At 36.7% G+C, this 282,144-nt stretch overlaps 15 protein-coding genes, 2 long non-coding RNA genes, 1 other non-coding gene and 1 pseudogene across 34 annotated transcripts; 9 read left to right on the forward strand and 10 right to left on the reverse strand.

The window, feature by feature from the left end:
- Positions 1–17,165: 17,165 nt before the first annotated feature.
- On the forward strand, positions 17,166–17,982 carry LOC131528187 (uncharacterized). Its single transcript, XR_009267812.1, has 3 exons — positions 17,166–17,269; positions 17,369–17,424; positions 17,620–17,982. It is a non-coding gene; the product is annotated as an uncharacterized LOC131528187 (long non-coding RNA).
- Positions 17,983–27,358: 9,376 nt separating this feature from the next.
- On the forward strand, positions 27,359–34,125 carry adra1ba (adrenoceptor alpha 1Ba). The gene is made up of 2 exons (XM_058758489.1): positions 27,359–28,520; positions 32,833–34,125. The coding sequence occupies exons 1-2, from the start codon at positions 27,593–27,595 to the stop codon at positions 33,375–33,377; spliced, it is 1,473 nt and encodes a 490-aa protein (XP_058614472.1). The 5' UTR covers positions 27,359–27,592; the 3' UTR covers positions 33,378–34,125.
- A 4,977-nt stretch (positions 34,126–39,102) lies between these two features.
- Positions 39,103–45,981, forward strand: ttc1 (tetratricopeptide repeat domain 1). Of its 2 annotated transcripts, none has more exons than XM_058757927.1 (8): positions 39,103–39,172; positions 39,766–40,298; positions 40,414–40,474; positions 41,469–41,581; positions 41,927–41,963; positions 42,152–42,300; positions 43,171–43,225; positions 45,517–45,981. In XM_058757927.1, exons 2-8 carry the CDS (start codon positions 39,801–39,803, stop codon positions 45,651–45,653), a joined length of 1,050 nt encoding a protein of 349 aa, XP_058613910.1. In that variant the 5' UTR covers positions 39,103–39,172; positions 39,766–39,800; the 3' UTR covers positions 45,654–45,981. The 2 variants fall into 2 exon arrangements, with proteins under 2 accessions (XP_058613910.1, XP_058613911.1); XM_058757928.1 differs by having other exon boundaries at positions 39,131–39,183.
- Positions 45,982–46,067: 86 nt separating this feature from the next.
- On the reverse strand, positions 46,068–57,974 carry pwwp2a (PWWP domain containing 2A). The gene is made up of 3 exons (XM_058757926.1): positions 55,649–57,974; positions 50,181–52,141; positions 46,068–47,028 (listed from the first exon to the last, which is right to left on the reverse strand). Exons 1-2 carry the CDS (start codon positions 56,701–56,703, stop codon positions 50,200–50,202), a joined length of 2,997 nt encoding a protein of 998 aa, XP_058613909.1. The 5' UTR covers positions 56,704–57,974; the 3' UTR covers positions 46,068–47,028; positions 50,181–50,199.
- Positions 57,975–59,582: 1,608 nt separating this feature from the next.
- On the forward strand, positions 59,583–61,313 carry fabp6 (fatty acid binding protein 6, ileal (gastrotropin)). 3 transcript variants are annotated; one of them, XM_058758605.1, is made up of 4 exons: positions 59,583–59,799; positions 60,709–60,884; positions 61,004–61,093; positions 61,176–61,313. In XM_058758605.1, the coding sequence occupies exons 1-4, from the start codon at positions 59,733–59,735 to the stop codon at positions 61,236–61,238; spliced, it is 396 nt and encodes a 131-aa protein (XP_058614588.1). In that variant the 5' UTR covers positions 59,583–59,732; the 3' UTR covers positions 61,239–61,313. The 3 variants fall into 3 exon arrangements, with proteins under 3 accessions (XP_058614588.1, XP_058614590.1, XP_058614589.1); XM_058758607.1 differs by lacking the exon at positions 59,583–59,799 and adding an exon at positions 60,416–60,446; XM_058758606.1 differs by lacking the exon at positions 59,583–59,799 and adding an exon at positions 60,608–60,638.
- Positions 61,314–63,702: 2,389 nt separating this feature from the next.
- ccnjl (cyclin J-like) lies at positions 63,703–83,034 on the reverse strand. 2 transcript variants are annotated; one of them, XM_058759262.1, is made up of 6 exons: positions 82,933–83,034; positions 76,524–76,619; positions 73,506–73,716; positions 67,386–67,685; positions 66,136–66,295; positions 63,703–66,044 (listed from the first exon to the last, which is right to left on the reverse strand). In XM_058759262.1, the coding sequence occupies exons 1-6, from the start codon at positions 82,936–82,938 to the stop codon at positions 65,570–65,572; spliced, it is 1,248 nt and encodes a 415-aa protein (XP_058615245.1). In that variant the 5' UTR covers positions 82,939–83,034; the 3' UTR covers positions 63,703–65,569. The 2 variants fall into 2 exon arrangements, with proteins under 2 accessions (XP_058615245.1, XP_058615246.1); XM_058759263.1 differs by lacking the exon at positions 82,933–83,034 and adding an exon at positions 77,189–77,509.
- Positions 81,300–81,936, forward strand: LOC131529482 (uncharacterized). The gene is made up of 3 exons (XR_009268111.1): positions 81,300–81,382; positions 81,464–81,524; positions 81,732–81,936. It is a non-coding gene; the product is annotated as an uncharacterized LOC131529482 (long non-coding RNA).
- A 346-nt stretch (positions 83,035–83,380) lies between the features above and the next one.
- Positions 83,381–89,113, forward strand: prob1 (proline-rich basic protein 1). Of its 4 annotated transcripts, XM_058758939.1 has the most exons (4): positions 83,381–83,590; positions 83,729–83,787; positions 84,050–85,418; positions 85,548–89,113. In XM_058758939.1, the coding sequence occupies exons 3-4, from the start codon at positions 84,240–84,242 to the stop codon at positions 88,065–88,067; spliced, it is 3,699 nt and encodes a 1,232-aa protein (XP_058614922.1). In that variant the 5' UTR covers positions 83,381–83,590; positions 83,729–83,787; positions 84,050–84,239; the 3' UTR covers positions 88,068–89,113. The 4 variants fall into 4 exon arrangements, with proteins under 4 accessions (XP_058614922.1, XP_058614919.1, XP_058614920.1 ...); XM_058758936.1 differs by having other exon boundaries at positions 83,382–83,590; positions 84,050–89,113; XM_058758937.1 differs by having other exon boundaries at positions 83,382–83,590; positions 84,133–89,113.
- Positions 89,114–89,264: 151 nt separating this feature from the next.
- On the reverse strand, positions 89,265–103,233 carry slc23a1 (solute carrier family 23 member 1). Of its 5 annotated transcripts, none has more exons than XM_058758940.1 (15): positions 102,952–103,233; positions 102,081–102,375; positions 96,866–97,036; positions 96,611–96,768; positions 96,440–96,528; positions 94,714–94,781; positions 94,441–94,622; positions 94,231–94,351; positions 93,850–94,006; positions 93,501–93,648; positions 92,247–92,352; positions 91,848–91,977; positions 90,738–90,881; positions 90,534–90,629; positions 89,265–90,443 (listed from the first exon to the last, which is right to left on the reverse strand). In XM_058758940.1, exons 1-15 carry the CDS (start codon positions 103,095–103,097, stop codon positions 90,187–90,189), a joined length of 2,268 nt encoding a protein of 755 aa, XP_058614923.1. In that variant the 5' UTR covers positions 103,098–103,233; the 3' UTR covers positions 89,265–90,186. The 5 variants fall into 5 exon arrangements, with proteins under 5 accessions (XP_058614923.1, XP_058614925.1, XP_058614928.1 ...); XM_058758942.1 differs by lacking the exon at positions 102,952–103,233 and adding an exon at positions 102,628–102,908; XM_058758945.1 differs by lacking the exons at positions 102,081–102,375; positions 102,952–103,233 and adding an exon at positions 98,703–98,840.
- A 1,250-nt stretch (positions 103,234–104,483) lies between these two features.
- On the reverse strand, positions 104,484–124,134 carry pfdn1 (prefoldin subunit 1). Its single transcript, XM_058759253.1, has 4 exons — positions 123,999–124,134; positions 123,246–123,412; positions 123,070–123,154; positions 104,484–104,948 (listed from the first exon to the last, which is right to left on the reverse strand). The coding sequence occupies exons 1-4, from the start codon at positions 124,029–124,031 to the stop codon at positions 104,865–104,867; spliced, it is 369 nt and encodes a 122-aa protein (XP_058615236.1). The 5' UTR covers positions 124,032–124,134; the 3' UTR covers positions 104,484–104,864.
- Positions 124,135–124,714: 580 nt separating this feature from the next.
- Positions 124,715–128,168, reverse strand: hbegfb (heparin-binding EGF-like growth factor b). The gene is made up of 6 exons (XM_058758499.1): positions 128,029–128,168; positions 127,472–127,675; positions 126,918–127,107; positions 126,460–126,615; positions 126,276–126,364; positions 124,715–126,192 (listed from the first exon to the last, which is right to left on the reverse strand). Exons 1-5 carry the CDS (start codon positions 128,069–128,071, stop codon positions 126,289–126,291), a joined length of 669 nt encoding a protein of 222 aa, XP_058614482.1. The 5' UTR covers positions 128,072–128,168; the 3' UTR covers positions 124,715–126,192; positions 126,276–126,288.
- Positions 128,169–129,748: 1,580 nt separating this feature from the next.
- On the reverse strand, positions 129,749–136,490 carry hnrnph1l (heterogeneous nuclear ribonucleoprotein H1, like). Its single transcript, XM_058757572.1, has 11 exons — positions 136,347–136,490; positions 135,795–135,905; positions 135,547–135,702; positions 134,948–135,091; positions 134,379–134,517; positions 131,462–131,643; positions 131,262–131,371; positions 131,009–131,144; positions 130,826–130,909; positions 130,416–130,514; positions 129,749–130,329 (listed from the first exon to the last, which is right to left on the reverse strand). The coding sequence occupies exons 2-11, from the start codon at positions 135,877–135,879 to the stop codon at positions 130,241–130,243; spliced, it is 1,224 nt and encodes a 407-aa protein (XP_058613555.1). The 5' UTR covers positions 135,880–135,905; positions 136,347–136,490; the 3' UTR covers positions 129,749–130,240.
- Positions 136,491–136,633: 143 nt separating this feature from the next.
- Positions 136,634–150,526, forward strand: brd8a (bromodomain containing 8a). The gene is made up of 20 exons (XM_058757571.1): positions 136,634–138,057; positions 138,497–138,590; positions 139,166–139,235; positions 139,710–139,759; positions 139,850–139,972; positions 140,048–140,128; positions 141,166–141,230; positions 141,434–141,558; positions 141,646–141,837; positions 143,068–143,161; positions 143,392–143,526; positions 143,702–143,841; positions 144,567–144,978; positions 145,998–146,041; positions 146,165–146,433; positions 147,772–147,864; positions 147,984–148,052; positions 148,174–148,456; positions 149,495–149,539; positions 149,937–150,526. Exons 1-20 carry the CDS (start codon positions 137,883–137,885, stop codon positions 149,994–149,996), a joined length of 2,619 nt encoding a protein of 872 aa, XP_058613554.1. The 5' UTR covers positions 136,634–137,882; the 3' UTR covers positions 149,997–150,526.
- trnaa-agc (transfer RNA alanine (anticodon AGC)) lies at positions 136,798–136,870 on the reverse strand. The gene has a single exon. It is a non-coding gene; the product is annotated as a tRNA-Ala (tRNA).
- Positions 150,527–151,006: 480 nt separating the features above from the next.
- dnajc18 (DnaJ (Hsp40) homolog, subfamily C, member 18) lies at positions 151,007–158,884 on the reverse strand. The gene is given in 9 exon segments (XM_058757573.1): positions 151,007–152,246; positions 152,326–152,498; positions 152,579–152,688; positions 155,066–155,178; positions 155,332–155,461; positions 155,464–155,543; positions 156,075–156,220; positions 156,295–156,490; positions 158,389–158,884. Coding segments are annotated over 9 exon segments (1,215 nt in total). The 5' UTR covers positions 158,531–158,884; the 3' UTR covers positions 151,007–152,121.
- A 1,475-nt stretch (positions 158,885–160,359) lies between these two features.
- LOC131528454 (serine/threonine-protein kinase pim-2-like) lies at positions 160,360–162,918 on the forward strand (annotated as a pseudogene).
- A 1,545-nt stretch (positions 162,919–164,463) lies between these two features.
- Positions 164,464–169,664, reverse strand: ecscr (endothelial cell surface expressed chemotaxis and apoptosis regulator). Of its 2 annotated transcripts, XM_058758440.1 has the most exons (11): positions 169,299–169,663; positions 168,974–169,048; positions 168,677–168,769; positions 168,550–168,591; positions 166,203–166,298; positions 165,970–166,011; positions 165,619–165,729; positions 165,445–165,543; positions 165,301–165,334; positions 164,957–165,027; positions 164,464–164,831 (listed from the first exon to the last, which is right to left on the reverse strand). In XM_058758440.1, exons 1-11 carry the CDS (start codon positions 169,357–169,359, stop codon positions 164,731–164,733), a joined length of 825 nt encoding a protein of 274 aa, XP_058614423.1. In that variant the 5' UTR covers positions 169,360–169,663; the 3' UTR covers positions 164,464–164,730. The 2 variants fall into 2 exon arrangements, with proteins under 2 accessions (XP_058614423.1, XP_058614424.1); XM_058758441.1 differs by lacking the exons at positions 165,445–165,543; positions 165,619–165,729 and having other exon boundaries at positions 169,299–169,664.
- A 222-nt stretch (positions 169,665–169,886) lies between these two features.
- ppp3ca (protein phosphatase 3, catalytic subunit, alpha isozyme) lies at positions 169,887–229,602 on the reverse strand. Of its 2 annotated transcripts, XM_058758438.1 has the most exons (14): positions 229,226–229,595; positions 207,381–207,581; positions 197,617–197,741; positions 193,117–193,228; positions 190,166–190,311; positions 189,895–190,034; positions 183,627–183,704; positions 183,341–183,435; positions 182,740–182,865; positions 179,138–179,215; positions 178,380–178,464; positions 176,654–176,751; positions 176,107–176,154; positions 169,892–171,864 (listed from the first exon to the last, which is right to left on the reverse strand). In XM_058758438.1, the coding sequence occupies exons 1-14, from the start codon at positions 229,278–229,280 to the stop codon at positions 171,686–171,688; spliced, it is 1,566 nt and encodes a 521-aa protein (XP_058614421.1). In that variant the 5' UTR covers positions 229,281–229,595; the 3' UTR covers positions 169,892–171,685. The 2 variants fall into 2 exon arrangements, with proteins under 2 accessions (XP_058614422.1, XP_058614421.1); XM_058758439.1 differs by lacking the exon at positions 176,107–176,154 and having other exon boundaries at positions 169,887–171,864; positions 229,226–229,602.
- Positions 229,603–243,869: 14,267 nt separating this feature from the next.
- On the forward strand, positions 243,870–268,938 carry cxxc5a (CXXC finger protein 5a). Of its 4 annotated transcripts, none has more exons than XM_058758585.1 (3): positions 243,870–244,404; positions 254,463–255,509; positions 267,566–268,938. In XM_058758585.1, the coding sequence occupies exons 2-3, from the start codon at positions 254,685–254,687 to the stop codon at positions 267,608–267,610; spliced, it is 870 nt and encodes a 289-aa protein (XP_058614568.1). In that variant the 5' UTR covers positions 243,870–244,404; positions 254,463–254,684; the 3' UTR covers positions 267,611–268,938. The 4 variants fall into 4 exon arrangements, with proteins under 4 accessions (XP_058614568.1, XP_058614565.1, XP_058614569.1 ...); XM_058758582.1 differs by having other exon boundaries at positions 243,870–244,400; XM_058758586.1 differs by having other exon boundaries at positions 243,871–244,400; positions 267,569–268,938.
- Positions 268,939–282,144: the final 13,206 nt, after the last annotated feature.

The raw sequence follows: 282,144 nt of genomic DNA on the forward strand, positions 1-282,144 counted from the left end.
TAAAATAACATGATGAACCGATCATAATCAGTGAACTATTGTACTCAGTGGAATAGTTTGAATCTCTGAGTGCCAAGAAACTCAAACACATAAGGTCTGTGCAGAGTGTTGTAATTGTTTAATATAATGACAGATGCAAGTAAACAGCTTTATTTCTAATCTTATAGACACTGAATGCTTCATGCACCTTCTGCTTTCCTCTAAGAAAACAACCTAGTCAATATGTCTGTGGAAATCTCCAACGCAGGCGCACTCTGGTGTGTGATTCAATTTCAGATCACCGCTTATCTGAGTTCACTGCGGGTTGACCACCATCCAGAATGACACAAACCTGCAGGATAATTGCACTTTTCCAGAGGAACATTCCGAAGACAGGACAGAAGGTATATTTGAGGCTGTAAACGCACGTAAATGCAATATAAAAGCTTATGAGGGTCATGGGCTGGTACATGTGCTGGACAAGGCTGCAGGCATCTCACTTTCTCTTTCATGTAAGGAGATGGATGATATATGACTCGTTTTACATGTAATAATAATGAGAGGCATCATTTGCTCATTTGTGGATACGCCGCACCTGTACGCACTCAAGTTTTTGGCTTTGAAGGCTTTAGCTATTGTCCCATTCAGCAGCAGCATCTCACACTGTCAAGCACCATCAGCAATAAATAGAACTGACAAAGTGTGTTTACACCTATGAAGAAATATACTACAGTAATTAGCATCTTGCTCATTATGGGTCTCCTCAGAATGACAGGAGATGAATGAAGTTATTCTTTCATTACAATTACTCATGCCCATCTTTATCGCCCATATATCTATTATAGTATTAATTAACTTTACATGAATTATGTCCATCTGGAGGAAATGTATAATTGAGTCTCATGACTAGGCCTCTTATATATTATAATTGCAACTTTGTTTCTTAATTGTGACTACGTATCTTGCATTTTGACATAATATCTTTCGAATTGTGATTTTATTTCTCCTTTTTTTTTGTAAATCACAGCAATATCTCACAGTGTTCTCACAATTGTGACCTTTATATTTTAAAACATCTCTCTTCTTCTTTTCTATGTTTTTGTTTATGTGGTGGAGACGGGCCTCCATATAACCAAATATTCAAGAGGTTATCAGGTTAAAAAATAATTAAATAAACAAAGAAATGAATAAATAAACAAATAACATTTATTGTAATTTGTCAGACACTAAAATATGAAATACATGAGAAATTTTACTCTCCCAAAGGTAGAGGAAGTACAATACTGATAAATAATACTTACAAGTAATGTTACATAAAATTCATACTTGTAAATATATACAGTATATATATATATATATATATATATATATATATATATATATATAGTGCTTGTGCAGCTAATTTTGTATTTTGTACATAAAAATATGTGTATTAATTACTCTGTACTAAATATCCCCACATATTTTATATTTGTTAATCTCTGAAAAGCTACAGTAGGGTTTTTCTGTTTTACATTCAATTTACATTTTTTCATAGTATTGATTTTTAAGAATCAATCACTGAAAAAAACCAAAACAAAACATTTTGGCCAATTAGTAAGCTGAATATTATAGGGGTGACTGAAATATACTGCAGCATATTTGGGTTGCAGTGGCCACATCAGCTTTACGTGTGACAGCAGAAAAGTTTGTCTATAGATTTCTGTGTGAACACATTACAAAGCAAACCCATTAAATGCAGTTTGTCCTGCAGGCCATGGTGCATTTTAACTTACTAAAGCACTTCTCTAATCTATGTCAATTAGCATTATGGATGCTTAAATGGATCAATAGCAGTCAGTGTGAGCTGACCTCATCTACATTTCTTTTGTTGATTAAACAATGCTTAAGCAGTAACTTAGCTCTGCATTAAGAGCCCAATGGGTTTAATACATTAGTGGGATACACAATTGTATTAGTATTAATGTTGTTTAAGCCAGTAATGAGCTCTATGTTATGTGACTCAGTATATTTATGATATTCAATCTGCTGACAGACCAACAAGACTTCAATGGAATTTGAACTTTATTAATATCAAAGTGGCAGATAATGCTGATCTAGATTTGCAGATTTGCATACTTTCACCTTGTTCATCAGATGGGAAATTAAGGGGGGATTGATTTAAAGCTTACAGCGATCTGCACACTGTCAGCACCTTGTGTAAATGTCACACATGGACGTCCATATTTAACAACACAGATTGGCGTTTAATATTAATTGAAACTGTGCCACATTTCCCCACCCCATGGATATATTTAACTACAGGAGGTGACCAAGGAGACATTTGTGTTTCTCATTTAACAGACCTATTTCTGATTCTTGCAGAAAAAAAATATGCTCAATGTGAGTAATTATTTTGGTTGAAACAGACCTGTTGTTGTACACTTGTGTCTTGTACGCTTCACCAAACAGAATCCTAAATGAAACACTGAACTCAATTTAACAGGTTGTTCTTGTGCTTAATCTTGAACACTGTGTATTCCTAAATGCTGCCATGCTCTTGAATTAATTATGTTGTTCCTGGGAATTAACTCTCAGTGTGTTTTGCCAGAGGAGCAGCACCATGCGACGCTGAAGTAGTTTATCTATTGATTTGTATCAAAAAGCCCCGTTAGAGACACATTTAAGGGCAAAAAGACATCTGACACAGCAACACATTTTGAACTCTCGACCATCGGTTTCACTTCCTACTTGCACAACTTTGTGTACGCTCTTTTTTTTAGAGTTTAGATTTGCTAGCTACAAATTTTGACCTTTTGTGACTGCTATTGAACTGAATGCATATGTGATAAATAAAACGTTGTTGATTTAACATATAACATGTGCTACTAATCTGCCTGAGACTTATTGCTCCGAACATTTCTGATTTCTTAACATGACCTCCTAATTTAATTTACTATACATATCCTGGAGGGATGATATAGCCTATAGTGCAGTGGTTCTTGTTTGGTTTTGTTTCAGGACCCCAATTTTATATTGGATTTGTGAGACTCAAGACTGGGAAAAAAAAAAAAAGTTCATCATACAAAAATGTTACAATTTTGACAATTTTAATCTCATAAAGTGACTTTATTTACTATTTATTTACCTTTTTACTTGTACTCTACGGAAACAGTCTTTCATATGTAACACTAAATATATTATAAATAATTCTGTATATAATAAGACAATGTTGCACAACAAAGACACATTGTTCTTGGCACAAACCACGTTAATCCTTGTTCCAAGTGAAACTGTCTGCATGCTTCATGAAGTATGACTAGCTTCTACCAAGTGGTAGATACATTTGTGCCAAAACACTGTGGATTTTGCTAAGAAAAGCAGCATTTGATGAAAAAATTTCAACACTTTATAGGCCTACTTATTTGACCATTCTATACGCCAGGGTTTCCCAAACAGACTTTCAGTGAGTTGATGAAAACCAATAATTACTTATACTGCACATAAAATTAAAACAAATAATTGGGATGCATGATAATCATATTTTATTTTAGAGTGAAGCACGCAATACGTAATTATCAAATATTCCTTTTTTTATTTTTATAATACAATTATAATTTGAAACAGAAATAAAATTCTGTCTTTATTTTTATAATTAATTAAAACTACTGCTGCTACTACTACTACTAATAATAATAATACACATAATAATGTGGAAGTACATATGCAAACTGATATTACTGAAATTATTGACATTATTATGAAGTATTTTTCATTCATTCATTCAAAGGGCTTATTAGACCCTTAAAAAAAAAAAAACCTTGTATAATATGGTTAGTTGCATTTTGTTATGTTTTCCCCCATGACCCACCATCCACTGGTCTAGTGATACAAGTCTTGTTTTCTGTTGCGTTTAGTGCCTGATTTTACTGGATTGTGGGTAGGTGGTAAATACAATGCAGATTTTATGCTGAAATACTATTAAATCAGTTGTATGCTTTTTATGCTGGCATTTCTTTTTCCATTCTGGAGCCTAGATTTATGCGCTTGAAAGTGTGACTAGCATTCACATAAAAAAGAGCCAATTGTCACTTCCTGCACGTTTCGTAATGTCTCTATGGACAACTGGCTGCGGCTGAACTTGGACACATGGACAACCTGGACCAGGCTGATAACAGACTCACAGCTGCTGCAGAAAACCTGCTTTGACAGTTATTGAGAGATTATGAATCTAGCCATAAATCTGTTTACTTGTTGGACGTATTTGAAAAAGATACATTCTGTTGTTGTCTTGTACAAAGCCATTGAGAGATCACAGGAAAAAGCATCTCCAAATCAGTAAATTGTCTGAAATGACATAAGACACTCCATATTTCGATCCTAGATGATGGTCTGTGTTTAATCTCAGCCAGAGAGAGCTTAAACGGAGAATAATAGGAGTTCTCCTACAGTAGAGAATGTTCTAGACACTTCTAATAGCTTCATTGACATGGTACAATCGGATCGCCCAGGGCTCCTAGCCACCTCCTTTATCAGCCCAGCATGACGGGAGAGTGAAGAGAGGTTCTGTCCACAGGCCCTTGCTGGAGATATGACCACGTGCCAAAGACTTGTCCCCAGACACAGGGGAAACAGATTACTGAGGGACAAACACATAAACCCTTGAGAGGTGGGTGTTGGGAAGGGAACGGGATGCAATAGTAAGAGGAGAGACAGTAGATAAAAAATGCGGCGCTGCAGACGTGTTGTCTGTATAAGTCTCTCAGGGTGGGCCGTACAGTTGGCACCAACAAAAAAGATCTGAGAATATATATAAATGTACCACTTCTTTTGACATGCACAATTGTGATACAAGTTATGGGCATGTATCTTGCAAATACCGTACCAATATTGTACATTATTATTTTCTAAAAAGATTTTCTAAAGACTGATGCTTCCATGAAGGACCTTTAAACCATGGAACCTTTCCTTTGCACAAAAGGTTCTTTATAGTGGAAATAAATACTTTAAATTAATAAAATGTTCTTCACACAGACATTTGTTTTAAGAACTTTTCACTGAAAGGTTCTTTTGCCAACCAAAAATGATTATTTTATTGGGATCACTGCAAAAAAATAAATAAATAAATAAAATCTCTTTGCAACCTTTAGTTTAAGAATATCTGGTAATAAATATATTGGTATTAGACTGTAACTAAAATGGTTGAATTTATATATTGCTGGCTAGATTACTTTCAAATTGAAGTCCATTGCTGATTTCAAATTACATAACAAAAATTGCAGTTAGTAACTTAATCCAAAGTAGGACGATTCTAAGGGCCCGATGATGGGGGGGCCCCCCGAAGGGGAAACGCAATTACTACTGAGGGGGATTCCCTCGGAGCACAATTTTCCGAGGGGAACGCGGAACGTGATCTGTAGAGAGGGGGACACCAACCCCCTGGTACCGTGATCTGTATGGATGGGGACAACATCCATCCCCCCCCCAGGACACGGGGGCCTGAGTGAATGTGCTGTCCAAGGGGCCCAGAAGCCAAAGCGGCGCCCCTGTGGAGTCCTTCTGTAAGAGACACTTCGTTTAAGTATATATTCTTAGAAGACAGGCTGACATTTATATGGCAGAAATACATGAATGTTATGACCAAATTATTTCAATAGTTTTCGTCAAAGCCTCCTGTTTGGTGGAAATCAATAAACGGTCATTCCAGTGAAGTCACTGAGCGGTGTGATTACAGATTAGGCTCCATCTTCAGACCCAGGGATATTTATAGTATGTATTTGACGGCCCGTAGTGATTTGTTGCTGATTGCTGAGTTGTTTTTTTACAGTCTTTGTATGCTCAACAAGCCTCTGCCAGACTCGCAAAAAGTCATTCATCATGAGTCAGTGGCTAGAGGTCTCCATCGGAGTAGAACACGTGACTCGTTTCATCACACGCGAGGAGATGACACTCCATCTACACTTCACGGATTTATCTCCCTTTTTGGCTGTGAGAGAGAACCACAATACTTCAATCACAGGGGCTTTAAAAATTAAAATCTAAATTCATTTAGTATTAAGCTTATTTACTTTCCTACACATTCATGGCCGTGCAAAGTTTTTCCTCAGTGGCCTTTATTTATTTATTTATTTTAATTTTTTTTAGCTTGGATCTCAGTCTGTGAAATGAATTCATCCTAAGAACTCCTTATTATTTTTAGCCATGTACAATTCACCTCCTGTCTCTTTCATTTGCAGGCTAATGTTTTAGGTCTGAAACAAGGATTGGAAATGGCCTTCACTTTAAACGGTTCCTTTCAATAAATTACACAGCACTTTTTCTTACTTTTTTAGGTGCTAAGTATAGTTTTGAAATGTATTGCTCTTTTCACTAATTAGATTTTGAATTTTTCACAAAATAGTGTTCTGAAGTACCATTACATTCAGTCTCAACATTGTGAGCATTGTAGGGAATTAACAACGTGCACTGGTTGCATAAAATCAAAAAAATAGACTGTGAGGCCGATATCATTCAGAACATTGTCAGATATAACATCATAAATTCATAATAATTGAGGTAAAACCCAAGAGTTACTGCAGTCATTTCAAACTGTTTGCTTGATGAAACTGAATAGGGACGAGCTGTCAAGAAATGAATGTTTTACAGGGTCAAATTGTGAGAAATCAAATTTTCCTTTTCAACTTTGATTGTTTTACGAATCTGTCACAATGTGATACAAGCTTTGCAAAGAGGCTGTTATTGAAGGATGGGGCAGTTAAAAGCTATACTGGGAACGACAGCAACCCTGTGCTGTGTGTCTTAGCTGTTGCTCATTTCACATGTAAAGGGGTCGTTTCTTAAAAGGGCACAGCAGCAAAAAAAAAAAAAAAAAAAAAGCCCATTTAATTTTTAAAGGTCAGAGAGAAGGTGGTAAATGGTCATTAAAAATTATAATTAAAAAGAACTTAACTAACATAAGTCAACCTCATTGGAAAAAGTTGTAAAAAAAAAAAAAAGTTAAATAATATTTAATAATAATAATAATAATAATAAAGCATTTAAAACGTGCATAATAAATAATAGCATGTATATATATTATTATGATTATACTTGCATAATAAATAGCATGTATATATATATTTTTTCAGATCCATGTATTTTTATCCATGTCCATGTATCAACAGTTTGTGTGTCACACTGACTTAATGATTTTTAAGTTTCTCTTTTCTGCTGTTGCGCATTATTTTTGTTAGGCTACCGCAGTAAATCACTGAAGTTTCGTCCCTGAATAAAGTTACTCACTATACAAAACTTTTAGGTTTTGCTGTCTCCAAGCTATTTTAGCCAGCAAAATAATTAACTTTACTCGATTTGATAATTGGATCGAAATTGTTAAATAAATTAATAAATCGAATGAATATTTCCACACTTCTGTTGATTATGTAAAAGTCTGTTCATGTGTGAATGCTGACAGAAAGATCCTGAGCCAGCAGGCAAACCCAGAACAACATGGGGGTGGCATACCCTGCTGTCTATAAAACCAATCTTCAGCGATTAGGATTTTTACACCTCTTATGAAAGTAAATCATCTCGAGTGGGAAGAAAAAAGGGCGGATGGAGCCAAGCTGGCAGCGGGGAGTGCTGATTCAGTCCCCCGCGTGCCGTGAGTTACTATGACACTGCAGGATCACGGCTTCTCTCGCTGAAAATCATCACGTTTGATGAAGAGCTTCAATGCTCTTGGGCCGTAGGCCCCAAACCCCATAACACGACCCTGCATATCAATGCTGATATTCAAACAAGGTAATTACAGTCCTGACAGAGCAGATCAAATCAAGGCTAATGTTTACACAGGAGACTCTGAGGCTTATTGAGATTCGAGTGGAGATTTGACTTTGTGTATGTCGAAACATTGTTTTTTAAACACCACTGTTATATCTAGACTCTCTAATTCAAATAAACACTTTAAAAAATAGTATTCGATGTAGGTGATGGGTAAAGTGTAAGTGCATGACTATAAAAGAGGCCATGATATTTTAAAAAGTTCTTTTGAAGATTTCTTTTATTGACCGTTGAAGAGAAAATGCCATGGCTATCCTGTTACACAACGGCTCCATCTGTTGAATTGAGCTGAACTCAAGTCCGTTTCAGTGAGTCGTGCTTCATAGGTTGATGTAGATAACACAGTGGGCAGAGGGTTTCAGTGTGGTCTCTCTAATTGGTTTACTGGGCTTAAAAGTAAAGCTGAGCAAACAGAAACATGAACAATCTGGTCTAAAAATGTTTAATGTGTTACATAAAAGGAAAAAAAAAAAAAAAAAAAGAAAAGAGCAAAGCTATGTCAATATGTTTATGTCCACTCATGATGCCTTTTATATATATATATAAGACATTTCTGATGTTACAAAAGCAACAGTAAAGACATTTATAATGTTACAGAACATTTCCAGTAGTACTGCATGTATGTACTTCAGAATCAGAATCAGAATAGCCTATGTATGTACTAAATCAAGTACATACTATGTACTTGATCTAGTAATTACAATAAATGTGTAATAACTAGGTACTAACCCAGAACCTATCCATGTAATTACCTTATATTTTCCCCAGTACTTTCTTAGGTAAGTACATTGTAAGTACAGGTAAGTGTAAATTTTTAAAAAATATATACGAAATAAAAACAAATAAATAAATAAAAACACCTGTTCCTTCAAACTTTCTATTCATCAAAGAATCCTGAAAAAATAATGTATCACAGCTTCCATAAAAATACTAAGCAGCACAACTGTTTTTAACATTTATAATATTGAGAAATGTTTCTTTAGCGGCAAATCAGCATTTTAGAATGATTTCTGAAGGATCATGTGACACTGAAGACTGGAGCAATGATGCTTTTGATATAATGATATATTTTTAGAATATATTAAATGGAAAACAGTTATTTTAAATTGTAATATCTTTTCAAAAAAAAAAGAAAATACATAAATTCACAGTTCATGTCAGCTCAGGTCCATTAAATAATATTTAAATAAAACAGACATGACTTTTGCTTTTAATAATGAATTAGCAAATTCTGGAATTAGCTTAGAAGTATTTTTCATTGTTTGTTCATGTTAACAAAAACAGTCCAAACTTTTGACAATAGTATACAACCCGAATTCCAGAAATGTTAGGACATTTTTTAAATTTGAATAAAATGAAAACTAAAAGAATTTCAAATCACATGAGCCAATATTTTATTCACAATAGAACATAGAGAACATAACAAACGTTTAAAAAGAGAAATTTTACACTTTTATCCACTAAATGAGCTCATTTCAAATTTGATGCCTGCTACAGGTCTCAAAAAAGTTGGCACAGGGGCAACAAAGGGCTGAAAAAGCAATACATTTTGAAAAGATTCAGCTGGGAGAACATCTAGCAACAATTTAAATTAATTGACATCAGGTCTATAACATGATTAGCTATAAAAGGGATGTCTTAGAGAGGCAGAGTTTCTCAGAAGTAAAGATGGGCAGAGGCTCTCCAATCTGTGAAAGAGTGCATAAAAAGATTGTGGAATACTTTAAAAACAATGTTCTTCAACGTCAAATTGCAAAGGCTTTGCAAATCTCATCATCTACAGTACATAACATCATCAAAAGATTCAGAGAAACTGGAGAAATCTCTGTGCGTAAGGGACAAGGCCGAAGACCTTTGTTGGATGCCCGTGGTCTTCGGGCCCTCAGACGACACTGCATCACTCATCAGCATGATTCTGCCATTGACATTACTAAATGAGCCCAGGAATACTTCCAGAAACCACTGTCGGTAAACACAATCCGCCGTGCCATCTACAGATGCTAACTAAAGCTCCATCATCCAAAAAGGAAGCTATCGACGCTGTCGTCTCCTGTGGGCCAAGGCTCATTTAAAAAGGACTGTTTCAAAGTGAAAAAGTGTTCTATGGTCAGACGAGACCAAATTTGACATTCTTGTTGGAAATCACGGACGCCGTGTCCTCCGGGCTAAAGAGGAGGGAGACCTTCCAGCGTGTTATCAGCCTTCAATTCAAAAGCCAGCATCTCTGATGGTATGGGGGTGCATAAGTGCATACGGTATGGGCAGCTTGCATGTTTTGGAAGGCACTATGAATACTGAAAGGTATATAAAGGTTTAGAGCAACATATGCTCCCCTCCAGATGATGTCTATTTCAGGGAAGGCCTTGTGTATTTCAGCAGGACAATGAAAAACCACATACTGCAGCTATTACAACAGCATGGCTTCGTAGTAGAAGAGTCCGGGTGCTGAATTGGCCTGCCTGCAGTCCAGATCTTTCACCTATAGAGAACATTTGGTGCATCATTAAACGAAAAATACGTCAGAGACGACCACAAACTCTTCAGCAGCTGGAAACCTATATCAGGCAAGAATGGGACCAAATTCCAACAACAAAACTCAAGAAACTCATAACCTCGATGCCCAGATGTCTTCAAACTGTTTTGAAAAGAAGAGATGCTACACCATGGTAAATATGCCCCCGTCCCAACTATTTTGAGACCTGTAGCAGGCATCAAATCTGAAATGAGCTCATTTTACGCATAAAATAGTAAAATTTCTCAGTTTAAAGATTTGTTATGTTATCTATGTCCTATTGTGAATAAAATATTGGATCATGTGATTTAAAATTCTTTTAGTTTTCATTTTATTCAAATTTTAAAAAGTCCCAACATTTCCGGAATTCGGGTTGAATATTACAAAAATAATACCCATTTAGAATGAGTTATCTTTTGAGGTATTGTTACATGCCTACACCAGACTTACTGATTTTCCACATTGCTGAAACACCTCCTAACGTAATCTGCCAGGCTCAGACATTTCATTTGAGACCACTTATTTATTTTAAAAGGATTTAATCATCGTGATTCCCAAAGATTTCCCATGAAAGCGCTGTCTGAATGTGAATGAGGACGCTCTGTCTTCAAAATAAATTAACCCAAACAGCACACTATACTCTTATCTGTCCTTAGCAACAGTAATGGAAAGTGTATTTATGGGTTGGACAAAGCTAAAAAGCTCATTGAGAATATAAACAGAGTAATTAGGAATTGTGGTTTCCATATAGTGGGTCGTGGTTCCACCTGGCCGCGAGCCATGATGTGGTTTATCTCATGGGAATTAGTAGCTGCTTCTGCCTGCTATAGCTCAGAGGGGAGATGTTTTGGTGGGAAGACGTGGTCTTGCTGTCCTGATTCTCATAGAAGCACAACATCTGAATGTTCCTCTTAGTAGCTGATCCATATCTGCTGCTCTTGACAGAGGACACATCCAGTTCACGTGGGATGATCCCTTTGATGAAAAACTGGCTCATAACAACCGCGCAGTGTATACAGAGCTGTCAGCACTCATGAAACATTCCGGTTTTTCCCTCCGCTTGATGACTAAGCCTCTGTTTTATTTATTGTTAAGCCTTCAAATTTTTCTAAATATTATTTTTGGGAGAGTAAAAAAAAACAAGCACACTATGACTATGCATTACTTGCATATCCCATACGGGAAAAACATTTTTTTTAAATATATTTCATAATATACAAAAAATGGGTAAAAATATATTTGCTAAAATATGTTTGAAAATATGTTAAAGATATATATTGATTTCAAAAGAATATATCTAATTAAGTTCATTATTAATAGTCTTGTTTTTAAATTATAAATAATTATAAGATTTTTTTTTTAAAGCAATCGTCTTTGTCACTTGGTCACTTGCACTTTATTACAATAATGATGAAACATCAAGACTAAATTTAAAACATTTTTAAACATAAATTAAATTTATTATTGGTATTATTATTCAACTTTGTTATATGTATTTTAATTGAGTCCTGATATTTATGAATACAGAAGGCTACGTAAGTAGTCATTTCATGTAGAGCTTTGAGAGCTTGTAAAAAGACTTCAGACTTCACTGTTCAGCATCCAGGACTAATTAAGGGGTAATTCTTATTCTCCATGCATATTCATTAGCCCTCATGGTTCATTCATTCAATTAGTCATCTTACATGCATTTCGAATGCAACCATTGATAAGCGTTGTTAATCCTCCCCAGCGCACTGCGTGCATCCCATCTTCCCAATTATCTTTAGATTTTTATTCAAACAAGTACACGAATCAGTTCATTTTTTATAAAAGCAACCAACGTGTTAAAGCTGCAGCCTGAACAGATCACACTATTGTCGTCACCAGTTCTTCCAGGTCATAGCGTGGACAAATTAAGCTTATTAACCCAACTAAAACCCAGCACTTATCATTTTCCAGTGAGTCCATTTTGGGCAATCAATGGACCCGGATGAATCAGACGTGGTTCAGTCTGACCTTGTTTACTCGCCTATAGCAGTCACTATCGATTTTCTGATGATAACACCGGTACCACAATTCAACACTGTGGTAACAGGTGATGTTGGAAAAGAGAGACTATTCGCAGAGTTTAAAGTGAGGCAGTGAGGGTAGTGAGGCAAGTGTGGTGTGATCAGTCTAACATCCTCAGGAGATTAACCCTTAATTGTCTCGGCTTGATCTCTGTCCCTGCCCCAAAGTCACTCCTGAACCCCTTCAGCTACACAGCTATAAGCCGTGCCTGTCTGGTAATGCAGACGGTTAGAATCAATGGAGTTCTGTCATTTGTTTCACCGTAAATTAGTCATGCCAGACACAGTACCATTATGGTGTTTGGGCCAAGCTGTGCTGAGTGAATTTAGCAGAGACGTAATGAAATATTATTAATCATGGCAAAGAATATTGTAGTAAAATTAGAGTTCTGCTTTCAACGAAACTGAGGTTTTCAAAGGTTTGTAGGTGTATACTGACTTTTGACTCTCTTTAAAATTCCACTCTGAAGCAAGATTTGCATGAAGAAGTGTTTTATATTTCAAACAACCTCAGAAATATCAAAAGTAAAGTAAAAAAGTAGGCCAAATACACCACACAAACAGACCATTTAATTTAATTTAATTTATTTTTTGGGAAAACAAATGAATAATATTATAAATAAAGAAAAAGTAGTCCGTAGGTAAAAATGTGCTAATGCTTTGCATACCGTTTTTATACATATTGTGTTCTTTCATTTTTACATCATTAAAGGGATATCTCATCCAAAAATAAAAATTCTCTCATCATTTACTCACCTTCATGCCATTCAAAATGTATCAGAGGAAAGCAAATATTTTTAGAGAAATAACCCATCTTATATGTGAATCCACATATAACTGGGGTCAGTTGATAAATCAATGTCTTCTGAAGCAAAACGATAGATGTGCACTGTAAAAAATGACCGTGATTTTAACGGTAAAAAAAAACTGTGAAAATGCTACAGTAAAAACATGTTAAATGGTTAACAGTAAGTTCCTGTAAAATTTACAGGGAAAAACCGTAAAACTTACATTCCCAGAATTCCCTGCGTTGCATTTCAAATTTTGTTTGAATTTGATGTTTTTTCTTTGAAATAACTGTTTCTTCTTAGTTTTTTTCTTATCAGTTATGTTTATTAGGGTTGTATGTTACATCTAATGTTGTTAAATTAATGTTTATTGCATATTTCAGTTTAATGAGTCTCACCATGATGGTGTTTAGTGTTTGTGTGAATGACACTGTGCACCTTCTATATATGTTATTATTTAAAAGCTGCTTGTGATGGGCTTTGGTTCATCATGTGATTTTCTCATCACCAGCTGCATTTGGTGGCTATCAGTGTATTTCAAAGGTACAAAACAGATTTCAGTACTTTAATAGGTTGGTATATTAACAGTATATCAGTTAATGAAATTACACTATTTAACTGTAAATTTAAGTTAAAACCTAAAATGTTGTTACCGTATTTTTTACGGTAGAATTCCGGCAACCACAGCTGCCGGTTTTTTACCGTAAATTTTACGGAATTTTTTTACAGTGTGTGTAAGAAAAAAATATATTTTACATTATTTTTTAACAATAGCTTCTGACCAACTGTCATACACTTGCATTATATGAATTCACAGAGATAGGTTATTTTTTATAAAAATCTTTGTGCTTATTTTGAAGTAGGAAAGTCATATCTGGGATGCCATGAGAGGGCATAAACGATTTTACTGCATTTAAATTTTTGGGTGGAGTATCACTTTAAGGTCTATAATCCCCATTATATGCTGAATAATACCCATTTGTCTAAAAAAAAAAAAAAAAACATCCAGTGTCTCCTCATATAAAACTCTGAAAGCCTTTAAGACAGCATTGATTTTCTCCTGTGGGTTTACATTACAGTAACAATAATGCTATGTTTTTATTCCTAAAATCATGAGGTATCCAATGTACAGAGGAACAGCTGCTACTCCGCACAAACAAACCGAAAACAATGGTTTGTTTTGGTGATGAATCAGAATGCAGCCACACAGAACTGTTCAATCACAAGCTGGTCTCATGATCTCCAGACTTCACTGAATTCATCTTCTAGTGATCTAACAAGATAATATTTGAGCAAAATAAACAGGGCCATTAAAACAGTGGCTTGAAGAATGTCCCTCTAATCTCTTGTCTTGGAGATGACATGTGGATGCAACATGGCACAAAATTAGCCAGCCTATTTTTGTAACGTCTGATTTATTTACAAATGCCCAAATTAAATTTTTATCTCATTCCTGTAATATGATTTGGTTGTTTTTCATTGTATAGCTCCAGCATTCCTTACTTAATCATTGCGGGGAAATTACCAAAGAATGTCCTCCCAGACAGCGTAGCTGATTATATAGTAAAGTGAAACCGTTAGTAGCACAATATTAAAATAGGTTTTTATGAGCTAAACTATGCAATCTCTAGTGAAAAATAAATATACAAAAATGTATTTGAAATACATTTATTTCATGCTAAGTATACTACAAATACATTTACATATTCATGTACTTAATAAAAATACCCTGCAATTGAATTTTTAGTATAATAAACTGGTATACTTAAAGTCTGCTAAATTGGAACACTTACTTTTGTACTTAATGCACTTTAACTGTGTGGAAGTGGTGCTGAAGTCTTACATAAGATACACTGAAGTATATTTGATTGTGCTGAAGTGGAAATATTGCAAGTATATTTCAGCTACACTTTAAATAGCTTGCTTTCCCAGGTGAAAAAGACACAGTATTAAATGTATTAAAAATATACTTGAAATTCAAGTAGTATGTTTATAATACATTTGTATTCCCAACATGCTTATTTGAAGTGCATTAAAAATATATTGAATTGCATTTTAATATATTTCTAAAAAGTATACTAGAAGTACTTTTGTATTAAATATATGCTTAGTTATACTTCTAAGAAATATGCTAAACACAAGCATATTTTTAATGTATTTATAAAAAAAGTATACTAGAAATACGTTGGTAATAAATATATGCTTAATTACACTTTTAAGGAATATGCTAAACACAAGCACACTATTACTATATTTCTAAAAAGTATAGTAGAAATACTATGTTAATAAATATATTCTTAGTTACACTTTTAAGGAATATACTAAACACAAGCATAATTTTAGTGACGTTTTAGTGTATTTACAGAAAACATAGGCTATGTTACCCTTACTTAAAGTATATTTTATGTTTACTTTGTGTAAGAACATAAATTGCTTACACTTTTAGTAGGTTTTTAATGTACTTTATATTGCAGTAGGCCTACACATGGTTATATTTTAAATAGCCTATTTATGTATTTATAATTTTAATATTTGGAAAAGTACGATATTTTGAAAAACATTTTTAACATTTACAATGTACAAACCTTTGTCAAATATTATTAACCACTGCAATATTTAAAATATGTTGTTTAATATGGGTTATGCTACTTTGGTTGATTAGGCTGTTGTTCAGTATGATACATTAATTGTTATAAGCTAGGTGTTTATAAATTTGTTCAAGCTTGATGCCTTTATTTTCTAATATATATTTCTGAAATTCCCACAAGGATTTCAACATCATATCTGAAAAAAAAAACGTTTATTTGTGTTTAAATTCAAACAACACAGACTAAACCTGATTGGTTCCAGAGCCATTGAACGGCTCTGATTGGTTCGTATGATAATGAGCTCGCAGCAGAGAGCTTCGTAAATCAAATATGATGTGCGTGCAAATGTCCTTTGAATGTGCATATAAGTCTAAATTTAAACAGTATTTTAGAGTGATCCTGTCTCTTTAGGGCGCTTGGAGGAAACCACGCAATTCATATGGATTACTTTGGCGATGTTTTTTTGCGATGAACATTTTGAAACGTGAACATAAATCTCTCAGATTCATTAAAATATCTCCGCTTTTCTTTCGAAGATGAACGTCTTAGATGGTTTGGAGCATATTAAGGGTGAGTGACGACATACTTCAAATTGTTTTGGGGAACTATGAAATTAATTAGAAAATATGTAAGGGATAATCAACGGCTAGCTGTGCATTAAACGATTTGAATGCAAGACGTGGAGGCGAAGAACCACCCGACGCGCAGCGGAGTGCATTCAAATCGATTAATGCACAGCTAGCTGTTGATTATCCCGTTTATGCCATGGTCATTTGCCAGCACATATTAAAGATGTTAATAATATTTGGGCTGCAATATTTGACCGGAACGATAAAAATTACGGTTATTTTCGTCTGTATTATATTCAACTGTAACTGTATGTTACTATGGTTAGTTACCAATGTTTATAGGAAGCGCATTAATATAGAACGTGATTAAACTGACCTGGAACTACCTGTGCAGTTAAAGGAATTTAATCAACACCTGCCAGCCAATCAGAATCCAGTATTCAGACAGACCATGGCATAAAGCGGTATGTTCTTATTTTTACCAGCGTCTGCAAGCGTGTATGGCGTCTGGCTGTTGGAACCTCACTGTGACTTCAGGTTAGATTTGTATTTAATTGACGTTATTTGTCTGTACCAGTCCTGTTTTTGACAAATGCATTGGCAGAAAAAAATTAATTAAATTAAATTAGTCATTATAACATGTACAACATTAACAGTTTTTATTTGCAACATGAAGTGTACTTATTTCTGATTTCCTGAACAATTTGGCTTCATTGTAATGAGGTTAATGATCTTTGAAAAACCATGATTATGAATATACATTTACTTTGTCTTGAGCTGATCACCCAACTGTGGTAGTGTTGGTTGATTGGTGTTTATGTTTGTTCAAGCTTGACAACCTTATCGACTTTATTTTCTAATATATATTTCTCATTACAGATAAGAACAAAGATTAAAATTGTAAGAAGAGCTGCTTGTAAGAGCATACAGTACATCTGAAACTGCTGAGGCTGGGAAGGTTTTTGACTATATTTCCGACCAGGTACATTGTTCTGTCATTCGTAAATAGAAAACAAATCATCAATCATCATTTGCCTTTTTTTGTGCGTGTGAGAAATATTAACATTTGTTTTTTTTTCAGATCAGCTGCTATGGAAGACAAACTGAAATCTGAATGCAGAGACAAGCAAAGGAATAGTAAGTATATTTTAATATCGTATCACCTCTGTTATAGAGATTTTTGAATCACGCCTAATGGAGGATGATTCGGTCAATCTTGGAAGAAAAATGTTAGCAATGTGTCCATTCCAGGTGGCTAATTTGTGCTTCCTTTCAGTCATTAATGTAAAAATCCATTATCTAATTTTGTTTCTGTTTTGTTTTTTTCTAAAGCTGCAAGGCACTTGTGCATAATATTGTATGCCAGGACGACTAGGCTGTGCCCAGGTCTCCGGAACCTGCGACGACGCTCAGCTCCATCGGCCCTCCATCTACATCTTGGCTCCTCCCTCCCTCGACTCCGCCGTGTATTGTCAGCACTGGGATGCTCTGGGTCTGTGCCATGTGCCAAACTCCATCTAAGCCGCCAGGGCATCATCATCATCCTCCCATCACCACATCCTGCCATCATCCCGTACCTTTGCCTCTCACCATTCCTACACCATCTCCTCGTCCACCTCCAAAACCCCCTCCATCCCTCCCTATTCTGTTGCTTGAACTTTATCATCTTCAGTCTTTGCACACACATCTATTCACTTCTGCACTTAGTTTTTCTGTAAATTTTTTTTTTTTCTTCAGAAAATTGCATTGTAATTTTTATTTATTCATTGATGTAAAATTCTTAACTTTTCAGTAATACAGGTATAACTGAAATGTTCTACAAATGGATAAGATAGCTTTTCCATAGCATTTGTCTTTTTTTTTTCATTTGTTATAATGTTTTTTGTATAATGTTTTAAAATGTACTTGAGTATGTTTGTAGTAATACTTTTTTTTAACGTACTTATGAATGTATGAATTTGAATAATGTACTTATGAATACTGTATAAATATTTGTAATGTACACAATATGTAATACATTAAAGTTTTCAACATATGAAAGTGTACGTGTGTGTATATACTGAAAAATATAATGCTAATAAATATAATATAATATACTAGTAGTGTAATGCTAATGCATTTCTAATGAGCTGAAGCACATTAAAACAATGCTTCAAATATATTCTACCTGTAGTTCATGAAGTATTAAAAGTACATTTTAAATGTATTTTAAGAAATACACTTAAATTGCATTTAATATACTTAAAGTGGTTCCAATTTAACACAATTTCAATGTATTAAATATATTACAAATAGATTAAAATTGAACTTGAACATATCTTGAAATACACTTAATATACTTAAAGTTGTTTCAAAATAATACATTTAATATGCACTTAGTACAGTATAATATAAATATATTAAGTGTGTCTGAAAAAGCACAATTTAAATATATTTCTTTTTCACCTGGGTTTAAAGACAGATATCATTCAAAAATCCTACAATCCTCATCAATAATGACATTAAAACACATGTTCGGCTTAATATTAAAAAATATGCATTGTGCACAAGTAGTAATCCAAATAAAGATTAATTATAATTTTTATATCAGTAAATCTCGAGCGGTATGTCAGTAAATATGTTCATAGATTTAAACTATACTTAGTCTGACATAAATGTATTTTAAATATATTACTTTTTTTTTTTTTAGTTTTGCATCAAGAATTTAGAAATCTATTCCAGAAATATTTTGCACTAAACTGCATTTATAAAAAAAAGGTTTTATTTTATTTTATTATATACCTGACAAAATGAACTAATATTTTTAGAAATATATACCGCAAGCTCTGGATGAAAGTGTGTTATTTTGGGCCATACAGTATTGACTATAAAACAGTCTTTTCAGTAGAGTTTGGCCCAAAGCAAGGTTAAATTGTGCTTGACTGCTTTAGGCTGCCTTTATTTTAGGTATGAAAAACAGTGCGCTATGACTGTTGATTCCAGCAAGAGAGCTTTAAGGTCCATCATTTTCACTCTTTTCCATGTCATTTAGCCAGACCTATCCATTCAGGTTATTTTTCGTTTTAAATGATTGTGCTGTTAGCAGCTTTCATGCAACCCAATCGAAGCTGCAGATTTTGATAGATTACTGTCTTTTTTTGACATCACGCTGTGACGAAACTCAACTCTGCATTTACTGGAGATGCTTGCTGACCCTCAAGCTGCAACGTACATCCAGCGTCATTCATTCCAGTCTAGTGACAACAGAGACCTGCTGAGCAATACAAACTGAGAACGCTAAATCACTGTGAAATCACATCTTTTCAGGGCCGCAGACTGGGAAATGTTGCTGTTTTTCCAGAAAGTCTCACAGGAGCTGAGAAAATGTGCAAAACTCATTTAAACTCGGAAGCATGGCGAATCTTCTACGGTCCCTGAGGGTCATATACTGAAGTTACTTAAACTTCGTACCATCTATTTCGGGACACATTTATCAAAATTACCTGGGAATTTGTGGATTAAATATGAATGACACGCAGATGTGCATTCCTTCACATACTTTAAAATGTAACTTGAGAATTTAACAAAGTCTTTTAAAAAATTCCGCCACAGCAAGCAGCAAAATAAACTATTTTTAGCTAATGAAATTGAATGCGCTTCACAATAATAACCAAAAGACTACATAGTAAACAATAACAAACTGCAGCCAGAGTTTTTTGTGGCTCTCTTCGTGAGCACAAGGGAGGACAGCACTGCGAAACCAGCTGCTGCAATGCGGACAAAGGGCTAAGGGTTAGGTCAGATGTTAACAGAAAGTAAATAGTAGTTATTATTATTTACGAGGGAGATGGTTATTTAAATGGATCGAGTGTTTGGACATCATTGATGCAGCAGAAATCTCCACACACCAGGTGCTACCAATATAAAACAATGTCTTATTAGTTTCTTTATTGCTGAACACAAAGAAGAAAATTGCACACCTTAATGAGCAATAAACTACAAATCATGTGTTTTATTGCCAGATTTGACAGCTATCTGCTATGTGATTATTCAGTAAAGCTGCTATTTTGCTTTTAAATATGTAAACGCAAGTCAAAGAGCTTTTCTTTCACTCTCATTGTTCCTTTTGTTTATTGAACACAGATGCATCAGTGGACATCAATATATTGACATGGCATTGAATCAATAAACTGCACAGAGAATGTCAATGAGCATCCTACTCATTTCATTTGCATAGACGAATATAAATCTAATATTAAATAATATGCTTTTTAACAGTCCTGCATATCTGGATTACGTGAAATTGCATGTGATTGCTTGTGATTTTCAAGGTAAGTTGCTTGGGATAAAAGTGTCTGCTGTGTAATTATGTATAATGCATTGCAGATCTGAGTAAATGGGTACTATTGACTCTTCTCTGTTAATTTTTATCTTTAGAAGACCTTTTTCCTCTACTGCGGATGCTCTGAAATGAGTATAAATAATTAGTATTCATGTCTGTGATATTACATTTCTGGAGTTTTTCCTTTATCAGGGAAATATGACCCTTGCATCTACTTCTGTCCCATTCTGCTCCACATTATAATGGCGTGCATTTCCCAAAGCGGGAAGAGGAAACAGGTTCTGAAATGCAGTGGAAAACAAAATAACATTAACACCAGTGTGTAACCTATGAATACTTTCCCATAGAAATCCAATTTTGCAGTTTATGATAATTTACTTATTTTTATGCATTACTTTTAGATAAAGCTTGTTACGTAACGTAACCAACAAAGGGTCCAGTTATATGATAGTCATTTGATTGTATTTTCACTAACTATCTAATATCTACGGAATTCAAAAGGAGACGCTTCTATAATGGACGAATTATACAGATGTCTGGCACTTTGTGTTCCAACGCTAACATGTGCAACACAAAAGCAAAGGTAGAAGATGCTATCATCATAACATCCAGGATATTAATACTAAGATACATCTCATGCACTGATGGCTCGTGTCCCGTCCCATGATTAAATCTTGGCATTATTCGCTTCTGCCTGTGAGACTGTATGATATTTCCAAACCAGTGTCTTAAAATAAGGCTCAGATTCGAATATTCCACAGGCGTCAAGAGCAATAACATATTTGAAGGTATTCTCATTAATCTTACAAAATAGCTATTTGCCATATATTTGACTGCTGACTCCAGCGAAAATGTTAAGAAAGCCTATATATAAGACATACACTGTAAAAAGTGATCAGTTGACTTAACTTCAAAAATTGAGGAAACCCATTGCCTTAAAATTATTATGTACATAATAATAATTTTAAAAAAAGTTAAGTGAACTTGACAATTCAATTAACTTATTTTTTTAATTATCATTTACTTAAAAATTTTAAGGCAACGGGTTTCCTCAATTTTTTTAAGTTAAGTCAACTTATCACTTTTTACAGTGTACCGTTCAAAAGTTTGAAGCCAATATAAGAATTTTTAAATGATTTTTATGCTCACAAGGCAGACATTATTTTATACAAAAAATACAGTGAAAATAGTGAAATATTATTAGAATTTAAAATAACTGTTTTCTATTTGAATATATTTTAAATATGATTTATTCCTGTGATGATAAAGCTGAATTTTCAGCAGCCGTTAATCCAGTCTTAAATGTCACACGATCCTTCAGAAATAATTCTAATATGTTGATTTTATGCAATTTAATGCATCCTTGCTGAATAAAAGTATTCTTTTTTTTTTAAGTTTTAAACCCTAAACTTTTAAACAGTAGTGAATATCTATAGAATTACAGATTTTAAAAGTTAAAAATAAACATTTTCAGTAGCCACCATGGGAATAAGACATAAGGACAAACAATAGAATCTTGCAGTAAAATACCATATATGAGGCATATGTACTATACATCCTCTAGTAAATGAATGGTTCTCTGGGGAATCATTAATATACATCTGAATGTATTTTATATTTATACACCAGTCATTTTACAATTGCTTTATGTAAGGGAGGATTTTGAAATAGCAGGGCAGCAGCAAAATTAAAATGTTCCCACACATGTAAGCAAATACATGTTTATATACAGAGTTACATAACTGTCTAGCTTCATTATCTCCATCACAGCATTTTAAGCTGTGTTCAAAAGGAATTCAGCGTCAAGGATTAAAATCAGCTTTGTGTTTTAGTGTTAAATAGCATGCATAACAACATTTATCATTTCATTTGAAATAGCATACATTTTAACCTATAACCAGAAAGTTCATAGTTCATATAAGCAAAACCTTTATAGTCACTTTTGCTTTATCAAACAAACCTTTGTATTTATCTGTATACCTAACCACAGAATTTGAGCATAATATTATTTGCTTCTCTCACTAAAACCCTCACAGCCCTGCTTTGCAGCTAAATGTCTGGCCACAATCCAGACAGATGAATTACGATGAGTTTTTCTTGCTTCCATAACAGGAGTCGCTCAGAAAAGCTTGGATTCCATAATGGTCTGTGCCCTTCATACAAGACTGGAGGATTAATGTTTTTTTGAAATACTAACGGGTACCATAATATAGTAACCATCCTTCTCAGCTGTCTCATATACATGATTACATATAGCCCTTAAGAACATACTAATTATTTCAGCACTTAGTCCTAAATAAACCTGGGTGACAGGGATGTGTAGATGAAAACTGGTAATAAAAATGTTAAGGTTTAAGTCATTTGTAGGAGGAGTCCTATAATCCCAAAATACCCATGTGTACTTCAATAACATCATCATGTGGAAAAACGTGCCTTACGAAAACGAGCATTAACCTTCTAGAGCTATGCAACCACAAAACATACAACAAACAACAAAATAAAACATTCCCTGATTCACTTTTATTTGTTTAAGATGAAACTGAATGCACTTTGCATGAAGCACATTTGTAATAGAATTTTGCAGAAATTTTCCAATGAGCCTACACTGTAAAAATAAATTGCGTAAAATTTACGGTAAAAAAACGTCAGTTGTGATTGCCGGAATTCTACCGTAAAAAATACGGTATCAACATTTTAGATTTTACGGTTTTAACTTAAATTTACAGTTAAATACCGTAATTTCATTAACTGATATAATGTTAATATACCAACCTATTAAAGTACTGAAATCTGTTTTGTACCTTTGTAATACACTGATAACCAGCAAATGCAGCTGGTGATGAGAAAGTCACATGATGAACCAAAGCCCATCACAAGCAGCTTTTAAATAATAACATATATAGAAGGTGCACAGTGTCATTCACACAAACACTAAACACCATCATGGTGAGACTCATTAAACTGAAATATGCAATAAACATTAATTTAACAACATTAGATGTAACATACAACCCTAATAAACATAACTGATAAGAAAAAAACTAAGAAGAAACAGTTATTTAAAAGAAAAAACATCAAATTAAAACAAAATTTAAAATGCAACGCAGGGAATTCTGGGAACGTCAGTTTACGGTTTTTCCCTGTAAATTTTACAGGAACTTACCGTTAACCATTTTCAACAGGTTTTTACTGTAGCATTTTCACAGTTTTTTACCGTTAAAATCACAGTCATTTTTTACAGTGTAGGTTTGAACTTTTAGTATACAAAAATACAAACAGTTAGCTGGTGTTACTCCATTTCTCTGTAAAAATGTAACACCAAGCTTAAATGAGTAGTTCGCCTAAAAATGAAAATTTGCTGAAAATTTACTAACCTTCCATGTATAGTGGAGTTTTTCTTCATCTGAACAAATTTGGAGAAATTTAGCATTACATCACTTGCTCACCCAAGGATCTTCTGCAGTGAATGGGTGCCGTCAGAAGAAGTCCAAACAGCTGATAAAAACATCACAATAATCCACAATATGACTAAATTTTTCAGCAAATTTCCATTTTGAGGGGACTATAACTTTAATAGTTGAATTTTCAAATAACAGTTTGCACCACAATAATACCTTCTCATATAGCAAATCACAACTGCTATGTTTTGGGAAAAAATGTGGCGAATTTGAATAAGCCAAGCACGGACTGTCATGTTTAGTCTTTTCTTAAAAAGCGTACACTTTAGTTTGAAACAAATAGTATGAATTCATAGAAAATTGCCAACTCATAAAACAATTATGAAACCACCAATATTCACGAATTCAGGAGACTTTTATAAATTGTATACTAACTTTCTTTTCAGAATTTGTTAATGATTCAAGATTCAATGTTAATTTTGGATTTCTAAAGATGTTTTTGTTTATATTTGTACAATAAACACTTCATTTAGTATTTTGTTGGCTGCCATTTGATGTCCAATTCAAAATCTGGGCCTGAAACAAAATCAATTCCACCGGTATAGACTATTCAACATGAATTTTAATAAGCCCATTTTATAGACAAAAGTGTTTTTCATCCTTATGGAAGATGAACAAAACAATTTGACATCTGCAATATTACGGCTTCACAGGATGCCTACTAATTACACTTCCTTCCCATGCTTTATTATTATGCCCACTTAATTATGTGCACTGCATAGAATTGCAAAACACCTCTAGCTCTTCTGTTCTTTTTTATTATCTTATCACAAAACAATGAATATTTTGGTTCATTATTTGAAAAGCAATTCTTTATTCAAGACATATACTTATGCGGCTATAATGTAAATCCTTCAAGAGAATTATTCCTATAAAGAAATGCTTTCTGTCCAATATGGAATATATATACTGTCACTCTGCCGTTTGACAGACGCTTGCCGCCGCACTGGGAGAAGACGCCGCAGTTTAGTGCGGTGTGGCTGACAGCTCAGCATTTTTTTGCCTTTAAATCTCACCTTTCACTTCACATTACCTTCTGCAATTCATCATCCAAAGCGGCGACGGTATTAAATGTAATCGCCTTAATTCACTTGGAGTGTGTTTGAGCTAATAGTTGGATGGCTTTCAAGAGCTATACAGTGCCATGGGGTTTGTGTGCATGCGTGTGTATTTATTGCACTGGTCACACAGCGGTCTGGCTGCTGTTTCTCCTGAGCTCAGCAGTGGCGTCTGGGTTGAAATGCATCAGCCATACATTCAGTGCAGTTTAAGAATCTTTTTGCTGTGCCTGTATCACTTTGTAATGAACAATCCTTATGGTGTGGGCTCACTTTTATGCCTCGCTAAACTCTCTCAGAGCCTATGCTCTGAATTTTTAATAGCAAGGCTTATTTAATTTCAGCACAATGAGGATATTCCTGCATGACAGCAGGCTTGTTTCCTCTTTCACGGCTCTTGCAAGCTGTAATTTACTTTGATTTCTGTATAAATTAGTTGACTTCTGGGGGTTTTCATTCATCTGTTTGAGTTAGCTGTTTTGTGTTTTTGTTTTTTGGCGCAAGCCATTAAGTACTTCATCACTGTCAAAGCATATTCCTGTTTGGCTGGCATTTGCAAAAAGATTGAGTTAGTGGCTAGTTTATAAAATTACAGACGATTTGCAGGAATATTTGGACACTCATGGCAGTCTTTAAAGATGGCACAGTGTGGAGACTTTTGCCAGTGAATGACTTCGTGATTTCTGCAGTTCATTTGTGCGCTACATTAGGACCAGACACAAGAAAATGTGTTTTAGGAATAAAAGTGGTACTTAAGAGCTAAAAATAAATGTTTTAAGAAACCATGGCATGTGTGACTGATCGGTATTGTATAACTGCGCGGTCCTTGTGAGACTGAAATGGGCACCTAGATACCACCGTGCATCAACAACCTTGATATTGTTTGCAAGTTTTCCATATTTTAAATCGCAAATGATCCTAAGAATAGCGTGGTTGGTATGTCCATTGGCATGCTTTCCAGTTGACATTGTATTGCATTACCTGACAGCAGGCTGTGAAGCTCAAGTGACCGATTTATTATAAATTACATCTGTCAGCAGGATGGCTAAATAGGTGTATATGACAAGGAACATTTTATTCTTTAAAATAAACTACAGTACCGTCTATTTTTATGCTAGGTACTAAATTTATATTACTAGTGAATAGCTAGTATCTTTTTCAATTTCTCTAGTAACTATTAATTAGTATGCCTTATATTTATTAAAATAGTCACTGTTCTAAAAGTGACAATAACATTTTCAACACATTTGTGCCATTGAATATCATCAGATAAATATTGGCTGAGATATCAACTTTTCATTTCCAATTTGAATCTATTTGAATTATTGCTTGCACTGATTCATATTTCTATCATTTATATACTAGTATGCATTTATTTGATTGTAGTGCCTGTTTCTGGAACTATAGTAACATTTCGGTAACACTTCATTTGGTTACACTTTATTTTAAGGTGTCCTTGTTACAGTGTAATTATACATTTGAGTATTATTAATTAACTACATGTACTTACTATATGGTTAGGGTTAGGATTAGAGTTTGATTTAGGGTTACTTGCATGTAATTATGCATAATTTATTGTTATTATAATAGTAAGAGCATGTTAAATGTATTACAAGGACACCTTAAAATAAAGTGTTACCCTTGTTATTACAATTAATTGCATGCAAGTAACCCTAAGACAAACCCTAACCATAACCAAATAGTAAGTACATGTAGTTAATTAATATTACTCAGTACTTAAATGTATAATTAACAAGGACACCTTAAAGTAAAGTGTAACCAACATTTCTTATCTCAGTAGTTATACTAGTACAAGTTGAAATTGGCTAAAAGTTCAGTTCAAAAGTTGGTTACACTTTATTTTAATGTGTTCTTGTTACACTGTTATTATACATGAAGTACTGAGTAATAACCATGTGCTTACTAGGGTTAGGATTAGGGTTTGTTGCATGCAATTATATATAATTTATTGTTATTACTAGGCCTATAGTAAATACGTGTAACTTACAAAAGAGATATAGGCCTACAAGGATTGTGTGACAATAAGTTATTAGATTACTCGTTATTACTAGTAAGTTTTGGGAAATAAAGGTTACAACGGCTTGCCATAGATGTAGAGGTTCAGAGGCCGTGAAAATATTCTGCTTTGCGAGGTCTCTCCGTGACTGCCTGTATAGTCTCCATAGGGAGGGGGTTTGGTGAATGCAGGAGTGGTCAGAGGCAGATGAGCCGGGAACACCGGGAGAGACACTGCGGAGAACCAAGTTACGCACATCTTCAACTGGACTTTATGCAACGTTTACAATTATGGACTTTTTCTATTTCGCACTTGTTGCGCAACAGAGCTTACGGATCCTTTGAATTGGTCATTTTCTATCTTTTTTTTCTTTGGCATACAGAAATAACAATTTGCGCATTTGGCGGTGAATCCTGCACTTACTTTGGTATGGAGGTACTGCAGAGGCAAGATGAGTTCTGATACAGATCAAGCCGTGAACTTCTTGAGTAATGCTTCCTCCGAACTGCCCGACGTCTCCAATTCGAGCTCCGCCGGTAACGGGACCGAACCGAGCTCGTTCAGCCTCAGCCGCGCGCTTCCACTGGGCATGGTTCTGGGCGCTTTTATTGTGTTTGCTATCGTGGGCAACATTCTTGTTATTCTCTCCGTAGTGTGCAACAGGCACCTGCGCATCCCAACCAACTACTTCATCATCAATTTGGCCATGGCAGACCTGTTGCTGAGCACAACTGTCTTGCCGGTGTCCGCCACGCGTGAAATTCTCAACTACTGGGTGTTCGGGAGGATTTTCTGTGACATCTGGGCTGCGGTGGATGTGCTGTGCTGCACCGCGTCCATCATGAGCCTGTGCGTGATCTCCATAGACCGCTACATCGGGGTGCGTTACCCGCTGCAGTACCCGAGCATTGTGACCGAAAAAAGGGCGCTCTTGGCTATGCTGGGTGTTTGGGTTCTTGCCTTTGTCATCTCCATAGGACCCCTGCTCGGGTGGAAAGAGCCTCCTTCAGAGGATGACACCGTGTGCCTCATCACAGAGGAGCCGTTTTACGCGCTCTTTTCCTCGCTGGGCTCCTTCTACATCCCGTTGGCGGTGATTCTGGCCATGTACTGCCGCGTGTATATAGTAGCCAAAAGAACCACTAAAAACCTCGAGGCTGGAGTGATGAAGGAGCACATGGACTCCAACGAGCTGACGCTCCGGATTCATTATAAAGGCTCTCAGACGCAGGATGACTGCAGCAAAGGCCACATGAGGAGCTCGCTGACAGTCAAATTACTCAAGTTTTCTAGAGAAAAGAAAGCTGCTAAAACGCTTGGTGTTGTTGTGGGCATGTTTATCCTGTGCTGGTTACCATTTTTCCTCGCATTACCCATCGGTACGTATGATGGTTTATTAATTATAACCCACAAAACACAAACTTTTAGGTTCCATTGTCAACAAATCATTTTATTTTATATTATATTCAATTTTTTTGTTTGTTTTTTACAGTTAAATGTTTCAATTATATGAAATATCTTGTAAACCGAATTTTAGGTAGATTCGTGATGGGTAATAGTTATAAAAACTTGGTCCCACTTTATATTAGGTGGCCTTAACTACTATCTACTTACATTTAAATTAATCATTTGATACAATGCACTTATTGTGTACATACATGTGTTTACATTGTACTTATATTTTTAAAAATACCTATATGTTATTACATCTCTAATTAATTTCTGTTATTACATTTATAATTACACTGTTGACCCATCCTTACACCTTAACCCACCCTTAAACCTACCCAGACCACCAAACCTGTCCCTAAACTTACCCCTATCCCACCTCAACAGCAGAAAAATTGTTTTGCAATACAATATGAACACAATAAGTACATTGTACTTACTTTTTGATGCAAGTACATAGTAGTTAAGGCCGCCTAATATAAAGTGTGACCAAAAACTTTATATTTTCAGCCTGTGAGTTTCCGTGGTACTAAATGTAAAAGTATCAAAACGAAATGTAGTTGCTATAATTTAAATTAGACTTATTTTTGACAATTTAAAAATTGTACCTTTTACCCCCTAAACTTTAAACCGTTTTTTCCAGATCAGATAATGAAACAGTGTTTTAAAGTTTATAGCAAATATGCTGCACTTGCAGCAAAGTGAAACAAAGTGAATGAGTGGAAAGTGAAAAGTGGCAAAAATGTGAATTTTGTCAAATTAGTCTTTGTCCCTGTTGGAAAAAACTGTTTTTATAACATGGCTTTTAGTAGTCCATTGTGGTCTACCAGCCTGACCAAGATCCCCTTTAGCTGGCTGTTCATTTCACCCATCATATATAGATCAGCTAGAAATCAGATTTTTAGTTCATAAATTACAGAAAACATATAGGCCTAAACATAGCTATAAACTTGCTAAGCTTCTGATCTGTCCCACTCTAAAGAACATTTAAAGTGTTATTGTTGTGGCATAAACGAGTCCTAGGGCATACAATTTGAGACAGTCTGTGCAGCTGCCCCATTATTTCATTAGTCTATCATAAGAAATAAAGTTCAACCTTGTTGGACAAACCCATGTGACATTACCACAATAATTCGATTTAAAAAAAAATATTTGTAGCAGCATGTGGAATTCATTGCCAATTACAGTCGTTCCTGAGGTGGATGATAACAGTAAAATGCATGCAAATGATTCTGTCGGCTGTAGAGGCATGTCATGTAGATGTAGTACACATTATATCACACTTTTAGACAGGACAATGAACAAACTGAATATATTTTGCAGCATATTTAGGCCTGTTTTATACTTTCACTTTGCTGGTATTGCTCCATGCATTACAAGAGACCACATCTTAAAATATTATATTTATCATCAAATAGTAAAATATCATGCTATATCATATTTTAAATAATAGCATCTTTATAGTTTATTTTAGTTCAGTAGTTACTATGAACAGTTGCACAGTGACATTGCTATTGGCATTGTTTAAAACAAAAGTAATTTTACAGATTGAATGTTAAGATAGTGCCATTTCTGACACTTTAGAATGTGATCCTGTTGCCAGGAAAAACTGCACGTCTCCAGCTTGATAAATTCATGTTCTGTTTGTGGTACCCAGCTCAGATTGTTATTCAAAATGTCTTAAATGGTTAAAGTTCAATACGTTTGCTCACTAAAAGAACAGTTTCAAGTTCTGTCATAGATGAGAGCCAGTGGAAGAGATGCAGAAGGTTAATTGTGAAGACATAATTCATAACCCCACTTTAGATTTTATTTTGCAGTATATTCTAACATATGAAGCCTTCTCTCATGTGTTGTTTTGAATTGCAAAGTGACGTCTGTCAAGTTAACCTGACGTGTGGTCATTTAATTCAGCAATGGATGAGTCACTACAGAGCCGGTCCCTGAAGCTCGCTGAAGTCTCCTGCTGGAATGCACTGGAGATGCCAATGTCTTCAGAGCTCTCTCATTCCCAGGCTCACTGCCTATCTGAACCCAGAGGTTTCTGACGAGGTGTGGGAATATAGGAGAGGTAGTTTTCCCACTACAGAAAAATCTGGTCAAAATTTAATCACCCTCCTATATTCACTTTATGACCCAGAAGTTCAGCTCCCAGTGACCTTCTAAAGGGTCATATTAGCAGATGGGCTGATATGTTTTTCCTGCAAATGAGTGAGGAAATATTTTGAAGGAAAATATATTCCATGTGTTTGACCTCGAGAAGTTAATTTCCCTTATTTGAGTAGCCTTTGTTTTCATGTGCCATGTTATGAATATTGGAATGAATTGGTGTATGAGAAGATTATAATTTCTGGTTGCATTGCATCAAGATTCGGACTTGCTTTAACGTTCTAATTTTTAATCACGATATCTATTATGTTTTATTTCCACATTTGGTTGTTGAGTGTTGATTAAGCTCAAAATGCTTTACTTGCTTTATGTTATAATTCATTTTCTTTTCTAAATGGTAGATTGAATGCAGATTGAATACAGATAATTGAAAAATCAATGACCACATTGTCACCAGGCCACATGAGAGTTTATCCATCAAGTAATGTGTTTTCTCAGGGCAGTTAGTTCGAATTATTTTTGGCAACGATTTCTTCAGACTTTGTTCAATCACAGATGAACTAAACAACTAAATAACAAAGCAGCGAGGTTTCTCTAAATGTCAGCTTGACAACAGAACAGAAAGCTCTTGCTTGAAGGAACAAGGTTGTTGCAAGATTGTTTGTTGACTTCTTATAGTGCAGATTGTCTTAATTTATAGCTGCTCTGGCTGAGTGACGTGATTTAGAGAAGAAAGTGACGTAACATCTTAAGGTAATGGAATAATTCACTTACTGGCAGAGACAGAAGCTGACCGGAGGCCTCACACCTGTGGCTCTTCTTGAAGTGTGGTAATGAACCCAAGTCTCACCGGCTCTGTACTGATACGTACCATAGAGAATTAGACCAAATCACTTACTTCAGTCATCCGTCCAGTTCCTGTTAGAGGAATTACTGAAAGTAGGCTACATAATATATATAAACCTTGAAGCTTTCAGATTAAAAGAGGAAAAGATTTTGTCTAATTAGTAAGATCAGAGCCAAACAAGGGTATGGGCTGCACATCATGCATTTACAGGCGAGTGAAAAAGCGGTGCATTCCTCAGGGAAGAGTGAGTTAGCAAACTCATGAGTGGAGATAAGCTACAGTCAGAGTCTGGAAAAGCATGATGGATCTGTGTGACCTTTATTTAATGTTTTAGAGACTGGGGGAGAAGAAACCTGAGAAAGACTTCCAGTTAGAAAATAAGACCATAGAAGAGACAGATTTTCTGGCTTGCTTCTTTAAATAGACAGTTGATTTAAGCTGGAGTACAATCATTTAAAAGCACTATAAATCTTCCTCATAAAACAGGAATTTAAAAACTTAAGATAACCGTTTTAATAAAACCTTACAGAGTGCACAGCAAAGAATGGGTTATTCAAATTATGCTCTTTAGGACAGGATGAGAGTGTTCAAAAAATAGACCTACTTTTTAAGACCGGGACAGACTTAATGTTGAATTAGAGGCTTAGAAATATGAAAGATAAAACTTAATTTCATTAAACCTTTCAAAAGCATATATGGATCATATTTCATCCAAATAGTAAAACACAGAAATAAGGAATTCTATTTTTGCTTGATGTTATTGTTGAGAACATTTGATTATTATATACATTTTATTTAATATTGTTTATATATTATAATATAGATTTATATCAGATATATTTTTGCCTTTGTGACACATTTAAACGATAAGTAATCATATTGTCCAACTTGCATTGTAAAAATGCATAAAACATCCAATTCTAATTAGTGTAAAGCCGAAAAAAGTGTTTCTGACACATTATAATGTTACCCCACGTTATTTGCATTATCAAACTGCAAAAAGTATTTGTACACATCATGATCGTTTTAGTTCATTTATGCCGATTTACTGTTAGTGATGAGACTAATGAGACACACTCAAGTAAAATATCTGTTCACATAACATTAGAGAATTTGGGGGAAATATGTTTATTGTCATTAAGATGAAAAAGATTTACAATAATTGATTCTTTATTCTGTAGTTTATGTGCGAGTTGATAAAGTCTGCCCTCTATTGGTGAAAGATGAAAAAGCATTGTTCATGCAGATTGTTTACAAAAATTCCCTTTTATGTCTCCTATTTTTAGGGTCGTTTAACACCAGTTTACGTCCTCCTGAAACATTCTTCAAGGTGATCTTCTGGCTGGGCTACTTCAACAGCTGCCTGAACCCCATTATTTACCCCTGTTACAGCCGTGAGTTCAAGCAGGCCTTCATTCGGATCTTACGGTGCCAGTGTCAGCAGAGGAAACAACAGGGCTGGAGGGCATACAACTACCGTGTCCAGACGGGCTCGGCCAGCCAGGTCTACACAGACACCAGCTCCATTTGCATGAACGGCAGTCAGCAGACCCTGGCCCCGATGCAACCCAGCCCAACGTTATTCAGCTCTCGTCCGGCATCAGGCCTTCTTCCAGGCTGGGGCCCTTGTACCTCCTCTTCCTCTTCCTCCCTATCCGGGAGCCCTTTTCCTGGTACGATGAGATCCAGCTCTAGGGCGACGAGTCCTTGCAAAACTAACAGGATGGCTTTGCTGTTCTCCAGTGGGTCCCAGAATGCCAATGGACAGAATGGAAAGCGAGAGACAGAGCATGGGCTGGTATCTAGACACACGCCTGAGACTACAATCTAGATTGATGTTGATAGTGACTTTCTTGCCAGTCATTTCTCTGTCTCTCAGTTCTTTCTGGATGGATCTGATACAGTATTGTAGACGTGAAATACATTGGGCATCTTCTCATGCATGTCAACATTGTTTAATTTGATAGTCGCAGTTGCTATGTAAGAAATAATGTACAGTCAAATGGTAATTATCGCAAAATAAACCCCCGACCAGGTGATTAGAACACAGATGCAAACAAGTAAGTAAATAAATGGACATGAAATATTGATTTGAGTTGATATTATTGTATCTGCATATTCCCTTAAAGCTCCCACTAAGAAAAAAAATAGTCCATTGCTATATACAAATCAACAGACATAGCAAAAAGTCAAACACTGCAACAATAGAGTAATATTTTTAACACTATTTTTAACCTTCACTGCAGTTGACAACTAAGATGCACGATGGCGGCGGTTGCGTATGTGTAAATCGAGAGAGAACGAGTCTGGGACATGAAAATAGTGCCGGTTTCATGTTAAGAAGTTTGTCTGAATAAGTGCAACTGTTCCCACTGCCTTGGTTCCAGAAGTATGTTTACTTCTTTTTTCCCATAGAGAATTTTAAAAAGCTATAAGCGTAAACCAAACAAACCAGCTACGAGATGAATCACAATATTACAAACTTTGATTTAAAGCAAAAACATATTTGTAAATTGTACAAGACTCTGTATTTTAATGGCTTCAGTGAGGGAAACAATCCCATGAAGTATTGGGAAACAATGGAGCTTATTATTCATTTAAAGGGACAGTTCACCCAAAAATGAAAATTCTGTTATTACTCACCCTCATGTCGTTCCAAACCCGTAAGACCTACGTTCAACTTCAGAACACAAATTAAGATATTTTTGATGAAATCCCAGAGCTTTCTGACCCTGCATAGACAGCAATGACACTGAAACATTTCTAGGCACAGAAAGGTAGTAAGGACATCGTTAAAATAGTCCATGTGACATCATTGGTTAAATTGTAATGTTATGAAGCTACAAGAATACTTTCTGGTCACAAAGTAAACAAAAATAACAACTTTACTCAACAATTCTCTTCTTCCATGTCAGCGTCTGGCTCCATTCACGGGAGTACCATGACACAACAGGGTCAGAAAGCTCTCAGATTTCATCAAAAATATCTTAAATTGTGTTCCGAAGATAAACGAAGGTCTTACGGGTTTGGAACGACATGAGGGTGAGATGACAGTATTTTCATTTTTGGGTGAACTAACCCTTTAAAGATGTTGATTATAGCTTATATAGACAAACAATATATTTTATATTTATTACAAATATAGTTTGAGAGAGTATGAGAGACTAAAAGGGATGTTTTTGCATGATTTGTTTTCTTTGCAGAATGATGGGTAATGTAGGTTTTCATCAGGAATTTTACTGTCTAACATGAGTTAAAAAAAAAAAAATTGAAATCAAGCGGTCTGATGGCTTCAACGTGAGCATGTACCATTGATTAACAACCTCGTAGTTAAGTCTGTCTTTAAAGTTTTAAAAATGAAAGTCAAAAATCTATTCCCTTATGTACAAAATGAATGGGATTTTTACTTCTGGAACCTAACTGTTGCACTCTATAAGGCTATATAGCAGTGTTTACTAGATTTTTCTTAATTTAATAAAAATAAATAAATAAATAAATAAAACTTTACAGATTTACAATGTTAGATATTGCAGAAATGCATCATCACAGTCTGTGAAAGAGATGGTTTGGAAATCCGAGGTTATTTCAAATACCAAAATCACTACTTTTTCACCTTTTAACATCAGTACATGTGTATTATTGTGTACATACTGTTTCAAATTTGTAGATCGTGAAGAGTCTATATTTGGCCTGTTTGACTATAGTGGCGATGATTGTAGTAACTTTTGCATGAATAAAGGGATCAGCTCCGCACCTGGACTTCTGTGCACAGCTATGAGCAGCACTGATAAAACTCAGTATGATTTGCTCACTGGTCTGTTCACTTCATTTATTTATTTCCCTTTTGATCTTCATGTTCTTATTCAGGTTGTGTCAGTTTTATAATAATGCTTATTGGACTGGTCAAGACTATCCAGTTAGATTCACAGTTAGAGGTAAATCCGTGACGCCTTGTGATTTCCTGTTCAAAAGGTGAGGGTGTTGAAGATGTCAGATATCTAAACTGATTTTGGTTCATTACAGCACACTTTTTAACAAATGAATGGATGGCATGAAAAACTAACGTTTGACTGAACAATTTAAGGCACAAATCAACATATTGTGTGTGCTCTGAACCAGCAAATTGGATTCTTTCAAGGTGTAAATGTGTTATACAACAAGACTTCGTACTTAATAAGAAAATGTGGTCATTGGTTCTACATTTACTGTTCGATTCAGTGGATATAAAAGGAAAATATCTTTCACTTACAATTTAATTCAGCCTTGATTTGTTTGTTCTGTGCAACCGAAATGTTTTCAAGGGAAACATCAGCGCTTCATTATCAAATGAAGAATGTGTGCATTTCTCCTGATATGTTTTTCTCCTTCGCACTTGTACATCTTATTTACTAAGTGGACCATATAAAATTTATCTTTCTATATTTAGTGTTATATTGTGTGCTGTAGTATATAAAGACTTATTTTCCTTTCTCTCGAGACAAGTGCATAATGAAGAAATAAATTTCATTTGTGAAGGTTCTGTTATTTGTGTTCTATTAAAAAAAGTGTCCACTCTTTAAAAGTGTCCACTTGACATGGTGATACCTTTGGAAAATATATACTGGGATGTGTATTAGGGTTTTTGTATATACTACAAGTCTTTTTGCATCTGTGATGTTTAGAATATAGACAACATGTTTACATGTAAATAGAATTCAATATCCAAACTGATCATAATACAAACAGTTTCATAATTAGACATTCATGCTTGTGCAGAACTCACTATATCACCAGTCAGATTAGTTAGAGAGTTCCTCGTTTTTGTTTTTGTGTTGTTCATTTCAATAGATTTTATTGTGATTTTATTTGGATGGATTCTGAAACTTCAAGTTTTCTTCATTCTTTCACATACATGTGGATTTTTGTGATGTTTTTTATCAGCTGTTTGGGCTCTCATTCTAACGGCACCCATTCACTGCAAAGGATCCATTGGTGAGAATGTGATATAGTGCTAAATTTATTCAAATCTGTTCTGATGAAGAAACAAACCCATCTACACTTTTGGCAGTTTTTTTTTTTTTTACTGTTAAAGGGATAGTTCACGCAAAAAATGAAAATTCTGTCAGTAATTACTCACCAACCCGCAAGACCTTCATTCATCTTCGGAACAGAAATTAAGATATTTTTGATGAAATCGGAGAGCTTTCTGAACCTCCATAGACAGTAATGAAACTACCACATTCAAGGCCCAGAAAGGTAGTAAGGACATCATTAAAATAGTCCATGTGACATCAGTGGTTGAACTGTAATGTTATGAAGCTACAAGAATACTTTTAATGCGCAAAGAAAAGAAAAATAATGACTTTATTCAACTATTCTATTCGTTCATGACAGTACCACGACCCATGCATTCTGATGTAGAACCCGGATGCGCTGCGGCTTGTTTGCAAAGAGAGGAATGCGCACACACACACATACACACACACAAATATATATATATATTTGCACATATATATATTATCTATGCACAGGCATACGTCGTAGTGCTCTTGTGAACGTGTGTCGAATTTTTGGCACGGAAAAGAAGAAATCGTTGAATAAAGTTATTTTTGTTTTCTTTGAGCACAAAAAGTATTATTCTCATAGCTTCATAACATTACGATTGAATGTCACATGGACTATTTTAACGATGTCCTTACTACCTTTCTGGGCATTGAACTTTTCAGTTGTGTTGCTGTCTATGCAGAGTCAGAATGTTCTCTGATTTCATCAAAAATATCTTAATTTGTGTTCTGAAGATCTTCCTGTCTTACAGGTTTGGGATGATATGAGGGTAAGTAATTAATAACAGAATTTTCATTTTTGGGTGAACAAATCCTTTCACTAAAGACAAATCTACAGGAAAAACACTGTTCACTTTGAAAAATAAAAGACAATTTTGCAAACATCACACTTGTTTTAACATATCCACAGCAAAGAGCATAACCTCCCAATAACATTTTTTCACTATTAAAATTTCTGTTATTTCTGTAACTTACTTCCATTAGACAAACACTGCAAGTATTTCTGGCAGCTGCCAGATTTAGGCTAGCAGTATTTGTAATGCTTTGTTTGTTGGTGTATGTAAAGTTTTGTGTTGCTTATTTTCCCTGGATGTCACGTTTGCCTCTATATTTAAATACCACATGTATCACAAGACCTTGCATGAACACACCAGGATGTCACACAGACTTCTGTTACTATCTTGGTCCTTCTCTCCCCTTTTATTTTCACTGTTGTCAGTGGAAAAGTGAAGTCATACACTGAAAATATATGTGCTTGTTATATGTGAAGTTTTAAGGCCAGTTTTTTCCTATCAGTGGGTTTTACAATCTTTTGCTATGCCAGGATTTAGCAGGTGGCCCAAAGGCGAGCCAGACACAGAACATAGCTGGACGCATTATGAGCCAGAACTGTCTATCATGTGATTCTCTCAGCTCCTCAACACATCAAGCTGCCCAAGTGAGAACTCGGAAGTGAGAGAGAAAGACTGCCAAAACTCAGACAGGCTTCATATTAGTATTCCTGTTCCGCTGGCCTCATTTAACCACTGTTGCACATGCACTCCGGGTCAAAAACAAAGCCCTACACGCTAACCTCACAAACAATAAACAATGCAGCATGTACAAAACACATCCAATGCAGTCAAAATACTGAGGTGTGCAAGGTGGGGCAGTGTTTGTTAGACTGATGTTGGAGCACTGATAAAAGCTTTATATTCCCAATGTTAAATGCAAACATCATTTATGTTAAAGCATAAAAACATATTCCCGAGTTGGTCTCACCAGCTTGATCAAGGAGGATATGATGTAAGAGATCATGCAATAATTTTGTGGATTTTCCATGTGCTAACTGAGATCATTTAGATCATATTACAACTAACAATAGCTAATGATTTTTACATTTAATTGCCTCCTGTTATGTAAAAAACAATCAATCAGTAATTATAGTAATTGTCTCACTTTAACTGCTGTCCCATTTTGGCTTATATTATGATTATTTTTATTAATAAAATAAAAAATATAAATCATGTCATTTTTTTCACCTACTTGTTAGTGTATTTACATTTAAATTCATCCTGATATTTAAAATACATTCAGTAGTGAATAGTAATTGACTCACTTTACCTGCTTTCTGATTTTGTCTATATATATATATATATATATATATATATATATATAAGCAATTTATTTAAAAAATCATAAATCACAAACTTTATTTTATTAATTTACATATTCATTTACCTACATTTAATTATCTCTTGATAATCAGTCATGAAATGATTTGTTTCACTTAATCTGATGTCCAATTTTTGATAATACATTATTATTATTATTGTTGTTGTTGTTGTTCATAATGATTAATATTCACAATGATGAAGAAAATCCATATATATTTTTAGATTTGTGTTCAGGCGATTTTAAATGTTACACATAGATAATTATTGATGCATTATGATATGTAAAATGAAATGTTTACCCACTCTACAAAACACAAATAAGTTTTCTAGTAAGCAAATACGAACTCCTACTACATATCCCAGAATCCTTTTCTACCCATGCGTCACGCGGATTAACCGGAAGAGACGGTATGGCTCATTTCTAGAAGGTGAGGAAGAGGTATTGTGTTATTGTTTTTATCTCATTTGTAGCGTTTAAAATATCATTTTCATACTGCAGTGCCAATGAAAATGAATCAATGCAAATGAAAATGAAACTTTTACAATAATGCCAAGTGGACAGCGGATGAAGTGAAATCAGTCCTGTTAACACATGTGCTAATAATATGTGTTGACTGATATTTCTGTCTGAATTGTTAATGCAAGCTACTACATTCCGTAGTCGAATATTGTTAAGATTTCTCTTTTTATTTAATACAAATACATTTTAGTGTATATTAAGTAACGTTATGTTACGAGGTACATCAAGTCTAAAATAAGCATGACATGTTGATGACAATAGGACGAGTCAAGACCAGTTTATCAAAGTCTGTTGTGGTATTTACGTACATTTAGCAGTGCATGGTTGTACAAACCGTGTGTATTTTAGACTTATTTCATACTTGCTTTATATGGCAGTCTGAAAAGAAATGGAAATACTGTCATTTTATTCATATAGCCTAAATATGTATGATCATGTTCAGTAGTTTTGCGGTGTTGGAGGTGAATATGACTTGAGATAATTTACATTTACTTTCCTTAGATACTGTTTAGGTTGTGGTGACAACACAACTCCAGATGGAGATGGAGTCTAAGACGTTCTCAGCCGCCATGGCTGACACCTTAATAGTGTCAGAGACCAGAGAAACTACCACAGACCCTGAGGATGACTGTTTCTATGACTGTGAGGACACGTTGCCTGGAGAAGATGGACACACTGATGTTAAACGCACAGAGAGGGAGCACAGAGACGAGCTGGAGTCAGATGACAGGACAGAAAATGAGAGAATAGAAAACATGGATGGCATTGACCGGTTGTGTTTGGATAACACATCAGAAGAGGATTCTGAAGGGCTCGAGGACAGTTCGGCTGAAAAGAGACACGACTCATTAACAAGAGACCTGGATCCTGAGAAAGACAACGATGAGGAGAATTGGGAGAGGTTTGTGGAGAGCGATGAGCAGAGAGAGGGCGACTCTGATTCAGAATTTAAAGAGGAGACGGTCAAGGTGAATGAGTATGATGAGGAATATCTGCGTGAGCAGGAGAAAGACCTGACGGAAGAAGAAAAAGAGGTGAGCGGTATTATCCAATTGTTATTTTTCATGTCCTTCAAAATCTACAGTTCTGGCTGTACCATATTTCACACCATTGATATTCTCACTTTTTTTTCTTTTTTTCAAATTGCAGAGCAGAAGAAAGGAGAGTTTAGAGCTGAAGGAGAAGGGCAACACACAATTTAAGAGTGGAGGTAAGACAATCCCACGGTCAGGGATAAACAGGATTCCTGCTCTTCATCCAATTAGAATAGTTCATAAAATATGACATCATATATATTCAATATTTATTAACCCTCATGTTATTTACCTGTATAATTTTTTTAAAGACTTTTCGAAGAATCTTTACACAGCTCTTCTTTTAGACACTGACACTTCATAGACACATCTGTCAAGCTCCATAAAAGACGGGAAAAAACCAAATAAAACACAACAACAACAATATTAAAACTTAGTATAGGTTGTCTGTACAACTTGTGCACTATACACTACTGTTCAAAAGTTTGGGGTCAGTACATTTTTTTCTTTAAAAATTCAGCAAGTAGGTATTAAATTGATCAAACGTGACAGTAAAGACATTGATAGAATAATAAAAAAAAAAAAAAAACACATTTTCATTTCGAATAAATGCTGTTCTTTTAAACTGTTTCCACAAAAATATTTGCGTTTTTTTTTTTTTTAATAATTAGCTATGCACCACAGTGATAAATTACATTTTAAAATATATTAAAGTAGATTTTTTTAAGTTATAATAAAATTTCACAATTTTTACTGTATAATAAATGCAGCCATTGTGAGCATAAGAGGCTTACCAACCCCAAACCTTTGAGCACTAGTCAAATAAGATGCCTTGTACATACATAATACTGTGAAAATCAGTGAATAACAATTTGATTTTAGTCTGTTCCTTCCTAATTTTATCATATAACTTATGTAGTTGACATTTATAACTTTTCTGGTGTTTTGATGTGATCAAAATGAAAATATATGCTTAAAGATTCTTCACAAATTTTATGTGCAACAACAAATACCCATATATACATGTTTGGAAAAACAAGAGAATTAAAAAATAATGACATATCTTTCATTTTAAGCTAAACTCTCCCAAATGTTAATCGCATTGAGGCGGTATCATAGATTTGAAAGGTTGTGTTTGTGAATGAGCTTCTGACATGTCATTGTTTACAGAGCATGTAGAGGCTGAAGAGTCTTACACGGCCGCTCTGAAAGTGTGTCCTGTGTGCTACAGTAAAGAGAGATCCATACTCTTCTCTAATCGAGCTGCTGCACGCCTGCATCAGGTGAACTTTGGGTGTTTTGTGCAGATGTAGAATGCATGTATTTTTATTTTTATTTTCTGAACACATTTTGAATGTTTACTGTACTACACCATGTAGATATAGCATAACAATGTATGCATATGATTATGAGTACTTTTAGTTTTTTTTGCATAAGCATGAATCGATGACGATTTAGCATTTTAGAATATGTTGGAACCAGTCCAATTTAATAAGCTTTGATACAATCATTACTTTGAGTGCTCAAATTAGATTTTTCCTCTAGTGGTTTTGTACATGATTATTCAAATATTCCCTTATTTATTCATAGTTTTGCATAATAACTTTATTCATAATTTTATCTGGCAGGATAAAAAAGACAGTGCTATCAGTGACTGCTCTAAAGGTGAGAGAATATCCTGCACACATTGTGTTCTGTATCTAGAGAATGTACACGACTTGCAACACACTATTTTTATGTTGTGTCTCTGATGTATATCTTAATTTCCTTTTCCTGTGGAAATGTAATTTGACATTTGAACTGCCATGACACAAAGGCTTTTGAGACAGTGTGTTTTGTCTTGTCTTCCACAGCCATAGAACTAAATCCAAATTATGTCCGTGCCATTCTGCGGAGAGCAGAACTCTACGAGAAGACAGACAAGCTCGATGAAGCTCTAGAGGACTATAAAACTGTCTTGGAGAAAGACCCGGGCATCCCTGCAGCTAGAGAAGCCTGTATGGTGAGTGTTTCCACATCAGCATTTCGACTCTAAGGCCTCCACTGACCACAACAACACCGCTAGTTACTGTAAACTAAATATTAGGGTTCCCATTCTTTTTAACCAGTGATTTTACATCACTCTTCAAATTATTAATGATTTACCTATTAAGGATTATTAAAAATATCAGATTAATTATTTTATAACTTGGTATAACTAGTAGTAAACATACATTCTTCATAAAAAATGACCGTGGATTTTTCCAAGTCTAGAAAACAAACTTTTAAAACCAGTCTTTCCTCATATATCAAGGTTTTCCAAGATCATGGGAATCCTGGTTCTTTAAAATAAAAGTTATTTTAAAGCCTGTTTTTGTCTTATTTTAAGTCATCTTGAAGCCCACTTGGAAGTCTGCTGAGGCCCCCTAGTGGGCCTAGGCCCTTTCTTGAGAGCCACTGCTCTACATGATTATCATTAAAGAGAATGAAAATTCTGTCATTAATCACTCACCCTCATGTCGTTCCAAACCCACAAGACCTTCATTCATCTTCAGAACACAAATTAGGATATTTTGGATGAAATCCGAGAGCTTTCTAACCCTGCATAGACAGCAATGCAACTACCACGTTCAAGGCCCAGAAAGGTTCAAGCCCATTTAAGCTTGAATATGTCCATAATCTAATGGATGTTTTGCATTGTCATTTGAAAATTACACATGTCTGATTCATTTTAATATTTCATGATCTCAAATAATGAATGAATGAATGAAAATGTGTACCAGTTTGAAACAACTTAAGAATGAGCAATTGAAACTGATTGATATTTGAAAAAATCAAATAGAAACTTTTTAAAGACTGAGTTTAAATTTTTCTTTCTATTTCTCTTTTACAGCGATTGCCACGGCAAATTGAGGAGCGAAACGAGAAGCTGAAAGAAGAGATGATGAGTATGATTACATTTTTCTTATAAAACGTGAATTGTGATTATTTTGTCTCATATTACAATTGTGATATGACATTTCATTTCATAAAAAGCGTCTTCTATTGCTACCTCCGAGACCTCCAGACTAAAAACAGTTTGTATTGCTAAGGAAAAAATTATTAATTGTAAAGGAGTTCACGCTTGGGTTCACTCTTTATAAGAATCAACTAACACTACAAGTTACAATACAAAAATTGACATCTTAAATTCTTCTTTCAATTTTCAAATCCTCAAGCTTTTATTTTGGTGTAATATTGGTGAAATGAGGTAAACTTTTGTCCACAAAAATGTTGGAAATTATGCAAGTTTGAATAAAGTGAACCTAGCACACATTGTGTTCCCAAATTAATGCAAATTAAACTCACAGAAGCAAGCTGCTTTGAAAACACTATTCATTCTCACTACTATTATAAGCTGCATGCAAATAAATGAATACAGTGCCGCTTTTCACTCAAAACAATAAAATTGCAGCGTTTGATTTGATAATCACAATATTCTGAATACTTCAGTACATAAAAGCACATGTAAACAAGCAAAAAAAAATAAATTAGTAAATATGACTACACTGTAATTTAGCAACGCTCATAAGGCTGCAGAAGGGTGAGTGCTTCAGTGCAACAGTGCGGTTCATTTTGAAGGTTGTCTGGATAAGACACAGTTGCTATTAAGCATATTGCTCTTAGAAAGTTCTAGCCTGATCCATTAATTAGTACGTTTCAAAGAGTCCTTTCAAACTGAAGAACCTTGGATTGAAAAAAGCCCTTGTTGCATAAATCATATCTAATGCAGTCTTCCTGAATTTTTCATTTCCACTAGACCATAAATTGCACTGCATTGAGACAAAGGCTTGTGGCTGTATGTTAGTTGGCCACACTTTGACACTTAACATTTTAAAAATGCTTCATAAAAAATATTAAATTCTAAAACAACAGCTCAGTCATGAAACTGCAATTACTGGAGAGACTGATAAATGGCAAAATATTTCTTGTTTTTTATTCCACTGTCATAATTCACATTTATTATTATTAATACATTATCTAATTGTATCTGTTATTTTAATTCTTATGTCTAATAATTTTGTGTCAAGAGGCAGAGTGATAATAAATAACAATATCATTAATAATAAAAGTGATTAATAAATTATATATTTATAAACTTGATTCTAATTTCTAAGGATTATTTTATTACTATATCAAAAAGCAGAAATAATTCAAAACAACAATGGCTTATATATCAATTGTCAGACAATGAAGCATTAATAAGTTGGTATTAATATTGATCAAGCTGATCTCTAATAAAATAGAAAATTCACATCTGTGTCTCTAGTAGACATTTAAAGCTATAACTAAGTATTGTAGCATTGATTTGTACAGTTTTCTGGTTAAATGTTGCTGCACTTTCTCAGAGCACATACAGGTTTTGTCTGTTTCAAGGTTTTATTAATAAATGTTGCAGGCACTGTATGTTTCCTATAAGGATCGGATTTCCAGTTTGAGGTAAAGACTGTTGCTGTCAGACTGAATTTCCTGCAGTTCACAGTGAGGTGTGGCTGCTCAACACTTCATATTGATCTCACTGCAGTCCAGTCACAGAGACAGAGCTCTCCACAATCACTTTACACCTTTTTTTGGACCAAGGACCCCTTGGTGGTAGAGAGTTGGAAGCAGGGAGACCCCCCTTACATATTGCATTTAAAGCCTAGCCTATGAAACAGCACCATTTAGTACCATGTTCATGTATTTACACACTTTATTATAAGGGTTACATTGATTGCAACTCTAATAACATGTTCATTATTGATGTACAGAGTCATATGTCATACTTTACATTTAATTTTGTTTAATGTAGGAGGGATAAACATAAAGAATATTTCCATTTTTCTTTAAGAAATTCATTCTTAAAGCAAGAATCGATCAAAATTGATATATAAGACATTGTTACAAAAGATGACACTTTCAACATGTTTTTTCTTGAGAACCAAATCAGCAAATTAGACTTTTGAAGGATCATGTGACACTGAAGACTGGAATAATGGCTGTTGAAAATTCAGCTTTGCTATCACAGGAATAAATTACATTTTTAAATATATAATATAAATGTAAATATATTTTACAATATTTCTGTTTTTACTGATTGGGTAAACACGGTCTTGGTCAGCACTTATTTTTTTTAACTACCTGTTAAAGACCACTTCTGTATTCTTTCTGCTTTCTGTTGTTGGCAGATCATTTATTTGCTGTCTCTTTTGATTCTCAGGTAAGCTGAAGGACTTAGGCAACATGATTTTACGACCCTTTGGTCTCTCCACCTCCAACTTCCAGGTCAACCAAGATACCAACACAGGATCCTACTCCGTTAATTTTGTTCAGAATCCCAATAACAACAACAGTTGACAACATTCAGAGTCTTTTTATAGAGTGGCACAATAGTGAACTGCCCCAAGTATCCAGTCCCTCTCTGACTGTTCAATCATATGCCCAGTCTGCACTAATTCATTGATGCAAGTAATGTAAACCTTTTTTTTTTCTTCCATTGACCATGGTTTTTGTTTTTTGGGGAATTTGTAAACCTGTATTATATAGAGATTCAGTTTTTTGGCATGCCAGAATGTTACATTTGCTGTGAAGCTGGTGTCAGTGATCCAGACTGTCAATCATGAGCAATGAGATAATGAGCCTTCATCGCGTCACCCTAACCTGCGTTCACATTAAACCAGTGGATAAGATCCTGCGTGCTTTGTGCGTTGTGTAGTTTCTTGGATGTAATTGATACAGCATGATTTATTACTAAAGAATACACAGAACACACAGCTTGGTACAAGGCAAAAAACAGGTTTAATTTCATAGAGATATTCATTTAATACAATAATAAAACAAATTTACGCCCACGACCACCATCTTCATATGTATAGTCGGGAGAACGCTCCGATTGTAAACGCACGTATGTACAACAGCGAGACTGAAAGCGTGAGCGTGTCAAGCAGCTGTTTCACTCTCGCTCTAAATTCCCTTTTTGCAGGCCTCAGGTTGAGCGTGTGCAATGAATGATGCTAACAGGAAAACCTTGAAGCAAAGACTGAGAGATGGCATGTTCGACTTGTATAATAAGAAAATCAAAAAAGTCAACTAGTGGGTCAGAGTGATTTTGTAACGCTGTACAGATTGCACTGATCATTGAATGTGTGGTGTGCCACAGAGTGGAAAACTTCAAGCTCTCTTCAAGAACAGTCTAGACTGTATTAAGGCTCAGAATTTCTCAATATAAAGGAGCACAGATGTTGGGAAAGAACACTGGGATTTTATCTAAGACTAGAAGCACAATAAGACCCAATCTTCTGTCATTGTACTGTGAAGCATAGCACATGCAATATTTATTGCATTTTTATATCATATGTTTTTTACATTTTATAAGTTATCTCTTTCATTACAAACAAACACTTAAAACCCTGCTTTAACGTATGCTGGTTCACCACCTACAATCCACAATGGCCGTAACTCCCCTGTGCTGTTCAGTATTTGCAAGTGTCCTTTCACATGCTGTAAAGAAAAATCTTGTTTTGAAAAATTCATTTCAGCATGACGGATCAGGAAATAGGTGGAGAGTCTGTAATTCATTGTTATAAATATAGAATTCTTTTCTTAAATAAAAATAATTTCTCCATTACACCTGCTTCTCCAAATGTGGATGGCTCCTCTCATCTGACTGGATCTTGACCAATGGCAGTGCTTTGGGCAACGGACCAATCAGCAGCCCTTCAGAGTTGCAGCACTGGAGAAGGAGGGGGAGAAGAAAAAAAAAACAGACGGTCAGAATTCATCTCGAACAGCATTATTAAATTATTAATATTAAAAAGAAAACTATATACGCTTTGAGAGTTAATGTAAGATTCTAAGATCATCCACTGGCTAATAATAGAAATTAATTCACTTTTCAGAAATTGCTTAATTTCAGTTATCTAATGTTTAAAGAACAGAGAAAATCAGCTTCTTACTAACTGTGTTAGTACAGTGGGCCATTGCACTTAAAATAACAGAATAATAACACAAGTTCAAAAATTATTGATTTGCTTCATGGTCCATATCTGACATTATTGGACAAGATTTGGTTCACAGAATAAATAAGCTTTAAAAAGTGAGAATGTTATTTTTTTTTTTTTTGACATTTGCAGATGAATATTTCCTCATATGAAGCCAGGTAGGGTAACATCCAATTTTCTTTCAACATTTGATGTTTCTTCCATGTATTTTCAAAGCAAATCAAACATTCTAGAATTAAGGTCTCTTTACATTAAAGTCACGCACAGCTGTTTTTCCATTGTAATGTCAGATTTTATAAAGAAAACGTGGACGCTGACAGCATGAAGACAAACTCGCACAGCAGAGATCCACTGAAATGTGAAATCGCTAAAACTATGACAACCCTGTGTATCTTAATATTTTACTGTATGATGTGTAATAACAGTCTGGCACATTTTGGTTCAGTCTGCCCTACGGTTTTCTCATCTGTTTGCAGGTATGAAAATCTGTTCCATTTTAGTTCATTGCGAAATGACAGAACAGTCACTAGTTTGGTTGGGCTGTCATGAGTTTTTGTTGGGTTTTTTTCTTCATTTGAGAAACATGGAAAAACAGCTTTTCCCAAAACAGGGTTGTGCACTAGGCTACACCTGAGACAAATATGGTTTGGAGTGAGAAATGGTATTAAGAAGATAAAATACGAAAATAATGACGACTAGATAAAATTCTTGAAGTTCACAGTTTATTTATATACTCTTAAAACATCAGAAAACATGTACACAATATCTTCAACTGTTACTTTTTTTCAATGGTTTTACAGCATTCTCTGACCTGCAAACAGATAGAAATAATAAAAGTAAAAAATAAGATGCTGAAATGAAACGAAGCCAACCACCAAAATAAATACCGTTTTTACTCCTTTACACAAACCTCCGTCAGTCAGTCAGTGTGGTCTACCAAGCATTGTTTTTTTTTTCCTCAAGTCATCGATCTCTACCTGCTAAAGTCATATGTGGAAAGACCAAGATATCTTACAGTATTTCCCTTCTCAGATGTGTAAATATAACTGGACAGTTTAAGATGCTTATGGATATGCAATGCAAGGACATGATTACAGACAAGAAATAAAATAAAAAAAAGAGAGATAATGCTCTTCCACACAAATAAAATCACTGGTTCTCAGCATTTAAATAAGATCCAGGCCATTCATCTTCAGTTCAGTCAGGCAAAATACATTTTGAACACTTTACATACAAGACCTTCAGCCCTATTTTGCAAATAGTGAAATGACAGAAAATAAAGTTCAGGCACAACAAATAAATTTAAAACACAATAATCCTTAGCAAAACATTTCAGATGAGAGACCATGAATACTGGAATCAGAACAAATCACTGAACAACTAAATCAGCCAGAGGCCCATAATTATGACGAACATATTCACACATATGAGAACTGCTGCCTTGTGCGCCAAAATGCCCCACTTTGCAGCGGGACACTACAGTTGACAAGTGTTTTCATTGAGTTACTTAATGGAACTCATTTTAAAAGAGTTTTGCATTCCACTGCAGCTACATCAAAACTTAGGTTTGCCTCTTGATGTGATATGCCTAAATTGGACAAACATATGGAGCCATACAAAAGATGCTCAGTAATGCATTTAACACGTATGCACTCCCAAATTCATGCAAAAACGAAGTCGGGGTGGCCAGTGGGTTGGCTGAGTAACAGGAACATTTTCGCCATAATCAGACATATAAAAAGCAGTCTAAGACGCAAACATATGACAACGGCAGGAGGGAGCAAAACAAGTGGAGGAAAAGAAAAAGAAGCTGTGAACAGGGCAAGTAGATTAGGGAGGAATGAGCTTGGGAAGCAGATGTTGTAGCTGCGAGGGGTGGGGAAAGAGGACGCACAGATAGGCTGGAAGGTTTCTCCGTGTCTGAGGTGGTACTCTCTGCGTTTGCAGAGTCGCTGTGCTCTCCTCACAGTGGCACTTGAGGTGACTTCGGCTTACATGCACCTCCCCCCGTAACAGCAGCACGACTGGCTGCAAAGCCAAGGCTGGCCAAGAGCCACGCCCAGATCAGCAGCCGTCTGCTCACATCACTGCACTTGGATTAGTCGTCTCAGAACGTCTGAGAAAGATCAGCACCAATTAAGTCCCTTTTTCTACCTGAGCGAGGCACTACCCAGCAGGGTCAACTTTGTTACACAACTTCCATGATAAAAGAAAACTATTCAAGGATGGCCTAAGTGAAATCCAAGACTTGAGTTCATGTAAGGGAGATTGGTCAATAAGGACTCTGACGTCTAGAAACACTGTAGTGATAGAAAATGCAGCAGGAGTCTGAACCTATAACACTTTCTCTGATCATCCAAAAGGAAGCATTAACTGTGCTAAATTAGGGATCCAGACTAAGCAGCGGTCGACCGGCCACCATTTAGTTGGTTTGAGAATGGGTTAAAGCAGACGTTTTCATTTTCACACATGCCTAATTCTTTAGGCCAAAGCTAATCAAGCTCAAAAAACCCACTCTTTTCATGTTTACAGGGACCTTCGACGGCAGACATTGACCGTGAACAACTAAGTTCAAGGCAAACAAATATGGTTACCACTCAAGAACCCATAAAACCTTTTCCTAGAAATCTCCATCATCTGTTTTCAGTATAATAAATGTATGATGATGATGACAAGATCAAAAGACTGGTTACATAGGGGCGAACACTAGATAATTGAGATGAGAACCGTTTGCAATTCAATCTCCTTCTCTTGCATTCTCAATGAAAATAAATTAGTCCTGGTTGCCTTTTCTGGATTTCACTCTGGAAGCTGACTGGGTACAGCAAAGTTTGAGAGGTGTCAGAAGGGGTACAGGGCCAACTCAAGTGCCTGTTTTGCCTACCTTACCAAGGCACACCACCTCACGTCTCAAACTGAGTTAGCAAGGCTCGGACCTCGGGTGTGAGCTGCTTGGCAGCCTTGGCGGCCTCAGTGATGGCTTTACGATACAGGCCCTTTCTCTTCTTGTCAAAGCGAGACTGGAAGTTTTCTAGAAATGGGGCAAGTTGAGTAATGGCCAGGAAGGAAGTGGTGGGTGACCCAAACCAAGAGACCCGGGCCTCCTGCCTGACTAAGAGCCCATTATCTTTGCGACTCACTGTGATGGCTAGGATGCGGGCGGGCCACCAAGGGAAGCCAAGGATTTTGGCCCAAACAATGTCCCCTACACAAATTGTCCTGCCATCCAGGGCAACGCACTTTGTGACATTTTTGGAAAAGACGGCAGCTTTGAGGGATTTACTGCGCTTTTTTTCGTCCTTAGGAGCAGGGGGAGATGCAGAGGCAAAAGCGGAGGATGTGCCAGGGGCAGGGGCCGATCGCAAATCACCAGGAGGGGGGAAGTCAAACGTTTCGGTAGAGCTACACTCAGAGTTTGATGACTTTAAGTCATCTGCACTATCGACACTGCACATAGAGGTACTAGAGGAGTCAGGATGGCTGGGGTTAAGGGTCATGTAGACCACTAGGTTACCAGCCTTGCTCCCACGCGTCTCCCGCTTTTCCTCCCGCCCCTCCTGTTCCTCTGGCTCAGCTTGGGGTTCCCTGTATTCCGGGGCTGGGAGGGGCTCGGGTTGGGCCTGGCTGAGCAGGGACTCGATTGCTTTGTCTGGCCTCTGGGGCTCTACAGCTGTGGCGACTTGGCTTGCAGAGCAGGAGGAGGAGGAGGAGGAGGAGCGTGTGGAGGTGCAGCGGGGCATGGCTGGTTTAGGCAGCGGTAAACGGCCCCCTCCCGGCACTTTCTCCAAGCAAGGCGGCTTACATGAGGAAGAATCGTTCTCTTCGTTACGGTACCTTTGGGGCTTGATGCGCATCCTGGGTGGCAGGGGGTTGGAACCTGGACCTCCTCCACTGATCTGCTGCAGTCGCCTGGTGAAGTGGACCTTTTGGTGGGCTTCCTGGAGGGCAGCAGCCCTGGTTATGGCCTTGGTGTTCCCGCTACTGCCTGTGACTGTCTCTCTCTGTCTTCTCTGAGCCTTGGCCATCTTCAGCACCTCTCGTGCTTTGGAGTGGTCGACGTTTTTGCTCTGAAGCACTTTTTTGGCATTGAGCTGCACTCGAGAGTTGGCCGAGGACGTGGTTGTAGTAGACACCCCCTTCACCATTTTGTTCCCTGCAGCTGCACCTTTGACCTGACTATGGCCCAGCGAAGAGGTGGTGGCCGACGACACCCGTACAGCTGAACCCTGCCGTTTGGGCCCATCAGTACCACGGCCCTTCTCGTCAGAACGTGGATCACTACGGGGCCGCTTACCAGCAGCTGCTGCTGCGCTGTCATTACGCCGTCTTTTGGCATCGTCACTTCGGCAGTCTGAAATGGGGCCTCTGCGTGTCTCACGCTTGTCCCCTTGCACCACAGCCCCTTTACATTTATCACACAGAACTTGTCTTGGTCGGAGCTTGATGGCATTCATTATAGAAGTGGGCTCCTCTCTATACAGCCTACGCTTGGGCCGCTTGATTTTGCGTGGTAGAGGCTGAGGTAACGACTGGTTGTAGGTGTCCCTGATGAACAGTGGAGGTGGATAAGGGGCCCCCTCCTGAAACAAAGGAGGTGGTTTTGAGGTCCATGGGTTAGGTTGAGGGTTGGGACAGGGCTGGGGCGCTGCAGGAATCTCAGCAGGTTCCTTCAGAGGGGCATCCAGAGCATCCGCAGGGTCCTTAATGGGGGCATCACCAGGTCCTTGAGTGACACCCTTATCTGTCTCTGACTGGAATGCTTCCGCCTTTAGCTGCATAGATTCTGGTTTGTCCTTATACTCTCTCTTGGGGAACACGGTTATAGGAATCCCATAAGGTCCAAACCTGAGGTACAGAAGAAGACAAACGACAAAGACACTAAGATTAAACTCAATGTGGATGGGGTCTAATCCCAGTTTTCTCAAATCTAAAAACAATTCCAAGTATGCACTACTATATTACAGCTACTCATATGCAGTAAAAAAAAGAAAGAAAAAAAAAGCAGGCATTATTTTGCATCAGTCGCATTATTGCTCTGTTTTTATTTAAATGTCATTTCATCTCGTCGTGTTTGTATTCATGAGATGGGATGGATGATTAACTGACAAAGCAGGGGTACAGATTATTTTCTGCAACAATAATACAGTTCCATACAACAAAGAAAATGCATGATAGGATAAAATGCCACTTCAGCTGACTGAAATACATGATAGGATAAAATGCCTCCTACTGTAGTGGCTTTAGTTTTCACAATTAAAGTATTCTTTCCAAGTGAAGGAGGAAGAACAGGCAAGTCTAAAAAAAAATGAACTGAAACCATTCCTACTTTGAAAGCTGATCTTGTTTGGCCCAAAACATGATATTAGAAGTAAAGCGCAATGAAGCAACATTGCTAACAAAACGTTAAACTAAAACATCCTTGGATGTCGAAAACAGGCACTTGGGCCTGAAAGAACCATTATCTGTGGCAATCACCCTGTTCACAGTTTTCATTGTATATCCAATGTGGGTCAAGAAGAACTTACTCCACAATCATTTATATTCTGCAGAGTAAAGTACTAACCACCATACAGCTTATTTCAGAAGTGAATTGACACCTTTGCACACACCGGTCCAGCTTTAGCTTTAATAGGCACACAAAAAAATGCATGTTCCATCTAATACACTGATACTTATGTGTCAAAATCAGATAATATATATTTTTAATCTATTTTGCATACCGGCCCGTAGAATAAGAGAGTGTAAAAATTATGTGCCCAGGAAATACTGCCCCATAAAAAAAGGGTTGAGTTTGTGATCTGTTAACTGGCAGACGAATATAGCTAGCACTTAAGGAGGGAGTGATCCGACAATCCTGAGATATGTTTCTCCCATTAGACATTTCATCCAGAAACTGGGAATGATCTAATGTTGAAAAATGCAAATGAAGATAGCCTTTAGAGCAGAAGCTAAAAATAAACTGGAGTGGACAGCAAGTCTGGCAAACCACTTCAACGCCATGACACTGACTGTTTCAAGTTCACTCCGTGAACTGCGGCTGGTACGCCACAGAAGAACAGTGGGACCTTCAGAAGGAAATTATTCCACACCCAGGACATTAGCTGCTTTTAACCAATTATAGAATGAATAGCCATCTATCCATCCGTCACCACTTCAAAACATCAGCAATTACACTAACCCATTAAAGACAAAATGGAAATTGACGAAAGGAAGCTTGAGTTTTCCCCCACACCCTCACAGATGCCTTACTCACAGGAAGCATGAAATTAGCTGAGCTAGTGACACTTTCTCAATTAAGAACATATTTTTGCATCTTTTTGAGATTCAGAGCTGTAACACATTTCATCATTCGCATGTTAAACTCAAAACACCAATGCTGTGGGCCTTAAAGGAATACTAAGAATTAAGTTAAACTTAAGTGGCAGCATCTGTGACATGCTGTGAAGTACAGAATATGATTTCAAATCATCCCAGTTTATACAAAACAAAAAAAACAACAAAAAAAAGAGAGGTTTTTCAACCTATAATTGTTTAAAATAGTAGTCTGCCATCTGTCAGGGTTTCCCAAATGGGGAATCGCGAACAACTAGCGGGTTTGTGAGGGAACTACAGGGGGTTCCTGAGTTGAGCTAATAATTCATTATATTGAATGTAAAATGAAAGTATGGCGCTATACAGCTTAGTGTGATTATCAAATCAACTGTTGCCATTTAATTAAATAACTATATAGTCGGATGTGTTGCGTTACAGAGTGAAGTGATTCAGTGTTTTCAGCATCTCGGAATGGCTCGGTTCACAGCGAATGCAGTAAACTATCACTGCATTTGCTGTAAGTTTAAAGTGTAAATGGGAATGCAACATGCATTAGGTTTACTTTATTTACACATTTGCAAACTTTCCGACATTTTTGTGGACAGAAGTCTACAGCATTTCACTTGCAGTCCACCAAAATAAAAGCTTGAGAATTTGAAATGTTCAAAGCTTCAGGGTTTGGGCATTTGAAAGTGAATTTAATACATAAATATTAGTATTCTAACTTGTGGTGTAAAATAAAGTTATTATTACTAGAATTACTAAGAGAGATTCTTTTTTTTTATTTTACATTACAATTGTAATTTACAGCAGTAGTAGCTTTCTTAAAAAATAAAATAAAATTAGAATTAAAAAAAGGTAAAGTTAAAAAAAAAATATATTTTTATTAGGTTTGATTGGGTTCTTAAAACACTAATGCGTATACAAGTTAAATAGTTTTATATTTAATAAGTTTAAATAGTTTGTCTATTTACTTGCATGTCATGCGACCATTAACTGACCTCAGAAAACTGTAAACATGCAAATTTGTCATTGAATTATAGAAATATTAACTTGAAATCTCAGAGCATTCTTCAAGTAAATATTTATCGCTTAAGGGGTTTGGCTGACAAAAAATTGAGAACCCCTGGTCTATGTCATTGGTGTTAGGCTAAAGATGATGGGCACCTTTGGAATATGCCCATAGCATCATTTCAATCCTGGAACAATTGATTACTTTAGACTTTTAATTGTTTATCAGCATTTAGAAATTTCTCTAAAAGTGTCATTTCCAGGTGATGAAATCACTTCCTAACAATGTTGCTGCACAGGTTCTTCAGGAAACATTCCCTACACAGCAACTTCACAAGAATGTTTCATGTTGACTTCTCTCAAGTGAGAACTGAACTGAGAGACTGGAGATCCCACTATAAAATTGGGCTCTGCTATGATTCATCCCTAACACCAAGAAAAAAAAGTGTGAACGAGGGTGTTGAAACAGACAAACTGTGAGAGCAATTTGTAGGGTGTTAATCACCAGCATAACACTGTTTCCCCCCTTAATATGATCATGAATACCTAGTTACATGTCGTTATATGGGTGATATGAAAATTCAAGTAGTGACAGCGGTGTCCTGTAATGACAGGCTTCAATGTTTTTGTTTATTCTTGTGTAATGTCATTTTCATGACATGGATTACTTTGTCAAATTAATCTGTTGCAGTCACTATTTATACAGTTTATTAAAATGTTATTAAAAAAAATAAGTATTTTTTCTTATACAATATAATACAATACAGCTTTTATATACATAATTTTAGGAAAATAAAACGAGTCAAACAATAAAATAGAACAGACCATAACAGTAACATTAATGGCTTAATTTTTTTTATAAAGAATAAAACTATAACTATAGTGACAGTTTATACCATGAACTAAAAGATTATTTCTAAACCAATAATGGCGAAGATGCCGTTTATCTTTCTGACAGTTACGAAAGCCCATTTTGGTAAGTACGCTGGATGTATAACTGCAATTTCTTTGCATAAATACCGTGTTTACCTTTTCGAAAGGTCCATGAGTACCCCGGAGAAGAGCTTCTCGCCCAAGCGAAACGACACCACGAGCGCATCGTCGATGATGTGATCCAGCGTGACTCGAACCTCGGAGCCGAGCATCAGGCGCTCAACGGCGCCGGGCTCCGCCGGACACAGAACCGGGTCTTTCGTCTCCGCCGACTCCCTGTCGGGATCGCTGAGGTCCGTTTTGAAGCTCTGCTGATGAAGAGGATGCGAGTGCACTTCCTCCGCCGCTGCTGCTGAGATGAGCGACTGATCCACCACCGCTGGAAGTTCGGGAGAGTCCTTACTGGAAACAGTAGAAAAGTCACTGATGCAGCTCTGACCCACCGATTCTCCCAGCGAGGTCTCCTCCGCAGCGGACAGGGAGTCCAGGTGGTCTGAGGGGTGCGGGATGTCATGGAAAGCATCCTCGTGAGTTTTGAGTTCCGACCCGGGAGCATCGGTTGCGGGTTCGGGATCCGGCTGCGTGAAGCCTATGAGTTCACACTCCAGATCGGTAGGATGGCTTGACGCGGGATTGGAGTCGTATTCGACAGCCAGAGACAGTCCGGTTTTGGGCTCCGACGGAACCTGAACGGGAAGGGAATGCAAGAAGACCACAGAGGGCTGGGAGTCTGAGATGGAGCTGGGGAGCAGAAGGCAGGGGCTGGATTCGAGAGCACTGACCTCGTTTGCAGCCTCCACCTTCGGCGAGAAGGATTCCTCGTAATCCGTGCACCTGTAGTCCATGCGCACGGGCTGCTCGGCTGCGCCCAGGCAGCTCCAGGACCCCCCCGTCTCGGTGCGCTCTCCGTCCGCATGGGCAGCGAGGGCTTTTCCCGCGGCTTGAAGGTCCGGCCTTCTGATTTCCATTTGGACCTGGTTGCATTCCTGAACTGCATCCACATCCTCGGGTCGGTGACAAAGCTCCATTTCCGGGACGGAGTGGGCCTCTAGGTCGACCACATGCTCTCCTGGCTCGGGTTCGTAGTCCACCCCGTCCCCCGCTGTTGTTGATGCCGCAGCAGCTCCTGGCTCCGCAGCCACGGCCGCCATTTTCTTTCCGCTTTGCAACTACTACTTGGCCCTGTCCTCCTGATAAGATAAGAGCCCGCCCACTCACAACTACTGGCACTTCCCATTGGCTGTTTCAACGTGCGGTTTTCAATGGTTGGCTCATGTTCTTGCCGTTCAAAGGAAATCCCTTGAAACACTATTGTGATTGGCTTCTATTATGTCAATATACTTTATTATGAAGATACAACTTTGTCGCCACCAGGGGCGATGTTGAGTTGTATATTTACGTCAGGGTTCGTTGGTGTGGTCCATTTTTTATTTTCTTATTGCCAACTAGTGTTGTCATTGTTAACAAAATCTCGAAATTAAAGCTGAAATTAAATTAAATTAAATTAAATATAGATATTAGACGAAATATTTAAAAACAGAAACGAAAATGAGAAATGCTGAAAAAGTGATTAAAAAAAAAAAAAAAGGTGAATTACTACACATAATAAAAGAAAAAACTAACACAAATGTAGTCTACTAAAACGTAAACTGAAATTAAGATGAAAACCGAAATGACAAAAATAAAATCTATTTCAAAATATGAATACTATAATTCCCTCAATGTCACAATGTCATCTGAGTGAAACACTCTGAAAATTTGGGTTTTATTCACATTTTTATAAATGTGTTTTATTCAGAATGGTTCATAGAGTAATGAACTATGAACCATTTGGTTAATGGATAACTTCACTTGTAAAATGTAGCTATTTAATGAGCTAAAGGGTGGTATTGATTCATAAAATTTTTATGTGCTCCAGTGCCATCTAGCTTTCAGAAGTCTTTTGCATATTTGATAAGCTCATCTTAATCAGCAGCTACATATCATTGTATAGTCAATGACCTACTGATCATCAGTGCACTGACCTTTCACCTTTCCTCTTGTCTGATGATACTTCATCTTTTATTCTGTGAAGAGAAAGCTCAGCTGTAAGGAGTCGTGACAGTGAATGAACTCCTGAATGAAAGAGGACTTGATTAGAATTTCTCTGCAAATGAAAGTACATCTTGCACATTTTCAGAACAGGTTAAGCTTTCAGGTCTGAAGGACAGTTAAACTAATTGGTAAATGTTCTGATTTCATGAAGAAACTGCAGGCAATCAGATTTCTTTGCAAAAGTAATTTGTCACCATATAATGTTTCAACATGACACATTTATTGTCAAACCGAGAGACATTTGAAAAAGAATAGTGGTATTATAAAAGTTTATGTTTCACTATGTGGTTTTCATTCATTAAACTCTTCTTTTGGTGACTATATTGTGAAGGACATAGTTTAGCGAGTGTTTTGCAATCGTACCATATAATGTAAGTGAATATGCTCTATGACAAGTACCTGTTTGTGTCATCTAGTTTACCAGTCTGTTTGCGAATATAGAAGCTTTCCTAATCCATTCAATAGAGTGCAATAAAATATTTTTTTATTTGAAACTGCAGTTAATGCAAAATCATTTTTACATTGTATTATGCTGTTGTAGCTACATATTCACGACAAAAGTGAAGAAAAAATCTTCCTTGCAGCACTATCCCATGATAGACCTCAACTTCACTGATAATAATATCTCATCATCAAATGACCTTTCGATGCTTCAGAAGTGCCTGTTCCCCAAGAATCAATGTGTGCTTTCAGAAGTGAGAGCTTGCAGCTAGCTTTGGAAGTGAACAAGAGAGCTCATCCTGTTCTGATCCTGCTTTTATCTCTCTTCAGTTCATCATTCTGTTAGATTTGTGTTTGGTAGAAATCTTTGAAGCTGAAATTTATCTGTGAATCTCAACATAAGACTGGAGAAAAAAAATGAAAATGTAAGGCCAAGGGGAAGGGAGGTGATGCAATGGAACTAGCAGAGCTTTATGTGCTGAAGGGCATTGGCCTGTGGCACAGCTTTCCCTTCTTTAGACAGACAGTTTTAAGACAGTTCATCTGATTACAGTTTTTTTTAAACGATTCATTTTAAGAATACTCCAGACAAAAATGAAAATTCTTACGCTCACCCTCATGTGGTTCCAAACCTGTATGGCTTTCTACTTCTGCAGAAATGCAAAAGAAGAGATTTTAAATAACATTGGGAACCCAACAACACTGCAGCCCTTTGACTTCCATTCAAAATATCTTCAATGTTCCACAGAAGAAAGTAGAATTTTCAGAAAAAAGTCAAAGTAAAGAATAGCATATCCTGATTTTTTTTCTCTTAGTTGAGTTTTCTAGATGATTTGTATGAACGATCTGTGTGGGTATGAATCGCTATTTACTGGAACATATAGTTCAGTCTGACATAAAGAGCTTTCTATCCTTTCAAAAGCAAGGTCAAGGCAGATGGCGTTCAGTACTGCAAGCTTCAGGCTCGACAGCTGCAATCTAAAACCGGTTTCGTAGCTGGTTCATTACAAGAGATACTAGTCAGCACAAATGGGAGATATTGCTACACTGTAAAAAGTGATAAGTTGACTTAACTTAAAAAAAATTGAGAAAACCCGTTGCTTTAAAATTTTTAAGTAAATGATAATTTAAAAAAATAAGTTAAGTGAATTGTCAAGTTCACTTAACTTTTTTATTATTATTATTTACTTAATCATTTTAAGGCAACGGGTTTCCTCCATTTTTATAAGTTAAGTCAACTTATCACTTTTACAGTGTATATTACTCCCATTAATTATCTGTTTGTCATGAATATTGTCCATATAGATGGCAAGTGCTATTTCCATTATATCCAATGTTGTGTCACTGTACACACTGTATTGGAAAAGGATTTTAAGCACGAATGATTATCCTTCATTGCCCATGTTCGGTACATCATTGCTACCCAGGTAACCAGCCGTGCGGTCATGCACTTGATGACTTGTGCTTTTGTGAGGCCATCGTAAAAGTTTATGGCTTGGTTATGGTGATGGTGTGCCCATAATGTCATGAAAAAAAGAGGCAGAGTTGAAGATGGGTAGGGTATATAAGAGCAGGAAACTTCACCCTTCAGTACCCCAGCTCTCAGCTCGCTCTTCCTCTCTACTCAACAATCAACGCCCAAACCATGGCTTTCAACGGAAAGTGGGAAAGCGAATCTCAGGCTGGATACGAAGAGTTCTGCAAACTGATTGGTAAGCTGCAACTTTTCGAATAACTGATTTTTGCTCTGTTGATGGCGGAAAGCCACACTCTTTAAAATAAAAGTTTTTTTATTGGCACTTATGGTTCCATGAAGAACATTTAACATCCACAGAACCTTTCGAATGCACAAAAGGTTCTTTATAGAGGAAAAAGGTTCTTTATAGAGGAAAAAGGTTCTTTAGAATACCAAAATGTTCTACACACAAAGAAAAAAAAAAACTTTATTTTTAAGAGTGCAGTGGAAGAGTTTGTAATTCAAATGTGAAAAGATGATTTATGAATTGCTATTACTAGAGAATTTCTAGCTGCACTTCCATGCACTTAATCCAAAAGGTTGCTCTAGTTTAGACTGGCCTTGTACTATAAATTGCTTTGGACAAGAAAATGTTGTCCTACATGTCCTGGTGTGTTTGCATCTCATTTGCAAGCATGTCTTAAGAACCTAAAAAAAAAAAACTATGGTTCCATTAAGAACCTTTAATATTCATTGCACAAAAGACTCTTTTCCGCACACTGAAATAGTTCAATGAAAGGTTCTTTGGGAAGCCCAATATGGTTTTTCTATGGCATCGCTGCAAAAATTCCCATTTGGAATCTTTATTTTTAGGAGCACACATTTAAATGTCAACATCTACTGGTAAAATTATGGAATAATAAAGATTTTTGAATGTTTCTGAAGCGATTCTCTTTATGCTCACCAAGGCAGCATTTATTTGATCAAACGCAAAGTAAAAACAGTAATATCGTGAAATATTATTACATTTTAAAAGATCTTTCTGTTTTGATACATTTTTAGATGTAATTACTCCTCTGATGGCACAACCGAATTGTAAGCAGCCATTAGTGTCACATGATCCTTTAGAAATCATTCTATGCTGATTCGGTCCCGTTCACCTCAGGTATCCCAGATGATGTCATCTCAAAGGGCCGCGACTTCAAGCTTGTGACAGAGGTCGTCCAGAATGGAGATGATTTCACATGGATCCAGTACTACCCAAATAACCATGTTGTGACCAACAAATTCATCGTTGGCAAAGAGAGTGACATGGAGACTGTCGGAGGGAAGAAATTTAAGGTAGGACATCGTAACTTTCATGAGAGATCAGACTGAAGCTACTATGACTTTGACTTCGGTGAGATTCTTAAAGGCTAGTACGTATGTGATGAAAACTCACACTTGCATGTCCTCACTAGGGCGTAGTCTCCATGGAAGGGGGCAAGCTGGCCATAAGTTTCCCCAAGTACCACCACACATCTGAGATCAGCGGTGGAAAGCTGGTGGAGGTGAGATATCATGATATTTGACTTTGTGAAATGAGTTTCAATGCTTGTACAGTAGCTAAAGTGCTTTTGCTTTGCTTTACAGACCTCCACAGCCACTAGTGCTAGTGGACCAGTTGTTTTTGTACGAACAAGCAAGAAGGTCTAACTGCGTTATTGAGATAAATGACCCTGTTCTGCTCTGACCTCTCATTTACTTGAATAAAATGTAGGAGCTAAACTGACTAATGTCTCTTGATCTTTCTACTTCATCCTGCTAATGCATAAAGTGATTCAATGATGAAATGAGCATCCAATAATGTCACATTATTAAAAGATAATAAGAATGATTGCTGGCTGCCTGACCACCACTGGAGGGCAGTCCACACTTCAATCCTGCATGTACCCTGCAGCCCAGTCTCTAACAAAGACAAAAGCATTCTTTTTTCTTTTTTTAAAAAACACTCATGATAACAAAGAAAGCAGGTGGCGGCTTGATTTATCAAGGTACCTTTTTAAGGTATTCTTAAGCAACAACTAAAATGAACATTTCAAGTAAATAAAATACTGAGATCAATACTAATAGTACATGTTGAGTGGATGGGTACTTGGCTATTTTAAGGCAATTTTTAAGGTTTTTAAAGTTATTTTAAATTTAAAAATGTTTTAATTTTTAATTAACAAACACTGAAGGCAACAGTAATACATCAAGCAGGTGTGGCCCGATTTAAGATATTCTTAAGTAATACACAAAATAAAATACTGAGGGCAACACTAATAAAGAAAGAAGGTGAGGTCAATATTCTTAAGAAAAAAAAAAAATACTGAGGGTAATACTTTAAAACTTTAATAAATAAGGATGTGGGGCTTGGTTTTAAGGTATTTTTAAGATTTAAACTTCAATAAATAAAAAAAAATAAAAAAATTATACACACACACACACACATATATACATATATATATATATATATATAAATGTATATGAATAAATAAAATTCATTTTAAAATTGTAGCACGTTTAATCATTAACTGGCCAGAACACTGTTAGTCCTAATAGACTATTTACAAACAATATGAACTAAACATCCATTTGAAAATTCAGCATGAATAAAGAAATAAAACAAAAGCAGTGATTTTAGAGGTACCCCCTCCTGGTAATTAAGTAAAAAGGTGCCAGCCCCTCCCCCTGCCTTGCTTTGCAAACAAAGGTTGTGAAAATGATCCATTACTCAACTGCCCCTTTGCCAGCTCTCAACCCCCCCCCTCGTCCGATTCAGTGTCTCTTCATCATCACACCAATTCAGACATGTGGCCCACCTCCCAGGGCCTGCCCATGTACCCCCCACCAGGCTCCAGCACAAAGGGAGGGCCCCTCTCTCTGTCTGCTATCCACCCAATCTCTTTAATTAAACAGATAAAACCCATAATCCGCAACGGTGCTGCGAGCTCCACCCTATCGAGAATTCATTCTTAACATTTTAAATGGATACTCCACCTAAAAAAATTATTTATGCCATTCCAGACTTTTTTTTCTTTTCAGATGAACACAAATGAAGATTAAGAAAAATAATGACTCCATATAATATAGTGTCGATGCTTAAAAACGGACATGACAGGAATCCAATGACCGCGGTTGATGAATCAATCAAGTCTTCTGAAGCAAAATGATAGAAAGAAATCTTAAAATAAAAAATTAAAAATTAAAAATTAAAACTATAAACCATGGATTCTCACAACTGTCCTAAACCAATTTTACAGCCTATAAAACTATATGGCCTCCTAAAAGAACAGAGTTATATAAGGCTCCTCAAGTCGAGAAAGGTTTTTCAAGGCCATTAAAGGGATAGTTCACCCAAAAATTAAATTTGTGTCATCATTTACTCACCCTCGTGTCATGACAAACCTGTAAAACTTGCTTTGTTCTTCTGAACAAAGACAGAAAATATTTTGAAGAACATTGAAACCCAATAGTTTTCGTTCCCATTGACTTCAACTGTACTTTTTGTCCATACAATGGAAGTAAAAAGGAACTTGAAACCGTTAAAATTGTTAGTCTTCAAAATATCTTCTTTTGTAAAGTTGTCAGGTTTGGAACGATATGATTTTCATTTTTGGGTGACTGACCCTTTAAGGTTCAACATGTTAACCCAGCTAAATCATGGCCATCTCTATTAGTTTTAAGGACTTTACGTAACTACCAAGTCAGTTAGTCCAAAAACAGTTATAACCCCCATAGTCATAAAGAAGATCTGTCCCTTCCAATTCTTTTGCACAACACAGATGTTTCCTTAAAACACCCACTTACAGAAATTCACATTTTGTCCGTCACACCAAAACTCCTGTATAGCTATTGTCGGCTGTTCTTTGAGCCCAAGAGCTTTTATCTGTGAAACGATCAGTGGTGCTCAGTTGGATGCGCTTTATTTGTTTAGTGGTGTTTAGTGACAGGAAGAACCACCATGTGGGGCAGGAATCTCCCCCATTGTCTTCAGTCCAGCGCGTTACATGCAGGGAGGAAGGGGGAGGGCAGTGGTATTTGGGGTGGAGCCAAATGAACACGACCCCCACACCCACCCCCACCCCCACCAAAGACCTTTTCATGTGCAATGAGTCCAGACATTCATATTAAACAACCCGCCTTGAGCCATGCAAATCCAGCGTCTATTCAAAATGTATGATTCACACATGAACGAAACATTTACCAAGCTTTTGTGCTTTTTTTCATTTTATTTCTGGGTTTTTCATCCAATTTACACCTGCTATCCCCTTCCCTACCCAAATACAGGCTTTTAAATAAACCCATTAGATCACTGAATGAGCAGAATCAATGTTCTCTAGTCTACTAAATGTCTAGAGATTCAGGAGACATTGGTTGCAATGTGCAACATTTTCTTGGTGGAAAAATAAATCACTGCATGTATACAGTAATAGGGTGTTAAAACAAACCAAACCAACGGAAAACTAATTCTACATTGTAAAAAAAGTAGTGGTACAAAATAAAAAATATACAGTCTAAAAAGTAACAAACTAATGATTACATATTGCACACACAGAGGCTTAAACAAGAGAATGACTTGAAATATCAAACAGTGCGTGTCTGTTACAGTGAACACAGTTCTCTACCTATACAAAACACGGGACTTCAACACAAAACAACAACAAAAAAAAAAAAAAACTACGTTCTGGGTAAAAAAGCACTTGAATGTTCTGACCGATCGAGAAGAAACATAAAACGAAAAGACAAGCCCTGCAGAGTCAGCACGTAACTTGCAATATATTGAGGTAGTTCAAAGTTCAGGACTAGAGGAGAAAGATTTTGATCCAAAGTCCAGTAAAGTGGTTGAAAAAGCTTCTCATTCAGCAGGACGTAAAGCAGACACTTTGGTCTTAAGGCCAGTCAACATAAACGAATTCATTGTGAAGTATAAGAATCCTCTGAACAACAAAAAAGGACAATAGCAAAAGGAAAGAAACGTAACATGTTTGGTTAATCTTATCTTTAGTTTACAATAATAATAATAACAATAAAAATAAAATATTTTGGACCGTCTGCTTAACAGAAACGAGACTAAAATGTTGACCTAAAGGTATGACGCTACAGCTGTAACAGCAGAACCATCTTTTCTAACTAGGTTAAACTAGTTATTAGCATGACCTTGGAGGTAAATGTGAATGACAGTGTAACAGTGAGGTAAACTTTACGAGCCACAGTGTCTGATGGGAAGAGGTACAGCACAATGAAGTCATCTTCATAGCACACGGCAGAAGCGCAGGGCAATCATGGCTATTTTTCCCTGGGGGGGAAGGAACTAGTAAAGCATGGAAAAGAGGGGAACACAGATGCCTCCGTCCCCTGGGGCGTCTCCCTCCATCTGCCTGAGAGAACTGGAACCTCAGCGTAACGTCAACCTTCTCTAAAGACTTCGGCAAGAAACACAGACGAGAACAAAAGAAGCTACTTCATACAAACATCAGCTGGTTCAATGGTATGTTGTGTGTTCGTATTAAAGAGATCTGTACATCCCTGATATGTGGCATGTCACTGTAAACAAGACCAGAAGGGAGACAGGATTCTTGGTCGTAAAGCCATTGGTTCATATAAAAAGGCAGCAGCATTAAAGGACCGTACAGCAAATCCAGTGTGAAAGTTCAAGGACTTGTTTGAAAATGCTGGTGGGATGGAATGCAAATCAACTCTGTTTCCCTTCTTAAGGCTGTGTGCTTAAAAAAGGATCCCCAAGTCATTGCTTGTGGCACTGGAAGCAGGTCCTCACTTGGCTAAATAATCTTAAAAAATAGACATCCTCAGTTCATAAAAACCCAAACGCTAAAAAACGAGAGTTCTCAAGTTAATACTATGACCTCAGTTGGATCCACTCGGCTGTTGGTTTTCTGTTTGGAAAGTCTTCGTCGGCGTCCGAGACGAAGCCCCTCGGGGGCGGCAGAGAGGGCGGAGGACGGCGGCAGCCCCAGGTTGAATTTGTCCTCCCTCTCCTGGCGTCACCTGTCGAAGCAGCCGGCTGTGAACGTGTGGTGGGAACTCAAGTAGCCGCTCCCGTAAGTCAGACCGAGGCAGTGGCGCTCGGGCCCCATGCTCACCTGCATGGAGATGGGACCCTGGAGGGGCAAGCCTCGCAGCCCTGACGCCAAGCTGGGGAAAGATGCAAAAGAGCTGGCCGGCATTGAGGCCGAAAGCAGACCGGCCTGGTGGGGCTGCAGATATTCCCGAGAGCCCACCGGTCCCAGGGCCTGGCAGTCGGCCAGCATGTGCAGCTGGGATAACGCTGGCGAGTGCTGGGAGAGCTGCGGGTAACTGCTGGCCTGGAGGAGCAGCTGCTGGGAGCTGGAGGTGGGCTGCCTTTGCAGAGAGGGGGTGGCGGGGCTGTGGGGGACGTGAGCTTGCGGCTGGAGGCTCTGACTTGCAGAAGGGGAAGATTTGGATTTGTTGGCTTCTTTTACGTCGTTGTCGTGAGCGCTGAAAAATGAAACAAAAGAGCAGGGTGAGGTGAAGCATGTGGGCGCATTATGTTCTATGAATGCGAGCATATACTGTGGTTTGCTCTTACAGTAACATGAGCTGGATGCACTGCGTCAGATGATCCCAGGAGTAGCCCGTGAGCAGGTGGAGGACAGTGGTCCAGCTGGGGGAGATCTGCAGGCAGATTCTGGACGCAGCTATGCAGGCAGCTGCCACCTGAGAAGGCCTGAAGCTCAGGAAGGCATGATCTACAACAAAGACGCACACAAACATGATGTGTTATATCCTCAGTGATTTTACCACCGTTAAGAGACTGTTAGGCTTGAAACTTTTATTAAGAGGCTGCATCATCAATATGCTTAATAAAGTCATCAATAACTGGTATATAAATTATAGCAATTAATAGTAGTGAATTTATTACGCATACAAATAAAATAAAACAGACATTAACATTTATATTATACATGCTTTATATTAAAAAATAATAAATTGAATAATTTTAAATTACATTATTATAAAATGTACATTATTTCTGCAATTCTTCCACCAAGTATTTAAAATGTTAATTATCAAAAATAAATAAAAACACTAAGCACTGACACTGATATTATATATTAATAATTTAGTAAATGTAATAGGTATATGTAAATTGACTTTTATATTATTGTACATTATTATAATAACACTCGTTTTTTAAAGAAAATAATATTTCTGTTCAGCAAGGCTAAATCAAATTGATCAAAAATGACAGACATAATTTTTTTTATAAAAGATTCAAATAAATGCTGTGCTTTGAACTTCGTATTCATCAAAGAATCCTGTGATTAATACATTACTGTTTCCACAATTATATTAAGCAGCACAATGGTTTTCAACATTGATAAGAACATTTTGTGCACCAAATCAGCATATTAGAATGATTTCTGAAGGATCATGCACTGAAGACTGGAGTAATGATGCTGAAAATTCAGCTTTAATTATAAAAAATAAAATAATAATAATAATAATATATTAAATCAAAAAGAGCTATTTTATACTGAAATGTTGCTGATAATAGCTAAAAAATGTATTGCCTTGAAATGGAAATCAGACATTGATGTGCCAAGTGGACTGTGGCTATAGGAAGTTTGCAACTGTGTACCATTAGAGAAGATCACATATTCATTGAGAGAGAGAGGGGTGAATTATTTGATAAAATCTGGAAACCATTTTTGAATTGTATAAAAATAGTACCACGTGATTTGATCATGTTGATTTCTTAATCGGTTTATATCGTACCCCCATATATATGTATATATATATATATATATATATATATAAAAGTGACATTTTTTTCACCTTGCAACGAAACTTCAAGGAAGTAGTGTGTGTATTTGTCCATGAAGGCTTTGGTCTTGGACAGGGAGGAGAGGGGCCAGCCGTTGTGCAGGTCCCCCTCCTGGACAGCAGCGTGGAGGTAGTAGTCGATGAAGTGGGCAGGTGTGGGCATGCACAGGTTCCAGCCAAACGTCTCCAGCAGCAGCAACTCCATCTTGATGAGGTCACGCTTGTTGAGGGTGAGATTCAGACTGCACATGAAGCCCAGAGTGTTCAGCTGCTCCAGTTTGGGCACACGGTCCTCCTTCTCCTCGAACTTACCTGAGCAAAGACAAACAAGTATTTGAGCTTAAGCATGTGTTTGATTTCAATTACAAATGTCAAAATATGAATGCATGGATTATCCTGCTTGGAGATATCATGATGCAGATTCACCATGATGCATTACGGATGAAATCATGGACATTTTATACCTTTGTATGATGTTAAAGAAGCTCCCATGATCAGATATCACTAAGATCTAAGACATTCTTGAACTAAGAACAATGCATCTCTGTGCTTTTTCACATTCTTGGGTTTCTTTAAAAGGATTTGCATTGACATCATGAAGGTGAGGCATTTTGTGAATTCCTGTAATGAGAGAGCACAGCTGCCTCATGGTGAATTAGCCCTTCTCTGCAGAATTCCTTTGTTCTCTTCCTGACTCTAGGTGCTAGGTGTTAATATCTTTTCCCCAAAGTCCAAGGCTCCGTAGTATTGCTTCCCCCGCAGTCTAATGCTCCAACAATAAGGGCCCCACGACCTCTGACTTCTACTGCTCATGCTTGAGCGCTCACAGTCCCCCTCAGATCGCTGGCTGGCGTGGAGGAGAAACAGTCCAAACACCAAAGAGAATCCAAGGTCACACCTTCATTCACAGAGACTTCCTCTTAAACGAAACGCAAGCAATATCAGGCCTCTACATCAAGACACTGAGTTTCATATACTCACATATATTCTATGGACATGCACATTTTTTAATAACACTTTACGATTTATTACAACAAATCTTTGGTTGTAAATGAGCATCTTAACTACTAAGCTGACATAAACACCCAGTCATTACAAGAGTCAGATGGCAATTCAATAAATGCTCTCTCAGACTTTGTAAGTAATTTGTTACACCAGGTGTTCACCCAGACGAACCTCTACGACCTAAAATATTTACTTGAAGTAACGTCTGAGATTAACCTAAGGTTTCTTCAGCTATGAGCACTTTTGGTTTGGACTTTTACAAAATAAACTCTCAAAACACAGTTTTCACACTGGCTCTAGGTGCTCAACAGTGGACACAGCTGTTCAAAAGTTTGGGATAAGTAAAATTTTTTGTTTTTTTAAATGGAGTCTCCTCAAGTCTGTAATTATTTGATAAAAAAAAAATAAAAAAATACAGAAACAGTAATATTGCAATTTCTAATATTGGTTTCCTACACTTTAAAATAGAATTTATTTCTGTGATGCAGCACTGAATTTTCAGCATCATTGCTCCAGTCTTCAGTGTCACACGATCCTTCAAAAATCATTCTAATATGCTGATTTATCATCAGTGTTGAAACTGTTGTGCTGCTTAATATTTTTTGGAACCTGTGATGCTTTTTTCTTTGATTCTTTGATGAATAAATTCTTAAAAAGAATAACATTCATTCAAAATACAAGTCTTTACCATAACTTTTTATCCATTTAGGAAATTAGTATTTTAATTAAGGATGTGTTAAAAGACCCCAAACTTTTGAATAGTAGTGTATATTTCTATTTTGAATAAACACTGTTCTTTTTACCTTTTTATTTATCAAAGAATCCTGAAAAAAAGTATCACAGGTCCCAAAAAATATTAAGCAGCACAACTGTTGCCAACATGGATTATAAATCAGCATATTAGAATGATCACGTGACACTGAATACTGCAGTAATGATGCTGAAAATTCAGCTTTGATATTACAGGAATAAATTACATTTTAAAGTAAATTAAAATAGAAAACATTTTAAATTGCAATAATATTTCACAAAATTACAGTTTCAGAAAGATAAGAAACTTCTTTAAAAAAAACATTAAAAATCTTACTGATCCCAAATTCTTGAACGGCAGTGTATGTACATGGATCACAGGACAATTATGATCATTTTTTTCCTAAAACGACTATAACAACATTATTTTACATATGAAATGCATTCAGGCTGCATTTTATGAAAACGAGTTTGTGTTTCCCAGTTACAAAAATATTTTCTTTTTGCGCAATTTGACAAAACTATATCTTGAATGGTAATCACTTTTTTTACCAAATGCATATCAATTTTCATGATTGAAAGTCTGAGTCTTGAACAAAGCAAATAGAAATGTGTGGTGAGAAAGTAAAAATTAAATATAAACGTAAAAGGCTTTTGAAAAGTAGCAAAAACAAATGAATTCACGGTTTACAAGTTTGAATATAGTCTTAAAAAATAAAATATACGTGCAAAGATAAAGAGACAAACAGTTTACAACACATTATTTATAAATTATATTGTATAATTATTTAATATATATTAAATATCATGTATTTCATTATAATTACACAATATATTTACATAGGCTAATTATACTACCTCCTGCCACCAAATTAAATTGCACTCATGTTTTAAATTAAATTGCAATTGTGTGTCATCCTCTCAGACTGCAAACCCAAAACCTGCGAGTCCTTTGTTCATGTATCAGGCTACACTGTTTGAACTCGATGTGTTTTTGTGTGCAGACAACAAAGACAAACAGAAACGTGTTGCCTATTTAATGTCTTTCACACCATCACATTTAATTCAAAGTCAAATACAATTTCTTTTGTCGTGTCACTGTAGATTCGGCATCAGAACAGGAAACACTGGTGGACCTTCACAGTCAAAAATGCCCAGCTGACACAAAAAGCCATTGCACAGTGTCTTTTCTTAATTATCTGGGGTGTACAAATTCTTTTCATTAGCATCAAACCTCAGGGGGGCATCTGTCACACTAATCTGAATATCAGGAACCCTGCTGAGTGTTTCAGTTCAAACATGCCCCTCCAGGGCCCTCAGCTCCCCCCTCCCTCATCCTTCTGAGGAAAGGGCCAGCCTGCATTTGACATGCTACTCTATACCGTTTCATCAAAAAGGGAGAGCTGCAGCTACATTAGCTACAGGATGATGTACCATTTCAACAGGGCTTCTTGCTGAAAATGGAAAAGTACCACAGGATTAGGGCTTCACCTCATCTTGTTTTCGTTATTCCTTCAAAATGCAGAAAACACACGGCTAATAACAGAAAAGATGACCGTTTCATATATCTACATACGAGTTTCACGACATACACTGTGCGTTAGCATAACAAACCCCCATCGCCTTGGCTCAGGAGAGGAAATGAGCCTGATATCTCACCCTCTCCTCCTCCAAAGTTCTCGGCTAAAAGAATGAGAGCGGGTGGGTGTGGGCCAGGGGGCTAATTGCACTGATAACATCAAGCTCAAGTGTTCGTTCATGCATATCCTCAAACTGCATTTAGCCATCATTCATCCCTGAACGTTATCACCTAAAAATTAGATCTGAAAGTCTTGATTCATTTCCTCTGTTTCAGGACAGCAATGTTTTCACTCAGCTAGTTTTTAATGTTGACCTCAGCTGAAATCTTGGCACGGCGCAATATCTGCCGACTCAGCCTTCAAGATGATCATCCTGTGTTAATACGGGGTTACGGTCTGGCTTCAAATTACACAAGCTTAAAACCAAAGTAAATGAGCTTTAGTTGGGCAGCACTGTTATTTTAGTAATATATACTATTATAGTCTTAAATTAGCTTTTATTGCTGTATTGTAAGTCATTTTGTTATGTTTTTGTCATTTTTATTTGTTTTTAATAACATATACATATATATACACATACATACATACACACATATACATATATATATATACATATATATATATATCTGTTTTAATATATATTAACTTAAATTTGAGTTCTAGTAATTTCAGTAAGGCCGCATTTCTGATTTTTAAGTTTTTCATCTAATATTTATATTTTATTTTAGCTTCATTTCAATAACCAAAAACAATTTTTAATAGTTTGGTTAACAATGACAGGCACACTAACAATATTAACCCTTGTGCTGAGCTGAAAATCCTTTATCTAATTTGGAGTTCCAAGTCAAACTGACCGACCTTTTAGAAATTGCATGTAAATCTCTCAGTATGCTATGCACCAAAACTCAGATTCAATTTGTTTTATTTTGTTTAGCAATGGTTTTGTGTTTATTTTTGGAACTGACTGATTATTGGCCTCACTGATATGACCTTCCGCACCTCGGTTTTTAAGTTAAAAAGGCATAGTGTGAGAATAATTTTTAATTTTGGAAATTCTCATAAAAAAAAAAAAAAAAAAAGATCAGTGAGGCCTATGATCAATCAGTTCCAAAAAAAACAAACAAACAAAAAAAACAACATGTAATAATTGAAAGAAAACAATTTGACAAAAAAAGTAATCCAACATTTGTAGTGCTGTCAAAAGTTTGTTTACATAATGTGTGCGTGTACTGTGCATATTTATTATGTATATATAAATAGACACATGCATGTACATATTTAAGAAAAATTCTATGTTTGTATATTAAATATATTTATACATGTGTGTGTGTGTATATATATATATATATATATATATATATATATATATATATATATATATATATATATATATATATATATATATATATATATATATATATATATATATATACACACATATATACACACACACACACACACACACGTGCGTAAATGCATGTAAATATTTTCTAAATATATACAGTATGTGTGTATTTATACATGAATGTATACAGTACACATACATATATTATGTAAACAAAAACTTATTTTGGATGCCATTTATTCACGATTGATCATTTGACAGCACTAATTTTGACAGTATAGCTTAACAAAAAGGCTGGACATATTTGAAATGTAACAAAAATAGTACAAAAATACACATACACAACACATGGGTTAAATTTAATACTAAAATGGGATTTTTTTTTTTTTAATAGTATGAAATCACAAACCCTTTTGTTTTATGCAAAGACAGTGCCTCTCTACCATTTGTCATAATAAATCTTGATCTGAATGGAAATTTTGCTATGCTCTCTCAGCTTTAAGCGCAGGGCTGGATGCCCCACACACATTGACTGCAGGCGACTCTTAGAGAAACCCAACAATGGCCGCAGCCGCCTGAATCAATGACTTAGGGAAAGGGAGGGATATCTTAACAAGAAACATGAGCAAAGCCATTATTCATTCAGTCGAAAGTAATTAATTAATGCCTGAACACTGCCAATTGCCGGCCAGTGCAAAAAACCCTCCCCCAATCAAGAGGCGGCCATAATGGGGGTCAGAATAAAGCGAGAGATTCACTATTTAAAGACAACCTTTAAATTATTCAGGTCAGTATTGTACAAATGCAGATGCAGACAGCACTCTGCATTAATTGTCATTTTGGTCGCCTTAATCTGGACTCCAGATTTTAATCTGTGAAAAACACCAACACATGGCGACACAAGTCACCCCCCTCTATCTTATCTCTCTGGCTTTGTTTGTGTGCAAGCAGACGTGCCACCACTGATAACATGCCCCGCCACATTACACAGCACAGATATATTATGAGTCAAACTTCCTTGTTTCCTGCACTATAAATCTACTGGAGACATCAGGCGACACTTCTGCATCACTGCAAGAACGTCTCTCTCCGTCTGCCGCATAAAGCTTTTGCAATCCACCTGAAACTGTCGGTTAGACTTGCAACATGCCAAAGCAGCTATAACTTGCTCAAACTCTTTCTGATTTGTGCGTTGGATAGGTTGCCTTGGAGACTGACTCGGGGGTCTCAAGGCTAGCGGAGGCTGTGGCCTCTTGTGCACACAGCTGTCACACAGCACAATACAGCAGCCAGCTAGTGCACAGAATCAGACGCGCTCGCTCGGTTCAATAGGAGCACCCAAACATGAAATTTCTGCAGATCAAATTTACTTCAGGAACCTGCAACACTCGTAATGCCTGATCAGATACAGGTAAGCAAACGAAAGTGCAATCAAATTCATTTGTGACTTACTGGCCAGGAGGAGACAGGAGAGGGCGATGACGTACAGCTGCCGCACCGCTACATCGTAGTGGTCCATAAAGAGGTCGAGCAGGTAGACGGCCAGGTGACGTGCCGTAGGGCAAAGCTGGTATCGGTTACTGAGAACAGCAAGCAGGTCGGCAAAGTACCGCCGCATCCCGATCTGTGGAGATTGGGCCTGGTACGTTGGCAACTTCAGCTCCTAAGGAGAAAAGGATAGTATGGTTTTTATGTAACAGTGTATATAATATTTGGATCATGGTGAGTTATAAAAAATATCATGGACTTTCTATTGAACAAATAATCCCGAAATGTATCACAGTTTACACAAAAATATTAGAAACTGTTTTTAACGTTGATAATAATAATAATAAGAAGAAACTTCTTGAGCATCAAATCTGCATATTAGAACGATTTCTGAATAATCATATGACACCGAAGGATGTGATGGCTGCTGAAATTTCAGCTTTGCCATCAAAGAAATAAATTCTATTTTAAAATATATTCATATAGAGAATTATATATCACTTGTATTTTAAATTGTATTATATTTAATTAAAATACTTCATCACAATATTGCTTTTTTAATATTTTTGACCAAATGCAACCTTGATGAGAATAGGAGACTTCTTAAACATAAAACTAAAACTTCTGAACAGTAGTTTTTGTGAGTTATTTAAAAATGATTTTACCATATAAATTCTGTATATAATATAAAACAGTATATAATCTGTTAAAGATAAAAGGAAATAAAATAAATTAGTTAGCCTAAAGGATTAGAAAATGTATGAACCATGATTATGCAAATCCATTTTTAAAAGGGACAATGCATGTTCAAATCAATTTATGAAAGATTAAACATTTTTCATGAATGAGCCACATTAAAATAATTGCCTTTTATCAGCATGCTCTGTAATCAACTAAACCAGAGCCATTCTCAAAAATTAATCCAATACCAACTGTGCAGAAATTACAACTCAAACACACCCTGAAACAGCTCCAGTCACACTTAATAAGCAGCTAAATTGTCAAACTCTTTCCAGACATGAGTCCTACAGGCGGAGTGTGCTGCTTTATAGTGGCTGTTGAGGAGAGCACTGCTTCCTTTACAGGCCTAGCCATCATGTCTCACAGCCATCTGTCCCCTGTGGGGTGAGGGGCTGGGATTTGACCCTCTCAAGGAGCCCTTTTGTGGGGCCTGCCCGCAATTTAGACAGCCCTACAGCTGCTGCTGTATTTGAATGGCTGATCAGTTTGTCAACTGCATATCTTGATGCAAACCGTTTTCAAAAGAACAAGCTTTTTTTATAACAAGGTAAAGCCAGAGGAAATAAAACTAGCTCAGCACCGCTTTGTGGCTTTACATTTTCGTGGGTTTCACACAGATAAAATGGGAATTGGCACTTGAACACACACAAAAAAGAGGAAACAGACTTGCTTGAATATTGTCATTTAGCTTGCTTAAGACAAACTAAATAAAGCTTTAACACACACACACACATATATATATACACATATATACACACACACACACACACACACATATATATATATACACATATATACACACACACACACACACATATATATATATATATATGTGTATATACACACACACACACACACACACATATATATATACACATATACACACACACACACATATATATATATACACATATATATACACACACACACACACACACACACATACATATATATATATATATAGTGAAGGAACATAAAATTAATTCTAGCATAGTACTAAAAAATGTACAAGCAAAATTAAGAGCAAAGCTGCTAATTAACCTCCTCAAAGAGTCCAGTTAACTGCAAAGACACTTAGGTTTCTGTATTGACGTAGTAGGAGATGAAGTCGGCCAACCTCCGACACAAAACATGAATTAAACTATAGCCTATCTGTGTAAAGATTTACATCGGCTAAACATTTCTGCACAACATTAACTGCAGATTGCATGTTGGTGAACAGAGAGAGAGATTGTTCTGTCTAAATAAAATCCACCAACACCAAACCTCCGATCTACACATATTTCCCCAAACAGCTGAACCACTTCGCATCTGCATTGCATTAGTCCTACATATCACTACATTTCACATACAACTCTGACTAAACAAGGTGGGGAAGAGATTAATGTGCCAAAAAAAGGTTCATGCAAGCCACATTCAGTCACATGTATCATTTTGCCACTCCTTGACACGTGCTGAATAAACCCAGCAGGATTGTTTAGTCCGGTAATCTAAAGCTAACAGACAAACTCAAGTACAAACACACACACACACACAAACAGAACACTTCACATTCCAAACCGGATGTGAGAACACCCCGCAATAAACAGGATGGACAATAAAAAGACAACAGAGTGCACTAAATAAATGCACTTAAACCTCACTGTCTGATGGGTGCAATTCACTCAGCAGTGAGGAAACAAAAGTTCACATGGTTTAGCAATACACTTCCTAGTGCTCCAACACAAAAGTGTGTCCAGGTTCAAGAAACAGATTTACCAATAACGGCATAACAGCTCTGGTTTACTTTTACGTAATTTGCTAAAGGATTAAAACTGTGGCTAAATTGACCCCATATTATAATAAAAATTATAATTCTGTGATATAATCACAGCACTTTTAAAGTAAAATAAATAAATTAGGAAAATGCGTAAAATAAAGCTAAACCAAAAGTAGGCTTTAACAGAGTACCTTAAAGGCTTTGCACAGGGTCCTGGTTCTTGGTTGTAAATGTGTTTACAATATGAATGCAGACAATACTAGAGGATGCTTTGGCCAGGAACCTTCATAAGGCCACAATCAGAGGATGTTTTCTGAGGGCTGTGTGACATTTCGCACTTCCCCATCAAAGCTTGGACAAGTCAAACCAAATCTAATTCAACGTGTGGCAATCGAGCCATTGGAGACCTGGATGTTGACGTTTGGATTAAAAATGCACTGTGATATCCTATGAAGAATGCAAAGCGGTTTATTACAACTCACCTTAATTCGCAGAGCCTGATGGATGTCCGCTGCAAGCTGGCTTTTCCACCACTGCCCCTCCGATTCCATCTTTCCCATCCAGAAAGGGCCCCAATCCTTAAACACAAACAAGAGTGAGAGAGAGAAAGCAAAGCAGCAATTCTTGTTCAGTTTAGGCACTTCTACCACACTAATTCTATTTCAGGTTTGTTTGTGAGAAAAAGTAGCTCAGGGGAACTAAAGGGACAAGATAAGTGGGAGCTTGTGGGAAACTCTTTTCTAAATTTACTGAGCTTGAAGTCGTCCAGAAAAGTTCAAGCAAGTCCAACAGCCGCTTCGCCGAAAAGCACGACTTTATCTTATTAATTTGTGTTAGACTCAACTAATTACCAAAACACAATCTAGCGATAAACCTTCCCTATCTTTATGTCGCTTTCTAAAAAAACTGAAATAAATAAATCGGTCCGAAATGAAAGTGACCGGCGCCGCACATCTAGCCCTGCGGTACGCCACGAGACCCTTATTACAGCGATATCAAGTATACATGAGTTGTGAAGGAATAAAGCGAAGAGCTTCGGTTTAAACGCGTCAATCCAAACGATGACTATTCAAACTAAAACAGTAGCTGAAAATGAAACATTATAGGAAACAATAACGCTCTTTATTAAAACAACAGCGCGTCTTACCACTGAGACAACGGCGCTCCAGACCCCTTTGTTTCAAAACTGCCGCATACTGGAGTTATATCCTTCAACTACGCGCGTGTGTACTTTTCGAAACAAATCCCATATCAAGGGAAATTCTTCCCGTGAATAACAAAGTCGCTTCAGTGCGCAGTTGGATGTTTTTTTTAATCAAAACACCGCCGCGTGTGTATCCAAGTTAACCCTTTGACTTTTTTTCGCCGTCCCGTGTAGTGTGCTCCCCCAGCGGCCTGAGAGGAGCAGCTCTGAATGATGTCGTACGCGGAGCTGCAAGGTCGCTCCAAACTGGGAGGAGTCCGCAGCGCGGACATTAACATGAGCATTGCTTCAAACTATTGCGATTCGTCAACTTATTTAAAAGACAGATAGATGAAATGAACTGAAATGTGCGTGTATGTGTTTATTAAATCTACAGGTGAAATGTGGTGATTGTGGTTTGCTGAGATTGAGTTGTTTTGATGTAGAGGACAGCGGAAAAACAACACAGTTTAATTTGTTTATGTTTTATAATTTAATTTAATTTAATTTAAATAAACAAATAAAATTGTTAGTGGTGCGTGAGATCTACCTTTACGTAGCCTATTTAATCATATAGCTAAATCTAATACTCATTTCAATTTTAATGGGTGTTGATGAAATTAATTTATGATATTAAGAATGATTAATGATTGTCACGATAGTGCTGTTTGAACTTGTACAGTTGGATCCCACGCAAATTTTAAAACTCAATTAGTTTTGTAAAATGAAGTGACTCATATTAGTTTATGATATGTTCTGCCTGCATTTGGCCAGCAGGTGGACCCTGCAGGCCTAAACACTGTAGATAGGCTACTAATTGTAGGACGGACATTGCGAAATTCATGTATAATCTCATAAACAATATCTGTATTGAATACAGCAATGACTGGTCAATGTGCAAATAATCTTTAGCTTCTTAAAATAGGATATATGATGAAGTCAAAATATCTGGTCGTTTTATACGTAGTTTTGCACTACAGTAGCCTACTATTTGGCAGTTGTATGGTAAACTATACAGCTTTTCTGCTTAGGAATGAGACAGACTTGTCAGATTATTAATGCCATTTTAAAATATCCAAAATAAGTTAAAAAAAAAAAAAAAAAAGTGGCACAACGATTGATATTTACTGTAGTAATTTGGTTTAATGGTACATTTTTGTGAGAGATGTACTTAAACACTTAATCATAAATCAAGGCAATTGTGTTCCTTTTTGGATAAGTGTCTACTAAATGTAAATTTAAATGGAATATGTGGAAATCTTCTCTGTTGTTATGTATTATTATGTCTTTCATTTCCATGTTTGAAAAGTTTCTAACCATATTTTCAGGGTGAAATGCTAATATGGAAGTTATGTTATAGGCTAATGCTCTTAACTCTCTGTAATGCTATACACTTCTCACAACTTAACACCACAGTGTCGGTGGTCCCCTCAGGTTTGATGTATGTGTTGCTATGCGGATAAGAAACTTTTGGAGTACCGCTGGTGTGAAATTAAGCAGTCTTATATCCTTGCTGCCCACTATATCATGTCATTAAACCATCAGGCACAGCCGAGACCAAGTGGGTCAAATGCCATAGCTGTCATGGCCTGCATGGTCATGGCCAATTCAGTGAAAGTCCCGACCCAGAGTTGGCTGGCAACGCACAACAAACACTAGAGAGGAAGTGCACATCTGCTCTCGAACAACTGTGTGCTTCCTCTCGTAGTTAAGGTAAATCTTCACATCAAAATTAACTTCACACTAACAAAGTTCAGATCAACGAACAATTAATTTAGACAGGGCCGGTTCTAGACATTAGGAGGCCCTAGGCAAAAATCATGTTGGAGGCCAAAAGCACTTGAAACAAATATGATTCCTAACCTTTTTATTTATACAACATTGAACTTTAAATTTTGTATATTTATACTTATACAGTACAAAAATTTGGAAAATTACTATTTTAAATGTTTTTGAAAGAAGTCTCTTACGCTCATCAAGCCTGGATTTATCCTATTTGATCAAAAACACAGAAAAAAATATATAATATTGTGAAATATTATTACAATTTAAAATAATGATTTTCTATTTTACTATACTTTAAAATATATTTATGTGACCAGTGTTAATTTCGTCGACGAAGACGAAAAATATTCGTCAACAAACCTTTTTTCTGTGACTAAGACCAGACGTTGACGAGCTAAAATGAATATCTGATGATAAAAACTATGACAAAATGTATGCCGCGTCTTCATTAACAAGACGAGACGGGACTAAAATGTTATTTGAGGACAACCGGACATTCAAAATACATCCTATAGGCTAAGTTAACTGTATTGTCTTTCAAAATGTGTCTCTGTCATTGGATTGCAATCAGATGAGGGGCGTTTGTATATCTAGTCTCAGTATGGCAACCACAGCGGACAGATAGGCTATCAAAACGCGAACTAGCGATCTGAAACGATGGCCTCAGCACCCGAAGGGTTAGGGATAGGGTGACCAGACGTCCCGTTTTTCCCGGGAGTCACAGTTCGTTGTCGATTAACTTAAAGTTAGTGAAGGCGGGATAGGCGGAATCGCGCTGATAGAAGTGCTCTCTCTCTCGCGCGCGCTCCACTTCATCAGTTCTCATACAGCGCGCGATCAGTTCTCGGTGCTCAAATACACACACAGCAGTTCAAATGTCTATTGTGTAAAGTATCTCAAGTAAATACAGTCAGTTATGGCTTAAGTGAGCGTAAACAGGTGGGTGAAAACTGAATGTGTCAGTATTACATGCACGCCTTCCGTCTTAAAGGGATAGCATTCCTATTCGTGTCATAAATGTTAACCAACAAAAGATGTTAAATAAAAGTATAATTAAGTAAAGCTACTGTATCTGAAAAATGAGTTTAATTTGTATCTCTACCAAAAAATTTACATTTATTCCAGTTTTTCCAAATTCAATCCTTGATTTAAAGTTTAATTGATCTGGTCTAAAGAGAGAAGAATTGGTGCCTATATTTTTGTTTGAATACTACATATAAAATAGCTACCAAAATAAATGTTGTTAACGGCACTTTGACTAAAAGTAATGACTAAAAGTTGACAAAAATACAATGAATTTTTGTCGACTAAAACTAGACTAAAACTATGAAAGACTCAAATGATTAAAATGTGACTAAGACTATTAAGCATTTTCATCTCAAGATAAAGACTAAGACTAAATCAAAAATTCCTGCCAAAATTAACACTGTATGTGACGCAATACTGATTTTTCATCAGCCATCACTCCAGTCTTCAGTGTCATAAATTATTCTAATATGCTGATTTATTATCAATGTTAGAAACAGTGCTTAATTTTATAACCTGTGACACTTTTTTTCAGGATTTTTGATGTTTAAAAATAAAAATATTTCATAACAATATAAGTCTTTACTATCAGACTTATCTATTTAACACATCCTTGCTGAATATTACAGTCGTTTTTTTTTTTTTCTGTATTTTTGATCAAATAAATGCAGGCTTGATGAGCATAAGCAGTTTCTTTCAAAAACATTAAAAATAGTAATGGGTCCAAACTTTTGAGAGGTACTGTATGTACATATTCATCAAACTTTATCTAAGGTAATTTCTTTTTTGTTTGATGAAGATGTTGTTGTATTATTATTTTGCTGTGTTATTTAATTTAATCACATTTCCAGAATACCACTTCAGTAAGTGCTTTTATCAATTTAGCCAACCTAAAATTTTAAGGCAACCAGCTTCAGCAGATTTTTGAGTTTGCTCAACTTATTTTTGTGGGAGATTCTCAAATTTTTGTTGTATAAACTTAAAAAGACAAGTTGAGAAAACTAAAAAATCTGCTGAAGCTGGTTGCCTTTAAATTTTTAAGTTGGCTCAACATTGACTACAGATATTGTCATATTATTAATATCAATAATATTATATTATGTATTGCATTATACACTCTAAAAAAAAGATGGTTCTTTAAAGTTTCTTTACATGCAGTAATGGGTTTATTTAGAACCATAGCATTCTGAAGAACCCTTTTATGCTGAAATGGTTCTTTGTGTTAGAGTTTAGGGTTCTTTGTTCCCGCCCTTTTTTTTTCAAATCTGTAACTGTCAAATCATCTCATTACTGATTTTCTGGAGTTCAGTGATACAACTACACAGACTGTCAACACACTCTCAACAGGTAAATAATTTCATTCTTAAAATGTCTATAAATTATAACTTTCCAATGCTAATTGGTTTCCTATGTCGTTTCTCTTTTTAGTTTAAGAGAACATGTGTGACCAGCTCTATTCAGTTAAGGATACTCTCCTCTTCTTCACTAAGTAAGTAACAAAGATTGAATTTATGGTCCATTTTGTTACTAGGGTTTATGCATAAACATACCCAGCTATCCCATGACTTTATATTACTTTTTCCTTTTAACATTGTGAAGTGCTCACATACTACTTTTGGCCTTCATAAACAATTGTTTTCACATAAACAAATGAAAGGAGACAAACTGTATACCTAAACTCAATTTTGCATTTCAGATGCTGTCACATCCTACAACCTCATCATCTGCAGAGAGAAACTGCCATTCAATCACACCAAAATACAGATAACAATTAACTTACAGGCATCGTAGAGGATTGTGAAGATATTTCACTGGAGCTTGGTCTTCAATACACTATTTTATGTTCTATTTTGTTTTACTTCTTTAAGCATTTTTTATGTTCAATGTCCATTGTCATTCATTAATGTATTCTGTTAATAACTGTTGTTAGAACACTGTAATTTTTGCTACAATTTCACCTCATTAAAAAAAAAATAAAAGTACCTAATTGACACGTTGTTGTTGTTGATTTTATGTAAAACCCTAATAGACACCAAGATATAAGACCAGGCAGGGGGGTAAAAAACAATATTAATAAATAATATATACAAATAATACTAATATTAATGATATTAACATTAAATAATTAAAAAGGTTATTTATAACACCATTAAGGTCCTATATAGCATTTTCAAAGAATGGTTCTATATGGAACCCTATAAAAAAGGTTCTATTTAGCACTAAAAAGGGTTCTGCTATTGTTACAAGCGAAAGAACCCTTTTCCAGTACTGTTTAGAACCATTTTTCTTAAGAGTGTACCCTAAATATGACATATATACACAAATCAAGTGGAACAGAAAGACACGATCGCTACACTGTAAAAAGTGATGTTGACTTAATTTTAAGGCAAAGGGTTTCCTAAATTTTTTTAAGTTAAGTAAATAATAATAAAAAAATAATGAGTTAAGTGAATTGTCAAGTTCACAACTTTTATTTATTTATTTATTTTTTATTTACTTAATTTTAAGGCAACGGGTTTCCTCAATTTTTTTAAGTTAAGTCAACTCATCACTTTTTACTGTGTACTAAGCAGAAAAAAAAGTTATTTAGTTGAAAATGAAATTGTAAATGTTATGTTAGAGCAGTAATCCTAATCATCAGCCGAGTTTAGAAGATACACCTGAGATCCTTTATTTGAACCATTAAAAAAAATGTTTGCGCTGAATACAAATTTCTCTGCTTTTACTTTTGTAGCTATTTTGCTAGTCAGCTCCCGGCGCGATGCCATTCATTGCGCTCGCGCTCCTTTAAACTCGAAATAAAGCTGTCAATGATCTTTCCAGAAATTACGCTGACCGAAGTTTATATTTAAAATATATTACAATCACTCCAAAATAGATAACAACAACTCACACACCTGCATAAGGAGCTACTTCTTTGCGTGCCTATTAAGCCTTTTGCATCGCATAGTTCAAACTTCGCAGCACCTGAAAGATGTGTTCCTTATGCAAACATTCAGAAGGCGGGACCCGCTTTGAAACTTCAACATTAATTGGTTTAATTGCAGATGAGTGACAATTCAAATATATCCAATGAACAACGAGGCTAGTATTTCTGCCCGTCTTGACTGGTGGACTGGCGTATAGGGGATGTTAAGGTTATGGAGGCCCCTCCCTCGCCTGCTCTGCCTATAGCTAGTGCCGGCCCAGAATTTAGATATAGTGATCGTTTTAATGCCTACTTTAAAAAAGGACTACTTTACACCATCAAATGATACCTCCATAACCAGCGTGACCATATCTGCAATGGCCATTTGAAGGCCCAATACTTACCACAGCGTACCCTGAAGACTTCAGCCCTATCTCCCTGATGATAGTGTTATGGGGCCTGGGGAACTATATTTAGCTGGCCCTGTGACTGCACTGGCTATGTTAGTCAGATTCCAAAGGAAACGCTGCAGCACAGCCAGACCAGCACCTGCTATCAAAGCTTAGCTGACTGCCACACCACTACCTTAGCTACTACTGGGCCTGGACCACATATCCTAATCCAGACCTCAGCAGCCAAAAAATAAGGTCTGATTCATCTCCTCTGCAGTCTCTAGCTTATTATACTTTTTAAAAAGGCATTTGCCCTAATTTCTTTTTATAGATATCTTGCCTGTTGACTTGTTGACACAATTCTTTGACATTTTTCCTTGATTTCTCATTCAGATTTAACACCTCAGAGGAGTTTCAACAAAAAGGAGACTATTCTGGGTGGCTTGGATCAGGTGAGAGAAGTTTTAACATTGGGGTGAGAGACTCTCTACACAGCATTTCCTTCACTGTTAAGTCAAACACAATGGAAAAAATTAACACGTTTCATCACAAATCAAATGCATGAGACTCTTATCAGTATTTTTTTTTTTTATGTGACGCTGCTATTATTTAAGTATTTTAAAAATATTTTTTAATCCACAAATAATTAATTTACAATGTGTATAAATATTATAAATATAAATATATACTCTTTATTCTTTTTATTTTTCTTAGAAGTGGCTGGATCTCATGTTTCATCTTGATGCCACATCTCATTTTTTTAAAACCATATAAACATTTCTGCACTTGCAATATAGGTCTGACCTGCACATCCACACCACACTAGTGTGTAAAACGTCCAGTACTGCATCAGAAATTTTCAGACACCACAGAAGGTCATTTTTGAAGTGGCATTTAAAGAAAAATGTCTAAGTCATCTGCATCTATCAACAAAAAAAACGGTCTGTCTCTCCAACAAAGAGATGAGGGGGAAAGTGACCTAGAGCAGACTGATGATATCACGGATGACTCGGCAAGTTCATACTGCACTGCTCTTTGTTCTCTGAGTGAGTACAGTGAAGCTTTAGGGGACACAACACACACTGTCTCTACAGAGCGTTCTGCTGAAGGTGGCACATTTGAGCCATTCTTGGACTGCGTTACCACTATGGAAAGCATCACTTCAAGATTCTTGATCACAGAAACCACGCTATCACAGGACTGCAAAACGCAAGAAGAGAAGAGTACAGAAGTGCTCCCTGATGTGTCCCAGTGTGACCAGGATAAACCTTCATCAACTGAGAGAGCGTTAGAATCTGAGTCAAAACATCTACTGTCAGGTACAACAGCAACAAATGTGGATTTGCAGTCTGTAAAGGCAGCCTTTAGAAACCCTGTGCAAAAGCTGGATAATTCTGACGAGCTTAATTTATCAGGAGAAGATTCATTGGTTAAACTGAGGGATCATTTTGGAGGCAGCAGGACTGTATTTCATACTAACATTAGAACCGCTGAGGAGCACAGCTCCCCAGAACCCACATTCACTTCAAACACTATTTTGATAACGCCTGGGAGAAATCAATACAGCAAGGGTAGGGAACAGGAGCATGGTGGCACAGAGCCAAAAGAGAACCACGCGACACAAAAGCAAAGACCCAGGGAACGTTTGAGTGCACCCAGGCATGAGAGAGGCGGGCATTTTCTGGGTCATACGGAAAAGGAGGGGGAGGGCCAGGGTAGAGGGGTGAGTTGCGGAAAGGAGCAGGTTGAGCTGTCAGTCAGGTCTAGAAATAGAAAAGCGTCTGCAAACTGCATCTCAACACTCACAGCCAGCAAGCAGGAGTCAAGAATCCCGCTGCACTGTTATTCAGAGCGTATCCCCGCAACCAGGCACCAACACCAGCTACAGAGACTCGCTGATACTCGGACATTGGAAAAGCAGAGCCGGCAAGGTGTCTGGCAGTCCAGACCACTCTCCTGCAAGCTGTGTAGCAGCTCTTGGCAACCCTGCCACACTAAAGACAATACCAGAGGATCAACCAGCATGGGAACAAAGCTTGCTGAGGCCAGTAGTAAGGTGGGGGGCCTTGTTAACCAGGCCCAGGTAAGATCTTCCTGTTCTGAAACTGATTACATGCATATTTTCAGTTCAAGCTGTAGGCCCTCAAGTCAGCCTTCTGCTGATGAAAACCACAATAATTGGACAGATGATGTTCTCTTTTTTAAAACGCAGATGTATTCAAACACTCAAAACACATCTGTTTGCTCAGAATCCAGCAGCTTTGAGTGTGTTGATGTGGCATTGGAAACCACAGATGAAGTAAACCGGGGCTTAAAGACTGTGCCCAAAAGACAAATCCAACTCAAGAGACGGGACACAGCAGAGGCGCATGCCAGAGAGAACAACAATCAAACCCTCCAGGTTGCAAACACACCCGTGCGTACCCGGGACATATTTCAGCGTCAACATAGCACCCCTGCAGCTTTTAACCAGGAGTCCCATGTGGCTGATCAAAGTCCAGTACAGACTGAGCGAAAGCAAAGGCTTCAGAAGTCATTTTCCCTGGATGAAACCTCCAGCAAAACCCAGATGGCTTCCTGCATCATAACAAATGTCTTATCAAAAAAAATGCAACATGAACAGAATCTTCGCATTTTAGATGTTTCTGATAAAGCTTTTGCTTCTATCAAAGTGAACAACAGGCCTACTACCACTGAGGCATGCATCTATTTGTCTGGCAAGGATGTGTATGCTGAAACTACCAAACTTAATCAAAGTGCAACTCTTAAGAGGGAGGCCCAGAGAGAGTGCAGCCCTGCTCAAAAGCACTGCAGTGTTAACTCTAAAACACAACCCAAGCTGCTGAGCAAACGTGGCTTCAATCCTCTTTTAAGCGCAACTGGCAGGTCTGAAGCTCAAGGCAGTGGCACTGAAATAACCGACCCTTCAGAGAATGAGAAAGCAGAGAAGTTGAGTCCAAGAGAGGAGGTGTTGCGGCTGCCTAACCTGAGCCCTGGAGGGAAACTATCCTGTGACTCGGCAAAGAGCAGAGCATGGAATTCGAGTGCAGCAACAAATGTAGCCATCAGCTCACAGGCCTCTGTGAAAACCACACCTGAAGAATGCCATACAGGGCAAGGAATCCATAAACAACACAATATGACCCTAACCAATGTGCTGGAAAAGCAGGAGCAACAGGCTGGCACCATGGAAAGTACACTCAGTCCTACTAATATTGCATGCCTAATCTCTGATTTGGAAGCAAAAGCAGTGGATAACACAATTCCACAAGCTGATGAGAGCAGTGTTGGAAAGGAGCAAGAGAGTGACAGAGAGGAAGTCAAGTCACCAGGAAAGTCTGCAATCCTAGGTATGCAAAGCCAAGGCAAATTGAAAGCCATGGCCCCAGTGCATGTAGTAAGAGACATGAGAAGCCTAGTGAAAAACACATACAACATGTCCTTCAAAGGCACAGGGGAATCAGCCCATGTAATAGATGGGAGTTCTCCTTTGTTTCAGCCATCAGTACACAATTTAAGCAACAACAAGGGTGAAGGTAAGGGAAAGGGATACAGACAAGAAGAAAAACCCCTGGTACGGAAAGTCACTCCACCTCTTTCAGTGGACAGAAGGAGGGATCACTCTGCCCCGAGAGGATGCTCGACTAAGGTAATGCCTCCTGTGGAATCAAATGACAAAAGTCATACTGTTGGATTTACAAAGGTCAGCCCAATTAGTATAACCAAGGCAAACAGTTGTGCCTTGTCAAAGCCCTCAGAGACACAGGATAGCAAAGTTGGCACGAGTAAACCTGATGTTGTAGTCAGCGATACAAACTTGAAACCAACAAATAGGACAGACCTGGCACTGCAAGCTAAAGAGGAGGCCTCTATTGACAAGCCTACAAAAGGAGACTTGAACAAGGCAGAGCATGAGATGACCATCAGCTCTGACAAACTTTTCCCAGTAGCTTTGCAATATTGTCCACCCACAGCAAGTTCTGAGCAACAGGACTATGGCAAGATAATTAGTGATGGCCTCCAGACCCCATGCCTTCCTCCCAGGTCACAGAGTTCAGTGGGGCCTCTGTCTGCTTGCGTCCTAACGGTTGCTTCAACACCCATGGTTCCCTCATATTATTACAAACCCAATCCGATGGGTTACCAGACAATCTCTCCTCATATTGGAGCCGTTCATGGCTATGTTCAGGGGCCTGTCATGTTTCAAACACCTCTTTACAACCAGACCCCTGCATCAAACAGTCATACCCCCCTACTGAGATCCCTCTCTGAGGATGGAAAAACGTTAGTCCAGCCAACAGATGGCTCAACCAGTCAAGCTCAGAACGGGGAAGCAGGGCTGAAAATATCTTCTCCAGAAAGCCAACACAACACAATCTTTGTTGCTCCCATGAGTGCAGAGGCCAGGCTTGGGAGTACAGGTGTGCTGTATCCAGAAGCAGGAGTAAGTGTAGCAGCAGGACAAACCCCCCGCCAACTGTTGCTCGAACCGGAAACTGGCCGCTATTTCTATGTGGATGTGCCTCAGATGCCACAGCGCAAAATACTGTTTGATCCAGAAACTTGCCAGTATGTTGAGGTCCTACTGCCACAGCAGACGCTTCCCAGTGCTGTTTTGCCCACACCCTGTGCCATACCCTTTGCCTCTCTTCACATCCCACCCATGTACACCCCACAGTGCTTACCTTACGTACAGTCACATCCTCAGGTGCTCCCACCACCAGGACCATGAAACCTGATGGAAACCTACAGTCTATAGACTGTAGAAGACAATAAGTCATGCCCAAGGATCAGATTACCCAGTGCCTATTAAGTGCTGGAAAGGAGCTGTTTATAAGCTTTGATGAGTGAAACATGTTGACCATCTGTTGCCCTGGCCTCAAGGCATCAAAGCTGAAAGCGTATTCAGTTAGCACTGCATTCAACACTTCTTACTTCGTAAAGGCTACCTCTGGACTTGGCAACTGACATGGGTGAGACTGATTATATCTGTTGAAATGTTGTAAGATGCATATGCATTCACACATTCAGGCTACATAAACAGAGCAGGGGCTTTGAAGGGAGAGGGGCTCAGATCACCTCTGGTATGGGCAATTGAGACTCGCCAAGGGACTGGAGTGTCTTGAGCTTGTTTAGAAGGAGTGACAAAGGTCACGATTTTGTTATTGTAAATTGTATTTATATTTACTAAATGGTAGTTTGAGCAAAACCATGGCTCTATTTCATGTAAACAATGGCTTAGTTAAGCATTTCATGACAACACTTTATTTTTTTACATTTGTAAACTTAAAAAGAATTTTAGTGTCTTATCCTGTATCTTTTAAAAATTGGTAACACTTTATTTAAGGACCAATTCTCACTATTAACTAGCAAGCATATTACTAGCATATTGGCTGTTTATAAAGCATATATTAATGCTTAAATCTGCATGACCAGATTAAGGGAATAAGATCCCTTAATGCTACCCCATACCTACATTTAACAACTACCTTACCTTACTGATTATTAGCATTATTAATAAGCAGAAGTCATAGTTAATTGTTAGTTAATAACGAGAATTGGACTTGAAAATAAAGCATGACCAAAAATTTTGATGTGAACTGGTTTCAAAATCAATTTGCCCCAAAAATGTGTTTATTGTTCTCCTACTGACACCTGACACTTGTTTATGAGAGACCTTTGCTTTAATCCACCGTTATCCGAGATTCAGGATGGCTTATTGACTATATATAACTGATATTATTGGCGCATGACCGAATGTTCTGGTGTCAGATGTGAACACAGTGAGAGGATGGATGAGAATACATAGATATTTCCTTAAAAATCAATAAAGATGATTAAACAGGGCCGAACCTTTGGAAAGATTTTTTTAGACCAAACACTGCAGTAAATCAGAGCATCTGGGCTGTATGGAATCATAGCCACTACATAATGTTTTAGTTCCCATGTTTATTGCTGCATTTCTGTTTGTTGTTAAAAATGTCATGAAGAGTGAATTGGTAATCCTTTACAATAAGGTTCAGTCGGTTAAAATTGGTTAATAATGTTAGTTATCATAATCTGACAATGAACAGTACTTTTACAGCATTTACTAATCTTTGTTAATTTTACATTTACCCATACATTTTTAACACTTTAATATTTAAGATGTATAAATTAGGTTAATAAATGCTGCAAAAATCTTAATTGTTAGTTCATAATACATGATGTTTTTCTAACCTTTTGAACCTTTTTGTAATGTGCACGGACAAAAATGTTTTAAACAGACAGGAAGACATTAAAGTTATATTTTAATACAAAATAACTTGAGCTTTGTCAAAACTGAATGTCCCCATGATCATTTGTTGTATGGCTCTTATGGAATACATAGTACAATTTTAGTATTTATAAACATTATTAGTTACAATAATATGTATATAAATGATGATTTCTGTGTATTTTAAATATGTAATTTTTCACTATTTTCTGAAGCTAAACATTTATTTTGTTTAGTGTTAATCACTTGCATCTTTTGTACACAATCAAGAGGTAATAAATAAAAATAAAAATAAACATTTTCTTATGAAGTAATTTCAATAAAATACCTAATGCTTTATAATCAAATCAAATCTTACATTTGGTTTGATGTTAAAAGAACAGAGACCCTTTGTTCTCAAACTGTTCATTCAAGTTTTCCTTTAAATATATGCACCCTATTCTCTAATGGTGCATTTTCCTTGTCTGTTTTAGATGCAAAATTGAAGAAATAAATCAAAAATCTTGACAGCAAAATTGGTGCTCAGCTTTGAAAAAGGTTCAGCTTCAACCAAACAGCATACATTACATTAAACCAAGTCAAATAAAAAATATGGCTAAATTTTGGTGCAGACCACTTCAGCTGGAGCATCAATCACACCTTCCTTTATTTTTATGTCCTCCTCTTCTTCATATTTGCGACATGATGGCTTAAAGCCTCGGAAAGTGGGACAGATTGGCAGGTAGCGCAGACACCCCAGCTTCCGGACCTGCCTCATCCCAATTGGAAAGTCATATGTATCTGTTTTTACTGTTCCTGCTCCTGAATAACTCTCAGCCGCCCATTCTACGAGACCTCGCTCTTTTCTAGTGCCTGCACACAAAATGTAGAAATGATGAATGCAGAATGGCATGTGTCATGGTATTTATCCAAAGCATTTGTATAAGTAATGCTTTCACATACCTGGGATTGTGTTATCAAGTACAAATGCTATGAATCCCCCTACAAACATCTCTGTTGTCAGGAGCACTGTGATGATTTGGTCCAGCTCTGCTACACCTGTTAAAATCAATCAAAATGTGGGTATTCACAGTGATATGTGACGACAGCCACAGCATTCTTACTGCAAAACAAAATATATCAGAAAACACTGTCTGGCATATCAACCTGTTTTAATGCTGCCTGGATGAGTGTCCAGGTAATTAGGCAACATGAGGCCAAAAAACATGGAGAAACCCAGAACAAAAAGATTTCTGGAGGAGTTCAGATCCACACTCTGTAGGTTTGACAGTCCAACAGCTGTAATCATGCCTGTGTACAAATTAAAAACATAGCAAACAAGTTTAAACTACACAAAATACATATACTCTACAGTTCTGAAGTTTGGGGTTAGAAAGGTTTTTTTAAACGTTTTTGAAAGAAGTCTCTTGAGCTCACCAAGGCTGCATTTATTTAATCAAAAATATAGTGAAAACTATAATGTTGTGAAATATTATTGCAATTTAAAATAATTGTTATCTTGTTTAAAATATTTTAAAATGTAATTTATTATGATGGCAAAGCTGAATTTTCAGCAGCTATTACCCCAGTCTTCAATGTCACATGATCCTTCAGAAATCATTAATAATAATAATTTCTTTTTATTATCAATATTGAAAACAGTTGTGCTGCTTAATATTTTTGTGGAAACCACAATACATTCCTTTCAGGAATGTACAGAAAAGAAAAGAGCAGGACAGCATTTATTAGAAATAGAATTCTATCCAAGGTTATTTTAGTATCAATGAGTTTTAGTATCATTAGTTTTTGCTAATATTTTGAATTTTGATTTTATTTTTATATTTTAATTTTAGTTAAAGTTTTATTAATTTTGTCATGTGTTTTTATCATTTTTATTTGATATTGTTTTTAAACATGTTTATATAGCTTTTCTTAATTTTAGTTATTTTAGTACATCAAGTTAAATGAGAAAATGAAATGGATATGAAAAATAGGTTTGAAATAAAATAGGTTTGTTTTTTCTATTGTATTTTTTTCATAAAAACCCTGAATCTGTCACTTTTGATCAATTTAATTAATCTTTGCCGAATAAAAGCATTAATTTCTTATAAAAAAATTAAAAAATTAAATGTTGTAGGTTTGAAAGGTTTGAAATACAAAATTCATTCATGGCATGCTGTTGACTTGGATGGAGCAAATCTGCTCTTTACTGACACTCTGTGGACAAAGCTGGGACAAAACATCTGCAAAAGCAAATAGATCCAACAAGCTTGTTACCAAACAAGGTGCAGAACATCCCTCCGAGGACAGGGTCAGGTAAGGAAGCAAACAGGGCGGTGAACTTCCCAATAGTTCCCAATAACAGCATTATGCCTGCTCCATACTGTATCACCCTCCTACTTCCCACCTGCAGGAGAAATCAAGACACCAGGGAAACCACAGTTTGTCACTCGACACAAAGCAGATTTACAAAATGAATGGTGTCAGTGGAAACAAAGCAACTGAGGAGACAAGAGGAGAGTTATGAATAGTGTTTGTGAATGCACCTGCTATCAGCTCAACTCCCCGAGGGACTCTGATCAGATGCCACAAATACAGATACTAGAACTGCATTTACTGAATGCTTTCTAATATACACTAGTATTACAAAGAGCCTAAGAGCTCCCACTACCTCACCTTGGTGATGCCAAGCACCCCTATGTTAGGACTGGAAGAGGTCGATCCATTTCCTGTGCCCAGCAGCCCCGCTATGATACAGCACACTCCCTCTGTAAAGATCCCCCTAGGAAAGAAAACAGATACTAAAACCGTTCTATACATAAATCACCAAGTCTCGCTTTCCTATGCAGAGTTGTAGGTGCTACACACAGCCAGGATTAGCAACAATGTTTAAAGGACGTCACTGTTTACTCAGGTTAATTGCTTTGTTGTTTAGCACAAATAGTATCTATCCTACTTCTTCTGGGATGATTTTCTCCAAATAACTGTTTGCATATAAACAAAGAGGGGGTCATGTCACATGTGTTGATGCAGTCATTAGTGTGATGCCACAACGTTTCGGCTGTTATTGCCACTCCATTTTAACCCTTTAAAGCATTCAGTATTATAACTATAACTAAGGCCTCTAAATTATAAGAAACCTGTTGTACACAATACACCTTATTCCTTCTGTTATCTGATTTATGATTATAAAAATGTCCCCCTTCGTGTTATGGTACATGTGTCTTTTTGCTGTGAACTTAACAGATTTTTATGAAGTAAACAAAAGAATAACTTTTATATTGTTAGTAATATTTCAAGCAAATACCCTTACTGGACTGAAGCGAAGAAACTTAGATTTACTTGATTATCCATACATCATATTTTAGAGAATTTCTCTCTCTCAAACCACAATAAAAACTTCAGATCATCAAACTAAACATTTAATATAACATCCAAATAAGACATTATTGGTAAATGCAGAGTAACTACTGATATGTATATGCATTTTATACTGTTCAGATTTCATAGATTTTACATTAAAAGCTATCAGAATTTCATCATGCCATATAAATATATCAACCGCACAAAGCTGCATATTTTTGTTCAGTTTGGGCCTCTGAATAAAATTGTTGTTTTTTTCCTACTCTAATGTGAGCTCCCTATTGTTTGATATCATAGTATATGAGCCATAAAATCCTGATGTATTTTACTTTTTAAAAAATAGTTTATCTTAAGGTTCAATAAACTGTTCCATTAAAAAACAAAAAAGTATATATTTTTCTGAACATTATTTCATATGTCAGGTTTTACAGGTTAACAAATAGTTCTGAAATTTACTGTACAATGAATTATTATTACTTAAAAAAAAAAAAAAGGAAAATCTGATTCCACATGATATGACCCCCTTATAAAGTAATCATGTCGTTTTTTACTGTTTATTGTCCTTACCTATTTATAGCGTGAACAGGAGGAGGTGGAGCTCCAGAGAGACGAGCGCAGGCATAATAGTCTCCAATAGACTCAACAATACCAGCTAGAGTGGCACTAAACATTCCTAGCACTCCTGCTAACGTCACTGTGGGTAAACCCCACTGACCTGTGACACACACAAAATCGGATTTGGAAAGAGTTCAGTCATTAACCCACCAATATCCTTCCCTCTAATCACACTTCTAATCATTTTACTGTGAAAAAATTTAAAGTCTTAGATTAGATATTAGCCACAAGTGACATTTCCTGATAAAGAAGCTGTTATAAATCATAGGTGTGCAATACAGGAAGCAAGCAAGGTCCTTACATGGATAGGGGAAACGAAACCACGGCGCCTGGGTCATAATATCGCCCCGCGCGTCAGTGCGAGCCTTGTAGCCGTACTTATTTGGGTCATTCGGCAGCACATCCGTCAGGGTGAGAATGTAGCAAACCAGCCATACCACCATGATTGCCATGATGATCTACTGAAATCAGGACAATCGATTACTAAAGACAAAATGTTTGAAAGTGAGCATTTCAACCTGAAAATGCACTGATAACATGCGCCACATGAGGTAATGTGAACTTTGATCAAAGTCCTATCAGGAAGCTTAATTAAATGTGATAAATACTGTTTATTGCTTAGCTCTGTGGTTTATGATATTGTCTAAATGCAAAGAGCTGGATGTTGAATATTAGTTCGTACTGGAAACATCTTGAATATCTGCACATGTGTGATGTGACAGCCTTTTTGTTTGGAGTAGCTTGGGAAAGGACAGGCCCAGTTCCTTAGATACTGAGCGAACAACACGATGAGGAAGACACACCTGGAATGACAAAACACACAGATGTATTAAAGCAAAAACAAGCTAGTATAGAGCTAAACAAAATGTATTTAATGAGCTGAAGGACTCACAGCAGAGACAGGCCCCATTGACTGCCTGCGCGGTCTCCTGCCGTCTGGAAGACAGACAAGCCGATAAGGGACACTGTGGGAGTGACCGTCAGGGGTCCGATTGAATTAAGCAGGATCCCAGGGATTCCAGCAAACCCTATGACCACCTCAATCATGCTAGAGATAATGATAGCGCCCTGAATCTACAAAGAATTGACACACACATACAGATCAGAACACAGGATTTATGAAGGCATTGATGAATGTTTCAGTCTTTGGATATTGGGCACGCACCTCTCGCATTCGTGGTTGCCAAACATGAGAAGTGTTGAGAGGAAGAGACCAATCTCCGTAAATCTCCTCTGTGAAACCCAAAACCAAGGTTAAGCATTAACTTAGACACAGATCTGACCTGCACAATGTGGAATGTAAACAGTTTCTCATTAGACAATACTTTCTAGACAGAAGAAGGGCTAATTCGCACAAAATGCAAAACTGTGTAAGAGTTTTTATGTAAATGTGATTCTTGTTGCTTTTCAAGGAGAGTGCTATATTTTTGTTAAATTAAACACTTTGTTAAATTAAAAGCTGTTCAATTTTTAAAAACACGGGCAGTGGAGTCTTTTCCACTCCACAGACTACAATGTAGTTCAAAAGTTTGGGGTTTTTAAGATTTCTAAATGTTTTTGAAGTAAATCTCTAATGCTCATCAAGGCTAATCCTTCAGAAATCATTCTAATATGTGACCCTGGACCACAAAACCAGTCATAAGGGTCAATTTTTTGAAGTTGAGAATTATACATCATCTGGAAGCTGAATAAATAAGCTTTCCATTGATGTATGCTTCGAAAATCTGGAGTCTTAGGGTGTACAAAAATCCAAATACTGAGAAAATCGCCTTTAAAGTTGTCCAAATGAAGTCCTTAGCAATGCATATTACTAATCAGAAATTAAGTTTAGATATATTTACAGTAGGAAATTTACAAAATATCTTCATGAAACATGATCTTCACTTAATATCCTAATGATTTTTGGCATAAAAGAAAAATCAATAATTTTGACCCATACAATGTATTATAGGCTATTGCTACAAATATACCTGTGCTACTTATGACTGGTTTTGTGGTCCAGGGTCACATAAACTGATTTGCTGAAACATTTCTTATAATTATTAATGTTTAAAACAGTTGAATATTTTTGTGGAAAAGTTTTTCATTTTTTTCTGGATTATTTGATGAATGGAAAGAACAGAATTTATTTCATTAAAATCTTTAGTAACATTATAAATGTCTTTACTGTAATTTTTGATCAATTTAACGCATCCTTCCTGAAAACCAAAAAAAAAAAAAAGAAGAAGAAGAAAAAGAAAATAGACAAAACTCTTACTGACCACAGAAATAGGGTTTTGGAACAAAAGTTTACATGTGCATCATGAAGATGAATTACACTTTTTTTTTTTTTTTTAAGATGGCATATTAAAATATCTCAAAACCCCTTTGGTTTCAATTTGTTTTAGTCTTACTGTTTTGGAGGTTTTGGGTCTAATTCGAGATTTGTTGCAGGGAGCTTTGTAAACAATGTTTCAGTAACCACAGCTAGTTAAGTTAGTCTAGCCCACTGGGGCTATATTACAGAAACATCCTAAATTAGAATATTATCATATCTGCTTAGTAACAATGGTAATTTCACTTAAGAAATAGAACTTTTCCAAATCTTAAAGGTACAGTTCACCCCAAAATGAAAATTCTGTCATCAAACAGTTGACAATAACCACTGACTTCCATTATAGGGGGGAAAAAATACTATGGAAGTCAATGGCTACCATCAACTGTTTAGTTAGGTTTAGATAAGTGAGATGAGATTAGGTGAGTAAATGATGACATAATTTTCATTTTTAAGTGAACTATATCTGTAAGTCAAGAATTAAACTTAGAAGTTTCAGTAATATAGAATCTGAGGAGTTAGAATAGAGACATAGAAACAGTTTCAGACAAAATACAAACACAAACACCGTTTGTACCTTCAGGAGGACATTTCCATTTGTCCAGCCTCAGAATTGCCTGAGCAGGGATGAGAAAGGCAAAAGCACTTGCCTGGAACAAAGGCAACCTGAATATGGCATAGAAAAAATATATCCATCGTGAGCACTAATCACATACTTCCATACCAAAGCACACATTAAATAACTCACCTGACACCAAATGTAGTCTGTATGAGCGTAGTGATCCCCACACAGGTGAAGATGGTGCCCACTAACTGGCTGACAGTGTACTGGTCCTGCCCCACACACATGGCTTCTGCCAATAGGAATGGTACAGCAATAGTTCCACTGAAGCATGTCAGGTAGTGCTGGAGATCCAGAGGCAGAACATGCAGATATAGCTTTAGAAGGGATGGGGATGATGGGAGAGTCAGACTAGGAGAGAGTATGAGAATAGAAGTGTACCTGCAGTCCCAGCAACACACACAGATACCAAGGCGGGACATCCTCGATTCTGTAGATCATATCAAATCCTGCAGGCTGATTCTGACTCCCATCAGACATCTTGGCAATGTCAGCAGGCATCTCCTGTACTTCTGTACCATCTGCTGGCACAACTCTACCTGAAGATGGGAGCTAATGGACAATATTAAAAAGAATGAGTCTAATGGAGAATTAACACGCACACAATCTCACATGATTCATGCATGACAATTTTATTTGTGTGCACATCTGTTGAAGTAGTCCATTAAAACGTACTGTAATACAATAAATGTTTTACAATGTTAAATATTAAATCAGTTTATTTAATAAAATACATTTTCATATGCCTTTAAAGCCAGCCATGGAATTTTAATTTATAAAATAAGTATAAAATAATTCAAATTAAAACTCAAACTTAAAAACAATTTTTGATAAAATAGTGTATATGTATACTAAAACTGAAATAAAACAATTAAAAACACACATAACAGCACAATTAATAAATACTACAATCATATAAATAAACATATATACTGTACATATATATGTATGTGTGTATATATATATATATATATATATATATATATATATAATTTTCAATAAAATAGGATAATTTATCTGTGTCCATGAATTATTTCTTTCATCACAGCATATATTTTGCTAAAAATAATTGTCAATTTTGATTGTAAAACTTGCATCATTTGATTTTTCATAGAAGCCAAGTTCAAAAGTTGCCAAGTTACTCTCTCATTTAGTATTTATAATTTACTTAATATTTAACTACAGATAATGTATCTAACTGCAAAAGACAGCAAACTGACTCTACATAGTAAACACAAGTCTAGGATATTCAATCTGAGCAGCCAAACTAAAACAAACTTTTTCTTTCTTCTAAGAAAATGCTCTAATGCTCAGAAGGATTAAAAGTGCTAAGTTAGGCTGTGACTCGGAAAAAGAACAGGGTCGACTTGTACATGTACTAGTTTGGCATTGGCCCTGTTTTTCTGCAGGGTAGACATTTCCTTGATATGCGTGACAAGTTAAGTGCTCAATAAAGTGTTAAACTAGTTTCAAAAGAGATAACATGGATAAAAACATGAACATCACGATTCATCATTAAGTAACCAGACAGTATACGTTATGTGATTATAAACTAAATTATGCAGGTGCTATTCCAAACAAATACTGCACACGGTGTATCAAAGCTTACTTACAACTGAGCTGAAAATAAGCTTTATAAGGTCACCAAAGGGATGCTCAGGACAAACTTTGCTATTTTATATACAAAAATATTTTGATCCCCTGCTGATTTTGTACATTTGTCCACTGACAAAGAAATGATCTGTCTGTAATTTTAATGATTTATTTGAACAGTGAGAGACAGAATAACAACAACAAAAAAAATCCAGAAAAACACATTTCAAAAAAGTTATAAATTGATTTGCATTTTAATGAGTGAAATAAGTATTTGATTCCCTATCAATCAGCAATATTTCTGGCTCCCAAGTGTCTTTTACACAGGTAAGGAGCTGAGATTAGGAGCACTCTCTTAAAAGGTTTGTTACCTGTATAAAAGACACCTGTCCACAGAAGCAATCAATCAATCGGGTTCCAAACTCTCCACCATGGCCAAGACCAAAGAGCTGTCCAAGGATGTCAGGGACAAGATTGTAGACCTACACAAGGCTGGAATGGGCTACAAGACCATCGCCAAGCAGCTTGGTGAGAAGGTTACAACGGTTGGTGCGATTATTCGCAAATGGAAGAAACACAATAACTGTCAGTCTCCCTCGGACTGGGGCTCCATGCAAGATCTCACCTCGTGGAGTTTCAATGATCATGAGAACGGTGAGGAATCAGCCCAGAACTACACGGGACGATCTTGTCAATGATCTCAAGGCAGCTGGGATCATAGTCACCAAGAAAACAATTGTTAACACACTACGCCGTGAACGCCCGCAAGGTCCCCTTGCTCAAGAAAACACATGTACAGGCCGTCTGAAGTTTGCCAATGATTCAGAGGAGAACTGGGTGAAAGCGTTGTGGTCAGATGAGACTAAAATAATGCTCTTTGGCATCAACTCAACTCACCGTGTTTGGAGGACGAGGAATGCGGCCTATAGCCCTATTCGGACGGGACTAGTTTTACAGGGGGTCATTAGAGAAATTTGTGTTTCACAGACGTACTTGGTGATTTTAATCCCGTCCGAATCTGCCACGTCTGTGTTTTTCTCACACAACCTCTGTAATAATTCCAGAGCAAATTACCTTCTGTTTTTCAGCAAATTCAGTGATCCTCTGAGAAAACTAATCCCGTCCGAATGCAATGTCTGTGATTGCCAGTGATTTTTTTTTTCTTTTGGCCAACGTGAATTACCGTAGATGCTCTTACCTCGAGCGCATTTAATATATTTGCCTCCCTGCAAAGAAATAATAATAATTTTAAAAAAACAACAATAATAAAATCAAGAGCCAGATCACATTCAGATCACTGTTAAGACTGGCTATTGTAATATCAGCATCAGGTAAAACTATTCACGTTAATTTCTGCACTCACTTACATAATGTTTTAATTACATACAGTATGTACCTTTATGAAAATTAAACATGGGTTTACTACAAATAAATAACTAAAGTAAAAGTAAAGTAACCACACATTAACATGGTTTTGCTATACTAGCCATTTAGCTTCACCATGGTTTTTGTGTGATTATGGTAATCTATCCGAATGACTTTATGCAATGCACCCACACAGAGCGCTTGATCTCTGAAACGCCCACATGTCCAAAACAGACCCTCCCACCTTTGTAATAAACATGTAGATGTTAGTCCCGTCTGAATTGGTACATGAAAATCGCAGACGTCAGGTGATAAAAATCAAAACTCAAATGTAGTTTAGAAAACTAGTCCTGTCCGAATAGGGGTTATGACCTCAAGAAAAGCATCCCCACCGTCAAACATGGAGGTGGAAACATTGCTTTGGGGGTGTTTTTCTGCTAAGGAGACAGGACAACTGCACCGCATCAAAGGGACGATGGACGGGGCCATGTACCATCAGGGCCAGGGCACTGAAGCCAGCCAGGGCATTGAAAATAGGTCATGGATGGGTTTCCAGCATGACAATGACCCAAAAGACACAGCCAAGGCAAGAAGCACATTAGTAGCTCAAGAAGAAGCACATTAAGGTCCTGGAGTGGCCTCGCCAGTCTCCAGACCTTAATCCCATAGAATATCTGTGGAGGGAGCTGAAGGTTCGAGTTGCCAAACGTCAGCCTCGAAACCTTAATGACTTGGAGAGGATCTGCAAAGAGGAGTGAGACAAAATCCCTCCTGAGATGTGTGCAAACCTGGTGGCCAACTACAAGAAACGTCTGACCTCTGTGACTGCCAACAAGTAAGTCATGTTTTGTGAAAGGGTCAAATACTTATTTCACTCATTAAAATGCAAATCAATTTATAACTTTTTTTGAAATGCGTTTTTCTGGATTTCTTTGTTGTTATTCTGTCTCTCACTGTTCAAATAATCCCCCCTCCCCACTGTATATATGTATGTGGTCAAAATTTTACATACACTTTACAGACATGCAGAATGTTAATTATTTGACTAAAACAAAAGGGATCATACAAAATGCATGTTATTTTTTTTATTTAGTACAGACCTTAATAAGATATTTCACATAAAAGACATTTATGTTTAGCCCACAAGAGAAAATAATAGTTGAATTTATAAAAATGGCCCCATTTAAAAGTTTACACATACACTTGATTCTTAATACTGTGTTGTTACCTGAATGATCCACAGCTGTGTTTTGTTTGTTTGTTTGTTTGTTTTGTCCTAAACAGTTAAACTGCCTGCTGTTCTTCAGAAAAAAATCCTTCAGGTCCCACAATTGTTTTTCCAGCATTTTTTGCATATTTGAACCCTTTCCAACAACTGTATGATTTTGAGATTGATCTTTTCACATTGAGGGACTCATATGCAACTATCACAAAAGCTTCAAACGCTCACTGATGCTCCAGAAGGAAACACATCGAGCCTGGGGTGTAAATTTCTGAACAGAATGAAGATGTGGATGTACATATTTTTCACATTTTGCCTAAATATGAATTTTTTTTCATTTAGTACTGCCCTTCAGAGGCTAGATAAGATACTTACGTTTCACAGAAGACAAAATAAGTTCAATTTACCCTGATCTTCAAATTCACAAAGTTTTCACCTCCAGGCTTTGTGTTTCCTTCTGTGTTTGAACTTAAATTCAACTATTATTTTGTATTGTGGACGATATGTAAACATCTTTTGTGTGAAATGTCTTAGTCAGGTCAGTACTAAATAAATAATAACCCAGATTTTGTATGTTTGTATGAGTGCATATACACATACAAAATCTGTACATTATACATTAACATGATTTTGTATTAAAATAATTTATCTTGGGTAATTTATTTTGGCCAAAAATGTGATTTCTTCCATCAAACCACATATTTCCAATTGTAAAGAACTGTTCATTTGAAAATTGTAAATTACATAAAGAAACGTTTTCAGAGAAGCCAAGTTCAAAAGTTGGCAAGTTACCGTCAAATTTAGCATTAATAATTGACTTAATATTTAACTACTATAATGTATCTAACTGCAAAAGACAGCAAAAGTTAACATAAATGGTGGTTGAAGAAAATAACTCTTCTAGCAAACACAAAAGTGATGGAAACAGTTGAGCTTTTTTTTTTTTTTTTAGTATTTTGAGTAAATGTAAACAAATATATAACAATGTATAATAAATAAAGAGTATCATTGACTGACTCATATTGCCAAAGAGTAAAATTACATAGCCAGCATGTCTTATTAAGTGTAAAGAAAAATATATTTACCTACTACTCACTCATAACAACTTCACGGTGTATCTTGGGCATTGAGCTAACAATTCTAAATAATCTGGCACAATTCTTTGCACCTCATATTTGAACACATCCATAAGACAAAGGCCTAAATGTTTTGTTTGCATGGCTCAAATTTGTAAACACTCAAGAAAAGAATATCTAGACATTTTCCTCAAAGATAGAGACAGCAAATTCTAGTAATAAAGAAAACAGCTGAGATGTCATTACAAATCCTTACTCTCTTTGAGATAAACATCTGCAGTGTGACCCAAATCAGTGTTTTCATTCACAACAACGACTCTACACTTTATAGATATTTTACCTTAAGCTCCTCTGCAGTTTCTGACTGATTCATTGGCCCTTGAAGGATGTGCGGGGCTCTGTGCTGCTGTCTCCCAGAGGCCACGTGAGACCCGAGACCCGGCTGGACGTGGAGCGCTGGTTTTATGGGAGAGCGAGAGACAGAAGGGGACCAGATTAGACAGGTTAATAATCTGCCCTTGGTCCTGGACTTTACTCCCCTGCCTGTGCTCATCAAAAGGCCGACAGTGTGAACACAACAGGAGCTGTGTTCATGAAGCAATGGGACGTCTCCTTTGGATGTGAACCACAGGGCCCTTAAAAAACAGAACATGTGGGGTTATTCTTCAGGGCAAAGACTTTTAAACAGTTATCTAGTAGACGCTTATCTTAAAGCTTTAAAGCATTCGTCTTCTTAAGAAGTGTGTGGTCCATAGTGGAAAAATGTGAACTGCATTGTTATAGCTGTTAAAGAGCATCAAAGTTAGGTAAGATAACCCCTCGTGCAGTCCCCGGTGTGTCCGGTAGATGGACCTCAGTATCCATAGCTAATAGCTAGCAATACAAACCTCAGGTGCAAACTTTCCACTGTACTCTTGGACGCACCCACATTGCAATAACGAACACGTGATTTCACAAGGTTCACACCTAGTTGTGACAGATCTGTGGTTTGTATTCACTTGTGTGGCCAGTAGATGGCGCTACATATCAACTACTGAATCAGTTTTTACAGTCTATGGTGTGAACCTGGTGTGAACCTGTGGACTAGAGCCGATATAGTTGATCTGCATCTAATATTTTGCCAGACAACGCCAGTAAAACCGGAAAGGGTGACCAGCATCTTTGTAATAACGACCCAGAGTACATTATTAGCCTATAACACAAATACTTACCTGATAAATCTATAAATGGAAATTAATGTTTGTGAAATAAATAGAGATATACTCCGAGATATATTTTTCTGAGAAAATTGTCTAAGAAATCGGTTGCATTTGACCGCGAAATAACGTGACTGAACGATTACAATCGAGTACTCCATAGCACTATGTAATAATAAATTATAGGACTGGGGCAAAACCAAAAACTTATTGGTACTTATAAGTACCACAGTTATAGCAAAACTACAAAGAGTTTTGAGCAAATATAAAATATCTCAAGGATTAAATAGCCTACAAGACTTTTACAAAGGCCTTCACAAAATGGTTTGATTTCAGTCCAACTAAAACGTTTACATGAGATTTTAAACATAACATCGATTTGGTGATTAAAATTGAGCTGAAAGAATTAACTGTAAACATTAGATAAACCTTAAACTTGAAAATGAAAAATATTTCATTGGCAACTAATTTAAATAATTTTGAAGTTTAAGTAATACAATTATTAAAACTGAAAGAAAATTTTAAGGTATCCATCTCATTCTTCAACGGAAGTAAGCGTTTTCTGTGAATGTGCAAGACTTCCGGTTCATTAGCCGCCGTAGGGAAATAACGAGAAGAATAACAGTAAAGTGCAGTAAATGGTAAAACTGTTTGCACTACAAACCAGTGTGTCCATATTTAAGATAATATATTAAAATGATATGGTAAGACATACTAATTTGTAATATCAAGCAGCAAAACGACCTGTTTTGTACAGCTAAAAATAGCTGGAAGCACATGGCACCGGAAGCGAGACCCATAAAATTTACAAATGGCCGCGCCCACTCTTACGGGAGGTAATATAAGGTGGATATAGAAATATATATATATATATATATATATATATATATATATATATATATATATATATATATATACAATAATAAAAATGACAAAAACATAAAATTACTGAACAAAATTGAAAATATAAAAAGGTAATTCAAAATACTAACAGAAATTGTTTATAAATAATACTAAAACAGCACTAATAAAAAGACAAATTATTGCTTTAGTCTGACTGAAAACAAACTTTTAAACTGCACATGAATGCACTTAATATACTAATATACAACACTTAATAATATACATATTTTACAGCAGAATGCTGCGACTGACTGATCAGAAAGATTCTCTATTCCTTTATTTATGCAATTCATCGTCTTCTGAGGAAGTAGGATATCAAGCAGACACACATCTGCATCACGAATGAATGAGACGCAGGCCGGCACACAGGAAAGGCTGTCTGGAGAAGATTTAAGCAGAAGTCTGGGGAAATTCTCTTTTCCAGTTTCAATTTGCACAGGCTTATGCAACAAATTTCTCTCAGAGACCAGCCTATAGGATCAGAAGAACACAAGAAAGGAGACACAGAGATGAGGGGGGAAAGAGGATGCCCAGAGGGACTGACAGGAAACCAGTGACGAAGAGAGCAATCCCCAAAACACACAGCAATGAAGTACCACATCATTCAGATCATATCTAAATTACTGTCTGAGGCCTTTATGACACACATACACACAGATTTGTCTTTAAACAGTCACCTTTATTACCATGTTAACACCTGCTTACATAAAAAATGTTTTGTATTATTACAAAACCATAGAAAAAAGAACAGTTGAACAAAACAATAACTTAAACAGACCTACCGAATACTCAGGTGTCAGAGATCACACAAATCAGCATTAGACAGACGGTCAACAGTACATTCATTTTTAACTATTAACCTAAATAAACTTCCTGTGTTCAGCTGACAAATGACTCCCACTAGCTCGGCAGTCACAAGTATTCTCGAATACATGCAAAAGCATGTTCAAACTGAGGGCACGGTGTACAAAGGTGATGGAGAAGGGTTTTGGGGTTTTTTGCGTGTGGACGGTTGTGAGTGCGTTTTACTGGGCCCTCCTGGACATCAGCATCTCTCTGATGTTGTCCTCCGCATCTTTAACGCTGCGCTCCAGGTACGTCTTCTTTTGCTGTGGAGAAAACAAAGGGAATATACAAAAACAAGTCAGTTATAACTTCAAGTTCGGAAACATCACAAGGCTTTTTCTGTCTGAACACACCCTTTTACTCCCCAAACTGCGTGACAGAGCTGTTAAAATTCTTTGTGATAAGATAAGAAGATGATCTTTTTTTGGATCATATTCAAAGACAGTCTTAACATGAATTAAACTTTGATTGCTCAGGTTGAGTAGGTTAAAGGTTTCTGAGTGTCTGAATACAAAAAACTTTCCTTTTTCAGTCAGATAATTTCTGACTGTTAAAGCAAAGGTCCTGCATGCTAGAGAAAGTGTAAATGGATTGTTACACAACACGTGCCAGGATGTGTAATCAGGCTGACACCTGGTTAGTGGCCGAGATACTCTACAATTACAGGCCTCTACCTGAAGTCCTCCGACAATGTGTTGCAAAAGAAGTGAGTCAAATGCACAGAGTGCATATCAACACACACACACACAGACAGAAAACCTTTGCCCCAGGCGATGTGGCACCATCTCAAACACAAGATAAATAAGAAAAAAGCCATTTTTGACATATAACAACCCAAACATATCACATTACGAAACCATTTATTATTCTTGATCCAGCGCAAAGGTTTTTTATACCTTGCATCACAATTTCAAGGTCAAGATTTGAGACGTCACAAAAGAACCAAAAGTGGGCTGGATTGTCCTTCTATGTCGAAACGTGTGGCTTGTGGGCTGGCATCTCTGTAATGATTAAAGTATAGGCATGTGTTTACATCTGTAACCAAGCATTACTGCACATTAGCTCACTGCTGTCTGGGAACCCCACCCTTCCTCCATCCCCCCTCAGTCACACACGACTAGCTAGATTCTCAAAAAACAAGTGATATGACAATAACTTTAAAGCGAAAGTTCACCCAAAAACTACAATTCTGTCATCAATTACTCATCCTTATGGCGTTCCAAACCTGCACGACTTTGAAACAAAAATAAAGATGTTTCTAATGAGATTATTCGAGAGATTTCTCTCCTGTCATTGAAAGTTCATTCCATCAACAATTGGAAAGAGATTGTAAAAGTAGGTTTTTAGGTGCAGCTACATTTACCAATGTTTGGCGAATTTTCTAAATCCAGTCATTTCAATAGGAATCCACAGGATCTTGAATTTTGTGTGAGGACGAAAGCTCTCTCCACACAGATTTCGCAACTGGTTCTATTTGGTTACATGGATGCCAAAAAAAAAAAAAAATTAATAAAAAAAATAAATAAAAGAGAGAGAGAGAAAAGTTATTTGTGTAGGTATGGTTGATGACCCATTTTTTTGTGTTAAGGCATGGTTACATTTGCTGTACTTTGGGAAATTTTAATGGGAGAAATCCAGTAATTTCAATAGGAATCCACGCAATTGCGAATTGCATGTGAGGACGAGTGATTTCTCCACATTGAACAACAGAAAGTTGCTTGGTTTGAAAGCAACTTCAGTGTGAGGTGCTTCTTAAATTGGCATGGTATTGATAATGCAGACCTTTTTGGCTCTTGAAATGAAGCGTTTGTGTCTTAAATTTGTCGATTAAACTGCGCAATTCATACGGAAAATTTATCATCTCCTTTTTGAAGTGGTTTTGGAGGAATGGACAGAAATCTCCCACGTTTCATTAAAAAAATGTTTGAATTATAGATTTGGAACAACATGAGAGTGACAGAATTTAAACTTTTGGTGGCTTAGAATAAAAAAAAAAAAAGAGCAAATTCCTTGTTTCACTGGTTATGGAGTGCATTGTCTTGTCTTCCTAGTAACAGACACACATGTTGATTATTGCATGAAAAGAGAGGTATTTGGTTGCGCTTTTATTCATGCCAACATATTTTCCATTCAATAACGCCAAATGTGTCACAAATACGCAAAACAAGGACATGGAATGAGACGAATATCCGAACTCGGTCCTATAAAAAGCAAGAGCCAATTGTTCATTGAAGAGGTTTATTTTTGGAACCTCGTCCGGCCTGTTTACGTACAAAGCTGCTTGTGTATTTTTGTATGCGTGTTTGTAGATGCAGCTGATACAGGTTATCAACATGCTTGCTTGTTTTTAATGAGAGGGTGAGGTCTGATAGGTTTTTCACACTATGACATCTGTTTTGTGACAAGTCTACATGGCATAAGGAGGAGGGACATTTTCTCTGAGCAAGCATGATAAGAGATACAAAAACAATTGATATCAGCTTGCCCATACCTCCCCACAGGAAAATAAAAACAGGAATTTATAGGTCACAGTGCTTGGAAAGGCAGAGAAAAGGTCATGAAAATATTTCAGAGGGCAGAAAATTACACAGGAGGGAAAACAATGGCCAACAGTGGTGCACAGAATGTTGCATTACCCTCTGCATCAATCTGACAAGAGTTGGACGAGTGGCATCAAAAAGACACTGTTAACTATGGTGCCTGCGAGGTGACATGGTCGGTTCACTTAGTGTGTCATGGCCATGACATCATAACTTGTGGGAACGTGATATTATGTCGTGGCCACGAGATCATTTTGTCGAGGTAACGACATCCTTATTTCGTGGCCTCGAGGTGCTATGTTGAGGGAATAACATCCATTTCTCGTGGCCACGAGTTCAATGCGTAAACAAACCTGCGTGACCATAGCATCCCGGGATTATCAGAGATGGATTCATTAATATTTTATTTAGAATTAAGAAATTATTATATTAATTATTATAGAAGTCACATTATTAAATTATTACCATGGCTACCGGACTGTATTACGTGCCATGGTGAGAATTGAAATTAAGTTTATCATGAAATGTTACATAAAGTGCATAAAATAAAATAGGCCCACAAGAAAACATTTTTCCATCCCACAGTCTTGTAGATTAACTGATCGTCTTTTTCCCGTAATATTTGTATATTATTATTATTATTAGCCTATTATTATTGGTAATATTTTGATATTCGTATATTCGTTTTTTCCCTTCATTTCGATCTCTTTACTTAACGTTCTGAATTGTAAATAACAGCCTACTGTAAATGCTCGACATGCCAATAAAGCTTTGATTACGCTGACTGGAATTTTTACTGGAATGCAGTTTAAATTTAACATACGCTATATTTAATTTTATTTCAGCTAAGTAATAGACCATAATTACAAATACTATACAGTGTTTTGTTGAGGAATTAATCATTCATGTAATTTTCATTTCAATCTCATTTATCATCACACACGGGCATAAATACAATCATAAAGTCAAAACTTTATTGGCATAACTGTCAAGCGTTCAGAGTATTTGCTAAATATATGGTAGGCTAGCAAATATAGCATAATTAAACAAAACTAGGTAAAGCGATATAAAAATTGAAAGGAAAAATAAGCATATGTGTGACCCTGGACCACAAAACCAGTCATAAGGGTTAATTTTTCAAAATTGAGATTTATACATAATACGAAAGCTGAATAAATGAGCTTTCCATTGATGCACGGTTTGTTATGATAGGACAATATTTGGCCGAGATACAGCTATTCTGTTTCATATATAAAATCTGGAATCTGAAGATCCAAAAAAATCTAAATATTGAGAAAATCGCCTTTAAAAGTTGTCCAAATTAAGTTCTTAGCAATGCATATTACTAATCAAAAATTAAGTTTTGATATATTTACAGTAGGAAATTTACAAAATATCTTCATGGAACATGATCTTTACTTAATGGCCAAATGATTTTTGGCATAAAAAAAAAAAATCAATAATTTTGACCCATACAATGTATTTTTGGCTATTGCTACAAATACACCCCAGCGACTTAAGACTGGTTTTGTGGTCCAGGGTCACATATAACAAATATAAAAATATAACCCTATAAGTTAATGTACAATAATAATAATAATAATAATAATAATAATAATAATAATAATAATAGCCTATACAAATATTAAATTAAATGTTTAATGTTAATAAAAATGTTTTATGATAATATCTGATAATCCCGGGTTGCTATGGTCACACAGGTTTGTTTACGCATTGAACTTGTGGCCACGAGAAATGGATGTCGTTCCCTCGACAAAATGATCTCGTGGCCACGAAATATCAGATTCCCACGGATTAATACCTCGTGGCCACGACACAACTAAGTGAACTGACCATGTCACCTCGCGGGCACCGTAGTTAACTACTAACATTCTAATGTTTGGGGGGAAAGAAGCCTTTTATGCTCAACAAGGCCGTATTTATTGATCAAAAATACAATAAAAACTGTAATATTGTGAAATATTATTACAAATGAAAAATAACAGTTTTCTATTTGAAGATATTTAAACATGCAATTTATCTTTGTGATTGGAAAGCTGAATTTTCAGCAGTCATTCCTCCAGACTTCACTTTCTCATGATCCTTCAGAAATCATTATGCTGAGTTTGTGCTCAAAAACATTTCTCATTATAATCAATGTTTAAAACAGTTGTGCAGCCCAATATGTTTGTTACATGTGAAAACACAAAGCATGGCCTGTGCAGTTTGATTCCTGAGCAAATGAGTCGGTTCTTTTAATAAATCATTTCAAAAAGACTATTGGTTTGAATCAGTCTGACAAATCCTTCATGGACTGAACTCACTGTTCAGAGTCAGCTGCTGCACTGAAGAAGATAAACATACATTCCAGTGGTTTATTTACTGATTTATCTTGTTTGCGTTTTGGGTGGGGCAGGTATGCTATAAAAAGAGCACTGGAGTGTGAGCTGAACAACTGAAGGGGAATCCTCTTCCCTGTATGCTTTGTGAATCATATGCAAAAGAAAAGAAGCTCCAGAGACGCATGGAAAATTCAGCAGAAAACTGTTTGTGTTGACTACTATTATATTCGTGTTTAGGCAAGCTGAAACTAGCTGTTAAGTGCAGGAACAGAAACGATCCTAACTAAGTGCCGTTTGCCTCCTACACAGCTCGACTGAGCCGAGTGTAAAACAATCAATCTTTTGACTCCATGAATGTCCTGCTTGGTATATTGAATGTGTGTGTCTTTCTCAGTTTTGGACATCTCCATTGAGCTCTTGTCTATGAAATAGAACCATTTAAATCCAGCTCCCTTTGATAATTCTGTCACACTAAAAATACTTTAAATAAGTAACCTTAACATATATCAGTAACTTACTGGTAACAAAATTTTAAATGGTTTTAAAATCACATTTTCTAAACTTTTTACTGTAAAATACTGTCAAATGTATGTTTGTTTTTATTAATAATGTACATTAGGGTGTTTTGTGATAAATTTCTTTATTTTTAATACTTTATTTCTAATTTGTTATTTAGTTCATGTTTATTGCATTATTTGTGTATTGCCTAGATGGTATTTTGTCTTTGTGGGTATGTACTGATCATGTGTTATGGACAGGCCAATTCTGTTTGCATCTACATTATTATGGTCGTTATCATTTTAGTCCATTTTAAGGCACATATAAACATATCACTTTTTATTAACATGATATCATGAAATATACTGTTGTATCAATATATATATATATATATATATATAATCAATATATATCAATATATATATATATATATATATAAGTTGTAAAATACAGGCACCAATACCACCACATAATACCTGTAACACTAGTCTCCATATTTTTTGCAGTGAACTTCTGAAAATCAAAAATTATTGTAATTTTAACTGTGAAAGACTGTAAAAATGCAACAATAAAAACTTTTAATAACTTTTAATAAAAACATAATATACAGGTAACATTTCAGAGTAAAATACTTTTAAATGTAGAATTCATGGGGAAAAAACAATGCATATTATCATTTACACTGGAAACCCGTAAACTGACATTTCCAGAATTCCCTGTATGACACTTCACACATGATGGTTGTATTTGTTTTGTTTTTTTAAGATAATTGTGTGTCTTATAGTTTTTGTGTTTCTTACACTATGTATGTTAGGGTTTTATTTTACAACTTAAGTTAATTAATGTTTATTGCATCATTTTAGTGTTTTGTATCGGTGTATATGACACTGTGCATGTTATACTATATATTAGTATTTACCTCAGAAAAGCTACTTTGTACTTTGATGTGTCTTTCTCTTTACCATCTCTGTTATTATTTGTAATTTTCAGTATATTTTAAAAATTTTTAGTAGAAGTGTGGTCTGGAAAATTCTTTAGAAAATTACAGGTTGTTCTGTAAATATGCATAGATATTTACTGTATTTATTTTTACAGAATTATTCTGGCATCTGCCATAAATTTACCAGGATAATTTTTACAGTGCAATTTTACAGCATACACAGGGAAAACTTGATTTCTGAATTCAGTTGTGGCACTTAAAATAATCTCAACAGTAACAATGGAATATTAAAAGTCATCAGGAACAAAAAATAAATAAATAAATAAATTCAACCCTAAATGGTCGGTCACTCAAAATAACAAAAGCATATAAGATCAATCAATGCACCAAATTCAGGACTAAACCGGTTGTCATCAAAGGTATGAGTCCAGCAGTTAATGAGGGATTCCCCTTTGCCCAAACACGTTGTGTTATGGAAACACTATTCTCCATGCGGATAATGATACCTCAGAAGACTGACCTTCCCAGAACAATGCGGAAGAAGGCACAAAGAGAGGTCTTGTGGCTCTCTCTTCTGCGGTTCGCTCTGAATCGGGCTGCAGAAGCCTTCATTGTTGTGGCCTGAATGGATCCTCTCATGGGAGCGAGGGCCGCCCATAGTGACTTCTGTCAGAGCACAGATGACAGGGCAGATAGTCTGCGCAGACACTGCCGTAAAAGAGCCCTTTGTTGTTGCCGGCTCCGCTACGAGAGGCAGAGGTGACGCTTCTGAAAAGCGCTGACCTGCCGCAAAGGCTGACGGAACGGATGAGCGGCAAAGAAGAGTTGCAGATCTTCATGTGTTGAGATTCAGCTTTAGCAAAGTCCAAAACAAACAACTGCAAAATATAATTCTAGAAAAATGGAAGTGGAAGGTGCCTCGGGGTGAAATGCTTCATTCTGAATTGAAAGCACAAACTGGCTTTGAGCAGCAGGAATGTTTGTCTCGCAGAAACAAAAGGTGAATTCTTAGGAGTGCCACTGAAACAGGAACTTTAGTTGTATCTGGTGCATTGGCCTTGAATGCAGCAAAGATAAACTGTAGTTTTGATTGTTGTTATTACGATAATTACAGAAACACCTACATAAAAATGGAGGGGTGAGGAATCCATGAATGTCAGTGGCGACAGTGTGGTGGACATGGCAAATGACAAGGCAAAGTCCCCTCTCTGCGTTTGGTTTTTTATTGTCCAATATTCATGCTTCATTTTATGTTTACACAGTTTCCAGGTTACAAGCATCAATAACCTCACGCTATCAACAAGCAACCAAACCCCCCAATATACTGCCATTGAGAGTTTCGGGTCAGCTGAACCAGTGTTATATAATGTTAGTTCATCTAGCTGGCTAACATGGATGAGGTTTTGTCGAAACTGCAAAAATGCATAACATCTTAAAAACTACAAATCAGTCAGTTTTCACAAACTATTTTTTTGTCTATTGTCTATTTACAATAAGTCTGTGTAATTGTTTTTTTTTTTTTTTTTTTTAAATGAATACATTTATTTAGCAAGGATGCATTAGGTTGATCAAAAGTGACAGTAGAGACTTGCATTGTTACCAAAAAAAAAAAAAATCACTGTTTCCACATTAATATTAATAATAAATATTTCTTGAGCAGCAAAACACTGAAATATGAAATGTATAATAAATAAATATAATAAATAAAATATTAACGCAAATGTTTTTAGCATTGATAACAAGAAATGATTTATGAAGGATCATGTGACACTTAAGCCTGGAATAATTACTGAAAAAATTCAGATTTGCCATCACAGGAATAAATTATATATTAAAATATAAAACAGTTATTTTAAATTGTAGTAAGATTTCATTTTATTACTATTTATTTCTGATCAAATAAAAGATCTTACCAACCGCAAACATCTGAACGGTGGTATATTTTTGATAGACAGAAAAACAAACTAAAAGAAGTTTGTTAAAAAAAAGAAACTTTTCAATTTTGATTTTAAAAATCAGTCTTTCTTTTGTGGCGGGGCCAGTCCAAATTTTGGACTGAAGAGATGTATTATACACAATTTTTGTTTTATTTTCATACTGTCCAATATTTTCTCTTCCAAATTCTTTGAGCATGCACTAAAAAACATCCCTGCCAAATTTGATGGGCACTCTTAAAAAGATAATTCTATACAAGTATAATCCTGTGCCACTGCCAAGCTCAAGGGTACAAAGTCAAATGAGGGGCAGCACAGCGGGTGTGAGGAGACCCATCACACGTCTCAAAGAAGATGTAGGCATGAAAGTGCCATGTAAGGACATTTGTCCCATGCACTGACACCCAAGCCATGCAACTAAATCTGCAGCATCTCCCTCCCGCTGCCTTTGGAGTATTAATAACAAGCTTCTCACATCTTTCACTGCAAATGCAGCAAACAATACCCCCGGTGAGACTCAGGGAAGAGGGCTGACAGATCCATAACAGCCCTGTCAACAGGTTTTCTCACACGCTTCACAACAGACCCTCCCCCCGCTGCGGGCACGCAGCCCACCTGCATCACGGGCCAATTATGAGCTCATAACGGAACCAGCAGTGGGGTTATTGTCACCCCAGGAGTCATCAGTCATGTATGGGGATCACGAGGGTGGTGAGTAGGCCAAGGCGACGCTCAGATGCTGACAACATCGTGTTACCTCGTAACGTATTGCTTTGCGTCTGGGCTGCACAAATACAGAGGCCAAAGGAGCCACGAGTTCATTCGCCCCCTGTGGTCTAAATGCGGTCTCAGTATGTACTAGGCGGAAAATGGCAGCTATGCGGTTTGACTGTACACAGGCGTTAAAAAAGCAAGGAGGCTTCTGAAACATTTGTGTGACTCAGGGGTTGTCTTTCAAACGCTAACAATCACCATCATTATATCGGTGCCCTTAAAAGCCAATTCACACTGCACCGACAGACGCCAACAAACGCCAACAGACACGTTCGTCTTGGTTTTGTTTGATCAGTGTGTTACCACTCTTGGCATCTGTTGGCATTGGTTGGCACTTGTTTTCGCCAACTGAACATGTTAAATCGGCGTTTGTCGGGTCTTGGAATGTCTGAGAAGTGACGTACTGTATTCGGTCGGCTACCAACGCAGTGTGAACTGGCCTTAAAACCAACAATTGATTTATGACGTTTGGATAAGTGGAAAATGTGTGTCTGGGGCAAGATTCACAGACAAGAATACATTTTTTTTAAAGATCATCTTGAAAACAGAGGCTCAAACGTTGTTCTAGAACGTGACGCACATAAGCTTCTGTATTTACCACGTGTGATGCGTTTTATGTATGCATGTCAATCATTGCTTATGTAAATGAAAGACTAACTTAAATATAAGCGATATTTACATATATACATATGCCTCTTTACAAGATTTAGATTCATAGAAAAGACTTGATTCATATAGATTAATTTCTCTGTGCCTTTATGATTTTTTGTGTGTTTTAGTTACCTGGACGTTTAATGGAGGGACAGAAGTTTCTCAGGTTTAATTTGTTAAGTCTTATGGGTATAGAACGACATGAGGGTGAGTAAATGATGACAGAATTTTCATTTGGGTGAACTATCCCTTTAAAAAAAGTTTGTAAGAATGTTTCTAAGCACACTTCTCTTATTTCATGGTAGTTGTTACCAAAGACTCACAGATCAACTTAATAGTAACTTAAAAAGTAGTATTAACATCCCTAGTAATAGTAATATGCATTACATGTGGCTAGAGTTATGGTACATTCACACGGGGCGTCGGAGTCGATGCTTGATGTCTGAAGCTTGGTGCCGACGAGACTGTCATAGTACCAACAGCCAATCACATTACTTTTCTGGTGTTGCATGAACGTAACTGGCTAGCATCTGCACTACAGCATTTGCTTAAGGCGTTCTGATTGGCCGACGCCTGCATTGGCACTTCAAATGTTTATTAACTTTTGCCACAAGCAACGTCAGTGGTGCGACGCAACGGATCCACAATTCAGTTCGGCAACGCATGACGTCACCCACTGAAACTAAATGAGAAGCGTTAATGCCAACGCCCTGTGAGAATGCACCATTATGTTGTAATTCTTATTATTTGAAATGCTATAAATTAATTAAACATCTTACTTTTCAAGAAAATTCTGTCATTAATTACTCGCCCTCATGTCGTTCCAAACCTGTAAGACCTTCGTTCATCTACAAACTAAGATATTTTGGATGGAATCTGAGAGCTCTCTGACCCTCCATAGACAGCAAGGACATTACCACGATCAACGCACAGAAACGTAGCAAGAACATCGAACACCGTCATTTTACGAAGCTACGAGAATACTTTTTTGTACGCAAAGAAAACAATAATAACAATTTATCAACGTAATCAGAGTTGTTTACATTCAGTAGAGAGCACGTGCATGCTGAATGTAAACAACGCTCATTACGTTGATTAGGTTCTGGGGTACTCTCCAAAGTGGCGTTATAGGGTGCCACGGAGGAGACAAATTGTTGAATGAAGACGTTATTTTTGTTTTCTTTGTACACAAAAAATATTCTCATAGCTTTGTAAAATTACGGTTAAACCCCTGATGTCACATGGACTATTTTACCGATGTCCTTGCTCCGTTTCTGTATGTTGATTGTGGTAATATCCTTGCTGTCTATGGGAGGGTCAGAGAGCTCTCAGATTCCATCCAAAATATCTTAATTTGTGTTCTGAAGATGAACGAAGGTCTTACGGGTTTGGAACGACATGAGGGTGAGTAATTAATGACAGAATTTTCATTTTTGGATGAACTAACCCTTTAAGACACTTTAACTCTAAGAGGTCATTTTCAATTAATTTGAAGAATTTTAAAAATATTTTTAGGAAGTTTTGTCCTAAGAACAACCTTATGAAAAAAAGATAAGAACATTATTTAAAAATATACAGAATATTCTTACATTTATTTTTAAGTTAGAAAATGAGAAGAAGATAGCAGTTAAGAATAAATTTCTAGGAATGCTGTTAGAATCCAGACCCTGGTCACTATGGGATATGTCACAGTGTAATGAAACAAGCTGTCATCAGGTTTGACGAGGCACTTCTTACAACGGGGTTGGGCTGCACCACCAGGGAAGCCCTGGGCCTCTTTCCAGGAGTCACCAGCCCTGCATTTATTCAGGATGATGTCGCAGCCGAGCCTGGAATTACACCCAAACTGCCCAGCGCACCGCAGCCAAAGACAGACAGGCCCAGACACGACGCAGAACACACAGTCTGGGCCAGAACACACACACAGCTCAGAAATACTGCATATGAGTGAACGCCCATGATCACACAGCCCTCATGCACACTTCAGGTGCATTTCCTCTCAGCTCATTTGCCTTTTAAATGTACAGTTCCTGCAAACAATGTAAATAGCTTTAAGTGAAGCAACGGATGTGCATATGAAAAGTTGGGAAGTAGATGAGTAATTAATTAGTAAATACATTATTCAAATTATGTAAACAGTTTTACCTTGACATCTTGGATAAACAAGGAAATGCATTACCCATATCACTCTGACATCATACTTCTGCAGTGTCACTCAAAGCAAAGAATATTTTTGAAAAGGCTAATAGACTAAATTGCAATTATTGCTTGATTAATAACATGAAATAATAAAAATGTGAAAAATCCCACGTCCAAATATGACTGCTTCCATAGTATTCTATATGGCAAAAGCAGTGTGTTGCAATTAAAAGTTCTTCATCAAATGCAGTAGTTCGGATGTAGCTAAAGTTTACAGACTACCTATCAAGGTTTGGGGTACATTTTTAAAACAAGTCTCTTATGCTCACCAATGCATATTTTTGTGAAAATCATGACACTTTTTGTTCAAAAGAATTCTTAGATGAATAGAAATTTTAAAAAACAGCCTGAAATAAAAATCTTTTGCAACAAAACTCTTCACTGTCACTTTTGATTAACTGAATGCATCCTTGCTGAATTTAATACTTTACAACTCTTAATTTCTTTAAATAAAATCATACTGACCCCAAACATTTAAATGGTAATGTATATATTTGTAAATAGTTATAAAATCTTCATTTTAAATTTAAAACATTGTTTATTATAAAATTTAAAACGCCCATCTCTACTATAAAAAAATAAATATTAAGACAAGTACTGTATATAAGAAAGAAAATAAAAAGAAAAGAAAGAAAGAACGAGAAAGAAAGGAGGAAAGGATTTAATGTCTACACTCTATACATCTGATACTTGATGTTTATAGCCAAAGGGTAAATACTTGCACAAGGTCATCATGACTTGATCAAAAAGCGTTTTGATCTACATTTTCAACACAGACTCAGAGCTGGAGAGCGATGAAGCAATGATTCTGCATGACACATCAGACCCAGACAGATGAAAAGCGAGCTAGACTACTGTACCTCACTGCGTCACAGGCCACATCGCTTCATACACTCATATCAAGGGGCTGTAATCCAGACATTCATGGACTGATTAAAAGTTTATTTAGTCTGATAAGCAATTGGATCATTCTTAAAGTATCATTGTGCATTGTATAAAATTAACGGTATTTTTAGAACATGGGTTTAAATTCCCATCATAAGGAAATAAATGCTTATTCTCATCCTTCATGGAATTTTCCAAACTTGCATAATCTTAAAATATCTTTCAAGAATAATGAAACGTCTCTTGCTGTGACACCTCGATGACAGGCTGTACTGTTTCATTAAAACATTGCACCTGACTGGGGTCATATCTTGAGTAGGAAAAATGCAAATATGGGGAAGTTTCCAGCAAAAGCCTGCTGTATCCCACTCATGTCATGCAAGTTAAAAATAACTGCACTGATCTGAAAGCTGTTTGACACAGAAGGCCTCTGATCAGAAAGCAGGACCTCCCATGAGGCTACAGGTGGTCACACACGCACCTGAGTTTCAGGTAAAAACATGAACAGCTGCCTTTTTACTCTGTCATTGACATCAGTGAGAAGCATGTGAACTTTGTCTGAACGCTTTTGTTCAATTTGCGACTGATGTGGTCACAAACTCAAAGCTCAGGATCTGCTTCATGTGCTGCATAACGGTGTGCTAGTGTTACACAGAGGGTCTGAAATAAACACCCATTAAGCACCAAATACAGTCAATTTTGTATTTGGTTGGTAATTTTGCAAGCACAAGCAGTGTCGTAATTTCATTACGGACTGGATATAGTAATATGCATTTGAACAATGACCACAGAACAAAGTGTAATGCGAGGTACTAAGAGCTTGTGCTGTTTCATGTGTGAGAGATGCTTTCTTCAGCTTGTTAATTAGGTTTTACTATTATATTCTATATTATGTTCTATGCATATCTTACGTTATAAACTAAAATTAATAGACATACAATAATAAAATGTGACATTCTGTAGTTTTGTCTCATATTCATCTTTTCATCATATTTGCAAATGTCTTGACTCCACAGCCAACAGAACAATTTTGTCTTTACTGTTCCAATACTTTTGGAGGGCGCTGTATTTCCAATTTGAAAAACCGCTTGTCTTAACAGTGAGCAAGTGCTATAATAATATTGAGTAAAATATGTGTTATGGGAAAAAAATTGTAAAGTTTGGGGTTGTAAGATTTTTTTCACAAAATGACAGTTAAATGGTAATATTATGAAATATTACAATAAAAAAAAAACAATTTTAAGATAATTTATTCCTGTGATTGCAAAGCTGCATTTCCAGCAGCCATTACTCCAGTCTTCAGTGTCACATGATCCTTCATTCGTTTCTTATCAAAGTATTTTTGTGGAAACTGTGATATATTTTTTTCAGGATTCTTTTCTGACTAAAAAGTTCAAAAGAACAGCATTTATTTAAAATGGAAATCTTTTGCAAGATTATCAATGCCTTTATTGTCACTTTTGATCAATTTAATGCATTTTTGCGGAATAAAAGTATTAATTTCTTTAAAACTTTTGATCAGTAACGTACACAATAATTATGTTTTAGAAAAGTAACTGTAACAGGATTATAAAAGACTTACAGTAATACATTCCATAAATAATAAAAGAATATAGCTCATTAAAGAATGGCTGACTTTTAAATTTGGTTACAGTGTTATTTATAAAATAAAAAAATGAATGATCAGAAAGAAATCAATGCATTATACAATTTTTTTTTTTTTTTTTTTTTTAAATCTACAGCCACCTGGTCACAAAAAAAATTAACAAAACAAGCAATCCAATTCCAGAGAAACCTCAAACCTGACAACATCTACGATACATTTCCCCACAAAAGGAAAAACATGATGTGCCACTGCATCAGTCATTTTCATAGAAGCCCACTTGACGATGATGACGATGTAATCTGACATCACAATTTCCTACAATGAGTTTTTGGTAAGTCAAATCAAGAATGAATACGTCATTCCTTTCACAATTTTTTTCACCACATACAAACTTCCAGTGTAGCTTTCTCAGACTGTCAGTGGATAACCTCACAAACTCTTCAGTATTTTACAAAAACAAACATAGGGGGTTTGGCTGTACATTGTTCACAAATAAGGACTTCATTCCAAATAAAGGAAAAGTCCAGGCGAAAGGATGACACTGACAGCACTAATAATACAACATGCAGCATGTGAATGTTTATGAGAAGATAAGTATATCATGAGGGCTCTGTAGCTCATGTGGTTTTACCATAGTGATGGGAACGCTGTGACGTACACCTATCATTTTAACCACACATACCTCCCCCTGAACACACCATGGAGCTAAAACAAGACTGGGGGCTTCTGCCCACAAACACAGAGTGTGAAATTCTGAGTGTACTTGCAAAACTGTGGGAGAAGCACGCAAACACAGCTCAAGGGAAAAAATAACCGCACAAACATTTCTAAAGAAACAGAAGTTAAGCATTCCTTCTGTGTAAACACTAAAAGCCACACACACAAAACTGAAATTCTCTCTGCATTAACATACTATTTATACACCAATTTGCATTAAAAAATGTGGTCCAGTGTCATTAATAAAAATAAATTTGAACCATGACAAAGTAATTCAACAATCTTAATGCTTTCTGACACTTTAAGAAGAGGAAAAAAAATTGGTATAATCTGGCTACAAATACAAGATATAGGTTCTACCTGTTAACATCTGTCTTGGGTGATTTGATCACAAGTGGTCAACCTAAATGCATTACCACTTACACCACATGCACTTTAAATGAATATCCTGTGATTGAATTTCATTCATGAGTGCATATATCACTGTCACTATATCAATGCACGTACATGACTGTTCAAAAGTATGGGCTTTTGCTGACCAAGACTGCAATTATCTGATCATAAATACAGCAAAAACAGTATTATTGTGAAATATTAAACTATTTAAATTTTATGTTTTTTTTTTTTTGTTTTTTTTAAGTTTATGCAACCACTCCAGCTTTCAGTGTCACATGATGTTTGATTTGGTGCTCAAGAAACATTTTTTTTTTAATAATCAGTGTTGAAAATAGTTGTGCTGCTTAATATTTTTGTGTAAACCGTGATACATTTCGTCTTAAATAGAAATCTTTCATAACATTATAAATGCCTTTATTCTTACTTTTGCTCAATTTAATGCATCCTCGCTAAACAAAAGCATCAATTTCCTAAAAAAAAAAAAAATCCTTATTGACCCCCAACTTTTAACAGTTGTGTAAAGCACAAAACAGTAAAATAACAATTATATTAATAATAATATATTTAAAAAAAATTAAAACACAAAGTTGCAAACAGAGTCTACAAAATATCCGAATATTATTTTTGCTATATCTGAATTTTATCATTGCTAACAGTTCTGTGCAATCTGTATATGTATTTTTATTAGTGCTGTCAAACGAATAATCGCATGCAAAATAAAGGTTTTTGTTTACATAATATATGTGTGTGTACTGTGTATATTTATTATGTATATATAAATACACACATGTATATTTAAGAAACACATCAATTTCAGAAAAATGTGTTACATTTACAGTGGTGTGAAGCCCCCTTCCTGATTATTTTTTTGCATGTTTGCCACACTTTAATGTTTCAGATCATCAAACAAATTGAAATATTAATCAAAGATATCACAAGTAAACACAACATGCAGTTTTTAAATGAAGTTTTTTATTATGAAGGGAAAACAAAATCCAAACCCACATGGCCCTGTGTGAAAAAGTGCTTGCCCCTAAACCTAATAACTGGTTGTGTCACCCTTTGCAGCAACAACTGCAATCAAGCGTTTGCGATAACTGGCAATGAGTCTGTTACAGCGCTGTGGAGGAATTTTGGCCAACTCTTCTTTGCAGAATTGTTTTAATTCAGCCACATTGGAGGGTTTTCGAGCATGAATGGACTGTTTAAGGTCATGCCACAGCATTTCAATTGGATTTAAGTCCAGACTTTGATTTGGCCACTCCAAAACCTTAATTTTGTTTTTCTTGAGACATTCAGAGGTGGACTTGCTGATGTGTTTTGGATCATTGTCCTGCTGCATAACCCAAGTGCACTTGAGCTTGAGGTCACAAACTGATGGCCGGACATTCTCCTTCAGGATTTTCTGATAGAGTGCAGAATTCATGGTTCCATCAATTATGGCAAGTCATCCAGGTTCTGAAGCTGCAAAGCAGCCTCAGACCATCACACTACCACCACCATGTTTGACTGTTGGTATGATGTTCTTTTTATGAAATGCTGTGTTGGTTTTACACCAGACGTAACGGGACACACACCTTCCTTTTGTCACGTCAGTCCACAGAATATTTGCCCAAAATCTTGGGGATAATCAAGATATTTTTTGGCAAATGTGAGACGAGCCTTTGTGTTCTTTTTGGTCAGCAATGGCTTTTGCCTTGGAACTCTCCCATGGATGCTGTTTTTGCCCAGTCTCTTTCTTATTGTTGAATCATGAACACTGACCTTAATTGAGGCAAGTGAGGCCTGCAGTTCTTTAGATGTTGTTCTGGGTTCTTTTATGACCTCCTGGATGAGTCGTCTTTGTGCTCTTGGAGTAATTTTGGTAGGCCAGCCACTCCTGGGAAGGTTCACCACTGTTCCAAGTTTTCTCCATTTGTGGATAATGGCTTTGGCTATGGTTTGCTGGAGTCCCAAAGCCTTAGAAATGGCTTTATAACCCTTTCCAGACTGATACATGTAAACTATTTTGTTTTTCATCTCTTTATGAATTTATTAAGATTGTAGAATGATGTGTTGCTCTTTAAACATGCTTCAATTTTTCAGACAGGTTCTATTTAAGTGATTTCTTGATTCAACAGGTCTGGCAGTAATCAGGCCTGGGTTTGGCTAGTGAAATTTAACTCAGCTTTCTAAAATAATGTGGTTAATCACAGTTCTTTCATGATTTAATAGGAGGGGGCAATTAATTTTACACGTAGGGCCAGGTAGGTTTGGACAGCTTTTTTCCCTTAATAAATGAAATCATCATTTAAAAACTGCATTTTGTATTTACTTGCATTATCTTCATGTAATATTAAAATTTGTTTGATGATCTGAATCTTTTAAGTGTGACAAATATGCAAAAAAAAAAAAATCAGGAAGGGGGCCAACACTTTTTCACACCATTGTATATATTAAATATATTTATGTATGATATAATTTATTTAAATATATACACGTAAATACAAAATATATGCTGTATGTGTGTGTCTTTATATACATAATAAATATACACAGTACACACACATTTATTATGTAAACAAAAACGTTTATTTTGGATGCGATCGCGATTAATCGTTTGACAGCACTAATTTTTACAAATTTCATATTTTTCAAGATGATACATAAACAGCAAATCGTTTTGTCAATCGTTGATCGACAGACGAGTAGGCAATTACATATTAGTATTTACACTAATGCAATAAATGCACCAAAATGTGGGTTTAGTGACTGGATTGCAAAATGCTTTAGACTTTGTTTACACCTGCACTGAACACTAGTGATCGGATCTTAAGAGATGGATGTTAATACCAGATGTAAACATGTAAATAAGTATTCCTGAGAATTAACAGCACTGAGGTGCATGACAGTGCTAACTTACCTCAAGCTCCTTGATCTTCTCTTCCGCCGTCTTCTGCTTTTCCAAAAGCTGATTGGCGATCTCATCTTTTGACTGTAAAATGAACCTGGAAAAAAAGTGAGAAGAAGGTCAAAACAATGAACAGAGTAAATAATTCTCATTCAGGGCAGATTTTACACCAACAAAAATGTGCATACATGCGTCCCGCTCCCTCATACATGCGGGTGCTGTTAGGGAGAGACGTGATCTCTGCGTGCGTGAGGTTGGCGTGCTTCTTCATGCGGCTCAGCTGTTCGATCTGCAGGTCAGCCAGCTTCACCTTTTGCTGGGTGTCAATCATTTTAGCCTGCAGCTCTGCAAAGGCCTGTGGCATACAGATGTGAGGATTGCAGTTTGAGTTAAATGACATTTCAAATGCAATATCATCAACTTTTCTCATGCCTTTAAACACATGTTTGTATTGGATGTGAATGAGAAAGTTATAATAGAGGAACCTGAGGAAGGGTAGCCTTTCTATTTTTGCAAGACGTTCATAATGGTAATCATAGATTACATGCATCAAAAATATCGTATTTACGAATAAGCAGCAACAAAGTTAACGTCAAATAACCAACAATTAAACAAAACGAGAGAGATATTTTGTAAGCTTCCTACACCATTTCATGTATGTATAGATATAAATTTATAAAGGGTTTACAGTAGTAAAAGGCATTCACAGTAGTAAAAGCGTAATGTCTGTGATATTTTGACTTTATACCAAAAATAATTAAATAAAAATGAACGTTTCTAATGCACCGAGGTTGCATGCTGGTATATCACATCGCTTTTACAGTTCTATGCCATAATTCTAATCTAGCTGAGCTTAAACCCCCCTTTATTTGCTAAATTTATAATGACGAAGCAATAGAACCGTTTAGTTTCTATGAATAAATCTGTAAACCCCTTTTTACCTTCTTTAACTCGAGGTCTACGGGAGCCGCCATGACGGTGAGTAGAATGAGTCACTGCGCATGCGCAAGCTGGTCGCAAACCCTAGTGAGCGTACTTCCTAGACAGCATTTTCGGTTTCGAATAAACAGATGGTTCTCATAAATTCTCTCTAGATAGGCAGCACGGTATGTTTATAGACACAGCCTCGGTCTCAAAATAGTGAAGCACAGGAATCACACAGTACACAAGTGACAATATATTAAACGTGTGTAAAGCTTAAGTAGGCCTATTTAACGTGATGTTAATGTAAGTGTAAATATGTAATGCTGTTACAGTGGCAATGCCACGAATGTTTTAAAAGCATATCATTTGTGCTGCCCTTTCTATTTTTACAGCCAATTTTGCACTATATCTGGAATGTTTCACCTCAGTGAGACATTGCTCAAGAATCTCTTTGTAATTATCAACATGTATACAAATGTATATGAGATGTATGTGACAACATAACATTTTTATATCCATCCTCACCCCAGTGACCTCTCAATAGTTTAAACCTTACAACATGCCTTTACATACCAACATATGCACTTAATTCGAGAAAAAAAAAGTGACAAATATTCTATCAGACCTGCATCTTTCCAGAGTTACTAATATAAACACTGAAAACAAGATCACAGAAGTCACAATGTTTATTACACAATTGTTTATTAAAGTGAAACAACAGTAATATCATCGGTTGAACATGTTTGGTTATTATTGCTTAAAATTAGTAAATGAAATCATGTTATTTTATAGGCCTACTATACACATAGCACTTACAATACTTTGCATTTTCCATTTTATTTCACTTAATTTAAGCTACACTTTCTCAGTAATACATATAAAAGACCTACAAAGCCCTGCGTCTGACATTCATCCACAGTACGTGATTTAATTGATTGCATTTTTAGAGCTCCGCAAATCGGTTTACTTCACAGTTTAGCTATAATATTATTAAAACTTTACTGAAGGGTCTTCCACATGTGATTGCAACATCTGTCATGCAACGTCAGTCCTATTAGAACATTATTTGATTGTATCTATCAATAATAAATATCTATACAATAAAAACACTTTTACAAAACTTACAGTGCATTCAGTACACAAAATTGTTACATATCAAAATAAATAACCAATACATTATAAATAAATAATTACAAGTGCTTTGTGGTGTTTCCGACAGTATAGAGTTAGACTGATGGGAAAAACCAGAAAAACCCTTTTTAGAATAAATAAATAAGCAACGAACAAAAAAGCAACTTGATTAAAGTTGCCATACATTCATCCAGTTCAGTCCTCTCTGCAGGCCCAGCTCCAGAATCAAATCACTGAGGGTGCTTTAGAGCAGATCATACATACAGGGCCTAAAAACAATGTTTTTACCGACCATGAAACTCGTTTTGCAGTTATAACTACTACAATGACTAAACATATTTACAATGTTTTTAATTTATTGATTTATCTTTTTTTGTCCCTAAAAACGTTGAGATGCATACTCCATTTGCAGTGTGCATGTGGTGCGTATTTTTTTCGGCACCCATGTTAACGGATTAGTGCAGGGCTATTCAATTAGCTTCATCCCGAACAAGCCTAAACACACCAATGGCGGACGTTGCGTTGCTATTGATGTTCATGGCTTTGCGAACCTAAATCAGCATCAAAACAATGTGAATCCAACGTGTTTGTGTTTAGCTGCTATTTCAAATATGGTGGTCAAAAGTTTGTTAATCTTGTTGGTCTCGGTAACTCCGCCCCCAGCCCCTGAAGCAAGCGGTTCTTCCTTCTAGCCCAGCAATGTTTTGGTGCTACTTACAAACCGCTTTTCCTGGTTCGGAGCTGGTGCTTTGGGTGTCGAAAGATAAAGAACCTGTTTGAAACTAGGCTCTGGCTCCAAACCAGCACTCAAACTGACTTTGTGGAAAAGGGGTATGCATGTTCTCCACAAGGAGATTAGGTTGAAAAGGACATTGTACTGCACATGAAAGCAGCATTCAAAACATCCTTCTTGCCAGTGTAGACAGCCACCATAACTGCAGGACATCAGGGACGTAGGATCATTTTGAACGGGGGCAAGGATTTTTGAAAAGTAATGATCTAGAAATTGTGCCCCTGCTTACTCCTCAGTCCTCAATGCTTTCTATCCATGGGTCACATTTTCTTTTGGGTTTCTCCATCCTGTAAAACAGTAATAAATATGATTTTATATTCATTTTAATATTGAACAAATAATACCTGGCCATTCATTGAGAACTATTTACCTTTCTTCCCTTATCACTTCTGCACTGACGTTGCCTCAAGTTTGACCTTTTCTTCACTTTCTACATCAGCGTCATCTTTTTTGTGGTACCTGTAAGAAAAACATGCTGAATATGTAAGGAATTTTTTAAAACAACAATGGTTTAATGATTACGAATAATATATTGCTGATTCATGGTAACCTACCTTAGTGCCAGCAGAATAGCGATGATTGCGAGACACACGAGGGACAGGACCACCGCTATGACCGCTAGAGCTGTGGTCCGGCTGTAACGCTGTTCTTCCTTACTAACCGGTAGGGTGAATATATGGCATCTCTCTCCTGAGTATCCTGTTGTACATCTGTAAGAAACACCATCCAAAAGATCAAAATATGTTCAAATGCACAACAGGAGAATCATATCAAGAGACAAATTAAATTCATTTAGATTAAACTCCTATTCTTTAAAAGCCATAATTCTGTTATCTCTAATCGTTTTACTTTTTTCATTCTAATTTTATGCTATTCTGATCTACTATTCAAACTGAATATTGTAATATTCCTGTTACTGGGGGTCTTTATATGATTAACTGCTTGTTTCCCGCCCCCCCCTTAATTTGTAGAACAGAAACTGGAAAATGCAAAAAAACGGCATGAAACTCACACACAAGAATGAGTGTTCAACTCCTTCAGATGATGACACACTCCGTGAATGCAGAAATCTTTGTATTCATCCAGGCAGGGGTTCTTCTTTCTTCCCTTGCCTTTTCCTTTGCCCTTCCTTTTCCCCTTTTTTGTCTTCTTCTCAGTAGTGGGAATCGCTGACGGATGTTTGGGTTTGGTAGAAAATGCCACTGTTGAGCAAGAAAGAGCGGTGATGTCAGTCCATGATGATCTAATATCGTACAATAGACTAACACACTCAGCATTTCCTGTGGAAGTATACAACACTTAATTTGATTATTTTTAATACTTTAATGACATTAAATTGGTTTAACGCAAGTAGTCATTCCACCTAGAGTGATTTCAAAATGTGCATTTTTTTCTCATTACAATTTTTATAAAAAAAGTATATTATATTTATTACACAATATTATATTTTTGGAGTACTTGTGTAAAATGTATGTTTATTCAGAAGATATCTTTATCAGCACTGGGCATTGAAACATTGGCTGACCACTTTTACAAATTGCATTCAGAGAAATGAAGTAAGTCTACCTCTTGGTTGGTTTGAGTCATAATCCACAGAGAGATCATAATCTTCATCATAATCATCATCTTCATACACATTCGTCCCTCTGTCCACCTGGAGCCCTGTTGTGTTTGTGGTCTCTAGGGTGTGAAAGAGGTTGACCACTGTTGTTCTGGGGTTGGCACTCTCATACCTGTCCACAGAGGCGCCACTGCACACCTTGAGTAACACTGGAACAGAACAAGACACTTTATAGATATATAAAACACCCATTTTGTGTATCTTGCATACAGGCAATATGTAAAAGAAGAAAAAAAAACATGGCAAAATTGAATGGCAAAACTAAAAGCTGACGGTGATTATAAATACGCGTCGCGTGTAGTGTAAAATTTTCAATTAAACCACGGAATAAAATGAGTTATGTCAAAATTGGCTAGAACACCGACTAATAATGTATTTTTAAATGAAAAAATGTCACTTGAAAGAACTTCGTGTAACAATTGTGCCACATAGGCTACTGGGCAGGTCCCGTGCAAGTTATAACAGCATATTTTATTAAAAAGCCATTGTTTTAAACACTTACCGAGACAATGGACGAGAAAGATCGCAATTTGTAACGTCTTCATCTTCCTTGTAGTATAATCCGATAGATCTTACAGGATCAGTAGTTGATGCCTCCAGCACCGTCCGCGATCTGGACGCAATGCGCGTGCTGGGGACTGTGTCAAAAGTCTCGTGCGGAGAGTGCGCGCCGGTGGAGTTATATAGACCCACACACACTTCCCTTTTATGAATCACTGGCCACACCTAATCAATCATCATCAGCAGCAGCACGTAAGACAAAGTTAATACTGTAATATAGTCCATTGGGTACAGACTGATTGATAATTTGACATGAGGGTGTCACAGGTTTATTACTGTTCAGTTAATAATAATTAATCCATTTTAAGATGGTAACTAGTTTCTAGGTCTAAACTGGTTGACCAACTACTGTGTTCCAAAAAGAGATTAAACTTAAAACTGGTATGGCCAACTCATAGCTGATTTAGTGATTATCCACAAGTTTGGACCTGCTATGAGCTTAAGCTGAATTTTTCAGTCAAGTCAAGTCAAAGTTTATTTATAAAGCAATTTGTGTTTATCAAAGTGTTGTACACACATAAGAGGACAGAGAAATATCAATGATACAACCAACGACAACACAAGAGAAGACAATAAAAGAAAGCAGCTCTCACATAGCGTCAAATGCCAAACTATAAAAATATGTTTTAGGCTAGATTTAAAAACTACAAGTGTTTGAGCCTGTCTAATGTAAAGGGGGAAACTATTTCAGAGCTTCGGGGGCCACTACTGCAAATGTCCGGTCACCCCTGCTCTTCAACTTTATCCGAGGGACAACTAAAAGCAAATGGTATTTGGCATACAGCTTGATCAAGTCGGAAAGATATTTAGGTGCTAAACCACTGAGAGATTTAAAAACAAAATCTTAAAATTAATCCTAAAATGGACTGGTAACCAGTGAAGAGAGGCAAGAACAGGGGTGATGTGTTCCCGCTTTCGTGTACCAGTCAGCAGGCAAGCTGCCGCATTCTGGACCATCTGCAGTCTGGAGAGAGAGGCCTGACTAATGCCTATATAGAGGCCATTACACTAATCCAGACGAGTTGAAATAAAAATATGTACAATTCTTTGAAAGTCCTTAGGAGACAGAAAAGATTTCACCTTGGTGAGTTTTCTCAATTTGAAAAAACTAGATTTAACTACCAAGTTAATCTGTTTGTCCAATTTAAAATCACAATCCATGATAACCCCTACATTTTTTACATTGGCTTCACAAGTGGTTTCAGTTCACCAGTTTCAGCTGTGAACCAATATAGCATCTGCAAAGGATTAGGTTAAGATGCTCTCAAAATGTTATAATTATAGCATTTTGTCTAACTTTAGTATGCCTATGGGAAAAAAGGATATTAAAGAGCTTAAAACAAAAGTTTATACACCAAGTTAAAACTGTCATTGATTACTTTTAAGTACATGCATTTGCATGTATTATTTCAGATTAATAAATGCTATTATCCGCAGTTGGATCACTGGCACCACCTTGTGCTCAAAAATATAATATCACAATATGCAGACATAAATCATAAATTCAAATCCATTCTATAAACATGAGAAAGGACTGGCTAAAAGAAAGCCATTTTAGGCCAATTGTGGTTGGTCTTTACTAGTTTATTGTTGGACCTTTGTTTTGATGTAATGATTTTTGTAACAAAAAAAACAAAACAATGTGCATAAAGCAGAGACAATACATTCGTGAATGTTTATTAACCATGAGAAATCAAAGACAAACCAACAGAGGGGATTGCAACATCTACAATAATGAAAATTAAAATATGCATCTTGTGAAGCAGCCGGACAAGAAAACAAAAACATTTTCCAGTTTATTTTTAAAAATCAGTTTCAACAAAGTTCTTTCCGCATTATAAAAAGTGGAGATGCAGCACCTTGTGCCATGCGAGGCCAGTGTTCTACAGTCTCTGAACGATATATCTGGAGGATATTTACAAGCATGACTAGTGGGGTAGAGGACAATTGCCATGACTTGAGCTCAACGGCTGACCCTTCACCTCAGGAATTGCAGGAAACGTAATACTGGTTCCAACGCTGAGGTTCAGAGTACAGGTGGGCAAGGAGTGAATCTGATTCTTCCCATAGTCATCGTCACAAAGAACAAAAACCAGAAGGCCTCAGGCAAAATCGAGACGACCCAACACTCAAATAAATTCCTTCAGGAGCATCTACATGCCCCAGCCCCCTCCCATGCCATTCATGCCGACTGATCCGCGGCTGCCGCCATAATAACTGTTGTTCATTCCACCCTGGCTATCTGTAGAAGTAGAGAAAAAAACGTGAGAACACCAGAAAAGTGAGAAAAATGTGAAAAAAAAAAAAAAGTGTTAAGTTAAAACGCACTGTAGTCATTGTAGCCTCCCATGCTGGACTGGTTGCTGTATCCTCCAGTGTAGCCTCCACCCATCTGCTGCCCTCCATGTCCATAAGACGACTGGTTTCCTAAGAGAAAAATAAATGCATAAATTCAATATTAAGAACAAATATTTTTTTAATTTTTATTTCAATTTTCAAGAATTTTTTTTGTTCAATTTCACAGAAAACAAGACTTCATATCTTCAACTTGCAAAGTAAATGTATGTTGATTTAAGCATGTTAAGATATTTGTATTGGAAAACAAAACAAAAACTACTTTCATTTATAAAAGCACCAAATTAAGACTCAAGACCTGCAGAAACCCTGATTTGTGTGACATTAATATAACATCAGCTTCTCAACTTTATATAGTCACAATATTTATACTTTTAACTTACCCATTCCCCCCATCATCTGCCCTCCGTAGCCCCCATTACTGCCTCCTGATGTTGAGTTTAAGAATAACTCAACATAACGGTGTTCTGAAAAGAAAAAAAATTTGTTTAAAATTGGTAAAATTCTCATATTTAATATCAATAACACAAAACCAATTCCTTCCAGTCAGGTTCCACCTAACTTACGCATGTTTGCTTTGTCCTTTGACATTGCAGCCACTGCATCTTCATGTGTCGCAAATTCCACATCAGCCTCACCGGTTACTCGCCCATCTGGACCGATCTCAATGTGCACACGCACCGGGTTCAGAGGAGAGAAAAACTGCACAGAAAAGGTTGAACTTAAATTTAAACATATTTTGATATCCAAATTTAATATATTTCAAAATGACCATAACGTTCATATAAAAATCATGTATATCAAACACCCCCAACTCACATTGTAGATATCGGGTTCTGTTGCCCGGTAAGGCAGTCCCCTCATATGAACACAATGACCTGTGGTACTCTGAAAATTACCTCCATCACCATAACGTCCATCTGACACTCCTATTTAAAAAAAAAACAAGTAATATGTAAAAAAAACAGGATGGCTAAAGCACTAAATTGTGGCACATTGGCAAAAGAAGCTGGTCTCACCTCCACCGTATCCTCCACGTCGCACCCGATCAAAGGATCCTCCACGACTCATGCCATTGTAGCCCCGGCCTCCTCCGCTGGGTCGGTCGTAAGGCCCAGGTCTCTGCATGCCTATGCCTTTACGTGGGGGTTCATAATGTGTCCGTACTTCAGCTCGGCTGCTCTTAAAGATCTCAATATACCTATAACCAAACAGATGAGAATTAAGGAGCAATGCAAGAACTCAACAAAACACTCCTGTTCAGAAGTAAAACAGACAAAGAAAAAAATAAGTACGATACTGTGAACATTCCCCTGTGCTACATGTACAATATACATGCATTTGAGAGTTTGATATTAGCACATTCTTGACGTAATCTTATTGTATACGTCTCCTTTCTAGAGCTTTAAAAAAAATAAACACATTTTGTCCGTTTTTGTCCTAAATTATAATGTAATATATATATATCAGGGTTCTTACACCTTTCCCAAATTCAAATTCAGGCACTTTTCAAGGTGCATTTTCAAGATTTTCCAGCACTTTAAACTGTGGTAAATTACATGTTTACACACACACTTGTGTTTTTCCACTTTAAATCAGATGTTATTGTGCTATTAAAAACCACCGGTCTGGATCGCATATAGCATTGCATAATATAAATAGCCAACATAAAAAGTATATAAATTATAAAATAAAAAATAAAGAAAGAAATAACTTACAGGGTACCACCAGGATTTAAAAAGTAAAATGTAAGGCTTTTTAAGACCTGCACAAATCAAATAAATACTATATGAGCGGGGAAGGGCAATGTCTATGATAACATATTAAACCATAAAATGACTGCAAAAAACATGATTTGCAGTTCAAATACAGGTTTTCACAGAGTTTTATAAAGTGACAAGCTTAACATTTCAGCCTTTAAAATATTTTTAAGAAATAACTAAAAGGGATGAGTCAGAAGTATAAAGAATAATTGTTTGTTTGATGGCAGAGGATTAATTTGCACTTTCAATAAGCCCGCCTGCTGTTTTTGCTCAGAACAAAAAGCTTTCAAAAATTAAAAAAATCAGCCATCCAAAATCTAAAACATTTAATCTAGCACATTCTTTACACTTTTGACTCACCCCTTTCCTTTATTTCTTAAAAATAGTTTAAAGGCTAAAATATGAGGTTCTGTCTGCCACTAGGTGGCGCTTTTGGAACTGTATTGATACAGCGGTTTCCCCCGGTAACGGCTGAACACAAAGCAGCTGTGCTCATAAATGATACTTTCAGACATTATACTGTACCTCGATGAGAAGAAAGAAAATGCCAAGGCAGTCGGTTCACTTCAGAGATAAATTAATATTAAAAACAACCGCCCTGCATTTTGACTTTGAAATGTTTATTTTATTATTTCACTTTAATTGTGACAGTCTTAACATATTTAATTTAACTGAGCATGGGTATTTTTGCTTACCTTTTACGTGACTTGAAAGCACAGACTCTCCCATGAAAAAAAAGCAGAATTTACAGGAGACTTGACATTATTTTAACCATAATTTGTATTTGTCGTTTTCAAACCAACGCTCACTGAAACACGTGATTTTATCTCCCGCTCGGTTCCATCAGAGTGCGCGCGTCAATAAAGACAGACCGATCACACTACAGCCACACGGACTCGAGCGGAGCTGGAGCTTATTTTATATAAAAAAAATTACATGAAGTATTCCGTAAGAAAATGTTTTTTTAATATATATGAAACCAGTGCAACTGCATTTAAGCACTTTATCCAAAATCTAAGCACTTTACAAACCTTGAAAACACTATGTTAAAATTCAAGCATTTTCAAGGCTTTCAAACACCCGTACGAACCCTGATATATATATATATATATATATATATATCAAATATTTGACCCAAAAATGAAAATGTACCCACCCTCAGGCATTCCAAGATGTAGATGAGTTTGTTTCTTCATTTCAACAAATTTTGCTTACCAATGGATCCATCATTAGGCATTTTAACTTTAAATGGTCACTTCTGGCCAAAATACGAGTCAGTCCACAATCCATAACACTTCCTCCATTTAAAAAAATAAATAAAATAAATCCATTCCTCATTGTTCTCTCAGATCAAAATCCATTGACATTTGTTTAAAACCGTTTTCAGTGCTTGATCTGTGCATATTTCTCTCCTGATTGAGACAGCTTTTTTTTAACTGGAGGAAACAATGTTATGGATAGAGGAATGGTTTGAAGTTAAAAACACCTTAATGATGGATTTAACAAACAGCCCTGTACTTCAGTAGACGTTAGTTGATGGACTGGACTTGTGTGGATTATTGTGATGTTTTTATCTGCTGTTTGGACTCTCATTCTGACGGCACCCATTCATTGCAGAGGATCCACTGGTGAGCAAGTGATGTAATGCTATTTCTCCAAATCTGTTCTGATGAAGAAACAAACCCATCTACATCTTGGACGCCCTGAAGGCGATTAAACGTTCAGAAAATATTAATTTTTGTTTGTACTATTCCTTTAATAATATCTTTGCTGTATCCGTTTGCTATGCCATCCATGCATTAAACTCTAACGTTTACTTCAGTATGACAGTAAATATCGACCCGTTACACAATCCAGTCTAAAGTGGCATTCAAACTGGCTGCTGCAAGGCACTTGTTTGCATGCTTAAGAATTAGAAATCCCATGATGCCCAAGTGCACCATTGCTACACACTAAATATGCATTCAGCCTTTTTGAATCCAGACATTTTCATGACAAATAAAAACACATAGGAAAACAAAACAGTAGGAGTCCATCAAGGCCCTGGGAGCCCTCTGGTAAAGACGTGTGCGTGTCCGTGTGTAAGTTCATGTTGCATACCACTTTGAAAGTTTACTGTAGTAGGTGTTTACCACATGAAAAACAGCTTAACCATCCAACCATCCATCCCCACCTGTGCCCTATTCTTTCCTTGTGTTTCTTTAGAGCCTTTTCAGCTATTTCCTGTGAAGCAAACTGCACGAAGGCCTCCCCCGTACTCCTCCCCTGGAAGTCCACCGGCAATGTTATCCCATTTGGCACGATTTCCAACCCTTCAACCCAAGGACAGATAACCCCAACGGGGACATATTAAATAAATCACATTCCCATTTACAAAGTTTGTTTTGTTTTTTTCTTGAATGAAAATAAGAAATTAAAACAAAACAAAAAAGCATGTTGCAATGGAGCCTACTGGAGAGTTCCACCACTTGGGAAAATGGCCTACACGTGGGCAAGCATTCCACTAACTTTGCTTAGAGTTGATGATAAAGTGGCCATCCCAAAAGTTGGTGGCTAACAAAGTAATATTCCTAATGTAGCAGAATAATTTAGGGCAACAGTGCTGGCTTAACTGATGAATTAATGTGTCAAATTATTCTAGCAACCATGGGAATGGTCAAATTCACCTCAATGAGGACTACGCTTGGCCATTACTTCTCCTGATGACTATGTGAAGAGCTACAGGGAAGAGTTTGAAAATACCTGAGAAAAACTGCACAATTTCTTCCTTGCTACATCCAAAAGGAAGGCCGCGCAATCTGACCAGTCCGTCTCCCTCAGTCTCTGGACAGTTTGGCCCTGTGTGCTTCATAACCCAGTCCATTTCCACATTGTTTGATTTGAAAACTGAGAATAAGAACAGAAAGAGGACAATTCAAACTGTGAGGTAGTGCTGCGATTTATGTTTAAGAAGCCTTTTATACTTTACAAGGCTGCATGTACTCAATTAAAAAAAAATACAATAAAACTGTAGTGTTGTGAAATATTATTACAGATTAAAGTATTTTTATACATTTTAAAAGTGTAATTTATTTTAGCAGCCAATACTCCAGTGTCACATGATCCTTCAGAAATCATTCTAATGTGCCGTTTTGATGCTCAAGAAAAATTCTCTTATCACAGTTGTGCATATTATTGTTGTGGAAACCGTTATGCTTTTTTCCAGGATTCTTTTATGAATAACAAGTTCAGAAGAACAACATTTGGCTTATTTTGATAAATATAATGTGTCCAAGCTGATTAAAAGCATTAATTTCTCGACCCCAAATTTCTAAATGGCAGCGTACATAAAAACTTTGTACCTTCCACATATCTATGCCCCATTGTTTCTCTGTCTTTTTTGATTGCAATTTTCAGGTCTTCCTCTGAGTCCAACTCCACAAATGCTTCTCCACTTGGTCTGCCTTCTCGTGTGTATGTAAAGTGGATAGCTGTTCCATTGTTGCCAATTTTGCAGCCTGAAGAGAGAAATTTCAACTTTTTGTTAACTTTAAAGCTAAAAATACTCAAAAGTATTATGAGGATCGGTATGTAGACTCTACATTGTTACCTGCAAAAAACCTGGACACTTCTTCTACAGAGCACGACCAAGGCAAACCCCGCACACGGACGACAAATCCTTCATCATCAGCCATGATAACACAATAAATCTGCTTTCAAGCTAGAGAAAAACAGATTAGAAATTTTTTTTCATACACCACTATTGCATTACTGATGAAGAAAACAAATATCGTTACTGAGAAAACAAAACAACAGACTGAGAAGCAACAGTTACTGCAAGCACACGGACTATTTACAGTCTTTATAAATAAGTGGTGTCCACTTCAAGCTTTACTGGTAGCTGGCGCAGAAACCGCTTTAAATATATAACATTATTAAACTGACTAATGTTTACTATGGATCAAAACCAGCATCTACTGACTGTCTTATGAAGGCGCATTCTACACGGCCAGCACTGAAACAAAGAGCGCCAGCAGGCCTCTGAAGGCCGGCAGCTTCACAACAAATACGGCTTTAACGCAAACAGGAATTGAGCCTGTAAAACTATTAAACTGTACATTGTGAATATTAATTTTTAGAAAACGAACAACACAAATGATACCTTGATATAATTGGTATTTTCTCTGCTCGGCGTGGTCACGTTTGAACGTTTTTCTTCTTCTCATTCAGCGCAGAACATGACAACTTCCGGTGTGTTTCCACGCCCACTTCCGTATTCGGAACTAACGTGTTGCTTCTGAAATAAAACTGTAATTTATTTTGCCTAAATATTATTGTTGTTGGGTTATTACTGCGTATATGTCAGTGTGTTACTCTACATTACTGTATTTAATATGCTTTTATACATGACTAAAAGTTTCACACTAAGATAAGGCATACCAAAGGGCGCCTGAAACAGTGCATGTTTAAATTAAGCAAAGAAACGTGCTTTTTAAAAAAATATATACAATTGCTTGGCAGTTGTTTTATTCGTGGAATATGTATATATATATTTTAACCAATAATAGTAAGGTTACATCCTTTCCAGAATTTTTGCAGAAAGATGAAAAGATTGGAGGATGCGGGCATCGATCCCGCTACCTCTCGCATGCTAAGCGAGCGCTCTACCATCTGAGCTAATCCCCCCACTAGCAAGTAGTGCTAGTGAGATCTGTCACAAATAAAATACTCCATTTCGTATTTCATTTATATTGGATTCAAAATCAGTGTTCGATAAATCGTAGATACAATACAATTAGCGACTAATAACAACCCATAATAAATAATTCAGTTGTTCAAAACAAATTCGAGAGTTCGCGCTATCTGAATAAATATATTTTATACTTTTCACTTCCGGTAAGGATCAGCCAGTCAAAATAAAAGCTATATAAAATGTTTGTTTATAAACCAACTCATTACTTCTTCTTATTAATATTTTTAGTTTATGACCAATTTGTTTCTTCGCTGCGGTAAAATCGCTTTTCTTAGCATATAATACTAAGAAATATCATATTGAAATAAAATTATCCAAAGTAAACATTCGCTTGCACTGGTGTTTCCAAAATAATTCTTTTTTTTTTTTTTTTTTTACTTTTCTTTTTAATTCACAGTACATGGAACATTTTTGTAATAAATGCCAAAAGAACAAGAGGCATTACTAGTCACATTATTAACAACATTAGCTGCCAAATGTAATGTTTTAAAAATACTCAAATTAAAGTAATGTTATTTTTTTCCCGCACTTTTTTTGGTTTTAGTTGGTTCTAAAACGTTTATGTATAATTTAAAGTCATTTATAAAATGAAATAATTTTGTTTTGGAAACTATTCACTTGTTTTTATGTACATGATATTTTCTAAATAAAACAAATAACTGCATAACGGATTGTTCTTTACGTTTCAAAAATTGCCTTACATGGGACTAAAATACGCACCAGGAAGAAACTTTCATTCACAACTGAATTTTTTAAGCAGAATAAATAACATAACAATAAGAATTATGATTATTGATAATATTATCCTATATATTTAGTATTAAATTACAAACAGCAAGTCATTCAGTGACATTTATATGCCTTTTAGTTCCGAAGTAAGAAAATAATACCTCATAGAGGTGCATGCCAGCGCAAAATGTTGGTCAAAATTACACACTTTTATAAATGCAGCAAACATGTGACATAACTACATTGGTGTTATGCAGACCTTTAGAGCAAAATGATTGTTGGAAAATTCACACCGGATATGCACATTTAGATTTGATAGCCAGACACTTGTCATGCCAAAGGAGCAATAGAAAACAGTCCAGTCATGACAAAATGGCGAGCGGAGTTGGAAGTGAGTATTGCCCTTTATATTTTCATCATACGCATGCATGTACTGAGAATGTCCAGCGTGGGGCGGAGGGCACATTATAATTGATGCGTGTCAAGCGCGTGCATAATGGATTCAGCGGTGCGCGTGCATAGGTGTTACGGGATTTGAAACGCTAAGTCATTGATTACAATGACGCTCATTGGCCGAATCGCTGGACAATATACAGAAATGACACATTTATGACTAGCTTTCATGAGCGCATCACATTTCCCATCTGTTAGAGGAATGTGAGATGCCGATGCGTCGACTGCCTAAAATGGCCCCGTTATTAGTTGTCAAACTGCCCACCCACTCTTGTATAATGCGTCCCGCAGTGCAACACATCCAGATGTGCTTGAATGCCGTTTACACTTGAAATGCATTCTTCTCTTTATATTCTGCCTTTTTATTCTTTGGACAGAACATAAATTGCTGTTGGGCCCAACAGAGCCATGGTCAATTAGAGAAAAGCTGTGCCTGGCCTCCTCTGTCATGAAGAGTGGAGACCAAAACTGGTGATTTTTTATTTTTTTTATTTATTTATTTATTTATTACATATATGTCATTGCTTTCAGTGGTTCTTAGCCTTTTTGATTTCAAGGCCCCCAATGTCCACAACAATATTCAAAGGCCCTATAACGTTTCCAGTTGCTTGTGATTTACTGGAAACCGACTAAGGATAGAATTAAAAATACTCACACTTTCTTCCCAGTAAATTTCTTAGAGCTTGGCATAACTAGAAAAATGTAAATTCAGTATATATAAACATAAAAAAGGATATTATATATTGTAAATATCTTACTGTTTTGGGTTATTTTAATGCTTGTTTTGATATAAATATATATATATATATTTCTTTACATTCCAAAATATATTAAACCAGCAAAGAAACTTTCATTCACAAGTTCACAACTGATACGTTTTTTTTTAGAGATATGTAAATTATTTAAAATTATACTTAACATTTATTTAAGTTAATTATAAAGGACACCCTTGAGAACCACTGGTTCCATTTCAGTAAAGCAAATCTGGCTTTTAATTTAACATGCACCATCACAGTCATGTGTTTTGTACATGTGTGTTGTTCTAGGGTGTCTGTGAGCCGAGCCATCAAGCCATTTGCAGAACCTGGACGCCCTCCTGACTGGTTCTCTCAAAAGGTATTGGGAGAGCAGTAGAACAATGGAAAACTTAAAGTAATAGTTCACCCAAACATTAAGAACTGCTGAAAATGTACTCATCCTCAGGCCATCCATCCATTTTTTTTTTCTTCATTGGAACAGATTTGTAGAAATTTAGCATCACATCACTTGCTCACCAATAGATTCTCTGCAGTGAATGGGTGCCGTCAGAATGAGAGTCCAAAAAACTCATAAAAACATCACAATAATCCACATGAGTTGCATACAATAAAAGTGGAAGGAGACGGTCAAGTCCAAAAAAAGGACAAATGAACAACATAAAACCATCACAAAAATAGTCCATAAAACTCATGCAGTGTATTCCATGTCTTCCAATGCTTTGTGTTTTGTAATATTTGGATGAACTATCCCTTTAAGGATTAATTCGTAATAACATTATGTGATATATACTATACTTATGACACACTCTTTCTTTTCTTCCCTGATTCACAGCATTGTGCCTCACAATACTCTGAGCTCCTGGAGATAACTGAGGCCCCGAAGTGAGTCCACTTCCTGTTCATTTGCGTTCCAACATCCACTCCGTTCCTGACAGCACTTAATGGTGAGCGTATATGTGTGCACGTTCACAGGAGAAAGCGAGGTGAGAAAGGGGAGGTGGTTGAGACGGTGGAAGATGTGATCGTCCGCAGGTTGACAGCGGAGAGAATAGAGGAGTTGAAGCGATTGATCAAGGACACACAAGAGAAGCACAGGTACCAAATTTTCACACTCACTTGGACCATCACCTGCTGTCTGCTGACAGTAACTCTATTGCTGTGTCCCTTTAGGAAACTGAAGAGAGAAACTGAACTCATCCAGGCAGGACATCTGGACTCTAAACTCGAGGAGCTATGGGAAGAAATTGTACGGTAAGAATCACTGTATATCCATTGTCAACCCAGGCAGTTTTATCTTTCTATATGCTATAAATATACCACATTTAAAGGAATAGTTCCACACCAAAATATCATTTGTGACCCTGGACGACAAAACCAGACATAAGTAGCACAGGTATACTTGTAGCAATAGCCAACAATACATTGTATGGGTCAAAATGATCGATTTTTCTTTTATGTCAAAAATGATCAGAATATTAAGTAAAGATCATGTTCCATGAAGATATTTTGTAAATTTGCTACCGTAAATTTATCAAAACTTAATTTGTGATTAGTAATATGCATTGCTAAGAAATTCATTTGGACAAATTTGGCATATTTAGATTTTTTTTTTTTTGCACCCTCAGATTTTCAAATAGTTGTATCTCAGCCAAATATATTATAATTTAAAAAATTGACCCTTATGACTGGTTTTGTGGTCCATTTATATTATTTATTATTTATAAGCTTTTTTAACTTTCAGTTTATTTTAGTTTAGTTCAGTTTAAATTTTTTTTTTTTTTAAATGAACTTAGATATTTTTCATTCACAACAGTTCATAGTGACTATCTTTATGTTCCTCACATAAAGCTATCATATGCAAATCATATCAATATAGCGCATGGTCATATAATTTATATACTATTGTAGTATTTATTAATATTTTGAGCTTTTTTATATTTTAAGTTTTTAGTTTAAGTTTTAATAAGTTTATGTGCCTTTTGTTTTGTTTTTATAAATATTTATATTTAGCTTCAATTTATTTTTATTTATGTTTTAATTTTAGTAACTTCAATTTATTTATTTACCTCCCTATTTTTGCTTTAGGTTTTTATGTTTTTAATTTTATTTCAGCTTTATGTCAGTTATCGGTTTTTATAGTTTTAGTTAACAATAACACTGAAATTGCTGAACTGTGAAATCCAATAATAAGAAGCTGAGTAAATAATAATACAATTTTTGATTTGATGAACTAAGATTGTAAGATAATGTTTGTCAGTTTAGCGATTTAAATTCTGTATGTCCATTAGGAGCAGAAAACAAGAGGAAGAGGAAGCTGAGGTGAAAAGAAAGGCCACAGATGCAGCGTACCAGGGTATGTAAAGAAAGCCCACATAGAGTCGTTAGCATTGTTTGGTTTGGTCACATAGCCTTAAAGTACTTAATGCATATTGAAGTTTGTATTACATAATTGGGCAAATCTGAGATTCTATATAAGGTAAAAACAGTTATTCATAAATGTAGTTTCAGTTAATCATAAATGCTTAATAGTAAGAGCTGTTTATCTTTTCTTTTCAGCCAGGCAGGCAGTGAAGAACACTCCTAAACGTGTGCTCAGTGTGACAGTGCGCTCCCCTTCTGGGGCCTGCTCTCCGAGCCTGGATTTTCCCATTGGAGATCCATCTGAAGATCCTAGCACCACTGTGTGTTTCCTTGCTTTGAATTTTTTGATTTTATTTCTGTAATTTGAATTTGTCATTTATTTTAATAATCATTCTTCCCCGGTGCAGGGGGCAGGATCAACAGTGTTTGTGCCTCTGACGGAGCTGCCAGGCCCTGGAGTGGTAGAGGCGAGTTTGGGGTCACTGCTAGATGAGTCAACACAGAAGAAGCTTTTGGGTCAGAAAAACACGCCACCTCCCTCTCCTCTCCTGTCAGAACTGCTGAAGAAAGGCAGTCTTCTGCCCACCAGCCCCAGACTGGTCAGAATTCCTCACATTTATTTATAAATCAGCAGGCCTGCATAGAATCTGCACTTGAACTACAGAAATCACATTCACAAAGTTCTACACTTATCCTGCCCATTATATTTAGTCTATTTTAATAATACGTTTAGCTACCAATAAGATCTGTTTAAAATTGTATGATATTTAAATCTATTCTTCTGGTTTTGAGTGAAGAGAATGTAGACAAATGTGCAGATTCTGTGTGTTCAAAAGTTTGGGTGTCGGTAAGATTTTTCAATGTTTTTGAATTCTGCATTTATTATTCAATGCTGCATTTTTTTAAATAGAAATACAGGAAAATAGTGAAGTTTTATTACAATTTAATATAGCTTTTTTCAGTTTTGATATATTTCAAAAGTGTAATTTATTCCTGTGATAGCAAAAGCTGAATTTTCAGCACCATTATTCCAGGCTTCAGTGTCACATGATCCTTCAGAAATCATTCTAATATGCTGATTTGCTGCTCAAGAAACATTTCTTATTATTATCAATGTTGAAATGGTTGTACTGCTTAATATTTTTGTGAGACATGTTTTGGAGGATTCTTCGATGAATAGATCTGCATGTATTGAAAAGTAATTTTTATTATTATAATTTTTTTTTACAACATAATACATGTATAGTCAATTTACTGCATCTTTCTAAATAAAAGTATACAAAATAAATAATAATAATAATAATTACAAATTACTGATCCCAAACTTTTGAACAGTACTGTAGTAGTGATTAATTGTGCCCTAACCATATTTTATGATAAAATAATAATAAATAAAAAAGAAAAGAAAAAATAGCAGAGTTCCTAAAAATGACAAGTGATTTTCAGGTGTTGAAAAATACTGAATATTAATAAAATATTAAGAGGTCATTAAAAAACAATTGTGCAAATTTATATAGTCAATATAAATTTGCTTACATTCTGTATGCTCAGTATAATTAAATCATAATCATTAATATAAATTATTTCTTTGGCTAGAAATTACTCTTTGTGAGAGCAATCTCTATAAAAATGTTAAAAGTCCACAAATGACTAGAAATGTCAGGAACCCTGTAAAAGTGATACGACTGTTTCATCCACACATATCAGAGCTGTTTTGTTTTTAGTGTGGACAAACAAATGTCTTGTCACTAGAATATTATTGTTGGAATATGTTTTTTGAGTCAGTGGCTTTTAAACGGTGGCAATTTAAAGAAAGATCCTTATTGCAGGCAGTTGAGGGAGAATCTCCGTCCAGTCAACTTACAGGGAGTCACGAGAATCACATGATGACTTCTTCATTACCTGCCTCTCAGGCAGCGACAGGTATGAGTTCATACACACTTGTGTGTCTAGCAATGTCACAGTTTAGCAGCTGAGCAGTAGAAGCAAAGTGACAAATTCTGTCCCATCAGCATCTTTGTGTTTTCTGTCTTTGTGTATTAGAGTCATGTTATGGGAATCTCTTCCAGCTTAATGCCTAGCCTGCTCTCTCTGTGCACCGTGTGTGTGTGGGTTCGTCATGCCACACTTGTGTTTGTACGCGTGTGTCTCAGGTGCTCCCACACTGTCTCGTCTGCTGGAAGCTGGCCCCGCCCAATTTCCCTCTCAGCTGAGCTCATTGGCCACTGCAGACTCCGCCCCCAGCGCTGCCACCTCTGCAGTGGACACCGCTGCCCCGCTCAGCACAGGTCTCTAGACTCTAGACACTGCCTTCTCCTTCTCCCATCTTTAGATCATAACTGATGTCTTAACTATTTAGTACTTTTGTTTGACTGTCTCTTGTTTGTTTTGTGTGTTGGAACACAAATGTTTGTCTAAATGCAGACTAAAGTGGGTTTGGTATGTGTGTAATACTTAAAACAGAAGGCGATGGGGCCCCCAGTGCTTCAGTGGATAATAAGGAGGCGGTTTTAGGGGAGGAGGACCTGGTGACTGTGTCCTATATGGCAGAGGAGCTGGACTTAGAGACAGTTGGGGACATCATAGCTATTATTGAAGAGAAGGTAAATCTGACATGCACTTTTTCATGCTTTTTTAATTATTAAAATTATTTTCTTGAAGTTGTAATATATTTTGAAATGTAGTTTTTTCCTGTGATGGTAAAACTGAATTTTCAACAGCCATGACTCCAGTCCATGATCCATCGGAAAGTATTCTAATATGCTGATTTGGTGCTCAAGAAACATTTCTTATTATTATAAATGTTAAAAACTGTTGTTTTGCTTTTTTCAGGATTCTTTGATGAATGGAAAGTTCAAAAGAACAATATTTCATTGAAATACTTTGTAACATAAATGTCTATGTCTATTACTGTCACTTTTAATCAATTTAGTGCATCTTCGCTGAATAAAACTACTTAAAAATAAATAAACAAAGAAATATAATAAAATAAAAAATATAAAAATACATAAAAATTAAATAAATATATACATAAAAAAATCATGGATAAATGATAATTAAACAAATCATTTTTGAGTATGTGGGATTTCCAAGTTTGAAAACATTTCAATTTGAAAAAGGAAAAAACTAAATAATTTTTCATTTGAGGTGCAATAGCTACCATTTGAACACAAGGAAAACATTATGTTGAGCAGAATGTAAAAATAAACTGGTTTAAACTAGTTAACATTGCAGAAATACACAATTATCCATTAAACTATTACCACTCAAATCTGACATTTCTTGCATAGTCCAAAAAAAACAAAAACATTATCCTGTGTTGATGTAGGGTGACGAGAATGCCGAAGCACTGGACGCTGCAGCGGTGGAAGCCGCTCTGTCTCTGTGTGAAGACACGGGTCACAACCTGTCAGGTACCTGGGAGCCCAACCCCTTCAGGACCATTGGCCCTGAGCCCTCCAGCGCTTCAGAGGACTTAGACCCACATTCCCTGCATCTGTTAGAGGGGAAACGAGAGGGTCCTGACATGTGTGGATCCAGCAATGGCTGCTCACAGGGGTACACAACACACTCCACCACTGTCCCCTCGGTTTCTCAAGACCCCACTCTGCCAGCAGGAGCCCATTCAGACCTAGAAGCCCTCAGACCGGAGCGCAATGACGATGCCCAGGATGGGCGGCCAGAATCACTGCATGCGGCGATCAAAAGTGAGACTGACGAATGGACACCGTCTCAATCAGGTATTCTGTGCTTGCGTTACACTAGGCTAGGGCAAATTAGTTAATGGGTTGACAATGATGAAAATTAACATTGTACACTACTGTTCAAAAGTTTAGGGTGAGTAAACTGTTTTAATTAATACTTTTACTGAACAAGTTTGCATTAAAAGTGACAGATTTCTCTTTCAAATAAATGCATCAAAGAATCCTGAAAAATCACCGTTTCCACAAAACTATTAAGCAGCACAAATGTTTTCAACATTGATAATAATAAAAAGAAATCATTTTTGAGCACCGAATCAGCATATTAGAATGATTTCTGAAGTATCATGTGACACTGAAGTAATGGCTGTTATAAATTTGGCTTTGCCCTCACAGGAATAAATTACATTTTAAAACATATTATTTTGAATTGTAATATTATTTCACAATATTACTATTTTTTTACTCTATTATTGATCAAATAAATGTTGCAAATAAATGTTTCCAAACTTTTAAATAGTAGTGTATACTTCAATTCAGTGATGAATGCCATTTTATTTCTGAATTAAAATTAATATATTTTTGGGCAAATATAAGGTTATAAAATGGTGTCATACTGTCAAATAATTGTAATGAGAAAGAAATCAAGTAATGAAATTCTTAATAACATTTATCTTAATAAATTTTAGTGACAATGATAGTTCAGGTTGATGTGACCCCCAACAAACATAATATTTATAAATAATAATTCATAACATTTGTAAAAAGAAAAATGTTTTTACCTTAAAAATGCATTTAAAAACATTTAATAAAATAATGACTAGACGTTTACATTGAAGTCATTCAATTTAAACTTCTTTTAACCCATATGAAACCAACATGATTACAAAGAGTAGATTTCTAAGAACATGAATTTTAAATTAAAATTAGAATATTAAAAATATTATTCCTTTTCTTTATTTTTGACACTCTTATATGTCTTCGCCCCCGGTTACATGTGATCAAATTCTAACTTGAACCCTACTCCCCCCCCCCATGAATGTTCCATTCTCTTTCAGATACACGGTCAGAAGATGACCCTGTGATAAAACAGCACTCAAAGGTGTGGTGATGCTGTTGACTGTCTGCATACGCTAATACATAATGTACCACCCACGAGTACATATAGACCCGGAAACCATTAACTCTGCCCTTTTTAGTATTTTTTTACACTCCTCGTTAACAGGAAGTGAAAGAGGAGGAGGAAGCTGTGAGTGATGCTGAGGAGAGCAGTGTGTCGGAGATGAAAGCTGGATTAGAGGGGGATGGAGTTGAGGATTGTGGGGGAGAAGAGGATGGAGATGGAGTTTATCTCTCTGAGCCAGAGGGGGAAACAGAGTTGGATCCTCCGGCCAGCGAGAGTGAGGACGGCTATAGCATGCACACAGCATCCTCTTCCGTACAGCTCCACACAACTGCAGACTCCATTCCCAGCAGCCCTGCCTCCTCACAGTTGTATGTGCTGAAACTTCATATAATTAAAGGGATAGTTCACCCAAAAACAAAAATTCTGTCATTAATTACTCACCCTCATGTCGCTCCAAACCCGTAAGACCTTCGTTCATCTTTTGAACAAAAAGTAAGATATTTTTGATTAAATCTGAAGGTTTCTGACTCTGCATAGACAGCAACGCAACTGACACGTTCAAGGCGCAGAAAGGTAGTAAGGACTTTGTTAAAAAAGTCCATGTGACATCAGGGGTTCAACCTTAATTTGACAAAAATGATGACTTTATTCAACAATTTCTTATAAATAAAGTTGTTATTTATGTTTTCTTTTACAAAAAGGGGTTGGAATGACATAAGGGTGAGTAATTAATGACAGAATTTTCATTTTTTGGGTGAATTGTCCCTTTAAGGAGCATTCACACAAAGTCTGATTGTAAATATTGCTGATGATTATGATTATACTTTAAAAATATTTAAAAGAATAATTCACCCAAAATGAAAATTTGCTGAAAATTTACTCCAAGACGTAGATGTTTGTTTCTTCATCAGAACAGATTTGGAGATATTTAGCATTACATCACTTGCTCACCAGTGGATCCTCTGCAGTGAATGGGTGCCGTCAGTATGAGAGTCCAAACAGCTGATAAAAACATCACAATAATCCACAAGTAATCCACAATTAACGTCTTAAGCAAAAAGTTAGTAAAAAGCTGATCCTTTAATGGTATTTTAACATTAAACTGTTGCTTCTCACCAAAATATGAGTCCATATCCATTATAATGCTTCCTTCAATGAAAAAAGTCCATCTCCTGTTGTCCTCTCACATCAAAATCCACTGACATATTTGTTTTGAACTATTTTGGACTGTTTTCACATGTAAATGGTGCTTTATCTGTGCATATTCCTCTCCCAGATCATACTATACAACTTTTTCACTGGAGAAAGCAATATTATGGATAGATGACTCATATTTTAGCTGGAAGCAACAATTTGAAGTTTAAAATGCTTAATAATGGATTTGTTTATTACAAACACACAGATTTTCTTTTCACAAGACGTTAACTGATGGCCTGGAGTTGTGTTGATTTTATCAGCTGTTTGAACTCTCATTCTGATGGCACCCATTCATTGCAGAGGATCCATTGGCGAGCAAGTAATGTAATGCTATTTCTCCAAATCTGTTCAGATGAAGAAACAAACTCATTTTCATGCTCGAGTGAACTATTCCTTTAATACTTTTTGTGTAATTTAGTCACATCGGACTTGGTGTAAACAGACTCTGATGTACGATTATTCAACATGTTGTTATTATTACATAATGTTCTCATCTTCATCCTCCTCAGCTCTATCTGCAGTGAAGATCAAGAAGCAATTCAGGCTCAGAAGATCTGGAAGAAAGCCATTATGTTAGTGTGGCGAGCAGCAGCCAATCACAGGTGAGACTCTTCATTACTCTGTACTAAACCCCGCCCCCCTTTTATCTGACTCATCAAAAAGCCTCAGTTCTGCACAGCCAGAATGATTAAACTGAGTGATAATTGGTCATTTTAAACAGGTATGCAAATGTCTTCCTGCAACCAGTGACGGATGACATCGCCCCTGGTTACCACAGTATTGTGCACAGGTGAGAGAGAATTGTTGAAGGTAAATTCAAAGGGTTTGTAATGAGGAATCCAATTGTGCTTGATGTTTTGAGATAAAGTTGAAGTACCTACAAAGTCTTTGTGACAATTTTGGGTTCTTAGGCCAATGGATCTGTCCACCATCAAGAAGAACATTGAGAACGGGCTGATCCGCACCACAGCTGAGTTCCAGCGCGACATCATGCTGATGTTCCAGAATGCGGTGATGTATAACAGCTCGGACCATGATGTGTTCCACATGGCCGTGGAGATGCAAAGAGATGTTCTGGAGCAGATCCAGCAGTTTCTGGCCACACAGTTGATCATGCAGACCTCGGAGTCAGGCATTAGTGCCAAGAGCCTGCGTGGGAGAGACGCCAACCGCAAACAGGACCCCAATGACAAGGTGGTACAATTTATGTGCCCCAGCACTTTTACAATTTTGCACATATCATCAGAAGATTCTGGATAACTAATATTAATCTATTTAACAGGATATGTATATGTACATATGGATATACTGTATATACAGTATATATATATATTTATATACACACACACACATATACAGGAGTAACATCACTGTTTTTGAAGTAAATAAACTCGCAGCTTCACTATTAGTAGAGACTCTGCATAGACGCTATGAAAAACGAATTCAAATAAATGTAATCTTATCACACTACTCTATGTGTCTGATATACATATATAAAAGAGTAATATTGTGAAATATTATTTAAATTAAAAATAGCTGTTTTCTATTTGAATATATTTTAAAATTTCATTTATTTCTGTGATGCCACGCTGCATTTTCAGGAGCCATTACTCCAATCTTACATGATCCTTAAGAAATCATTTTAATATGCTGATTTGGTGCTCAAGAAACATTTTTTTTTTTATATTTACTCTTAATAATATTTATTATTTATTATAAAATAGTTGTGCTGCTTAATTTTTTTTTTGTGCAAACCATGATGCATTTTTTAAGATTCTTCAATGAATAAAAAGTTCAGAAGAACAGTATTTCTTTGAATCCTTTGAAACATTATAAATGTTTTTATTAATCTATCATGTCCTTGATTAATAACAATATTGGTTTCTTAAAAAAACAATAATGACACCAAACTTTTGAATGGTATTGCACATGTATACATTTAATAAATATTAATTCAGTGTTAATTCAATGAATAATTGACATGAAATATTAATCTGAGTTTAAATTATTCAATAATGTGGGAAAAAAGGGATATGAAAGACATCACAATAAATGTCTAAATCTAGTCAGTCCAACTGAGTCAATTTTTACAAACATTTATTAAACCACATTCACCCTATCTTTCTGATCTTGTCTGTTTCAATGCAACATCCACCTTTAAACCACTTTTGCATTTGAGTGTGTATTCGAGACTTCTTTATCCCTCTGACGCTGACCTTTATCCTCATACAGGACTGTGTTCCCATGGCCTCTCCTGCATTTCTTCTCTCTCTCTTTGTAAGTACCCTGTCTGCTTTTTCTATCCATTATCAATGCTGTTTTTTACATATATTTTGATGAATGTTGGCTACCAAACAGTTGCTGGTAACCACTGACTTACATAGTCGGAAAAAATACTATGGAAGTCAATGGCTACCAGCAACTGTTTGGTTACCAACATTCTTTAAAATATCTTCTATGTTGAACAGATGAAGAATTTTCATTTTGGGGTGAAGTTAAAGCCAGTTGCTTTTTTGAGAAATCACCTTTTTGTTTACTGGAGACTACTAGCAATTTTTTACATACCATAATTGTCAGATTTGATGTTCAGTCTCACATATATTTAAAAGTTGCTGCTGCTGCAAAAATAGGGGAAAAATGACCTTGACAACCATGACTCCTTCCCTCTCTGCAGGACGGGGGCACAAGGGGGCGACGCTGCGCTATAGAAGCAGACCTGAAGATGAAGAAATGAGCGGTGCGTTCCTTTGAAACGCTAATAAGTGACTGAGTGCTGACAGCATAGGACAATCTGTCTGAACCATATCGCCAACACGCTTAAACAGAAAAGTTGATGAGGGTATCACTGGAGCATGGTGTTGGGGATTGGACAACGATGGGACTGCCTCAAAATCTGTGCATATATGTGTCTGTGTGTATGTAATTTTGTGAGGTGTGTGTTGTGTAGTACTAAAGATTTGTTTTGTGTACGAATAGTGCCTTTACAGGTATTGACAAACGACCGGGAATAAACCCGACAAAAGGACAACAAATTTGAATTGAAATGCCTTCTTATGTGGGAACAATGTTACTGATATTTTACCCTCTTTTCACTCTGCCATAATGCTGTATTCTTGTGTCATTCCAAACTAAATTACTTTTTTTTTTTTTTTTAAACTTAGAGGTTCACACTACATTCTTCCGTGTAACGGATGGAGAACCAAGGACTATCAAACTCTAAAAAAAAAATGAAAAAATAAAAAAGCATCATAAAAAAAAAAAAGAGACCATGACTTGTGTAGTATATTCAAAGTCTTCTGAAGCCTTAAAGGTAGACTGGTGTGAGGAACAGTGTAATGACAATGTAATAATTTTAACGACAAGTCTTTTCTTCCAGATTGTGACGTACATCTGAGTGAAACAGTTTATCAAAAACAAAAACAAAATGTAGGGCAAACCATTGGTTGTTGACTGGATGGAGACAGATGTGAATGCGAGATTGTAGTAAAGAAAAGGATGGATAAGATCGAAGGAGTTTGATCAAGCAGTGACTTTTTTTGATTAAAAATTATATATAAAAAAAAAAAAATTGAAATGAAAGAAATAAGAAATAATTTACAAAATGTTTATGCTGAGTCAAAGTCATTATTTATTGAAATTCTTTGGTCACTCTTTAATTGGCACCTTTTCCTGACAATTTTTTTTTTGTCAATTAGTGAATGCAGCATACAAGCATACAACTTCACAGACCACAGAGAAACCGTGTTTGATTTAACGTTTTATTTAAGCAGCACAAAAATGCACTCAATCCAAACAAAACTTCCACTTTCAGCATACTGCGTGGAATCAAGATCACAATACCAGCACCGGCACAAACTCTCCACATCACATCGGACACTCTTCCTCTATTTAATTCCGAATGAGCGGACGCCTACTGTAGAGCTTCTGAACATTCCTCAGGCTCAAATTTGTGCTAAAGATCAGTATGTTATTATATATAGAACATAGTGTTCAGTGACAAGAGGTAAAACATTAATTGTAGTTCAAAACAGATGCTCAGTAACGGTTATTTGCCTAGTTATAATTACTGATATTAACACCTTCGAACACTAACAAGGCGGGGAGAATGCATGGATGGATGCATGCAATACACAAGAAGTTAAGACAAATAAAGTGCCAAAATATAAACCAAATACTGCAGATTAATGGTAATGGCATTTAGCTTTTCTGTCAGTGCACTGAATTTTTACCTTGCTTAAAAACAGTCGCCCAATACCTTTTAATGTCCTAAACATACACCACTGTAACAAAGGACCAAAAAACTTAATTTAATGTACATACGTTTTTTTTTTTGTTGCTACGTCCGGAGAGCTTTGAAAAGCTGTAGTGGTTTATATCCCTGTTTTTGAGAACTGTTTGTTTCCAAAAACAAAAAAATGAGCTTTCTAAGTTGTTGTCAAATGTAATTCACAGCACAAATTCAGAAATTAAATAGGTTATTGAATAAGTTAAATTCCTATTAACAATGAAGCTTAAATGCGACTAATAAACAACAATCACTAGCTTTAATCCTGTCGGCCAGCCTGGAGTCGGTGCTCCTTAATGTAAGGAAAAAAAAATACCAGGCGCTCGCACGAATTACCCACAGTTGTGCATCGCAGCTGATTCAGATGAGCTAAAGGCCAACAGACTTCACCCCATTCATGGATGAAAGACACAAATGCTCATGAGAAAATCAGCTTGGGTTCCTGCTTTAACACATCTCTGCTTTCCTTTCTCCTTCCCAAAAAGGTTACCCACCCGAGTAAATTGAAATATATAACCAATACTAAAAGCTCTTTGATTAGGCTGACCATGCTGTCTTGGAGGGCGACGCTGCCTCAGTCTCCTCTCTGTCGGCCCATGAAGCGGTGCAGCTTTTCACAGTGATCCAGCTTCATGGTCTCTGCCTTCTGCTTCAGCCGCTCATCTCGGTACAGCTGGCCCAGATTAGCTAGATCAGATTCTGAAACAAAACAATAGCTTAAGTAACACTAGAGTTTATATTACAAAGTCATAACCTAATGGATGAGAAGGCATCATACTCTGTTGCTTCTCTTTCCAGCAGCTGCTCTGTAGGTGGTCAATATAGTCGTTCTCAATGGTCTTCTCCAGCTCGTCCAGAGCAGCACCGCGGTATTCTTTCTCAAAACTCTTATCCACATAGTATGGCACACCCATGTGCTGGGTTTCTCTGGACACCACTAACCCCATGGACCTGTAGGAGAGAGAGAATATATGTCAGCTCTTCTTTTCTTCTAAGGATGTTTTTTAAACCATGTGCCTTGGCTGACTTACGGTTTGTAGAAGAGGCTGTAGGGAGGGTTGGTTGCCATCAGCTGAGTGAATACAGATATCAGAATGAGCACCAGCACCGGCAGCAGCTGCAGGAGAGCTGTGAAGTTGTTCTACATGAAGAGAAACAGGAACAAGTATTGAGAGGGAGGGACCCTGTTTACAGTATGGAAGTCAGAAAGAGAATAAAGGTGAGGTCAAATTAGCGAAATTATCTTAGGCCAAAAAGTCCATTATCAATAGTGTAGCAATGTATGAAGCAGCACTCACACAGAAGTCACTTTTAAATCAAACAGTTTTCTGTTGGTCAGTTCATGACTAACTTGAACCCACTGCAAAATCTGCATGGCAAAATCTTTCGCCCTCACGCGAAATTACAAATTAGAAAGATTCCTATTCAAATTAGCTGAACAACTGTAAATGTGACCAACCTTAAAGGGGTCATCGGATGCCCATTTTCCACAAGTTGATATGATTCTTTAGGGTCTTAATGAAAAGTCTGTAACATGGTTTGGTAGTGTAAAACAACACCCTTTTTACCCTTTCAAAAACAGCTCTGTTCACAGCAAGCCGTTTCCTTGCATGTCGCTTTAAATGCAAATGAGTTCTGCTCACCCTGCTCCTCTCTTCCGAGCCGCTCTCTGTGAGACGGTAAACTTTAACTGCATTCATCGTGAAACTTGCTAACTAGCACATTATTAGGAAAAGCAATTTGCAAAGATTCATTAAAAAACCTTATACTCAATTCTGTAGGTGAGGCTGGATCACAAATGATTTGCGCGAACATAGACGCATTTAGGTAGATCGGGGGCGCATTCCCTTCAAAAACAAATGTAATCCACTGCGTCTTCAGCGGCTAAGTTCTTGGCTCAGACGACTGCTATGTTCATTATTACATCAACAACAAAACACCTCAATCGCTTAGGAGCCATTCTTGTCTACAACCACTCCGGCGTCGAAACAATGGCGGACTGATGACAGCTCACTCAGGGAGGATCTAAGGTAAGACACCAGTCCAGTCTGTGCTGAAACGCTAGTGTCAATCAACTATCATGGGAGCGGCCTTGGTCTGTGTGACGTCACACAGACAGGCATCTGAGAATGGCTTGATATGAGAAAGGGGTGATGATTTAACGAGATAAAAAAAAAAAAAACACTGGGTGGATCTTTATCATTATAGAGTGGTTGTGTACACACACATTTCAGTTCAAACAACTTGTAAAAGTGCATGTCGCATCCGTTGACCCCTTTAAAAATACATAATACATCGACTTAAATATACCTCTTCCACGAGATTATTTTTTTACCTCTTAATTTTTTTAATAGATTTATTTTTGGCTTTTTCACATTTTATTTTGATAGGACAGTATAGCGGTGACAGGAAGTGAAGTGGGTGAGAGAGGGGGGCGGGATCGGGAAAGGTCCACGAGATTCAAACTCGGGATGCCAAAGTTATGTGTCAGCGCACTGGCCACAAGGCTACCGACCAATATTTACTAAAATTTACTTCTGTTCTTATAATAAAGAACAGGGGCTCACTAAAAGGATGAAATTTAATTTAAAACCTTAAATATCTATTATTTCTTATAAAAATATAATAAAGTGCATTACTGCTTAAAAACGTCTGCTAAATCAGCCAACAAGAAATTATATTATGCAGAAGATCTCATAACACCACATAACATTCAATATCCTGTGGTTCAACTACAAAATATATTTAAAAAAAAACATTTTGGAAAATAATGATTAAGATGTGTACACTTACATTTAATTCAAGATGTAAGGACAATGTCATTATTTTTTATTACATTTTTTTTTTTAAATGTCGTATGTCGTTAAATTATTTAGTTTTTGAAAACCATATGAAACCAACTTGAATACAAAGAGTACATTTCCAAGGACATAGTATGTGTTTTTTAACCCTTATTTGGGGATGGTTCTCATTATATGCTGCCTTCACGTGCTATCGGAAATGTCCTATTTCCCACTTATGAAGTCGTGATTACGAGCTTGTCGTATTCAAGTGTTTTAATGTCGGAAAGAATAAAATGTAGCATCCCATCGGTTGACAATCATAAACATTCACCACGTTATACATGCAGTTCGCTGACAATTCTGGAATTTCGGTCAAATACATGCTTATTTCACTGCTTATAAAACATACAAAATGATTTGAATTATCGTTCATATCTAGCCTATAAATACACTACTTTATCGACAAGACAAAGGGATGTAGTTGTTGTGAGAACAGCATTGACAGCAGCAATGGTTGTCTCCTCCACCATGTTTAAAGTTTATGACCCGCCCAACTCGGAAACTCTGGTATCAAATTTATTTCCGAATTTCCCAGTAGTAAATACGACTTGAGTATTCAAACGTTCATGTCCAATTTCCGATTAGGAAACTCGGATTATGATAATTATGATAGCACGTGAAGGCAACATTAGCCCTTAGCTTGTGTCCTCACCTATATGATCAAGATCTTCTCACCTGACTGTGGCTCTCCTCCACCTCTTCCTCCCGTCTCTCATACGTACGGCGTCTGCGGGGCTGGTAATAATGAGCATAAGAAGCTCCTCGATTGGTGTACACGTGGATGTTGCCTACATGAGGGTAAGATTTGTTTGTTCTTTAAATGTGTGACAGAAATATTTAGCTTGAATTGTTTTCATTACTGAAACAGAGAAATGTGATGGACATTGCAAATGAATGAAAATGACTTCCTTATCTGCAATGCTTTACATAGAGGTTCAGACCTGTAGGAAACCTGCCCCCGAAGAAGATGTTAAAGAGCTCCTCCGGAGAGATGTCAGCCTCAAAGTCTCTGTTAAAGGTGCGGTGGTGTCCGTACGCGTGACGTGGCTGGGCTGAAGTATGACTGGATGTCTCTGCAGGGCCTGGTCCCCACACTGATCATATTGCTGCCTTTTCTCTGGGTTACTGAGCACTGCATATGCATTGCCTATAGCTGAATAGAGAAAAAGATCAGAGAAACCCAAATATTAAAGTTTAATATGAATAATATATACATTATTCTAAATATAAAAGTTTGTGGGAAGTAAGAAGTCCTTTATTATTTGATTAAACAAATACAGTAAAAACAGAAATATTGTAAACTTTGATTACAACTGAAATGTTTTCTATTTGAATTTTAAAATGTAGCCTAATTTATTCCTGTAATGGCAAGCTGAATTTTCAGTATCATTACTCCAATGTCACATGATCTTTCAGAAATCATCTAATATGCTAATTTGGTGCTCAACAAACATTTTTTTATCATCAATGCTGAAAACAGTTGTGCCGCTTAATATTTTTGTGGAAAACCATGACATTTTGTTAGAATTCTTTGATAAGAATTGATAAGATTGTTTTTTTTGTACCAATCTAAAAGTATTTAGTGATCACCATAATACATCCTTATTGAATAAAGTATTAATTTTCTTTAAAAACAAACCAAAACCTTTTAGCACCAGCAGTGACCATAACATATAAGAGATACCTTTAAAAGCATCGGTCGCTCCAGGGGCACAGTTCTTATCTGGGTGGAAGCGTAGCGCCAGCTTCCTATAGGCTTTCTTCAGGTCCTCATCACTGGCATCCTTTGGCACCCCCAGAATCTCATAGAAGTCTCTGCATCTCTTTATCCTGCACAGGTTTAGGAAGCACATAAATGAACAATGACTGAATTTTCATTTTTGGGTGACTACTCCTGTCAGTACCTGAGCACTCCTTGCCGCTGCTCCTCCGTGTAGCTCTTTTTGTCATCACTGGACCCCTCTGCTCTCTCTTGTGTTCTGGGCCGCTGATGTGGAGCCGGGCCATCCTCATTGGAGTTTCTCCAGCCTGGTGGAGGTGTGTAGGTACGATCCTCTTCAGGGGGAGTGCCACCATTCTTCACAATGGCATCAATCAGTACTAATAAGTGAAATCAGAGAGACATGTAGGGACTTTTAAAATCAGCCTGTACTTGCAAACTTACTATGTGTACAGAAAAAACGGTAATGGTACAGTGTTACACATTAAGGCTAGAATACACTAAAATCTGAACAGATTTTTAAAATGCTAGGCATCATACACTTCCCAACTTTGTAAACAGTGACAAAGGATGTAGTGGCCATCATACACTACATGACTGAGGATCGCATACTACGAGACCTTCAAGTTGCTCCAATCACAAAAATCTCATGCAGAAACATGCACCTTGTAGCTAGGAGATGCTTGACAAATTAAAACAATATGTGTTCTAAAATGTGTCTACTGAAAACATCAAACATGTTTGATAAACTCTGACTGGGTGGAATCAGTCTGAAGCTAAAAAAGTCTGAGACCATCATACTCTGTGCAATTTTCTATGGAAACTGTCAAGACAAATCTGCAGACTGGCTCTGACGTTCGGCAACTAGCTTCAACTTCTCCAAACTGTAAATCGGTGGAAAATAGGGCCAAAAAACGTGTAGTGTATTCCAGGCTTTACACGTACGTAATTTATGCATAATTGCATGCAGATAACCCTAAACCAAACCTAACAGTAACCCTACATTAAGTACATGTTGTTGTTACTTAATACTTTAAAGTGTAAAAACAAACATATTATATTATATATGGCTTTAACAATAAGGTTTTTTTTCTGCTGGTCCCCCATTTTCATTAACAGGGTTTCTACAAATTTTATGAAGGCAAATTTAAGAATTTTTAAAGAGCTTATTAAAACCAAGTAAAGAAAATGTAAGGATCAAATTGAAGGGAATGCAATACATCAATGTTTTCTAAAAGTAAATGTCTAAGGAAAATAATTCAATTCAATAATATATTATATTAGCATATATTATATTAGAATATTAGCAATACTTCAAAGTTTGAAAAATACAACCAATATCTCTATTACTTAATTCATTTTACACATACACGCAAACAAAATAGCTTAAATAGAATTTGGAAATAACTTCTACTATGTATTTTTGTCTTGTTTTACATTGCAAACGTTTAAATATTCTTAAATCATAATTATATGCAAAAATGAAGTGCATTTATCATTTATCTGCACAATTAACTTAATTCAAAGGGAAATACAGTTTTCATACCCCAGATATTTGTTCTTGTTCTAAACATAAAATAATTTTATTTTATTCAAATTCTCAAAACAAGAGTTCAAGTCTTCATTTTGCATCTCAAGTAAATGTATCTTGATTTAAGGACGTTTAGATACTTGTATTGGGAAACAAGACAAAATACTGACAAAGACATTACTAATATATATATATATATATATATATATATATATATATATATATATATATATATATATATATTTTTTTTTTTTTTTTGCACTGTATGCAACATTTAATGCCATGACTTTATGAATTTTTGGACAGTTTCGGGTCCCATTGATTTCTATTGTACTTTTGTCCATAAAATGGAAGTCAGTAGAAATCCAAACTGTGTGGTTGCCAGCATTCTTCAAAATGTCTTTTGTGTTTCGCAGAAGAAAGAAATGCATACAGATTTGGAACCAAATGAGAGTAAACGATGATAGATTTAGCATTTTGGGGTGGACTATCCCTTTAAGAAAATTAGCGAAAAACTGGATTTTTTTCCTTCTTCAGACTTAATCACAACGGAGACGTGTTTCACAAAAGAGACTGATCATATATATCATATATCTTATCTTTTCATCCACTTGGGAGACTCAAACCCCCCGCTGACCTGGGGACAGATTATATAACGCGCAACAACCAGACGCTGCATTTTCTATTTCAGCGCACTGACCAAACACACCTGATTTGTCAATCAAACCACAACAGCATGATACAAACCTCTGGCCCGGGTGCTCGGATAGATCTTCTGCGCCTCGTACAGCAGCTGCAAGGCTTTCTCTTTGCGTCCTGAGCGCAAACACAGCTTGGCTTTCTCTATCAGCCTGTCAGACTCCTCTCTGTCCATCTCAAACAGTGACATTTCAAACAACGACACCTTAAACCCGCATGAAATGACGTGACAAACAAGTAAAATAATCAAAACAAAGCGTGTTGGTCTGTAAAAATGACTCGCAGTGTTGTTGACATGAAGCTAAATCTAGTGCGTTATGCTAATACAACCACAACACTTTAACTTCCGATTTTAGACATCTTCCGCTCTCCTAACGGACACCGCGACTTAGTCGAATATGAATTTATTCTCAAAACAATTCATGTTTGACCTTCTATATTAGATTTGGCTTCGTCATTGTAAAATGTGCGAGAAAGACAGAAATGCAATACTGCTTGTACCCTCCATCGCTAAACGGAAGCGGAAGCGCATGTTGCGGTGGACTATAATCCAAACAGCCAATTAGAAGGCGACATTCCTTGCCGTAAATGGCATGATGGCAATACCGTACAAATCCTAGCTGGCGCTCTGCACTAACGAGTGATGCTGCCGTGTGTGTTTATCGATTAACCCGTTATTTGTTGGATAGACACGCTTTGATTGGATCTCATACAACGGCCACAATGAACTTGTATAATTATTTCATATGAGCTTATCAAAAATCCACGTTTAATAGAAAAAAGAGCCGTCACTAGGGTTTTATATATACACTTTACAGCACATACAAACAACAACAACCCTGTTCCCACTGAATGTCCGCTGTTTGGGGATGCACACGATGTCAAGATGAGATGAAAGCACTGTCTGTCGCCCTCTTGAGGCTGTGACAAGGAATATGAAAATTCAGTATGAACATTGTTAGAAACATCAAATGTGAATCTCACAAACTAAGGATTGGAGACAATGATTTGTCCTCTTAACTAAATCCCAACATAATATCTTGAACACATTCTGACAAGCGTCAACTATGCCATGAAGGATGTTCAACAGCATTTTTCATTCATATCAGGTCAGATCAAGCAGAACGTTTTTTAGGCTAATATAGGCTACACGTTAAATGACACAATTATATAGCAATGGTTTGATACTGTTGTATTTTGCCTTTTAAGTTTTCACCATTTAAAAATTTGTTGAACTGGACTGGAGGTTTTATACAGTGGCATCAAGAAGATATTTAAATATTTTAGCCACATTTAAATTGCATTAGCGGTCTGCAGAGAAATTATGCTAGAAACTACCTTTTCTTGCAATTAATTTTTATCAACCAGTGAATGTAAAGTCAAGATTACAAGATGAAATTTGTTCAAATTGAATTTCTGGTCAATGCAGCTGCCAGCTGGGGTTACACTACACACACATGACAGTAAAATAATAATTATATTAATAATTATAATGATTATTGTTGTTTTTATTATTAATTAATTTACATTTAGAACCACAATAATTAATTATTTAAATAAAATAATACAATTAATTAAAATAATCAATTCATTAAAATATACGGGTGGTAATAATAATAATTATTATTATTGAATTGCATTAGGAACTACAATAATTAATTAATATATAAATTAACACATTAATTAAGTTAATTAAAATATACTGAAAACAACAACAACAGCAATAATAATAATTGCTTCCATTGTCCTCATTTGTAAGTCGCTTTGGATAAAAGCGTCTGCTAAATGACTAAATGTAATGTAATGTAATATAGTTATTTACATTTGGAGACACACAAAGATTATGGAATTATGGCTCTGTATGAGCGTTTATGATATCATAGAGGAGTTTTAGAACGTTGCACGGGACTTTATAAAGCGCGAGACTCTCCTGCTCACTTTGTAGCGAGTAAGGAGTATTGTTATCAGCGGTGTTTACAGTGTGTATTCAGTTGTTGATAGCGTTTTATTTTGTCGAGTATGGGACAGCGACAATGTCGCAGAGAGAAAGCGAAGGGTGGTGAGTGTGTGCACGGGGTCAATCCCGGTACATCACTTACACTCACCGACCACAAGGCGGAGGTCCATCCTCGTTCCGACGAGACGCCTGTGTGTGTCGATGAGGGAGGCGGCCAGGAGAGACAGGAGAAAGGGAGAGACGAGACGAAGAAGAAGAGGAAGAAAAAGAGGTTTCGGAGGTTTGCCTCTTTCTTCTGTTGTATGTCTCGTCCCAAATCCACCAGAGCTCAGGAGCAGGTGGAGCAGGTGGAGCAGGGTGAGGTGCAGGACACTGACGAGGCTCCATCCAGGAGGTGTACTGATGGTAAATGACAAGCTCTGAACATCAAAAAGTCTCTTAATCATTTACACACATTTTAAAAATCACAATCACACATTATATAAATGCATACCAATTACCTTATTCCACAACATGTGATAAGTTTAAATATAGAAAGCAATATTTTGAAGAAGTTTAAGATTTCAAGTAGTCAAATGTTCCTCTAAATGAAAAATGATTCTGAGTATGCAATATTTTATTGATACCATTTAATTAAAACAAGCATTTGGTTGATATTCCCCTCTTTAGATCAGACTTCTTTACAGGACGTCATCTGTTCTTTAGAGGACAGTGATCATCAGGAGCCTCCTGCCAGTGCTCCTGAAGTCCTTCCCGCTGCCGAGGACCAGCAAATGAAGGACCAACCTCCAGATCAGGACAGTCCAGTCAGTCCGTCAGCAGACGAGTGCACCACATCTGCTGAGACAGCTGGACTGTGATAAGATCGTGACGGTTGAGGGTGAGTTTACTGTCATAATCCAAAATATAACTCAAACACATGTTATTCTTATACAATATATTATTTTAGGTGCATGTGTATTAAATAAATTGTATTAGTGAATATACAAGTACAAGTATAGTGATACAAACAATGTTAAAATAGGTTTTGAATAAGTATGGCTTGATTATAAATATAATTATATTTCAATAGACCACATTTGCTGGAAATACACCATCGGCAAGAAGATGGGGGTAGGAACATATGGCTCTGTATATGAAGGGACCCGCTGTGAGGACGGCCTTCAGGTGGCTGTGAAAATCACAGCAAAGTTGGAGAACGAGCTGTACATCAGACTTGTAAGTGAACTGTGCTCTCTTTCTCCTGTCAGTCATTGTTTGCTGTTTATAATATTTTGGATTAATGTGAATCACAGTGTACTAGTAATTAATATATCAAACAGACTGGGCAAAATCCTTATTTGAGAAATTACTTCCATCTAACCGTCATAAAAACTGTCTTTCTTCTAGCCTAACCATCCTAGACCAGTGCCTCTGGAGGTGGCCCTGACAGTCTTGGCCAATCAAGGCCCCAGCTGTCGCCACATTATAGAGTTACTGGACTGGCAGGAACATCTCGACCAGTACATCATGGTCCTTGAGCGGCCCTCACCCTGCATGGACATGTACGATTTTTGGCTGCATTATGACGGGCTCTTCAGTGAGGGGATGGCCCGTCACTTCATGCAGCAGGTTATCGATGCTGCTGCCGTGTGCTGTTACCGGGGGGTCCTCCATCGTGATATCAAGATGCCGAACCTCCTGGTTAACATAGAGACCCTGGAGGTGAAGTTGATTGATTTTGGCTGTGGGGACCTCCTGAAAAGCACATTGTACAAAACCTACAGTGGTATGTATTATTTTTCAAACATGTAGTTTGGGACTTGAACTCTAGTGACCAGTAACTCCATGTCTTAATTATTAAACAACATTCTCAGAAGAAAAGCCAGTCATAATGACAAACTCTTTCCTCCAGGAACAGCAAGGTACTGCCCTCCTGAATATTTTGAGAGGGGCGAGTACCATGGGAAACAGGCAACAGTGTGGTCACTGGGAGTACTCCTGTTCCGCATGATCACCGGCTTTTTCCCCAAGAGCAGCGATAGCAGTCCGATGGACACTGATATCTGGTCCCAGCCAGGCTTCTCCGATGGTGAGATCTTCATTTCAACAATTTGTATTTAGACAAAATGGCTTTATAAAAGAAGTCCTCATGGATAATCCAGGAATCTTTCTCATTTTACAGTTTAGAAAGTGCAAAATTAAAGGTAATAATCAGACATCTCTCTATTTTTCTGCACAGAATGCTGCCGTTTTATCCGAGGATGTCTGAAGAGCGACCCGGAGAAGAGGCTTCATTTGGATGAGATGCTCTTCCATGACTGGTTTAAGGTACTGCATCAAAGAGAAGCTAAAATTATTTTAAAGATATAGTGTTTGTTTAGATTTTGGCTTTTTGATGGTCTAGTTTGATTGTTTTAATATGGACATCAGCTAACTTTCAATACCTGCAGTAACTCATATAGGCCTAGTCAATCTTCATACACTGCATAATAAGCTGTATTTTTATGAGAACCTTATGATATCAGTTTGTCTAATTTCTACAAGTTGTAATTGTACAATTGTTAATTGTGTTTCAGGTCCCCCTGTAAGTTATGGAGGACAGGGTCAGCCTTGCGTCTGGCGGGCTGACACGGGTGACCCCTCCATCCCTCCAGCCTTAGCGTCTTGCGGGGCTGGCAGGCCTTGGTAGCGTCTGGCGCCTTGGCCTGAGGCAGCAGTTTTAGCGTCTAGCACAACTATTTGCCTAGGGATGTGTAACTATTGTTAATAGTTAGTGTAGTTTTAGTTAGTTAAGCTAGTTCTCCATCCCTCCAGCCTTAGCGTCTTGCGGGGCTGGCAGGCCATGGTAGCGTCTGGCGCCTTGGCCTGAGGCAGCAGTTTTAGCGTCTTGTGGAACTACTCGCCTAGGGATGTGTATTGTAAATAGTTCATTTAGTTTTAATTAGTTACATTAGTTAAGTACTTCACCATCCAATCATATTTCTAAAAATGGAGTCACCTAGAGCTTCCCAGAGCTTCCTGTCAAGCCTGTCCCACTGTTCCTGTCACAGCCGACGCCATAGAGGTTCCTGCCACTCACATGGAGACGGAGCTCAGTTTCTCAGCCACCTTGGGCCCAAAGATACTGTCAGGGCTGCTTCAGAAATCACTCTGAAGGCCTCCATAAAGGTTCCTGACACTGCTGCTCCAGAACCTGCAGAGGTCAGAGAGAACCGAATCAAAGGCACCGCAGAGGTTACTCGACATGGTACCCTTTCAGAGCTGTCATGGTCCCACAGCTTCTTGTCCAGGCCTGAAGGTTTCTGCTGCTGCAACTCCAGAACCTGCAATGGTTTCAGAGCTTTGTCTCATTACAGCTGAAGTTGGAAAGCTTCCCGTCATGTGTGCCATAAAGGTTCCTCCCATGATTGTGTTGAGATTAATGCCACGGCTGCCAAAAAACTTCCAGCCAATGTGTTTCCTGTCATAACCTCAGCCAGAGCTGATGTCTAAAGCTGCTCCAGTCCCAGAGCTCCTCTCTCAACCTCCCTGGTCCCAGAGGTTCCTGCTAAAGCTGCTCTGGCCCTAGTGGCTTCTGTCTCGACTGCATCAGAAGATCCTCTCACGTCCCCAGTGTTTCCTGTCACTGGTGTGATTCCTCCATAAATATAGTACACCTCTGTGCCACATTAAAGCACAATGTTTGTGAAAATAAACACAAAAATGTGTTGTTTTATCAGGAAAACAATATGATAATCTGGACATTAATCTGGTTTACATTTATCACTTTACCAGTCAAGAGTGTGTTGAGTAATAACCTCAGGTAAGTAAAGCCAGGTAAGTACAGAAGGTCAGAAATGCTGTATATAATTGCACTCAGCCATTTTTAAGCTTTTCTAATGCCTGATGGAAATACCATTATTTCAAGAACTATAAGGTATAATGTACACGGTTTGCAGTTGTGAACTCAAAGTATATTTTGTATGTCTCTCTTAATTCATGGAGCTGTCACCAAATCAGTTTATAAACTGAATCAGGTGTGTAGACCAGGACTAAAAACCACTAATGTACAGTCTTAACCTCAAAATAAAAGTCTGACAGGGTCATCAGGACAATATCACCTCTCACAGGAAAAAACAAAAACAAATTTGTGAAATAGGACTTGACTCAAAACCTTACATTCCATATTTTACAAATACACGACATTACACATTAATGCAATTTTTTAATCTGAAAAAGAAGATGAACATAAAAGTGACATTTTATTTATCAGTGAAGGACGTGTCATGTTTAATATATGAGTGCATGTCTGATATAGGATTCATTTAATACGCAGTGCACCAATATATGTCATAAGCATGATGTGTGATGTGTACGCTGACCATCAGCTAGAGGCACATTAATTCACATTCATTTAAAATTATAAATAAAGTATGCAGCCTCCAATCTCGTGCGCTACGAACTGAGTAAAATCACAGTCCGTCTTTGATGCCCAGCAGGTCTCTGGTAAAATCTTGGTCATCATTATCCACTATAGTGCTGCGAACTGAAGACATCTGGGGAGAATCTGTGTCTGCACAGAAGAGAAGTGAAGTCTTACAGAAGGACATTTACAGTTTCATATATTAGAATAAAATAATATGGGATGCTATTCTCTCAGTATCAGTCACAGAAACACTAAGGAAAGCATGTACTTACTGTTTTCTGTGTTTATTGTCCTCACAGAGACAAGAGTGATGCTCTCTTTCTCACAGTTGCTGGTCATGTTGCTGGATCAAAAATTGTTTTTATCTTAAGTTAACTTTCAACAGATCTGTTATTTAAATGCAGCACATAATATTATATTATATTTTAGTAAATAATTTTTATGTCCCATTATTACAGTAGGCTATATTGATATCATTAACTTGTACTTGCATGCTTTTTTAATTTTCATATTTCATTTTTTTCTTCTTTTTATATTATATTATATACCTAAAACAGACAATGATGATAACCGCACATTCACAGTCATGTGAATTTACTAATTTATTAGTCCTCACCTGTCAGACACCACAGAATCAAAGCTTTTAATACCTATAAATAAAAAACCCACAAAGCAAAACAGATCAATTATATTGCACATTTATAGCCATGTGTGCTTTTAAAGGTAATCTTGAAAATGACAGAATTAGAGAGAAACCCACCCTCGTGCTGTTTGGTATTTCTACACCATCCCCTGAGGTTGATAACGGTCACCAAGACGACCATGACAACAATTAAAATGAGTATAAGACTCATCACACCTGTAATTGCAGACAGGAACTATTTTAGCACCAGAAATAATGTGTATCATGAGATTATATCAGTATAAAACCTACCAAAGGCGAGCAAAGTGAGACCGCTGTCTGGTGCCTGTGAAGGTGTCACCTCTGACATGCTGATGTTTGAATTAGCGGTTGTTGAAGTCTTTGGAAGCAGAGAAACACCCACTGCATATGGAGCAAACACGTGAAATAGTGTTTTAACGTAGTCTCAAATGATAAATGCTTGACTGTACTGCACAGCATGACCAGTTCTTCAACATACAGCTCAAATTTATCGTCAAATGCCATTTTTTCATACATTTGAGATATGCAAATATACAAACTCATCTACATCATGGATGGCCTGAGGGTGAGTTTTTCATTTTTGGGTGAATTATTCCTTTATTAGCAGTTAATAATTATTACCTGATGTGTTATGCGAAGAGAGGCCGGATCCATCAGTACTGCCTGAGCAAACAGAGGGACAGGTTACATTACTGTCATCCACTTCCACTGACTGTGATCCCCAAAACTCAACTATGAACCAGGACATTCTTGAATGAATTATATCTTGTCCATTTACATTTTTAATGATACTTACTGTTCATATTTGAGCAAATAAGAATTTTGGGGGGAAAGCCAGAAGAAGGAGGGAAAACCTGCAATTTTGGCCGCTGGGGATGAGGTGGAATTTAGAGTTGTGCCAGTGTAGGATTTTGGTGTGGTTAACGCGGAGCTGGTGATGATAGACTGTCCTGTAATACACAATTTTATAACTTTAATAACATTTATTGTGTCATCCTCACACTTCAGAATTTTACTTAGTAGACAAGCAAGATAAACCATCAATTTACAGTCAAAGTAATAAAATTGCAGTCTTCCCCCAATATATTATCCCACTATATGTAATGAATACTCAAATTAAAGGAATAGTTAACCCAAAAATGAAAATTTACTCACCCTTAGGCCATAAAGGGGGATTTAGCATTACATGACTTACTCGCCAATCGATCCTCTGAAGTGAACGGGTGCCGTCAGAATGAGAGTTCTAACAGCTGATAAAAACTTAACAATTAATGTCTAGTGAAAAGCTGCATGTTTATAAGAAACAAATCCATCATTAAAGTGTTTTAACTTTAAACCATCGTTTCTGGCCAAAATGCCAGTCTGTAATCCATAATAATGCACCCACCAATAGGGATGCAGCGATTTACCGGTTTTACGATTAACCGCGCTTTAAAACGTCACGGTTCATTAATCGTAAAGGCTCCGCTACACCGAGTGTTTCTGTTGTATGGAATGGAACTGTTGAAACATGAGCAAAACGAAAACAAAGTTACACTAGCGGTGCACCAGCTTAAAATGCCGTGTTTATCAGAGACACGGAGGCTACTAGATTAACTATGACAGAGGAACCAAACAGCGATCCTTTATTTCCACCAGAGAAATGACTGAATTCGATAGTGTGGGACCATTTTAAATTTGGGTACATCAATATTGCCGTAAAAATCGCTGTTAAAGAGTGAATACATAAGGGATAATGCACAGCTAGCCAACCTGTTCTGGCTGTGCAATAAACGATTTTAATGCACGACGTGAAGGCAAGGACCACCTGACGCGACGTTCGTTAGCTCGAACATTCTGCCGCTTCAGAGATGAAATAGTGCAGTGAGAGAGCGCGAGCGCGTGTGTGAAGCGCGCGCAGTCAGCGGAGGCTCGCGAAGCGGAGCCAGGCGCGAGTATAAACGAGGCTTTAGCCTACCTGCATATGCGTCACTACAAACAATGAAGATTTGAGTTTAGTTATTTAAATAGTCATTTTACCCCCTCTTTGCTGATTAATATAATGTAGCGATCCAGTATCTAAGCTATTTTATTAATGAAAGTCGCTGGGCAGCGTTGACAACACGTTTCTGTCCTCCTAAATGTTTGTGGGCAGCTCGATCTCGATCTCACAAACCAAAATAATAGACATGATTTTCTCAGGCCTTATGTAAAATCAGATGAATAAAGATTATTAAAATGAATAAGTATTGATGACAGTTGATTACAATAATAGTTTAGTTTATTCCCTCATTAGTAACAGTGTCCTCTGTGGGATAAATAAAGTTAATATTAGTCATATATTAATAATACTTCATTAATATTGTGATTTATCATCCCTGTTATAGTATTATTCATAAGTCAATTTATTTTCACCATCTTTCCAAGTTCTGTACCTCAGGTCCAAAAGAAATGAAGAATGAAAGAAATGAAAACACCAAATACATTTATTTTCAAAAGGAAATACTGACATGGATATTTACAGAGCAGAGGTCACCTTTTTAATTCCAATAGGAGAGATGGACTTTTTTCTTTAGTATTATTATTTTGTGCTGTATTATTGGTTACTGTGTTATTTCTGTTTCAAAAGGCAGCAATAAATAACACTTTAATATCTAAAGAGTGTTTATGTGATTTTATGTTGTGAAATGAATAAATGCATAATAATCGTAATAATCGTGAAACCGTGATTATTCCTCAGACTATAATCGTACCAACAAAATCTATAATCGTTGCATCCCTACCCACCAATGAAAAAGTCTGTCCCGTGTTATCCTCTCACATAAAGAGCCACCGACATATTTGTTAAGAACTGTTTTCACTTGTAAATGGTGCTAGTTTGGGCATATTTCTCTCCTGATTCAGATGAGACAACTTGTTCACTGGAGAAAGCAATATTATGAATAGAGGACTCACTGCAAAACATTTTAAGCTTTTCACTTCATGTGGATTACCTGGATTATTGTGATGTTTTTATCTGCTGTTTGGACTCTCATTCTGATGGCACCCATTCACTGCAGAGGATCCATTGGTGAGCAAGTGATGCAATGCTAAATTTCTAAAATATGGTCCGATGAAGAAACAAAATCATCTTCATCTTGGATGGTGTGAGGAGTGAGTACATTTCAGCAAATTTTTATTTTTGGGTGAACTATTCTTTTACCAGTGGGTAATGATTACTACCTGAAGTGGTATGCAAAGAGAGGCTGGATCCATCAGTACTGCCTGAGCAAACAGAGGTACAAGTTACATTATTGTATGTTTACTACACAGTATATTTACATCAACTGAAGTTATATTTGTGCCTTACCTGTGTGGCTGAAAGATACAGGAGCTGTGGTTGCGCTCACAGTTTTTGAGGTGTGACTGGTCACGCCATTGTCATATTGAGATGGCAAAGTCACTGTTTTTTTCATTTTGGAATTTTAAAAGACAGATACATTTACATTGTTGATTTTTCCTCACATATTAAATAAAAACACACTATTTTATCATCTTAACAATGATAAAATGACACTTACCAGTTGTTCAAAATATGTTAAAATCATCTTTAATATGGGAAATTCTTGTTTAAATATGACAATTATACATAATAGAAATACTCAACCTGTTGAAACAACAGACCATGGAGACATAGCAGTTGTGTTTGGAAATTCCGTAGTTGGTATATTGGAGTCATTTCCTGTGCAAATTGCATAGAGAACATACATTTCATGAAAAGATATACTGTATATATTAAATGGCCACAAAAAGTATTTGGGCACTAAAGGCAGACTTTTGGGGGCCACCATACATTGTCAGTGACTATTGCAATTTAAGCAATTTTTAAACTTTGATCCCCATGTACTGTTTAACACTTTGCCCATTTACCCCTTTTTTAATTTTTTTTTACTATATACTGTATATATAAAATTGGCTTCTGATTGACTTACCTGCTGGGATTATGGATAAAGATGCAACCAGGGGAATGAGAAGAAAAAAGAGCTGCTCCATGTCTCAATCCAAATGGGTTTTTACTCTCATCCACCTACACAGGACAGGTCTTATGTATCCCAGATATCAGGAAATAATAACAGCACTTGTGTATGTGTAAAAAAATTAAAAACAAAGCCGAAAAACTATGGAAATGTTCTTGAGCGAGTGAATTTGGTTGAAGCGTTAACCAGTATGTCCAAATCTGTTTCCCGTTGGATATAATAGTAACACACGAGGGAGTGCACATAGTATTACAAAGCCCTGCTGAGAAGCGTGTGTTTGGGTGTGTGTCAGTGGGCGCCAAGCTCTGGTTTGAGGGAGAAGTGGCTGCAGCCCCCTGAGCTTCCTGTGGAAGAATAGCAGGAAACAGGTGGGATGGCCTCATGGAAAAAAGCCCTCATTGACTGAGCCTTTGAAACTTAGAAGTTCCTAATAAAAACCTCATACAAACTGTGGTCTTTGCATTTCTACACATTAATGTTACATTAAAAATGGCATTTTCATTCTTGATTATTAATTAAGCAGCTGTTGAATAATCAGTTTACTGTTCTTGAAAGAGAAAAATAATTTTGCAAGCAAATTTTCAGTCCAACATCGAAAGGGGAAAGACATGATTAGTTCATGCATATTTTATTCAAGAGTAAAAAAGTGATTTGTCCCATAGGGCATGCTTACAATATGTGTTTTCATTTAGGAAGTCAAATGCGAAAACTTAGTTCCAGAGAAAATTACAAGAAAAATAGTCACAAATCCATAAAATTCCTTCTTTGAAATAAACCACGTCTGGACCAAACAAGGATCAGAAAACAGTGGAAATGAAAGAACCGTAAGCTTAATTGTAAGAATAATAATAAGATCATCAAGAATCATAATGATAATATAGTTTTCCTCTTCAAAGTGAGACACTGAATTTTCCTCGTGTCCAATTAGTTTACATTTGAATAAACCATGCGATCATGCTTTGGCAGCCTGAATGTTGCTTTTCACTGAGTAATATGTTCATTCACACTACTGAACAACTTCTGTACACCAACTGAACAGAGAGAACGAAACGGAAAGAAAGAACGAAAGATGACGAAAAAACACCTCGGAAAGAGCGTCAGTGCCTGTACAGCGAAACGATACAAAAATAAAATCAACCATAATAAAATGATATCGATGGAAAAAAAAAAAAATTAAATAAAAGATTACAAAATCATATCTATTTATAGAGATATAAAAACAAACTAGACCTTTACAAATATAATTTGAAGGGAAATAATTCAAGTCTACTATATTGAAACACATCACAATTATAATTTCACATATCAGTAAGGAACTTAATTGCATGCACTGATGCGTTCAGTACCATAGATGCTGTTAAAAATCATTGTCCTCGACCGTTGTTAATAATCATATATTTAAATATATTTATATATATTTATATATATATATATATATATATATATATATATATATATAATATTTATTTGACTTGCGAAATGTACTATGTGCATTCTCTCTCTTGAGATACAGGCAAGTGAGAAACAATCAGGAAGGTGGCGCCAAAGTTGAGCTCCAACTGCGGTTTTCCTCCGTCCGATCGAGAGTCTACGGCAGACAAGCATCACCGCTCTTCTCCTCTACTGCTTCATGGCATCTTACCAAAAACCAAATCGAGAAATAAAAACCCCCAGGTAAGACTGCATCGTAAGTAATAAAATGTACAGGATTCGTCGTTAAATGTCCTTTCTTAAAAACATTTTTCGTTTTTTGTCATTTCAAATTTGTATATTTATTAATACTAGTAGCAAAACATCGTCAACAGTGAGATCATTTCATTACGAGATGGGATCATGAAGAAAAACTCGCAATCAAAAGAGGAAAAAAGTGTGCATGGACCCGGTACGGGCTCATCACCCGCACCGACGAACTGGATGGATCAGGCTTAAGAGAGAGTTCCTAAACCCCGCCCACTTGGCATTTGGGCGGAGCCGGAAAGGAACTGAGACCGCCCTCTCTCTCTGATAAAGACACTTTCAGCCCTTCACAGGCAAATCACCCCCCACCCCTCCTTCCCATTCGACACTCCCAAAAAAGGCAGAAACTTGCCGTCGGCAAGGTATCCGCTTTCGAAAATTGCAAGCGGCAAACTGACAGCAAGAAAACAGTCTGCCTCTTTTCAGTGAAACATTAAAGATAGTTTGGTTCTCTAATTGGACATTGGAGCAGGGAGGGATGTGTAGGTGATGTCATTAGGTGTTTGTTGGAAGCAGGAGGCCTTAAATCACGGGTTTGGCGTTGTCCTGCCATGCGTCGTGGCGGTGGCATGGACTCTGGTGCAGGTGAGTGGGCAGCTGTTTCATCACTGGATGTTACTGTTGTCGTCGGTGCCGTTGGTCTCGGACACGTTCATCTTGCCCATGGAGTGGCCCACATGGTTGACTCCATCCTTGCGGGGCGGCATGCGCTCGTTGATGCGGTCCAGACCTTTAGCCTCTTCGAAGCTGCTGATCTTGTGCTGTGGAGAGAAGCCGCGGATGGCTGCGGAGAGACGGGAAAAGCCCACAATGAACAACAAGACTATTGCTTCTCATCAGCTTCCTGTAACTACATTTGTAAATAACGCCACAAGGCCTGTAATATCTTTTTATTAGAATTGAAACTTATAATGCATAATACCATATATATATATATAAACTTCAAAAGTTTGGGGTCAGTATGATTTTTTCTTAAAAAAATAAATAAATAAATAAAATAATACTTTTATTCTGCTTGTATTACAGTTCCCACAAAATTATTAAGCCGCAAAAGTGTTTTGAACATTGATAAGAAATGTAATAAGAAATGTTTCTAAAGGATCATGTGACACTGAAGACTGATGCGGAAAATAAAGCCAGGGCTCCAGACAAAAAAATTGAGTAAGGAGCCTTTATCAGCATTTTAATCCATCTTGTAGATGACCTGGGAACTAAGGTTCACTTAAAGTGGGAACTAAATGTCTTTTCCAACTTGAAATATACAGTCACAAAGAATTGTTTATTACACAGAATCTGTACCAATATCATGGACCATAAGAACTTTTAAGTAATTGCAATTTAATAAATTTAAGTTGGTTCAACTTAAAATAAAAAGTGAACAACGCATTTTCAAACTGTTATTTGTCAGTGTAACTCAGAATTGTCAAGTTCACTTAATGTATTTCTTTAATTATGCATTAAGTTGGTGCTTTAGGAGCAAATATAGCGGCTTCTCTGAGATAGGTATAAAGGGAGGTTGGAGCCAGCTCCAAATGGGCGGGACTTGTTAATATTCCCTACACCAAACTCATATTTATTCAATGACATCATTGCCTTTTGAAGTTTAATTCAGCTGTATCGAGGTTCTTGTCTTTCCATCCCCAACTGTAAGACCTCTTGAAATTTATTATTAAGACTTTTCTTATACCATTTAACATATTTAAAACTTTTTATGGCCGTAAATTTTATATAAGTAAATTGAGAGGTTTTTAAGGACCCACAGTATTTAAGTTAGCCCGCTGGGCAGGGCAGTGATACATTTTGGTAGCCCAACTGGAAAACGCAATAGCCCCGCGATTTTGCGAGCCCTGGGTTTCCTCAGTTTTTTAAAGAAAAGTCAACTGATCTCTTTTTACAGTGTTAGTTTGGGCTCCTCCTCAATGCATCCTATAGAAATGTTGTCAAATCTCTCACACATCCAGTCGGTTTTGAATTTTTATCATGTAGACAACAGGTTAAGTAAAAATATTAATATGCAAGAGCGAATAAATATAGCAAAATGCTCCTCTTTATAATTATTTTTCTAGCTGACTGATGAGCTTATGGATGGCCAGTGGTTAGGTATTGTTACAAGCTTTACAAGATTTCCAGTTTGACACAGAATGAGCGATTACATGAGACATTTCAATAAGTGTAAGCTCTGTTATAAAATAGCCTACCTTTTGATATTAATTCACATTCATTTCATACTATAATAGAGAAAGATATAATGGGTTCACTACTTGCCGCTTGAACTGAGGCGCTAAAGTGATTGCACCTGCCGCATTAAAGAGCCAAAACCGTATTTATTTTATGAAATTTGTTATGAATTTGGCAGAATGTTAAAGCTGATACTTTGTTTATTAAAAAGTAACAAAGCACAAAGCTTATTGTGATTACTGGACGCCAAGTGCGTTGCAAACAGGCTAATATGAAGTTCACGCATTTACAGAACTCAGCATATAGACTAAAGATCTTGATAACAAGAAGCCATATTAGTAATGATTATAAACGAGAATTGTTAACGATATTGCCAATATCCACACAGCTGACAGCTTTACCTCTTGAAGTTTGTTCAAGTTGTGCATGAAATAGACACTGCACTTTGCACGTCTCCGTCATTTTGATCTCTCGCGCTGTAGGCCTACAACTGAGCTGCGTTTAGCAGGCATTTCGGCAGAGATGAGGACTGTTTGAAACTCTTTTTCCATTAAAACTTTGATGCGCATCGTCTCAGTTTAGTACGTGGACATAAAAGATGTGATCGCAAAACAATCAGGAAAAAAAAAATCAAGTCATAACATAGTCGCCATTGGCGACCTCAGCAAAAACTTCACTCGCTTTATTAATATTAATATTTTTGGTCGCAACATTTTTTGGTCGACCGTTTTAGTCGCAGTTTGGAGCCCTGAAAGCTTTACCATCACAGGAATAAATGACATTTTAAAATACATTTATTTGGAAAACAAATAAAATACAATTTCTCAATATTACAGTTTTTATCATAGTTTTGATCTTCGTGAGCATAAGAGACTTCTTTAAAAAATCTTACAGACCCAAACTTTTATAGCTCGATTATTCAAAAATAATAATAAAATAAAATGAAATAAAGGAATCAGTTATCAATTTATTAAACAATAAAAATGTAAACTTATAAATGACTTATCAAAATGGAAAATAGACATTTAAAATTCAGATTTAAAAAGTTAAGTGTAACAATAAAATAACACATTATTAAATGATTTGAAATTAACAAATAGACATAAGTTAAAAGTACTATTTAGTATAGTTTTTAATCCAATTACTAATATTATTATAAACAATATTATAATATAATTATACATAGTAAATTTTACTATTTAAAATATAGTAAATAATTTATTTACTAACATTTCAATAAAATAATTCTTTAAGAACTCATTACTAAGCACAACTTTTAAAGTCATTGGTCAGTTGCACTTCCTAATCCATTTGCCAACTGCTTTTTTATATTCATTTTTATCCAATTGGAAAATGCCAATGAACCTCAAACTGAATTTTACACACCACACCAGCCTTAGAGGTTCCTCTGAAATGAAAAGCTTTAAGCCATTTCAGAGAAAACATATAAATATCAAGATAACAAAAGACTGGAAATTTGGAGATCACCCCACCCTACCTGGTATTTGAACTATTTTACTGATTTTTGTATATAGAGGAAGTAGAAACCAGTGTCCAAACCCCTTGAGTCCATCCAGTGTGTATCACTGAGGTGAGCTGGTCTCAGAAAGCGAGAGGTTGTAGAAGAGGAACACACTCTGGTTGGCTGAGAGTTCCTTATCGGGATTAATCACATGCTATGCCCACACTAGAACCATGAGGGCCAGAGGAAAAGCAGCGCCCGACAGAACATATCCAAAAATCATGCCTCCAGTTTAGATGCTACCTCAAACCATCATGCAAGTAATAAAAGGCATGTTCCCTTAATGTCACCACTCCAAAAGGGCACGGCAAATATCCGATTAAATTACAGTTGCTGAAAAAACCCACTGAAAACTCTTGACTAAAACTATTTTTCGGTACAAATAGCATCTTGTGATGCCTTAGTTACATAATGGCTGTGTCTACAACCTAAAAAACATTGCACTAGCAGGCAATACATCAAAGTAGGAAGGGATCAAGGCAAATCTGAGTATGAGTGTACTAAAATGCCTTCATCTGGTTGCTTTCTGAAGCCAGCATACAATAGATGTATCCTTTAATGCCTTCCTGCATGTAATTTGAGGATTGGCTTTAAATTTGTATATATTGTTGAAATTACAAACATTAAATTATTCATGTATATGTACACTACCATCCAAATGTTTGCCAATTTAATGAATTGTTGCTGAATAAAAGTATTAATTTAAAAAAATATTACTGACCCCAAACTTCTGAACAATAGTGTCAAATTTCACATTTAAATTTATATATATATATATATATATATATATATTCAAGTAAAAATCAGAAATGTTGAGCCCAGCATTGAATGTATGCTTGGTTATCTCTAAAGCTCAATTGAATTTGGTCATTTGATCATTTGATGTGATGTTTTGGTGCCTAAATCCACTTGTGTTGTCTGTTTAGTCATTGACTGACCGGATAATAAGGCAGGTGACTTGTGTTTCAGACACAGCCACAGTGTTAACTAATAAGCAATCCAGACTATGACAGATTACTTGAGAATGATTTGACATCAAACTGTTCCCAGACATGTGCAGTGCCCCTTCGTAGTGATCGGTGGCTTTCTGGTAATGTTGCTGTTTTCTATTGTAGTTTGTTAGTCGGTTAGAGCAGTCAACTTCAGAATGTGGTGACCCTGGTGGAGAATCCAGCATACGATGATATATGTGTTTTAAAATGTGGTCCCAACTGGTAGGTCTCATGTTGAACAAGAAACAAACCAGATACCAAACCATCTACCATTTTCCAAAATTCATCTACCATCGTATGTTGGATTATACCCAGATACATGTCCTGGAATTACCTTCTCCGTCTTCTTCCGTCTCGATGGCTTCAATGGCTTCAATGGTTGCTGGAGGGAGAGGAGGGGAGTGTGTTACACCTGAACAAGCCATGCAATAGCAGTAATGCACAGGCAGCAGTTGTGCACAAGCAGCGGCGGGCGCCGGGACGCATGCACGCCAACCAGACTATGGACCACAGACTCAGACAATCCCCTCAACCATTCGCACTTTGCAAGAGGCTTCTCCTGCTTTCCACGCTTCCTGTGCTCTAGACAAACTACGGGCCTCTCAGGAACTCATTCTCACCCCAGTTTACCATTGACGGGTAAACCGACCCACTAATGTGTCCATGCTTTGGGGGAACTAAAGGAGCAGCACCCCAAAGCTTGGAGTTGTCAGAGGATACAGAAAGAGACAGATGGAGAGACAGACGGAAGGGACAGAGACAGATATAACAGAGACAGAAGAGGAAGAAATAAAAAGAAGCAAGAGAGAGAGGGGGAGGAGGAGACAGAGGGAGACAAGAACCAAGAGAGGAACATGGCCAGTACTGGATCGTGTGCTCACCACTCTGTAGAGTCTGCTTGCCTCCAGAAAGCACCCCGCTGGGGAGCATCCCAGTAGGGGTCAAACCTTTCAGGGTCAACACATTCTCACTCTCCTCTCTGCAAAGACAGCATAGGGTCATCAAAAATAATAAAATACACATTACTGATATCACACTAAAATTCAAAAGTTTGCAGTCGGTACATTTTTTGGATGTTTTTGAAAAAAGTCTCTTATGCTTACCAAGGCTGCATTTTTTTTTTTTTTTTCAAAAATACAGTAAAATTGTAATATTGTGAAATATTATTGCAATTTAAAATAACTGTTTTCTATTTAAACATTTTTTAAATGTAATATACTGCTGCGATGCAAAGCTGAATTTTCAGCACCATTACTCTAGTCCTTAGTGTCACATGATCCTTCAGAAATCAATCTAATATGTTCATTTGGTGCTTAGGAAACATTTCTTATGATTATCAGTGTTGAAAACAGTTGTGGAAACCATGAAATTTTTTTTCATGATTCTTTGATGAACAGAAAGTTCAAAAGTACAGCATTTATTTGAAATAAAATCTTTATAAAAGATGAATGAATGAATTAAAAAAAAAAAAAAGCTTAATGACTCCAAACTTTTGCATGGTAGTGTACATATGAAAATGTCTTGAGTTAAGCAAACTTTATATTTAGTACATTAAAAAAAGTAACATTTACTGAAATTTACATTATTAGAGATTCATTCTGCATTCCAAAGGCTGGACAAAAAACATGATATAAATTGTGATTTTTTTTATTCAGAAATAATAAATATACGTGCTCATATTTGATTTTAGTACATTGGCAATTTAAAGGTATAGTTCACCCAAAAATGACAATTCTCTCATTAATTACTCAACCTCATGTTGTTTCAGCTTTGTTTATCTTCGGAACACAAATTAAGATATTTTGGATGAAATCCAAGAGCTTTCTGACTCTGCATAGACAGCAACAGAACTGACACGTTCAAGGCCCAGAAAGGCAGTAAGGACATCGTTAAAATAGTCCATGTGACATCAGCAGTTCAACCATAATTTTATGCAAGAATACTTTTTGTGCACAAAAAAGAAAACAAAAATAACAATTTTATTCAACAATTTCTCCTCTTCCGTGTCAGTCTTCAGTGCATGTTCAGGAGAGCACTCTTGTGAACGCGTGTCAACTGTATTCTTGTAGGTTCATAAATTAACGTTGAACCACTGATGTCACATGGACTATTTTAACGATGGTCACAAAGCTATCAGATTTCATCAAAAAATATCTTAATTTGTCTTCTGAAGATGAACGAAGGTCTTATGGCTTATTATGACAGAATTTTCATTTTTGGGTGAACTATCCCTTTAATTAATGTTTTCTAACATTGTAATAATCTAACTTTTACCGATTTTCTCACATAGTATAAATTACTATATATAGCAAACCCCCCCCCCTCTCTCAAAGATACTCTCCACATAAAACTTGCAATTTTATATTACAACCACAGATGTCCATAGACAGCCCAGAATTCCATGCTATACCTTTAAAATACCATCTGTACCTTTAAAATAGTTTCTTGCATCCAAGTTTTGTGTTGCACTGAATATCAGCCATATCTTGCTTTAAGAAGCCTCTCCTCTATCTATCTATCTATCTGATAAGCAAAAGTGGTCTCATAAGCATGTGACCCAGCTGACCGCAGACTGAATGACTCAGCTGGAGGAAGCCCCATTTGTACCTGAGCACGGAGAACATCTTGGCCATCTTCCCAATGGCACGGATCTTGTTCCTAATCACCTCTTTCCGAGCAGCTGCTGCATTGGCTGTGGGCGGAAAGAAAAAATCAAGCAGTCTTAGTCAGTCTCAGTATAACCAGAGGCTAAAACCCCCCAGAAACTTTTATTTTCTTACAGAAGTTATGTGTATTGTGTTGGCGGCAGTTTTGGGAGTAACTAACCTAAAGAAGCGACACTACTAACTATTTTTTCCAAGTTCAAGCTACTTTTTCACTCACATTGTTACACTGTATAACAATGTTTAGTGTGAATTAGATTCTTTCACACAAAACCCTCATTGTTTTTTGAGTCAGAGAAATACTTCTTCTGTTAAATTAAGCGATATTGCTAAAGAATAATTACAGATTGTAGTAGTAGTTTACATTTCTTTAAATTACAAGTAGCTTGTAGCTTGAAAAACTTTGGTTTTAAACTAGTCTCCCCAATACTGGTACAGTAGTTACATTAGCGGCTAGCAAAGTCAAGTACTAAGATGAAACTTAAGGGCTATTACAAGCACAGTATCACAAGAGTGCTACTTAATAGGAAATATACTGAAAGAACTATGAGTCATAAATCAGGATGTACCTGACGTCAAAGAAAAGGCCCTTTCTGTCGAGAAATCATAATCATGTTTCATGCTGGGGAACTCATAAATTACTTTCATCTTCTACATGCAATATAAAGGACATTGTGGAGCAAACGAGTGAAGATGTCTCACCGTCAAAGATCTCGTCTCCATCATTCATCAGCTCATCATCGGAACAGATGCTCAACACATTTACCAGCATCTCCGTGACTGCAGGCAAAACAACGACATTCAATCACAACATATCAAAACAACATTCAGTTGAAAGTATTGGATGTTATTGAAAGCTTTTTTGTCATTTCTGTTTTATCTTAAGGAAAAATATTGAAGATTGTCAAGTTTTGGGTTAAGATTTTTACATTAAAGGATTAGTTCACCCAAAAATGAAAATTTTGTTGTTAATTACTCACCCTCATGTCGTTCCAAACCTGTAAGACCTTTTTCGTCTTCGGAACACAAATGAAGATATTTTTGATGAAATCTGAGAGCTTTCTGACTCTAGACAGCAATGTAACTATCACGTTCGAGGCCCAGAAAGGTAGTAAGGACATCGTTAAAATAGTGCATGTGACACCAGTGGTTCAACCGTAATTTTATAATGCTACGAGAATACATTTTGTACACAAAGAAAACAAAAATAACGACTTTATTCAACAATTTCTTCTCTTCCACAACAGACTTCAACGCACGTTCACGGAAACAAGCCACAGCGCATCCGGGTTCCACGTCAGAATGCTGGCTCCTGCGTCAGCAGCATCGCACGCATGCGTTGTGGAACTCTCGTGAATATGTGTCGAAGTCTGACATGGAAGAAAGGAATTGTTGAATAAAGTTGTTATTTCTGTTTTCTTTGTGCACAAAAAGTATTCTCATAGCTTCATAACATTACAGTTGAACCACTGATGTCACATGGACTATTTTAACGATTTCCTTACTACCTTTCTGGGTCTTGAAGGTGTCAGTTGCGTTGCTGTCTCGTCTATGCAGGGTCAGAAAGCTCTCGGATTTCATCAAAAATATCTTCATTTATGTTCCAAAGATGAACGAAGGTCTTGTGAGTTTGGAACGATATAAGGGTGATAATTAGCAACAGAATTTTCATTTCTGGGTGAACTATCCCTTTAAAATGATAAAATGTGACACTATTTTAAATAAATTGTTCTTTTGAACTTTCTAATCATCAAAGAAAAAAAATAAAAATAAAAATAAATAAAAATAAATATATATATATATATATATATATATATATATATATATATATATAATTGCTGTCAAAATTAGCATATTAACGCATGTGGTTGATTTTTTCTAGTTTAACGTCATTAAAGATAGATAACGCCGTTAACACAGGGGCAGGGCTAGGGTTGGCCTCCCCACTCACAACTGCTGCTTCTGTCTCTCTTTTTTTTGGACAAAAATTAAATTTATTTAGACGTGCAGAACGTCTTTATGACCACATCAAACAGGAGACTTTTCAGACACGCACTCCACTTTGCCTCAGCGCCAGGCGCGAGTCCAAACGAACAGGTGACGGGGAGCTTCAGTACAACATCAGTGAACTGATGTCAAATGAGATGTTGTCAGGCCATATGTCAGTAAAAACTAATTTTCCTCTCTTGTCTGCTGTTATACTGTGCTTGTAACACATGCTCTTCAATTGCACGCACAAATATAATTTCATATTAAAGCACAATTATATATAAAAGGTTGTGAGAAAACACAATGCAGATTCGCGTTACGTTTAGCAGCGGCAGCTCTTAAAGAAATAGCAGGCAACAAATCTAATAACTCAGCCGCTGTGATGTCTGTTAATCAAAGAACAGAGCAAATCACTAACTTTTGTAGCTTTAAAGATTCAAATTCGAATTCAGTGTTTGATAACTTTATTCAATTTCTGTGTATTTCCTACTTGCTGAAGGGCATAGGTATGACATTTATAATAATGGGTTTACGTGAAGATTGTTTTAGTTAATTTAAAAGTTGTTATTTTTTAAAGTCTAATAAATGTTAAAATTGATAGCTCTCATTTGTAATGTTGAATGGCTATAATCAATGGTCAATTTCATAGAGATCAGTATTGGTATCAATGATACTCGCCTTCAGTCACAAAAACGATGGCATTGAATATATATATATATATATACAGGTGCATCTCAATAAATTAGAATGTCGTGGAAAAGTTCATTTTTTTCAGTAATTCAACTCAAATTGTGAATCTTGTGTTTTAAATAAATTCAATGCACACAGACTGAAGTAGTTGAAGTCTTTGGTTCTTTTAATTGTGATGATTTTGGCTAACATTTAACAAAAACCCACCAATTCACTCAATCTCAACAAATTAGAATACTTCATAAGACCAATAAAAAAAACATTTTTAGTGAATTGTTGGCCTTCTGGAAAGTATATTCATTTACTGTATATGTACTCAATACTTGGTATGGGCTCCTTTTGCTTTAATTACTGCCTCAGTTCAGCGTGGCATGGAGGTGGTCAGTTTGTGGCACTGCTGAGGTGGAATGGAAGCCGAGGTTTCTTTGACAGTGGCCTTCAGCTCATCTGCATTTTTTGATCTCTTGTTTCTCATTTTCCTCTTGACAATACCCCATAGATTCTCTCTGGGGTTCAGGTCTGGTGAGTTTGCTGGCCAGTCAAGCACACCAACACCATGGTCATTTAACCAACTTTTGTTGCTTTTGGCAGTGTGGGCAGGTGCCAAATCCTGCTAGAAAATGAAATGCTGGTCAGCAGAAGGAAGCATGAAGTGCTCCAAAATTTCTTGGTAAACGGGTGCAGTGACTTTGGTTTTCAAAAAACACAATGGACCAACACCAGCAGATGACATTGCACCCCAAATCATCACAGACTGTGGAAACTTAACACTGGACTTCAAGCATCTTGGGCTATGAGCTTCTCCACCCTTCCTCCAGACTCTAGGACCTTGGTTTCCAAATGAAATACAAAACTTGCTCTCATCTGAAAAGAGGACTTTGGACCACTGGGCAACAGTCCAGTTCTTCTTCTCCTTAGCCCAGGTAAGACGCCTCTGACGTTGTCTGTAGCTCAGGAGTGGCTTAACAAGAGGAATACGACAACTGTAGCCAAATTCCTTGACACGTCTGTGTGTGGTGGCTCTTGATGCCTTGACCCCAGCCTCAGTCCATTCCTTGTGAAGTTCACCCAAATTCTTGAATCGATTTTGCTTGACAATCCTCATAAGGCTGCGGTTCTCTCGGTTGGTTTTGCATCTTTTTCTTCCACACTTTTTCCGTCCATTCAACTTTCTGTTAACATGCTTGGATACAGCACTCTGTGAACAGCCAGCTTCTTTAGCAATGAATGTTTGTGGCTTACCCTCCTTGTGAAGGGTGTCAATGATTGTCTTCTGGACAACTGTCAGATCAGCAGTCTTCCCCATGATTGTGTAGCCTAGTGAACCAAACTGAGAGACCATTTTAAAGACTCAGGAAACATTTGCAGGTGTTTTGAGTTGATTAGCTGATTGGCATGTCACCATATTCTAATTTGTTGAGATAGTGAATTGGTGTTTTTTTGTTAAATGTGAGCCAAAATCATCACAATTAAAAGAACCAAAGACTTAAACTACTTCAGTCTGTGTGCACTGAATTTATTTAATACACGAGTTCCACAATTTGAGTTGAATTACTGAAATAAATGAACTTTTCCACGACATTCTAATTTATTGAGATGCACCTGTTTATATGAAATATAGGTACCTTTCTCCCCCACAAATGGCAGCGACCAGGTGAAGACATCCATGAAATTTGGCAGCCAGTAAGGATGAGGGGAGCAGTTAAACTGCCGGATGTTCATTACATTGTTCTCATACTTCAGGACGGCAGCTGAGGAAGTGAATAATAAGAAAAAGTGAGCCTCCAGCTTATGACAATTTGCGAATCAATAATATGAGAAATAATCTCAAGAGAGCATGGCTTCCTGAGCCGCTGGGTTTGTTTCCTAATCGACTATTTCAAGTGGAATCGTCGTCTACATTTTTGGCTGAAACAGTGTGTACACACAATGATATGACAAAACCCAAGCTAAATGAGCTTTATAAGGAAGAATATGTCAATCAAACATGGTATTAATGCATCTGGATATACAGTATATCAATTTTGTATGTGGCTGAACATTAATTTTCACAAAAAGCCTCCACTAGATGGTACTGCTGAGAGGTTGACCCTGTTCCATCAGCGGATGATAAGACCACATGGATGGAGTCACTCAAGCTGATGGTCCTACCCACGCTCTCATCCAGCTCTCTGTTCCCATCACAATGCTCCATTTTTCTCGCACATAAGGAAAAACACGACTCACCTTTATTGTTGTAAACATCAAGGTAGTTTGGTGCAGAGAAGATGGTAATTAGGGAAGGGAAGCCAGTGGTCTGACTCTTCCTGTACATCCGGTACCTTTTAGAAAAGAGAGGGAGAGAAGACAAAAACACTTTAATTTACTTTTTATAGACAAAATGTGCAGAAAACTGTGTGTGTATTAAAAAAGTGTACCCTTAAAATTACACATTAGTACCTTATCTACAACTAAAGGGAGCATATTAATACACAAAAATTGAAATACAGAGCGAAAGACAGGTAATACATACCCTGCATCTTGTGCTTCGTGTGCTCGAATGATTGATAACAAGTTATTATTCTGTAGGAAGTCACATACAGCTGGATAACTGCAACACAGAGATTGAGAGAAGGAAAGGAGAATGAGAGAGAAAATGAGAGCCAACATTCGGAAACTGTAGGTGGACGTGTCTCATTAATGTTGTATTGTTTTTTCAATGCTTTCCACTGTCAGCCAACCAAAACATTCATGTGTGAATGGAGCACGGGTGCAGTTCAACATGTGTCCAGCAGGGGCAGCGTGGGCCTCAACTGTTGTTGTGCAGCACTATCAGATATCCTGAGAAAGAAATCCTGTTTTTTTTTGTTTTTGTTTTTTTACATATTTGCAATTCTGAGTTCATATATGTATATTCATATACATTTTCACTCACAATCTCAGCAGACCCAACATGATTTGTGTTTCAATTGAATTAAAGTATTAATTAATAAATAATTCATCTCACAATGCTGTATCAATATTCTCATGCCAAGAAGTTTTGTTATATTTTGAAGATTGGCCACTATTCAGAGCAACTCAGTTATTTCGGTAACACCGTTTCCATTTGTTAACATTAGTTATTAAATACTTTAACAAATGTTTTGCTCCTCATTAGTTAATTCTAGTTAATACATTAACTAATGTTAACTAATAGGACCATATTGTGTCAAGTTGCCATTGTTTCTTTTCAACCAAAATTTTAAAACAGAATCAGAATAAAATTGCTGTATACTAAAATAATAATAATTAAAAAAAAAAAAACCTGCAATATCATATAGAGTAAATTAGTGCTGGTCCACTTTTTCAGTCCTGTTGATTCCGGAAGTATTTTTACTTCTGAAACCATTGGGTTTTCCTACAGGGATTGTAAAAAAAAAAAATTCTTCGTTAAAGTGTTATAAGCCATCAACCAAGCCAAACAGCTACGAGGTGAATCATAACATTACAAACTTTGATTTAAAGCAAGAAAACATTTGAAAATCAGACAAAAAGACAAAATATAGCTGTGTACTTAACAGCTTTGGTGAGGGAAAAAAGTACAATCCCATAAAGCACTGCAAATGACATAATATAATTAAAAACAATGGAGAGTTATGAAACTAAAACATTTATATTGGTTTATTATACATATGGAAACAATATATTTTAGGTTTATTGCAAAATATATAAATATTTAATATTTACAGCCTAGCAACTGCCGACTCAATTACGTTATAACTTCATGGTAGTTGGTGTTCCCTGCAGAGGCAGAGCTCTTTTGGTGCAATTTGCTCACCACTACTCTCTGATGAGTGGAATTTTCTGTACAGAATCATGGGTAGTGTAGTTTTTCATGACAAATTCAACTGTTAAACAGAATGAATTTAAAAATAAGCTTTAAAAATAATGCAAACAAATGGCTTCAACAAAAACATATACCTTCAATTAACAACCTCAGAACTCACAGAAGGTCTGTGTTTTTAGGCTTATCAGCCAGAATTTAAGTCACTAAAATTGAATTATTTACTTCCGGAACCTGACTGTTGCACTCTGCCGCAATCAAAAAACTGATTTACTATATTATCCTTTGATTTCCACCCATATTCCAAACCTGTAACATTTTCTTTATTCTGTGGAACAGACAAGGAGATGTTAGGCAGAATGTTCATGCTGCTCTTTTCCATACAATGAAAATGAATGGAGATGGATGCTGTCAAGCTTCACTGTGAGAAAACGCTAACATATGTTTGCCTACAACCCAGAGAATGTGTAAAGGAGGGTGTGAGCTTCTCTCGATCTTTCTCTCTCTCGTGTCATCGGCTAATGAGGGGGCACTGCTGCTTTACCGCTGCTCTCTACCAATCACTTCTTCCTCTGCATCTCTCTTTCTCTCTTGCTATCACTCGCTCCAGTTTGGGAAGAGGAAACGGGTCGTCATGGCAACACCACACTGCAGAGCCCTTGGGGATTGTGGGATAGATCGCGAAGCTGAGTTGCCGCTGCTGGCCGCAGTGTAAGCCCTTCACTCACTCCTTCCATCTCACTTTTTCTGCTGACTACAGTACGATGCAAGAGGCTGAAAGGGCATCCCCCCATCTCCTCTTCTGACAGCTTCACCATAGTCTCACATGACCAGACGTTTGATCAGCATAAAATCTGGTCCACTTCCAACTTAATCTGACAAAGAAGCATCCACTTAGACAAATACATAATATTTTTACATATTAGAAACCACGGCGGAAAATATCTGAATTGAGAGAAGTACATATTATTTGCAGACATAATTTAAAGGAATGTTGTTTGTTGCAAATTCATCTCAGTTGACAGCTCTTGTGTTGAAGAACCACCAAAAATTATCATCAAACTCATCAAAAAAAATTAAATGAAATAAAAAATTTGAGTTACAGTAATGCATTTGCTGGCGAATATTCACAAGTGAAATCTAGTCAATTCAATAGGAATCCAAATGATCTTAAATTTTGTGTGAGAATTTCTCTAAGCAGATTTCACAAAGGGTTCAAATTAGTCACGTGGATTCACTGTGTTAATCAGCAGAAAGCTAATTAAAAGTGCCTTTTGTGTGAGCTGTGATTTATACATCGCTACACAAACAGTAAAAACAGTAGACAATGGGGCACTAAATTTTGCAGAAATTTCCTAATGTGAATATGAAGTGAATAGAGCAAATCAGTAAAATTTATAATGCTCAATGTTTTAATAAAGTAAAGCTACAAGACATAAACAACATGCATGTTAACACACTCTTATGCCGAGTTCACACTGCACGATTTTAGCCCGATTTTTCACTCGCCGACAGGTTTTGATAAATCGCCGACAAATGCCCGACATCGGAGGCAAATCGGAGCTCGTTCACGCGAGTGACAATCGCGCAGTGTGAATTATCAAAGACGCGATCTGAGAGAATCGCCGACACGTCGCCGACGCCTGTGAAATATTTGACATGCTAAATATCTGGAGCTGTCGGCGATTCACAATCACGCTGTGTGCAATGATTTCTGACTGAAAACTACATCAGGATGACCTTCAGCCATTGAGAGACAAAGATACAGGGCAGAGGGAAGTTCAGTGAGGAGTTATAGACCATATCAGTATTTTAATATGTACAATTATATCATACAGAAACGAGCACAAACGCTTGACCAGCCGCAACATCAGCATAACAGTTACTGCAAATTATTATTTACCACTCTTTGCAGAACACAATCCCTGCATCTCCCTCCTGCATAATCTGTCTTTCTTTTTGCAGCTGGAAATCAGCGCACAGACAATTTGCTGGCTATATTTTTTAATACTTCCAGTCTCGCTCGAGAACAACCTGCTGATGCACGCAGGTTCTCGCGTTATTTTCTTATCACTTCTCGCGTGTGTTTTGTTGTGAAACGTAGTTTGCGGATCAGACAGCGTTGTCGGCGATTCTTCCTATTGTGAAATCGTGCAATGTGAAAGCCCCTGTCGCCGATCCATCGTGCAATGTGAACACAGCAGCGACTGAATGCTACCCCAGATAGTCACGCAGTGTGAAAACAACAGCGATCCGACGAGTTTGAAAATCGTGCAGTGTGAACTCGGCATTAGTATGAAAAAATCACCTACTAACCTTTTCTGTGTAAAGTTATATCCATTTTAACTTTGTTGCAATGCCAATGCTACACCTAAACTCCTAAAACAACTGTAAAAATGCAGTGAACGACTTTCAACTCAAAATAAGTTTTAAGAGAAGAATTAATGTAAGTTGTTTTATGAAATGATAAGCTTCACATTTATGTGATGATTTAAATTACTTTTTCATTTTTGCTTTTTTATAGGAAAATTATTTTTTGTGGTAATTGTCTCTTCGCAGGGAGTTTGATTGACAGGCGTGCTGACCAATCATAATGCCGAATCTGCCATTTTGTCTGATAAACAAACGAGACAGTCGGTGGACTTGAACTTGAAAAATTGTGTTTTTATGTCTTTCTGCGGTTGAAACAAGGTACTTTCTGATGTACATTCATGTTTATTTTGTGCTATAACTAGTAAAGAGGAAGATATGATCGCTTCACATGCCGCTTAAACTGAGACGCTGCAGTGATCTGTCACGACACATGAATTTCTTAAAAAAATTACAAAGTTTTAAAGCTAAGACTTTGTTTCATATCTAAAGTAACCTGCTCTGTCTTGTCTGTCTGCGAGTTGTCAGGTTTCTGCGTAAGAACATGATGTGTGGCGTGAGAGCGGAATGGCTTGTCGGACATAGCAACAGTAACTGGAGAGCGTCTTTATACTAATTGCTTCTTCTATTCTCTAAATGTCTTCATTTGTGCAAATGCTCTATGGGAAAACCATATACATGGAGTCTGCAAGTGTATAAAGGCAATCACGTAAAACAAACAGAGTGAATGGACTGAAAGAGGAGTGATTAAACACTAACATGGCGATTCAGGGAGGTGGGCAGCTCGAGGAACACTGACAACACAGATTAAAACAAATGGCTTCTGTGCGCCTTGCATAACAGAGATATGTGTGGGTATGTATCTGTCTAAGTAGAGTATGCAGCGCCGTGTGTATGTGTGATGAATTCAGTCGAGTGTGTCCTGTAACATGGCTGCCTCTGGTATTATGTGTATAACACAGAGACACACTAATGAATATAGGGCTCCAAACCACTGGCTCAAATCTGCAGTTTACACCAGACCAGACACTAAACACTAGATAGATAGATAGATACTGTTTGGTTTCAGAAGACTACATGCTAATGCTAATGCTAAAACACAAACACTGAAATGCTGAAAAAAAAAAACCCCAGACCATTCTTCACTCTCACTCAGAAACAAACACTCATTCTCACATACACCAGTGCACTGCCGTTCCGTCAGATTTTCAGCAGAGTGTGTGAAATATTAAGAGGCTGTTGCTCTATGCAGTCAGAGCAGAGGACCGAAAACAACATCAACCCTAAGCACCTGAAGAGACCCAACAACCCCCCACCGACCCAGCTGTCCTCACACATACATACACACACATATATTCGCCCACATATATGCACAATATGTTACACAACATCAGTGCACACACATATGCACATTCATGGCATCACGGCAGCGGAATTAACACATACATATAGAATCTCACAGAACTGTGCAATTACCATTTTTATTTTTTATTCTGTGGCAGTAATAAGATTCCATAGGTTTCAAATGCCTCATTTAAAACCCTCTGAAATCAATCCTCCAAATTAAAATCCTAATATCATAATTGTCTATAGCTGGTTAAAAGAGTGAACAAAAAATTTATATATAAACATATTTTAAAAAATATTTTGAAACAAATACAAAAATATCTGCCACCATTCAAAAGTTTGGGGGCAATAAGATTTTTTTTCAAAGAAATGAATACATTTATTTAGCAAGGATATGTTAAATTGATCAAAAGTGACAGAAAAGACATTTATAATGTTGCAAAAGGTTTATATTTTAAATAAATGCTGTTCGTCTTTAAAAAAAGGTATCATTGTTTCAAATTGCACAACCATTTTCAACACTGATAATAGTAAGAAATGTTTCTTGAGCAGCAAATCAGTATATTAGAATGATTTCTGAAGGATCATATGACACTAAGGGCCAGGTTTGCACCATCGCAAACCGTCTTCTGGCGTTAATATAGTACTGTCAGGATTTACTAAAGACACGCCGTGAAGAATTAGTGTTGAAAAGGCGTGGATACATTTGTTTTTGCACTTGAATATTAGTAGGAGTTTCCCTTTCAGATGCGAAATTAAGAATATTAAAATGAATCACGCAACACAATTCACTTTTGTGCTCGTCAAATTACTGGTATTTGTGCCATTATTTAACTCCCTAAAAAACCATGTCTTAAACTATTTTGCGCTTGAAATGGCTGCATTTGTTGCTAGGAGGAGGCACCGCAGAGAACAGAGAGCGCGTGGTAGAAGGGAGAAGATTTTTTCCACACATTTTAATTTATTTGGAATGCCAGAACAACACATTATCTGAATCTGAACATATCCTTACACTAATTTGCGCTGCGCTTGGTAGATTGCATAACAGACATGTTTAAAAACATTTAAAAAATCTTACTGACCCTAAACATTTCCTTTTACATTTTTGTTGTTTCATGAATGGTTTTACTATTTACATTATGCTGATTATCCCATTATAGGCTATTTAATGGCAGATTATTTTGACAACTTTTAGTACGATAGCATATTCCCACTCAGACACATCAAAACACACACCCTTAAACACACAAAAATCACCCACCTGTAGAAGTATGAGCATCCTCTGACTGTGTTGTGGCTAAAGTACTCTTGGCTCTTTTCATTGCCGAAATCCTCCAAGGGATCAGACCAAAGCAAATCACACATAGGCCCGAATGCTGGGGGCTCCTTAAACCGGTCCAACTAGGCCACAGAGACACAAATATAATACAGAATACAGAAATACACACACATATACTGCTTTCTTGTGGCCATGCATGAAATCTTTCTCCTCCCACACACAGCGCTGCTGTTCACGCATGGCTTGGCAGTACCTTCTTTATGTCGTCTAAGGTCTGTACTTCTGGGGACAGGCCACCGTGGACGCACAGGAACTGCTGGTTCATGAGAGCTGCCAAGGGCAGACAGTCAAACGCGCCCATACAGGCATCGTAAACCTGCTCTGAATACTTGATTTTACCTGATAAGACAGTGAAGGAGAAAAACAGCAAGTGAGTACAAAGGAAAATAAGTCGTTTTGGTCACATTTTAGTTTGACTCTCACCCTCACCCTCATGTCGTTCCAAACCTGCATGAGTTTCTTAGCATTCTTCAAAATATTTTATTTTATGATTGGAACGACATGAGGATGCGATGACAAAATGTTCATTTTTGACTATTAACTACAACTTTTGTCTCAATAAACTCCTAATTTGCTGCTTATTAATAGTTAGCAAGGTAGTTGTTAAGTTTAGGTATGGATTAAGGGATCTAAAATATGATCATGAAGAATAAAACATTAATATGCGCTTTATAAGTCCTAATAAACAGCCAATGTGCTAGTAATATACATGCTAATAAGCAACTAGTTAATTGTGAGAATTGGACCCTAAAGTGTTACCATCATTTTTATGTTAAATACATTCTCTTATCAAGCCAGTATCTGTTTCTCTGTTTTGCAAAGACATTTTAATGCTAGCATAACAAAATGAGAAGCAACGGATATGCATTACATGCATTCAGTAATTTTCATTCTTTCTGTGTGAATTTTCATTCTTGCCAAAGAGCATGATGGGAAATGTAGTTCAGTATCCTCATAAACCCACTGAATGAGAAGCATTTTTTACTTAATCACTCTTCTATTCTATAAAAACTAAATACCATTAACAATTCATAGTTACTTTTAAAGATAAACATCAAATTAGCTTCTGCTAAGATTCTTTAATTGACACATCATTAAAACAATATAAATGCAACATTGTTGTGGTGTTCATGTGCATTCTTTATAATTATATTATAAAGCCACTTTTAATGTTAGTCAAGCTTTCAAAACAGGCTGTATTTGCTACTACTGTACCTTTAAGACAAGGAAAGATAAGATGTTACGAATATTATTGGTTATTTTCAGCATGATGGCGTAGTTTACACTGTCGTTATCAATTCTGGTTATATTCTAATAAAGTACAAATTCTGACATAGGCATGACTGAGACTGCATTGTTATCATTAAAGCACGTTTACACAGTGCATCAAGCTGCAAAGGTAAGTCATTGTGACTAAAAAGAAACAACCTAATATTTGTAGCTAGCAACAGCTATTTTGTAATAACAGCTCTTATCATGTTTTTCTCTGGTCTCATTAGATTCCTACTGGGACTAAAGTTTAGCGGTCAGCCCCATGTGTCTCAGTGCGTCACAAACACTCACTCACAAGATAAACAGTGTCTTCAGACGGAGGAGGGGTTTTTTCTCTCAGTGTGTCAACACGTGTCATATTCTCATTATGTCTCAATACGCAGCCTCTCAAAAGCATTTGTAACCATGGCGACAGGTCAGTGGAGTAGACACAGAAAGAGTTTGCAGTCAACTCCGCACCTCTCCCTCCCACCTCACCTGTCTCTGCGCTCTGCCGCTCGGCCTTATGGGAAAGCTCCATTCTGAAGCATTACCTCATACTCCACATCCCACCCCTCCTCCACCCTTCCCAACTGCTCTGCGTTATAAACCTCATTCTCTTTAAATGGAAAGATTTGTCCTTTCAGGAACAATAGACACTGTAGGAAATTACCAATGTGAAATGAGGGTTGTACTCCGTTATTCTAATTTGATTATTTTCTGTGAAATATGGGGAAATACCCCTTTTAAACTTTGTCATTGTTCAGAAATTTGAACTCCAATTCAAATTTACATATAAAACATATAAACACAACATATTAAAACATGGCATACAAAAACATAAATAACATAAAATGATTTATTCTAAGTTATTAAGTTATGAAACATTATATCAAATAAACTCTCTCCATATATATATATATATATATATATATATATATATATATATATATATATATATGTGTGTGACCCTGAACCACAAAACCAGTCTTAAGTCGCTGGGGTATATTTGTAGCAATAGCCAAAAATACACTGTATGGGTCAAAATTATTGATTTTTGTAAATTTACTACTGTAAATATATCAAAACGTCATTTTTGATTAGTAATATGCATTGCTAAGAATTCATTTGGACAATTTTAAAGGCGATTTTCTCAATATTTAGATTTTTTGCACCCTCAGATTCCAGATTTTCAAATAGTTGTATCTACTAATAGTAGTAATTTACACATATAAATTTACATACACAATTATGATAAATCAGTCTGTTCTGTTAATACTGGAAAACTGACCTTTTTGATATAGGAAAATATACGAATTCATGTACTCCTCCATCAAATATACAAAAAATGTACAAATGTTAAAATATAATATAAATATAAATTATATTAAATATATATACACTACTGTTCTACAGTTTGGGGACGGTAAGATTATTAAAATGTTTTTAAAATCTCTTATGCTCAACAAAGCTGTATTTATTTGGTCAAAATATAGCAAAACCAGTAAAATTATTACAATTTAAAATATTTGTTTATTTTATATATTTTATTATATTATTTTTATATATATTAAGTCATTTAAATGCTGATTTGCTGCTCAAACATTTCTTATTCTTATTTAAAAATGATTGTGTTGCTAATATTATCTAATTAATTATGTAATTAATATACCATTTACATCAAATATAATTTTTTGAAACATTATAGGTGTCTTTAATAACACTTTAATGCATCTTTAATGAGTAAAAGTATTATAGTATAAATCATACTGACCCCAAACTTTTGAATAGTAGACTACTAGTGAAAAAGCTTCTATTTTTTTTTTTGCTATTACAAATTATATTTGCAGCATATCAATACAGCATTGCAAGCATGACAAGGGGGATACTCACATTCTTGTTTGAAGGTGAAATATTCTGTCAAATGTCTACATTCATGATTTCCTCTCAGTAAAAATAGCGTCTTTGGGTAGAGGATTTTCAGTGACCAGAGGTACAGAACACACTACAGAGAAGGAGAGAGAAAAAGAGATGAAACATACGGCCACATCCATGAGATACCTACAAACACCATGCTAATGCAGGCCAGTGCAAGGTCTGTGTAGTGTTATTGATACTCTTCCAATTACATTACATATGTTATCTACTGTCAGTCCCCATCACCTTCACTGGCTGCCCTCGGACCAAACCATACATGGGCTTCCTCCTCTGCCTTTACTGCTAATACACACACAGTTAAACACAACTCATGCTGATCTCATGCTTTAGCAAATAAAAGAAGAATTCTTCAGCAAAACATTAGGAGCTGAGTGATTTAATTGAGCAGTCGGTGTTGAGATGTGTTCGCAGAGCTAATCATGGCCTGCAATCAAAGATGGCAGAAGTTGGACATGTCAAAGAACACGAACATCAGAGCACAGTGCTCACAGATGACTGATTCCTCCTCTCTGTTTGAAGCTGGAGAATGATTCCCTGACGTGTGTGACAGAATTGCCCATTCTTGTTATCAAAGGAACACTTGAGAGTTACAAGATAACTGGGATGAGACTATATCAGCCAATAACCGATCCTGCTTGGTCAACAGCAAGTGTAGTTTATGCTTTCATGCAAGTTTCATTGAAAACTGAATAAATGCAGGTATTACTGAGGGAAGACAGTTATGCTTCAGTTGCAACAGAAGTCATTTATGAGCTGCAAAAATGGATTTTTCTATGTGTTCATTAATATATTGTTAAATGTTTATTTTATTTTATGGCATCTCATTTTATTCTTACTTTTCTAGTCACATGATGCAAGCAGTTGCAGCAGTGTCTTGCAATGTGGTAATTTATCTTGAACAAAAGATTATTAATGCTTTTATAATCACTATGCTGTTTTATGAGCATTTATTGATTAATTAAATAGTTATGTGTATTAATTTATTGATAAATATACATGGAATATATATATATATATATATATATATATATATTAGTGGTGGGCATAGATTAATTTTTTTAATCTAGATTAATCTCACTGTAATCTTGGAATTAATCTAGATTAAAATGGCTCATTTGAATTCTGCCAAGTAGATCAGAATAAGTTCACTACTAGTAGTAAACAACTAGCAGTCATCAAGAATTTAATATTGATAACATTGAAGACATTGTATGATTATTCCTTAAAGATAAGGTTTTAATAGTTTTAGTAGTAGTAGCCTATTGCATTCTGCCCAATGTCTTCAAGTGAAACCGAACTTTTATTTTGACGGGTTGCCGTGAGGATAGTTTTTCTCAAATGAAACGCTCGAGTGCTCATGAAGTAGGGGTGTGCGATACTGCAAATTTTGGTATCGATCTGATACCAAGTAAATACAGGGCAAGTATCGCCGATACTGATACCGATACCGATACTTTTTCCTTTTTAATAACATGCATTTAAATGACCAATTACACTTTGAAAATTAACAATAACTTATGTTGATATGACTAAAATATTATATTCATCTTAAAGCTATGTGGATATTTGCCTTTCTGAAAGGAGTTTGCAAGCAGAGGAGCCCAGAATATGAAAGCAATGCGTAAAGTTTCCTGTTAAGCATTTTCCTCCCATAAAAAGAGTTATAAAGAAAAAAAACTTAACATGGACTAATGCATTAAGAAAGTAATATTGAAAGGCCAACTCAGTATACTGATGATGCAAACTATATGCAGGCAAGCAGCCCAGCATATGAACGCAAAGTGCATGCATGTTAAGTGTTTTCCTCTGATAGAAAACTTTATAAAGAAAAACAACAACGTGGCTTAATGGTTGAAGACTGTATAAAAGGCCAAATTCGGTAAATTTAATGGGTCTGGCTTCCAGTCTCATCCGCTTCCAGCGATTTTTAACTGTACAAAAGCTTGGTATTGCAAACTATTTTTGGTTTATTTTTCTCATGATTTCCCTACCGTGCCTAAGGAAGTGGAAGTCTTGTACATACAGTCTATGAAAAAAGCTTACTTTCACGTTGAAAAAGGTGAATAAATTTGGTGCTGTTGCCACAGTAGCGAATTTCTACCGTTCCATTTCTCGCTGTAGCATAATATCCGCTTGCGCATGGAGCCCCTGAGTCACGTAATGGCATAACAAAACACTAAAGCAGGGGAGGAGCAGTAAGGTTTGCATACGAGACGTGAAAAGAGCGGTATATAAACACACAGATATGTCTATTCTTTGTTGAATGTATTAAGCAATATGTTAAGTGTAGAGGAGAGGAAATTAACCTAAAGTATCGATCTAATCAGGCTAGTATCGATCCGATACCAATACCAACGTTGGTATCGATACTATCGATATTAAGATCGATCCGCCCACCCCTATCATGAAGTGACTCTCAGAGCAGTTCTGGAGATGTTGTTCATGTATTTATGTCCTCATTTAGTGAGACGACAGACGTTAATATCGCCGCAAGCGTCACGCGGTCTTCTGTATGAGTAGTGAACAAACCCGCGCGTCTGTGCCATACATTAACACAGAGACACACAGAAGTCATATTTAAATAGACGTTTTGCGGCTTAATATTTACAAATAGGAGTGGGAGTGTGCTCACTTGTGTGTGCGCTTACGTTTGTGTGTGTGCGCACCGCCAAACCTGATATTGCCAAGTGCAACGTGTTCCTGGGTCAACATCTTTGTTGACCCTGGAACAACATTGTGATTAACCAATCAGATTTCAAGAACCAGTTTATAATTTTTGTGAAGTTTAGGATTATAATCAGTGTTTGGTGCTTGTACATCAGTGTAATTCATCTATCAGTTCCTCAGATTTTAGGGATTACTCATGGGTAAGGTTAGGTTTAGGTGTAGGAATATGGTTAAGATTATATTTTTGGATTAAAATGTTGTTCCAGGGTCAACAAAATATGTTGACCCAGGAACACGTTGCACTTGGCAATATCAGGTTGTGCGTGCGCACCGGGGCGGAACTCCGCTGTGCGCGCGATACAGAGAGCGCGACCATCTAACGTAGAGATAGAAATGACTTGCCGATTTCCATTGGGAAGCTTCTTAAAAATAAATTTATATAGAAGCAAACCCGGCGGCTTCATAGCTGCATCCATGTTAGCTTGCATACACACAGGTTCGAAGACTCGTTCTCGCCCCCTACAGTGCAATTCGGCTAGGTATACATCCGCGCTAAAATATCGAGGTGAAAGTCTTAGCCATAGCTTGCGTAGTATAGACCCAGCTCCCAACCCAACTTTGAGAATAGATTAACGGCGATATTTTTTTTATCGCCCGATAAGAGTCTCACGTTAACGCAGCACGTTAACGCCGATAACGGCCCACCACTAATATATATATATATATATATATATTTTTTTTTTAAATATCACACTGTATTTTATTGTAACTTTTATAGTATTTAGCTATAAATGTTTTAAAATTATATTTATAAATATGTATGTACTAATATTTATTATAAAATTTAACCTCTGCAGGTTTACATAGAATTTGTTTCTTTATTAAATATTTGGACAAATGTAAAACTGCTTCTATCAATAAGACTGTAGAGAGACTACATGGAATATGTCTTATAATGTGTGCACACAAAAGCGAAGCAAATATTTGCATCGCGTTATTGCTCTAGAATTCCCTCTGAATGTTTTTCGCGTCACTTGCACAAATAAAAACAGTGTGTAATGCTCTTCTTATTTTTTCGTGTTTAAATTATTTATCCATGCACATCATTATTTGTTAAAAATACATGTGCCCCTTTAATCTTTAGACGTGTCAATTGCAGACATTGCTGATTGGCTTGCGCGACAACACATCATGTGAATTTTCCATACCGAGTTGAATTTTTAAACTTCATCATTCACGTCGCCCGGTGCGAATTTGCATCTATTCGCGTATTCGCATTAACTTTCTATGTAATCTACTCATGCATATAATTATATTAGCTGTTGGTGCGCACACACCATTAAAAAAAAAAAAGTCACACGACACTTATACATGTTTTTTATAGTATTTAGCTAAGTATTTTTTTATTTAATATTAATGAATATTAATTTGATTAATATTCATGCATGTTTATTTATTAATTTTCATTATGACAATTATCTTCTTTTGTAGTTTTTGTAGAATTTGTTTGCTTATTGGAAGTAATTTTAATAATTTAATAAATTTAATAATGCCTTCAGCGACCAGTAAGAGTGTAGTTACTCTTTTCAACACCATGTTTCAATCCATTCTATAGCTTTTCCCCAAAATCAGTTGAGAAAATGCTTAATGCATATTCAGTCTGGACCTGGTTATGACTCAAATGAACCTTTTCATTCAAATGAATCATTTCTTTCAATTAACTTGACTAAAAATGGTGAAACCATAGATGGATGGATGCATATACTATCCCAGTGCAGCTTTTCTCACCTCGATACTGAAGTAACCCCGGTCCACATAGTCACCCAGGAAGAGGTATCGTGTCGTGGCTGGAGAGCCCCCCACCTCAAACAGTTTCATCAGGTCGAAAAACTGCCCATGGATGTCACCGCACACTGCATAAAGAAAGAGAAAAACAGAGAAAAATATTGAGCCTCAACTGTTTGTTCAATATACAGGATATACAAACATTAATCCATGGCAGATTCATACAGCCATAGCTATTAAAATCATACTGTAACTGCAGCTCTGTGCAAGGCGTAATCCCTTAATATCAACCACTAGACTGCTCAAGCCATAACAAACCGATCGAATTGACAATGACAGCTGTGCACATCTGGGAGAGTGAACCTATATGAAACAAAGCTGGCCTGAAAATCTACCTTAGTCCTTTGCAACGTAATTCTCTATGTGAGAGAGAGAGAGGGAGCGAAATGCAAACTCCTGTTGCCATGGAGACATGAATTTGATGAGAATAAAGAATGAAATAAATGAGGAGTTTGCGTTGGCATGGAGATGCTGCCTAAGCGTTTGCCCCAGAGGCCTCTCAGACTGTAGTGTGTGGGGGTGTGGCCACGGAAAGAGAGGGAAACACGCATTTAAAACCCTCTCAGCTCATGCATCACGTAAGAAAACCCAGATATCAAGCCCACATCACTGACATACAAAGATAGAGGTTGAAATTAGCAAGTGTGCTTGTTCCGACTCTGAGCTTGTGGGAAGGGAAATGAATTTCAGTCGCTTGAGGAATCTGATTTTACAGCGAAAGGTCCAGATTGTGCGATATGACCTACTGTAAGTGCGTCACCATGCTTGAGACCTGTGAAAAAAATGTGGAGCATCTCACTTCCTGTTTCTCCCACTTTAAAGACACCAAGACATCGCTTGCAAAGCAGTTTTCTTTCCTGTGTTAACAAACACTTCAGTGTAAAAGTCTGGGGTAGGCAAGATTTTTTTAACGTTTTCGAAAGAAGTCTCTTATGTTCACCAAAGCTGCATTTATTTAATAAAAACAGTGAAAACAGTAATATTGTGAAAAATTATTACAATTTACTATAACTTTATATTTGAAAATGTTATTTATTCCTGTTGAATTTTCAGCATCAATACTCCAATCTTCAGAGTCACATGATCCTTCAGAAATCATTGTAATATGCTGATTTGTTGCTCATACACCATTTCCTATTGTGAATGTTGAATGCTCAATATTTTCCCAGGAAGCATGATACATTTTCTACATGATTTTCTGATGAATTAATAGTTGAACAGAACAGGATTTATTTGAAATAGAATTTTTTTTGTAACATTATAAATGTTGATCAATGTTTAGATCAATTTAATGCATTGTTACTGAATAAAAGTATTAATTTATTTCAAAATACTGACCCCTTTTTTTCTTACTGACCTCAATCTTTTGAACAGTATATATGTCCTACTGAAACACGAAGGCAAGACATACAGAATATGGATACAAGATATAGAACTGCTCAAAACTCAACAGTCTCTAGGCAAATCATATCTATTTTCATATGATCTTCATATGATCCCACACTTCAGTGACGGTTGTGTTTACGACATAGCCACCCTCTAAAATAGTTACCATTTCCCATGAGATTGTGTTAGCGAAACTACATTTTTTCAAAATGGATCATTTTGACTAGTGAACTAATCAGTCTTCAGGGAGCCATGTATAACAGGCTGGTTTCAGGTTCACCAGACCCCATTCGAACCGGGTTCGTATAAGCTGTTTATATATGACACATTCAAAAACAGCTAAGTACAATAGAATAAAACAATGCATCTCAAGACGTCTCAAAACACACCAATGATGATGGAAAACCCCAAAAAACAACGTTAGACCTGTCATGACCAAATACGTCCGTCCTGTAGCTCAGTATAGGGTCAGCATGCTAATTAATGCACCACCGTTAAAATATAACAAAAAAATAAACAAAATGTTTTTTTGATTTTTTATAAATAACCAATAAACTTTAGTTACGTCAATCATGATTTACTTGCTAGGTGGTTGCTGGGGGAGGGGCATTCTCATTCTAGAGGCAATTTGATTGGACAAAAATCTTTGTAGTGCAGGATGAGTCATCATATTTTGAAGTTGGCAGGAACTAAAAATCACTTTTGTGACGTATATATCCAAGTGAAACGGCTTCTCGAAAGACAAAAATGTGTAGGACCATGAACTGTAAAAAAAAACTCTGTAGTTTTTACAAAATAATTTTGGCAGCTGTGGTTGCCAGAATAATTTTGTAAAAATTACAGAAAAACTGTAAACACATTTACAGAACTGTAAAATTTACAGTATAAAACAGTAATTTACAAACAAGGAAATTTGAATGTAAACCAGTAAATTCAACAACACACACTGCTATTAAAATCTGTTTTGTACCTTTAACATACTGACAACCACCATAATAATGCAGGTGATAAAAGAGAAAGCCACATGAAGAATCAAAGCTCATCACAAGTAGCTTCGCCACAAGCAGAAGTATATACTAATATATAGAAGGTGCACAGAGTCATTCATGCAAACACAAAACACCATCATGGTAACACACATGATACTTAAATAATGCAATAAACTTTCATTAGATAACAAAAACTATTAAAAAATATGATTATTTAAAAAAAAAAAAAACTTTCAAATGTGGAGTTTCATGCAGAGAATTCTGGGAATATCAGTTTACAGTTTTTGACTGTAAATTCTACATTGATTTGTTATTTTTACTTTTAAAAACTGTACAATTAACAGCATTTTACTGTACAATTACATGAAATGTCTTGTTAGATCTTTTACAGTTTTTCCATGTATATAGTACGGAATTTTACAGTTAAAATTACACTTATTTTTTACAGTGATTAGATTGTTGCCGTTTGCTAACTGAAGCAATCTCGTGAGAGTGACAGGTTGTTAGAAGCAAGAGATCATTGTCCCGTCCTCCAGCCAGTGCAAACGCCATCAGAAAAAAGAGGGGGAGGGGAAGTTAATGTTTCTGATTGAAGATTAAAGGTGCACATGCATTTTTAACAAATAATGATGTGCATGGATAAACAATTTAAACACGAAAAAATAAGAATTGTCAATTTTAATTTCAAAGCAACTTCTAAAAGTGAAATTTAAAATAATTTAGGATTACACTAAAACAGACTAAAGCCAAAAAAGTGTCATTCAGACTGAGTATTTCCTCTACTCTAATATTTGTTTCCTAAACACCCCAGTATTCGTTTTTCAAGTTTAATAAATATATGATGTCGACCTCCTTTTCTTATAACGCTAGCTCACTATAGGGACACAAGCATTCTGTCAGGCTCTACCCAAACAGCTCTTTACTTGGGAGATCAATACCCAAATCAATAGATCCATTCTCAAAATGACCATTCATTTAGCCTTATACGTCTCAGGGGAAGTGGCTTAGATTAAGATTCCTCACATCAAATGAATTAACAGACTTATCTGGCCTAAATCATACAGCAGCCGCAAGCAGTCCACCGAGTCTGACATACATGCAAAATGGGCCATTAACATGAACCATTAACACACATTATAGAGCAAAAGCCCTAGAAGTAATCAAGCACTGCGGCATAGTCAAGAAGACCGAAAGCCTCAAGAGGAAATGATGTCGAGAAGGGCTAAAGGGATCGTTTTCTGGAAGGCCAGGGCCACGGGGGCTGCAGTTAGCGCTGTTTCGCTCTCTTTCTTTCTGCTGGAGCAAGGCTGATGAATGACAGGGAGGTGACAAGTTGAACTCTCTCTTGTCTGCGCGCTCTCGCTCCTCCACCAACTGGTAAAGAGATTCTTCCGCCCCCTTGTATTCAGCTGCTACCGCTCCAGCCTTCTCACGCTGTGCTTATTTCCCTTCTTTCACCCTGAATATCGATAAAAACGCAGATGCATTGTGGGAAACGGTGCACGACACCATCTGATTTCGTCTCATAGGAGGTGGGAGATCTAACATGTTACGAATCGAGTGCAGAGGATCATTAAAAACACAAAATGCATTTATTTTGTCTGCACTGCTGTTGTTATGTGAAGGGTCTCACAGGAGCAGGAGTTCTCCATATATACCCAAGTGGGCTTTTCCCCCAGGCACCTGGTTTTCTCCTGACGACTTCAAACTTGCTCGTCTGGCAGAGCTCCATCGCTGTCTTAAAGTCCCGTTGTTTAAGTCTTTGTAGCTATGGATAGGTTTATATAATCTGAATCGGAGGGAGAAAAAAATGCAGATATGCCCAGTCACGTTGCAGAATCAGAGCTGCATAATGCATGGGCAAATCAGATGCGGCCGGGCTGTGTTAGTAAGCAGCGTTAACTGTATATAAATGAGTGTATCCTGCATATTGAGACATTACATTATGCATGAAGAGGTATATGAATTGTGCATGAAAATGATCCTGGGTCCCGGCGTTAAGTGCTTCTGTTTAAACGAACTGGCTGGTTCGCTGAGCTGATTTTAACTGTGCTTGAGGAGAAACAGGTATTAAATGTGCAATTAACATGCTTGTTCACATTCTCGGGTCACATGCCGCCCGAGTGCACGAGGAGAAGAATGTAGATGGAATCCGATGTGTGTCACAGTGTCTCACGGCGCCGACTGAATGTTGTTTGTCTCAGCACTCCTCCTTTACTCCTGATATCTGATCAGTCCAACAGCTCACACCTCTCGCTCCTCGTCTCTTTTCATGTCTTTTATGTTCATCTTCTTTTATCTGCTTCTCTCCTCGGATATCCTCCTTTTTTCTTCCCTTTCTGCATCTCCTTTTCATCTGCTCTCCTCCTTCTCTTATCTGCTCCTTTTCTGTAATCTACTCCTCTTCTTTCCTCTCCTCTCCTCTCTCAAATCATCTCGTGTGTTCATCTTCTTTTCTCTTATTTTGTCTTTTCACCTCCTCTCCTCTGGAATAGGATCTCATCTTTTTAACTCCTCTTCGTTCCTCTGATATTCTTTCTCTCCTTTCACTGTTCATCTTCTATTTCTCCTGTCATCTACTTCTTGTGTCTCAAGTATTAATTTCTTTTCCTTTTCTTTTATTTGACTCCTCTCATCACTCCCCTTTCATCTGCTCCTCTTCTCTCCTCTCTCATATCCTCCCATCTGTTTATTGCTTCACCTTTTTTCCCCCATCGCTCCTCTCCTCTCCTCTCAAATAATCATTTGTGTTCATCCCCTGCTTTCCCTCCTTTCTTTTCATCTTTTCACCTCCTCTCCTGTTTTGGAGATGAACAGGATTTCATCTATTCATCTTCTCTCCTCTTTGCTCCTTTTCATCTGCTCTTCTCCTCCTCTCATCTTCTGTAATCTTATCTTCCCTTCTTTCCTCTCTCAAATCACCATCTCATGTGTTTATCTCCCCTTTCTCTCTTCTCTTTTCACCTCCTCTCCTCTTTTAAAGGTAAACAGGATCTCATCTATTCATCTCCTCTCCTCTGTTTTTCTTTTACTCCTCTGTTTATCTCTTCTTTTCCCTCTCTCATCTGCATCTTGAGTCTCCTGTTTTTTCCTTTCTTCTCTAACTTGTTTGACTCCTTTCTTCTCTCCCCTTTGATCCTTCCTCTTCTCTACCTTCATGTTCATCTTATTCACCCATCTGTTCATCACTTCTCCTTTCTATTCTCCTCTCTGCTCATCTATTCATCTTCTCCTCTCTTCTTCTTTCTCTCATCTATTCTTCTCTCCTCTTTCCTCTCATCTCCCATCTGTTCCTCACCTCTTTTCTGTCCTTCTGTCATTTTTATCTCCTCTCTCTTCTTTCATCTTCTCCTCATCCTCCCATCTGTTCATTTCCTCCTCCCCTACTCAATCCCTGCTCTTTCTGTCTTCTGCTTATCTCCTCTCACTTCCATGAACACATGCATTCATCTCCATCTTCCTCTCCTCTCCTTTCATTGATTCACTTCCACTCCTCTCTTATATTTATCCTCTGTCCTCTCATTTATTAATCTCCTCTTCTCTCTCTGGGTTCATCCCCTCTCCTTTCACCTCCTCTCCTTTCACCTCCTCTCCTTTCACCTCCTCTCCTTTCACCTCCTCTCCTCTCACCTCTCCTCCTCATCCTCGAGTTTGTTCTTATTTTCTTCTTCCCCCAACTCATCTGCTCCTCTAATTCTGTCTTCTGTTCAACTCCTCTCTTTTCTTTCCTACTCTCCACTCATCTGTTCATCTCCTTGCATCCTCATTCTCTCAAGTGTTATTATTCTCCCATCACCTCTCTGCTTATCTGCTAATTTTCTCTCCTCATCTTTGCTTCTCCTCTCCTCTTTCCTTTCATCTGGTTCTCTTAAACTCTCATCTGTTCATCTCCTCTTTCATATCTTCCCATCTGTTCATTTCCTCTCCTCTTTTCTCTCCTCATCTCGCTTCACCATCTCCTGTCTTTTCTCCTCTGTTCATCTCTTCTACTTTTCACCTCACTCCTCTCATCTCAGATCATGAGTTCATCTCATTCTTCCTCTCCTCTTCTGAACAGGAATAGAATCTCATCTTTTCGTCTTCTCCCCATCTTCTGTCACCTCTCCCCCTATTCTCCCATCTGATCACCTCCTCTCCTTTCATCTCCTCTCCTCTGTTCATCTTCATCTTCTCTCATCTGATCTTCTACTCATCCTCCTCTTCCCCCTCTTATTCTCCCATTTGTGCATCTCTTCTCTTTCCTCCTCTCCTCTCCTCTCCTCTCCATTATGTAAGCTGTACTTAATGAGCGAGCAGCACGCAGCACAAATCATTCTCAGCATAAATGAATGGGCCTGAACCAGCGCTCTCTCTCTCTCTCTGTGTGTGTGTGTACATTTGTGTGATTGTGTAAGCAGTCTTGATTAACAATAGCATGAGGTGATGGCCATACAGCTGGGTGAAGGTAGTGACAAACGGCAGCAGATATGTCTTTGTTTGCCATTATGTTGCATCACAAAGGAAGCGGATCTACTGACAATGACGGGTCCTTGTGTACACTGTGCCTCCTGCATATTTCATATCCCTTTGATATTAATAATAGACGATCGGCAGGCATAAACTTCTCTTGGCCTAATTTTGGCTGATCTGGGCAAATATTCTGAGCACAGGGACAGACATCACACAATCAAGCACACACACACACACAGTAAACTCTAAACAGTGATAATTGTAAGTATCTCTCTTCATGTGTGGCAGTGACAGTGCAGTGCTGAGTGTGGAGGGGGGAGATGCTTATTCTCACATCACCCACTACAGGCACACAGGGTGCAAGCAGAACTGGATGATGGGAAGAGATTTAGAGAGAGAGGGAGAGAGAGAATATTGAGCTGTTAGATGCAGATGACTCAGAGGTGTAGGTGTGTTCTGCAGCAGAGAACCTCTCTCTCTCTCTTTATCTCTCTCTCGCTCTGTAGGTCGCTCTGATCAACTGATGGATTTTAACAGCTGCACTGTACCAGACAAATCTAAGTGCACGGTGGAATTGAACTCTTCCTGTGAGACTGTGACTGAACCGGGGTGAACTCAAATGCTTTGTGTCTTAAAACACAGCGGTGAGCGACTCCTGATCCACTGAAGCTTGTGACCGTGTGACTTTCTTGGCTGCCAAAAACGGCCTTTGGTGCAGTGATTTTAACATAAGTTGTCTCAGTTTTACAGCCCACCCATACTGCAAAACACTCATTTTTCATTAGTATTTTTCTCTTGTTTTAAAAAAATTCCTAATAAATCCTTTTTATACACACACACACACACACACACACACAAATATATATATATATATACACAAATCCTACATATACAATAATTATTGCTGTTTTTTATTATTATTATTGTTTTTTTACCCTATTTGCAAACAATACGAATAAATAAAAAGTGAGTTTTATGCTTAAAACTAGAGAAAAATATTTAACAAATTGAGTAGGAAAACTAACAGACATAACTCAACATATTTTCTTTGAAACTAAACATTAAAATCTTAAAATTTTGCTTCTCAGGTCATTTTCTCTTGTTTTAAGGATTTTTTTATTCTTACACTACAAAACAAGACAAATTACTGATTAAGAAAATGACTTTTGCAGTATATAGCAACTTCACTCCTATAGCAAAATTAAATAAACAAAACTCTAGGCACTAAAACAGCATTAAAACTACTGCAATTTCGCCAGCGCGAAGGAGATGTACCATTTGGGTGAGCAGAATCACATTACAAAGAAAAATTAATCAAGCTATGTCCATTATCTCTGCGTATATTTATTTTTTTTGGTGCGGTTACACAAGGGCCTGTTTCTTTCAGGAGTAAGCGGCTCATACGCGGATGAGACAGCGGAAATCACGGCCAGCTGGTGTGCTGACACACTCCTGCAGATGGACGCGGGTATCAAGTACTCAACTCTATTGATTATCCACAGACACTGATAAAAGTGAAAAAACGCTCAGACGCAGAGACGCACGATCCATTGAATAGACATGCTTTATGTGGTACGTTTAATTTAAAACTAGTTTTCCTCTATTCTCACCTCATACTTGATGTGATGACAGGTAAGGAGGGAATTAACACACACACACACACATACACGTTCACACTTATACAAGGGATCGAACTTCAAAGTGACAGCTACCTTCACAGGTAAACTTCTTACGGAAACACCTCGAGCGCTTGCTCACTTTGCTGCCTTTTGTTTTTGTCGGCCTTGTTCATTCTTTCAACTTCCAGTCGGGTGTTTTGGAGTTTATTTTTGTATTTGAGGTCAGGATTGTGCATTCTCTCTCAAGCTCTCGCTGTCTTGCTACTCTTTAGTCCTATTTGCTGACGGTATCAAAGCAGGTTGTCACGGATATACAGTTAACACATGCAGACGGCGTCAGATAACAAACTGCATTATGTACACACACAGATGCTAATGCACAGACGCTCTTTATCGACTAATGTCTGAAAATACATCCGACCCTGCTACAAAACATGGCACATATGGTTATGGAAGCCCGTTTCAGCCACTGAATAAAAATAAAACTGGATAATTGTGACTTTTTATCTCTCAATTTTTCCCGTGATTGCGAATTTACATCTCACTATTCAGATTTTTTTTTTCTCAGAATTGCATGATATAAACTTGCAATTGCAAGTAAAAGTCAGAATAAAGATAAACCCTTTATATCTCGCAATTCTGACTTTATAACTCACAATTGCAAGTTTATATCTCACAACTCTTTTTTTCTCGCAATTCTGACATCTTTTCTCAGAATTACGAGATATAAAGTCCAATTCTGAGGGAAAAAAAGAGACTATTTTCTTACAGTTGCGAGTTTACAGTATATCTCACTACGGAGGCCCGCACATGACATGCAGGAAAAAAATAGTAGGCTAAATCGTGTGCACGATTTACTAATTCGTTCCCTCGATTTGCTAAATCGTGCACGATTTATAAATCGAGGGAACGAATTAGCAATTCGAGTGCACGATTTAGAAAATCGAGGGAACGAAATAGTAATCGTGTGCACGTTTTAGTAAATCGTGCGCACAATTTATTTATTTTTTCTTGCATGTCATGTGCAGGGCTCCGTATCTCACAACTGATTTCTACAAATTGCATTTATATCTTGTAAACTCGCAACTGCAAGAAAAAAGTCAGAACTGTGTGATAAAAAGTCACAATTACCTTGTGTTAATTTTTATTCAGTGGCAGAAACGGGCTTCCATACATAGTCACTCAAGTAAAACCATCCTTTTAGCACTTTGTATATTTATCTTCATACTGTATGTGAGGAAAGGAGGAAAGAATAGGGAAGTACCTGTGACAGGTGCCTCTATGTCCAGCATGGTCTTCTCCTGGCGTAAGATAGAGGCCCCTTCTTCTACGATTCGGAGGGCCACGGCCTCCTCCACTCGGCCCTCTTTAGTGAGGTGGGCTTTCAGTAGATCCACCCTTGGTTTCCCCTCACAGTCAAACACCTCCTTCATGGTGAGGCGGTGACTCAGGGGGAAGGGAACGGCTGAGGGTAACACAAAACAGAAAGAATACATCAGAACTTGATCGTTAGAGTCACTTTTGATGCATCAGTTATGTTGTATAAGCGTAACCCAGTGGTCAGTTGCACCTATTCTCTGGGGATATTGTAACTACATCATTTGATGATTCAGCTTCTGAGACCATATGTTTATCAACAGTAGTACTATGTGTTGGAAAAATACAGACTGAAGTACTTGTTTGTTAAATCAAAATGGCTGCACGAACAGAAAGATTTTTTAAATGTTTTTTAAAAGCAGTCTTTTATGCTTACCAGGACTGCAGTTATTTGATCAAAAATTCAGTTAAATTACATTTCAGTTAAATTAAATTCAGTTATAACTATTTAAAATAAAATTCATTACAATATAAAACAGTTGAAATGCCATTTATTCCAAAGCCAAATTTTCAGCAGTCATTACTCGTTATAGACCCTTTTTCTGTTAGTAAACAATGTGACGTTTTTCTGTGGGCGGGGCTTAGCTGGAGGCAGAAAGATTCCACTGACTGCTTCAATAACGCTAGCTATGAAGTTTGTTTACCTTGTTTTTTAAACAATGGCTGGAGAAAATCCGATTTTACCTGCATATGTAAGGTCACTCACTGTGCAGGACCATTATTGTTATTTAAATAAGTTAACTTTAACGGACAAAGTCAGATTGGCCGACCCTATGCTCATGGATGGACGATCTGACAGGATTAACGTTACCTCCGATTGAGTGACTCGAGTCGCATATAATGTTAGAGAAACCTAACGAGTAGTAAAGAGAAACTCACCTGTGTCTATCTAGTCATGAAGATGTACATATATTTCAACTTCAGCGGGCTATTTTTACAGCTAATGTTACGTGAGAGTGAACTGGGCCAAAATACAAAAAGTTAAACATTCAATGAGATGATATATTATTTGAAGATGTATGTATCATGGCCAAATAGTTATTTTAAAGTATATACATCCTGTAAATCATTGGTCTCAAACTCAATTCCTGGAGGGCCACAGCTCTCCAGAGTTTAGCTCCGACCCTAATCAAACACACCTGATCCAGCTAATCAAGGTCTTCAGGATCACTAGAAACTTCCAAGCAGGTGTGATTTGGAGCTGGTTGGAGCTAAACTCTGAGAGCTGTGGCCCTCCAGGAATTGAGTTTGAGACCACTGCTGTAAATTATGTAAATTAAGTTTACAATACTTTACATACAGTACATTTAAAGGAAGATGTGAATAGTTTCTGGAAATAAAAATTCCAGAAATTAATTTTGAACTTTCTGTATTTGATTATTCTTTCTTACTAAGTTCTTAGAAAGTCCAGCCACTATCAATCACAACAATTACAGATGATTAAGCATATAAATTGTCAGTTTGTTGTTTTACACACATGCACACAGACATTATTTCATAGTTGTGAGATGCATAAGAAATCTTTAGACACGTAACACAAACCATAATCTATAACAACAAAAGACAATACTTTATTTAACCTTTTCTGAGAAGAAGTGTGTGCTGCAAACACAAGCATTTTTGACGATCGTTTCTGTCCAGTCCGCTCGTTTTATCTCATTTAACCACAGCTGTCATCAGTTTTTTGTCTGGGAGTGGCAGCAGGTATGCGTTAAAATTTCAAATTGGAGCCTGTACTACATAAATTCTTGCACCCAACATCACAACAAGATGATATTTTAAGCTCCTTGTGTAGCCGAATCTGCGCTGGTTTGAATGTTTGAACTGCCGCCTCCAGTTTTCCCTTTGTTTTGCCTCCAGCTAGCGCGGTGACGTAATCGTAACATTGGCGCAAAAAGGGTCTATATAAGTAGCATGTTTTTAATAATGCGTAGTTTTTAATTTAATTTTATGTCATCCATTTTTGTTTTAATTTCAGATAAAGATAAAGCAATTTTGCTGTGTTTTTGTCATTTGTATTGGTTTTATGTTTAAATATGTCTATATACTGTAGTTTTTAATTATAGTACCTTAAGTTAAACTAAATGACAATGAGAAATGTTGCCTTGGAAACTATTTGAAATGCAATAACATGTTAAAACACTTAAACTTAACATCTACTTTACCGTTAACATCTATGTTATTTCAAATAACAAAAAAATGCTTTTTTTTCTTTCTTTTTTTTTAAATGATTTTAGTTTTAGTTATTAAATAATACTCTGTACTTGAGTGTCACATGATCCTTCAGAAATCATTATACGGTAATATTCAAATTTAGTACTTAAGAAATATCTCTTACTATCGACAATGTTAAAAACAGTTGTGCAGCTTAATATTTTTGTGGCAACCATGAAAAATGTTTCCAAGTTTCTTCGATGTATAGAAAGTTCAAAACAACAGCATATTTGAAATAGAAATCTATTTCAGTGTTTCCTGTCATTGTTAATCAACTGAATGCATTCTTGATGAAAAAAGTATGCATTTCTTTCAAAAAAAAAAAAATAAATAAATAACATGAATGGAGTTAGAGTGATAACAGTTAACATGCTAAATAAAGCACCACCACAAAAACAACAACAACAGCAAAACTGACTTCACTTATTAATTAGATGATAGTTAGAGTCACCTAACCTAGTCGACCCATTCTTAAAACATAAATGACTCTGTTAACTTAACTCCTCCTTTTCTTTAATCATGTCTGCCTAGCATCATCGTTTGCTCGTTAAGCTCACTTACAGCAATGCAAAATTGGCCTTTTATCACAAAAACAAAGCCAGAACTGCTATGAGTTAGTTGACTGACAAGTCATAATAACAGCTGCTTATTAAGCTTCCAAAGAGCTGGATGTGAATAATTGATAAAGTTGCCGATTCTCAGCTGTGTGAAAATTCAATTTAGAAATTAGACGGAGAAAACAATATCTGCACCAAAAATTGGGGCAAAGGCAGTTTCTTTCCGTTATGACTCACAAATGTGTACACTGATAATGTGGGACTTGGCTTCAACAAAACATTGGCATGGTGAATTATTTACGCATGTGTGCTTGCGAAGATTCACCCCACACTGTACAGAAATAATTACTGAGTGCAGTTACAGTGCCATTGAGAAGAAATGCTACACATTGTTCGTTGTACATGATGAAACAGTCACTCGGAGCAGGATTTCAGAATAAGACTTCAGAGATATGGGCAATTCTGTGAGAAAAACATGCATTTTGGATTGCTGAGTAGAGGCTAGCAGCAACATACACAGCTCAGAGAGAGAGAGAGAGATACAGTAGGGGAACTGGGAAGGGAAGCTCAGGGCAGAGACTCAACGTGATCAACACAAAGCTAAATAATTCATGTTTGACTTGAGGGGGAAAAAAGAGAAATCTCATGTTCCTGCTGCTGGGATAATGAGACTAGGCCTAGCATAGGATTTTAACAGCAGTAAAAAAACAGCCCATTCAAGTGTGTGTTCTTGCGTTGCTTCTCCATATTTGTATAAGTTTGGTCTCCTTGGTCATGTGAATTTTAATAAATCAAAACATGTGGTCACATTAGTGAAATTTCAGCAAATTTTCATTGGAGAAAAGGTCCATTGTTTATTGTCTATAGTGTAGAAATGCATGAAGCACAGCTCACGCAGAAGTCATTTTCAAACCAAGCAGCTTTCTGTTGGTCAGAACCAATTTGAATCTGTAAGGAAATCTTTTGCCCTCATGTTTGCGCTCCCAATTGCATGGATTCCTTTTGAAATGGCTGGACGAAAATTGGCTGAACAATGCTAAATATGGCCGCATATTAATGTTTCATATGTTGGCTATAATGCAAGATATATACAAGACATTCCAGAAGCCTATTAATATATGCTGTTAGTCCTCTAGCCACTAGCATGTAAAGCATAAACACATTTTGTTGTAGTTATCATTTATGGAAAGCACCAACTGCAATGTTCACACAGCCTTTCTGCGACTTGCTACCCATTCCAATGAAAGCAAATGTGTCGCTATTTATTTTATATGCATTGATGTACAAGGTTTTCATTTTATTAAAATAGAAAGTCTGATTAAGGGGGACTAGAACCCAGATCCCCCATATGCAATAAGGTAACATCATAAAAATAAAAAAATCTAATTAAAATCCCAAATGGCACCAAAAATTAAGGTGCTTCACGATGCCATAGAAGAACCTTTTTGTCTAAATGGTTCCATAAAGAACCTTTAACATCTGAAGAACCTTTCTGTTTCACAAAAGGTTCTTTGTGGTGAAAGAAGGTTCTTCAGATTATAAAAAGGTAAGAAAGAGATGGTTCTTTAAAGAAGCTTTGATTGAATGGTTCTTTGTGGAACCAAAAATGGTTCTTCTATGGCATCGCTTGAAGAACCTTTTGAAGCACCTTTATTTTTAAGAGTGAACTTCGGTGATAGCAACATTCCTGTTTTGACATGGAAATAAACAAATACTTGATCTCCAAGACCAATATCTCAAAACAGCTAAATATTTTCTGCATACGTTATTCACGAGCCATGCCGTCACCATTTTGTGAAATCAGAAACAGCACAAATCTCTGTATTCTCCAACTGTCCAGACAACTTTTTAAAACAAAGCGATGCTCTGTCTTTGATTGCAGACTTTGCTATTTTGGGAAAACCGAGGACAATGTAAAACACTGCTGAGATCTCTTCTGAAACATCTGAGGAGACACATGTGAGATTACTAGGGCCTTTTTCTCTAGAGAAAAGCAGAAAAAAAATCCATTTCCATTGTCATACCTATAAAACAGATCTTAAAAATGAAAAATATTAGTGCCATCAATAGATTCAAATAATTCATCATGATTATTCTAATGACTTTTTTAAAAACACATTTAGGTCATTTAAGACAGGAAAATATCTTAGTAATTATGACAAATCCACTTTATTTTTTATTATCGTAAACCGGTAGTATTGATAAATTAATTATCCACAATTTATTTTGTGATTCCAGAAATTTCAAAAACTGCTTGTTCTTCAATTATTAGAACAGATATTGAGGGAAAATATTGTTAAGTTGATTAAGTGAAATTAAGTTGATTTTATATATATATTAGTTGATTTTATGCGTTTATTACATATTAAATATAGTTTTTAATATTATAGATTAAAGATTTAAAATTAGATTATTGTAATACATTAACACTAATTGGTCCCACTTTAGATTAGGTGGCCTTAACTGCTATGTACTTACATTTAAATTAATCAGTTGATATAATGCATTTATTGTGTACATGATTTTACATTGTACTTATATTTAAAAAATACCTGCATGTACTTACATCTGTAATTAATTTCTGTAATTAAATTTATAATTACACTGTTGATCCATCCCTTACACCTTAAACCACCCTTAAACCTACACTGTAAAAAAAATTCTGTAAAATTTACGGCAAAACACCGGCAGCTGTGGTTAGCAACATTTTAGGTTTTAACTTAAATTTACAGTTAAATACCGTAATTTCATTAACTGATATAATGTTAATATACCAACCCATTGAAGTACTGAAATCTGTTTTGTACCTTTGAAATACACTGATAACCACCAAATGCAGCTGGTGATGAGAAAGTCACATGATGAACCAAAGCCCATCACAAGCAGCTTTTAAATATTAACATATATAGAAGGCGCACAGTGTCATTCACACAAGCACTAAACACCATCATGGTGAGACTCATTAAACTGAAATATGCAATAAACATTAATTTAACAACATTAGATGTAACATACAACCCTAATAAACATAACTGATAACAAAAAACTAAGAAGAAACATAGTTATTTCAAAGAAAAAACATTAAATTCAAACAAAATTCAAAATGCAATGCAGGGAATTCTGGGAACGTCAGTTTACGTTTTTTCCCTGTAAATTTGACATTCTTTTTCACTTCCAAAAATGGTATTTCACCGTAAAATTGTCTGAAATGTCTATTACAGTTTTTCACCGTATATATTAGGGGAACTTACCGTTAACCATTTAACAGGTTTTTACTGTAGCATTTTCACAGTTTTTTTTACCGTTAAAATCACGTTCATTTGGTACCCATACCACCAAACCTGTCCCTAACCTTACCCCTAATCCCACCCCAATAGCAGCAAAATTCTTTTGCAATACAATATTAACACAATAAGTACATTGTAAGTACATAGTAATTAAGGCCACCAAATATAAAATGGGACCCAGTAATTAAACTGACATACTTTTAAGTAAATTTGCTGAGGGCCCCTATGGGCCCCCTGGTTGAGAACCACTATTGTAGAGGAATATATATGCGCATACAAAATAACATACAGATGCTTATTTCTGAAACTGTTACTGTTTACTTTACTAATGCTAATGCTATCCAGTTTATCATGAGCTAAAATAAACCAATTTCTAGTTTGGTATTGATATTGATGGGTCTGGAGGAGAGTAAATAAAACAAAAAATTATAAACCACTCAAGATTTATGGTTTTTACTTCTCAATGTGAAGAAGCAATGTGTGTGAACAGTGACAGCATTTCAACAAATCTTTGGCACTTTTCTGACTCAGTGTGAGAGTCCACCAAAAGACGTCACGGGACAGTCAGACGAAGAGAGCGAGTGAGAGAAAGACAGACAGACAACGCAGAACATAATGCCTCTTCCACAAGAACATAATGTCCCTATTTGTCCCCATCTTTGCCTTCTCCCAATACTCTAGAGGGCTGAGATGTGCTCGCATAGCATCCTGAAAGACAGAAAGATGACGAGATAGACAAGCACTTTGTGTATATGAACAATAATGAGATGCTCCAGAGCACAACATGTGGCCTATCGGAGTGAGAAGAAACTTAATAGGAAGAATAGACATGAGAGAAACAGGAGAATGTGTGAAATGCCTGATGAACAACAGTCTCAGTAGGGAGGAATGAATAGAGAGAGAGAGAGAGAGCGGTTCAAGGGTGAGATGGAAAACAGCAGCTTGGCTCTTCACTTCACAAGATGTTGGACTGTGGTGCATGTTGCTGAGCAACAGCCGGTGACTACTGAAGTGTGGCCGGTTCAGACACAGTATACACTGTGATTTGGGATTAAATCTCCAATGTGCAGGTCTGCAGCAGCTCTGTCTTTCTCTACACACACCTCTGAAATATTCTATTCTGTAGCTAATAAGCAGTAAACTATTGTGTGCTTCAGCTAAAGAAAAAAAAAAAAGGCAAGGCAAGCAGAAAAGGAGAACTGCTCTTAATAGGTGTACCTCAGGGGTGTATAATTTACACATATTTACATATAAATAAAACAAGGTATACCTAGCATACTCATATAGAAGAGCATGTGCAAGGAGCTGCATAAAGAAAAATTAGATATAGCTTTGAACTAATTATGATAAAATGCACACTGCAGTGTTATTTTAGTATCACTGAGGTACTACTATAATTTTTGAATGTTTGTCTTTATATATGTCTACATAGTTTTTATTCATTTTGATTTCAGCTTTAGTTTTTAGTTGAACTAAATGAAAATGAGAAATGTTGCCATGGCAACTAGCAGAATTTTTTTTTTTTTTTTTTAATTTCAGTTAACAATTATGTCAAGTAACACATACGTTTCTTTATGGTTTAAGTTGAGTGTAATAACCATGGCACAATGCAAATTCAGATCATGCAGACATGTACAATTCCTTGATCACTGATTCTAAAATAAGCACCTGTCATTTTTTTTCTTCACTGTTTGCTTAATAAATGTAATATATAAGCTCTGTTCCAAAACCTAGCGAAGGGCTTTGTTGTCTTTGTTGGAGCATCCTAATCGCATAAGTGCTCTACATAGTCAGCAACTCGGTGTGTCAAACACTGAAATACTAAAACACTGGCACATGAAGTCACAATGGATTTTAATAGAGTGTGATGTTAACATGTTGCTAATGACATGATTCTTTAAAAAGAATGAAATACATAGGACAATTCAGCATACACAGCCAATTTTTAACTAGTAACAACATTTTTGTGTAACAGAACAGTCTGTATATATAATATATACAATAATACTGTATATATCGGCTATATACTGTATATATATATTACTAAGTAATTTACAATGCTTCATGCCATGGGATAGTCATTCTTTCCTTCACTGAAACTGTTTGCTTCAGATCAGTTTGTATTGTTGTGCTTTACCTTGTAGACGGCTGGTTTGGCTCATGGCTTATAACTCTGTAATAAAGGCTTTTTTACAATCTCTATGGGAAACATACTTCCAGAACCAAGGCTGCTAAAAAGTAGGTGGGCACTATTGCACTCTATAGAACTGTTATAGAGCTGTTAAACAGAGTGCATGTTGCAATAAAATATAAATATAGCTAAAAATCCTGCAGAAAAAAACTTAAACCTTAAAGGCATAGTTCACCCAGAAATGTCAAAAATTCTGTCATTATTTACTCACCCTCATGTTATTCCAAACCCATGAGACCTTTGTTCATCTTCAGAACACAAATTAAGATATTTTTTATGAAATCCGAGAGCTTTCTGACGCTGCATAGACGCTGCATAGACATAGAGTAAGGTCATCGTTAAAATAGTCCATGTGACACCAGTGGTTCAACTGTAATGTTATGAAGCTACGAGAATATTTGTGCTCAAAGAAATAAAAAATAACAACTTTATTCAACAATTTCTTCCCTTTTTTCAGTGAATCACAGTGCATTGTGGTATTTCAAACTACGTGAAAGATACAAACAAAGCTATTTTTATGCTCAAAATTACACAGGATATATGTGACCCTGGACCACAAAACCAGTCTTAAGTGTCTTAAGATTTATACATGATCTGAAAAATGAATAAATAAGCTTTCCATTGATGTATGGTTTGTTAGGATAGGACAATATTTGGCCAAAATACAACTATTTGAAAATCTGGAATCTGAGGGTGCAAAAAAATCAAAATATTGAGAAAATCGCCTTTAAAGTTGTCCAAATGAATTGTTAGCAATGCATATTACTAATCAAAAATGACGTTTTGATATATTTACAGTAGTAAATTTACAAAATATCTTCATGGAACATGATCTTTACTTAATATACTAATGATTTTTGGCATAAAAGAAAAATCTATAATTTTGACCCATACAGTGAATTTTTGGCTATTGCTACAAATATACCCCAGCGACTTAGGACTGCTTTTGTGGTCCAGGGTCACATATGGTGTCTTAAATGCTGTCTAGGTAGGCACTAGGCAGCTCAGCACGTTTTGAAACAGACATGCAGAAGTAACCTAGTCTAGTCCTTTATTTTCTCCCAATATCATTCAAGCTTCACTTTCATTAGAAGGGAAATCTTGTCTGTGTATCAGCCTCCGTGACTCTACATTCCTCTATGGATGAGTCTATTGTGGTTTCGCTTCATCTTACGTTCATCTTAACAAGCTCTGTTACGGTTGCCTGTCTTCATGACTGTCTCACATTGTGCAATCGACGGCTCTATTACACCGAACAGGTTCTCTCTTCCTCTCTCTCTCCTCATTTGCTCCTGTGGGAAAGCTCTGGATGCCTGTGACTGACAGTAAACCTTTAGCTGAAACCTGAAGGATGTAAACACATAACATCCCTCCTGTGTGTTAGACCATAATATAGGAATAACCCCTACTTGTGTCTGGCAGAAAACACACAACTGTTACGGTTGTCTCTCTTACACAGTTCAAGCATCACCTGGCAGCGTAACAGTGTCTATGCCTGTCAATGTCCTCATCGTGTTAACAGAAGAGCTCCAGCCTTAGGCCGAGACCGCAAACAACTGTGCTAATACTACCAGAGATGACGCGTCAAATACATGCCGAATTGTCACTGCATGCAACATATGCGTGACTATTTAAATAACTCACTGACCCAGAATCATTTAAAAGAATTTGCATATGCTGACAGAACAAGCCTCATAATATGGACCAAAATCATAAAAATGACTGTATGTGTACACACACACACACACTGAATATAATAAACATAAAGTACAGGGAAAGTCAAATTCTACATAGACAGTAAAAGCATGACATCATATTTTCAGTATTTAAGTATGTCAAAGAGTTAACATTTAGAATTATTTAAAATAATTAGATTTTGGTATTCTCTGCATAGCCTTGATGAAAGGGGACAATATATATATATATTAAATATATGCCAAATATATGTTGTAAACAGTGAAGCTCAATCAAATATATTAATGAAATAGAATACATAGTACTTTTTAACATTGTAAAGTATATTCTTTGCTGAATTTTCTTCAAATGTGTTAAATTCATACGTGTTATAGATAACAAATTAAAATTTTCTTCAAATGTGATACGAGTAAATGTATTTCTTGGATTAACACAAAATATATTTTAAAATGTTTAAATAAATATATATATATATATATATATATATATATATATATATTGAAAAACATTATTTTGAAGCATACTTTAGCATATATTTTTTGGCCAGTTTTTGTATATTTTGAAATATATTTAAAAATACATTTGAAAATACTTTTTTTGCAGTATGGGATGATAAACACTATCAAATAATGTGATTAAATTCTGTATATTCACATATTTGGCACACAAATAGATGCTATATTTAATACGGGAACACAACATGCATCCTTTGCAGAGAATGCAGTCCCAAAATGCACTGCAATGAGCTAAGCTGGTGGACGAAAAAGTACTAAATACAGAAAAGCGTCAATAAAATAGTTCCTTGTAATTATTTTACCAAATACATGTTGTGTATGTATTTTTATGCTTATTAGAGTACTAGCTTAGCAACATGCTAACGTCAAGCTGTAAAATCAAATGATGTATTGCATTAAATCAGTTATGACCTTTTATGTACGAAGTTGTCTATGTGGCACTAGGTAGTAAGGCCGCTAAGCAGATTGTGTAATTGAGTTTATGTGTTTATGAGTTAAAATAAAACTAAACGACAGATCTTTTCTTCTGTATTTTGCTGCATATTCGAATGTAGCAAATTATCAGAAAACAAAAACAGTGCATCCAAATAGGAATACTTTCATACTATATACTGTAGCAGGCAAAAACACTTTATTGGGGCCACGGATGAGGATTTACGAATGGCACTGAAGCAATGCAACTGACACAGGCAGGTCACTTGACAGTATTAACATGGCAGATGTACATCCAAATTTCAATCATACTGCTCATATTCATACTGTATCATACTACCTTTTTATACAGTCATGCAGTAAGTCATACATTTTCAAACCAAATGTAGTACCTACTCAATCTCCTGGTGAACTGAGCGCTTTCATTATTCATTTTGCTCATGACTCTGTTACAATAATTTATGACTTTATTTAGTCAAATTATTCACTTTTCACCATTACCCATTGTCCACGTTTTGGCATTGTAATATAATGTGCACTACAGGCTAACAATGTATCTGTCACCGGTGCACGACAAGCCGTTAACGCCGAACAGCGGATCTTTTATCAGTGTACCATTTTAGGTGTTTCAGAGGTGGTGGAAAGCTGTGAAGCTTGTTAAAAAGAACAGAGAGAAGTGGACATGTTGACAGGACATTATTAATAACTGAAGAAACTGGATTACATAACAGCTTCCACGGTGTCTACCACATTAACTCTAGCGGGATCAACCACATGGCGTGAAGAAGCGCAGCAAGGAATCACTTTGGACTAGCGATTCAGACTATTGCCCTCCGGTCCACAAGCCATTGTGTCCGAATTCTGTTGTTGTTTGGATTACAAAAAATAATACTTATGTCTAAACAGATCTGGCAACCAGAATTGGGAGCACTTGTTTTATGAGACTCGACTCAAAACATGAGCACCACTTGTGTAGAAATGTGTCAGCGGTTCCCGCAACATGCACAGACCTGAACTGTGCTGAGCCCTTACGTGTTTATGGGCTGTGGCAGTGTGGCAGCTTGCAGGCCTGAGCACAACCCATGCATGAAAAGCCAATATGCTGGAGAAGGGAGAGATGAAAGAGATGGAGTTAGTGTGTCTGCCCGGCCCTGCTGACTGGTATTAGAATGGGGGGCAGGGGAATACAGTATATATAGAAATAAAATCAACACAGTGCTACCCTTCACTCTGAAACACGCAGCACATATACTTACATATACAGCACATATACATATACTTATCAGCTGATCCCCATCTACCTATAGGAATACGACACCTATCTAAGCATCCATATATAAGGTCCCTCAGTATCATCAGCAGTTTTCGCGTTGCTCAATATCTAACTACCCTCCTCCATCCCTAGCTCCTCCTCTTGTCAGTCAGGATTCAGCCTTCTGATTCTCCTTTGAATCAGACTGATTCTAAAATGTGTACATAAAATGATTGAACTTTAACAATATCTGCAATACATTTATGTTGGTTTTGTTCTGTTTACCCTGGGGGGTTATCGCGGCTGCATGGATGTGCAGGGAGTTCTTGCCCAGAATAGAACCATGATACCGCCAATCCAAACTGTATGCTAATTGTCAGTCATCTTTGATGACAGTGGTCCTGACAGAAATAATAAAAACCGCATTTTCCACAATATATGTCACTTTTTTAATCATCTGAAACAGCTGCGACTTAAATTCCAAAGCGACTTAATAATTTAATTAATGCCAAGCACACACATATTTGGATTTGTGTCGAATGAAAGAGATATGTGAGCCCGAGTTTAACTGTGAAGAGCATTTCCTACAGTATTGTAGTTTCAGTTTATTTTACATTGTTTTTTTAATGTAATATTAAAATTAAGTGTGCGTCAAGTGTGACTTATTTTTTTCAAAAATACTGTGAATGCTTGTTTGTTTATTTCAATAAAGCATTATTGCAGTATATTTCTTATGTTGTTTATTTTTATTTAATAATAATCACAATAAAAAGTCATAAAGTTTTATAGCCACTTTGGGTCAACGTGGGTCACTTAGGCTTTTCAACGTTTTAAAAATTTTATTTTCTATTCATTCCCTAAAAATCACTCTGATCATTCTAGAAAAATTTATTCTTTTCAAATATAGCTTTTATATGGAAGCCCGTTTCCGCCACTGGATAAATAATAAAAAAAGTTAATTTTGACTCACAATTGTGACTTTTTTCTTGCAACTGCGAGCTTACATCTCGCAATCCTGACTTTTTTTTTGCAATTGCGAGTTTATATCCCGCTATTCTGACTTTATAACTCACAATTGCGAGTTTATGTAATTCTTCGAAAAAATTGCGAGTTTATAGTATATCAGGCAATTCTGAGAAAAAATCTGAATTGCGAGATGTAAACTTGCAATTGCGAGAAAAAAAGTCGGCATTGTGAAATAAAAACTCGCAATTACCATTTTTATTTTTTATTCAGTGACAAAAAACAGGCTTCCATACTTTTATATATTATAGACATCTGGTAAAAATTCCAAATTTCATATTGCAGACAGTATGATTGAGCAACAAAAAAAAAAAAAAAAAAAAATAGAAGAAGAGGAGGGAACTTGACATGACGCAAGCCAGGTTCAAACAATGCGACATGATATGACTGCCACAACTTAACAGGCAGACCAGGGCTTTTGAAATTAACTGTCAAAGGTGAACCAATATACCCTAAGAAATATTCACTGAAAGCAAACATTGCGACAACTAGCCCCTATCTCGAAGCATGTGTGCTAATCGCTAAGCCACAGCCCTGACTAGAAAATTAAGAGATTGATTCAACAACTTAAAGAGATATAGTTCACCCCAAAATGAAAATTATGTAATCGTTTACTCAAGTTCAAGTTGTTTTTTGAGTTTTTGAGCACAAAAGAAGATATTTTGAGGAATGTTGGTCACCAAAGAGTTGACGGTAGCCATTGACTTTCATAGTATGGGAAAAAAATACAGTGGAAGTCAATGGCTACCACCATCAACTGCTTTGGTTACCAACATTCAAATTATATTCTTTTGTGCTCATCAGAACAAAGAAACTCATACTGACACAACTTGAGGGTGAGTAAATTATGACAGAATTTCCATTTTTGGGTGAATTATCCCTTTTGATGAAAGAGTGACAGCATTAGTGATGTTTGATGTGTATGAAGGTTTGTGTTTGTTGAAGCAGGACCGCTTCATCCACAGACCTGTCATGTATTTGTGCAGTTTACAAGCGTTCTCATGCGTGGCTCTCCTTCTGTCTCTACTTCTTTCCTATCGTCTTATTTCTCTCCCCCTCTCTATCATGTCCTGCCTGTCTACTTCAGCCTTCATCTGTCACTTTCTCCTCACGTTCCTCATATTCCCTTTTGCTGCCCTCCAGATCCTTTGTCCACCTTTCTCCATGGAAACGTCTTTATGTCTTACACCTCTCCAGCCTTCTCACTCACACACATCCCACGCTCCATTTTTCTGTTTCCCCTGGCTTAATACATATTCACACCCAGCAAAAAACAAAAATGCAAAACGATTTGCAGTCAAAACGTATATACAAATATTAAAACAAATGTAAACAATTATTTGTTAGAATTATGTGACAAACAAATACTTTCTGATGGAATAGGTGGTGCTGAACAGTACAACAGATGACGCACACATCTATCAGCATAAGGATGTCAATACAGAGTTTTTAATTATTAATTTTACATAACTAGATAAGTCTAATGCATTTGACTAATTTTCATAAATTATTCAAATGTATTATGTATTAAATGTATAATATATATATATATATATATATATATATACACACACACACACACACAAATATGTAAGTAATTTTTTATTATTCATAAATTACTTTTTATATGATTTATTTTCAAAATCTGTATTAAAATTTTAATTATGTATTTTTTTTCTGGTAGTGGACAAAGACAACAGCATAACCAAAGTACTTGTATACTTTGAAAATAAATCATATAAAAATATAATTAGCAAAAGTAATTTATAAAAATAAATAAATAAAATAAAATACTTACTTAAAATATATAACTACTTTTTATTATTATTTATTAATTACTTTTGCTATTATTTAAATTATATTTTTATAAGACTTATTTTCAAATTCTGTATTTAAAAAAAATATTTCAAACGTATTCTTTCTCTGGTTGAGTACAAAGACAACATCATAACCATATGTAACAGACTGTGCAGCAGCGACTTGGGAAACAAAGACAAAAAGTCTCTCCGCAAAAAAAAACCCCAAATGCGTTAGATTTGTCGGCAGATGAATATTCACACCCGGATATTCACAGGCCCATAGAAACCTAGCGTTTTTATTCAACATTTGTCCTCTGACTGAATATTTGCAGTGAACATCCACACTGGTGTGAATAGGCCTTAAGATTGTTCATCCTCTCTTTCATCTTTTCTTCTTCGTTCCCTCATCTCCCTCCTCTTCTCCATCTCATCAGCAGACCTCGGGGAAGTGTTGTTATGTAAGAGAGCCATGTGAACTGAAACAGTGCTGCAAACCAATGCTTAAATAATTCACCCACACTACTATATAAAGCCTGCATGTACATATCAGGCAAGCGGATCCCCAGCATCCATCTCGCTCCCTCTCGATCCTGTCAGTAATTACTCCACCTTACCATCTATCCTCGTGCACCTGCCCCCTACCACTGCCTCTGAATGGACTCCTTCATCTACCTAACAGATTATGCTCATATTTTGCTTTGAGCTTATTGCTCGAACAACAGTTCTGGACGATCACTCAATGAATAGCCCAAGGGATCACACTAATTCAAAGGGAAAACACAGGCTTATTAACTCATTAAAAATGTATATGATGAATATGGGAAACTGCAACAGCGTGGCCAGAGAAGGCTCATGCTGAGCTATTTGTAACAACCGATAAAGAAAGAAAAGCTTAAATGACAGAGCATTTGTTTGGGTGCATTTAATAAATACAAGCAGTTTTTTTTTACTGAAAAGGTTACTAAGATTACTATTGAAGATTAGGGAACACTGAAACTAAACAATGAAACTTTTTGAGATATTGAGTGGTAACTCAAATCATATGGTTTATTGATGAGAGAAGTGACTTTTCTAAGTAACAAGATTTATGATTTTCATTAACATAGCCACTATGTTGGAACTGTAATTTAAGAACTGGCCTAACCAACCAAGAGTTAGCCAACGGGTAATCAGTCTTACTTTTCAGATTCATATTGTCTATGTTTTAATGTAACTGACTAAATAAGACCAGTATTAAAGAAAAATTAGATCAGCTGGTAAGACTAGTCTAAGCAGTTTATGCAACCAACCACAAAACACCATAGCAACTGCATAGCAAATACTCTAAAAACCAATGTAAGAACATCTTAGCAACTGCAATGCCATTGCAACCACCCACAACACCTGAGCATAATAGCAATGATTATTACAATTCTGGCCAATATATTATAAGATATTACGTTATAAGTTTTTACAAAACCCTAAAAACTACAACCAGGCATTTTAAATGCTACAAATGAAAGCATCGCCTTTTTAGATAACACTTTACAATAACCTTCCTTGGTTATGCTTTGTTAATGCATTAACTATCAGCATTGTTAGTTAATGCTGCTAGTTAATGCATTAACAAAGATGATTTTAAAAATGTATTAGTGTTGAAATTAACTGATTAATTAATGCTTCAGAAAATTTTTCGGTTACACTTTATTTTTAGGTGTCCTTGTTACAGTGTTATTATACATTTAGGTACTGAGTAATATTAATTAACTACATGTACTTACTATATGGTTAGGGTTAGGATTAGGGTTTGGTTTATTGTTATGATAGTGCTTATAATTATAATTTATTGTTATTATAATAGTAAATACATGTAACGTGTAACAAGGACACCTTAAAATAAAGTGTTAGTAATTTTTTCATTGTTAGTTCATGTTAAATAATGTAGTTACCTAAGGTTAACCAAGGAAGTTTGCTGTAAATTGCTACCCATTTTAATATACGGCACAAAAATTGATTTATTATGAGATTTGGTACATTTAGTAAGTTATTAGTGTATTAAGTGATGGTAGTCTAAATTTAAAAGTAGGGGAAATGTATGCACAATGAAATCAATTAAATACCGGCCAATAACTGATATGGTACTGATTTATTGCGCATCTTCAGTAAATGTCTTTCGAGCACCACCAACTTTTTTTTTTTTCTCAGAAAATGAAATATAGCAATTTGTTATTTTAGTTTGCCACACAATGACAAGTAAACAACAGCACATCTTACTTGGCAACATTCCTTACTAGTTTGTAAGTATGAGAATGTCAGATCAACAGCATTGCAACAACACTAACTGTAGTAATCTTCATGTGTCCTAATCAGAACATGACCCAGAGAACCATCACCGCTAGGTGACTCACCTTTCCAAGTGTCCTGTTTATATCCTGACAATCCCTCTTGAGCCACATGTGGCTCGCCAAGCCCCATCAGAACTAACACAGTTAATGCCCTAGAATTGGGCTCAGTAAAGTAGGCCGTTCTAAGCCTGGCATGAAGGCATCCCAGAGCAGTGAGTGGGCTAGTGGCATCTACACACCAGAATTCAGAGGCTGAAGCAACACTTGACCTTATTCCTCCTCTGGGCTTTAAAACCAGGCGCTGATTGACATGTTGTATTTTTAAAGAGCACTGTCTAGTAACTGCACTAAACTATCACTTTACCTATCATATCCTCCCCAGAAACACCTATGTAAACATCTATGTGTAGTATCTCAAACTACTGTGCCAGTTAATATGTATTAATTTGTTCTCTCTCACTCACTCTCAGTAGACGTTCATATAGAGACCTGTTGTGTAGTCAGTTGTGTTAGGCTGTGTAACTGTGCAACGATAGTATCACTGTAAATACAGTAATATCGCAACTACAGTTGTGTGCCCTTTTGAGACATTTGTATATAAACCAACAATAACAAAGAACAAAGAGGGGTCTGGGTTTGTTTGGAGCATTCACAAAATTTTGTCCTGACCTGAGTCCCCTAAAGTGGCCATTTTCTTGACATGTCACAGATTTTTGCATGAAACACAAGCACATCAACATGCTGGATGGCAGGACCGCATGTAAAAGATATACTCCTAATGCTGTTATTGTTTTTATATATTATTAATTAATTGTTTTTGTAGATATCATTTAATATTATTCATCAAACATATGTGACCATGGACCACAAAACCAGTCATAAAGTTAAATTTTATGAAATTGAGATTTATACAACATCTGTTAGGATCTGACAATATTTGGATGAAATACAACTATTTGAAAATCTGGAATCTGAGAGTGCAAAAAAATCTAAATATTCAGAAAATCTTTACTTAATATCCTAATGATTTTTGGCCTGAAAGAAAAATCTGTAATTTTGACCCATACAATGTATTGTTGGCTATTGCTACAAAGATACCCGTGCTATGTAAGACTGGCTTTGTGGTCCAGGGTCACATATTATATAAATATATAAATGTTATAAAAAAATATAATAATAATATTACAGACTTATTTTTAGTTTAGTCTTTGTTCAGTTTTTAGCAAAAAAGGAAGACTAGAAATGGATTGCATTGATATGATTAATCAGAACTATATTGTTATTATAAAGCAATTACTGTGTGTAAAAGATGCAGTCCTTATAAATATTTTTATGATATATATAAAAATAACAATTTATTATATTAATTTATTATATTAACAACATAAATATATTATAATATATTTGTTGTAGCCATTTAAGAACATTTCATTTTGTTTTATATTTGTCTAAATATTATATGTTTGTGTTTTTGTTTCAGTTTAATCTGTTAATGATGAAAGAAGTTTGTGTAATTTTGTAAACGTCATAAAGGGTGTGGTAATGACTTCAACGGCAATACGCAGGAAGAAATGGAGTGGGTCAGACACAGTTTTTGTTTGTGGAAAATCCCTTTTTTGAATTTTGTTTTGTATAATTTGTATCTTAATTTTAATACATATTTTTTGTTGATCAATTATCAAAATCAAATATATAAGAACATGGAAAGATCATATTGTGGAATGAAGTGCGTAACAAGATGCAAACCCACTCTCATGCATCCACGGCCTGAAGAAAAGGCCAAAACAATATTAATATATGAACATTATACCAAAATAATAAGGTATATTTTTATTAATTATACGATGATAATAATAGCGTCAATTGTACAGAATTAATACAACCACAGAATAGCCACAACATTGAGCTTCTGTTATAAGACAGACACAAATGAAGCATCACGACATCCCTAGTCTGTTCATTTCACCTTTGCAAATCTGTGAATGGTTTTCTGCCTTCATACCAGGACCATTAAGACAGATTCATACGCAAGCTGGAAACGAGTATGAGAATGTTAACAGTGTGGCTACAATATAATGATTTCGCATACAAAGAGTGATGCTCAGTACAGCTCCCATGAGACGAGGCGATAAACCAGCATATCAAAACACTAAATGGAAAGCACCATAAAATCCATTATGCCAGTGCAGGAATGAAAGGCCTAACTCTAGTTGCACTTAGTAAATGAGACTCTGCAAATGACACACCGTGCAGTGTTTTATGAAATCCTGCTTTGCTGCTGTGAGGATTCTATGCAGAGACAAATTCTTTGTTTGTCTCCTGCATTTGGCGCTGCACACTGCTAAATATGAATGCTTAGCTAACCTCATCACTGGGGTTTTAGATGTGGTTATTTATTGATGCATTTTGTTGATGATAAAAGCCCTCAATTATACATGAGGGGGGAGAGGAGACAGAGGTAGTTCAGAGAATGGCATTACGGCTAAAACTGCCAGATCTAAAGTACCTCTATGAGGTAGCCGGTGCGTTGGAGGGGGGTCACTACTGTGACTCATTACGTGTGGCAGTGACTAATGCAACCTTAACTTTTAGAGAGGTCAGATGACTTCTATCAAAGCCTGAGTTATAATGGGCCTTGTCATAAGATTCAGCATTCAAAGACAGATACAAATCAAATGTTCTGCCAAAAAATGTCTATGTCAACAAATCAGGACTGAGCAACATGACTGAGATGATCCTCAGGTGCGATTATGCAAAACATTCATTGATAATCATATGGGATTTAAAAAGTAAATTATGATTTTGGGTGAACTACGGCTTTGACACAAAGGGTGTTTTAAATGCTAATACTATTTATCAAATCAACCCAGTAGAAAACACATTTAAATGCGGCCGCATTAGCATGCAAATTGAGATATCCTGGAAATTGTTTCAAAAGTTCACAAGCCCACAGATTTTTGCAATTCAAATCAATCAGCGAGGCTGAAGTGTTAATTTGTGTAAAAAAAACAAGAAAAAGATTAACATTGGGGGTTTACTGTTTTGAGGAGACTGAATGCCTACAGAGTCAAACACATACAGTATCTATAAGAATATATATGTTATTAATATCACAAATTATACATTGCTGGACCAAAAAGACAAAAGTAGCAGCCCTGAGAGGAGAAGGGAGAATCCATGAAAGTGCAAATGTGAAAACGTGACCCATTAGTTGGCATCAAAGAGTCAGAATGCATCAATGAAAGCCAACAGCACAAAAACTGAACTAATTTAAAAGAAATTATGTTTCTGTTAAAATGCTGAAGCTGTTTTCTGTTAGTTACCTTGAAGGACAGAAAGGTACACTAAGTAAATTGTTGTTTACATTTATCTGCTCCAATTCATCCAAATAATACTAGTGGTTTTGGACTGTATATACTGACACCTATTGGCCTGGATGCATTAAATTTGTTCACTCACTGCTGACACCACCGAATCTGTTTTGTTTTGTTCTGTTTTTCATTGTTTCTCTATATTTCCCATTTTGTGGCATTTTTTCATTCATCTGGTGGGTCACACACCTGTTGATCCACACCATGGCACTGTTTTTTGTTGTGTCAGTTGTTGTTAGAATGTACGTTTATATTTATGCTTTGTAAGGAATCCTAGCAAAATTATTATTTTATTAGTAACACGATCAATTGTATCAAACGGCTGGTCACGTGATCCAAGCATAGCAGCGCCCAAGAAGGTGCGACCCGCTCTATGTAGAATACAAACAGCTTTTTTGCTATAATAATACTGATATGACTATTGACACCTCGTGAGTGCGTATGCATTATTTCAATAGGCTATTTCACAATGAAAGTGCCATTAATGTTAAACCGTTTTTTAAGCAAAAAATGTCCTAGTGCACCTTCAATTAACCTAAGTCTAGTTTCTATATAAGACCGAGACGCTTATATTCAGTCTCAGTGATCTATGCTTGTGTGTTCCTACATGTGAATATTAATGTGCGCTACGTGACCAGTAAATGTGCGAAAATCAATCAGACGCAACGGGGGCGTGACAGTTTCCATCTCGAATGATTTACCTTCAGACTGGAGGCTTCCCTCGAGAAAGCAAAGAGCTAAATATGAACTGAAAACCTTATTGCTTGATTGTCTCTGAAGAATACAGGAAGGCTGCGTGATGCCACCTAAATCCTGCTGCATCACCGCCTCCACTGGATCTGCCTTATTTAACACTTCTCCCTCTGCCTGCCCGTGACTTAATTACCATCAATACACAGCAGAGAAAATCATCGCTATCTTAAAAACATTCAGTCCTAAAGATAAACTGACCACTTTAATTAATGCAGTCGATACGTCGCAATTAGCTGTGGCAATATTTGAACAATTAGTGCGCAAATCACGGCACAAAATAAAGATGCAGGTAGAAGAGAGGGAGGAAACGTAGACTTACATTTCACTATCCGATCGGTGGAGTTCAAGACCATGTCAGCGTTAGACATCTTCATGGGCAGCGGATCTCTCCTGGCGAATGTGTTTCTCCCTCCTCGCAGAAGAAGCGCTTTATTCTCGGCGTGTTTTCGCGGTGGCGAGATGCGGTTGGTGCAGTGGCATCACTCGGATGCGTCTCCTCCGTGTCTCACCGCCGGATGCTGCTGCTGCTTAGAGAGGGTGGAGGAGGACGATGCTGCTGCTGCTACTGCTGCTGAGACTGAGACTGTCGTGCGGGGGAGGATGGAGCTGATGGGGTGGGGGCGGTGGAGAAAAGGGAGAGAGTGCGCGCGCGCTCGGGAGATCCTTTCAGCGCGTTGCACCACCCCGACATGGCGAAGCGGGGAACTCCCACGCACCCGTGTGAAGGGCCTGGTGATGCTGCCATCAGGTGGAGGTGAAGGGCTTTCCCGAAAACGCGCCGCTCGCTCATCGCCATGACTGATAATCGAGTTGAAATGCCACTCAGGTCTGTAAGAATGCGTCCCGCTTGTGGCATCTTTGCACTGCCAGATTCTTTAAGGGCAACTGTGAATTGTATTTTTCTAAAAAACGCTGAGTTTCTGTGCTCTTTTAGACGGGAGTTATGAATATTTATGGTCACGATAATGGCACTTCAAAAAAAACGGAGCATTTTGAATTAGCCAAAACTGTCATTAAAAAGACATTAAACAAATGTTACAATGGCTGTAGTAAATATGGTATTTAAACATAAGTTGTGAATGCAACAATAAAAAATAATAATAATGTATGTCATTACTAAAACCTGTATCCATATAAACATACAGTGTTAGTTGTAATGCACAAAGTAATTAATTAATTTAGCTTAATTTTCCTTTGAAAAATAAAGTAAGGGATTACTCTTAATTTTCTAGTTACTTCTGATGCAATTGCATTAAATATTGTATTGGATATAGAACAATTATAAAACAATACTTGATTTAACATCAAAATGTAATGTAACATCTAATGTTAAAATGTAGCTTATGTTTTTAATATAACCTTCTCCCTTTAAATACTTTGGTAAGTTCAAGAATCATTTTTTTATATTGTACATTTTTATTTATATTATACAATTTTATATGATTTATTTAAAAGAAGTAAAAGCAGAATTAATTTGAAAAATAATTTAAATGAATTAAAAGCAGTTTTATACCATGTCTATACTTGCAATTGAGATTTATTATCCCCCCTCCCCCTCCCCGGAAACATACCTATATGACTCAGATATTAAAGTATTAAGGAAAATTAAGGAAAATGTTTCGAATCCAATAGTTTGAAACATGGTAAGTGTGTGGCATGAAACAGAGATATTTGAGAATCTCGTATATAAATTCGTTATCCCGTTACTGTCTGGTAAGGAGTGCAGAGTATGATAGATAAAATAATCAATGTCACTATCCCTCTTGAGCCAAATATATTACATCTATTTTCTAGTAATCTAAAATTGAGATGAAGAGAATATATATTTGTCTATATGTGCATTTTACAAGCTAAACGACTTATAGCGCTTCATTGGAAAAAGTTGGAGGCACCAAGTATAGAGAGGTAGCTTAAGGAAATGGCAATGAATATGTCACTGGAGAAAATAACATATATTATTAATGGCAGGTGTAAGGTTTTTGAAGATGCTTGGAACCCTTTTATGGTGTTTTTAGAAAAAGAAAACAATAGGGATACACTTGAAGAGATAATAGAAGATATGTAGGAGAAAAATGTTGGAAATGTTTTGTAATAGGAGGCCTTTATTTATTTAGTTTTATTGTATAGTTTGATTATTTTTATTTATGTGTATATGTATATATATGTGTATATATATTTGTAACCTGTTGACTGTTGCATGTGAATGTAAGAGCATTTATGTTGAAAGTTTTTGTTATGTAGAATTAAAAGCAATACAGCTATAAAAAAAGAAAAAAAAGTAATAAGTAATGCAATACTTTTAAGAGAGAGTAATTAGTAAAGTTATTAAATTACACTGAAGATGTGCAAGTAGCTATAATATTTTTACTATTTTAGAGTAACTTACCCAACGCTAGGCAAATATTAGGCAAAATCATAATGATTTTGCAGAAATGTTTGTAGTAAATATGGTATTTCAATGTTATCTTTCAAAACAGTGTTCTCTGCTGAAAAATAAATAAATAAATAAAAGACTGCTTGAATCAGCCTTAGCTTAAGAGAGGGTCTTCCAGCCTGACCAGCCGAAACGTGCCCAAAACCCCTTTAAAACTAGCCAACAGACCAGTTAAGACCAGCAAACCAGCTTGATTTGAGCTGTTGTTTATAAAATAATACCATTTATTACAGTTAGTGGTACTTCACATAAAACGGTGATAAGGCATTAGACAAAATTGGCGTAAAAAGTCAACAGTTGAACAACAAAGGCTGATGGTATAATGTGAGAATGTGATAATCAGTTTAGTTCTATTTATTCTGTTATGTTGAATAATATTCATGTTTTATCATCTCCCAGTTGATTTGAGGAAACCCATATTCTCAAATGGACAACTCTTGGGTGCATCTAATGTAACAGTCAAATGCCAGTATAGCTTCATTTTATATTGCAGTGCTAAAAGATATAGTTACGTTGCCTACTTTTTCACATTCATTGTTTTAAAGTCTACATGTCCCAGGGCAACACTGACTGAAAGCTGAACCAATGAGGTGCAACAGGCAGTCAGCTTTGAACTGACACTGCGGAAAGACATTAATGCAGCTTTTTCTTGCTGGTGAAAAGCACAGCTGCAGGGAACTCCCATTGGTTCAGGGGGCTGAACTGCTTTTGCATTTATATATGCATTTCTGGAGTTTTGCAATACCTTATTCTTTCAATAGAGGTCAGGGCAGGCTAAAGTTATGCAAGCATGAACTCAGAAGTTTCAGCACTTTCAGCAGTGCAGTAATATTATTTATTGTTACCTCATTCAAGTTGAGTTGTACACTGTATTGCTGTTTGCAAGTACAGATTCATACAGTGATTAGAAATAGTATTTTTCATTATGTGCTACATCATATCTACCAAATATTATAAGCAGCAGAAATGCCAAACAGCTTTCACTAGCTTTTATTAAAAGAATAGTTCATCCAAAAATTTTATTCTGATTCTCACCGTCATATTAATTTAAACCTGCATCCTGATGGTTGTGAGTCAAGCTGGTAAAAATGGCACTTGGTGTCATTGACCAAAATTGAATATGAACATGCAATATACACTACCGTTCAAAAATTTTGTGTTTGTAAGATTTATTAATGTTTTTGAAATAAGTCTCTTATGCTCAAGAAGACTGCATTTATATTGTGACATATTATTACAATTTAAAATAACACTTTTTCTAGTTTAAGATTATTATGTAATTTATTATGGCAGAATAAGCTGAATTTTCAGCAGCCATTGTCACATGCTTCTTCAGAAATCATTTTAATATGCTGATTTGGTGCTTAGGAAACATTTATTAATATAAAAGCCAAAAACAATTGTACTGCTTAATATTTTTGGTGGAAACCATGATACATTTTTGTTATGATTTCCTTTGATTAATGGATTTTTAAAGCATTTATTTAAAACAGCAGTGTTTTGTAACATTGCAAAAGTCTTTACTGTCATGTTTGATCCATTTATTGCATTCTTGCTGGATAAAAGTATTGATTTCTGAAAATGGTAATATTGATTTATTAAAAATGGTAGAGTATAACATATGTAAAATATAATTTACAGTGCATAGCTTGCATGGTTACTTTTTTGAATTGTTTATTATCATTATTATTATTATTATTATTATTATTTTTCTAGAGCATTTGTTGCATGGAATAGACTGGCATTCTTCAAAACATTCCCTTTTGTGTTCTACAGAAGAAAGCAATACAGCTTTGAAACAACATGGGGGTTGGTAAAATATTCCTTTAAGCTACACTAAGCAATGATAATTAGCATACAGTATATTATCTTACTTTCTTATGTTACTACACAATAATCATATACCAGATCTAAATCCCTTCTAGATTTATGACTCATTCACAAGTAAACATTTTTCTGTCAATACATCTCAATGAATTGCTTATAGTTATAGTTGTCTCTGCAAATGAAACTGGAATATATTAAAGTAACAAATAAACACATTTTAACTTTGAACTTGTTCTGTTAAGTCTGCAATGTAGCCAAATGACCACTAGATGGTGATCTATCATTGCAGGTTTTTCTCGTCTCTAAATGACTTGAGAACGCTAGATTCCTTCTTCGCTACATCATTATGCATCTGTTCTTTGTTTCATAGTCATTTGCGTGGTTGACACTCTTAACGCGCAGTTGGGCTGATGTTTCGTGTTTAGGAATCCCAGACAAGAGCCAAACATCTTTACTTTAGCGGATCTGTCTCATCAGCATCTCCTATGAAAACATCAGTATTTGGCCACACCTGTTCCTATGATGACAATCATAGTCATTTGGCTCTTGAGTTCCTCCTCCTTTAATTCACTTTTGCCTGCCAGTGTTCAGATGGATCTCTGTGCATGAGGGTTCAGATGGAGCTTTGTGGTCTCTCTCTCTCTCGCTCGCTCTTGTACTACTGGGTCAAAGGCAGAGAGACTGCACAAGTTTTTTTGCTGTCATCCTGTCAGGGTCGGCTTTTCACAGACAACCATATGCTCTTGAACGCAGAGGGAGAGTCAAAGTACTGCATGTCCCATAATCTGACACTTTGGATGGGGGAAAGTGGCTAGAGACAGTCCAGAGGAAACAAGGGATGTGTTAAACAGCACTGCAAATTTAAAACAACAACAACAATTGAACAATTGACGCATTAGTGAAACAGATCATCCAGACTGATGGGAAGCTTGTTGTGCTGAGGCAGTGGTGGGAGGTGAGCACGTAAAGGAGTGCTGGGCTGTGCCTCGGGGCAGAGAGGAGAGAGCGGCACTGCGGTGTTTGTTTGGAAATCTCACACAGCTTGCAACATTCCTGAGCGTCTGCGAAATCGGACATCTTTCTCTATTCGCTCTCTGGCCTTTCTTTTTTCGGGCAGTCTTCTGGGGCACTCCTGCGGTGCTAGTCGTGTATGCAGCTGGAGTGGGAAGCAGTGGGTAGAGTAAAACGAATACCCCCTCTCTCTCTCTCTTTCGCTCTCTCAGGAAAGTGCCTCTGCCTCGTCTCACGCAGAGCGAACGCAACAAAGATCTGAGTGTGGCCGTAGCCCCGGGGCGAGCGCGCCCACCACGGCCTCTCCTGTGTCACGCATTGCTGCTCCCTACCAGAGCACTCTTTCTCTTTCAGGCAATGTTCAGCCAAACAGGCAGCTCAGTATTTTCTATTTTGCCATCACTTTTAGGACACACATTTGGTATTTCTTTTAAACATCTAGTTTTAAAATTTTAGTTAGGAATTTTCACTCAAATATGAATTTCTTTCTTCTTCTGAACACAAACAATGTTTTGAAGAATTTGGGGAATTTGGGTTTCTGGTCTCTACTGACTAGTATGGAGAAATAAAAAATACTATGGAAGCCAGTGGCTACCAGCAGTTTGGTTACCCACATTCTTCAAAATTCATTACCAGTTGACGCCGATAGCCATGGGCAGGGCCCCGACATATAACGCCGTTGCACTATGGGCCTCCAGAGTTCAAATCCTGGCTCGAGGACCTTTCCTGATCCCGCCCCCTCTCACTTTCTCCCACTTTGCACCCTGTCACTTCTACACTGTCCTATACCAATAAAGTAAAAAAATTGCCAAAATGCATTACCAAATAGTTTCTGGTCCTTATTGACTTCTATAGTACGGAGGTAAAAATAAAAATAATATGGAAGTCAACTGTTTGGTTACTATGGCTAACTGCAACTGTTTGGTTACCAACATTCTTCAAAATGCACTACCAAACAGTTTCTGGTCCCCATTGACTTCCATAGTATTTTTTTCCTCCATACCATGGAAGTCAATAAGGTAGCCAGTTGGTAGCCATTGTCTTCCATAGTATGGAGGGACATACTATGGAAGTCAATGGGGACCAGAAACTGTTTGGTTACCAACATTCTTCAAAATGCATTACCAAACAGTTTCTGGTTCCCATTGACTTCCATAGTATTTCCCCCCCATACTATGGAAGTCAATGGCTACCAGCAACTGTTTGGTTGCCCTCATTCTTCAAAGTGCATTACCAAATAGTTTCTGGTCTTTATTGAATTCTATAGTATGGAGGAAAAAATACTACAGAAGTCAGTGGCTAATAGCAACTGTTTGGTTACCAATATTCTTCAAAATGCATTACCAAACAGTTTCTGGTCCCCATTGACTTCCATAGTATTTGTCAGGAAGTCAGGGGGTGAACTATTCCTTTCCTTCCTAATCTCTAATGTGAGTACTTGAAATTGGGAAACTTAGCAATAGGAATTAAAAGCATAACATTTTACAATACGATTCCATTTATTAACTGTTAACATTTATTAACATGAACCAGCAATGAAAATGCTTTAAGTAATCTTAGTTAATGTTAATTTAAATTTTTTTTAATACATTATTGAAATCAAAAGTTGTATCTGTTAATATTATTTACTGGACCTATAAGCTTACATGAAGTAACAATGAACGTTTGTATTTGTGAACTAACGTTACAAGGATTATTAGTTAATGTTATAACACACTAACTAACATTAACTAATGGGACCTTATTGTAGATTTTGTTGTTTGTTATAGATTTTGTTGTTTTTGTACATATTATCTGTTCAGGGTCTTAAGATTCTGACATGGGGGTGTTAAATACTGCACATGCAGTACACAATTGTAAATTTATCACTTATATCACTGTCATAAGTATGGAAGCCCGTTTTCACTACTGAATAACAAAATAAAAAAAAAGATAATTGCGACTTTTACAGGGTAATTACAAACTCAAATTCTGACTTTGCTTTCAGAATTGCGTGATATAAACTCGCAATTGTGAGAACATATCAGTCTTTTTTCCCCCTTCAAAACTGGACTTTATAACTCGCAATTGCGAGTTTATATCTCACAATTGTGAGAAAAAAAAAGTCAGAACTGCGAGAAAAAAAGTCGCAATAACCTTTTTTTCTTTTTTTTTATTCAGTGGCGTAAACGGGCTTCCATACATAAGGTTACTTTTAAAAGTATTTTTAAGACATTTTGTCGATGTGTGCAGCAGAAAAGTTCTGCCATTGTTTAGTGCAGTTTAAAAAAAATCTGAAATGTTTTTAATTTCTACTTTTAACAAGTATATTCAGAATGTTTATTCCTAATATTGATTTGGATAGAATTAAGTAAAGTGGATTTCCTGGGAAAAATTGTTCTGTTGTGAGACAAACAAAAATTTCAGATTACATATTGATAGATGATGCATCAATGCATCATGGTGTATCAGAATTCTGTGAAATTCAATGCTTTCAGAGAACAGAGCCCTGGCGCAAAGATCATCACTTTACAACTACTGCACGTGCAAGTTAGCACTGCATTAATATTCTTCAAACATTAAATTTTCATTTTTCTTCTGACTACAGATTTCTGTAAGTAATTGAGGTTAAACCACTTAACATACTGTTTCTATTCAAAATGTGTTTTGTAACGTCAGTCTTTGGTGTTTAATATGCTGGAAATATTATAGTTAAAGAAATATTTCAGGTTCAATACAAGTTATAATCAAGGAAACCCATTGCCTTAAAATTATTAAGTAAATAATAATTTATAAAAATAAGTTAAGTGAATTGTCAAGTTTAAATAGGTTTAAAATTAATTATTATTTACTTAATCATTTTAAGGCAACGGGTTTCCTCAATTTTTTTTTAAGTTAAGTCAACTTATCACTTTTTACAGTGCAGCACTTATGGCATAATGTTGACTATCAAAAACATTAAACTCGTCCCTCTTCAAAAAAAACAAAAACAAAAAAACACATTGAGTTATGAAATATGAAGCTTGTAATTTTGTAAAAGCATTTTATTACCTTTTCTGCCAGTACTTATTCTGTTATTAATTGGTGCATTATTTGAACTGCAAAGTTGGTTAAATAATCTTTTTTAGGGTCTTTTTAGGGGTTTAGTGTTTATGGTGTTGCGTCTTCATAGTGTCATAAAATTGTATATAACTTCAAACTAATTATTTTAATTATTTTTAATGTTAAAATCAAGTTAACATGCATATTGCATAAGTCTACATCTTGTGGCTGTACTATTAAAATAGTAAGTAGTTTGGCTTTTACAAAAATATAAAGCGCTATATAAATGTAAGGAATTATTCATTATTATTATTAAAAATTGGTAAAATTTGTTTTACAAAGTGCCTCACTGTAGTCAACATTTTTATTTTTTTTAAAAAGTGTGAATTGAAAATTAATTTTTGTGTTAATCAATATGCCACAAATTCTGCCGAGTAAGCTTAACTTGTACTGAACTTGAAATATTCCTTTAACGATTAAAAAAATATAGGTTAAAAATTTGAAATGAATTTACATTGATAGAATGTTGAACATTCAAAATCCAACCAACGGCAATGATGTCATCACAAAATACTGAATTCTGATTGGTCTTCTTTTAAAATGCACTTGAATATGTAATTCACCCTTTGCCCGGGAGTTTGACTGACAGACTTGAACTAGAAAAATGGTGTGTATTGATGTCAGAACTATATACCTTCTCATCATTCATGTTCATTCATGTTTATTTTGTGCAGTAACTTGTAGTAAAAAGGAAGATATGACCTGTTTATGTGCCACTTGAACTGAGGTGCTACAGGGATCTGACGTGACACATTAAAATGCAATAGAACGTTATTTATTGTTTGAAATTTCATAAAAAATGACACAATTTCGTAGCAAAAGTAACCTACTCTGTCTTGTCAGCACATTGTCAGTGTCCTCTTTGCTCTGCGACGTATTTGTTTACAGCATGAGAACATTGCTGTGTCCAAAATTGCCCCCATTCCCTTATATAGGGCACTATTTGAAGGGAAAGCCATTTGTAAACCATAGTGGACGTTATCGAGTGCACTCAATCAATCCTGGGGGCGATTCTGAACGCAGTACATGTGTGGCATGATAGCACCGTGGCTTGTCGTATGTAGCAACAGTAACTAAGGGGGTGGGTCTTTGCGAAGTGTGAATTATGATTGGTCTCTTCAGTTTTACATTTATGTTATTTTAGCCTTAAACAGGGGTACACACCGATCACAATTCAGTGTTTGAGACTGAGAACCATATGATTCTCAGACTGTCCTGTTCATACAAACGTTTGCATCTTCATGCCTCTACGGACTGATGCTCATATTTGTAGCAGACAACTAGGTGTTCAGTATGGTTTTGTTCACAAAGCACAGGTTTACCGAATATTTTAATTGTTTCAGGGTTTCTTAAGTGTATAAGTTGGGTAATAATTTGCGCTCTTGTTACTAACTTAATTGTGTTAACAGAACTGTATCAATATAAAAACAGGACTGAAAACCACATTCCGCTTCTGTGTGAATGTGGCCGATGTCATTTCATGTATGAACAAATACAAGTGCATTTTAGTCATAACTGATAAAATTGGAATAATTTAAATTATTTCTTGCTAGAAAACAAAAACAAAAAAACAAAGAACATTTTAACATTTTTCAGTTAATTTACTTTTTATTTATTAATTTGCCTTTTTTATTTTGTTCTTTCCACCAACTGCAAGCTCAGGATTTTAGGATATACTGTAATAAAGAAGCGTCTATGCTGCCTTAAAAATGATCAGGGGTGTGTTTCCCAAAAGAACAGAAATAAAGGATTAACAGAAATAAAGGAGGAGATGGGGAGGTGGAGGGATGCTGGAGGAATTGTTGCTGCTTATATTTGCTAGTAATAATGATTGACAGGATTGAATGACTAGGCTCCTCCCGAACCTATGTTTGCACACTTTGTACAGCCATGCGACAGTTCAGAATCCCAGAGTCAGTCTCTCAGTTTCATCCAATGTCAGTTTCTTATCCTGACAATTCTTCAGAATTGCTGAGGTCAAACTTGGAATGCTATGAAGTCTCATGCAATGAATCTAGAATGTTGAATGGTTTCGACACTTTCTGATTTTGGAGGGAGTCAATTCAGTTTTATGTCCCTATCTACTTATAGTCAGGGTTAGCTGAAACTAATAATGGAGAAAAGAACATCTTTTCTGTCAGGTCACATGATTTCATCAGCTTTTTGTCACTATCATTCTGTTACTTTAATTACATCAGCCTGATTAGTTGATAGTAACCCACTCACTTCTTAGATTCACTGCTTTCTGAAGTTGCCTCACAACTGTTGCTTAAAAGCGTTCCAGAATCCTGAAAGATATAAATACAACACACACACACACTGGTTTCCATGTGTTATGGGATCTCTCCATAGGTGTCATGGTTTTTATACAGTACAACCTGTATTTTTCTATCCCCCTAAACCTACCCATTACAGAAAACTTTCTGCAGTTTTAGATTTAAAAAAAAATTAATTATTTTGATTTATAAGCTTGATTCCTCATGGAGGCCAAAAAATAAATAAATACACACACACACACACACACATAATTGTTCAAAAGGTTTTTTTTTTTTTTTTGAAAAATAAAATAATACTTTTATTCAGCAAAGATGAATGGATCAAAAGTGACCGTAAATACATTTGTAATGTTACAAAATGTGTTAGTTCAATACTGTTGTTTTGAACTTTTGAACCTTCCTATTCATCAGAGTATCCTGGTTTCCGCAAATTCTATTGATAATAATAAGAAAGATTTCTTGAGCATCAGCATATTGATGATTTCTGAAGAAGGATCATGTGACACTCAAGACTGGATTAATGGATGCTGAAAATTTAGCTGTGCATCACCGCAATTACATTTTAAAATACATTCAAATAAGTTATTTTAAATTGTAATGCTATTTCACAATACTACCGTTTTACTGCATTTTGGATCAAATAAATGCACAATTGGTGAGGATAAGAGACGGTATAAAAAAATAAATAAATATTGATGTACGATACACCGGGATGGTACACCGTCAAAACATTGCAAGTAGGCTATTATTTTTCAGGCTTTTACAGATGTACATATATCACAAATATATCAGAAAACATAAGTGTTCTGTTTAAAACTTATTTGGATACAGCTTTTCGCTTCGCACACCAACATATTTTGGTTGCATGAGGAACAAAAAGTCCTATAAAAATAACTTGCTCACGCTAGCCTTGTATTCAGTAGTTTACACACTTTTATGGTAACACAAACAGTCCCAATCATCGGTGCAGACACCAATGCCGGACTGTCGCATAATATTTTCTGCCCCCCTCCTCCTCTTTTGGACCTGTTTCTCGAGGACTTGAGAGTTGGCGGAGCCCAGGCACAGAAAGCGGTCAGGCACTTCGACATGGAAGTGATTTTCAAAAGCGAAAGGAGGACGAACGGATTGACGTCTGCTTAATGTAAGATACGGTGAGGCCAGGCACTTTGCCAGAGCCATAGAGACACTCAGGGGATTACGAAGCAATGCGTGTCCAATTTATTCACGCCAGCCCGTCAGTGAGGGACTGGATGCGTCCATTGTGCGCTTATCTCTCTGACGAAACCCGTGCGTGTCAGCCCACGACCACGAAAATATGTCAGCAGTGAAACAAAAGCTAATTGTCAAACTTAGACAACCCGTGTAACGCAGCACAAACCTGGATTAGAAAACAGTGGCCTCTGTACATGCTAGATATATTTTTTTTCTCTACTGAGGAGAATCTGTATTGTTGATGTTGTATATATTTTTGACAGCTAACAATGAGAACAGATTTATATGCCACAACTTCTTGCTTAGCAACAGGTCATTTAATAGGCTAAATGAGATATTTAACATCAATAATTTGGTTAATGACATTTTGGCATATCACGGAGCTATTGCTGTGCAGGTCTTGTATTTTCACACAGTTACATTATATATATTTAATTTAATTACCATAGATTTACCAGCACTTTTTCATTTTTGTTCTTTCTTCACCCCCAAAATATTTTTACCAATGCTTTTATGGGTGTGTTACCATGGCATCACCACATAGTTGCTATGCCATTACCAGAGTGTTACTATGGGCTACCAAGACATTTTGGGTATCTCTACTATCTCTACAAGAGGTGATCTTATAAATCAGTTTGTAGGCTGTTTATCGTGAAAATAATATGCATGCAGTTGCACTGCTCTGAAATTCCATAGCATTGTACAAGAAATATTGTTTGCCTTTAATTTGACATATGAAAGCAGAAGTCTATATTAATCACCATGAGAACTTCATAATGTAATGCCCAGATCTATGAATGCCATTGAATGTTGCAAATGCAGCAATGTCTAAAAGTCGGCAACAACATTGAAAATGGGATCCAAAATCAAATTTAAACCAAATTTGATTATTCTGAAAAATTGAAAACAAATAAGCATATTTCCGTCTGATATACAGTTAGATGTTCTTTTTCCACTGAAGCACAAATCATGATGCGGAACACAGTCATCAGGTTTTACACATAATTTCATGCACCTTGAGTACCAAATATTAAGAAATTCTGAAATATACATTTTTCAATTCAAGTTTTCTTTCAAATTATATGATAATATTATCATTTATAAAACATAATTTAGAAAGATGCCAAAATGTAAGCACTTGCTAATATAAACCTATAGCTGCAGCCAATGCACATAGTGGCGTTTCATTTGGCTAACTTTGACAGCTGGGGAAAAACAATATCCTTTTAATGTTGATGAATATGATAAAATATCCTTGCGTCAGGAATAAACTGTCTTTGATGCGCCTTCCATGAAATGAGGGTTTAGTAAAGGCGATATTTGTGTGTGAGAGAGGCGAGTATTGGTAGCACATCCCCTCCCTGTCTCTCTCTCTCTCTCTCTCTCCCTCTCTCTCTCTCTCTCGCTCGCTCGCTCGCACGCGCGTTATTTTCCAGCTCGGAGCCTCAAACCCGCGCGGCTCGATCGATTCGCATTGATTGTCCCTGACGAGCTGCTCCACTTTCTAGCCAATGTCAGCCCGTCTGCGATCGGGAAGGAGAGAAATGAAGGAAAATCTCTGCCGCCCTGGCGGTGTCATTTCCACACACTTCGGTTGGCCGCCTGCCAGCAGACAGGACATTCAAAAGAAGCGGAGTGGACCTAGAGAAACCAGGAGCCGAAAGACCACAGCTGACCCCTGTTTACCAAAGCAGACCACGCTATATTCACGGCGGTATAATGTGTATTCTGCGTCGCTAACGTGCACGGACGTTTAAAAAGACGTGCTCTATTTAAAAAAAACAAAAGTTATTCATATGTTTGCATTTCACACATTAATGGGTCAATGACATGTCCGAGTTTATAAAAAAAGAGGAAATACTTTTATTTGAAATCTAGTTTCTTAGACATGTAAATCTGTGTATAGCCTACATGTTGGTTTCACACTTGAAAAAGGTTAGGCTACCAGTTTCTACAAAATTATTTACTATTTATTAAAAAGAAATTCTAATAACTCACTAGTAATAATAATAATAGCCTACCTAATAAAATAAATTATTAAATATCACGTGGTGTAACCATCAAGTAAAAAGTAAATAATTTACTTGCACATTAAATACACTTGTGTGTACACCTTTAACAACTTATAATGTAGCCTACAACTTAAACATAATTAAAAAGTTTTCTTCAAATATCTAAAATGTTAGGTAAAAGGTCAGGGGCTTTCTTAAGATGCTTCACATTACCTAGACTAAACATGCCTTTTATAAATTGTCTAAATAAGTAATATGTTTAAACACTGAATGACCTTGACAAGTTATGAGGGCTCTAAAGGGGTCTTCCCTGTTTTATATATTTTTCTTGTCACATGACAGCAAAATGGCTACTTGCATGTTGGTTATGTCACACTGACTTTCACGTTTTGCCCCCAAAATTAATAATATTTTAAAACAAAATTGCAACAATGCTAAATTTAGAAAAATAAATAATATGAGAAGATTGTGTCATACTATACTTATGACAATAATTGTTTTTCTCCCCATAAAAATACAGCCTTTTCTAGAAAGTTTTTAATCAGTTGGCAATTTTATTATTGTTTTTTTTTTTTTTTTTACTTTAAGCTCAACAGTTAAAATCAAAGTCAGAAAAAAATCCTTCTAATTCACAAATTAAAAACATGACGATTGTAGAAGATTAAAGTGTTTATTTATTTATTGGGGGAAAACAACGAAAGGCATCTTTAATGGGTTTTTCAATAACCTCAGAACTGGACCAAAAATGTGCATCACGCATTAAAATAAAAAGACAGCCCATAAGATGTTGCTAGTATCTCTGCGGAATTTGCTTGGCGCTCCACTGATACTAAATATTAATGATTATTACTGCTATTAAATATTAATAATTAATTATATAATTTGCATAACAAAGTTGCAAAAAGTATTCTCATACTTTATTTTTCCATAATAATATATTCCTCCGAGTAACCCAAAAATATCTCGAAATGAAACCAAACAGTAGGATTACAAAGTCATGCAGTCACCACGTGCATCCATCTGACATTGTTTGATGGTAAATATGAATGTGTTGAAGGGAAGTTCAGTCTTAAAGCGGTATGACGACATATCAACTTTTGCTCCTAGAGAAAAAAAACACACAGGCTGCACAGTGCATAGGGCGACCGAGCCGCCACAAATCTCCGTCCGTAACATTAACCCTCAAATCTTTCACAACGTTCGTGCGCATCGATAAACACCCTACGCGTTCCGCTTCCACATTTAAAACGTCGCCAAAAAGAAGCGCTGCGTGACGCGAAATGTCTTTGTTTATCTGTGCGTTTTCTCTGTCGTCTCAGCGTCGCCGAAAGTCCAGTTCGGTTTTTACGTGAAGCTCCAAAAATCTATGAAATGTGTTTGCATGTTCTTCTGGATGTAGAGGTGGGATTGCGAGAATCGAAAGGTTGGTGAGCCCACACGCTCAGCTTCCCAGAAAGTACGTTTAGCAATAATTCACTATTCTCTTCCTCACGCGCTCGGCTCGGTCGAAGGCTATATCATTTCTGGAAGTGAAGAATAAGCTTTTTCTCCCTTCTTTTTGCCATCAATCTCTACGACAGGCTTGGAGAAGGGGCGCTCGGACAGTGGAAGCCCTCCCCTCTGCTCGGATCTGCCTTGGTAGGTGCGAATAAAAAAGGGGCCAGTGTTTGCAAATATGCAGATACATCGAAAGGGGGGGAATCATACTTTGTTGAAGTCTGCTCAAAGTTGGGATGTCATCTTCCTAACGATCTTGTTGGCTGGGAGAACGGGAGAATGATTGTGCCGTACATTGTCAGTCGTGCTGCTGCAGACCGTACACTGGCACCGCAGAGACCCAGGTTTCAGATCATTGAGTCTAGACAAAAGGTATTTTTGTGCCGCTTTAATGTCAAATTAAATTAAGATCCGACACATATCTTTAGCGACTGGACGATATTGACTCGTTCCTGCTGATTTGTGCTGTATTTTCCTTATGGAAACGCGATTACGCTTCCCAGGAAGTAATATTGCTTCGGTTCTTCGGAACGCAAGTAGGCTATCACATTTAATCAATTGACAGAATATACTAATTCTAATCGTATTTAAATGCTGCGGTGGGCTGTAAAACTTAACACTCTCTTGGATAATTTGCTAGTAAAATTATGATGCCGATGACGTTTATGATAGTTGCTCCAGCATGTAACGACAGGTGGTATTGTAGTTGATGATGCGTTATGTTATAGACTCGGAACTTTTGGTCTACAGCAGCAGCACACCTGTGCGTTACTAAAACGCGGTGGCTGTTAATATAACGGTATATTGTATAACACAAAGGGGGTTTTGACTGTATTTCAAATTTGCTGTTTAGTCGCTCGTGATTTATGGTGATTTGTTGAACTCATCGCGGAGGGATTTGCCAAAAATGTGCGCTTCATTGTTCGCCGAGAGGATATTATCAGGCTGATGTCGCCGCGGAGAGCGCGCGGGGATTTACTGCTGCAGTCCGCTGCCGACAGCGCGCGGCGCTCATGCACGCACTGTTTGTGTGATTGCCAGTCATTAACTTTCGCTATGACGCAAAGAGTTGGAGAAGTTTTCAAGCGCGTTTAACTTTGAGCTATGCAAATGTTCGGGACGCTGCTCGGCAAAGTCCACATCTGGCGGAGCGAGCTCTGAAATCATGAATTATTGTCAACGTCCGCTGGATCTCGTGCGCAAGTGTGTGCGTGTGTAGTGCTTGCGTGTGAGAGCATGCATGCGTGAGTGTGTGTGTGTGTGTGTGTGTGTGTGAAGCGGTGTGAGGAGGAAAGACAGCGGCAGGGGGAGATAGATAGGTGTGTGCGTGTCTTGAGGGAGATGTTACGTTGGACTCCGCATTACCTGAATTACTCGATATCTGCCTGCGTGACGTTGCGAAGTAATCTCACAGTGATTCTTCCTCCTTTTTGAGGCTGCAGCTATTCAATGGCAATGGTTTATCCATTACTTTTAATTAGTCTTGTACATTTTACAAATATTAGAAGTTTAGTGTTTTTGGCTGATTGACTCAAATTATTTATTTATTTATTTATTTTTTAATAAATGGATAACAAACATATAATAGGTTATATTATATGTTTACAGTATTTTATAGGCTATATGATGACTGTAAGCAGATAGATAGATATATAGATAGATAGATAGATAGATAGATAGATAGATAGATAGATCGATTGACTGATAGATAGATATATGCTGATTTTTACTAAATAAACTGCATTAGTCAAAATAGTTCCAAACGAAGTCCAGGTTTGTAGTTCCACTCTAAGTTTTACATTTCCCACTGTGGTGAGAGAAACCCTGCTCCAAGCAAACCTGAAGAGAGAAAACATGTAGGTCCGTTTAAAAAATTAAATAAAATTTAAATCAATCAATCCACACCGAAACTGCTGTATAATATAAATGTATAATTAATTCATGTGTGTGTGTGTGTGTGTGTGTATATATATATATATATATATATGTGAAAAATAAAAACTTATTCTGACCAGTACTTATTAAAATATTAATATATATATAGTGATCATACTAAATTTTATTATCTTGCTGATAAATGGGTAAAACCCATTTGAACCCATTGAAGGATAGTGGTAAAGATTTTAAATGAAAGTTAGTTACTTAGTATTTTGGGGCTGCACTGTGATCCTTAAATAGTCTTTTAATGTCATCTAATGATTATTTTTCTAAACATGCCTGACAAGATTTTTTAGTATAAAGACTGTTGTTACACTGAATGACATTAATTTTTTTCTGTAAATCATGGTAAAAATGTATGATAGTTATGATACAGTTAAACAGGGCACAGAATGACAAAATGATACTTTACATAACTGATATTTTAAAAACATAAAACTCTTGTTCACTGCAGAATTGTCTGTTTTAGAGTTATTATTCAATAGGGGGAGGACCAATTAGTCGTGTGTTTGTCCCTAGGGAGGAGACATAAACTGTCTTTGCAAACAGCTTCCCATGACATATTACCATTAGAGACCTTGCAAACCTAAATATGTATAAATTAATACATTTTGTCAGTTAACATAAATGTTTAAATAGCCTGCTGTGGAGACATACTGAATGTATCTTCCAGTTAATCAGCCGAAATATCATTTTCATAATTTGTACCAGTGCCAACAAAAAACACCGTAACATGTGTGTAAAGGCACATTGTAACTGTCACATATGAAAAGTAATTGCTGAATATGGCAGATGGAAATTAAAGGAGAAACTATGCCTAATAATTTAAAGATTTTAAGCATTTACAGGAAGCAAAGTTTAATATTTCCAAAACCATCCTCTCAAATTGCTGTTTGGGTGTAATTAGCCATTACTGGACTTCCTTCCTTTTAATGTAGCGATATCAGTCATAAAACTCTCCAGACACATCTTTATGTAGCTATTATCTTGTGCTTTAGTACATTAATGATTCTGCTGAATATGAGTGTAGCGGCTATCACAGCCACACTACTTTTATCTCTTATACTTTTTGACACCCAGGGTATTGAAGTTATCCAATTAATAAATGCTGACCAAATCAGCATTATCAGATTTATTTTACACATTTGGGCACATTTTGCTTTTGGCATCTTAATATTTTAGAAATATTTATATTATTAGTGTCCTTGACTGCAAAGACAGTGAGAGAGGAAGAGATGAAACCCAAAATTGTTACTCTGTGCCATCATGTTAGTACTGTGCTACAAATTGGTTCAGATTGATCAGAACATTAGCATAGCTTCAGTCAGTCAAACTTTAACAGTATGAGCTCCAAAGTATTAGCATGTGCTCTAATTCATCAAATCCTTTACACGTATTATACCAATAACAAAACTGATGACTTGTTAGTAAACTGCTACAGTTTCCAAAAGTAGCCTTTTTCAGCTTTTAGCTAGTTGCTGGTTTCAAACAACAACCACACTGTTTGCTAGCATCAATGCTAACAGCTGTCACAACAGCAGAAGAAAAACGACAACAATGTCTATTTCTCTCAACTTTGTATGCTTTTCCATGTTGTCTGGTCAGAGTTGCCTTTTCCTGTTCAGCTGTAAGTTTTTTGACCTCTCAACCTCCATTTGAAAACGAATCCCCTCTTGTCAGTCCAAGGTCATTACTCATTCCATTTGATCAAAGAATAATATCCTTAAAGGCTAATATCAACAAAATAGGATATTGTAGTTTATGTAACCTAATGACAGCTTTAGGAAAGAGCTATTTATATTCCATCCTCACTTTTAATGGTTTCATTTCTGTTTTTAGATCATATGAGGTATAATGTTGATGATTGCCGTTATACAGTACAGCCCCGTTCTGTCCTTTGTCACCGCTAACCAGTCAAACATTATTGATTATGAAGAGTAAAGAGGCGCTCTAACACGCTAGAGAGCTGAATTGATCAGACTGATGTATTTTGGCCATCTCTGACACCAATTTATTATATTACTTTCACTTTAAGGATGGAACAAAAAGCGTTTCTTACATTTATATCTGAATTTCGTGTGTAGCGACTGACAGACGCAACCAATGAATGATTAATCAGCTGAACTGATTCTGACCATATGACAGATGAGATCGGGATGAATTTGTCTGTGAATGATGGTCTTGCCTAAGACAGTTTGTTCTCAGTCTGATTATTCTTTCAGTTGCTTTATTTATTGACTCATCTGACTTCATGCCTTTTTCTCTAATATTTCGCAGCTTTGACATTCCACATTAGCTATAAATGGGTCATTATGTTTCCTCTACTGAGCTGCTGATTACATGGTTAAGGGTCTGATTACACAAGCTCTATTTGAATGAATACAAAGCATTACAATCATTCATAACCATGCTTTTGAATGGGCCTAGGTTAATTGCGTTGGGGTCTGGCTTGCCATTTTTACAGCTGTGAGTGAGGCATTGTGCTGCTGCAAAGGAGAGAATGCAGTGTGTGGCCTGAGGTAGGGCATGCACCTCTTAAAACGCGGCACACAATCAGGTGCATTAGAAGTTTTCAACCCCTCAGCTGAGCCTGAACTTCACCACATCTGCGTCAGCTATTGCTGTACCCTGAGTCATCTACCCCATTTGTTAAGTCATTTTTAACATGAAAGTCAAACCCCAGGAAAAGGACCAATATTTTCATGACTTCATCGACCACATTAGACACAGTAGAACTATCTTGAATATTTTGTAATTTAATTGGATTCCATTTAGGACCACAAACAATAAGACAAACACATGCCACCCAATACTCAGAAGAGTGGTCAATCAATATGGGTTTTTCAATAATGACACATAAATGACGCAATGCGATAAAGGGACAAGCGATAAAAATGATCTCTTCCGTGTAAATCCATTCGTATTTAGCCTTACCAGAGAAGTTTGACAGGGCATTTTGTTGATCACTTCCAATTAGAGATGCACAGTATATTAGCGGTCAGTCTGTTTTAGCCAATAAAGACTTTTTTTTTGTTATCCTTATCTGTCTTAATATTAAAAAAGCTGATATATCTAAGCTAATAAATTATAGCCAAATAATCTCTCTCTCTCTCTATATATATATTTACACTAAAAGTTTTTGAACATTAAGATTTTTAAAAATGTTTTTAAAGAATTCTCTTCTGCTCACCAAGCTTGCATTTATTTGATCCAAAATACAGCAAAAGCAGTAATATTGTAAAATGTTTTTACTATTTAAAATGACTGATTTCAATTTGAATATATTTTAAAATGTAATTTATTCCTGTGATTTCAAAGCTGAATTTTTAGCATCATTACTCCAGTCTTCAGTGTCACATGATCCTTCAGAAATCATTCTAATATTCTGATTTGCTGCTCCAAAAAAACATTTATTATTATTATTATGTTGAAAACAGCTGAGTAGAAGTTTTTCAGGTTTCTTTGATGAATAGAAAATTCAGAAGAACAGCATTTATCTGAAATATTTTTTTTTGTTACATTATAAATGTCTTTATCATTACTTTTGATCAATTTAAAGCATCCTTGCTAAATAAATGTATTAATTTCTATAATTATCCCCTCTATCATTGCCTCCAAGCTTTTGAATGGTATAGTGTATAATGTTACAAAAGCTTTTTATTTCAGATAAATGCTTTGGATCTTTCTATTCATCAAATAATCTTGATAAAAATGTACTCAACTGTTTTAAATATTGATAATAATAATAATAATAATAAAATGTTTCTTGAACAGCAAATCAGCATATTAGAATGATTTCTGAAGGATCATGTGACACTGAAGACTGGAGTAATGATGCTGAAAATTTAGCCTTGATCACAGGAATAAATTACATTTTAAAATATATTCGAATAGAAAGCAGTTATTTTAAATAGTAAAAACATTTCACAGTATTACTGCTTTTTCTGTATTGTGGATCAAATAAATGCAGGCTTGGTGAGCGGAAGATAATTCTTTAAAAATATTTTAAAAAATCTTAATGTTCAAAAACTTTTAGTGTAAATATATATATATATATATATATAGAGAGAGAGAGAGAGAGAGAGATTATTTGGCTATAATTTATCAGCTTAGATATATCAGCTTTTTTAATATTAAGACAGATAAGGATAACAAAAAAAAAGTCTGTATCAATTACTGTGTGTAATTTTTTGTATTGCACTTTTTTTTTTTTTTTTTAATTTAAAGCAATTTTCAATGTGAAGTTTGAATCTGGAATTTTAATATGTAGATTGATCTTGATGTCGTATCTTTCCAATGTATTGCTTATTGGCTTTGAAAATATAAATATTATCAATATCACCTAAAATTTACATTTTGTGCGTCCCTATTTCTATTTCTGTGGCCTCGTACTGCTTTGAAATGTCATTTGTTTTTCCAAATCTTCATAACTGTCCATTAAACATGAAATATGTTCTGAGATTGTGTCACAGCATGCAGTCATTTGGAGTTCAGTGTGGACAGACAAATTGCTGGTACTAGTCATTGTAATAGCATAGCTAGTAAATTTTGATGGATTTATGTACATGCAAAATGCACGGCAATTATATATGTTAAATACTGTCAAGGAGGAATGAAAGAAACGAGAGTGTTGCAATAACAATAATTTGACTTAATTTGAAAAATCTGTGACTTAATTAGACAAAAATGTTGGAAGAGCGTGAAGTGCGCGTGGTTGACAGAATGTGGGAGTCACACATTTTGTAGATGGATAGGTTGATAAAATCCGAGGGTCAGAGGAAACATCATTTGACTTGAGTCTTCAGTGAAGTCTGTGACACAGGTGCAGAGAAGCTGGAAGATAGTTTAACTTAAAGGTGGACCTGATGTTGAAGAGGTTACTATGATTGACAGGAACTGATGTGGAGGCAGCGACAGACAAATTCACTTATTTCAGTTTTTACGAGACCTCTGCAAACACAGGTCATATGTTACAGGAACAGATGGAGACAACAAACTACAAAGAACTGAAAATGCTTAGTAACCATCACACACTGCATTTTATTTGCTTTGAGATCAATGGTAGCGTTTTACCGCAGATAGCATCCGGTTCACTGGGAAGCTGTGTGACTGAATTTACTCCTAACGGAAAAAAAACTTCTCAAAACAGGAGGAAGCAAATCGATTCATTTATGTCCAGTGGGCTTATTTGCTAAGTCATTTTGTGGGCCCATTTCCATCACCCTAATGGTTACTTTGGGAACAGTAATTAAGCAAGTAGTGCTAACATTGAGCCACCTGTCCCTTGCCTTTTTCTTACCCCGTCTGACTGGCCGCTTTGCCTAGTTCGTACACATTTTGTGTTTTGACTTTAACTAAACATTACACAAAAGTTTGGGGTTGGTAGGATGTTTTAAGGTTTTGGAAAAAATATCATATGCTCACCAAGGCTGCATATATTTTAATAACAAAATACAGCAAAACCAGTAATATTTGTTTCTAATTTGATATATTTTAAAATGCAATTTGTTTCTGTAATGGCAAAGCTGAATCTTCAGCATCATTACTCCAGTGTTCAGTGTCCTTCAGAAATCCTTCTAATATGTTGATTTGCTGCTCAAGAGACATTTCTTGTTATTATCGCTGTTGAAAACAGCTGTGCTGCTTAATATTTTGTGAAAATGATGAATAAAAAGGTGAAAAGAGCAGCATGCATTTGAACTATTTTGTAACATTATAAATGTCTTCACTGTCACATTTAATCAATTTAATGCATCCTTGCTGATTAAAAGTATTCGTTTCTTTTTAAAAAGAAAGCTTTTGAATGGTAGCATACACTGGTCTTGGATTACAGCATATCATAACTTGAATTTCAAAAACAAAACAATAACACAGATAAGAGTGTACATCATGGGGATGGACTACGACACGCTGCTAGGATAACGTTTGGTGTGTGGTGGTGTGTGGCCAACTGTTGGCTTGGTGCAGCAGCCATAAGAGTGGAACGGATTTGAGATGTGCCATATTGCCATTCCAAGCCAGGATAAAAGAGAAACCACGGGCTGTCCATGGCAAGCTAGCATGGTCCGTTAGAGACATGTTTTTCTCCTTAGCTTTGGATGGGAAGTGAGTCATTGCTGCTAATACTGAATGAAAATGCTGCTATGTAATTTCAGCGCTTTTGGGACGTGAAGGTCGGGTGCTTCCACAGTCCCAGCAAGAGATGTGTGCGGCGGGGAAGGTTTGGCAGGCGTGAGGTAAAGCAGCCTGGTGCAGTGTGGCCCCTGGTTTGGGAAGGAGAAAGAGAGAGTGAGCGAGCGAAAGAGAGAAAGAGGCTGGCTGTGGTCCGCTGGCGCCACAGACCCCTGAGCTGGGGAGAATGCGGGGGCTGCGCTCCTGCCTTTGAAGCTTTACCTCCCACTAATTCTGGCCTTCCAATTTCCACACACTGCGTAGATCCCCTCCACCACCCCCTATCCTCTCCTCTCTCCCTCCCTGTCCCTTTGTTTCCCTTATAAGGACTGGCCCGGCCATTTCCTCAGCTTTTCTCAGTGGGGTTGTGTGTGTGGGTGTTTGTGGATGTCTCTGTTGTGGACGGGGGGCAGCCAATAAAAAACAAGAGTTGAGTTTTTGGCGTTTGGATTCTGTCATGAGGTAAAATTCTGTGTCCGGTCGTTCAGCGGCGTTCTGTCGTGTCTCATATTTCACTGCGTGATTGACAGCGGGTCTCTTCGGATTATGTTACGAAACAGGCGCCTTTTCAAGTTTCCTAATGTGATTTCAAAAGTACATTTCTCAGAGATTTTAAACATTCTAACAGATAAAGTGTTAACAAATTACACAGTGCCATCTTAAACTACCGTTAATACATTTGAATTATTCTGGGATAAAACACTCTAGGATATAATTAGGCCCTTGGGGAGGTAACAGGGTTGACAGTTTCTTTTTTTTTTTTTTTGGACATTACAAGTCTTGCACTCAAGGTCATGAAACTACATGTGCTTCTTAGAACTCAATTTGGATAATTCTACAGACATTCACTTGTCAGTTATCAGCTATTTACTATTAAAAACATGGTAATATTGTTGACATTTTAAAATGGGTTACTATTCTCATAAAGTATAATGATAAAAAAAGAGGAGACATTAAGTGTCCTTGGAAAGTTAACTTCTTGAAAAAAGTTTTTTGAATTTATGAAGTCATTAGTTTAGGCACAAAACATTATGGTAACAGGGTTGACATATAACTTGGGTTTTAAAACTAAAATCCATCTATTTTGTTTTATCAAAATGTGGATATTTGCTAAAACAGAAAGAAGTGGAAAGAAAAATCACACAAAAAATGGTCTGTTTAGAGATATATCTATATTAGCACATAGTAAACACATAGAAACTTTATAACAAGCACAGCAGCTATATGTTATAATAGATTATCAAGGGTATCATGGTAACATTCAGATTCAAAATAAGTGGCAGTGAAATATGTAGCAAAGGTATACATATGGGAGAGTAATGCCCTGCACCCTTCAGAGTACTTACTTTATGTGTAGTACCTTCAAAGTGAGTAGTAGGCATTGTTTCAAAGAAAATTCTTCCTGTTCTCTCACTGTTACTGCAGTGAATAACTGAATGAAATAACAGACAGATGATTGGGTTCATGCTTGCACAGGTGACATCACACTTGTAAGAGGGATTGACGTCATTGAGAAGTTGACTGAAGTTGCCTGAGACTTTGATCTATTCACACAAAATTTGATTTTATTCATTCTCTATGATACACACACTATCTTGATAAAGAGAAGTTAATTGGTTCCTTCAGTCAAGCTTACTGTGCAGTATGTTGTACTGTCTGCTTTACTTTGAGTGAAGCGACTCATCTTTTAAAGAAACAGTAAGTCTGCTTTTCTGGAAAGTAAACCAATTTGCTGTGGAAAATTACTAATTGTGAAATAATGTTTTCATGGTTTACTTTTTTGTAATTTTTTATTATTCGAGGTGCTTTTTGTCACAGCATCTGGCTGTGCTACTGTTCACGTCTGTCTCATTTTTGCTTTACTCCGTCTACATAGCGTTTGAAGATAAATGTACATATTGATTTCCCAGACACAGTAGGGGCATCGGAACAGCACTCAATAAAATGTTGGAGCCATGCGAAAGAAAGGTCCAAATCGCCGCTCACTGTTCTCAGTCACAGCTTTTTTGTTGTCAAGGTCTCTTTTAAGAATCAGAACACTTTCAACATCTTTCCATCTCTCTCTCTCTCTCTGTTTCTGTCTTTGTGTCTTAGTTTACAGGTTGCCGGCGGAAAGATGTGGATGAGGGCTGAAGTCTAGAGTCGAGGGCATCGGGGTCTGCCTGCCATTGGCCGGCCATTTTGCCCGTTAAGGGGAGGCTCCACCCTCACCTGGGCACTGAGTGGATTGCGAGCGCTGCCTGGCTCCTCCCTCGTCAGCCCCGTCCCCTCCCCAACCCCACCCCCCCTCCCACGCTCACACCCCGGGGCTGGACCATGTCTGGCGGACAGCCGGAGGGCAGCCGGACACCCAAGGCCCAGGACCAGGACACGGACCAGGACCAGGACAAGCGCAGTTGTGGGGAGGACAGCCCCGTTATCGAACGCCGCAACCGGAGCGGCATCATCAGCGAGCCCCTCAGCAAGAGCCTGAAGAGGTCTCGCACCCTCTCGCAGTACACCGCCGCATGCCCCCAGACCGCCAACGGACTGAAACACAACGGCCAGGCCAAGAGCCACGCGGCCAAGCCCCAGCCCGCCCAGCAGCAGCCGCAGCAGCCTTCCGCCTCGGCCTTGGTGCCGAGCAAGCTGGACCGAACCCTGGAGCAGGTGCTGGAGGGACAGAACGGCCTGTTGCACTTTGCCCAGGCAGCTGCGCTGCTCAAGCGGGCGGGCATGGAGCACATGCTGCTGCCGGGGGGAATGGGAGTGGGCGTGGGCGGGGGCGAGGTGGGGACGGTCGACCTGGAAGGAGCGTCGGTGGCCGACACGGTGGGGGGTCACACAGATTTCCCGTACGGCGTGGGTGGAGGCGGCTTCCCCTTCAACCCAGGGCTGTTCATCATGACGCCTGCCGGAGTCTTCCTCGCCGACAGCGCGCTGCACATGGCTGGCTTGACGGAGTACCCAGTGCAAAGCGAGCTGGCCTCCGCCATTAGCTCCGGGAAGAAGAAAAGGAAACGCTGTGGGATGTGCCCACCTTGCCGGCGCAGGATTAACTGCGAGCAGTGCAGCAGTTGCCGGAACCGCAAGACAGGCCACCAGATCTGCAAGTTCCGCAAGTGCGAGGAGCTCAAGAAGAAACCGTCTGCTGCACTGGAGGTAAACGATACTGAGACTCTGTGACCTTACTTAGTTGCATTTGTTCGCTAATGTTACAGAGAGAATGTTTTGTGGCCAGAAAGCGTAGTAACTTTCCTTGCTTCTAATTTGGGTGAACTTTGTACACGGTGGCGGTGTCTGCTGAGGGTTAGGCTGGGAGATGAGGCTTTGGGGTGACAGGTGGCACTGACAGTAGCGGGGGAGGGAGATACGGCCAGACATGCACCATGGGGTTTGTTCTAATCTGCCCCCCACTGCGGCATCACGTCACTCTTCTCACATCCTGCCTCCCTGACACTACTAGGACACTCCTCAGAGACATGACGCCCTCCGGTATGGCCGCTTTTATAGGTCCCTGCATTCATTAGTTCAGTTTTACAGAGCGATGTGGTTTGAGAGATGCTGCTTTTGTTAAGATCAAGAATCGTATCGAGGTGGTATGTTTAAGGATGTAGCGGTGGGCATGATGTGGACGTATATATGTGAATGAGTTTTTGTGTTTTTATGTACGACGTAATCCATCTGGCCACAGGGCTGTCATCTGGAGCACCAGGTGTCAGTGACGAACAGCCCACCCCTCCTTTCTCTCATCAGTGGGGACTGATGGTCCTACAAACTTCTTGCTGAGGTCAACCCGAGTTGTTCGGATTGTACAAATGCCCAAATTTGAATAGTGTTCGAGTTGTGCTGGATAAATTTCACAAATTATTTATTTTAGAGTCATCATGAAATCAGAATTAACTCCATTTGCTTAATTCACATTCCTGGTCTTATTGTAAAAGATCAGTGCATGTTATTTCATAGAAAAAAAAAAAAAAATGAAGAATTTCAGTTCAGTTTGTCAACATTATTTAATGCATTTGGTAATGAACTACAACAATTTTACAGCTCTTAGTAATCTAGTTTAATGAATATATTATTATTTATTGTTATTAATGTTTGTTATTATATATATATATATATATATATATATATATATATATATATTAATGTTAAAGACGTATCAGTATATGTAGAAATTTACATTAGCCTAGATTAATAAATGCTGTAGAAGTATTCAGATTGTTAGTTCATATTCAATTGCATTATTTTTAACGTTAACTTACTGAACCTCATTGCAAATGTTTTCATGTTTGTCTTTAAACTCTTTAATCAATAATTTGCTCTTTCACATAGTCTAGTGGATAATGTTAACCAACCTATCATTCAAAAGTTTGGGGTCAGTAAAATTTTGTAGTATTTTGAAAGAAGCTTTTTATGCACAAATGCAGTTATCTGATCAAAAATACAGTAAAAATCATAATATTAAAAAAATAAAAATTTGTAGTTTAATATAACTGTTTCTATTTTAAAATGTATAAACTTTAATTTATTCCTGTGATGGCAAAGCTGAATTTTCAGCAGTCATTATAGTGTTTGTTGTGCTATGTAATATTTTTGTGAAAACCTTTGTGAAGGATACAATTTTAGCATGATTTTTGAAAAAATAAAAATAAAATAAAATAAAATAAACAATGAATAGAAAATCCAAAAGAATAGCATTTATTTGAATTAGAAAACTTTTGCAACATTAAAAGAAAAAATAAATGTCTTTACTGTAACTTTGAACTTTTGAGGCAAAAAAAAAACAACAACTTACCTTAACTTACTTCAAACTTTTGAATGGTAGAGTATCACAGTTTCATTGCATTACATCTACATTTTAAAATATATTCTAACAGAAAACAGTCCTTTTAAACTGTAATAATATTTCACAATATTACTGTTTTTTTTTTTTTTTTTACTGTATTTTGATTAAATAAATCAGGCTTTGTGAGCATAAGAGACTTCTTTCAAAAACATGAAAAAAAAAAGACAGGTAGTGTAATTTACAAAAGATTTCCACAAACTAAGCAATTCTGATGCAAATAAAAATATCAAATACTTTACATCCTGAAATATGTCAGTAGTTTCACATGACATGACATGAATTGATCCGTTGTGACTCTTGCTCGTCTATCAGAACTTAGACAGTGTATGCTTGCAACTGTCTGTTTGGAAGAAAAAAAATTCAGTTACAATCTGTTCATTTGTGTCTCCAGGCAATATATATCGTTTTTTCTTTTCACACTCCTCATATTTGATGTTTCTGTGCCTAATATGTATTAGGCTCTTTTTAGTTAAAAAAGGGACAAATTATTAAATTAGTTTGAAGGTACTCGTGTTTCCTTTCAATCGACATCTGCTATCTGCATCTTTCACAGGGATTTTAGATTTGTCCATTTGATGTCTTCCCCATAAATAATAAAACCTTTAAATCAATAGATTTTTTTTTTTTTTTTGGTTGTTGTTTTGTTTGCTGATTATAGACTCATTGAAACACCATCCGTAAGAATAATAATGGCAGGGTGATGCTGTGTCACTAACGTTTCAGTCATTAAAAATGGTCGGATAATTCCACGCCACGTCTGCTCCCCCAGCTGTCCAGTCAGTGTGGAGTCAAACAAGGTCACATCTGATGGCGTCTCGGGGAGCCCCTGTGATTAAAATGTGTCTAAAACATAAAGCGCTGCCAGTTTATGGCTTCTTAAATAGATGTTAATTCGAGCACCTATCATGATGGGAATAGTTTTGCACTAAGCGTCAGAGATGTGCTGCACCTGCTGTTTTATTGCTACTAGACGGATGTTGAAACAGCACTGTGGAAACCAAATAGAGCACAACACATCAATTCATATTTCTTTTTTGAATTTGTGACTACAAGTCAAATGGATAGATGTTGCATGTTGTTGGCTACTGATTAATGCCATGTTTGTAGACCAGGTCATCATACTGTATATAATACATATTGTAATGCAGTAACATTGATTCATATTTCTCTTTTGAGAGTGAAGTTGTTAGTTATTAGATGTTGTGCTAAAAATGACCCAACACTAGAGCCTTTTGGTTAGTTTTGCTTGCTAGATAAATAGAAAAGGGTATTCAATGATTTATTTATTTATTTTTTTTGCAATTTTCTGTACACTTTTGTACACATAACCACCTCAAAACATACAAAGTAATCTAAAGCTCAGGATTCCGGTTAACCAGTGTGATGCTTTTGGATGCATTGGCACTGCTTTTAACAGAATTTATACTTTATATTAAAAAAGTGAGTTGACATTTACACTTCTGCATACCCAGCAAAAAATGTTGTGGCCTGGATCTTGGCTTGCATGAAACTTGTTGGTTACCACCAAAACACTCTAGCTGGTTAAGTAGGTTAAGAAACCTGGTGGGGACATCAGTACACCAGCACTGCATGATGATCACCAACATACAAGTATGTTGTGCTTTAAATGCTGGTGAACTGGTGTCCCCACCCACCAGATTTATTAACTAGCTTAACCTGCAGATTTACCTCATCAGTCAGCGTCACACAGTCCGACTTTAACAATACAGTTTTGCCATTTTAACTGGTTAGAATTTCATGATCTTATTCATGGTCCTGAGATGCTATCTATCAGCATGTGGGTCTTAACTAACTTAACCAGAAAGACTAACTTGGTCATCTAGCTTCATTAATAAGGTTGTACTGTTTAAACCTCTCATAATCTAATCAACATTAATTACAAAATAGAATCAATCTGTTAGCATGGGAGTCTTAACTAGCTTAACTAGCGAGACTAACTTGGTCAACCAGCTTCATGCAGGCCGATCAGTTTCACCTGTAAAGTTTTGTCAAATAGACCACTTAGCATCTCATCACCATTACTTAGAACATTAAATCATATCCATCAGCATGGGATTCTTAACTTGGTCAACCAGCATCATGTAGGCTGACTAGTTTCACTAGTAATGTTTGCTATTTAGACCGCATGACATCTCATCACCATTAATTAGAACAAGGAATCCTATCTATAAACAAGGGATTCATAACTAGCTTAATCAGCAACACTAGTTTGGTCTACCAGCTTCATTCAGACTGATTAGTTTGACCAGTAAAGTTTTGCTGTTTTGACCTCTTATCATCTCATCAAGATGATAATTACGAAATAGAATCAATCTATTACCATGGGAGTCCTAACTAGCTTAACTAGCGAGACTAACTTGGTCAACCAGCTTCTTGCAGACTCAACAGTTTCACCAGTAAAGTTTAGTCAATTAGACCACTTAGCATCTCATCACCATTACTTAGAACATTAAATCATATCCATCAGCATGGAATTCTTAACTAACTTAACCAGCAAGACTAACTAGGTCAACCAGCATCATGCAGGCCGACCAGTTTCACTAGTAATGTTTTGCTGTTTAGACCACTTAACATCTCATCAACATTAATTAGAACATGGAATACTATCCATTTATCAAGAGATTCATAACTAGCTTTATCAACAACATTATTTTGATCCACCAGCTTCATGCAGACTAATTAGTTTGACCAGTAAGGTTTTGTTGTTTAGACCTGTTATCATTTCATCAACATTAATTACAAAATGGAATCAATCTATTATCCTGGGATAAGCTGACCAGCGAGACTAACTTTGTCAACCAGCTTCTTGCAAACTAACCAGTTTCACCAGTAAAGTTTTGTCATTTAGACCACTTAGCATCTCATCACCATTAATTAGAACATGAAATCATATCCATCAGCATGGAATTCTTAACCAACTTAACCAGCAAGACTATTTTTGTCCACCAGCATCATGCAGACTGATTTGCTGTTTAGACTACTTATCTCATCATCACCCTAAATTACAACATAGAATCTTATCTGTCAGCATGGGTTTCTTAACCAGCTTAGCCAGCATGACTAACCTGGTCAGCCAGCTTCATGTAGGCCGAACAGTTTTACCAGCAACATACCATTGTTTACACCGCTCAACATCTTATCACCATTAATGAGAACATGGAATTCTATCTATCAGCAATGGGATTCTTAACTAAATCAACAAGAATGTCTAACCTGGCCAACCAGCCACATGCATGCTGACCGCTTAACATCTCATCCCAATTAATTAAAAAACGTGAATACTACTGTATCTACCAGCTTGGAATTTTAAACTTAACTAGCAAGACTAACCTGGCCAACCAGCTTCATGAAGACTGTGTAACCATTAAAGTTTTGCTGTTTAGACTGCTTATCACCTCATCGCCATTAATAAAAACATGGAGTCTTATCTATCAGCATAGGAGTCTTAACTAGCTTAATCAGCAAGACTAACTTGGTCAGCAAGTTCCTAGAAGGATAACTAGTATCAAAGTTTTTTTAAAATTGATTTAGACTGCTTAGTATCTCATCACCATCAACTAGAACATGCACTCCTATCTATTTTTGACTAGTTTACCCAGCAAGACTAACTTGGTCAGCCAGCTTTCTGCAGTCTAACTTATCCTAGCACATTTCGCAGGGTTAACTGAAGCCTGCACTTGCACTGAACTCATATTCAAGTTTGTGTTTGACAGGTGTATTGTATTGGTGTGTGTATGGTAAAGTAACAGTGTGTGTGTGTGTGTGTGTGTTTAAGAGAGAGGGTACATGCAGGGAGTGATCTTGCAGTACTGGGTGTTTTGCAGCTTTCACGGTGCATTGCTGGCATCTCAGAGAGAGCCATAAAAACAGAGGGGAGAGTGAGGGGGGAGGTAGTGTGTAGACCGTCAAGGCCTTTGCCACCTCACACCTCACTGACTGGAGATGTGGGGAATTATTTTAGGACGCCGTGCGTCTGAATGGAAATAAAAGAAGCACGGGAGAATTAGGAGCGTGAGGTTTGCCGGACCGACGCTCATGTTCACGCCAAAATCTCAGAACCCTGCTTGCATGTGGCTGCATGACTGCTTGTTCGTTTATTTTAGCTGTGCTAATGCGCGTAAATGAGTTTGCATGTTAGCATTTGTTAGCATAAGTATCTGTGAGGAAATTGCGAGGAACTGTCTGTTTACATTTCGCTCTTACATTAAATATTTTATGTCTTTAAAAAAATATGTATTTTATATGTTCTGTCAGTGTGTTTATATATTAATTTATATATAAACTTTTCTTCCGCATATGAATGGTAGCTTCTAGCACTAAATGAGTGTGTGTTTGTCACGTTTAAAAAAATTGCTTAAGCCATACTAAGCTGGTTTACCGGTCTTATCTGATCAAGCTGGTCTGTTTTGCTAATTTCAGAAGAGTTTTCACGCTGGAAGAACAGCTGACCAACCAGCTAAATCAGCTCAACTCTAACTAGACCAGCTTAAACCAGCAACGACTACTTTATTTTTTAAATTATTATTATTTTTTTATTATTAATTGATTGATTCTAAAGTTACAAAAGATTTTCTGGTGTAATTTAATTAATTTGATTTAGTCTGTAGCATATAAGTGTTAAAATGTTTAGAAGTGTAACCTAATGTATCCAAGGTGATATATAAAATAGCCTAATATTGTTGTACTTAATTTAACTTAATTGACATCAGCACAATTTTTCACAGTGTAAATATATAAACATAAATTTTGAGTCTGTATCTACTTAACCATGTTTTGTAGACAAAAAAAAAAAAACACTATAAATTGTACAATTTTAAATTGTTAAAATACAGAATGTGTTCTGTTAGGGTTAGGATGTGGTATTTATAATTATAGCTGTATATAAAACCAATAGAAGTCTATGCAATGTCCCCATTTAGATAACTAAGTAAATGTGTGTGTGTGTGTGTGTGTGTGTGTGTGTGTGTGTGTCTCATGACAATCGCATTAGAGAGTGAAGGTTTGATTTGAGATGATGGTGGTATCAGTGCTCTGAAAGGGGGAGACGGTCTCTTCTTGGTATGCACACACAGAGAGAAGCTGTCACCCTGCACCTCTATCTGACACCCCGACACACACACACATTCACACACTCACTCACTCACAAAGCGAAGGTACACATGACCGCAGGGCTGCATACAGCACACACATTAAGACATGGAAAGCAATAGAAAGATCAGCAAAGACACTTTCTGAAACAGGGTTCAAAAGGGTCAAAAATGTTATATCACAGAATGAGAAATTCTACAGTATATGACATTATTGATCACAATATATTTGTTTTTGCTGGAAATTCAACAAAAATATGTTTTACACTACTGGTCAAAAGTAGAAAAAAGAGTGTATATATATATATATATATATATTAGTGCTGTGCAACGATTAATCGCATCCATAATAAAAGTTTTTGTTTACATGATATATGTATGTGTACTGTGTATATTTATTATGTATATATAAATACAAACACATAAAGTATATATTTTGAAAATATTTACATGCATATATTTTTATTCATATAATGAATATTATACATAAATATATGTAATATATAAACAAAACAAAGTATATTTCTTAAATATATCCATGCATGTGTGTGTATTTATATTTACATAATAAATATACACAGTACACACATATATTATGTAAACAAAAACTTTTATTTTGGATGTCGTGATTAATCGTTGCACAGCACTAATATATATATATTTTATATGTCTCATGCTCACCACAGCTGCAATTATTTGATCAAAAATACAGTAAAAACTGTAATATTGTGAAATATTATTAGGATTTAAATAACTGTTTTCTATTTGAATATATTAGAATGTTTATGTTTTTGTGATGGCAAAGCTGAATTTCAGCATCAATTACTCCAGCTGATCTTTCAGAAATCATTCTGAAATGCTCAATTATTATGCTCAATTGTTAATGTCTTTACTGTCACTGCTGGTCAATTTAATGCATCATTACTGAATAAAAGTATAAATTTTTTTCTTTCTTTTTTACTTACTTACCCAAAACCTTTGAATGATAGTGTGTCATGGTTTCCTCAAAAATGTTAAGAAGCAAAAACTGTTTTCAACTAATAAGAATTGTTTTTGAGCAGAAAATCAGCATATTAGGATGATTTCTGACGGATCATGTGGCAGTGAAGACTGGAGTAATGGCTGCTGAAAATTCAGCTTTGCAAACATAAATAAATTAAATATTAAAAAATATATTAAACTAGAAAACATTTTTTGAAATTGTGTTTTTTACTGTATTTTTGATCAAATAAATGCAGTCTTGGTGGGCGCAAGAGATCACAATGGCCCAAGAAATCACAATTACTTAATTTAACCTTCAATCCACAATTTTTAGCTCAGGCTTATTGAACGGAAGCTCTTGTCTCCATAGGTCAGTAATACAGCTCCAGTGTATCACTGACCTGTGGAAACTGAACCCTCAGCAGATTGGAGCGGTAACTTATTCATAGGAAAATCAATAAACACAGATTAAGATGGTGGATCTTTTGGTTGACACCTTTCAGGAATGATGACCTTGGAAACGCACGCTACCGAGCAGTCACCCCCTTGTCAGGGTCCAGTGTTTGTACAGATTTAGGGTTAAAGGTTGTGGGTCAGGCGTCATAGTGGTTGCCTGTGGGCTAGGCTTCTGAAAGAGGTTTGGGCGTTAGGGTCACTTCTAGTGGGTTGTGACAAGCCAAAGGTCACCACCAGTGAATTCTCAGGCGTTCATGTGCAAGACACACCCACAGTGTTGCATTTGATCTTTACATGCAGTCAGTAGTATGCATGTTGCATTGTTTTGAAATGTCTCAAATTTTCATCTAGGTCTCCAGGTATATGCATAAAATGCAACACAAAACATAATATTAAGCTGGTCTCAACAGTAAGGATTTTTGAGCAATTATCAGATTTTCACTTGCTCTGCCAATATTATATAGCAACAATTTATTTAGCAAAATATTCATGTCAGAAAAAAAAAAATTATGTATTTATATATTTATTTAAAAATAACTATAATGTAACTCCATGGAAAATATCAAAATATTAAAAAGACTTTGCTGGAAAATGATGGCATTTGATTTCAAAATATGCTGTTTATAATTTATAATTTATAAGTCATTATAACAATTTTCAATTTTTTGTATTTTCTTTTATATACACACTACTGTTATATGTATATATATATATATATATATATATATATAAATAAAGTTAAAAAATTGTTCTGAAGATGTTTGATGTTGGCATATTACTAAGCTAACAATATGATGCTTCAATAATTCACACATAAATACTGGGCAAAATATTACTTTTTTTAATGATTTTTACCAATATATTTGGGTATTGAATCTCAATGCATTCTGTGATTATCTTCTCCATAAAGGAAAATTGCAATGTTGCATTCAGTTTTGATGTCTGACACGTTATATTCTTTATCAACCACAAGAGTTTATTCTATTTACTGACAGAAAATATGAATCATATGCTCTCCAAACTAAAAGCCTGACAATGAAAATTGACAATGAAAATATGTTGTTTCATCCAATGAATACTTGAAATACTCCTGCTCCCTTGATTTACAACATGATATTAGGAAGTGCTAAACCATTAAAGTGTTCAGAGTTAACATCTGCCCAGCTGTTGTCATGGGAGCACTCTAGTTTAGTCCGTTAAGTCTGGCTCATATATTTCTCTGTGTGTTTAAAACATGTCTGTCATAGTTTGTCTCGTTCAGGAACGCTTGAATGATATTGAGTGTGAGTGTGTGGGCTGGTGCACGTGTGATCATGTGAGCGGGGATGTGTTTGCCACCCATGGCTCGGGCCAGTGCTGGCGAACGTTTAAGATTCTGTGCCGCAGTAGTGTTGCGCTGTTAGGGGAAAGGCACTATGTCTTTCCAGCAATGCCTGAGCTTCAGCCCCCTTCAACCTCAACGTTGCCTCACAAGGCTTCTTGCTTTTCCTCAGCTGGCCCTTACTCAGCGCCCACCTGAGTCCCGCCGCAGACGCCAAACCGACAGACGTGCAGCACTGAAAGAATACAGAGAGAGAGATATATATAAAGAGGCCGTAGCGAGAGCAGTGTGGTGGGCGCTCGACGTGACTGCGTGGTGACTAAATAATGAATGTGGCGTATCGGGTTTCACGTGGAGCCAGGGCCATGGCCCATGGCTGGAGAGGAGGAGGGGGCAGGAAAGACAGAACAGGGAAGGAAAGGGGGAGAAGGAGGAATTAGATGAATCACACGGCCACAGAGGAGAGCGAAAGGATGCAAAACAACCAAAGTCCGTATTTTTTCTGTATTTTTGCCTGGAAACAGTTTCTAAACGGTGTCTGTTTATAGTAGAATGAAATTTTGAATTTAATCACATAATTTTCTTAATTTGAAGGCGCATTGCTTGTCAAATGCTTGTCCTCTGATATATTTTCTATTGAAACAGGAAGTTTAAGCAGGAAATATCTAAGACCTTATCCCCTTTTTTAAAATTAGCCAGTAAGCTTTAGCTATGTCACATCTGTCCCTGCATCCAAATATATGCATTCTACCATACCTTATAGTAGGTGAAAAACACTGTGTGAAATTAGCAGGATGTTGGTTTTATAGTACTCATAAAACAAGTACTCAGCGACCAACAACTTACATCCGAATATGCATACTTTAATTCTATATAGTAAGCGAAAAAGAGTATGTGAAATTAGTAGTATGTCAAACTTGGCAGTATTCGTGAAACAGTAAGCAAAAAGTACATGATGACCTACAACTTGCGTCCAAATAAGCATATTTCCATACTATATAGTAGGCAAAAAACTGCATGTGAAATTAGTAGTATTCTGGATTACGTAGTATTTATAAAACCGTAAGCAAAAAGTACTCAGTGACCTTCAACTTGCATCCAAATATGCATATTTTAATACTAAATAGTAAGTGAAATTAGTAGTATGTCAAACTTGGCAGTATTCGTAAAACAGTAAGCAAAAAGTACTCAGTGACCTACAACTTGTATCCGAATATGCATACTTTAATACTATATAGTAAGTGAAAAAGAGTATGTGAAATTAGTAGTATGTCAAACTTGGCAGTATTCATAAAACAGTAAGTGAAAAGTACTTAGTGACCAACAATTTGTGTCTGAATGCATTCTTCCATTCTATATAGTTGGCGAAAAACAGTATGTGAAATTAGTAGTATGTCAGACTTCGTAGTATTCATAAAACAGTAAGCCAAAAGTACTCAATGACCTACAACTTATATCCAAATATGCATACTTCCATACTATATAGTATGTGAAAAACAGTATGTGAAATTATTAGTACTTTGGATTTTGTAGTATTTATAAAACAGTAAGCGAAAAGTACTTTCACCTTGCATCAAAATATGCTTATTTTAATACTATACATTAAGTGAAAAACAGTATGTGAAAATAAGTAGTATGTTGGACTTATAAAAAGTATTCATAAAACAGTAAGCGAATAGTACTCAGTGACCTAAAACTTCAGAAAAACACAACTTATAGCCGAATATGCATACTTTAATACTATAGAGTATGTGAAAAACAGTATGTGAAATTAGTAATAGTATAGCAGATTTTATAGTATTCATAAAACAGTAAGCCAAAAGTACTCAATGACCTACAACTTATATCCGAATATGCATACTTTAATACTATAGAGTATGTGAAAAACAGTATGTGAAATTAGTAATAGTATAGCAGATTTTATAGTATTCATAAAACAGTAAGCCAAAAGTACTCAATGACCTACAACTTATATCCGAATATGCATACTTTAATACTATAGAGTATGTGAAAAACAGTACGTGAAATTAGTAGTATATCAGACTTTGTAATATTCATAAAACAGTAAGCAAAAAGTACTTTGATTGCCTGCAACTTGAATCTGAATATGCATACTTCAATATTATATAGTAGATGGAGAACACTATGCGAAATTACTAGTGTGCTGACTTCGAAGTATTGTAAAAAAGTATAGTACCTGTTTAGGTAGTGAGCACTTTCGGACACATTGTGAGACCCAGTTGCAGGTGGTATTAGGAGGAATACACGTTCTAGAGAGCATGTGATTGGACAAAAATCTGTGCAGTACGGGATGAGTCATCAGTATATTTGCTGTGAAAGAGAAAGACTTTAAAGCTAACAGACATGGACTAAAAGCCACAAAATGCTAATTTATATCTAACAAATTTAGGTCTATATGTGTTTTTTTATCCAAACCGCACTCTACTAAATGCACCCCATTTCTGTCCCCTCCCCCCATTTCTCTTTTTCTTTCTCTAAGAAGGTGATGCTGCCGACGGGCGCGGCGTTCCGGTGGTTCCAGTAGGACTGTGACCTCTGACCTCCACCCAAAGCTCTGCCATCAAGTGCAATGCCAACTCTCGCTTGGATCATCTCGGGCACCAACACTGGCTGACAAACACAAACTACGTGAAAAAAAGAGAAACACAAGACAACTATGAAAAAAAAAACTTCATCACAAGATACAGAACAATAAAACAACAATACAAAAAGAATCAAACGAGTAATGGATGCACCTACTTATTCCTTGAACCAAAAATTAAACATAAATAAAAATATCTATGGCAACTTTCATTCCCTTTTATATGTTTCCATTTTGGTACCTTTTTGTCCCTTTTCCAGCAGATTTTTTCTGTGGCTTAGACATGGAACTGTTCATTGACAAACAGAAATGGCGGACTCAGTGTGGACAATCAACAAAATTTCTGTGTTTGGTGTTAATGTTGTTCACGTGTGGAAAGATACAGTACTTGTGTAGAGAATGTAAATTTTACGGCTATATTTTAAAATTAGTGGCTAATGGCAAGCACTATTGTAATTTAGGACCATTGTTCTTACTTAAAAACTGTATTTTATGATTGTTTCTTTTTTTTTAGTTTGATTTAAATTCATAGTTTTAAAAACTGATCAATGTTTGTCTTTCAAGGGAGAGTAAATATTCCAAAATCTACAAATCCAGTTTTCTGAATGAACAAATATGCATAAAAAAAAAAAAACCCTACTCTGACAACGACTTAATTGGAAGATAAAATTGTCATTGTTTCTGTAGGGTTGTTACTACTGGAAGCTCCAAACTTTAAATATTTCAATTTGTTTTACTGTGCTGACAGCCTTTTGTTATATTATGTCAGATTACATCATATCACGTCACGTAATATCACGTCGAATCACGTTCCATGTGATGTTACGTTTTATTACGGCTCGTCACATTATTGTTCTCAGTGTACAGGTCTGAATTTTTACAGAGCCCTCCACAGCACTTGCTTGGCTCTATTGAACGCACTGAAAAAGATTGAACTTTTTTTGTTTTGTTTTGTTTTGTTTTGTTTTGATGACATTGCCGGTAGCTACATCTTTTAAAAAAAGCAGCAATGTTTGTATTGGATTAGAACTATGGGCTGGTTTTGTGAATAAAAACAAATGCATGTATTTGTGTCGAAAATTTACAGCTCTGACGTCTGTCTATTTGCATGTTTTTTAAGAAACAGCAACAAACGTACAAAAAAAATTATAACAATATGGAAATGTTCGCAGAATCTTCTAGGTTGTTCCCTTTTCCATTCAAACAGTAAAATAAAAAGCAATGGGACAAAATATGTCATTTTGAGATGCGATAAAGATGTTTTATCAAGAGTCTTTGATTTCTTCATCTTCTTCTACTTGATGTCTGACACACTTATAACAATGACACTGAAGAAGAGTGTGCTTCTGGCTTTGCCTGTGGCCCACTGATCTTAATATCTTTGCATTACTTCATATGGTACAGTCTGACATTTAAAGGTAAAAAACACAATTAAAAGACAATGAATTATTGATACTCAGCCAACGTCTCTGACCGGCAGTCTGTGAAAGCTAATCAGTAGTAAGGTAAATGGGAAGGTAAGGCTGTTGGCAGCACAAACACCTTTTTTGAGTTGAAGATCACCACACAAAAGAGAACATGGGGCGGCTGCATAATTCACATGGATTTTTGTGGGTATAAACTTTCAAGGATGGATACTTTCTACCTACAGAACTACTATCTATGTCCATAGACCTTAATCATGTTAGACGCCATGTTGAATTTAACGTGGCTGTGAGGGACAGACGTGCAGTCGCACTGTATATAGGTCCTGTATAAAGATCATGTCAATTATCAACTCAAAATAACTTTCAAAACGGTTTTGTTTTGTCTACTAAAAGTTAGTTTTTTTCAGGAAGATGTTTCCATTGCTAAAAAATCGGTATGAACGCACTGTACTTCAATTTTCATACCTGTCAAAAATGAAATATTTCGCTATCTTATGCACATGGTCAAATTAAAAACTCGTTATCTAATTAGTAAAACATACAATCAGGGGTGTAGGAACTATTTTAAAAAGCATTGCAAGAGGGATATTTCTTTCCTGAAGTACAAGTTGCAAGATTAAATCTTGCTTAAAGGGATAGTCCACCCAAAAATGACAATTTTGTCATCATTTACTCACACTCATGTCATTCCAAACTTGTACACATTTTTTCTTCTTCTAGATATTTTTGAAGAATGTTGATAACCAAACCGTTTTGGTTTCCATTGACTTCCATTGTACGTACAAAAATATAATGGAAGTCAATGGGAACCGAAATTGTTTAGTTACCAACATTCTTCAAAATATGTTCCTTTGTGTTCCACAGAAAAACGAAAAACGTACATTTAAATGACGACAGAATTTTCATTGGGTGGTCTATGCTTTTAATTAAAAATAACAATAAAATAAAAATCTATTCAAATTACTTGCATTTTTAACATATTTTTATGCAGATGGATGAGAAATCTCACTGGTGCCCTATATCGCCTATGACCACGACCACCGCTAACTAGAGGGAAGTATAATACTTAATGTAGCAAACTTTTTAACGACTGGTAAGGGGAGTGAACTAGCCTCCGACAGCTACTGCAGCAGCCGAGTTAATTGCAGCTTTTTAGAGGGTCTGAGATGAAAGACGGTGGACCAAACCCCCCCTAAATAGGGTCAAGCGATGCCTATGGGACACACTGAGTAATGAGACTTTGAAAAGTAATGATTAACTCTGAATAAATGTAGAAATCGCAGTCGTCGTAACACCCCTGCATACAAGAAACATGGTTGGCCAAACGCGAACTAATGAAACTACATTTTTATGACCAAGTAAGACAGGTGGAAGTAAAAGTATGCGGATTATACGAACACAAGAGCAAAGCGTCGTGCTGCAGGAGAGGTGTAGGTACCAGCTGCAGGCCTGGAGAGCTGGATAGAGTCCTCAGTACCGTAATGAGCCCAGGTCTGTGGTGCAGTCATCAGAGCAGGATCTGTAATGAGCCACAGTCTCGGGTGGAGGCCCAGTTTGGTTGGGTTTGTGTAAAAGTGTCTATGTCTGTGTGTGTTTATGTGAGAGAGACTGAAAGAAGTAGAGCTCGAAAGAGAGAGAGAATGTTCCCAGCTCCCCCCTGGTGACAGCGATGGGCCAGTGCCATGGCCGCGGCGCTGGGAGGAAGCTGAGGCTCTGCATTATTAATGTGCGCCGCGGCGTCCTCGCCTCTTCCCAGCCGCACAGCTCACTGCCCGTCCTGCCATCACAGAGGGAGAGAGAAAAAGAGAGAGAGAGCGTGAGAGAGAGGTATGTATGGGGGTGTAGATAAAGAGAGCAAGAGAGGGATGGTAGTGTGGTTGTGCCTGTTAGTGAATGCAGTGTGTTTGTGTGTATGTGTTGGGCTGAAGAAACAATGTTTTTTTTCTTTTGGTCAGTGTGAATATATATATATATATATATATATACCCGAGAGAGGACATAGTTTTCAGCCAATATATCCACAGAAACAAAAAACGGCAAGTATAGCCTATCTACGTGTGCTGAATAGACATATTTTTCAGGCTAAAGTATTAGACTTTAGGGAAAACAGTTATCCGCATTGCATTCAAAAAATACTGACACATTGAATTAATTTATGTTAACATGAATCTTCTTATAGATGAAAATGAAATATGAAATGCAGCAGAAAAGTCACAACATGATATGTATGAGTATTTATTTATTTATTTAATTTTTATTTTTTTACAATTTTGGTTAAGGTTCTGAAAAGTATTTTTTCCCATTAATTTTTCCAGTTCTAAAAAGTCTCTGTTAAAGCGCTATAAACAACGAACCAAGCCAACCGCCAACCATGAGGTGAATGACAGCATTACAAATCTTTACTTGAAAATTGAACAAAAAGACAAAGATACAACGGCTTTAGTGAGGGAAAGAACTATAATCCTATGAAGCATTGCAAATTACATGATACAATTAAAAATAGAAAAATCTTGAACCTGCAACACTGTTCTTATTAGGTTAGGCCCAAGTTTAGGCCCTAATATAACTGAAGAAAGCTATCTGTTAGCATTCCCATCCATCTCAATGCCAGTTGACATTTATGCATTTGGCAGATGCTTTGGAAGTGACTTACAGCGCATTCAAGGTATACATGCATTCAGGACCTTGGCATTTCTAGCGCCATGTTTCATGGGTACTCAGTTACACAAACCTATTTTTTGAGACTGAGCCTTGTTGAATGATCCATCTTTACTACAACTCATTTAACCACAGCTCAAGTTGCAATTTTAAGACCCATCCAAAAAATGGTCGCTGGTAAAATATTTAATATATAATGACTATTATGCTGCTCGCAAACAAAAAAAAAAAAAAGTCAGAAGACATTATGTTTGAATAACTGTCAATGAATTAACATGTTTTTGCTCGCATAACGGTGCTGAAAAAGCCAGTCTATACAGGTTTTAGCTAGATATAGCTGGTTTTACAGTCTGATTTAACAGGTTAAACTGGTTTAGCTGGTTGTCAACCTGGTCTCCCAGACCAAACCACCTGAATAGTGCACAATACCTTTCTAAACCCAGCCAACAGGTCAATCTGACCAGACTAAACCAATTTAAGCTAGTTTAATATGCTTTTTTCATCAGGATAGACTAGTTATGGCATCTACCCCAATAGGCCAACTTTATCCCAAGTAACTTGGTGGCCATCTTGGTTTCTGGTCAAGAAGAGCCTCTGTTTACATAAATGGTAAAAGACTACTATATACAGTCTCATAAATTTAGCCTCTTTTGCTCAAATCAGGCAAAAATATAGATAGATAGATAGATAGATAGATAGATAGATAGATTAAGGCAAGATTTCCTGTCTTACAGCTGCCATATTGAGCATTAAATTTCATCCAATCATTTGGTTCATACAAGTTTTTTGGGTTGCGATCAGTTGTAGAGTAGGTTAGCGTTAGATGTTGCAGTTGTGTTCATGTAGGAGTGTGAAGCTAAAGGTGAGTCTTAGGTTGCACATAAAGCTGTAGATGCTTCGACGGGGTTGGAGGCTTCCAGGAAGGTTCTTTGGGCACACTGTTGGGCGTTCATGATGTATCAGTGAGGTTGTGGTGGGTAAACGTGGTACTGGACTCTTTAGTGGATGGTGAGGTAGAGTTAATCAGGCTGCTGTGGAGTGGAAGGTCAGGCTTCCGAGCAGACCTGTCACAGTGGGAGAATCCTAGAATCTTATCACCGCCACACAGACATGCAACCGCGCTGATCTGCTCACCCTCATGGCCAACACGCGCGTGCCCTTCCCCCAGCCCCACGCTCGCTTCCTCGCGACGGCCTGAGCCAAGACAACAGCGACAGCCAGCCGAGCCCAATAACCCTGCTGGACCGCTTTGCTGGAGACGTTCAGCGCGACATACAAGCAAACAAGAATGGGCAGAATATCAAAGCCTAATGCATAATCGGTAATTGATTCCAAGATCACTAATGTAAATTGGATCATTTCATGTCCATAACATTTTCTAACACCTCAGAAGGTGCTATATCTAAGATTTTATCTCAAATATGAAAGTTGCCGTACCACTAGTGGCACCAAAGGAGGAAATCAGCTTACAAATTGCTTGCTTTAAGTTATCTCTGCATTTAATTTTTATTTTCAATAGTTTATAAAGATTTTATGTAATTTTGCTTCTCAAGTAAATGTTTCTTAATTTAAGAATGTTTTGATATTTGTGTAACACTTTAGTATAGGGACCAATTATCACTATTCACTATTAGAATGCCTGTTAATAACATATTGGCTGTTTATTAATACTTATAAATCACATATTCTGCGTGACCATATTCTACATCCCTAATCCTACTCAATACCTAAACTTAACATCTACCTTACTAAAAAATGAATAAGCAGCAAATTAGGGCTTCATTGAGGCAAAAGTCATAGTGAATGGTTTGCTAATAGCGAGAATTGGACATTAAAATAAAGTGTGACCAATATTTGTACTGGAAAACAAGAAATAATGCAGAGTAAAACTCCCTTTTTGAAGAGTACAACCAATAAATATTTACAAATTTGGCACGTAGCAACTAGATTTTTTTTCCCTTTTCTTTATCCTGAACAATCTTATTTAACCAAACATTATCCAAAAAGTTGAAGCCAACAAAAAAGTGAATCTGACCACTCAGATGAGGTACTGGGATACTGATTACTTAACTGAATTAGGGTGTGGATCTCAGCAGCGACCTTGCCTGACTTTTCTCCTCAGGGTGTGGAAGAGTGAGAGGAAGAGGGAGAAGAGGAGAGGCTCCAGCGCTGTGGGAGGCAGAGTGCCTGAGGGCCCGGGCCTGTGGCTGAGGGTGAGGCGTGAATGAGCAAACCCAATGACTTGCTGCAGTGAAGAAAGACACGTCACCATCGCTGTGGAGATCTCCACGTTAACAGACCCCACAACTACAAAACCATAACACAATATCTGCAAGCTGTTTCATAAATTGGAGAGTTTCTCCTCGAAACACTGCACCAGAATATGTTCATGTCTGGTGAGCTGACAGATGTCCCCTCAAACAGGTACCTGTCTCGTAAACAATGACAGGTGGGCATTGTTTTATTACAGTACATGCATGAGGCATGTATTGCCTAGGGTGCATATGGTAGATATATATACGTACATCCTATAAGGGCACATGACACTCTAGTGTATGAACTTCCAATAAAATAAGATTGACACATTTCTACCCACCTACTGCTCTGTAGGGAATACTATGATATACCAGGAATATAAAGCCATTGCAGTGAAGTGCAATGCACGGCAATTCATCTACTTTAGCTTTTTTAATGGGATTGTTTACCCATAAATTAAAATTTAGTCATCATTTACTCACCCTCATCTTGTTCCAAACTGTATCACTTTTTTTCTTCCACATCGTTTCCATTTGCTGAATGAAAAATAAACACTGCTCTTCTCCATACAAAGAAAGCATACAACGACCAGAAGCTGTCCAGTAAAATAAAAATAAGATAAATTATTAAAATAATTATAATTGTGTGTGTGTGTATATATATATATATATATATATATATATATATATGTATATATATCCAGTAACAATTTTTATGCTTAATTTACCTGATATTAATGAATGAAGGCCAAGCTTATGTAGTTTTCATTATTTTTATTATAATGCTAATAAATGTATGAATAGTTTATGATTACATGCTAAATTTAATAGTGTATGGTGAATGTAAACATTTATATTATTGTTAATGTCTTTATAATGCTTTTTTTTTTTTTTGCATATTATTGACTTAAGCAGACAAATTGTTTTTAAATAAAATATAAAAACATCAATGGTCTCTAGATACACGCTAATTAAATTTGTAAAACCACTAGTAAGATAACAGCAATATCAGATACATTTTTTAAAAAAGAATCTCTCTCACTCTCTCTTTCCCTGTCACTTTCCAACTCTCTTTTTTTTCTTTCTTTCTTTTTTTTCTCAAGCGTAGAGCTTGCATTAACAGAATCTGGGATAAATGCAACTTGAGAATCTCAGTTAAATAAATGGTACCTCTCACGCGCTCACACTCTCCCACCATCAGCCCCCCCAGCACACTCACACAATCACACACACATGTACACACAAACACACACGCGCACGCAAGCACACCCGCAGAAACAGATTAAGCTCAAATCAATGGCTGGAGCTGAAGCGGAGGAGAGATTTCACCCTGGCTTCTCGTTAAGGCCTGGCTGAGGCGCGGAGGCTCGGGGGAGTGTTATTACCAGGGTGATGGTTGATAAGACGCTCGTTCCTCCACGCCGCGTCCCGCGGGACAGATACATCGCGCAGCCATGGAAACCGTAAGGCTAGGTGTTATGCTATAATTGGGCCGGTGCTTTTAACAGCACAGCCACACAGCCAGGTATGCCAGCGTCTTCAAATGAGAAATTATACCATGGTGTGTGGAGGAAGAGGAAGAGGGAGCGAGAGAGTGAGCGAGCAGAAACGTAAAAGCCTTGGACCTTCACCTTTTCTAATACGCAGCTTCTTTCTTTAATTCGCTCTCTTTCTGTCTCTCTCTGCGTCTACTCTGTACCTATCCACATATTAGATGGGATATATTTATAGGAAGGGAGTGGAATGATTTTACACACTAATCAATGAGATTAAGACATACAAATATTTTAAAATGAGTTTCAAATCTGTTAATGTTGAAATCAATATTAACCCGGAGGTATTGAGTCATGACGTCAATTTGTAGGCCAACTCAGTAGGTGGGAGTCAACATCTAGTGTGACATTGGCTGCTTCCGAAAGCGTATAGGCTGCTTGCCTCGCTGTCCTATCAGGCAATGACTTTGCAGGCACATCCCGACACTGATTTCGGACAGACTTCTGAGGCAGCATACTGGTCTAATGATCTACAGCAAAATAGAGAGAGCTTTGGTAAAAACTAAGCCAATATTTAAATACTGCTATACATAGGCTCCATTTACACACAAACTGTCATGAATTGTTTCCCAAATCATGCACTATACACTTATTCTAGTCACTATGTACTCAACCGTCTAGTTTATAAATTATCTAGGGTAATTTTGTCATCCAGCAATGGAGCCCCTCTCCTTGAGTGCATGAAATGTCCCAAATCCCACACTTATGGAATTTTGAGTGTAAACACACTAATCACACTATACTAAAAACGGACATAAAATAGTGCATAAGTACGCAAAGTTGGATGCACCACTGGAATTAAACGCACAGCATTGTGGTATATCATAGGCGACGAAGGATGCTGCGATCTGATCTCAGTAGATGGTATGACATGCCTTGTTGCCTTGCTACCTTTATATGCTACCTGTGGAGGCAGCATTTTTCAGCTTTCAGACACAGCCATAGTTCTCCGAAGGAAGTCAAAAAAGTGTTGTGTGTGTTATTTTTACATTTCTTAATTCATTTATTTGAATACATACTTGAAATAATATGAAAATGAAAATATGAAAACACTATTGCCTGCTTTCAAGGATTTAAGATATGCTTAACGAATTAAGTGTAATTAAGCTGACAACTGTTATAGTCAGTGTGTTGCAATTTGTTAGCAACTTATGTTTTTAAAGGACAAAACAGTTTCAGAATTCACAGCCACAGTTTGAGCCAGATGCCTCAGCTGCTCTCCACCAACTGTGCAAACTACAGGCATGACAGGAAATGATGTCACAGCTTTAACACTCATTATCTTAGAACGACTATATTGTTGTTTTGTTTTAAAATGTATATATGCATACATGCATACACAGATAGTAATTAAACAGAGGTAATCTGCATTGTCATTAACAAATAACATGAGATTTACCTTCAGAAATATGTGCTATCACATAATTAATGCTTTTCATTAAACTTTAAATTAAATAAATCTATACTAATAATAGAGCAATAATATGTAATTTTTTCTAAAGAAAATGTAGCCTTTTAAATGTAGGCACTTATACCTACGCAGGTTAACCAACTAACACAAAAAAAACATACATTGAACACACACACACACACACACACACACAATCTCCTGCATTCGGTGTTGTTTACATAAACTTTGAAAGCTCCAGGAGGGACTTGCAGGGGATGAGCGGAGAGGTAGGTGCAGGGTGCAGAAATAGAGGAGAGCAGAAGAGAGGAGAGGGGGAAGAGTTTCGACGGGCAGCCGCTCGCTCTGCAGGCGCTGTTGATTACGATCAATTTCCCTCGTATCGACGCACGCTCTGGCCCTGAGCACTAGTCCCTCCTGCTTTTTACATGCTACGTGCTTTGTGTACCATGACACTTCTCTCTCTTCCTCCTCACTCGCTCTTTCTTTCTTTCTCACCCTTCCTTGCCTTTAGTTCTTTCCATCACGGCCTTTGGAGCGAGACACACCTATGACTCATACTGAATGTGAGGCTAGGAGGTCTCTTAGGACGGCAAAGTGTGAGCAGCGCAATTAAAAACAAACAAACAAACAACAGCAGCCTGTCTCGAACAAGGCTTTTCCTGTTTTCCGAAATAAGTGCTAGGTTGTTGGGTGCAGCTCGGCAGCTGTTGGGATGCTGGGCTGGTGTTGTCGGATTGGAGGCCATGTGCAAGCAGACGGACGGCGGATAGCCGTAATGGAAGGGAAAAAAGTGCTCTTCTGCAAGAGTGAGACCGCAGGCAGGCAGAGTGCGAGAGGGCGCACCCCTCATCGCTCTATCTCTCCGCTCTTGGCAGCCTCCATCCAAATTAATTGCATCTCCGAGAGAACGGGAGAACGAGAGAGAGAGAGAGAGAGAGAGAGAGGGCGAGCAAGATGGCCCTACCGCTAGGCTGGTATTGCTGTGGGGGAATCATTTAAAATTCTACCTCCCGTGTGGTTCCTGGTTTCCAGTTTAATGACCCCCACCCCTCTTGCTCTTACTATCTGAACCCCTCCCTCTGTTTCTTTCCGCTTGCAGCCTTCACCTCCCTAGTTGCCTCGTTCCCCCATCCGTTCTCTCTCTCACTCTCAGGTGTCTACAGAGGACTCTCCCCCAATGCCGACGGCTGCCGCAGTTCCACGTAACGCCCCGCTCGCCAATTACCAATCCGACATCCTTTCCATTGCCCCAGGGATTGCATCTCTACACCTGTTGTCACAGGCGACAAACGAACCTTTTCGCTGATTTCCAAGAGCCACGTGACCAGCGCGCCAACGTATTCGAGCAAGGTGGAAGCACAAAATCAACTTGATTTCTTTCCAGAACGATTTGAATCAAGCAGTGTCGAGGACAGAGAGGACATTGGGGGGTTTCTATATCAGGATGCCCCGTAAACACCCATTGACATTTACACAGAGTTTGGCAACTGCGTGACTCACCTGTGACTAGAAGGTATAGCGTGGAAGACGAGAGGAAAATAGGAGACAAGAAGAGAAAGAGACCTAGAAGCAGGGGGAGATGGGAACGGGGAGGTTGTACGCTTTGGGTCGTGGCCCACCTTGACAGTCACCGGGGTCTGGGACCATCTGGCCTGCGTGTGTGCAAGCGTGTGTGTATGTACGTGTCCTGCCAGGTCTCTGGGCTCCTGTCACCTGCATCAGTGGAGGATAGCAGGAAGGAAGTGCTCTCATTCAGCCAAAAGAGAAAGCGGGTACCGAGCGCCAACCAATAAGACTAAGGACGCAAGCCGTCGCATACAAAGGCAAAGCCTCAATAGCACACATATACAAGGTTAGCATGACTCTGTGCTCCAGTGTGTGTGTACGAGGTTGTTTTCTATTTCATTCTGGTTGGGTGCGGTATGTTCTGGCTCCCCTGGTCTCTCCCCTGTTTGGTCAATAGCAGCGCACAGGCTGCGGATCGATGTGGGGTCAATAGCTTTCAGACGCCTGCCTCTTTGTGCCCGTGCTGATTTAGCTAGCGTCCGGGCCTCTTTCTTACAAACTAGTTTTTTCTTTATGAGCGTCTCACTTAAATACGTCGGCAGCCTGAAATTAGAGACGTGGCAGTAAATCTGTGACGTCCGGAGCACCGTTCGCTCCTTTCTGCCGTCTCTCTCTCACCAAACACACCATAAAAGCTCTGAAAGCATTGACTGCTGTCTGAATCTCCTTGCATCACAACACACTCTAACTTTCCTCCGTTGTGATTGTGTGTGTGTGTGTGAGAGAGAGAGAGGTAGGTAGGGATTGTGTAAGTTCTGTTTGGAGTTAAGGGTAAGTAGAACTGATATATTCGCAAGAGCTTATCTCTCATCTGTTTCTACTCTCCTTTCCTCACCTTTCCACACATCTGCGTCCAGGCCAAAGTTCTGCTCCACCACAGACCTGAGAGTCTGCTTTCACCGTTGGCTTATATTTCATAGCTATGTTGTTGTGGGCCGCATGGATCAATGGTAAGGGCGTGTGTTTATGTTACATGGGAGTCAGACAGTGAATCATTGATTGCAAAGAAGGTAAATAAAATGCATGCATGGAGAACTTATAAATACATGTAGGATAGTTTTGCAAGTTTTCCAATTCGCCACTGAAAACACCAGGTCGGACCGTTATGAGTTTCTAGGGTGATTGGTTCTGGTCTAGTTGGCTTTTATCTGGTTGGTAAAGCTGGTATACCTTGTTAATGGAGCTAGTTACAGTAAGTAGCCTGGCGGAGACAAAAGCATCCCATGAATCTTTGCAAAAAGGGACATTTTTACATTTATTCTTAATGTGCGATGAGTCACTTTGAGGTGACAGGGGGTGTTTGAATTAGCATGCTAGCAATTGATCCAAATGCTGATTGATCTGTAAATATCACACTTCATTGACATATTGGTCTACGGCCATTTTGTGTCTGAGGTTACAATACCCTCTTCCTTATCTGTCTGACACACAAATACGCACATGCACCGGCTATTTGAAACACATAAAGAGACCTAAGTGTCCTCGTCCCGCGCGTCAATGTTCCAGATCTCGCTTCCCCTCCGAAGCTAGCACCGTGATGGAGAGGCTCCTAGCGAGCGAAGCAGCATTATGGTAATTGTCATTACCGAGGCTGGAGCGGATGCGTGACTGACGCCATTAGAGAGAGTGCAATTACAGTAGGGTTTGGCGACCTTGCTGACTGGAGGAGGTCAGGGCTTCTCATTAGAGCGGCGTGGAAGGCAGCCCAGTGTCTCCAGCCTGCCAATCAATACCAGCGCTCCCCTGGCCTGAACTAATCACAGACCTGCCGCCCAGACCCACCCTCTCAAAGAGAGCCCAGGACGAGGAACGTTGATGATGTGATATACACACACACACACACACACACACACACACGCATTGATGTTCACAGCTAAACCTACGTATATAGATCTGGTCAAAGGATCTGAGCGTCGGTTCTGATTTTCAAGGCTGGGCGTCGCTTGAAATTTGACACTGTGATCCGTCCCTGAAACTGGAGCGCGTTAGCTGAGATTGGTCACACAACATGTCTGCAATGCACCGGAGCTAAATTGTGAATATTGCTCAGATTGCAAAAAACTATCTATCTCTCTCTCTCTATCTATCTATCATCTGTCTGTCATCTTTCTTTCTTTCTTTTTCTTTCCTTCCTTCTTTCTTTCTTTCATCTATCTATCTATCTATCTATCTATCTATCAATCAATCAATCAATCAATCAATCAATCAATCAATCAATCAATCAATCATCTGTCTGTCTGTCTCTGTCTCTGTCATCTATCTATCTATCTATCTATCTATCTATCTATCTATCTATCTATCTATCATCTATCTATCTGTCTGTCTGTCAACTTTCTTTCTTTCCTTTTCTTTCCTTCCTTCTTTCTATCTATCTATCTATCTATCTATCTATCTATCTATCTATCATCTATCTATCTGTCTGTCTGTCTGTCTGTCTGTCTGTCTGTCATCTATCTGTCTGTCATCTATCTATCTATCTATGTATCTATGTATCTATCTATCTATCTATCTATCTATCTATCTATCTATCTATCGATCTGTCTGTCTGTCTATCAATCTGTCTGTCATCTTTCTTTCTTTCCTTCCTTCTTTTTTCATCTATCTATTTCTCTCTCTCTCTCTGTCTGTCTATCTAACTATCTATCTATCTTCATGGATACGTGTGTCTGGTATGTGTGATGTCAGAGAGCTATGTTTTTGCTGTGTATCTATATCTAGCGTCATGTGTAGCGTCACCTGTGTGCAACATATTGTTGTGATATGCAATTACTGCATTGTGTGAGTCAGAGTAATGGATTTGTTTGCCGTAGAATATACTGAATAATCATGTGTTTGATGTAGTTTGTAGATTCTTACGCTCTGAGGTGAACGTGCGTGTGTGTTCGGGGTAGGCAAGCTCTGAGTTAGTCGTCCTTAGAGACAGGGAACGAGAGGGGGTGGGTTGGTATTGTTGGGCCGGAGGGCTCCAGGCTCCAGCACATTTCCGCACTGTTCGCACTCCACTGCCTCAGTCACCAGCCGTGCCTATTAAATCAAGGGCCCCACTCTACAAAGACTGCCAATTATGCCCGGCCGAGCCGCCATTCTGCCTCTCTCCCTCTCTCTCCATCTCTCTATTTTCCCTTCCGCTGTTGCTTTTCTGGGTAAAAGCCCAATGTGGAAAACCTGATCCCATCTCCACTAGTTCCATTATACTCTGTTACTGGTGAAGTCGAGGTGAAAACATGTGGAATGGTGCATCAGGAAAGAGTTTCATCTGAGCTGGATTATAGATGACTTTAAGACTTGCCAGGGTGTCTGAGCCAATTCCCATGACTGATTCCTAAAGCTTAAAACAAAAGTTTTGGGATAGTGTATTCATATAATCCCCCCATCCTAACTCAAAGGTCCTCTAGCATTCCTCCTCAACCCTAGCTCACCCTTTGTATGTCCAGGCGTGAGGAAAGTTTATGGCTCCACCCAAGGAATTGTAATATATCTGGAGAAAGCTATGTGTTAGTATTGCCATTCATCTCAATGACTCATGCTATTTACATCTGCTATTAGCATTCTCATTTTTTTGATCCGATCACAAGTGGTCAGCAGAGAGTAATAGCTGTTTACACCT

The sequence above is a fragment of the Onychostoma macrolepis genome, chromosome 21, assembly GCF_012432095.1.
Source record: "Onychostoma macrolepis isolate SWU-2019 chromosome 21, ASM1243209v1, whole genome shotgun sequence".
NCBI classification, from domain to species: Eukaryota; Metazoa; Chordata; class Actinopteri; order Cypriniformes; family Cyprinidae; genus Onychostoma; species Onychostoma macrolepis.

Bases quoted from the DNA above. Each gene is read 5' to 3' on its own strand.
- ppp3ca (XM_058758438.1), bottom strand. From the start codon at position 229,280: ATGAAGATGTCTAACGCTGACATGGTCTTGAACTCCACCGATCGGATA. The intron at 207,582-229,225 runs GTAAGTCTACGT...TGTTACCCTCAG, and splicing joins CACCGATCGGATAGTGAAAT to CCGTTCCCTTCCCCCTGAGT. The intron at 176,155-176,653 runs GTGAGCACACGA...CTCTCCCTCCAG, and splicing joins CAAGCAGACTCTACAGAGTG to CAACCATTGAAGCCATTGAA.
- ttc1 (XM_058757927.1), top strand. From the start codon at position 39,801: ATGGAGATGGAGTCTAAGACGTTCTCAGCCGCCATGGCTGACACCTTA. The intron at 41,582-41,926 runs GTGAACTTTGGG...TTTATCTGGCAG, and splicing joins CTGCTGCACGCCTGCATCAG to GATAAAAAAGACAGTGCTAT. The intron at 41,964-42,151 runs GTGAGAGAATAT...TGTCTTCCACAG, and splicing joins TATCAGTGACTGCTCTAAAG to CCATAGAACTAAATCCAAAT.
- fabp6 (XM_058758605.1), top strand. From the start codon at position 59,733: ATGGCTTTCAACGGAAAGTGGGAAAGCGAATCTCAGGCTGGATACGAA. The intron at 59,800-60,708 runs GTAAGCTGCAAC...CGTTCACCTCAG, and splicing joins AGAGTTCTGCAAACTGATTG to GTATCCCAGATGATGTCATC. The intron at 60,885-61,003 runs GTAGGACATCGT...TGTCCTCACTAG, and splicing joins TCGGAGGGAAGAAATTTAAG to GGCGTAGTCTCCATGGAAGG.
- slc23a1 (XM_058758940.1), bottom strand. From the start codon at position 103,097: ATGGAGTACTCGATTGTAATCGTTCAGTCACGTTATTTCGCGGTCAAA. The intron at 94,352-94,440 runs GTGAGTCCTTCA...TTGTCATTCCAG, and splicing joins CAATGGGGCCTGTCTCTGCT to GTGTGTCTTCCTCATCGTGT. The intron at 93,649-93,849 runs GTAAGGACCTTG...TGTGTGTCACAG, and splicing joins GTTTCGTTTCCCCTATCCAT to GTCAGTGGGGTTTACCCACA.
- brd8a (XM_058757571.1), top strand. From the start codon at position 137,883: ATGCAGCAAACATGTGACATAACTACATTGGTGTTATGCAGACCTTTA. The intron at 138,058-138,496 runs GTGAGTATTGCC...TTCTTTGGACAG, and splicing joins AATGGCGAGCGGAGTTGGAA to AACATAAATTGCTGTTGGGC. The intron at 148,457-149,494 runs GTGGTACAATTT...ATCCTCATACAG, and splicing joins AACAGGACCCCAATGACAAG to GACTGTGTTCCCATGGCCTC.
- pfdn1 (XM_058759253.1), bottom strand. From the start codon at position 124,031: ATGGCGGCTCCCGTAGACCTCGAGTTAAAGAAG. The intron at 123,155-123,245 runs GTATGCACATTT...CTTTTTTTCCAG, and splicing joins TATGAGGGAGCGGGACGCAT to GTTCATTTTACAGTCAAAAG. The intron at 104,949-123,069 runs GTAAGTTAGCAC...TTTTCTCCACAG, and splicing joins AGAAGATCAAGGAGCTTGAG to CAAAAGAAGACGTACCTGGA.
- adra1ba (XM_058758489.1), top strand. From the start codon at position 27,593: ATGAGTTCTGATACAGATCAAGCCGTGAACTTCTTGAGTAATGCTTCC. The intron at 28,521-32,832 runs GTACGTATGATG...TCCTATTTTTAG, and splicing joins TTTCCTCGCATTACCCATCG to GGTCGTTTAACACCAGTTTA.
- prob1 (XM_058758936.1), top strand. From the start codon at position 84,240: ATGTCTAAGTCATCTGCATCTATCAACAAAAAAAACGGTCTGTCTCTC.
- ecscr (XM_058758440.1), bottom strand. From the start codon at position 169,359: ATGGAGCAGCTCTTTTTTCTTCTCATTCCCCTGGTTGCATCTTTATCC. The intron at 166,012-166,202 runs GTTTTCCCTCCT...CTGTTTGCTCAG, and splicing joins CCCAGCGGCCAAAATTGCAG to GCAGTACTGATGGATCCGGC. The intron at 164,832-164,956 runs GTAAGTACATGC...TCTTCTGTGCAG, and splicing joins GACAATAAACACAGAAAACA to ACACAGATTCTCCCCAGATG.
- pwwp2a (XM_058757926.1), bottom strand. From the start codon at position 56,703: ATGGCGGCCGTGGCTGCGGAGCCAGGAGCTGCTGCGGCATCAACAACA. The intron at 52,142-55,648 runs GTAAACACGGTA...TCTGTACCTCAG, and splicing joins CTCATGGACCTTTCGAAAAG to GTTTGGACCTTATGGGATTC.
- hnrnph1l (XM_058757572.1), bottom strand. From the start codon at position 135,879: ATGGCTGATGATGAAGGATTTGTCGTCCGTGTGCGGGGTTTGCCTTGG. The intron at 135,703-135,794 runs GTAACAATGTAG...TTCTCTCTTCAG, and splicing joins AGTGTCCAGGTTTTTTGCAG to GCTGCAAAATTGGCAACAAT. The intron at 130,330-130,415 runs GTGCGTTTTAAC...CTACTTCTACAG, and splicing joins GGGAGGCTACAATGACTACA to ATAGCCAGGGTGGAATGAAC.
- ccnjl (XM_058759262.1), bottom strand. The intron at 73,717-76,523 runs GTGAGTTGTAAT...TTTTCTCCTTAG, and splicing joins ATCAGGCTCTGCGAATTAAG to GAGCTGAAGTTGCCAACGTA. The intron at 66,045-66,135 runs GTAAGAGCAAAC...TTCATTTTTCAG, and splicing joins TGCATCCAGCTCATGTTACT to CGCTCACGACAACGACGTAA.
- cxxc5a (XM_058758585.1), top strand. From the start codon at position 254,685: ATGTCTGGCGGACAGCCGGAGGGCAGCCGGACACCCAAGGCCCAGGAC. The intron at 255,510-267,565 runs GTAAACGATACT...TCTTTCTCTAAG, and splicing joins AACCGTCTGCTGCACTGGAG to AAGGTGATGCTGCCGACGGG.
- hbegfb (XM_058758499.1), bottom strand. From the start codon at position 128,071: ATGAAGACGTTACAAATTGCGATCTTTCTCGTCCATTGTCTCG. The intron at 127,676-128,028 runs GTAAGTGTTTAA...GTTCTGTTCCAG, and splicing joins CTTTCTCGTCCATTGTCTCG to TGTTACTCAAGGTGTGCAGT. The intron at 126,616-126,917 runs GTGAGTTTCATG...TGTTTCTTACAG, and splicing joins TTGAACACTCATTCTTGTGT to ATGTACAACAGGATACTCAG.